This window comes from Loxodonta africana, chromosome 27 (assembly GCF_030014295.1).
Source record: "Loxodonta africana isolate mLoxAfr1 chromosome 27, mLoxAfr1.hap2, whole genome shotgun sequence".
In the NCBI taxonomy this organism is placed as follows: domain Eukaryota; kingdom Metazoa; phylum Chordata; class Mammalia; order Proboscidea; family Elephantidae; genus Loxodonta; species Loxodonta africana.
The window spans coordinates 34,562,796-34,851,153 of NC_087368.1; the positions used below are offsets into that span (position 1 = coordinate 34,562,796).

Consider the following 288,358-nt stretch of genomic DNA (forward strand, 5'->3'; position numbering starts at 1 on the left):
TCTTCACGTTCTGTCGTAGTTCTGTAGTCTACCCTTGATGCTTTACAGCATGACATCTGGGTTTCCACAGAGAGCATTCTGAGTGGACAAGTTCCAAGTGCAAGCCTTGAACAATCCTCTGCTTACTTCAGTTTGTTAATGTCCCATGGGCCAAAACAAGAACCAGGTCCACATACGACATCAATTTGAGAGAAGGCTACACAAGGGAATGGATAATGGACAATGAAGGACAACGAAAAGAAATCCCACATTAGATTATGGTGTCATTTAATGGGGCCACCAATGTAATACTGTCCCACAAGACCCTAAGAGAAAACACATTTGGGCTTTGGGAAGGGATAGCCTACCTGCTTCTTACCCAAGCCACCCACATTGAACTAATTTGTGTACTCCTTGCAGTTAGTCCTTACATTCAGATGAAAAGACCATTTGGGCAAATTAAATAAACCCACATCATATGTCTGTATTCATCAACTCAGCCTTTGTTCCACGAGATATTTGAAGACAACAAAGAAGAAGAAGAAAAAAAGATGAGCTAATGGAACAACCAGTTGGTGGCAACTTGTGAAATTGAGGAGAATTTTCTAAAATTCTGATCAGTAACCTGAAATTATCCAAGAAGATATTAGATCCATAAAATAGTAAACGTAAAGTTACTGTAAAAATGGGGCAAACACAGAAGGAGAAATAGCTATTGAAAATTAAAGACGTAATTGCCAAAATAACAAAAGAAAATCAGTAGCAGAAAAAAATGAGGACGATTCCAGAACATAGAGAACAAAGAGATAAAAAATATGTGAGAAAAGAGAACATAAATTGAGACCCAATACTGAGGACAAAAAAGAACAGAGAAAGCAAAAGAGAGAAAATAGTCAAGTAATGATAAAATTTCACAAGGCCTAAGAAAGACATGAGACCTTGTATCACAGAAGACCCACAAAGCGATGGACAAAATGGATAAAAAGGATGTGTGTCTAAATATATCTTCATGAGATTTCAGAAAATGGAGAACAAAGGGATCTTACATTAAACTCATCATTAGTAAGACTGCTTGTGCTAGACAAAGATGGAACAACGCCTTTGAACTTCTCAGGAAAAAATCATTGTTAACCTAAGATTCTACATGCAACCAAATTAAAAGTGAAGTGTGAGTCCAAAATAAAGATGTATTCAGATATAGACTCAATTTTAATTTCCATTAGCTTTCCTGCAGTGAAAAAAAAAAAAAAAGTGCATAAACTACAACAAAGCAAAATGAGTGAAACCAACTCAGAAGAGCAATTAAAAGAAATCCCACATTAGATTATGGTGTTGATCTCCTGAAAAATCAAAAGAGAAATTATTATAATTTCTACCCTTAGGGAGTAAAACTGGGGGAAGGGATGGGGAAGGGAGGCAAGTTTTTAATTCTCATATAACTCCATCAGTACAGGAAGAATTAGTATTTAATGCGTGTATTACTTTGACAGTGATTTTAAAAGGCCACTTAAGCAGTGGAAAATTTACAGATAACAGTTTTCTCCAATACTAAAATTAAAATTTGTTTTAAATTTCTTAGTCTGTTTATAGTTCTCATACTCTTGTCACTTAAACTTCTAAGATTATCTCTGAAATGAGTTTGACGGCCTTTGGGTTTTTCTTCATTTCCTAAGTTGGGCCAGAAAGTAGACTTGGTTTTTATCTCTTCCTCTCACTCTTTTGGGCTTTTTTTTTTTTTTTTCTTTACCCTTCTCCCACTCATTGTTTCTTTTAATTACAGGTAGAATTGCTGACTGGGAGATATTGCCCATGACTTTCTTGTTCTACCTTTCTGATTCTGCAGTAATTAAGAAAATTAGGCTTCACCAAAAGTGCAACTTATTCAGAACAGAGGAACATGGGTGATCAACAAAGCTGTTCCTTTACAAGCACAGCAGACATTTCACACTGAAGAGGAAAAAAAAAGAAGAGAACGAAGTAAGGAAGGAGGAAGGGAGGGAGGAAAGACACTGGGTGTTGGTCACAGCCTCTGGATTCTGGGTGGAGGCCCCTTGGGCCTGGGCTTCATCTCCTCTTTCCAGGCCCACTGGAACGTCAACTCTGCTCCCTTGGCTTTGGGCGGCCCCATTTTCCTAGTCTATCTGAGTAGCGACCATACCCCTTCAGGCCTGTAGGCCCGATTCTTTTGCCGCCTGGGCATGGCAGCCCCACCCCTTCAGCTTTGGGCTGTGGATCTAGCTCTATCCCACTGTACAAGGAGTCGAATAATTGCAGCAATTTTTGTGAACAGTAGGCCTTAACCTCTTTACTCTTGTTTTTCAGTATTTTTTTTCAAGTCCTTCATCATTACCTGTCAAATCCAGGATAAATCACAAATTAATTTTGAATATCAGGATTTACCCCAGAAATGAAAGGATACTTTCTTTACCATTAAAAACCTATTTTTAGAATTCATAATCTTGAACAAAGTATAATTTTTTTTTTATTATCTAATGAAAATTTTCTATACTTAGGACGCTTCAGTTGTCATCCTCACAACAATTCCTAAGATATAGTTATTATTATCTACTGGCAAAAAAATAAATCTGAAACCTTTCTGATACTAGAGTTCGGCTGCTGTCCTGCCTCCTGACTATATAAAAATATATATTATTATCTTATATTATAGACCAGAAAAACAAAAACTGGAACTCAGAGAGGTTAAAGGACTTTGAAATTCCCCTCACATTTTAAGTTTTGGAATTGAGATTCAACCCAACATCTTTTATTTGTTTATTTTATTTTGATATTTTTGAGAATAGACACAGCAGAATATACACCATTTCAATGGTTGCGACATTACAATTCAGTGACATTGATTACGTTTCTTTGAGTGGTGCAACCATCCTCACCCTCCTTTTCTGAGTTGTTTCTCCCTCATTAACACACACTCATTGCCCCCTAAGTGTACCATCTAATTTTTGTGGTGTCGTTGTCAATTTGATCCCATATAGTTAGGTCATAAAAAAGCTCAATGCTCAAGTCAGACGTTCTGTACTAGTTAAGGTAGACTACTGTACGGTTCAACCCAATCTCTTGTCTTTTTCCTGTATATTCTTTCAGCCATACTGTGCTAGCTCTGTGGATAAAAGGGTTATTGAGGGAATGAAGAAAAATGCATACGGAAGTGCAGGAGCAAATGATAGGAGCTGGTGCTTTCAGTTATCTTTTTACATGCAGCTTATATTTACTTCTGGAAAGTAACATTAAGTAGACTAATATTGTTTGCTTCATTGGAAGAGAAAAACAGCATTTACATATACTAGTATTGGGAAGGAGCCCTGATGGCACAGTGGTTAAGAGCTCAGCTGCTAACCAAAATGTAGGCAGTTTGAATCCATCAGCCACTCCTTGGAAACCCTATGGGGCAGTTCCATTCTGTCCTAGAGGGTCATTATGAGTCTATGAGTTGGAATCGACTCAATAGTAATAGGTTTGGTTTGGGGCATTGGGAAATCACTATACTAGAAACTAAGAAATTTAGATGTTACCACTGATTAGCAGCAGGACCCTTGACAAATTATTAAATACTGTGGTTTGATAAACGTTGTGATGGTTAAGATTCTGTGTCAACTTGATTTGGAAATGATTCTCCGTGTTTATGTGTGATCACTCCCATGATGGGATCCTCTATGAGTAGCTTGTCAGTTGAAAGGGGGTTTCCTTGGGCTTGCGGCCTGCATAAGATTATAAGTGAACGTTCTGTCTCTTGCCTGCCCTGGATCCTGCAGCTGGCTCCTGTTCATCTGACCTCCAGTTCTCAGGACTTGAGCTAGCAACTTCCTGATGATCTTGGGATTCATCAGTCTTCACAGCCTGTGAGCAAGAGCCCTGCTCTCCAAACTACCAATCTTCGGTTCGGCAGCCCCTGGGGCTCCGTGAATCAGGAGAAGCCTCTGTCCTGATCCATGACCTTGAAATGTTCCAGCCTCTACAATCATGTCAGCCATTTCTTTGATATAAATCTCTCTCTACATATATTTATATACTTTACTGGTTTTGCCTCTCTAGAGAACCCAGCCAAAGACACTTGTCTATAAAATGGGTTCCTTCCAGGTCTGTGTTAGATTCCATGATCCCAAGCTGAATATTCCTTTCAAAGGGAGATGCTTCTTTTGTCTTAAAGTCCCATTCTATTCAATTCAATCTGCTGTTTCCAACTTGACATAATGATTTTCCTAAATACTCTCATTCAGCCTATAAATTAGTGAATCAAGAAAAGACAGTGATATTTATGATCAGAATACCATAGACAAGAAAACAACCCATAGAAAGAGATATAAAAATCATGGTAAAGTCACTACTGGGACTAGGTGCCTTCTGTAAGAAAGCTCAAGCTGACTTAAGGAGAAGCCCGTGTGATGTAGAACTGAGGCCCCTAGCCAACCGTTACAGCTGAGTTCCCAGATGGCAGCAGCATCACCTTGCCAGCTTTATGAGTGAACCATCTTGGAAGAGGACCTTTTGGTTCAAATTGAGCCATTCCAACGGACGTTACAAGCCATTCTTACCAACCCTGCACAAATCGTGAACTTGTGAGTGAAATTGTGTTTAAAAAAAAAAAAAAAAAATGAGGCATATTTTCTACAATCTCAGGGGATTTGTGATTTAAAATTTATAATGTTCACCTGGATGTAATGCCTTGCATTATATTTAACACAAATCTGCTTTTTTTTCTTTAATAATACTCATTTAATAATCATATACATTTTATAATAGCTGTAATGCTGTTATGAATATGTACCCCTCCCCATCTCTGTTACCCTCATTGTTTTCACAAATATATTTCTTTTTTTAAGGGGCAAAAATGGTGAAAACTCAAGACTAGAAACAATCCTGGCATTTGAGCCAAAAGAACCTTTCTTAAGTTATATACTTTTGGGTTAAGCTCTTTCCTGGGAAGGTTGCATTAGTTCACTCATACAACTTGAGAATTCATAAAGCTCATATTGAAAATTCTTTGCTCTCTACTTATGGTGTTTCCAAAGGGCTAGTCACTGTATTTAGCCAGGAGAAAAGAAAGGTAATATAATATCCTACAGGAAAGGAATTCTGTACAAGATGGGAGATAATGGCTTTTCATAAATGTGGAAAGTAAGGAAGAATTTGTGAGTATTTTATGATACCACAGAGCCCTAGTGGCACAGTGGCTAAGAGCTCAAACTGCTAACCAAAAAGTTAGCAGTTCGAATCCACCCGTTGCTCCTTGGAAACCCTATGGGGCAGTTCTACTCTGTCCTACAGGGCCGCTATGAGTCAAAATTGACTAGACAGCAATAGGTTTACGATATGACTTTTAGTATTTTTTTAGAAGGCTAATATTCTGGCTTCTTATGACTATCTGGTCTGGTGACTGTTTCTCCATTTTCTACCAATGTATTACTAAAATCAGATGCCACATAATCCATCCTTTTATTCCTAGGTTGAATCATACTTAGCTACTTTTTTTTTAGGGCACCTCTAATTATCTTGTCTAGCTCTTTCATAGCAGCCCTGATGGGACAGTGGTTAAAGCAATTGACTGCTAACCGAAAGGTCAGAGGTTTGAAACAATCAGTGGTTCCGTGGGAGGAAGATGTGGCCGTCTGCTTCCGTAGATATTTAACAGCCTTGGAAACCCTATGGGATCACTATGAGTTGGAATCGACTAGGTGGCAGTGGGTTTGGTCTTGGTTAATCCTTCTGTGGAATCTCCCAGGTTTTCTGCGGGGATGGACTTCCCGTGTGCCAGGCTGGCTCTTTGCCCAAACACAGACAGTCATTTCTTCTCACTTTATTCTTCGCACAGCTGTGGAATCTTCTCTCTCTGCCCACTATGAGAAGGGAGGAGATTCAACTCCACGCCTTCTCTCGCAAGGCCGGATAAATTGAACCGATCCCTTATGGATTTGGACTGCATCAACTGAATGTAGTAGTGCGTAAAACTTACCAATACTGTAACAGGTGTTTACAAGGCAGAAACTTGTCTCCCTGCTTCCTACCATCCGACTCCTCCCTCTGGGCTGTTATTGGTACTTCTGCCACAATAATACTCCCCCCGCCCCAGGCATACGTAGCAAGTATTTATTGGATTTCATTATCTTTCCCGCATCCATCCACATTCAAGGTAACTGCTTTGATTTCTTTTCGGTATGCTGCCTCCTTGTGACTGTAAATTGAGGTGCCCTATAGTCGAATCGACTCGAGGACACTGGGTTTTTAGTGGGATAGTCATAAGGAGCCCTGGTGGTGCAGTGGTTAAGAGCTCAGGCTGCTAACCAACAGATTGGCAGTTCGAATCCACCAACTGCTCCTTGGAAACCCTATGGGGCAGTTCTACGTTACCCTTTAGGGTCGCTACCAGTCAGAATCGACTCCATGGCAATGGGTTTTTATTTTTGGTTTCTGTAGTCATAAAGGAGGCCTGGTGGCACAGTCATTAAGAGCTTTGCTGCTAACTGAAAGGCCAGCAGTCCAAATCCACCAGCTGCTCCTTGGAAACCCTACGGGGCAGTTCTACTCTGTTCTATAGTGTTGCTATGTGTTGCAATCGACTCAACAGCAATGGGTTTGGTTTCTACTTGTTTATAGCAAAAAAAAAAAAAAAAAAAAAGTTGCCATGGAGACAATTTCAACTCATAGTGCCCCTATAGAACCAAGTAGAAATGCCCTCATAGGTTTTCTAAGGCTGTAAATCTTTACAGAAGCAGACTGCCTCATCTTTCTCCTGAGGAGTAGCTGGTGGCTTCAAACTACAGATCTTTTGGTTAGCAGCCGAGCGCTTACCCATTGTGCCACCAGGGCTCTGTCTACAGTCATAATAAAAAAATTTTTTTTTTTTTTTTTTATAGGGTGGGCAAATGCTAAAATCAAAGCCAAAGATTCTCTCTCCCATTAGAGGAAAAAAAAGAAAATGATTGGAGTTTAATCATGCCAGCAGGTACTCTGGCATATTTATTTTAGAGCTTCTGTTAAGACTTTCAGCCTTTCTGATCCAAGTTGGACCTGTCTCTATCATATCTTAGCAGTGAATTTTTTTTTTTCTTAAATTAGCCAGGCTTGGTTGGTGTTGTTTCTAAAGATCTCTGCCAACCTAACATACTGTAAAAATGTTATTACTTGCTTAAAGCATTGAAACAAATAAATACAACAAATACCACAGGTTCTTGAATATTACGAAGGAAAATTTTGCCTTTATCCACTCTCAGTATTGTCAGGATAATGGTATAAAAGATGACATGATCAGGCAGCAAAAAAAAAAAAAAAAATGTTTTTTAGAAATGTGTGTATCTTCCCTGATTAGAAATCATTAGCAGTGAGCCAGTAGCCTCTGGATAAAGTTTAACTCCTTAAAGCAGAAAGGGCCAGAAATAATCTCCCCATCCACATTTGCAGCTTCAATTTTCTCTCACCGCCTAGTTTCCTATCAGACTCAGTAAGGTTCATCTTAGCTGCCTCTGCCCGTGCTATTCCCTCTGTTTGGCATGACGTCATCTTCTAGCTCACCTTGTCAAATCTTACTCATACCTCAGTCTTTACAAGTTCTATGAGCTCGGTGAGACATTCTCCACAGGCCCTCACCAAGAGGAAGCAGACAGAAGAGCTATGGTTGTGTACACCACGTTTTTTACTTAACGATCACACGGTGTCCTCATTTTATTTACAGAACTTCTTTAACCACTACGCTCTGAGTTCCTGGGAGCCACAGGCTATGTCTTGTTTGACCCCAGAGTCTAGCAGCACTGTGGCAGAAAGGCCAGGTGATCTGCTTCTGTAAAGATCACAGCCAAGAAAACTCTATGGAGCGGTTCTACTCTGTAACACGTGGGGTCACCATGAGTCAGAATCAACACAACAGCGTCAGGTTGGTTGTGTTTTGCATTATTTTCTACCACAAGGCCCTATTTTTACAATGTGCTTAGAAATTGTAGATAACTAATGAATGAGTGAATGGACAGATGGCTAGATGGATAGAGGAATGGATAGTATAGTTCTACTGAGACTGGTTTAACCTTACTGGATTTCCATTTTCTACCCGTAACATTAAAATCCTATAACAACAATGGCTAACAATTCTGGAGCGTTTACTGTGTATGAGGTACAACACTGGATGTCTTATAGCCATTAACTCCTTTAAATAATAATGAAACCATAAGAAGATAAATATTGTTGTTACTCATAATTTACAGATCAGAAAACTGAGTCAGACACCATAAGGGACTTGTCCAGAGTCACATGGCTAGTAATTAACAGAGCAGGAGCTGAAACACTGCATTCAAGTTAAAATTATTTTTAACTTGTAAACACAGAACCTGTCAATGATGACAGGCACTGTCTTAGTCATCTAGTGCTACTAGAACAGAAATACCACAAGTGCATCTTGAACAAAAAGAAATTTATTTTTTCACAGTTTGGTGGGCTGGAAGTCCAAATGCAGAGTGTCAGCTCCAAGAGAAGACGTTCTTTCCCTGTTATCTCTGGAGGAAGGTCCTTCTCATCAATCTTCCCCTGGACTAGGAGTTCTCAGCACGGGAACCCTGAATCCAAACAAGGTGCTGCTCCCAGTGCTGCTTTCTCAATGATGTGAGGTCTCCCCCTCTCTGCTCACTTTCCTTTTCTTTTATCTCTTGTAAGATAAAAGGTGGTGCAGGCCACGCTCCAAGCAAACTCCCTTTACATTAGATCAGAGGTGTGACCTTAGTAAGGGTGTTACAATCCCACCCTAATCCTCTAATCTTGCCTCATTAACCACAGGCAGAGATTAGGATTTACAACACAGAGGAAAATTACAATCACAAAATGGAGGACAACCACACAATACTGGGAATCGTGGCCCAGCCGAATTGATAACACATATTTTGGGGGTCACAATTCAATCCATGACAGGCACCATTTCAGTAAAACAGTTTCTCTGTACTTTCCCAGCTTCCCTTCACCCCTATTCAGAACTTAAAATGTTCCAGGAACAACTCATGTTTTCCAACAAAGGTGTTTGAGCCTGACTTTGCAAAGCATTTTTTGAAACATGGGTGCAAAGTCCATGCCATTATAGAGCTGATAGTCTTTAAGTCTTAAACCCTTTGGACACCAAAACAGTTGGAAAACTGCAAAATTGACAAGAGTGAAGTGTGAAGCTGGGGTTTCTTGGCTTGTGATTTAGAGGGGGACTCTCTTAGCTACGTACTTAGTGCTGCTGCAGCACAAATACCACAAGTGGTGGCTTCAAAGAACAGAAATTTATTTTCTCACAGTTCAGGAGGTTAGAAGACCTAATTCAGGGCATAGCACTAGAAGGAGGTTGTTCTTGTCTGTTTCACCTTCTAGTAGCTGCTGAAAATCCTTGGCATCCCTGGGCTGGTAAACGCACCAGCTGTACGTGTCATCCTTCATGTAGCACCTTCCCCCTGGGTGTATACCTCTGTGTCACAGGCTGTTTTTATAAAAGGATGCTCAGAAGGGATTAGGTTTAGGACCCACTTTCCTCTGGCATGACACCATTAACATAACAAAAGAAAAGCCCTATTTCCAAACATAACTTTTGGGAGGGGCTATTCGGTCTATAGCACGGATACTACAGTGGACCCAGGAAACAAGAAAGCTTAGCTCCAAACATTTCACCCATACTTCTGCTGGTTGGAGATTAAAGGAGCTAATGTGGCCCTCTTTTTTTTTTAGATCACAACCTAGCTGGGTAACTGAATCAGGGGTAACAGCCTTGATATGGTGCCAAGAGAGGATATGAGAATTGAGATAATGGGGAGAACATACAATGTGTACACAAAGCATTGAGTCATTTATTATGTATGAATGTATGTATGCATGTATCCATCAACCAGAAAGATTGCGAAGCTTCAGGCAGCACTCATCTGATGGCAGAGAAAGACAAGTTAAAGAAAAAAATGATCATGCACCAGGTTATGGCTTGGGTAAAACATAGGTGATTCCCAGAGATAGGGAAAAACCCAAACGAAACCTAGCCCATTGCCGTCGAGTGGATTCCAACTCATAGTGATCCTATAGGATAGAGTAGAACTGCCCCATAGGGTCCCCAAGGCTGTAAATCTTTATGGAAACAGACTATCACATCTTTCTCCTGTGAAGCGGTTGGTGGGTTCGAACCACCAACCTTTCGTTTAGCAGCTGAGTGCTTAACCACTGCACTGCCAGGGCTCCTAAGGAAGAAAGTTTAGCCCAAAGAAGAAAAGATAGTCATTCTTGTTATTTTTGTTTATTATTGTCATTAGATGCTGAGGAAACTCAGGTTTATGAATGATTAACTCTTTCCTGAGATGTGTGGGAAGATCGGAGGTGGTTCCACAGATGAAGGCATTTGACCAAGGTCTAAAAGAATGAGCAGGGTTGTGCCCAGCACCCTAATACATGTCTCCTGATGGTGAAGGTGCTGTGTGCCATAGATGTTACTGTTCAGGAACCACAGCCAGCGCTCTAACTTGTATAACAACAGAGGCACAGCCTGACAAGGAGAGGGTAACAATTAGTGAGTGCTAATCACAATTGCCAGGCTTGTTTCCCTAGCTTTGGGACTTAGTTCTAACAGCTATAGAAATCAATAGAGGTCATGCTTTGCCGTGAGTCTCTCAGAGTCACTACTAATTGCTCCGTCACTGCAGGCCTGACTATGTTACCAACTTTATCTCTCAAGTGACCCTGTTCTGGTATAATTCCTTTCTTAACAGCTATTTGTACTAAACATAGAACAGCAAGCCAGAATGGCCCTGAGAGACATCACGTCCAGACTTCTGTCACTGGAGCCCTTTCACCAGACACAATCCTACTTAACATTGTAAAGAAACCAGAGGAATGCTAGTGTGGCCTGGTCTGTTGAGTCACTGCCCGAACTTGCAACTACAGTGACCCCAGAAGGAGCTTCAAGGACACATTTTCATCTGATCAAAAATACCAAAAACCATTTTCCTGTCTAAAGTTTCAATCTTACAGGTATCAAATTTGAGAGCCAGAAAGGATAACTGAATACTTGCAGTAACACAGCTAGGGGTTGTCATAGCTCCTCAAGGTTCATGTCACTTTCTGTTCGAACATGGTTAATCTTCCAGATCTCTTAAGTACTAGGGATGGGGCACAAAGTGAAGAATAACATTTGGCCACTTAGAATAAGAGATTTATTGAAGAAAAACTTAATCCTTTCATCTCCTTACATGAAACAACTTGGAGGACAATGAATTTCAAAACATCAAGAGCTTGTTAACAACACAGAGTCCTTGACTCCTTTCAAGACTTAATGCATTGAAGTTTCCTAGGTCAGAACAAGCCAAACCAAACCAAACCCATTGCCATCGAGTCAATTAAAACTCATAACATCCCTATAACCACAGTAGAACTGCCCAATGGGGTTTCCAAGGAGTGTCTGGTGGATTCAAACTGCTGACCTCTTGGTTAGCAGCCAAGCTCTTAGGATCAGAACAAAAGATCCAAATTTTTATAAGACCCTCCAAGTGATTCTAATGTAGCCCCCCCAGGCAATGGGCCCAGGATTTGCCACTGATATTATTGTTCTAGGGAAATCAAGGTGTACAAAACCTTGGAATGTGGAAATTTATGTGCAGAAGAATATCTGGGAGGCGTTTAACTTATTGGGGGGTAGTGATGGTTCATTGGTAGAAGTCTCACCTTCCATGAGGGAGGCCCACCATTGATTCCCAGCAATGCACCTCAAGAGCAGGTAGCACCCACCTGTCAGTGGAGGTTTGTGCAATGCACCTCAAGAGCAGGTAGCACCCACCTGTCAGTGGAGGTTTGTGCGTCGCTTTGATGCTGAGGTGGTTTCAGAACAGCTTCCAGACTAAGACAGACTCGGAAGAAAGTAGTAGGTCATCTACTTCCAAAAACATCAGCCAGTGAAAACCCTGTGGATCCCAACAGTCTGATCCCGTTTTGCTTGGGTTTGCCGTGAGTCGAAGGCTGACTCTAGAGCAGTTAAAACAACAATGATTTAACTTATTGTAGGGACGAGGTGAGCTCAGCTGGGGAAGATTTACGCGTGGTTTATTCATTATTATAATTTGGGTGAGCAGTGGGTCCTCTCGTCAGTCCCATCTTATAGATTTCTGCTTAATACTAATTGTCTGTATGTTATAACATGACCCCAAAGTCCAATGGAGAAAGCTAAGAAAGCAGTATTGATAGCCCCCTTCAGTGGACCCTCTGTGTGTAACTGTAACCCACAGGGCTAAAGTGTTCCCCCTCCTCCCACCACACCCAGGGTCTGTGAGTTCCTGAGAAGGCATTCTGCAGAGCAGCCCAAGGCCATCTTACTGCTCTTTGCTCAAGGCCACTTCGCTACCTACCCCCTTCCATTCGGACATGCCCAATAAGCCACAAAGCTGCCCTTAGATGAACTTCTTGGGTCATACTCCCCCAAAAAACCACACCCCCAGCCCCCATATTGCATTCCCCACTGCACTCCCATGCATGTTAATTACTTCCTGGAATTGCCCACCTATTCTCAGAAGCTTCATGAATTGTGCATAAGTTCCCTATCCCAAACCATATAACTGTCCTAGAATCCCCAACCTCAGGGAGCTGGATTTGAGACTTAGTTTCCGAGTTTCTTGCTTGACGGGCTTGCAATAAAGTCCACTTTCTCTTTCTCAAAAGCCTGGTGTCTCTCAATTGACTCAAAGGGTTGCGCTGGGCAGGACCCACTCTCATTGAGTTACATAACCATCTGACACTAAGCATCTACTTGGGTAAGATTTTGGCCTCCAAAATTAAGGCTATTAAAGATCTCTTAGAAAGGCTTAATCTATAGATGTATTCTAATTTCATAATGTTTCAACTGGAAAATCCACATTCATCATAAGTAGGTAAAGTTAGGATGCCTTTCTTTATAAAATAATTAGCTTCATAGGCTTCATAAAGATCTCAGAGGTTAATTAATTTATCTCCATATTTTTATACAGAGGCAACAGTGTTGGGGGGCCCCATACCTAAACTACAACAAGTCAAAAGCGTATCAAAGGCCAAGAGAATGAGTAAATACTTTTAATAAATTATCCAATGTTTTACAAGATGAATTTTCCCCCAGAATAATATATACATGAAATTTGAGCAAGGTCAGAGTAAATAAAAACAAAAGGCAATAAAGAGAAAATGTAATTCAAATTAGAATACAGTTTACTTAGAAATTCTGTAAATGATCAATATTGTTTTTCAACTTGTGTTTTTTATAAACCACAGTTGGGCAAATGGTGGTTTAAAAATAAGGGATTCGTACTCTCTAGTTTCTCAGCAAAAGGGGGAAAAATAAACAAACAGCCTGAATGCAATTTTTAAGGTACCATGATTTTAGATGGAAAATTTTCTACAAAGAAGGAGCAAAGGGCCTGCATAGCAATGACAGTGATTCCATGGGTTGTCCTGAAAAATAGAAGACATGCAGACTCTAACTATAACTCATGTTTCTTAGCAAATGCATTTGATACATGAAAATGCAGCCCTTGGCGAAACTCACGACTCTGCCGGGTGTGCTTGGCTGTGGCTTAGGCAGTCCTTCCGACTCTTCGAGGCCACCCTCCTGTGAAAGGGCTGTGAAGAGCCAGCCCTGGCTCCCCGTGAAGAGCGGACCGACCGAGGGGCAGGGCCTTCTCCCCGTCTTCCCGGCGCCAGCCACCTCCTGTCCCCAGCCCCAGCCTCAGCAGTGGGACAAGGCGTGGGGGATGCAGGACGTGCTGCTTCTGATAATGAAGTAGTCACAGCACGTGTGCCGCCGAGGCAGCAGGTGTGGTGGCTTGAACGCGGCTCGTCTTTGGAGCCAAATAAACCTAAGTTTGAACCTTACTTCCTCCCCTGGGGCTTTGTGCAAATCATTTCATCGTCTGTTCTGCCAATTATTTTACATTTCTGGGTCTCAGTTTTCACATTTGTAAAACGAGAAATATGAGAATACGAGCTCCCTCTCATATTTGCCTGGTTCGTCTTCCTTTTTTTTATTTGTTTCTGGAGCAAAATAAATGGTTTTTCCCCTCAAACTTCACCATAACGTTCATGTTCAGATAGCTTTCCTTTGGAAGGTATACCTCTTAGCTTGTGTTGTGTAACAAACTACCCTCCAGCTTACCCATTTGAAACAACAGCCATTTCCTAAGCTCAGAGGTCTACACACTGGCGGTTTGGACTGGTCTTAGCTGGCTGGTCTGTTACGATTTTGGCTAAGACTGGCTGGGTCTGAGTACACATCGCCATTCAGCCGGTAAGTCAACAGGGACTAGCTGGGACAGTGGGGACTTCTCTCCATGTGGAACCTGGGCTTGTTCCCATGGAAATAGTGGAGATTCCAAGGGAGCAGAGTAGAAGCTGTAAGACCTCCTGAGACCCAGACTTGGAGCAAACACAATGCCACTTCTGCCCCATTCTGTTGGCAAATCAAATCACAGTCCCAACCTGGTTTCAAGGGATGGAAAATAAATCCGGTCTCCTGATGGGAGGAGTTGAAAGAATTGGTGCCATTTTTGCCATCTACAGCAGCAGGTTCAGATCTTTCTGGAGATGAACTCAATCTATTTTAATTGCTGGAAGGAGCACTCTACTGCCTGATAAGATGCCTTGTTCTTAGTCACTTTTCTGAGTCTTACCACCATCTACAACGATGATTTATACCAAATGCTCTGTTATTTTATTTTAATTTAAAACTGTGTCTCCTTTTGATTCATCCCAGGGCTAAGGCCAGCATGAACGCTGTGCATTTATTTATTTGGTGGTTCGGGGCTCCTCTTCTTTTTCTTTTTTTTGCTTCTTCTTTTTGCCAGGTGTTCTGGGAAATCCTTCCGGAGCAGCAATCTGGTCCTTCTCGTTTTGCCAATCTGATCACCCCAGGGTAGGGCAATTAAACAGGAGTAATTAATCATTGTGTTTCCTGAAATTGGAAGCCAAGGCACATTAGCCTCATACCAGAGAGCATGCATGCAAGCGAGGGGGTTCTGAAGGGGTGTGTGTAACGAGAGAGGTGAGAGTCTTATAATTAAGGAGGGGCATAAATAATAATGAAAGTCATTAGTGCCACTCGGTTGAAAGAATGTCATAAATGTAATTGGGGCATTAAAGTGAAATCCATTACGACAAACATTAACGCATACAAAGGGAGGAAAAATGTGGTTATCTTGGGTTTGACAGATAGTGTCAGCCTCCAGTGGGGCCCAGATGGCATTCAGGAAAATGTTATGAGCAGTTTTATTTTAATATTTTTGGTTATGTGATATTTGGGAATCGGATGACATAAACACATGAGGAATTTTCACAGGCCAGCCTCAATGAGGCTGACAGAGAAGAGAGGTCACCAAAGACAGTCAGCCGTGGGCTGGACCACTTCCATCTCTAATGCGCGACTTTGCTTTTTTTTTTTTTTTTAGGTGTTGCGCTAACTAAAGGCATATGATGCAGCCTGGCATTTTTCCTTTGTGAAATTCCCTGTTGAACCAGACATGCAGCTTGGAGGGTTTCTTTAAAAAATAGCAAAGTGTGGGGAGAGCGACAGGGATGAGAATGAGGACATTTAAACAATTATGCAGGAAATTATACGATGCTAAAATTGAACACGGACAGGCTGTTCAATGGCAGGATTCCCACTCGTGCTGAGCTCTGCAAAGGGGAGGATTTTTTTTTTTTTCCTTTCTCTCTGGGCCTGTAATTTTGGAGCATGAAATAATTCAGAATGTAAGACAAAAGAAAAAATTAAATAAGTCTAGAGATGGAAGCTAAGAGAAACACAAAGAAGGTGGTTGTAAAAAAAAAAAAAAGAGGGAATTAAGATAAACTAGTGCGTGTGTGTGTGTATGTGTGTTTTCAAAAGGAGAGAATTATAAATGATGGCGGCTGTTTCAGAGAGAGGTTCTTCTCTGGGGTTGATTTCGGGGCAGCACAGATTCAAGGGGCTCAAGTTCCTACCATGCAGGTTTATCATGAGGACTCAGGAGTCTACATATGTGAAAGGCTGAGCATACTGACTGGCAAATGGTAAACCCTCAGCAAATGTGAGCTGTAATAACTATTATTATAAGTGTTACTGTTATTGCATGTCAAGGCTGGTGGAACAATCCATATATTTGGGGATCTAGAATTATTCATGCGTGATGGGGAAGAGGAGGGGTACACTGACATCTGTGTCAAGCCTACTGCATGCAAAGAGATTTAGATAATACGTTAGCTCAGTTAACCCACACTGCAAAGCCGCTCAATGGGCATCATCGCTCATAACTGAGGAGACAAAGGATCAGATTGTTTAATACAGGTAAAGCGGTTCAAACAGTCACTGGCACACAATAAACAATAAATATTAGCTCTTGTGACTGTCACACTCAAAGTCACACTGCTACACCCTGGGAGAGTCCAGATTTGAATCTCCCGCCCCCCTGAGTCCAACTGCACCTAGCTGCCCTGACCTGACTCACCAGGAACAATCTTGACCTTGCAGATAAACGTTCTACGGTGATCAGGTCAGGGAGACAGCTGGGATGCAATGGAAAGGTTTTGAAGCCTGGAGTGAGCCTGCTATAGCCCCTTAGAAGCATGATTTGTATAGTGGACACATAGACATGGTACCCAGAGTCCCCAACAAGGAAGGACTTGTTGGCTCCGCTGCTGGATACACACACTGCCAGTAGACGGTCTTCTGCGGTCAGCCCTTCAGAGGTTGCTTCAGGTGTGGAAAGTCACTTCATGCAAGGTCATGTCCTTCCTGGGATGATCCATATCCAGTGAGGACTGTGGAAGTATTAAGGCCCAGACACCTCAACCCAGTCACCACAACTCTGAAGGGCCATTGAAGCTCTAGAGATTCTCATGGGGGGTTTGACTGAAGCTGTCATTGAGTCAACATTGCCGCCTGTCTTCTCCCTTTGACCAGTCTTGCATCTTTTCTCTCCCTTCCATAGGCGTGAATCCCAAGAGTTCTTTGAAACAAGCATTAAAATCTGTCACAGAATCTGCTTCCTAGGGGATGAATTTACAAATATGCAAAGAAGGGTGAGCTGGTAGTTACCTCAGAGTTGCCATAAGGATCGGCAGAAAATTAGTCAGGAACACAGTTTTAAGCACGTAAAGGAGTTGCAGATCCAAAGCTGAGTTAACTGAAACAAAGGTGGTGGGCATCCATCACAATGTCAGTGCTTAGTGAGATTGTTCAGGGGCTGAAGAATTTCAGTCAACATCTCCATCCCACCTGGGTGCGGTGACATTGCTGCGTTCAGAGTCTTCCCTAGGAAGTGTACCAGGAGGCACAGACTATCCTTTGTGGTGGCAAAATAGATAAGCATTTGGCTACTAACCAAAAGGTTGGCTGTTGGCAGTTCAAATCCGCCATTGAAAACCCTATGGAGGACAGTTCTACTCTGACACACGTGGGGCCACTGTGAGTTGAAATCAGCTTGACAACAAGTGTTTTGGTTTTGATGTTGGTACCTTGTTGAACTTCCCCCATGTATGTGCTCAAATGTAAAAATGTAGATCTGTTTAAAATGAACACCAGAGCATCAGAGAGAAAGGAAAAAAAAAGTCATAAAAGGGCAAAATTTGGGCCAAGGAAGTTATGTAGAGAAGAATCCTCGGTGTGTCTTGATTTAGGGAGCCTGACTTTCAAGCCTAAATAATAGAAAGACTTGGACTAATGTGAGATTGAGATGGAGAAGGAGCAGGCAGAAGCTAGAGATTGGCTTCATCTTGTTTGTTTGCTTGCTTTAAATTATATTTTTCTTTATTTTGAATTAAATAAGTAACATGAATATGATCTTATGAAAATGAAACAAATGTTATACCCAGGTCACTATAAGGGTCTAATGCTAATTTCATCCTGCTCAACCTAGAGGTTTCCCTTTAGGAGTAGAGAACATAGCTGGGCTAAAGATTCTTTTCCACTAGTTTTTTGCTTGTTTGTTTTAAAATTTTGTATTATTTTCGTGTCTACATTTCTTTAATTATACTTATCTTAAAAGTACCTAGTTCTTCAAAAATTTTGAAACTATTGGTAGAAAGTTGTAGTATATCTTAGAATTAAAAACAAAACAAAACAAAAACTTCACAAATAGTTCCCTTTACTCTCTAATAGTGGTCATGTGTATGTTCTTTCTTTTTTCTTAGAGAATTTCAAAGTTTAAGCTATTTTGTAAATAAATTAATATTTTTGGTAATAATAAAATTACAATAAGTCAATTTTTTTCTCCTATATCCTTTTAATTTTGTGTTTAGTTTTGTAGTTGCCTTTCTATCTTTTTCAGAAGAACATTTAGATAATCACTATGTTATCTATTTATCATCTATTATTTATAGGACTACGAAATCTCCTCAAGGCACAGCTTTAGCTACTTCCCACTGGCTTGACTAGAAGGTCTTTTATTTTAAATAGATTTTTATTTTCTGTTATTATATCTTTAAGCAATTAATTATTTTAAAATATGCAATTTAATTTCCCAATATATGTTAGAGGGCGTTTACTATTACTATATTATTGATTTCTAATTTGATTTTATCAGGATTAGAAAATAGGTTGTCTAGAGAATCCCTGATAGATCAGGAGAAAAGTGAGATGCAGAACTCAAATTCTTGTAAAAAGATCAGACTTAATGGTTTGACTGAGACTGGAGGGACCACAGGGTCATGGTTCCCAGACTCTCTGTTAGCCCAAAACTAAAACCAACTCTTCAGATGAAGATTAGACTAGACTATAAGATATAAAATGATACTGGTAAGAAGTATGCTTCTTAGCTCAAGTAGACACTTTACACTATGTGAGCAGCTCCTGTCTGGAGGCAAGATGAGAAGGCAGATGGGGACAGGAACTGGTTAAATGGACACGGGAAATACAGTGTGGAGAGATGGAGTGCGCTGTCACATTGTAAGGAGAGCAACTATGGTCACATAACAATGTGTGTGTGTAAGATTTTGTATGAGAAATTGACTTGAATTGTAAACTTTCACTTAAAGCAAAATAAAAATAGTAACAATAAAAAAGAAAGTATGTTGTCTGCATTTTTTTTTTCTAATTTCAGGTAATTAGTTATTGTCTAAGACATGATCAGCATGTGTTTGGAAATAATGCTTTTTTTTTTCTTTGAAAGGTCTGAGGGTCTATAAAGAACTGTTATATTACACTTGTTTATTGTGTCATTTAACATTTTTGTATCTTTATTATTTTTTTCCTTCTTGTGGATTTTTTAATGTCTTTTATGAATTCTCCCATTTCAGTTTTATATATATGAAGCTATTTGCATTTTCCAAATCCCATCATTAGAAATGGATTCCAGTGTAACCAAATGATTTTTCATTATCAAGAATTTTCTACTGAAATGCCATCAGCTCTGGAAACTTCTAGCTAGACTGACAAATGAAAATTCTGCCATTTTGCTTCCCTCCTGAGTTTTTGCCAGACTGCCTAATTGTTCAAGGTCCTCTTTCCTACTGAGTCCAGATGCTGACTTGAAACATATTGCTTGAGTCAGTGGCTGCCAAATGATCACAGTTTGCCCTTCATTTGAAACCTATTCGCCTCCCCCACCCCTGCTTACAACACTACTGTTCAAGGTAACAGAATAAAATAGATCACCGACTACTAGGTTTGGAGGAAAATGTCAAACTGATATTTTATCAGCCAAATAATCATTCACACAATAAGCTAACACTGTTAAACATGGGAGATCTCATGGTATGAAGTATCTCTGTGGCCTTCTTGAAATACCTACTTGATAAAATCCAAATAATCAAGAGATGAATCAAAATAAAAAATCTGATATTTGAGAATTTGTGGTAAATGGAATCCATCAAAATAAAAGTCACCAACTGTAGTTACAGAACAGAGTGCAACAATTTATAACGCAAAATCTGGTAATGTAAATAAAGAATGTTTCTTGAAGAAAGAAAGCAGCTGACCTATAACTAATTTTCTAGTGATTATTGGGAGGATGTTGTTAAAGAAGGAAAAAGGCTGTTGTCCCAGTCTAGTCTTGCAAACATCTTAATAATTGGACTTCTTGGTGAATAAACAGATGGTATTTGCTAGGAGGAAAGGTCTATCTGTGGAATGCTCTTAATGGAATACCACTGGGTTATAATTTCTTATGGTGAATGAACCTAGTAAAAATGGATTTATGAAGTGTGATTCCCAAATAATATCATATAACCTATAAACTATGTGGAATTACAATGGAAATGTTTCAAGACCAAAAAGTTCCCCACTGTGTAAGACTCTGGTAAACTCTGATGACCCATTACTGTTGAGTCAATTCCAACTCATAGTGACCCTATAGGACAGAGTAGAACTGCCCCATACAGTTTCCAAGGAGTGCCTAGTGAATTCAAACCACTGACCCTTTGGTTGGCAGCCATAGCACTTAACCACTATACCACCAGGGTTTCCAAACCTTGATTACCAAAAAACCCAAACCCATTGCCATCAAGTCAATTCTGACTCATCATGACCCTACAGAACAGAGTAGAACAGCCCCATAGGGTTTCCAAGGAGCAGCTGGTGGATTCAAACTGTTGACCTTTTGATTAGCAGCCATAGCACTTAACCACTATGCCACCAGGGTTGAAACTTTGATTAGGGACATCATATTTTACTCTGGTCCAAAGACTCTTTGTCCTGTAAGGGAAGGAAGAACCTGAGGAGCCATGCAGGATCTCTGAGACCTCTCATTGCTTCAGTGGGGCCTATCAATTGCTTATATATTGAAATTATTAATAAAGCTTGATATTGGATAAGACTATCGATTTGTGCAACTTAGATGTAAAAATCAATATTTTATGTTTGTTGAGTAACAAATGTTGGAAAAGATAAGTAGAAAAAAGTGCAAGAATGCCTATTTATTCTCATTTCTTAGCAACCAGGATACCAGTGACCCTCTAAGTTGAAACATAGAGCTAATAAAATGTTCTAATGTCAACCTCTTAATGTTTCTCATAATTTTTATAAACCTAGATGGATTTTTAGGAAATTCCATTTCTAAAAATGAGGACATTTTTATCTAAAATTTAAAAAGATTCTTTAGTTTTCTTTTCTTTTTTTTTTTTTTATAGGTAAGTAGGAAACCCTGGTAGCATAGTGGTTAAGTGCTATGGCTGCTAACCAAGAGGTCGATAGTTCGAATCTGCCAGGCACTCCATGGAAGCTCTGTGGGGCAGTTATTAATTATTATTATTAAAAGTAGTAAAAAAAAAAAATGTACTATAAAATCTCTTTAATGTAATTTCTCTCTATCTGCACCTAACTATCTAGCTAGTTATGGTTGTCTCTCTCGCTCTCCATCTATGCATGGAGAGAGAAAGAACTCACACACTAAAATTATTATTTAACACTGAATTTCTTCTTTATAATGATATTAAATTTTAAAATGATAAAACATTTATTATTTATTAAAAAAAAAAGTTTACCAGCCCCTTAGCAGAGATTGATATAATAAGCATAAGATCCTTTGGAAATACTAGAAGATGGAGAGGAAATGGATTAAAATGAGGTAACCAACAATCCCAGTTCTAACATTTTGTCTCCAATCTATAGCCTTCCTTATGAATTACACCTCAACATAAAGAAAACAAAAATCCTCACAACTGGACCAATAGGCAACATCATGATCAATGGAGAAAATATTAAAGTTGTCAAGGATTTCATTTTACTTGGATCCACACCCAACACCCATGGAAGCAGCAGTCAAAAATGATGCATTACATTAGGCAAATCTGCTGCAAAAGACTTCTTTAAAGTGTTAAAAAGCAAAGATGTCACTTTGAGGACTAAGGTGTGACTGACCCAAGCCCTGGTATTTTTGATTGCCTCATATGCATGCAAAAGCTGGGCAATAAATAACAAAGACCAAGGAATTCATGCATTTGAAATATGGTGTTGGGAAGCATATTGAATATACCATGGACTGCCAGAAAAGCAAACAATTTTGTATCATAAGAAGTACAGCCAGAAGTTCTTTAGAAGTGAGGATGGTGAGACTTCCTTTCATGTACTTTGGACATGTTACCACGAAGGATCAGTCTCTGGACTAGGAAGGACATCATGCTTGTCAGCTAAAAAAAGGAAGACATTCAACAAGATGGATTGACACAGTGGCTGCAACAGTGGGTTCAAACATAGCAACGATTGTGCGGATGGCAGAACAGGGCAGTCTTCCGTTCTGTTGTACGTAGGGTCGCTATTAGTTGGAAATGACTTGACAGCACCTAACAGCAAAAACAGCAGCTGTACATGAAGTTCATTGGCTGGGAATCAAACCCTGGCCTCTTGCATGAAAGGTGATAATTCTACCACTGAACCATCACTGCCCCAGACGGTCATGCTCCATTAATTTCTACTGTATTTATTGAGTAGTTATTATGTCCCAAACAGTATTTTTAATGCTGAGAAAAAGAAAAAAGGAAGGAAAGAAGGGAAGAATTACGTGAGTATACCCAATCCCCTTAACCCACATATACTGTTAACCAATCCCAATCAAAGCCCCACTTTGGCACATCCCATCTTCCACTTTACTGACCGCTCACCTACCAATCAGAACATTGTAAGCTAAGTTCCTGACTCAACCCTATAACTAGGCCCATGTAACCACAGCTTTTCAGAGCACTGGTTTTCGCTTTCTGAGATCCAACGTGTCCCCGGCTCAAGCCGCCTTTGCTCTCAATAAATCTGTTTACTTTCATTTTAAACAGAGTACACGTTGTCACTCGACAACAAGATGGATAGTTAGATCAGAGTGCTGTGTTGTGAACAGTAGCAAGCTCTATAAAATTGTGTGGCGATTTGGAAGACTGAGGCAGTTACTTCCTGGGGCAGTGAAGAAGGGAGAAGAGGGGACTACCATGCAAACTAAGGACATGGAATTCATCACAAATAGGCTGTCTTAAGACTCTGATGATCCACTATTCAAAATAACACATTGAACAGGGTGCAAAATACAAGTTCACACTGATGGAAATAGTCATGAAGGAGAACCACAGTTTCTTAGGCAGTTACATGATGAAGTTCAAAGAGCACAAGGTAACAATTCCAAGAGTTGTGAATTATAATCCTGATTCTAACACTGTAAGCATTTATAATAGCATTGTAAATGATGTGAGTTTGTGAAGTAGCATAAGCAGTCTGAGTTTCATTTTCTCCCTCAGATATGAGGTGGAGTTAAATGGCATTACCAATATTTTTGGACGCAGGGATCTGAAGCATAGCCTGGTATTACTATAATTAAAAATAAAGACATTTACACCAAAAGAGAGAGACTGCGGTATCCAAAACCTAAACCAGGAGGCATTGGCTTAGCAATCAGGCAGCAGGTGTTTAGAAAGCTGGTATCAGAGGTTGGAAAGGTGGCAAACGTTGCACAAAATTGTTACCTGCAGTAATCTTGGAAGCAAACCATGTGCCTTACAAAAGTGAGGGTGTAGGAAAAGAAGATGGAGACAGAGAAGACCTTAGCTGTGTGTGTGGAATAGTATTGGGTGTCTTTGGCAAAGTTTTAAAGGAAACAGATGAGTTCTGGATAAAATTGGATAGTTTGCAAATAGAAATGAAAGGAAGGAGAGGATCTTGTAGTTAAGATGGCATTTAAAAGAGGTTTTGAATGACAATATGCCCCGTAAAGCTCATCGTTTTATTAAAATAATACAGGCAAAAATAAAAATACTAAGGAAGCCTACGTATTTTTTGTTATATATGTTTAATGTATATTGAGGAAAAGATTGGGTTAAGGGTGTGGCCTTCCCACCTATTGCTACAGAGAGCCTCTTGGAAGCAGCCTAGAGAGAGAGGTATGGGAGAGAGACAGAGGTAAGGAGTGGGAAGAAAGAACTCAATTCAAAAAAATACTGCATGTAGTTATTAGCACATGGAATTTACTGGAATCAAATATATAAGAAGCCTACCAAAGTTCTGAAAGATATTTACTACCAAAGAAACCAAGAGCTTGAGACTTAAACTGACCCTTTGGCTTTCTAATTTCTTCAGGCAGGAAGCAGAATGAGAAAGCGATTCAGGGAGGGCCAAAGAAAATAAGGGGGGAAAAAGAAAGAGCTTCTCAGAGGGCAAAATCTAGGGAGTTCAAAGACAAAGATAAGGGAGCTTCTCCTAGAGAACAGAGTCAAAATGTAAACAATTCTCCACAAGGTGGAGGGGGCCCTTGGGTGATGCAAATAGTTAACATGTGTGACTGCTAACCAGGGCTTCGAACCAGTGCCTTCTGGTCCAAACGCCTGCTGAGAATTTGCATTTATGCCCCAGATGTACTGAATCAGAATCTACACCTTAACGAGATCCCCACTTGGCTCTTCTGTATAATAAATTTTGAGAATCACTCTTCTACAAGTGGTTTTCAGAACTGGTCCCTAGCCTGTAGTATTAGCATAGCCTGGGAACTTATTACACATGCAAATTCTTAGCAGGGGTTTGAACCAGTTCAAAGCTCTGATGCTAACAGAAAGGCTGGAGGTTCGAATCTACCCAGAGGCACCTCCAAAGAGAGGTCTGGTGATCTACTTCTGAAAAACCAGCCACTGAAAACCATATGGAATGAAGTTCGACTCTGACACACGTGGGGTCACCGTGAGTCCGAGCCTACTCAGCGACAACTGACCCTGAGGGTAGAAGACCTGAAGAATGTCTTCCCAGAAGGATCTCAGAATTGTGACTATGGTGTGTCTCCCATTTTTCACTTTCTAAATGTGTTTATTGGGGTTATCCTCTCCTAGTTCTACCACTGCATATCGGGATGAGTCAGAGGGTTGGGGAAACAAATAATGTCTTTCACTTCACAAATGTCTGGAAACCTACCTGGAGCTCCTTCTGGACCTGATGTAGTGACTACTGCACACCACTGATCTCAGATTTTGAAAGAAACGTGTTTGTTAATTGGTCTTTGCTGTTGTCTTCCTTAAGAAAAGAATGAGTTTCTTTCATATGTGGAAACATAGGAGCTAAGACATGCATGATGACCAGGTGTAAAGCCATAGTATTTATATATCCTTATGACCAACCAAACCCACTGCCATCGAGTCGATTCCGACTCATAGTGACCCTATAGGGCAGAGTAGAACTGCCCCATGGAGTTTCCAAGGAGCAGCTGGTGGATTTGAACTGCCTACCTCTTGGTTAGCAGCCATAGCACTTAACCACTAAGCCACCAGGGTTTCCTCCTTATGACCAAAAGTCAAGAAATATCAAGGGCAACTGAATTTAATAATTATTGCTCATCTTGATGTTCTATTGAAGTGTCAGTAATGTTCGGATGAGTAGTATCATAAAGATATACATAATTTATAAATTAGTATATGTTCTTTCTATAAAATTTGCTTCCCCTGACTTCTTTTCAGGTGATATCAATCATTACATTTTTATCATGAAGTTTGTCCCCTAATTTATTGTTTGAGTGACAATAATGGTAAGAAGTATTGAAATATAAAATAAAGTAAAATAATTCAAAGTTTAGAAAATTTGAACATGAAACAAATGTACATAATCAAACAAAAGTATATGTTTTCAGGAATGTAATTTTTTCTCTAAAGTATTTATCATTTTCTGTGAAAATTAAAAAGTAAAAGAAAATTTAAAAATCACAGATTCAAATTTAATTTTTAGTTAAGTAAAACTAATTTGCATTTATATTTGAAATTTATTTGAGTTATATTCAGTGCTTTTTAGACATACAAAAAATTCTGTTGAGCATTCTAGCCTTCAGTGGCGACCTAGTTGCCAGTGGGAACAATCAGTACTGTGCTTCAGGGATATCGTACCTACGCACATTAGGGTCGCCAGCTACAGCAAACGCAAATACAAAGCACCCAATTCAATTTCAGATAAACAGCAATAATGTTTAGCATTAAGTATACCCCAAATATTGCATGCAACAGAACTATCCTAAAAATGTGTCCATCGTTTATCTGAAATTCAGATTTAACAGACTGTCTTGTATTTAATCTGGCAACTCTAGCGTGTAGACATATTTTTGAGGAATAGGATTGGCTTAATATTGCAACATGTTCCTCAGCCACTAGATAAAACTGTCACAAATGGCACGGTGAAGCGTAAGTAAATACCTGAGGAACCATTAACTGAAAAACCATGAGTATCAACAAAACAGGCACTTGGCAACACTGGGAACATATTTTTCATTTACACCCGGAGGAAAGATTTGACGTGTTAATTAATTTGTCTTTTCCCTTACCTAAGTATTTCTGCTGCTCAAATGCTGCCTGTGATCTCAGTGTCCATCTTCATCTTTAGCAAAACAAAAAACAAGTAGACAAACACAATGATGGTATTTGAACACAGTTGTCTTCTATTTCTAGACTATGGGGCATAAGTCCTGGAGAAAGTTTCCCCCCTGGGGCCTGAAATGGTGTTAGTCATGAGAGTGGATGTTGAAAGTTATGACTCATGCTCCATCAGTCCCAGATCCCAAATGACACCAGGGGCCATAAGTTCTTTAATGATGTGTATCTGTGTGTTCTTGTGAAATTCCAGGCTCTCTAAAAGCTCAGGGCTCAGGGCAGTCACTCTTCATACCCTGGTCTAAGGACTGTGAGACCAATAAAGTCCTCAGCAGATTTACTTCTCTCTAAATATCCATGTGCCAGCCTCCCTTGCAGGGACTCTACAGTTCATGTGACTAGTTCTGGTCAATGACCGTGAGCGGGAGTGATGCCTGTCTCATCTGTGCCAAAGCATTGCAGAGCAGACGTGACATGCTTCAGCTGTCTTCTCATACCACAGTGACCAGGGAAGGTCTATGCCAAGAAGGCAGCACTGCAAGATGGCAGCACTGCAAAATGGCAGCACTGCAAGATGGCAGCACTGCAAAATGGCAGCACTGCAAGATGGCAGAGCCTGTGTCAATGATGGAGTGCAGAAGGGTCCTTATCAACCCACATTAGACACATATATACATTTTTTTTTTTTAAAGGCTAAATACATATATGCATACATACATGCACAAACAAAACTAATTTTCATGAGGATAAATTAGAAAAGTTTTGGAGATTTTTTTTTCTTTCTCCAACAAAGCACAGTCTAACATTATTTAAATAGTATCAGTTTCATATTTTAAAAAAGTTTTCAGCATTCAAAGATTATGTATACACCTATGAGTTTTTATTTTTAAGTAAGTGTATCATCTTCATTTAAATTTAAATGTTTAATCGGACTGGAATTTTATTTTGGTGTAACATATAGGGTATATATATACATAAGATTTTATTTCAAAAATCTGTCCAGACAAAATTTATTACTTAATCAATTTATTTCCCCAATAATTTCAAATAGCACTTTTATCATATACTAAATCAAGGGTCATAGATTGTAGTCTGAAAGCCAAATCTAGCCTGGTGCCTGCTTTTTTTTTTTTTTTTCTTTTGGTAAATAAAGTTTTATTGGAACTTGGCCATGCTCATTTGGTTACGAATTAGCTATGGTTACTTCCCATCTACCGTAAAATATTCCATACTCCATGGCTTTCTTGCTGACAGATGACTGTGACTGAGACTTTTAATTAAAAAATAAAATAAAATTAGCAAAAGCAGAAGAATATGAATACTAGAGAAGGAAAGAAAAAGAACTTTGTAAGCAGAGTATTCAATTTCATCAACATCGTGTTGTTCCTGAAGGACTGGAAGGACAGCCATGGCTTTGAGCTACTGTCATGGAGGAAACTGGACTTAATAATTAGACAGGAACAGGATGGAGCCACTATGGTTCGCAAGGAGGGATGTGTAAAATGTTACATAGGGAACGTGAAGGCATTGGTTTTTCTAAAGCAACTTTTTCCTTGTTGAAAGTAAGTGGTATAAAATATTTTTGCTTGCCCTCATACAGAGAAGAATCTAGACTGGAAGAAAAGCCACAGTTTTAGAGCTTTCAGCTTAAATACGGAGAGCAGCCCTTTCCTGCTTCAGAGAAAATATTCAAAGGCATTTTGCATGTATCTAAGGCAGAATCCCAGAGCAATCAATTACTAAAGACAGGATACCTGAAATGAACACCGAACAATCTGCCGTGGCAATAAAAGTAAGAATAATGGACAACTGGTATTATACTAGTGATACCTCACAACCGAGTCCAGAGAAGATGAATCCAGGCACCATGTAAATGGAGTATTTTACAGACAGGCAGGAGCTCCCTTTGAATATGCTGCTAAAAAACAAACACTTGTACTCTTTACCATTTTCCATTTTCCAAAAGCCCTCAGGTCATGTTCTCTTCCATTTTTAATTCACGCCCTTTTGGAATCAGACCCTATTGAAGAGCTGCCTGGGTAGCCACATTAATCTCTACCAACTTTTGTTACTGGAATAAATCAGAGTTATTCATTCTTGGAATCATTGCAAGCTTCTTTAACAGTTTTCCTTTTTTAGGGGCTCAGACCATGAAGATTCTGCTTGTTATATTTCTAAATTTTCAGATGCCTGTCTCTCTGAAGTCTAGAGAATACTTCTGACTGTGCCCAAGACGCTATATATCCCAAAGTTGCTGTAACCTCCTCTTTGTTAACTAATCCCTCCCTAGTGCATAGAATTGGACGTAAAATGGGCTTTTTCCAATGCTTGAGGGACGAAATTGTGAACAAGGCACATCATGAATTTATCAGATACCCTGCTTTTAGGCAAATGAGACTTTCAGTAATAGAAAAGGTGGCCAAGGTCCCTCATGACCACTGTATCTTCCCTTCGTGTCAGTTTTATGATCAACACCAGGATCCTGGCGTATGTCTGGCTAAACGGCCAGTCATTCCCTCAGTAATCTCACTATGCAGTTCTCTCTTTATTTCCACCTAAATGCTCTCTGGTCTGCTTCAAACATCACTTAGCAGGTGTGTATATCTTTTTGACTCATAACACCACTCTTCCTCTCTAAGTAGAACTATAGATTCTAGACAAGTTATGCCCTCATGATTTTTCTTTTCTAATTATGACCTGTTGCCTGTCATAACTAAGTGCCACATGAGATTTCATATTTATTTATGCAATATTCATTTATTGCTAATATTCTTCTATTTGGAAATCCTGTTGGTGTAGTGGTTAAGTGCTGTGGCTGCTAACCAACAGGTCAGCAGTTTGAATCCGCCAGGTACTCCTTGGAAACTCTATCAGGCAGTTCTACTCTGTCCTATAGGGCCACTATGAGTCGGAATCAACTTGACGGCGGTGAGTTTTTTTTTATTCTTCTATTTATATTCTCATTGATATTGCGCCAAATATCTTCCATCCACTCAGGACCTCTCTGTTCCTGGTTTCGTTTAATCTAATCTAACCATCTAATCCAATCTAATCTAACCTCTCTGTTTAGATTAGGACCTTCATGCATTCTCCAATAAGCAAGACAAATAACTCTGAAACATTTTTCTTTCTCACGACACACAATAAAAGCTTTTTTCATAAGGGCAAAACATCCCCAAGTAAAATATAAAAACCTTTGGGTTTACCCCTTTACTTTCTACAGGGATCAGTCCTTGGAGAAGGACATTCTGCTTGGTAAAGTAGAGGGTCAGCGAAGTAGAAGAAGACCCTCAATGAGATGGATTGACACAGTGGCTACAACAAAGGGCTCACGTCTAACAACGATTGTGAGGATGGTGCAGGAACAGGCAGTGTTTTGTTCTGTTGTACAGAGGGTCGCTATGAGTAGGAACTGACTGAACGGAACCTAACAATGACAACTTTCTACTCTAGTAAGCTTGTTAGAATTCAAGATGTTTGAATGACATTGTTAGAGAAACAACAATGAACTCAACTTACTTTTTTAAATTAATTGTCAAATTTTGATTTTTAAATATTAACCCAGAAACTCCAGTGCTGTCGAGTTGATTCCGACTCATAGCGACCCTATAGGACAGAGTAGAACTGCCCCATAGAGTTTCCAAGGAGTGCCTGGCAGATTAAACTGCTGACCCTTTGGTTAGCAGCCCTAGCACTTAACCACGCCACCAGGGTTTCCTATTTAAATATTATTAGTAACAAATTAAGAAATTCTTCACAACAAATTGCAGTACTCTAGTATTTTGCACTATGGTTAATAATGACCACTAAGCATAAAGAAATATTTTTAAGCAGTTTTATCTTAAGCAGGGAGACTGGTTTTGATTTTGTCTACTCTGAATGTGTGAATAGATCCAGCAGTAAGATGCACAAAAACATGTGAAAAATCCCTGAGAAACAGTGCCTCTGTTTATATACATCTAGGAGCCCTGGTGGTATAGTGGATGAGAGCTCCGCTACCAACCAAAAGGTCAGCAGTTAGAATTCACCAGCTGCTCCTTGGAAACCCTATGGGGGAGTTCTGCTCTGTCCTGTAGGGCCGCTAGGAGTCAAAATCAACTTGACGGCAAAGGATTTGGTTTTTTTAGTAAAAAAAAAGGTTTAAGTGGAAGTGCTACTATCACCTGAGCCTCTCTGGGAACTACTGAAATAAACTCTTTCTTCTGGTTTTGACTAAATATATTTCCTAAAACCTGTCCAAGCCAAAATTGGTTGAATCAGATATGCCTCTGTTTCAGAGAGAAAGAGAGAGAGATCCAGGCTTCAAGTTTCATAAGGAAGATGATGCATGTAATATGTTTAGAAACAAAAATGAAGACAACGGCAGATAACGTTGTTGGGCTCCACACCAAATCTCAACTTCCTTTTCCCTGTCTTCCTTGAATGTAGAAGATCAAAGGGAAACACGTGAACACCTAGCCTTCGTCTAAAAGTGTATCATTTGGGGTCTTTAGGGACCCTCAAGGGCTCTTGTCTGACCCACGAGAAAGAATTACACAGGAAGACTTGACGGGCTCAGGAGAAAAACCTTCATTTGAAAGTGAAAGCACTTTGAAGTTGGGCAGCAGCAGAGTGTGTAGCACTCCTACAGACTGTTCCTGCACACAAATGCACCAGTCTTTGTCTCGAGCTTTTATTGTTCGCTAAGAAAAGGAAGTGGGGTAATAATGACTCATCAGCTAGGATTTCAGGTAATTCATTTTTCGGTATAAGCAGCGCAACGAGGCTCTTTATTTTCTTATTTGCGCATGCACTCTGCCGGTAAGATGGAGTCCGTGACAAAGGCTTCTGGGATTTGTAGCAAGACTTATTATGGGGTGTCGTGCCTGGCGGTCCCTCCTGTGGTGCAGGTTCAATTCCTGCTTAGGGCACTTGCATCAGGCAGAAGTCATCCATCGGTCACTATGGTCACCTTGCGGATGTCTGCGCATGCTCCAGGCACCAGATCCGGTCGGTCCTTCTGAGAAACATCTTAGGAGGGGGTGCACTGTTTGTTCTTTCCTTATCACACATTCCAGGATGGGAGTTTTATGTCATTAGCCAAACACGTAGTATTTTAAATAAGTTCCAAGTTGCAGGGCTCCTTCCCTAGGGGCTCAGTCCCTGTTTCTTCCCTATCTCAAAAGTCCACATAGTATTGGACAATAGGATATAGGCAGGGGAACCTGGAGATGATATCCCTTCCCCTTACCAAAAACAAAGTCTTATCAGTAGATTTTTCTTTTTTGTTTTACATTTTTACTCCTTCTTTGTTTGTGGAATTGAGGGGAATATTGAGTACTATTTCTGGTATGACAGAGTAAACTCCTGACAGACCAAAACTCCCTGAGAGAATAAAAATCAACTTTGGAGGGAGGAAAATAAAACAAAACACAACTACTAGAAGACCCAGAGTATGAATAAAAGTAGGCTGATTGGAAGGGAGTTGATAGTTGACTTAAGGGACCAGCGTGGGTTGTGTTACCCGTTTTTATACCTTTCAGTCTGAGGGCAATCAATATTCAACCCTATGTGGCTATTAAATTTTTGATGAAAAACCAACAGGCTTAGTGGCCTGAAGAATCACTGGAAAGTAAGGAGGGATTTCTAGAAAGGAGAGATCCAGAAGGAAGGAGCGAGCCCCAAATTCTGTCTATAAACTCTGCCAACATCTCTGGTTGATTCCTGAACCATAGGTGCACCAGGCAGACTGCAGGCATTCCAGTTAAAAAGAAAAAGAACTGACATGATATTTCAGCCCCTGACAGTGAGCGTTTGAGTGTGTTGCTTAAGCCCAATTGAGTTAACAGTCTTCTAAAACAAAAATATCAATGCTCTTCACTGGACTGTAACAAAACACAGGGCCTCCATGGAATAATATTCACAACACCCAGGATAAAATCCAAAATTACTTGATGTAAAAAGCTGGAGAAAAATGTAATTCATTCACAAGAGGAAAAAAGGTAGATGAAGGCAGGCCTCTAGATGGTCCTAATTTTGGAATTAATAGATAAAAACTTTAAAGTAGTTGTGAAAACTAAATAAATGAGATAAATGAAAATATATTTGTAATAAATGAAAAGATAGGAAATTTCAGTAAAGAAATACAAACTCTAAAAAAAAATAAAGTGACAAGTCTAGGGCTAAAAATCATAAGAAAAAGAAGTCACTGGATAAAATTTTGTTTTTAATTAGGCTAAAGAGAATTTGATTTGTTTCAGAGTGGATTTAAGACTATATAAGAATAAAAGTTTTCAGTACTACTTTAACACTCAGGTAAAATAAACTACACCAAATAAATTTGCAAATAGTTTTCATGTATGTGTTTGTGTATATGTGTGTGTGTGTATATACATACATACACAGGTATACATACAGATATATACATGTATACATATATACATATACATACATACATATATATGTGTATACATATTTATATAGCACTGCTATAACAAAAGATACCATAAGTGGATGGCTTTAACAAAGAGAAATTTATTCTCTCACAGTCTAGGACGCTAAAAGTCCAAATTCAGAGTGTTGGCTCCAGAGGAAGTCTTTCTGTCTCTGTTGGCTCTGGAGGAAGGTTCTTGTCATCAATATTCCCCTGGTCAAGGAGCTTCTCAGTGCAGGGACCTTGAGTCCAAAGGACATGCTCTGCTCCTGTCACTACTTTCTTGGTGGTATGAGGTCCCCCTTTCCCTCTGCTTGCTTCCTTCTTTTATATCTCAAAAGAAATTGACTTAAAACACAACTTAATCTTGTAGATTGAATTCTTCCTCGATAACATAACTGCTTCTAATCTTGCCTCAAGAGGTAGAATTTACAACACAGAGGAAAATCACATCATATGACAAAATGGTAGACAACCACGTAATACTGGGAATCATGGCCTAGCCAAGTTGACACTTATTTGGGGAGGACACAATTGAATCCATGACTATATATGTAAATTGTTGTTGTCAGTTGCTGTCAAGTCAGTTTCCGATGTGTGCGGAGTAGAATTTCTCCATAGGGTTTTCAAGGCTGTGGTCTTTCAGAAGCAAATCACCAGGCCTGTCTTCTGAGGCGACTCTGAGTGGGTTCAAACTGCTAATCTTTCAGCTAGTAGTTGAGTGTTTAAGTGTTTGTACCACCCAGGGACTCTATATATATATGTGTGTGTGTGTGTGTGTGTGTGTGTGTGTATGTATGTATGTGTATATATGTATATACACACATATGTATGTGAGTATATATATATACATAATATATATATACACATATATATGAGTATGTGTGTATGTTAGCTATATATCTATAACTCGTATTATATATATGTTATATACTATATTATGTGCTTCTTAAGACATCCATTTATTGCGGGATAGTGGTTAAGAGCTGTAGCTGCTGACCGAAAGGTCAGCAGTTGGAGTTCACCAGGTGCTCCTTGGAAACCCTATGGGGCAGTTCTACTGTGTCCTGTAGGGTCATTATGAGTTGGAATTGACTCAGTGGCAACAGGCTTTATGTGTATAAAATATATATATATATACATGTGTATATATGCATATGTATATATTATGTATATAACTGGTTGTTGTCAAGTCGATTTCAATCATGATGATCCCGTGTGTGTCAGAGTAGAACTGTGCTCCATAGGGGGTTTCAATGGCTGATTTTTCAGAGTTAGACCACCAGGCCTTCTGAGGCACCTCTGGGTGAACTCCAACTTCCAGTCTTACAGTTTCACCAGTTGCACCATCCAGGGACGCCGTATAGGAGCTGACGAAACCAAACATACTGAGAAGAAAATGGTGACCCTAGACATGCGGAAACCACACAGACGTCTGTGCAGACAGACGAGGAAGTTATGGGGACAGAGAATCTACAGCTCATATCTAATGTACGTCCCTGCAAGAGAAATAACAAAGAAGAGGCAATAATCAAGCTGCGAAATTTTCCAGAACTAAAAAAGAGACTTCGGATGAAAAGAAAAAAAAATTGCATGAAGTCCCAAGTAAGATAAATGAAAGCAACTATAAAACAAACCCTGGGATTATCGTTTTTAAAAAGGCATCCAATAGTATGGCTTTAAATGAAGCACACCTTCATTTGTACGTGTACAATACAGAAAAGTGAAAATAAATGTAATATATTGTAGCAGCTGCTAGTCAAAAAGAACTTCTGGTGGCCAGGCAAAAGATAATTTAAAGTATAGGCATTGATAGGTGTAAAGAGCATGGTTAACTATTGAAAAAAGAACAATCTTATCAAGAAGACATACTAGTCACAGCCTTGTATTTGTCTAACAAAATATAATTTAAAAATTGCATAAGGCAAAAATTGAAGTCATTGCAAGAAGAAATCAACAAGTCCTTAAGAATAACAGAATATGTTAACACAGGTTGCTCAGTAGTTGATGAACCAGGCAGACAGAATTGATAGGACAATAAAATATTTTAAGAAATAAATAAACAATGTAAACAGCTTAATCCTATACTAAGTAATATGCATTGTTTTCAAGAACAAGTGGACTATTAATAAAAATTGTTCATATCCCAGATCCTGCATGTCTCAACAAATTCAAAATGATTGATTAAAATGAAATAAAAGTAAAACCCAATAATAAAAAGTGAGCACCCCCCCAAAAAAAAACTTTCATAAATGAAACATAAAAGAAAAAAATTTCTCTAAATAGTCTATGGGATGAAAACGATTTCTAATAGTGGTGTAGTGGTTAAGTACTATGGCTGCTAACCAAAAGGTCAGCAGTTTGAATCCACCAGGCACTCCTTGGAAACTCTATGGGGCAGTTCTACTCTGTCCTATAGGGTTGCTATGAGCTGCAAAAGACTTGATGGCAAGGGGTACAAGTAATAAGGATTACAAAGTAGAACTAAGTTATAAAGGAATGTCTGATGGTAAAACTCTCATTATATCTTTGCCGAAATGGAGTAAGCTGAAAATATATAGTTTTAAGTGTGTGTAATAGGAAATAAAAAGTATTAAAATTTAATGGGCTAAGCTTTCTCCTCAAGAGGCTATAAAACAATAATAGAACAAACCCAAACATATTAGAAAGAAGATAAAATAAAGACAAAAAATAAGCTTGATAAATAACCCATTGCCTTCGAGTCGAATCTGACTCATAGCTACCCTATAGAATGCAAAAAAGAAAAAAAAAAAAAAGAATTCCCGCCCCATGGGTAGAATGCAAAATCTTTTTAAAGTTTTTTTTTGGAAGAGTTAATACAAAAAATTCTGGCAACATTAATAATAGGTAAGAGATGGCACAGTTTAAAAAACTTTGGAAACTAATGAGGCTGTAACTAGAGATAATATGGACACAAACTGAGGGGCATTAAAAAACCCGCAGGATGGCAATAGTGAAAGATGCCAACTTCTCCCCCCGTCTACAAATGTAATGCAATGCCTATGAAAATACTAATATTTTACGAAATTTTCTAGGCTGTTTCTAGAACTCAAATGGAAGATAAAACGTAGAGTTTTTAAGAAATAGCCAGAATAATTATTAAAAAGAATACGAAGAATGGGGTCTTGTCTGGAAGGTACCAAACATTATTATAAATTATCAATAAAAAATTAGAGCAGTATAATGTTCATTCCATGAAAACTTAGTCTTATTACCTTGTTTTAGAAATTAAAAAATAAGATAACTGAGGCTCAAAAGTGGAAATCGCTTGTTCAATTCCCACAGCCATTCAGTGGCCGATTCAAAGCCAAAACCCAGGTGTGTGAAAACCAGTTTGGGCTCTGTCTGCTTTAGTATTTACTGTATCACATGGTGCTAGACCAGCATGTTGTTAGTAGTATGTTAGCTGCCATTGAGCCGATTCTGACTCATGGCTACCTCATGTATGCAGAGTAGGACTGCTTCGTAGGGTTTTCTTGGCTATAATCTCAACCAAAGCAGATCTCCAGGCCTATCTTCTGCAGTACTGCTGGATGGGTTCGAACCACCAACCTTTAGGTTAATTGAAAAAGAGAAAAAAAAAAAAAAACCCAAAGGCCAAACCCACTGCTGTCGAGTTTTCATTGCTACGGCTCAAAGGTGACACACATCACTTCGTTCAGGTGAGAACTTACCACACGGCCCTACACGACTGCAGAAGTCTGGAAGTGTGGTGTCCTGCATGTCTAGGAAGGAAACAGGAGCTGGGTATGTATATGTTATGGTGCACAATTGCAGATAGTGAACCAACGGTAACTCTGAGTTGCTCAGCTAAGCCATTTCTATTTGTCTTTCCTTGATGCTTCCAGTTTTTTAACCAGTCCCTAAATATCTGTGTCTGTATCCCCATCCAAGGAGTCGAAGGATAAATACATGATAATGTCAATCAAATCAGAGCATTTGGCTCTGTGTGGTTAAAATAAAGAGAGGAGAAGAATCAAAACAATAGTTTGGAAGCTCGCCCATGATTTCTAGGGATTGGCTTTATTCCTGGATGGTAAGAAGGTACGTCCTGAGGCCACCAAATTGTGACTTCTTGGCCTGAAAGGGTTCACTCAGTTTTCCCAATATTTACCCTTTTTATGGAGACTGGTGTCTGTATCAAGGGAAAAGTCTAAAGCAAAAAGATAGTAAACCTGGGGTATTTTTTTTTTTCTCTTTTCATTAAAAAAAAAAAAAAAAAGTTTTTCCTTTAACGAATACAATTCAGAAAAATGTTTTAAATGTTTTCGTTGATACGTTTTATTTTTTAAAATCCAGAAAAGCAAAGTTAGGTCAATTCTTTCGTAAAGATTGGCAATCACAACACAAGATATCCTGAAACAGGCATAACCTCTTTGAATCTGGTTTGTCAGTGTACAACAAAACGTAAAATATAGATACCCTTTCAACAAACAATTACAATTTGTAGGATTTTCACTACAGGTAATAGCTTCCAAATTGTAAACTGTGCCCACCAATAGCTTTCGTTTATGTAGAACCCACACGTGCTGTATTTAATAGGCTACTATGTTCTTATTGAAAGTCCCTGGATGGTACAAATGATTTGTGCTAGAAAGGTTGGGAGCTTCAACTTACCCAGCAGCTCAATGGACGAAAGGCCTGGGGATCTACGTCCATTCAGATTACAGCCAAGAAAATTCTATGGAATTCCGTAACACTTGGGGTCGCCACGAGTTGGAGTTCTCTGGATGGCAATGGGTTTTGTTGTCGTCGTGTGTGCCATCGTTAGTACGCTCATATAGCCAGTGTCGTGGAAAGAAATGCCATGACTTACTCTAAAGTATGGAGGAAGGTGGAGATTATAAAGTACCGTATATATACAGCTATGTACTTATGGATATGTACGCAGAGAGATTGGCTGAGTGTAAACGTGACAGCAGTTCAGGTGGAGGACTTTTATTTTGTTCCTTTGTGAACCTCCCCCTCTTTTTTTTTTTCTTACAATGAGTCTGTTTATATTTTGCAAATGCATATCTATTTTCAAAAGAAAAAAAGAAACTTTAAAGAGTAGCTTTGGAGGAAAAGCACGTTTATGCAGAATTAGAAATAAATCTGCATATTGTTCTTCAGATGCTGGGTTTTCAGTAACATCTAAGTATGCTATTGATTAACACTCCGAATGTTTTACTTTTTAACTATGCACAGATATATGTATATATGCACACACACCATTTTAAGTTCCGGAGAGCAGATTAAAAATGCAAATGTCCTCCATCTTTTTCGAGATGGATTAAAGAAAGCTCTTTTCTTGTGCTGCCTAACGCGCAGACCTTCTAATATTGTCTCAGGGCCGAGAAGCCGGATGTGTCATTCCAAGTTCTGAATAACTTGCTAGTGTTTGTCTTCCTTTGTGGCAAAAAGGGGACAGTGTGCGTGGCAGAGGGGAGTGCCGTATCTCAGGAACAGGAATCGGGAAAGAGAAGGAGGATCACCAACAGTGCTTGGCAAGTGCTGGGTGACACACTGAATCACTCCTGGTGTTGCAGGGTGGGTAACGTTTCCCTCTGTTTTCACAAAAATGCCCCTCCCGATGCATCTGCTTCATTCCTGCTTGCAGTTCCGGGCCAGGCTTTGAAAAATCAAATTCACCTTGCCTGGGTTCCAGAGGAGATTGAAAAGGCCTTGTGCTAAAGCAGGTCCTGCAGGGAAGGTAACAGGAGCCAGGTAGACAGGGCCTGCTGGACTCTTCCAGACAGAAACAGCCCCTGCACAGGTGTGCTGCGCTGCCTGCTCCGCGTGCCTTAGCCACCCCAAAGCCATGGGTCCCCCAGGGCAGCAAGTGCAGAGGATGAAGACACACAGGACTCTGGGGTCCAGGGGGCCAGACCCTCCAATGCTAAGGATACGTCAGAATGATGGTATTTCCATCCCAAGAAATGCTGAAGAGAAGCATGGGATCTAGTTGGCAGCCCTTCTTTCTTGTCTTTTGAGGCTAGGTTTTTCAGAGACAGGTTTCCTAAAGCTCTCTTAAGCTGTTTCCTGGTGTTTCTTCGTGCCATCCCTCCTCTTATCCACATGCATCTCCATGAAAACACCACACGGGTCCATTTTGGGAGAAATTTCTTGGTTTCCATTCCCAGCAAAACATGACTCTGTGTCTGTCTGTGTGGGTGTGTGTGTGTGCAGGCTAGCGTTCATTCATGGTCTGCTTTTGAGAACCCCAAGGCTTCGTGGAGAAATATTTCCTACACTGTGCACAGCAGACTGCAGAGGAGACGTGGCTGCCCGTCAAGTGACCTGTGTCCTCAGAACATTTGGTTTCTAGCCTCCCAAGTCCTCTCTGTGTTTGATCATGGCATTTCTTCATCCTCAGATGCATACGTGGTGTGAAATCCTTTGTCGATGTTCTGAAATGTGTTTGAGAGTTGCTTTGGCTTTGCAGGAGATGAGAATGGGGATCTAAACTTTTCTGGTGAAATGATAACCTTCCCCTACACACGCACACTTTTTTTTTTTTTTTTCCTCTTGCCTTTTCTGTATCCTGCATACGTATTTGTAGGGCTTTAAACTCAAGACTGGTATTTAATAGACTCTAGACTGTCCTGTTGGAAACAGGGCAAATGAGAAGTCTCTCTAGTGGATTTGTGGGCCTTTATTGTGGTGGGGAGTATGCTCTAAAGGGGTGTTCCTTACATCCTAACTGGTGATGAGTGTTGGAAGTTCAATGGCATGGAAATTCTAGTCCTCGGTTCAGCTGAAAAGGTGCTTAAAAAGGCAGCTGGGCTATTTTAGCAATTTGCTTTATTTTGAAAATCCAATTTGGAAGCTTCATTAAAGGGCATTAATTTAGTGTCTTAGGGGAATATGTGTTTAAAGGAGCTTGTCGACAATCTTAGATGTTTGCCTGTGTGTAGGTGCGCTCAACTCCCCAAGCTGGGGTTACCTGGTTACAAGACGGTGTCTTCATTTAAAACATGAGGCCAAATAAAACAATAAGCACCCAGACCAAGACAGTAACAGCACTATGTGCTCTTCCCCCACTATCACCTCCCACCCTTAAAAGTAAGACAACTTAAATGCATTAGCTCTTCCACAGTGGGTATTTCAGATGTGAACCCCAGAGATCCAATATGGTAGACATCAGGTTTAGTGGATCCCGTGGTTGTTATCATATAATGTGTCAAGGGCCTTAAAAAAAACAGTAACTGTTTCAAACTGGTTAAAGAACTATAAAGTGGTGACACTTTCTCAGCCTCTAGAAGGATCTTTTATTGCTCACTGCCTGCCTGATATTCCCCAGAGTATATTTCAGTGCCGCATTCGGACATAGAATTTTAAATTGGGTATCTGAATGCTAGTCATCTACATGGCCTCAAATAAACTTAAGCTCTGTCTAGATCCTAACTGGTTGACAAAATCTGAGAAATGGTAAATAAAAAAAAAAAAAATTTTTTTTAGTTGAAGAAAATTAATGTTATCCTTCCTTAGGGTGCTTTCTTTTTAAATATGGCTTAAAAACAGTGAGCTATTGCAATAAATTATACTATCAATGTTGTTAGGATATTGGAAGATTCTGTTTCAGTCTTTTATACCATTAGTGAAGTTTGTACTAAGAATACTAATTGCGTCCCCTGGCTTGCTCAGCCCAGTGGCTGTAACTTCTAACCCAGTTCATGAGACTCAGTTCCAGTTTTTTAGTGAACTCTCAGAGTGAACTCTGATGCATTCCAGAAAGATTTTGTGTTAAGAACAAGTTGTTTAGATTTCCTGTTAATGAATTACTATTCCGGAGATGGTTAGGTGGGGTCCTGTCCAGAAGAGACATCAAAATACACTGACCCTCTTCCAGTGTCATCCCGATTGTATGAATTTATGAAATGGCACAATTTAGCACAACAATTTCCACCAAAGAAAAGTATGTTTTTTTAGAACATGACTTGAGATGAAGGAAAGGGAAGTGAATTAGAAATACTTTTATTAATTTTCCCTTGAATTCCATATGGCTGGAAGAAGAGAGAAAATGCCTGTCAAAACGCTTTTGGAGAGGACTGAGTAGAAATGCTGGAAAAAATAGACCGAGGTAACGGTCCTGAATTCTTTAGGTTTGGTTTGCTTGAAACCTGATGCAGGAGATTCATTTTTATTCCAGCTAGAGCCGAATCTCAAGGGAGACAATTTCTAATAGTTGCAAAAATAATTTCCTATTCATCAAGAACCAGTATATCTCGATCCTGTTTTTCCCCCACAGCATTTTCTAGAGGTACACATATTATCTGTTTGAGATTTATAATCAATATCTTTGCACATAAGAACATAACTACAGCTGTCAAAATGACATGTATATAACAACATGAAAGAAGCCTTCCTTAATGAATTTGTTTGTAACGTCTGTCAGCAAGCGAAACTAAAAGGACGTGGAAAGTTTCTAACACGGTTTATGCCGGTGATTTATTTGTTGTCTCTTCACGGGGTTCCTAATTGCAGCTGGTAAAAGTTCATTTTCTCTGTCTTCAATTTATAGTGGGATGGGCGTTCATTGCACCAGATCCATAGTTATTCAGCCTCTCTGCGTTTCAGAAACTGAACTGCTGGAAACTGTCAAAATGAGCTTTGGCAATTCCATGTAGGCATATACAACTATAATTTTGCTTCGCATTAATAACAGCCTAGCAAAGACGCCCAGAATCAAACGCCTTGCTCTCAGCTGGGGGCACAAAGCCAGAGTGGTGTATCTTGGGTGGGGACCTATAATGTTGGAAAAGTAGGCTCCACATTCACTCGGGAGGGGTGGGTGGTATTCCGGAAATGTATTCCCCTCTCCTCCGCGATGCCTTTTCCTTTTTTTTTTTTTTTTTGGTAGTGTATGCTCCAGACAATGAAAAAAAAAATTATAGATAATAAAAATAGCACATCTCCAGAACAAACGGGAAAGGCAGCGGTTTTATTTCTTCAGGTGTCAACTCCGTTCCCTGCCCCACGCCCTACCCTGCCCAGGCGTCTGCGGCACCTCGGTGATTCTAAATCAGCGCTGGGGTGGCCAGGAGTCTGGACAGTCGCCACAGCCAGCACACTTGGCGCTGCGCGCCGGGACTTTTGGTCTTGCTCAAAGCCACGGATCTCCAAGAGCTCTGAGGCTACGGATCCTTTCGGGTGGGGCGAGGTGGTGTGGGACTGTCTGCAGAGTTGGCTTGACAGCGAGCGCGGAGGAAGCCAGCGTTGCAAGGCTTCGCCAAGTGGCCCCAGGAGTCGGGAGGCGCCGCCTGAGCGGTACGCCGGGGGACTCGGCACCCGGGCGGGGCGGGGGCATGGGAGGCGCGCCTGCTGCTGTCGGGGAGCCGAGAGGCGGTGTGGAGGGGCAGGGGGCAACGTGCCAGTTTTCCCTCTGATTAATGATGCTCACGCTGCCGCGCGGGGCTCATGCGCTTTTGTCTCCAGCCGTGGGGCCGGCGGAGAGCGGCCGGGGAACGGATGGCACCGCGCGCGCGGGGCGCACCCTGCGGGTGTCCGCACCGCGGCGCGGGCAGCCCGGGCCGCGCCCGAGGGCACAGAGGTCGGGCCCGGCGGGCGCCCAGCTGCCCGCCTCTCGGGCGTGGCGGCCGCGGGACCCGAGCCCGCAGCCCCAGCAGCCGCGGGGCCACGTGCGAGGCGCCCGGGCGGGGAGCGGCCGGGCCGGGCTGCGGGGAGGAGCCGGGCGCCGCCCCCGGCGGGAGTGCCAGCCGCGTGGGAGGGCCGGGCCGGGCCGGGCGCAGGGGCAGACGGCGGAGGCGGGCAGGCCGGGCGCGGGCTCGGGGGACCGACCGAGGCTGGCTGGCGCGGGGCAGGAGTGACAGCGCGACGGACAGGTGGAGCCAGCAGACAGGCTGAGCGAGGGAGACGGGCGCGCAGAGAGGGAGAGCCAGAGGGAGCGGCGGGGACCGAGCGCGGCGGCCGCGTCGTCCTCGGCTCCAGACGCCCTCCTCCGCCCGAGGGAAGCGGCCGGGGCGCCGAGCGGGAGCGGGAGGCAGACCGCGGGCACAGACGACGCCAGCAGGGAGCCTGCGTCGCGGAGGGACGGACAGGCTGACCACGGACTGGCTGCCGGCCGCAGGGGAGCTCGGACAGCAGAGCGCAGGAGCGCGAGAAGCCGGCGCCGAGCTGCGGGTCTGACCGACAGACGGCAGGCGGGCAGACAGACGCGCAGACACACAGCGGGGCACGCTCGCGCCGGGCAGCCAGGCGGCAGGAAGGCGGCGGCCTCAGAGCGCGCCCGGAGCGGCCATCAGCGCAGGGCCAGCGGGGACGCGACTTCAGCCGCCAGCGTCGCCGCAGCCGTGGCCGCCACAGCCGTGCCGGAAGCCCAGCCGACGCTGCAGAGAGCCCCTGTCACTAGCAGTTAAAAGAAAAAAAAAAAAAAAAAAAAAGACCCCAAAAAGGGCAGGACAAAAGCCAAACCAAACAAATCCAGCTAAATCAATCGTTGAGAGAAACAGTAATATTAGTAAAAGCCAAAAACTAAATCCAATCAATCAAGGCCACCAAGACGCAGGGGGACTATCCACCGTTTCGTCAAGGTAATGCACACGTCTTCCGACGTGAACATTGCACCCTTTTGTGATTTTTTTTTCCTTCCTGCCATCTATCTGTGCTTTTCCTTTGAATTGTTTCTCGTCTGTATTTCTCTTTCGTGCCTGTAGAAAGCTGCTGTTATGTATGTTTTGTGCTTTTATGTTTCCTTGAAGGAGGGCTGGACCCCTCTCCCCCCAAAGAGGCAGAAATGGAAGGCTGGAACTGAATTCAAAAGGGCGATGCTTTGCAGCAGAGAAGTCTACAGTGATTTATGCAGGTTTCCTGGTAAAAGTTTGAAATGCTCTTATTTGATTTGAAAGTGAGCTATACTGTGGAGAGAAAGTTAAAGTCTGTTTTGGGTCCTCGCAGGACTGGGTTCCTGGGTCCCAAGAGATGGGGAGGGGTGGTGGCTGTTGATACTGTTTTTGTACTTTTTTTTAATAAACCTGCGTGTTATTGCAGCCAGCCAATTTCATGTTAATAAGTCTCAGATGTGGACGTGGTGGTAGAACTGAGTTGAATTAGACAGGGGTTTAGAAAGTTTCTTAGCAAAAGGAATTGATTCACTGGTGTTTATGCATAGAAATGTAGCCCAGTGGGTTCTGTGCTTGTCTGCTGTTCAGGTTTGGTCCCTCGTCACCTTCTGCAGATGTAGGACAAGGACAGAGAACACAAGCCAAAAGAGGAAAACAAAAAACGAAAGTTGTAGAGATGGAAAGGGACTAAGTGCCATGCAAGGCTGGTAGAAATCGCTTTCAGAAGAACGTGTTTAGAGTACAGATATTCATTTTGAATTCTGATTTTTAAAGTGCCTTTGTATGACGCTTTAGCCTCTCTGGACCAGAGTGATGTTCCCCAAAGTCGAAATGAACCTGTAATAAGATTTCGCTCAAATGCCGAATAAATCTAAATGATTCTCACCCCTCCCGCATCCACTGGGGATCAGGACAGCTATGACTGTTTTGAGAAAGCAGAGGAAATGGAGATGACAGGCTTTTCATTTGATAAAAGTCAGAAAACCTTTACTGCGGACTTGAAAATAAACACCCTGAACGCCTTTGATCCTCTGTTTCTGTGTTACCACAGGGCTTGCAAGTCTTAATAGGGTTTTCATTAGCTTCATTTTCATGAAAGGCTGTTACTTGGAAGCGGAGTGCTCTAGCTATGTGTCCTTCAAATAGCCGAGTAATCTACTCTCTTGGTAGCAGTTGCTCCTGCTGCCCTCCTCATTCAGATTGTATGTGAGAGATTATGTATCCATTCTTTTCAGAATCTTTCTAAGGTATGTATTTGTGTTCGATCTCATATACTTCCTTTGTTAATCACATTCTTTTACTTCTTTTTACCACTTCAGCTAACAACGTTTTTAAATTTTCTGCAGAATGAGCGTGGGTGTATTCTTCCAGGAATACACTTCCTCACCGCAGAAGATACAAAAGGATAATCTATTGCCATCTTCAGCTTAGCGATACTATTAAGATTTGCTTTATGTGGCATTTTTAAGACATTTGGGTGGCTGTGTATATAGGTGTTTGTGTACCCTTCCTGGACATGATTTATATTATTGGATAATCTAAGTTACTCGATGAGAAAGCTGCTTTCACAGAATACTCTGCTAAAGTGAAGTGTGTTTAAAGAAATCGACTTTCAGCTTCTCGGTGACTTCATTTCACTACGTGCTGATTTCTCTCTTAACCGTCTGCAAATCCAGACAGGTGTGCACTATGAGGTGTGTAAATTGCTGGTCTCCCAGTGCCTTTGGCTCTCAGATCCCAGCTGAATATGTTACCTGGAGAACAGTGGCGTTGGCCCTGTTAGAGCATGCTCCACTGGGGAGTTCTAGGCAGTCTATTTTTAATGCTATTTAATGAAGGAGGGAGCATCTCACTCAGCAATAGAAGAAGCATGCTGGAAGGCAGAGCAGCCTCTGGTTATGGAGACTGGGGAGGTAAAGGTGAAGGCTGGCTCTTGGATATGATCGTTTTAATTAGGTCCTGATATATTGTATTAATAGGATCGATTATTTTTAATGAGAACCACACGTGAGTAATTTGGTATGTGTTTTCGTTAACCTGTTCACTAATTCTTAGAAGACTCACTAATTTGAGTGCCTTAAAACTTGGGGGAGATACTCATCGAGGCGTTCCTGCATGCATACTATTTTTTAGTGCAAGCTGTCAGATTCTTGGGTGATGGGAAGTGCAGAAATGATTTCAGATTTTTGTTGTTCCAGTGAAGGGTTTGGGGCTTGTAAAATGAAACGCTTGGGGCGTAAAATAACAGCCAGCCTTCTAAGAAATTATGACAACCTGAAACTCTGCTTGTGAATTTTTTCACTTTCTTTTATGAACTTGAGAGTTTTGGTCCAGGATTATGGGTGACTGACCGAAGCAGGAAGTTTTGGTTGAATTTGGTAGAATATTTAGGTTGTTTTCTCTCCTTACTTTCATACAAGCACCACAGATTACTGTGATGAAAGTTAAATATTTTTAAAGTGTAGGTAGCACTGATAATTTGAAGTGCTATAACCGGGGGCAAAATATCTTAATATCATAGTGCGTAAAATGCAAGAAGCCATCTGTCTGCGATGTTGGCATGCGTACAGAACACCTGTCCTGAGGTAGAAAGTAAGAACGTTGAATCAGAAACGTGCCTGGTGTTCATTTTCACATTAGCAACATACTATAATCGGGTTATTTCTTTCTTCAGAGTAAAGCTAATTAGATAAAATGCTAAGTTATTTCAAAATTAATAAATATATGAGAAAGTGAGCATTTATATTAAATGGGGAAATGAGTCATATAGTTATTTTTCAATAAAAAAAAGGAGCTGTTAAAAGAATGTGCAAAGTTGATCTGGATTTTGCCAATTTTTATGAAAATAAAAACAACAACATCGACAAAAAAGAGAAGACATTGCAGGGTCCCCCCCCCCCCATTTAGTACCTATACTAGAGGAAAGCAATCCGCACTTGCGCTGTGATGGTTTTCTTAGCGGTCATGTTATTTGAACCACAATTCTGTTACCTTTCTGGAGCTTCTCAAGCCAGTAGGAATTCTCATCTGAATTCAGTGTAGGTTTTGTCTGTTGACAAGGTAATGATAAGCTCGATGAGTAGCGTGTGGAATGAGCCAGCCATTGAAGAGACAATATACAGTGTAGCCAGAAATGAATATGATTGAGACTTCTCATTATTTTGAGGAGACAGTTTGAAGTCCATAAGATTGGAAATTGCAAATGAACTCTTTGTAACTTAGCTTAATTCAGGTCTGCTTTGTGACAAGGTTAGAAAAGAATGTGGGTCTTAAAAGTGATGTCTACACGGGAAAGCCATTTCTTCCAATGGTAAGTACTGGCATCGTTCTAACTGGTACCACACGGTGGTAGCGTGTTTAAAAATTTTTGAATCTCTAATCACAAAAAAAAAAAAAAATGGCTTCCTTAAAAAATAGTTATGTCACCTGGGAAGTTCTGAACATGTTTCAAATCAGTGATGATGAACTTAGAAAATATACACTTCATTGCTTTAGACAGAGGATCTTTGTAAGAAATCCATGGTTCCTGGCGCCCTACGTTTCTACTGACTTAGCTTCTATTTTTCATTCTGATATTTAAAATTAAATATGATAAATGAGTTTCAAGCGGTGATATCAGTAAATGCTGAAGAAGTGCTGAAGGTAAAAAAGAATATTAGCAAGATATATCTGGGACTAGATTTGTCTTTTTCTCATGCTATCTTTGCTTCTGAGTGTTAGTGTTTTTGTTTTTTAATGATACATTTATTCCAAGTTCTAATACACTGATTTATTTCAGAGCCTCAGAGTCTTATAATTGAAATTAGTTTTGCTCATCTTGGATTAAACTTGGCCCTAGGTATTGAAAGTATTTTTTCCGTGTATTTACATCCCAGACATTTCATTTCAATGAGGAGGAGATATTAGCTGAGATGTGAAGTATTTAAATATCACGTATGTTAAATACAATATGCTTGATAAGGAATAAATTGTTTTAGATAGAATAGCAAGTTCATATAGCAATTGTTGCTTTTATTTTAATGTTTGGCGTATAACCTTGTGGACTCAAAATCCTCTGTGATATTTTCTTAAGGGCTGAAACATTCATAAAAAGTTTTGTATGACCTTTTTCTTAAAATTACTGAGACATAGCTGTGCCCTGGGAAATAGCTATGCAGACAAATCAAAAAGTAAATTGAGATAATTGTTTCGGGACAATTGATGGGATATTGAAAAAACAAAGCAATTTTCTGGGAAGACACCAAATTATTTCCCTACTTTCCAACTGAATCCTTAGAGTTTCCAAGGAGCGCCTGGTGGATTTGAAATGCCGACCTTTTGGTTAGCAGCTGTAGCCCTTAACCACTATGTCACCAGGATTTCCATCGAATCCTTAGTATCATGTTATGTCCCTCTTTCCTACCTGCCAACACAGATCCTAGTATTACCAGGTCGGGAGAGTGTTAATTACTGTCTCTGCTACAGTAGATCAATATTTGAAATTTCCTCTGCACACTTTTCTCAGGGAAATGTCTTCTGGCAGGATTTTATAGTCTCCAACTTAATATACATATCAATGGGACCTATAAAAAAAATCCCACTGCCTCCAGGGGATTCCCACTCATAGCAACCCTATAGGAGGAGCAGAACTGCCCCGTAGGGTTTCCAGGTGTGGAAGCAGACTGCCACGTATTTCTCCCATGGAGCGAGTGGTGGGTCGAACCTCCAAACTCAGTTAACAGCCGACTACTTTAGCCACTGCGCCACCAACGCTCCTCATCAATGCGACAGGTTATGTAAAAATTTTTATATACGTTTTATAAGCCGGTGGTAGCTGGTAGGATAAATGGCAGTTGTGACTTACTAAAATGCTGAAGGATGAGTCCAGAATTGTCTGACTCAAGGCAGGCATGCATATTTCTCAGTCATAAATTCATAAACATTTTAAAGTAATATACTTTGCACTTCTTCCTTTTATCTGGCACCAGAAAATTATTTTATTTTCTCCAGGTAAAAGGGGGAAGAGACTCACTAAAATATGTCCCTCAGAAAAACAGGCCCCCTTCTACGTTCTCACGTTTCACTACTTTAAAATGATACGCAATTCTTAAATTAGAACTCCGTCGTGAATAATGCAGAAAATATTAAGATTTTAACATCATCACTCCTGTAAATAATAACATTGATTTTTAAGATAATCGCAAATAAAATTGGACTCTGGTTGAAAGGGAGGATTCCAGATTTTGGACAGAAAAACAGTTGCGTCACTTTTTATTTCAACTATTTTGGCAAATTTTGTCTCATTTTATAGGTTTATTTTGGGTAATTTTTCTACAGAGAAGTGCATGGTGCGTACAGTCTGTTATTTCACTGCAGGTTTTTTTCACTGAGAGATTCACAAAGGTTACCTACCTGGAAAAGCCCAGCCATCTCTTCCTGACACCCACACAAGCTAGGAGAAATAATTCCTCATCATAGAGACATCCAAAAGAGGAACTCAGAAGCTTTGCAACCAAATTTAGTGCTGAAATTCTTAACAATGCTCATTCTTTTCCATTTTATTCTCATATAGGCTGCTTCCTTATCACACACCAAATGCTTGAAGTAAGATCCAGGACTGTCTGTAGGGAAACGGAAACCAGAGGACTAGTCCCCACATACTTAGCAGATTTCCTTCTAATTGCCAGGATGCAATACTTCAGAACGTTCTGGTGCTTAGAATCATCCCTTAAAGGGGAAAAAAAATTTTTCTGCATGTTGATATATTTTGACATAGTTGAACAGAGAATCAACGTAAATAAATGAGATAAAATATTCCAGCATCTTTGGAGAACAAAACTGAACATCCATTTCTAAAAGTGTTACTGTCCGAGCCCAAATATAACACCCCTCGACGTCGGAATCAGGAAGCTCACCTGTGTTCTGACGGCTCAGGATTTTGAGCTGATTTCAGATGACCGCACCACAGCCACCGGTCAACAGAAGGTCAGCTCACTGTAATACAGAGACTGCCCGGAATTGTTAACTTTTATTTGCTCACAAACTCAATGGGAAAATGAAAAACTATCATGTTGATTTTGCTGCGTTCTGTGTGTCTCTAAAACCACAAGGTGAAATCCTCACATGAGTTCTAATATTTATTGATAAGAAAGTATCTATACTCTGTATTGACCTGTTTTTGTCAGTATTTTCCTTGTTAGGATAGATATGTAACTTTGGTGAAAATTCCAGTCATACTAGCATCTGATTTAATTTAATCATCAAATAACTGTTGGACAGAAAAAAATAGAGCATATGGTATATCGGGGGAAACCCTGGTGGCCTAGTGGTTAAGTGGTTAACCAAGGGGTTGGCAGTTCGAATCCGCCAGGCGCTCCTTGGAGATCCTATGGGGCAGTTCTGCTCTGTCCTCTAGGGTCACTATGAGTCGGAATCAACTCGATGGTACTGGGTTTTGGTTTTATGATATATCAAGCCTTTGACAGCCTTTGCAGCTTCAAATACTCCTGGCTTCTTTAAACACGGATGCTTTTGTAAAAGGGGTGGTTTACAAAAAACTTTAGGTTGGAAATATGAAACTTTATTTTCCTTTTTTTTTTAAAGAAGATGAAGGTTAATAGTCAAATGATGATTCTCTAAAAAGCGTATAGCTATTAAAAGTGCTATTGAATTTCACCAAATTAATTAATTGTCAGGATTTTTCGGTCATATCTGTGATTCTCTTTCTTTTGGCTGGCTTATGGGAATGATCAAGCTAGCATTTTTAAATTAGATAGTTTTGTGTTTTTATATTTTGTCTATTTTAAATTTACTTACCTATGCTAGTGGTAGTGTAAGAATTTTAGAAAATTATCAAACAACCAGCTTAACGCTAAAGAGGAATTTAAAAAATTCCACTGCAGACAACTAGATGGTATGAAGAATTCTTTTTTTTATTATAAATCCAGTGTGGGTTTAACTTTGGTCGTAGCACGTGTTTTCTTTGTGAAGATTAAAATCTTCCTTCAACCCTGCAATTTTCCACAATCAGTAATAGAGCTCTGGAAAGACAAACTAACATAGCATGTAATCGTGTTGAATGTACAAGCTGTTGCTATCTGCTTAATCCTGGCGTTGTTAAACCATCTAACAGCTGTAAGCCTTAATCTGTGATTATTATCAAAATGATGGTCTTCACATTCAACTAGGGATGGCTGAATTTTTAATAGTGGTTTTGTCAGCATCTAGAATTGGGAGAGTCTCCATAGTTCATGGGACCGAGTTGATACATTTATAAAAACTCATACCTGCACGTATTCTAGAACAAGGATATAAACATCCCTTCAAAAGGGAGATTATTTATTCCACACATCATTGTAATGTCTGCGTTGGTTGTCAGATATGACATAGGAAGCTGTGGATACATGTTACGATGGAGCTTGGAAGCCCGGTTAAAGCTCATGGAAGGGTTATACCAAAGGTGTGATAGACGTTCACCTGAGAAGGAGCAGTTGACTGTGATGTGTGATGAGGGGAGATTTACTGAGCAGGTGCATGGACCACTATGGAATTCTTCACATTGGAGAAATGGGCAAAATTTGGATTAAAATGAAAGGTCCAAAGAACGAGGTCTAAATATGGTGGTGTGTCCAAATCTCACCTTTCCAGGGTTTACCTCCGTAAATACACAAATCACCACCTGGACAACCCATGCTGTTATGGCTCCTAGTACTGAGTTACAAAAAAAAGAAAGAAAACCCGTTGCCATTGAGGGCATTCCGACTCACCAAGGAGCAGCTGGTGGATTTGAACTGCTGACCTTTTGGTTAGCAGCCAGGCTCTGAACCTCTGTGCTACCAGGGTGCCAGTATTGTGTTAGGAGCTAATAACGTGGCCACGGCCAAGGCCTTAAACCTTTTTATGCTTCCTGGTTTCCACTGATAAAATTGTGTAGCAACACCAGTCCAATCTAAACAGCTTCTAGTTACATAACCTTAGCAATTTGTTAATTCTTCACTGATTCAATGTCATCATTTATAAGGCTTTTTTTTTTTAATCCAGAGTACAGCTCTCTTCAGATGCTACCCCTTGAAATTTTTTGATGCTTACAATTGATGACTAGCTTTACGCTTTCCGTGTTTAGCCAAGGTAGAAACTAATTTCAGAAGTGGTACTGTATATAAACCCCATGATGGTTAATAAAGACATTCTCTTCTGTTTGTCTCTCAGTGAGGAAATGGCCCCAATTTGGAGTTGCCTAAAAAGTGAACATACAGTTCTTATTTCTCCAAGACATCTTAGTTGTGTAATTTCTATCATGTAAAATGGGTAGCTAAAGAACCTAATGAGTAGTTGAATAGGAGGAGGTTGGAATGAATCTATGAGGGAAGAATCTTGAATCCTGTGCTAGTGGGTGAAAGCTGGTACGCGGCAGACTTGGAGGGGCAGGGGAGATGGCAAACGTTTTTTCAAAGGGTCCTGAGACATTAAGGCAGGTGCAGCTTTGGGCTGAGGAGCTTCCTGACACTCCTGCAGAAGCTTTGGCTTCCTGTCTCCAAGCACTGGGTGAGCTGTTTGGACAGGACAGTTGATCTGGCCTCTGATCTAGAATGTCTGCATTTCATTTTGCTGAAATGTGTCAGTAGCGCTCCTGTGTGAAAATGGCCAGTTGGGGGTCGGGGGGACTCCTACCATAATTGGGGTTTAATGGGTTCCCTTATCAGGGAATGGAGAACTACAAGTAGAGCTCAGCACAGAAGGCGAGCCATACAATGCAGTAAATGCAACGGATAATCACATTTTATTTATTTTTTAGCATAATTTGGATACTGTCCATTCTTCTGAGAGAGAGCACACTCAGAATTATTCAGTGAAGCTTCTCTGAGGGTGTCTGAAGGTTAATTGATAATGCTTTTCTATTCTGATATTTGCTGGAAAACAGACAAGCAAAAAACAAGGAAAGGGTGGACACCTTTTTTTCCCCATACGGCAATAATTTAGCTTGGTACATATGTCTAAATACAATAGTCATTTAACACATTAGGTGAAAAAGTTATTAAGCCCAAAAGTATATTTCCCAATGCATTTTTTCACTGTCCTTGGCAGTTCTTGGCTAGCATAATGTTTGCATGTGGCAAATATTTAATCAAAGTTTTTTGAATTAGAAATTGACATATTGTTGATGGATGGTTTCCAGTACTCAGGATTTAAAAGCAGCTCTTAGTAAAGATTTAATTGTATTTTTTCCCTTGAATTTTCAGCGTAAGTGGATTTGACATTCATCTTTCTGAAAAAGAGAAGAAACAGATGCCTTTATACGTAGAAATGTAGCTGTACTAGGTATTATTTTGGCCCTTACTAGAGAATTTTCTACTTAAAATACCAGGCAATGACTAGGGGTTCTGTGGGAAGAACCCCTAGTCAGTGGCCCCTAAAATTTCACTTTGCTAAGCTGAGAACAGGGGCCTCTGATTGGTGCAAATGGTTAAGTGTTGGACTGCGAAAAAAAGGCTGTTTTTTCAAACTCACCCAGCGGCACCTTGGAAGTAAGGCCTGGTAATCTGCTCCTGAAAGGTCACAGTCTTGAAAACCGTACGTATGGAGCAGTTGACTCGGCCCATATGGGGTCACCAGAGTCTAAATCGCCTCGATGCCAGCTAACAACAGTGAGCTGAACACATATATCAGGTTTCCATCCATGTGGAAGAGAATTACAGTTAATACTTGGAAAGGGGATGAGGCAAAGAGAGCACACACATTCCAAAGACTAGTACACAAAGCTAGAGACAACTCATCCTTACTGGCTATGAGCCCTGGGAGGGATTAGCCATGGTGAAGGTGACCCAGGGTGTGGAGAAGGCATTCACTTCTCAGAGGACTGGCTAAGCAGGCAGTGCTAGCTTAGAAGGTAGGGGTGAGGTAGGGAGGGACAAAACAATCCTGGCAAACAGAGGACTTCCAGACCCTCTCCTTCCTGTCTTACACAGAACAGCTGTACTCAGGCTGAGCAGAGCACTCCTCCCTCCCTTCTACATGGGAGCAAATGGCAACAAAACAAACCAAGGTGAAATGGCCAACTGGTTAATATACCCTAGACTATTAAGAACTTGAATGTTTTACTCTTATCTATAAAAAGAATCTAGTTTGCATAAAAAGGGTCAAACCAATTACAGGTGGAGTTGATTTACTTTCTCAATGTACCTCCTGCAGTTTGAGAGATGCTAAGTGTATTTGTAGGATCCCAAGGTGGTACTGTTACCGGAATAAGGTTCTTGCCTCTCACTGGTTAAGAATGAGCAGGTAAGGCACGTAGTTTTCCACACGAGCAAAGCTTTATTGAAGAGGCTTACAAGCGGAGACGAGGAGGGCCTAGAGCAACGCTTACCCTCATCTCACAGAACAAAAGAGGGGCCCGAGTTTTTAAAAGTTCTCGGGGGAAAAGATTCATGTTTATTCACAGGCACAGGCGGGGATATGTTAAGTAAGGTGCGCATGCAGCAGCTTTCCAAGAAGGCCCCTGTCCTGGAGGCCTCTGGGATTCATAGGAGGACTTATTATGGGGTGTCGGGCCTGCACAGTCTCTCACTCTTTGGGTTTCATTCCCCAGCTGGGGCTGTAGCCCCTCACTGCCCCTGGTGGAAGGTCACACAGCGGTCACAGGTGGATGTTCTGCACGTGTCCCTGGGCCTCGTTTTCTCCGGCTGCTTCTGAAAGGCAACTTTAAAGAAGTTTGTGTGCTGTTTTTAGATACCTTGGCCCATTGTTCTGGGGAACGGCTTTGTTTCTGAGCCCTGGCCTATTTCCTGTTACTTTGTTTGCAGATTTGGGGGGCCCTCTGTTCCTCGTCTTACTAAGTCTCTAGGTTCCACACTCGACCCCCTATTGCCTCCCTTATAATATAGTCTATTTCTCTTTTACTTGCTTCTCCTCTAACCACATCAGTCTCCTCACTATTTTTCAAACAGGCACCCTCTGATCTCAGGGCCTTTGCTCCCTGTCTTAGTACAGACAGTTAAGCGCTGGACTGCTGGCCAAAGGTTGGCTGTTTGAACCCGCTCAGAGGCACCTCAAGACAGGCCTGGTGATCTGCTTCTGAAAGGCCACAGTGTTGAAAACTCTGGAGTGTTTCTACCCTGCACACATGGGGTCGCCATGAGTCCGAATCCACTCCACCAGCAACTTAAACAACAACAAGTTGTAATTCTGGTTGAATGGGCTCCCATTCATTCATCCACTTTCCGGAGACCAAAGCCCAGTGTCTTAACTCAGAGAAATGAGAAGCATATCTTCTTCTCTGAGAACATGGCCAGCTTTAGGCATATGGAGAAACCAGTAGATCCTACACAGCTGGTATTGTCACCGCGGAGACTGAAAAATATATTCTGGACCACACTGTACACACTGTATCAAAGTAGGGGAACTCCCATGCAAGCTGCATTGGGGGGTCAGCTGAGCTCTTGTGTGATAGTTAGATTTGTCCTTGTATCAGATACCCATAGCATTCATTCATTTATTAATTCTGAATTTTCAAATATTTACTGAGGGCCTTCTATGCTTCAGTTCCCATGCTAAATATTTGGGAAACTTTACCTGGTATGATTTTATAGGCAATTGGGAGATACGAATGTATTTAACACTTTGAACAATGTCTTGTATAATTGAGAGTACAAGGAAAATCCAAAATGATAGGTGGGCAGTATTTTGGACAATAAAGCAATGTGAATTAATTTTGACAAATGAGAAAATTCTTTGCCTGCAAAGTTAATTAGGACAGTTGCTAAGATGTATACCTTGAGCGTGCAAACCATATTGTTTCCAGAAAACAGTCATTGAAGTGTGAGTGCCACTGGTAGTTTCTGGGTAATAAGTTCTGTTGATGATAATAGACCACAAATTGAAACTATCAGTTGGGGAGCTTTCTACCAAGGGACTGGAGGTCAGTTGATTAAAAGACAAACATATGTGGAATTGGGATGATGCATTCTCAGTCTCTTTTTTGATCCATAGAATCGTATATTTGCAATAGTGCTTACTAAAGCTGCAAGCAACTCCTTCAAATTGAATTGGAATTATGAACTGTGACCAAATTTCAAGGTACCTGTTTATATCAGAGAAAAATAAAATATATACATGCAAACTGGAATATCTGTTTAGAATTAAAAAGAATTTTTTAAGGCATACTCTTCTGTGAGTTTGTTGTGAGATTCCACGTTTGTGTGTTTGAGGAAGGAAACAAATAGTTGCAGAAAAAATGTAAAAGTCCTTAACAGATTAAAAGCGATAGTACCTATGATTGGAGGGAAATAGGATTACACACAGTTCTGTAAGGAAACTTCATATGGGATAAGATGTTTGATCTGTAGTCATATGAAGGATGATTTGGTTTTTTTTAAGCATGTAGTTTTTGTTTTTTCAATTTCATTTTTTCTATAGTGTTAAAGATTTAGATATTTAGAGGCAGAAAGGTTATATGAATACATTGCACTGAAGTACTGAATAAAACCAAAATACCATTGCCATCAAATCAGTTCCAACGTATAACGACCCTATAGGACAGAGCAGAACTGCCCCACAGGGTTTCCAAGGAGCAGCTGGTGGATTTGAACTGCCAACCTTTTGGTTAGCAGTCAAGCTCTTAACCACTATGCCACCAGGGCTCCAAAATAGTGAGTAAGACCTACCTTTATAAGTTACCTATAAAACAGCAGGATTATACAAGATATTTCTAAGATCTCTGCAGTTTCTATGATTGCAGTACATTTTTGTACAATATTCATGAATCCGTTTTATATACATTGTTCATAAATTTTGATGATGCAGTTTTTCCTTGGAAGTAAACGTTAGTGCTACCACAATAACAGTGAGATGATTAGAAGGTACTCTCTTCCAGAATAGTTGGTTAAGGAAAGTGGATATGGGGTCCCAGACCTGGGCTCAGCCCCAGCTCTGCAACTTACTAGCAAGTTTCTTAAGCTTTCTAAACCTTAGCTTCCTCATTGCTGGAATGAGATTGTTGTAAGAATTAAATGTAATGTACTCACCCAGAGATTAATATTATTAATTGATTTTTTTTTTCCCCAGTGCTCATGAGTTCAGCTGAAAATGTCTCCTTAAGACCCTTCCCATCCTTGAGGAGAATGTTTTCATGACATGACAGCTATCTTGGGTATTTTGCCCATGCATAATTGGTGTCTGGTTTCAACACAGCCATGCTATACATGCTAGGCACTTCCATGCCAGTGATCCAGTGAGGAAAGGGCACCTGAGAACAAACTCAAGTCCAGATCATTCTTTCCAAAAGATACTTCTTGCATAGACAGCCATGTCTGACCTTTCATAAGCTTGGTTGGGCAGTTGTTAGCTGCCTTTGAGTTGATTGCAACTCATGGCGACCGCATGTGTGCAGGGTAGAACTCCTCCATAGGATTTTCAAGGCTGTGACCTTTCGGAAGCAGACCACCAGGTCTGTTTTCTGAGTTGCCTCTGGGTGAGTTCAGACCACCAACTCTCTGGTTAGTATGTGAGCGCTTAACTGTTTGCATCACCCATGTACACACAATTCCAGGCAATGTTTTATATTCTACTCTTGGAGACTCACCTAGAATAAGATTCTCGTCTCATGCGGACTTACAAAGAAGGTTAACTAGGTCTCCTTCCTGAGTCTTCTAGTAACGGTGTCGAGAGTTCAGTCTCTACAGCCTTCCAGGAGTAATTTGGGATGGTTATCTAAAATCTAGGAAGGATTTGAAGTAAACTTGCCGGAGACTGGTGATTTGTAGACTTTGCAGATTAAAACACAAAAAACTGCTTCTGTGGAGTCTGTTCTGACTCGTGGCAACCCCATGTGTGTCCGAGTAGAGCTGTGCTCTGTCGGGTTTTCCGTGGCTGAGTTTTCAGAAGTAGATCACTAGGTCTTTCTTCCGAGGCCCCTCTGTGTAGACTCGAACCTCTGACCTTTCTGTTAGCGGCTAAGCATGTTAACTGTTTGAACCACCCAAGGACTCCTTGTAGCTAAAACCAGTAGATGTGCCCAACAGACAGCCATTTGTATAATCAGAGATTTGCCCAACTGATCTAGCAAGAGAAGAAAACCAAAAAGCCCATTGCTTTCCAGTCGCTGCCAACTCACAGCAACACTAGGATGGAGCAGAAATGCCCCCCGTAGGGTTTCCAAGGCTGTAAGTCTTTATGGACACAGCCTGCCACGTCTTTCTCCCTCGGGAGCAGCTGGCGGGTTTGAACCCCCAGACTTCCTGTTAGCAGTTGAGTGCTTAACCACTGCGTCCCCAGGACTCCTAGCAAGAGGAAAGCACCCTAAAATCAATTTTTCTAAAATGACTAGAAAACATTACCATACTGTTCTTTACCTAGCCATGAAAATAGATTGGTTTTGATGTTTTAAGAAAGGATGTGGGCCTATCACTCGCCTCATCATCTATTGATTAGATCACCGGGTTTAGGCAGGGCTCAAACTGTTTGCACCGCTAGCCAAGGAGTTTCCAGCAGCAAGACAGGCCAGACCTGCAAACGTGAAGGGACTGACTTATTTTACTCCAAAGCTTAGTGAGCTTACCTGATATATTGAGTTGATCAAAAGCCAACACTTGGGTATTCCTGATGAAGTACACCTGTAAAAAGCAAGGGCCATCCCAATGAAAGGAGTGTATCGTCTTACTGAGCTTGTTAGGTGAGCTACCATGTGGCCATTTGTGGCGGAAACCTGTACTCGCTTCTGCATCGATTAGGTCATTAGTGCCACTCGTCCTGCTCTGTGGGGATTGCTTTACTTGGCTTGTTCCTTCTGTGCTCTGGATTGCCTTTGTCTCTGACAGAAATTCTTATCCATATAGAGATCCAAGATTTCTGTAGCCCTGGGGGTTCATTTGCTGAAGCCGCGGGGACAATGATAAGTAAAAGTCGGTATTGCCCTACTGATTCTGTGAGTTTATCTTTGAATTGTTTTTGATCAAAAGCTACATGTGAGGTGGTTATTTTGGAAAAGTACATATTTTTTTCCACTATACAAGTTAGCTAATATTTATGGAATCCCTCTTGTGTGAAAGGGACGTTGCATACAGTTGTGATCTCTCACTGATCTGATTCTCGTTTGTGGTCACCACACAGGCAAAATCGTCGTTCTGGAATATTAGGGGATTCTTACCTAAGAGGAAAGGGGCGTGTTTCATCCTTCATCTGTTTTTCTTTTCTTCCGATATGTTGAGGAGGCATAATGTTAAACCACTGGCAAGGTTAGACAGTGTAGCCACACTGAATATAAACGAAAATTAGGAGATCTACCTTGGAGATCAGGTGTTGAGAATCAGAGGGTAGCGAAAGGATGTGTAGTGGCGCCATGAAGAGGGAGGCCGTAGAAATTAACTTCTGAAACTGGTGCAGAGTTGCTGGACACTTGTCTGCATGCACCTCAGGTCTGTTCTTGTGGTTGCCATTTTTGGCATGGGTGATTCCATGGGTTATAGGCTCCTTATTTTGCCTATCCTTAGGGCACACTTTCTCCTGGAGTCATGGAAAGGAAACAGGCTGAAGGCCAAGGTGACCTAAGTTTAAATTACTTCTCTGCCTCTTATGCACCTGGCCAAGTAACATCTGTTGTGAGCTTCAGTTTTCATACTACAATCCTCCCCTTGTGAGTTTTCATATGCAAAATATTTGGCACATAATACCAAAAAAAAAAAAAAAAACCCACTGCCAATGAGTCGATTCTGACTCTTAGAGACCTTATAGGACGGAGCAGAACTGCCCCATAGGGCTTCCAAGGCTATGGAAGCAAAGTGCCACAGCTTTCTCCCATGGAGTGGCTGGTGAGTTCGAACCACCGACCTTTCAGTTAGCAGCCAAGCACCTTAACCACCCTATCTCCAGAGCTCCTGTTGGACCCTAAGAAATATTTGTTCCATTCTGCTTTCTCCCACTGGAACTATTCATCCATTAAAACCTATAAAAAATACTTGTATTAACATTACACATATCAATAAGTGTGTTGAAAATGCTATCCAACTGTAGTTTGAGTTGCAAGTATTTTATCTGTCTGCAGATCACTGAGAAACATAAAATGATTTTTGGGGGGAGTGGTGAGATTTTATTGCACTAGATTATATAAAATGTCAACAATACATGTTACATAATCAAATAAAAGACTAAAGAAGGATGTAATGTAACTATCTAAACCCATGTGTGTACTCACCATCCATCCCCATTAGTCAGAAGTTGTCCTATTGATTTAAGGGACCCAGTGGTTCCCTTAAGCATGAGTAGATACCCAGGGATAGGTGATTAATGGAAAGTGTTAATTCTTCAGGAAAAACAAAATGTTTTGGGCAAGTAGATGAAGAAATGGTATTGGAGACACATACTCAGTGATGAGTGGAGTTTGAAGTAAAATTGCCTGTGCCTGCCTTTTTTTGTACCTTCCCTAATGGATTTATGAGGCTTTGACTTTTAAGTGCACATTCTAAGGTACCCTTTGGTGGTTCTTTGTCATTAAGGCATATGACCTTGCTCTTCAGATATGTTATCTAAGCTTTCCCTTTGTCAAGTTGATGAAAAATACTGCACTATTCACTTATAGAAGCCCTGGTGGTGCAGTGGCTAAGGGCTCAGGCTGGTAACCAAAAGGTCGGCAGTTCAAATCCACCGACTGCTCCTTGGAAACCCTGTGGGGCAGTTCTGCCCTTCCTATAGGGTTGCTGTGAGTGGGAATCGACTCAACAGTTACGGGTTTTTTTGACTGTTAATTTGTACCCTGCACATTCTCCTATGGGAGGAAGAATTAACATCAGCTGGAAATACCTATTTTTTTTAATAATTTTTATTGCGCTTTAAGTGAAAGTTTATAAATCAAGTCAGTCTCTTACACAAAAACCCATGTACACTTTGCTACACACTCCCAATTACTCTCCCCCTAATGCGACAGCCCGCTCTCTCCCTCCACTTTCTCTTTCGTGTCCATTTCGTCAGCTTCTAACCCCCTCCACCCTCTCATCTCCCCTCCAGGCAGGAGATGCCAACATAGTCTCAAGTGTCCACCTGATCCAAGAAGCTCACTCCTCACCAGCATCCCTCTCCAACCCATTGTCCAGTCTAATCCATGTCTGAAGAGTTGGCTTTGGGAATGGTTCCTGTCCTGGGCCAACAGAAGGTCTGGGGGCCATGACCACTGGGGTCCTTCCAGTCTCAGTCAGACCATTAAGTCTGGTCTTATGAGAATTTGGGGTCTGCATCCCAATGCTCTCCTGCTCCCTCAGGGGTTCTCTGTTGTGTTCCCTGTCAGGGCAGTCATCGGTTGTAGCCGGGCACCATCTAGTTCTTCTGGTCTCAGGATGATGTAGTTGCTGGTTCATGTTGCCCTTTCTGTCTCTTGGGCTCGTAATCACCTTGTGTCCTTGGTGTTCTTCATTCTCCTATGACCCAGGTGGGTTGAGACCAATTGATGCATCTTAGATGGCTGCTTGCTAGCGTTTAAGACCCCAGACGCCACTCTTCAAAGTGGGATGCAGAATGTTTTCTTAATAGATTTTATTACACCAATTGACTTAGATGTCCCCTGAAATCATGGTCCCCAGACCCCTGCCCCTGCTACGCTGGCCTTCAAGGCATTCAGTTTATTCAGGAAACTTCTTTGCTTTTGGTTTAGTCCAATTGTGCTGACCTCCCCTGTATTGTGTGCTGTCTCTCGCTTCACCTAAAGTAGTTCTTATCTACTATCTAATTAGTGAATGCCCCTCTTCCACCCTCCCCCCATCTGGTAACCACAAAAGAATGTTTTCTTCTCAGTTTAAACTATTTCTCAAGTTCTTATAATAGTGGTCTTATACAATATTTGTCCTTTTGCAACCGACTAAATTTCACTCAGCATAATGCCTTCCAGGTTCCTCCATGTTATGAAATGTTTCACAGATTCCTCACTGTTCTTTATCAATACGTAGTATTCCATTGTGTGAATATACCATAATTTATTTATCCATTCATCGTTGGTTGCTTCCATCTTTTTGCTATTGTAAACAGAGCTGCAATAAACATGGGAGTGCATATATCTGTTCGTGTAAAGGTTCTCATTTCTCTAGGATATATTGCAAGGAGTGGTATTGCTGGATCGTATGGTATTTCTATTTCTAGCTTTTTAAGGAAGCGTCAAATAGATTTCCAAAGTGGTTGTACCATTTGACATTCCCACCAGCAGTGTAGAAGTGTTCCAGTCTCTCCACAGCCTCTCCAACATTTATTCTTTTGTGTTTTTTGGATTAATGCCAGCCTTGTTGGAGTGAGATGAAATCTCATTGTAGTTTTGATCTGCATTTCTCTAATGGCTAATGATCGTGAACATTTCCTCATATATCTGTTTGCTACCTGAATGTCTTCTTTAGTGAAGTGTCTATTCATATTTTTTGCCCATTTTTTAACTGGGTTATTTGTCTTTTTGTAGTTGAGTTTTTGCAGTATCGTGTAGATTTTAGAGATTAGGCGCTGATCAGAAATGTCATAGCTAAAAGCTTTTTCCCAGTCTGTAGGTAGTCTTTTTACTCTTTTGGTGAAGTCTTTGGATGAGCATACGTGTTTGATTTTTAGGAGCTCCCAGTTATCTAGTTTTTCTTCTGCGTTCTTTGTAATGTTTTGTATACTGTTTATGCCATGTATTAGGGCTCCTAATGTTGTCCCTATTTTTTCTTCCATGATCTTTATCGTTTTAGATTTTATATTTATGTCTTTGATCCATTTTGATTTAGTTTTTGTGCATGGAGTGAGGTATGGGTCTTGTTTCATTTTTTTGCAGGTGGATATCCAGTTATGCCAGCACCATTTGTTAAAAAGACTGTCTTTTCCCCACTTAATTGTTTTGGGGCCTTTGTCAAATATCAACTGCTCATATATGGGTGGATTTATGTCTGGATTCTCAATTCTGTTCCATTGGCCCATGTATCTGTTGTTGTACCAGTACCAGGCTGTTTTGACTACTGTGGTGGTATAATAGGTTCTAAAATCAGGTAAAGTAAGGCCTCCCACTTTGTTCTTCTTTTTCAGTAATGCCTTATTTATCCGGGGCCTCTTTCCCTTCCATATGAAGTTGGTGATTTGTCTCTCCATCTCATTAAAGAATGTTGTTGGGATTTGGATTGGAATTGCATGAAATGTATCGATTGCTTTTGGTAGAATAGACATTTTTATAATGTTAAGTCTTCCTATCCACGAGCAAGGTATGTTCTTCCACTTATGTAAGTCTCTTTTGGTTTCTAGCAGAAGCGTACTGTAGTTTTCTTTGTATAAGTCTTTTACATCTCTGGTGAGATTTATTCCTAAGTATTTCATCTTCTTGGTGGCTACTGTAAATGGCATTGATTTGGTGATTTCCTCTTCGATGTTCTTTTTGTTGGTGTAGAGGAATCCAACTGATCTTTGTACGTTTATCTTGTATCCCGATACTCTGCTGAACTCTTCTATTAGTTTCAGTAGTTTTCTAGAGGATTCCTTAGGGTTTTCTGTGTATAAGATCGTGTCATCTGCAAATAGAGATACTTTGACTTCTTCCTTGCCAATCTGGATGCGCTTTATTTCTTTATCTAGCCTAATTGCTCTGGCTAGGACTTCCAGCACAATGTTGAATAAGAGTGAAAACACCTATTTTTAGCCCACCTGCCAACATGTATTTATAGAGTTTCGTGGTATCAGGGATGAAATGATCGGTTTTGACTAATAGATTTTTGCCCCTGAAATGACTTTCTGGAAAACTCAAATTAGAATGAGCCTGTGTGAACTTTCCTGCTTGTCTGTCCTCTCAGTTTGTTTTCTGCAAAGTGAACACCAAACACCTGAAACACACACACATTCTCTGCCCTCGCCTTCTGTGTAGTGCTTGGCACAGAGGGTGACGGTTGCTTTTGGCAGATGTGCAGGATCAAAGTGGCCTTTTTACCCTTCTGCCCTCTGGGAGTCAGTTTCTCAGATAAAGGAAGTGGTGAGGTTAACAGAACTTCCAGGCTTACCCTGAAATAAAAGTTAAGTAGGAGTAATACGCCTGTTTACTAATTACTTGTCAAAAGGTAATTGCTTTGTTAGAATATTTGGGCAGAGAAGCTTAGAAGCAATGCTTATTTTTTTTTTCCATTAATTAAAGGTTTAAATCATATATCGTAGTCTGAAAAGCAAACGGACAACCCAAATGATTTTGTTTTTTCATTTAGCTTCACTGAAGATATGGAAAATATTGAAAACATGATTTGTAGGTAAATGTAAGGATTTATTTGGTTTCAATGTATTTGGCATTATGTACAGAGAACAGACTGCTCTGAATTTCTTACCTGCCACATCCGTCATGGCATTACCTGTTTCCTAGCTTTACTTGGGGTAAACATTGGCCTGGAGCCAGTGGATTAGCTGTAATTTTTTATTATTGGTAATTTTTTTTCTGAAGAGAGAATAGAATAACAAATATACGTACTTTTTAATAAATAGATACATATGTGTGTACACATATGTCTGTGTATATATATGTATACACACACACACATACTATACACACACGGAAATTTGGGTCTTGTTAATTAAAAAAGGAGAAATGCCTATGATTGTGACATTAGTCATGGGATGACCTCGCCTGGTTGCTTTTTGTACTTCCTTTTCCTTCTGAGTTTATTTATTCCACAGCCAATGAACAGTATCCCATTAAGGACGGGGTTATTGAATAGAGTCAATGAAGAGTGGAAACCTGCCTTTGCCCCTGTTCTCTGCTCATCAGCCCTGGTAAAACAGCAAGATGGAAACCTAGGGTCAGAAGATGGATTTATTGTTGCAAATGAGAAGCTAGAATTTAGGTTCTGATTCCAGAGTCCGAGCCCAGTGGCCAAAACCATCCTGTGTTATACATGGCGGTTGGTGATCGAGTGCCCACGTTTTAACGTGAATGAGCCAGTCTCTTCCTCCCGTGAGTCCTGTTGTAGAAGGAACTGATCTTTCTTGTGTAATCTCAAGGGGACATCTGGGACTATGGCAGTGTTTCCTCTGCACCACACGGAAGAGTTCATCCCTAAAACGGTGGTTCTCACACCTGCCCATGCATCAGTGTCATCGGGTGGGCAAATGCCATTTGTTGCAGGCAGGGATCTCAGGAAAAAGTCTACGTTGGAAAAATCTGCTTGAACCATCTCTGGAGCCTATCCCCTATTTTCTCCTTGGTCATTTTTCTTAGAGTCCTTCTTTCTAATCTTTATTACTTTCACAGTAAATTTCAGTGGCATGTGTGTTCTTCTCAGACTAGGCTTAAAAGACTGACAACCCAAGTGCTGTCATCTGGTGTCTTCCACAGGTGTCCTCAGAGAAACAGCCATTCACCTACAGCTTGGCCAGTCAACAGATGGCTACTCAGGGCCCCAGAAGGAAGCCAGTATCAGTGAGGTAGCCACAACTTTTAGAGACTCTGAAGCTTCTAGAAGGGTCTAGAAGCAACAGGTCTCCAGAAGTGTTGGCGTTTAATTCTAGTCAAAACTCTAATGAATTAATATCAATAAATGTTTGATACTGGTAAACACCTGTTTAATGGATCCACAAGTTTCTCTCAGCAAGAGATAATCAGTACCTAATACGTATGTAAAAGGAGCCCTCATGGCGCAATGGTTAAGTGCTTGACTGCTAAACTAAAGGCTGGAGGTTCCAACCCACAAGTGACTCCATGGGGGGAAAGACCTGGCAATCTGCTCCTGTAAAGACTACAGCCTAGGAAACCCTATGGGGCAGTTGTACTCTGTCCTGTAGGGTCACCATGCATCAAAATAGACTGAAAGCACACAAGAACAATATATAAAATACTATGTGCAAAGTATCCTTCTAAGTGCTTTGTTCTTGTTAGGTGCCTTCAAGTCGATTCCAACTCATAGTGACCCTGTGTACGACAGAAGAAAATACTGCCTGGCCCTGAGCCATCCTCACAGTCGTTGTTATGCTTGACGCCATTGTTGCAGCCACTGTGTCAATCCATCTTATTGAGGGTCTTCCTCTTTTTCACTGACCCTCTACTTTACCAAGCAGGATGTCCTTCTCCAGGGACTGGTCCCTCCTGATAACATGTCCAAAGTATGTGAGATGTAGTCTTCCCATCCTTGCTTCTAAAGAGTGTTCTGGCTGTACTGCTTCAGAGATGGATTTTTTCATTCATTCTGCTGGCAGAAGTATATTCAGTAATCTTCCCAATACTATGATTCAAAGGCATCAATTCTTCTTCGGTCTTCCATATTCATTGTCCAGCTTTCCCATGCGTATAAGGTGATCAAAAATACCATGGCTTGGGTCAGGCGTACCTTAGTCGTCAAACTGACATCTTTGCTTTTTAACACTTTAAAGAGGTCTTCTGCAGCAGATTTGCCCAGTGCAATATGTCGTTTGATTTCTTAACCGCTGCTACTGTGGATGTAGATTCTAAGAGCTTTACGTACATTAATTTGTTTAATCCTCACAACCACCCCATGAGGTAGGGACTCCTATTATTTTCATTTTCAGATAAGGACAACCAAGACTTGGAGACATTTAGTAACCTCCTCAGGGCCGCAGGGTTGTAAGTGGTGCAGTTAGGCCTCAAGCCCCGGCTGTCCACCTTCAGAGCCCAGATGACTATCCACTATACAACACTTTTTTTGTTTTTGTTTTTCTTTTCCTCTATACTTCCTCCTTTTATGACAGACTGATGTTTTTGTGAATGTTCCATTTCACCTTACACCCGACCCAATAAAAAAAAAAAACCTGAGATAATTCACGAACCCTTTTACAGAGCTGACCTTGTTGCACTAACTGCTCAGTACCCACAGATACTAGTGTTGGAACCCAGTCACACAAGATGCCGTTGGATACCTGGACCTGCCGGTGAGGGCACGGATGTGGGTCAAGTTACAGCAGTGGGCAGAGAGGAGGGCAGCTGAAATGCCTGGTGATGCCTGAAGTACCACAGAGCTCTTGTGGATGCTTACATCTTGGCAAGCTCCACAACAGAGTGCTGTCTGCCCCACAGAAGCTTAGACTTCACAGAATCAAGAAACTAGCTCACATGTGGCCCAGGCCTGGGTGCTACACAGTCACATCAGAAGCTTGCCCCAAAAGAAGCTTGCTCAAGAGTCCTACTCCTGGTCCAGTGAGATCCCTTTTCTGACCACCTTGGGCGATCAGACAGGAACCTAGCTGAGAAATGTAGAGAAGCACCCCTCTCCTCACTCTTCCTCCTAATTCAGTTTGTGGAGCAGACGAAGGAGAGCAGGATCCAATCTAAATCCTAGAAACAGAGAGTTTCACTCTCTTCTATGCAAACAGCTCCTTCTCTTGTTGTACTCAGGTGATGTTTCCATAGAAAATCTTTTTTCTGAGATAGTCAACTCAGTCCAAAAAGGCAGCTGTGGATTGAGGATGGAAAGTATACCACTTAGGGTCTGCTCCATCCCTCAAAGTCACCAAGCCTGAATCCCATCGTGGTGGCCGAGGAGAGAGCTTCCATGGTGTCTTAGTCATCTGTTGCTGCTACAACAGAAACACCACAAGTGGATGGCTTTAACAAAGAGAAATTTATTCTCTCACAGTCTAGTAGGCTAGAAGTCCGAATTCAGGATGCCAGCTCCAGGGGAAGGCTTTCTTTGTTGGCTCTGGGGGAAGGTCCTTGTCATCAATCTTCCCCTGTCAAGGAGTGTCTTAGCATAGGGACCCCAGGTCCAAAAGATGTGCTGTTCTCCTGCCTCTTGCTTCATGGGGGTTTGAGGTCCTTCTGTCTCTGCTCACTTTGCTTCTCTCTTTTATATTTCAAAAGAGGTTGATTTAAGACACAGCCTAAACCTGTAGATTGAGTCCTGCCTCATTAACATAACTTCTGCTAATCCTACGTCATTAACATCATAGAGGTAAGATTTATAGCACTTAGGGAAATCACATCAGATCACAAAATGGTGGGCAATCACACAATACTGGGAATCATGGCCTAGCCAAGTTGACATTTTGCGGGGGACACACTTCAATGCATAACACATGGGGTGGAGAAACATTCTGGCCTTGGGCCAAAGTTCATGCGTCCTGTTTACAGCAACAAGATCTTCTTCAGTTAAATTTCTTCTGGGGTTTAAGAGATCACTACAGAATCAGGTATTGAGTCTTTTTTTTTTCCTATATTGGTGGGATGTCCAAGGCAACTTTACTGATGAAAAATAATTGCATGTTTATGGCTAGGGATAGTAGAAATGGTGCTCTCTTATGATAAAAGATGTAGTTATTACCTGGTTTGATGTCTTTCTTTAATGAATACCCATGATTATATGCATGGGTGTTACATTCACTTGCTTGTGAACACACACCGATTATACGGATTGAACAACTTGATGGGAGGCAGAGGACACAGCATGGTATGCCAGCGCCATTTGTCTTTGGTAAAGGGACTTATCCATTTGGAACCTTGGGTTTCTTTTTGTTTTGTTCTGTTTTGTTTTAATATGTATGAATGAGATTAGCTGTAATAAGGGGTAGAAATGCTACATATAAAGTGGGGTTTGGCATGTATTATGGTATATGCCAACATGGGAAGCCTTGGTAGTGCAGTGGTTAAGAGCTCAGCTGCTAACCAAAGGTCGGCAGTTCAAATGCACCAGCCGCTCCTTGGAAACCCTATGGGGCAGTTCTACTCTGTCCTATAGGGTCGCTAGGAGTCGGAATCGACTCGATGGCAATGGGTTATGCCAACATGGTAGCTGCTATTTTTTTATTATATGGGTTAATGTACCCATGTTTAAGTTGAATTAAAAAAGAACCACTATGGGAATTTGTGATTATCATTTTATGTATATCAACTTTGTGATTTATCTGATGAAAGTGGTATGGAGAATGCTCCCAAGGTTCTTATCCTGGTGATGTATCAGTGAATCTTGTGAGGAAATACAGTAATTTAAGAATGAGTTAAATTCTAGCATAGTGGTGGAGGCCTATGTGTCTGTCAAAGGAAGCTCTTGATGCCTATGGTGCATAGACAGATATCTGACGTCGAGCAGGCTCTAACTCATGGTGATCTCATGTACAACAGAATGAAACGCCACCTAGTCCTGCATCGTCCTCACAATCACTGAGTCCATCGTTGTGGCTGTTGTGCCAGTCCATCTCACCAAGGGTCTCCCTTGACCTCTCTGGCCCTCTGCCTCAACAAACATGATGTCCTCCTCCAGTGATTGATCCCACCTGATGATGTGTCTAAAGCAAGCAAGTTGGACAGTGTTCTCTTGTGACCCATAAGGTTTTCATTTGCTCATTTTTGGAAGTAGATCATCAGGCCATTCTTCGTAGCCTGTCTTGGTTTGGAAGCTCCATTGAAACCCGTCCACCATGGGTGATCTTGATGGTATATGAGATACTGGTGGCATAGCTTCCACCATCACAGCAACATGCAAGATACCACTGTACGCCAAACTGACAGGTGGGTAATAGATGCCTGTAGTAGCTGCCTTTTAGACAGGTTCTTTTCTGCCCCCTGCATGGCTCCCAGGCTCTGGTGTGTACATCTGGACTAGGGCTAGACTGAATTTCAAGGGTGAGTGTACAAATGTTACTCACAGTATCAGTGGTGAGAGATGAAGCACAGGCCAACCTTCTGGAGCTGGGAAGAGCAATTAGCAGCTTCGGGAATTAGGGTCTTGTTTACACTGTTGTCCAAGACAATCATTTGTTTGCTTTAACTAAGATGCTCTGTCTTCACCAGAGGCATCAATCCTCATATTTAAATGATAAGGTCTTTGAATTTCACAAATAATGTTCGGATCTCACAGCAGGAACCTTGTCACAGGCCGTATTTTCTATTGCTTTCACTGGCAATCAAGATATGAACTATGTATATTGTCTATCCTTCAAATAGTTCTGAAAACGCAATGTGATCTATTCCACCACCTTCTTTGACAGACATTAAAAAATACCTTTTATATGAATCCCCAGTATACATGTACACCACACACACACACAGACACATACCACAAACACTTGAACACACATATGTGAAATAAAATGTCACAGAATAAGACATAACCTTACCATAGGTGATGCACTCTCAGTCTATTCTATTCTTGTCCATTTCATTCTACTCCACCCATTCTATTCCATTTCGTTCTATGTTCTATTAATTTCATTTTAAAAATTCACATCACAGCCTTAGGTTTGGAAAACATTGATCTACGAATACACTAACTTAGAAAATACTTCTTATTTACTGTACAAGTACTTCTCAGTGTTCGTAGAAAGGAGTACATCTCCCATTATTTTGTCTTTGTGATCTTCAGGTTTGTAAAGTCTTAATACCTTGACCAAAATATATTACTGTTTCCACTGAGTAAATGCCAGTTTGTACCTCTTAAAATATGACTGCTCGTTGCTCAGTAATTATGTATTGATGTATCAGATTGTTTTGGGAATCACAGATGTGAGTGGACTGTTAAACTCTATCCATTTGCCCCAGAAAAGTGATTTCTTGCATGTGGTCATTGGTGTATTCCAAGAAAATGTTTGCTGATCTGAGTTGTATATAAAAACAGGATGTAAGCACAGGTTTTATACTTGTGCCTTAAAAACATGTTTTGAAATATGATAGTATTAATATAAATAGATAATATTTTAAGCATTTTGAAAATGAATATAGCTTTACTGGCTTAGATGATTAGATGACATTCATAGAAGGCATTTGCCATTTTAGAAACATACATTAAGTTCCTGTTGTGTTCCAGAAACCTTGAGAGGTGCTGGAGACCCAAAGATAAACAAGGCATAGTCCCCGTGCTTGGGGGGCCTATAGCCTGACTCCCAGGTGCCTTCAGGACCCTGTGATAAGTGCTGAGGTGGAAGTGTGCACCCTGACAGAGGCATCGGTGTGCACGGAGGAGGAAAGCTAGGGGGTTTCTTAGGGAGGAGATGACTGTCCAATCTTACCTTGTTGGTGAATGTTGGTGTTTGTGTTGTTGTGTGCTGTTGATTCGCTTCCAACTCACAGTGACCCTATAGGACAGGGTAGAACTGCCCCAATGGGTTTCCTAGGCTGTAATGTCTATGGGAGCAGATCAACAGGTTTTTCCTCCAGTGGAGCCATGGAGTGGGCAAGAACTGCTGACCTGTCAGTTAGTAGCAGCTGAGTGCTTAACCATTGCACCACCACAGCTTCTTTGTTGATGAGCCTATGGGGGTAAAGCAGTGATCTCTCACATATTCTCGGATGAGTTTGTCAAAAGGAGGAAACCTTTGGAGCATGGAGGTGGCTGGGATGTGGCTCCAAACATGTACCAAAAGCCCTGTACCAGAGAGGGGCAGCTCAGGCAACAGACGCAGAATCCAGGGTGAAGCCTGGGTATGTGAAGATTCACAAACGTTCTTATAATAAAAACATCAGAGAACTGTTTTGTGACAAGTGTCACAGGTGCGCATTGCACCATCTGCTGGCACAGGAGAGCATGAGACACAGTGCCAAGGGCCAGATCCGTGTTCTAGCCCCAACAAGCCTAGCTGGCATCCTTCTCAGGGATTCTCAGGTTCTGGACCTTGATTGTTTTCATTTTGGGCCAGGTGCAATGAAAGAGGTGGCTTAATATAGGGTCATAAGGTGATGATGGCTTCTAAATTACTGAAGATTCTTTTCGATGTTTGCACTTAAACGGTGCTTCCTTTCAGTTCCTCCAGAGGGACATGTGGGGCTGGTCTGTTCTGAGCAAAGAGCAAGATGACGTCTGTAAGTGGTCAGCCTGGCATCAGAGGACCGTTTTTGATCCGGCATCTCTCTGTGTTTGCTCTTGGCCCCAGCTTCTGACTCTGGTCAGATCCTTCCAGAAGTGAGCAGTCCAAACTCTAGTTCTGCCCCCGCCCCACATACTCACTCCCCAAGTGCATCCTGACCCTAACTCTGCTCCTTTACCCCTCAAACCATCCATGCTTTTGGCTGTAGCCTGCGTCCTCCTTTCAGATACCTGGAGTTTCTCTTAGAGTGAGCCATGCTCGAGCTGTTATGAGGGAGGGAGTGAGGTTGCCCCTAACTCTTCCGTGTGTGTAACGTCAGGCCATGATAATGACTGACCTCATCCTCAAAGTTCACTTTTGGGTGGGCGATTGTCAGGCTCAAAAATGGGATTATTAACCCTCAACTAAGGACTCTGAGTAGCCCTAGTGGCGCAGTGGTTAAGACCTTGGCTGCTAACCAAAAGGTCGGCAATTCAAATCCACCAGCTGCTCCCTGGAAACCCTGTGGGGCAGTTCTACTCTGTCCTGTAGGGTCGCTATGAGTTGGAATTGACTCAGTGGCAATGGGTTATAATAAGAGCTTTGAGTAAATGTTTCCGTTCTTATGGGATACCACTCTTTTCATGGTTATGTGATTTTATTATTGGATGAGAGTGAGTTTTCTTCAAATTATCACTTAGTCTAATTTTTCCCCCTGATAGTGAACTACCCGGTAAGGATTCATTTGGAATTCAGTGTTCGACATACTTACTGAAAAACAGAGAAAATAAGTCCTTGGAAAGCTACGTTGAGTAACTCCTTGTTTCTAGCACATTGCAAATTTCTTGAAGGTAGGTAGTGGACCTTATCTGTCTTTGTACCCTCACAATTTCTAGGCACATGGCTTGTAAGTAGTAGGGAGCTGAGTAAATAATTGTTAATCGAATCCCCTGGCATTAATGAGGACTGATCACACACATGGATAATCTGAGTATTTAAAGCCAGGTCCTCAAAGCCACCAGACATTTTACTTTGACTCATTTAAATACAAATCTTCTCAGTCTTGTAAAACATCAAATACTGAATATAATTTAATATTCCCTTGTTGATTCCTCATCATAGTAGGAAAATCAGTTATTGAGCTGTGCTCATGATAGTGACAATTCATGTGGTGAAAACTTCACCCCCCAGGCCTGTCTGCAGAGAGAGGCTATGAATGACGGGACATGAAGGGGAAAAGAAATAAAGTGACTCTGAGTTTTCTGGAGAAGGTTCATAGAACACTGCTTGGCACACAAGAATTACCATAGACATGTTAAATCCATTGCCTTCGAGTCGATTCTGACTCATAATTGGAACCTTTAAATTACAATTGATCTTATTAAGAAGCCAAAAAGGAAAAGCACTATTAACAGCTTAATATGACAATATTTTAAGTATTAAAAAAATAAAGAGGCAGTCGAGTCGATTCTGACTCATAACAACCCTATAGGACAGAGTAGAACTGCCCCATAGGGTTTCCAAGGATTATTCAAACTGCTGACCTTTTGGTTAGCACCTGAGGCTCTTAACCACTGTGCCACCAGGGCTCCATATACATGTAGCTGCTACTAGAATTGCTTAGGCTGCTTCTTCGTGAGAATCTATGTTGTATTCATGTACATGCTCTGCATGAAGTACTGAAACTTGAAAACAGATACAGGGCAGAGAAATGAGAACTCTTCTAGATTTCTTATGACCAGCTATAAACCAACAGTACTCAATTCTAATTGGCCTTTCTGTGTCCTGCCTCTTCCCCAACAATAATGTATTATTGTTATAATTGTATAACCCATAACCCATTGCTTTTGAGTCAATTCCAACTCATAGCAACCCTATAAGACAGAGTAGAACCTCCCCATTGGGTTTCTAAGGCTGTAATCTCTACAGAAGCAGCAGGCTGCCACATTTTTCACCAATGGAATGGCTGGTGAGTTCGAATCACCGACCTTTCAGTTAGCAGGCAAATGCTTAACCACTGTGCCACAAGGGCTCTTTATTATTGTATGAATCTGACAAGACCCATTGCTGTCAAGTCAATTCCAACTCATAGAATGTCTGTCGGAGCCCTGGTCGTGCAGTGGGGAGCAAGTGAAGCATGGTGCCTTTTAACTTGCTGTGTGACCGTGGGCAAGTTTCTTGGTCTCACTGATTCTCAGTTATCTCAACCGTAAAGTGGAAACAGTGACAGCTGACTATTAGTGGCTGAGGAATAATTGAGATGATTTGTATAAACTGTTCTACACTTTGTTGTTGTTGTTAGGTGCCGTGGAGTCAGTTCTGACTCACAGCGACCCTATGCACAACAGAACAAAACACTGCCCGGTACTGCACCGTGCTCACAATTTTCGCTGTGTTTGAGCCCGTTGTTGCAGCCGCGGTAACAATCCATCACATTTTTCACTGACCCTCTACTTTAGCAAGCATGATGTCCTTCTCCAGGGACGGATCCCTCCTGATAACATGTCTAAAGTGTGTGAGATGTAGTCTCACCATCCTTGCTTCTAAGGAGAATTCTGGCTGTACTTCTTCCAAGACAGATTTGTTCATTCTTTTGGTGTTCCATGGTGTAGTCAGTATTCTTTGCCAACACCACAATGCAAAGGTGTCAATTCTTTTTCAGTCTTCCTTATTCATTGCCCAGCTTTCACAAGCATATGAGGCAGTGGAAAACACCTTGGCTTGGGTCAGATGCACCTTAGTCCTCGAGGTGACATCTTTGCTTTTCTACACTTTAAAGAGGTCTTTTGCAGCCGATTTGCCCAAAGCAATGGGTCTTCTGATTTCTTGACTGCCGCTTCCATGCGTGTTGATTGTGGATCCAAGTAAAATGAAATCCTTGACAACCTCAATCTTTTCTCTCTTTATCGTGATGTTGCTTGTTGGTCCAGTTGTGCAGATTTTTGTTTTCTTTTTTTTTTTATGTTGAGGTGCAATCCATACGGAAGGCTGTGGTTTTTGGTCTTCATCAGCAAGTGCTTCCAGTCCTCTTCACTTTCAGCGAGAAAGGTTGTGCCATCTGCATAACACAGACTGTTAATGAGTCTTCCTCCAATCCTGATGACCTGTTCTTCTTCATATAGTCCAGCTTCTTGGATTATTTGCTTACTATACAGATTGAATGAGTATGGTGAAAGGATACAACCTCGATGCACACCTTTTCTGACCTTAAAACATGCAGTAACCCCTTATTCTGTTCGAATGACTGCCTCTTGATCCATGTACGGATTCCTCATGAGCACAATTAAGTATTCCTGCATTCCTATTCTCTGCAATGTTATCCATGATTTGTTATGATCCACACAGTTAAATGCCTTAGCACAGTCGATAAAACACAGGTAAACATCTTTCTGGTATTCTCTGCTTTCAGCCAGGATCCATCTGACATCAGCAATGCCATCCCTGGTTCCATGTCCTCTTCTAAATCTGCCTTGAATTTCTGGTAGTTCCCTGTCGATATACTGCTGCAGCTGGTTTTGAATGATCTTCAACAAAATTTTGCTTGCGTGTGATATTAATGATATCGTTCAATTATTTCTGCATTTGTTTGGCTCAGCTTTCCTGGGAATAGGCATAAATATGGATCTCTCGTGCTTATAGTCACTAATATGTTCCATGATATCTGAGTGCCTATTACGTGTCAGGCATGGCGTTAACTGTTCATAGTTGTGAAATTCAATTTGGGGTTGTAGGTTTCGCAGGTGCCTGTAGGTAGGCATACTTTAAATTTTGGTTTAAAGTATTATGTAAGATTTTAGTGGCCTGTGTGAGCTGGAGGTAAAAAAAGCAGAATCAGATTTCATACATAGGTAAGGATTGACGACACTGGGGAGAGTCATAGATTCTTCTTTTTGTGGACATGAGTTAAATATGTGGTTGCATAAGAGCCAATAACTCTGAAGTACTGACTGGCACCCAAATATACATTGTGTGTGCAAGTTTTAGTGCCCTTATATATATTTTTTTTTAATATAAGTACAGAAAGATTTGGAGCAGTGATGAGGTGTTAGGGGCTAGAGAAAGTGATTTAGAGAATCTAAGGATAGTTTTAGGCCACAGTGACTCTTAAGGGTGGTATTATTACCACCGCCATGTGTTTTTACCCTTCTGAGGGGATGTCCTGCGGTGTTGTGGGTTGGATTCTGGGAAGCAGACTCTGAGATGGAGTTCAGTGTGCAGGATGTTTACTGAGGAGGATTTGTGTGACCAACATCTGTGGAAGGCCTGGGATGGGAGCAGACAGAGGGAAAAGGTGAGCTGTGATTCAGGCCAGAAGACAGGGACAGCCTCAGCCGACACTGCCAGGAATCCGCAGCTAGACTGGCCTTCGGATTGTCCCACATAGGTTTGAAACGGCCAGACCTTTCTACTTCTACCTCAACCAGCCATTGGATGTAGACCACCCTAGGAAAGAGTATTGTATTGAGTGACTTGGCTCTCTGCAGCTGAGATAGTTCCCTAAAGGACAAGTCCTTTTTTGAAGAGAGGTATGTGCCCACTACATGAGGTCTACCAGAAAGCTAAAAAAATCAACACGAGATATGGATCACAATGGTCTGATCTGCAGTTGACCGTGGGGATGGCACAAAACCGGGCAGTGTTTTGTTCTGTTGTGCATGGGGTCACCGTGGGTAGGGGGCCACTCCACAGCAGCTAATGACAGCAAACACTGTGGTGCCTGGAGCAAGCACATCAGATCATTCATAACTTCCCCGGCATCTGCCTCAATGTTGGATAAAAATTATCCTTCATCACTTCTAGGGAGAAAAGCTTTTACTATTTGTAGGAGGGTTTATTTTTCAAAGAGGCTGTAGCCCTCAGAGGGTTTCAAACCTCTCACATTCTCCCTGGAAATAATACTCAATCACCTACAAATCATTGTCTCCCACCTGGACTGAAGTATTGGCATCTGAAGGTGATCTAATCCCAGAGAAAAGTTTATACATTTAACTTTTCATTATTGGAGTCTTCAAAACATTTGCAAAAATGGAGATAATTATATAACGTGTACACATCACAAAGCGTCAATATTTTGCCATTCTTATTCTGAAAGAATTTTTAATAGCGTAAAGCATAGTCTCCCTTGTTGATCTGAGACAGATCCGGAGGAGTGTGCCCTCCGAGTGGGGTGAGATTTCACAACCTTGGAAGTTACCAACGTCCCTTAATAGCAATGACGTGAGTGCAGCTGAAGCTGTCAGAGCCCAGGTTCTGGGAAGCGGCACATGCACCCCCATAGACCTTCACAGGGGCAGTGCCCTGCCATCCACTCACATTTCCACTGTCCCGGCTCCGCAGCTTAGCCGTGGGAATTGGATTCAAACCTGGTGTGTGTGCTGACGCCTCCAAGGCTGTCTCAGTATTCCACGCAGCCAGGAAGGTCATGCCATGAGTCACAGGCCAAGAAAGGTGCAGGGCATTTGAAGGTGTCAGCTTCCTTTTCCAAAAAAAAAAAAAAAAATTTTTTTTTTTTTTTTTGTAGAGCTGAGGGGTGTCCTAGAAATCTTTGTGCATGGAAGTGACCTGATGGGTCTCTCATGCTCTCAGCAGTTTTTCAGGCCAACATAAAACAAAAATCCAAGTATCTGTTTAGGAGAGGAGTCACTTAGGGCAAATGCTGCGGAGAACATCTGAAGCGGTGTTTGGGATCTTACTAGACTCCCACAACTTGAGCATCCAAAGGTTTCTGATTCATGGAAAGTTCAAGTCCCCAAGTGGGTCATCCCAAGCATTCACCCTACATCCCAGCCCCATTAGGCCTTGCCTTCCCTGCCTTGCCCCGAGCAGGAGCAGCCCTGGCAGGCACAGCAGTGAATCAGCAGTCCACTTTGCCCCTGTGAGTTGAGCTGGAATGTGATGGTTGTTTGGCCCAGGGAGCAGGTGGCGGTGGGGGTTGTGGCGGTTGCGTTTCCTCTTTGAGGTGGGGGCTCAGCTGTTTCCTTGGTCACGCGCCCCTAGTAAGTGCTTAGAGGAGGCCCGAGGCCAAGAATACAGCCGAGACTTGAGCTGAGGCCAGCTCCCAGCAGCTGCTACTGTTCTCTGAGCTGGAACTGACTCCGGGCTGCTATGTGGCCTCATTTGGCATTTGGGGAGGGGCCTCTGAGGAGTGTCACTGGCACACTCTGAGTGACTTAGCCCACCTGCTGGATTCTTTTTTTTTTTTTTTTTTGGTGGCCTAGTTTAAGTGACACGTCTCAGACAGCCAAATTACATGAAACATTTTTTGGTCAGTGGCGAAAACAAAAGATGTTGACTCTTCTGGGGCCAGTGAATTTACAGATCCTGAAGGAATCATGGAAACCCTGGTGGCACAGTGGTTAAGTGCTCTGGCTGCTAACCAAAAGGTTGGCCATTCAAACCCACCAGGCGCTCCTTGGAAACTCTGTGGGGCAGTTCTACTCTGCCCTATGGGGTCACTATGAGTTGGAATTGACTCAATGGCAATGGGTTTGGTTTTAGGTGGGTTAAAGGAATCATTAAAAAAATAAATACATAAAGTGGAGGCCACCATCCCAACTCAGAATACGTGGCCTTCGTATAAGTATGCCTTGGTGTGTATTTCTGTTTATACCTGTCCACACATGCACAGCAGCAGCTCAGAAAGAATATTGGACTAGCAGCAAGAAGACCTGAGTCTTACTTTTCGTGTGGCCCTTTAGGTAGATAGGAGCCCAGGTGGGCCAGTGGTTGAGCGTTCGGCTGCTCACCAGAAGGTTGGCAGTTGGAATCTACCAACCGTTCCTTGGAAACTCTACTGGGGGAAGGGGGAGGCAGTTCTACTCTGTCCTATAGGGTTGCTAGGAGTTGGACTCGACTCCACAGCAAAGGGTTTGGTTTTGGGTTTTTTTTTTAAGATAGATGATTGATTTGGGGTATCACCATTGCCCTTTGCTTAAGTTTGTTTTATTTATTTATTGAAATATTCAAACCAGTGATAATACACCTCAGGATGTGGTGTTTGTTTTTGAGGAAGTAAAGACATTAAAGTTATTAGGAAGTGCCTGCAAGGTGCTCTACGCAGGCGCTCTAAAAATAACATATAGTCCCAAAATATGTGCTTAGATCACACACACACAGAGGCACACACGCTCATGGAGGCATTTCTACATGGCAATAGTTGATATGACTTTTAGGATCCTTACTATAGAGTTGGTTTATATAATGTATGTAATGCACCCATTTGGAGGCAAGAGATTATATCAAACATTTGGGATTTAGTTATTTCCTGTCCTCCAGAAACAAAGCCCATTCTCTTGAAAAAACATTGCAAGCATTCATGGAACCATCTTCCTTTTATTTAAGAGCACTGCTGCTGATGAAGAGCCATTTAATGAATGCTACCTACTTTTTTTAAGAAGAGTTCATCTAACTCCCCCCTCTAGTCTGGGCCCTCCCGGAGGGTGGGGCTGTATTCTAGTCATCTTTGTACTCCAGCTCACACCAATGTGCTTAATAAGTGTATATAGAATAAATGAAAAGGTTTTCAATTTTTTTTCTTCACACTAATGGTTTCAAAAGAAAAAAAAAAGAGATATATGCGTTTTGAAAGGTTAGTAGTTCAAATCCACCCAGAGGCACCACAGAAGAAATGTCTAGTGATCTACTTCTGAAAGATCACAGCCGTTGAAGACCCTATGGAGCACATGGGGCCATCGTGAGTTAGTCTAGACTGGATGACAATGGATAGATGTGTTTCGATGGCTTTAAAAATAGATCATCACTCACAGCATAATAGGCTTGACTCTTCTTAGCTAACTCATTAGATCCTCAATCCCAACCTTGCTCCTCAAAGAGCTGTGGCTGGAGGCAGGAGATGATTAATAAAAGCTACAAACCTATTTGAGGACTGCTTAGCAAAAGGGGAATAAGAGGTCATAAATAGGAAGAATGCTGCAAGTGGTTACAGATAGCACTCAGGCTTGTTTTTGCTGGTTGCCATTGAGTGGCTTCTGACTCATGGCGACCCTGTGTGTGCAGAGTAGAACTAGACTCCGTAGGGTTTTCAAGGCTGCGATCTTTCAGAGGCAGATAGCCAGGACCGACTTCTGAGGTGCCTCTGTGTAGGTGTGAACCACGAAACTTTCTGTTAGCGGTTCATTGCTTAACCGTCTATGTCACTCAGGGGCTCCTCTCACCTGTGTATCGTTCCTCCTGTACAAACCTGCTTAGTAGAAGGGAATCAGATTTCTTTTAATGAAGGAACAGGATCTCCCCACAAACATTTAATTTTCCCTTGAAACTTTTTGGTCAGTTCCTTGTAGAAGAAAACATGCTTAGAACAAAATATTTAAATGAGTGGCTCCGTATAAAATATTCACAGATGCTTAAGAAATTTCAGCCCAGTCAGACTTGCAGTTGTTCTTTTTTCCTTTTTTAAAATTTTTGTTCGTTTTGATTTTGGTGTTTATTCTAAACATGAAACATATTTAATGATAATTTAAATGTTCATTTAATTAGCTTTGAGATTCTTTGGACATTATCAAATTAATTTTTTAAATCTTAGTGAATTACTGGTGTGGGGGTACGGTGTTTTCCTTTAGTTTTCCCCTTGCTGTTTACTTAGAGCACGTCTTTCCGTGGACTTCACTGCTTTTATTGCCCATTTGATTAGATGCGTTTGTGCTTTACCTTTGGCTCTAATTAGCAATTCTTTGCATTGTCTTTGCTTTCCTAGTTTCTGATGAAATGGGTAATTAATGGCAGCCACAAACAGGCTTCACGGTGTGATTCACCACTGCAAATAGGCAGTTTGAATTCATTCACTGATTTTTGGTCTCAATCTTTGTGTTTCTTTGTTTCTGATTGTAAAAGTAAAACAAGTTTCCTTGGGAAGATCTGGGAAGACTAGAACAGCATATACTCTTAAATATCCTGTGATTCCTTCCGCAGGGATCACCAGTGGCAACACTCTGGCGTGTGTGTCTTTACTATTTATTGATGGGCCTGTGGTGAGTTTTGTCCTCACTCATTTCAAATGTGTAGTGGTTGAAGTTCAAGTCCTGGAACCAGTCTGCTGGAATTTGAACACTGGTCCTGCTACTTCTTAGAGTGAGGTCTTCGTTGCATACTTAAATTCTCTGTACCTCAGCTTCCTCCTTCCTAAAGTGTGACTGTTTAAAGGTTAATCCCAATATAGTGTTCAAAATAAGTCAGACACAGAGTGAACACCCAATAAATGTCTCAGAACTGTTTTAAATTGGCCCTGTTGACCTTTGTATTAAAGGTAAAATCTCAAATTGCAGCAATAAAGGTAGTTTTATTTACCAGTGTGATCTATGGCAGTGATAATGGTTTGTTGTTGTTGTTAGGTGCGGTGTGGTCAGTTCCGACTCATAGCAACCGCAAACAGAACACTTGCGGTCCTGCGCCATCCTCACAATCGTTGTTATGCTTGCACCCGTTGTTACAGCCACTGGGTCAGTCCATCTCATTAAGGGTCTTCCTCTTTTTCACTGACCCTCTACTTGACCAAGCACGATGTCCTTCTCCAGGGACTGGTCCTTCCTGAGAACATGTCCAGAGTATGTGAGATGCAATAATTGTTAGTTCGGGGGTTTGACCTCAGTGGATTTGCATTATGACTAAGCACCATTATCTCATGATGTGTTAAATTTAATTTTTAATTAATTAATTGATTACCTCATCAAACCGTTACCAAATGCCAGGCACTCGACTGCGTGTTTGAATACAGTTAAAATCAGAGCTCTTACTGTTTTTGGAGAACTTATGTAAGACGACTGAGCTTTGTTGCATTCTTCCGGGTCTGGAAACATTTAAAATTGGTTGCACATTTTGGGACCATTTCTCTTAAAAGCAGCATTTTGATATATTTAATTTCATTTACATTGGTATATTTCCTTGTATTGCTATATGTTATATATACATTATAAAACGAAAAGTCAGTTGCCATTGAGATGATCTGACCCGTAGCAACCCCGTGTGTGTCAGGGTAGGACGGTGCTCCATAGGGTGCACCATAGGGTGCTCCGTAGGGTGGCCAGTGGCTAGTTTTTCAGAAGCAGATCACCAGGTCTTCTGAAGCACCTCCGGGTGGACTCCAACCTCCAACTTTTAGGTTAGCAGCCAAGCACCTCAACTGTTTCTGCTACCCAGGGACTCCACAATATACTATGCCCAGCGAACCCAGTGCCCTATAGTTTGTTTTTATTTGTATATTATGCTTTATTTTGATGTATTTTATTTATAAGTACCTTATAGATTCTTTCTGAAGAAATACTCATCTTTTCACCAATGCTCTTTGGAAGCTGGGCCACATTTCAAGCTCTGCCTACTTCCTGGTGAATTTTGGAGAGGTGCTGGATTGAACAAAGAGAAAAAAAGCAATATAAAATTATTTATAGGTTGATTGAAGAAAAACGTAATCTAATCTGCAAAGGGAAATTATAAATGCCTGAAAACTTAATTTATAGTCAGATTCCCCATAGGTATTAATATACCATCAACCCAAAATAACACACTTTGGAAGTGAGCAATGAATCAGACATTTTGACAACATATGCAGTCTAGGAAAGAAAAGCTGTGTATATGACTTCCTCACAAATATTCTATTTCATCCTTCGCACGTGCGTGAATGTGTATATATGAAGGGTATACTGAGATGAATACGCTTTACATGGTATTCATGCCATGGTAGATAGGTTATCAATAACTTATTATTGCCTGTCTGGAAATAAACTTTTGCCCCAGTGTCTATTTCAAACTTAAAAGGCGAGTCCTAAAATTATATTTTAAAATTCACTAAAGGACTTGCCCAAGAAAATTCAGTTGTAAGAGTTTCTGCCCCCAGATTTCAGTTGTAATATTTTAAGAAGAAAAAAGTCCTCCTTATTTATATATGTAACTTTTGAAAAAGTAAAATATATCAAAGTGCTGCTCTTCAGGAAAGGTGTTTCCCAAGGTGTCTAAGCAGATTTTAATAATGTTGTCAGGACACGAACTTTACAATGAAGCCCCGTTGCTTAACGAGGGCGTGTAGGTGATAAGGTGGGTTTTGCTCAAAACCAGAACATTTTTTTTTAAATAAAATTCTTCGAGAATTGACTGAGTGAGCGTATGTGTAACTGTATCATTTTACCTAAGTTCCGGAGTATTTGGATAGACAGCGTGTTTTTGTTTTTCAGTTTTACGGAATCATCTTAAATTTGGCATCTTGATGAGGCCAGTGGATCTCCAAGAGGGCACAGCCGGTGTGTCCTGCTAGGGTATTCCCTTCCCTTCCCTCTTGCTGGTGTCTCTGAAGTTCAAAGCGGTGTAGCCAGAACTGGGATGGGCATCTGTGGTCACGCCTACACCCCAGAGGAATGGCCAGTCCACAGAATTACCTACAGGGAGCTGGCTCTCTCCCCAAATAGAAAGCAGAATGTTTCAGACTTCACAGATAGTTCAGGACCACAAAAGATTTCAAAGGCTTGGGGTCTGTCTTTTACATTTGTGAATGACCAGGATTCAAATTATGTACACACACACATACACACCCCGCTTAGTATTTAAAATTAGAATACTAACACTGCCTTGTGAGGCTCACAGTGGTCATTTATGTAAGTGCACTTAGAATTCTTTAGTGTTCATAGACTCAAATGACTTCTCTTGCCATCAGGTAGATGGCGTTTAAGGGGCACAAGGAGTCCCTCTTGTTCTTTACTTGCCTTACATACACTTTTTCTCAGAGAACAATATATAATCACTGGATGTTGGGAACACGTTTTTCTAAACACAGGGAAATGCTGTTCCTAACACACTGTTTATCTGCCATGTTGAGCAGTTCTTTTTCTATACGGTGTTGCTAATAATGAATGAATGACTCTTTTTGTCTTCAGAGTTTTTAAATCTTTTGTGGAAATTAAATTTTGCTTCAGGATTCATCATAAATCCCCTTCCAAAGTACTATATTTCAGTTTCACATATTTTACTGATTTTGCAGGGGGATTTCAGTCTGACAACTGAACCTTCCTCCCATCCTCCCTCTCTCCCTCCCTCCCTACCTCTTTCCCTTCCTTCCTTTCTACGTTAACATTGTGAGGAAACAAAGGTTATGATTTTTTCCCCACCATGTGATTTTTCTCCACGCTTAGGTCTTGGACCTTTTACCAAGGAGACCATACCGACAACAACAGCAAAAATTACACTTCTTCTCGTCATGCTTCCCTGTCTTGTGAGGAAAGCTACTCATTTCTCTTTTCCTGTCTACTTTTAGAACTCTTGAAGGTATCACAAATAAGCCCACGGCTCAGAAGCTGAGTACTGCATGTTAAATAAGATTGACAGATATTTTATTTCAGTAATGTATCACAATTTGATTCTTTGTCAGCTCCTCTCAGCCTGGCAATGTCCATATCTCTTAGCCTGGATGCACACTCTTGCACACTTTTAACAAAGGCACCCACTTATGCTTCTTTTCTTTGGTGAAAGGCCCGATCTTCAGCCCCCATTCCAGGGGTCAGGTTGCTCTGCTTTGTTGCCAGGCTGCTATAACACATTTGATTTTTAAGCGCAAGGTTGCAAATTGAAGACATGAAGGTGACATGTCTTTTTTCTGGCCGTGTCAGTTTGCACTGGGTCCATTAGCAGTCTTCTTCTAGTGACGTCTACGAAAAGTAAGTGCACTTCAGAACTTTTTTGTCTGGCCACACTACACGTGTACAAAGCCAGCAGCCCCTTCTAGGCTGTTAGTCTAAAGATTCCAGAATTCATGAATAAAATGCCCCCACATTTTCCACTTCACCCTCAGCAACCCCCAGGGAATTCCCACGTACACCTTAGCCCATTTCTCTCTGCAGCCATGAGACCATTCAGTCCTGGGACCCAAGACCCCAAGCCAGCACCTCTTATTACCCAGGGTAAAATGTGCCTTCTCACTGCTAGCTCCTTTATTTACAATAGACTAGAGCCTGTGTTGACCCTTTTTTCAGCAACAGGTAGTTCTCAGGCTCTGAGAACTCACAGAACTTCCTCCAGCTCTCATTTTCATACTATTAAAATTATTAAATATTTAAAAAAATATGGAGTAGTACAAAAAGCAAACACCCATTTTCCTAGACCCCGGCTTCTCAGGACTGAAGGGTCCGGTTGGAAGGTTTGTGCAGAGAGTCCATCCAGGCAGGGGACGTTCGCCTGCAAAATGCGGCTTTTAATCTTGAATGCAACAAACTCTTTACACGAGTTGCCGCTGAGTCACTTCTAACTCCTGATGACCTCGTGTGTCAGAGTAGAACTGTGCTCCGTAGGGTTTTCAATGGCTGATTTTTTGGAAGCAGTTCTCCAGGCCTTTCTTCCAAGGTGCCTCTGAGTGAACTCAATTCCGTCGAACTTTCAGTTAGCAGCCGAGAGCGTTAACCATTTTCATCACCCAAGGACAACTAGTTTTTTTTTGTGTGTGTGTGTGTGACAACTAAGTCTAGAACTGCCCCTCAAAGCAGTAACGTTTTTGTTAAAAAATAAGAAAAATAAAAAAGCACAGAGTCAGGCTTGGTTAGGGAAAAAACCCTGCCCAGCCAGTCTTCAGCGGTGTGGAGCGGCCATGTGCTAGCGGCCCTGAATGCCCGTAGGCGGGCGAGCTGGGCACCCGCAGCTCCTGTCCTCCAGAAGGCGACCCGCATGTGCCCTTCAGATTAGTTTGCAAGCAGGGTGCCTGGGTCCAGATCCGCGCTGGCACAGGTAGCTCCAGAGCTGGCACACTGCCCCGCACAGAGCAGACGTGCAGTGACTCGGCCGCCTTGAAGCAGGAAGCAGTCTTCTGGCCGAGGCCTGGACACGCTCGCAAAAGCGCTGAATCTGCCCTGGGGATGTGTTGTGAGGTTCTTGAAAGTACTTCCCTCCCAGGAAAGTATCCGTTTCTCCTTTCAGGAAAATGCTATTGGTTGTGTCTTGCTTTGCTCTAGGTACTGTTGAAGGTCCTGTCTACGCTGGCCAGAGGGTGTAGCCGCCAGGCAGTTAGAGCTAAGTGCCGACATCAGTCATCTGGGACGTTGCTTTAGGTGGACTTAAAGCAGGCCCCTGGGTGCTTCCACCAGCACTGGGCTGCCAGCCGAAAGGTGGGAGGTTGAAGTCCACCCAGAGGCACCTCAGAAGAAGGACCTGTCGACCTACTTCCAAAACACCAGCCACTGAAAACTCTGTGACATGCATGGGGTCACCAAGGAAAGTGAGGCAGGCCCAAACACAAGCTAACCCCTTGATGGCTTAAAAGGAAGGCCTGGGGACATCCTTCTGCACATTTGCTTCCAGGCACTGCACATCCGCTCATCCTGAGTCTCTGGAAGTCACACCTCTCCGTGTGCTCCCATGGTTGCTCTCCTGTCTCCCAGGGAAGCAGGCCATGCAGCACCTTAGGGAGCATTCCTGCCACCCCTCTCCCAACACCTGAGGCTCCGAGCGCTTACCCTTTTCCTGCAGGGCACTCACACCCATCCCCTGCTAGCTTTGTACCCTCCGGCATCTAGCAGTGCGGAGCCCTGGTGGCACAGTGGTTAAGAGCTCGGCTGCTAACCAAAAGGTCAGCAGTTCGAATCCAACAGCTGCTCCTTGGAAACCCTCTGGGGCAGTTCTACTCTGTCCTATAGGGTTGCTATGAGTTGGAATCAACGTGACAGCAACGGGTTTGGGGTTTTTTGGTGTCATACAGCAGTTTAAATAGGCTTCTAGAGATTTAATTGTGCTGAGAAAAATTCCAGCACAACGTTGCCACCCATTAAATCAAAACACACGCCAATGTCAAATGAATTCCTTTGTTTTATACTTCAGGTGTATCTCCTTTCAGTATGTCTGCCTGTAGGAAGGATTATGTACCAAACACTTAAGTTCCTCTCTAGGAAATATGCTGAGCTCAGCAAAGTAGCTTTTTATTACTTTTCATGGCTGTGTTTGCGGTAGTGTTGATATGCAGTTTTGCGTAGTGCTGTGTTAGGCAGCGTAGAGAAAGAAAAAACAAAGTGGGGAAGAGGCGGCAGCATCTAAGCATGGGGAGAGAGGGTGTGTGTGATGACGGAGTACTGTCCTCCACTTTGGGGTGCAGAGCCCTGGTGGTGCAGTGGTTCAGTGCTCAGCTGCTAACCAAAAGGTCAGCAGTTTGAATCCACCGGCTGCTCCTTGGAAACCTTATGGGGCAGTTCTACTCTGTCCTGTAGGGTCACTGTGGTTCGGAATCGACTCCACGGCAGTGGTTTGGTTGTGAAATGAACACCGTTGCACCTGAAGGGTGTGCACTTCCCCTAAGGAAGAAGGTTGCACTTAGTGAGGGACCTGTGAGGGGGAGCAATGGAAGAGATGTCCTGTAATAACTGGAAAGAGTAGAACTGGAAAGAAGGAGAAGCACCACTTCTATGTGGTTTTTGCCTGGAGTTAGTGAGCAAAGTCTAGACATCCAGCCAGCTTAATTAAGACAGAGCTGCTCGGTGGAAGAAGCATGTGGCAGTCTGCTCCCGTAAAGATTTACAGCCTTGAAAACCCTATGGGGCAGTTCTACTCTGTGCTGTAGGGTCACTGGTAGTCTGAATCAGCTTGACGGTAATGAGTTTGGTTTTGGTTTGGTGTGTATTTGCTTGACGCTGTTGCTTTCTCAGAAAACACTCAGAATGTCTCTAAGAAAAGCACCTGTGTATGTCCCCCCAGAGGTTCAGGACTCTCCTGTAGATCTTTCATGAGAACATGCCCCTGCTTTCTGTTAATGGAATCTATCAATCCATTCTCCCCAGACTGATTTCAAAATTAGCCCTCCTCTAAGATTTCTAAGATTTGAGAAAACAGGAGTTTTAAGGTCAGAGTGTTCCTTAAAAGCTAGGGTGGCGAGACTTGGTCTCACATATTTTGGCCATGTTCTCAGGAAGGACCAGTTCCTGGAGACTGACATCATGCTCGGTGCACCCACCACTGAACTGCCATCACAGAGCGGGCCAGACCAAAGTCCTCTTGACGTCCGCATACCTGGAAGCATGTCCTGTGTTGCCTTCAGTGACTGTGAGGTGTTTTTTTCTTAAGCCTTGCCTCATCTGTTCATAGTCACTAGCTGCCGTGGCTTTTAGGTGGAGGAGGCAGCGATGCAGAAGAGTCAACTGTCACTGATTAGAATCTAGATAGAACTTGGAGCCTCCTTCCTTTCTGTCATTCACTGATTAAACAGATCCTACTAGCCCAGGAGTATCTTTGTCCTGGAGTTTCAGGCAAAACAAAACACACCAAACTTGCTGCCATCGAGTTGATTCCCACTCATAGTGACCCTGTAGGACAGGGTGGAACTGCCCTATAGGGTTTCTGAGGAGTGGCTGGTGGATTTGAACTGCTAACCTTTTGGTTAGCAGCTGAACTCTTAACCACTGTGCCACCAGGGCTCCTAGAATTCCAGAGGTAACCCCAAATTCCCTGCTTTGCAAAGCAGGCAAAAATTCCTGTCCTAATGGGGGCATAATAATGGGGGGTCAAGTGTTTTTCTGCTTGGTTCAAATATTGAACCTTGTTTAAAAAATGACTTGTTTGCATTGCTAGACCAGGGGGATCCAGTAATCACAGACTCCACCCGCTAGCTGACCTCGCATTACAAAGACAGGACCAGGAGGAGGCTTACTGTCTTCTGCCCTTGTAGACTGAGTGCGCATATGTGCAGTTGGTGTGAGGATAAAATATATAGCAAGTCCCAGGTGACCCAGGTAGCAAGTGCTCAGTAAAAGCTACCAGTTACTGTCGAGTCAGTTCCTGTTCATGGCACCTCCTGAGTATCAGAGTAGAAGTGTGCTCCATCGTGTTTTCAGCGGCTGATTTTTCAGAAGTAGATAGCTGGGCCTTCCTTCCAACCAAGGCACCTCTGGGTGGAATCAAACTGCCTGCCTTTCAATCAGCAGCCACAGGCATTAACCGTGTGCACCACCCAAGGACACCCAATAAAGCTATTTGTTGCTTTCTTGCTGCGGCTTTTGATTTCTGCAGCAAGGGTTTGCTGTCTATATGTTAACCAAAAATTTACACACAGTACCCTATATAACTAGAAACTTCTTTGCTCATGCGTCCCCTGAAATTCCATACTTGGGATGGCAGCATACGTCCGTTTCTGTGAAACCAACCTCTTCCTCCCTCTCTTCCGCTCCTTGGAGCATGCCTCCTGTATTTAGTCTCCCACAGCTCCTGCATCATAGACCCTTTAGGCTCACATTTTACCTTTTCATTTTTGGAAAGAGCTCTTCAATTCTTTTGCTCCCCTGGAAAACCTTTTCATTCTTTCTGCTGTATCCTGTTGGACAGGGGACCACGGTCTTAGGTGGACAATTGAAACTTCTGCTGATTCCTTTAGATTAGTGTTAGTAATGATGAGTTTGCCAGTGATAATCCTGAAAAAGCAAGATTAAGGTGTGAAATATGCATATGACCCCAAAAAGAAATAAAGAAATCATAGGAATAGAAATCTCTATTTTCCTCCTAATTTACATGTAAAAAACCATGACTTTTATTGCCATTGGAAGAACCTGACAGAATAACAACTTATCAGTTTGTCTTTGCTTGTGTTCATTTTATGCAAGCATCTCTTCCTTTCCTTCTTTTCTGTGAGCAGGGCTTTGATTCCTCCGGCATTTAGCTCCCACTCAGGCACCTCTAACTGCGTCACATTTGTTAAGTTTCATTGTTTCAGAAATGACAGAAGCTTCTTGCACTTCTTGCTGGAGTGAAGAAGGAACACATTTATGTCAGATGTGCTGATTATCTTTAAAATTAATATTTCTCTCCCCAAGTTTTTGAAGTGCCTTTTTCTCATCGTGATGAATTTTGATATTTTTGAACCCTTTAAGCCAGAGTTGAAAATATGCATTTGGTGATAAATTCTTTTTCCATTCTGAATGTCCCCATTATAAATAACTGAAAATAAATAATGCATTATTTTCTTGGCATCCAAATAAATAGGAAATTTTTAAGTGCTAAAGAACAGGGCCCTTGTGGCATAGTGGTTAAGAACTCAACTACTAATGAAAAGGTTGGCAGTTTGAATCCACCATCTGCTCCTTGGAAACCCTATGGGACAGTTCTACTCTGTCCTATAGGGCCGCTATGAGTTGGAATCGACTCGATGATGATGGGCAATACTAAAGAACTAAATTTAAAATACAGAAGCTCTAGGGAGCATCTGTGAGATTAGTAAGACTCAAGCAAGTGTGTGATTTCAGTAGACCACCTTCCCAATCCCTAAAATATTATTGCTTGTCACAGGAAGTCATATTACAGCAGTCTTAAGAAAAATGTCTAGGAAAGTGGGCAACTCGGTGGGATTCCTGAAAGCTCTAACTATTTAGGAACATTTGTGCTTCAACAAGGTTATATGGAGCCATTACCAACAAGATCCTAGGTATGTTACTTGAGTTCCTGGAAACTTTAAGTTACATTTGGAATGACAAGGCTGCTTCTCAAGTCTGAAATCCTGGGTTTTTGCTTAAAGATTAGAGAGACACTCCCTTCTATAAGTGTTCAGTGTGTTCTGGTGCCAGTATGGATTTTAATTAGTTGTTCCACATTTAAAAAATAAAATTGTTCTGCCCTCCCCAAACCCTGCTCACACTTTACCTGAAAATCGTGCAGGTGGGTGATTTTCTGTGTGTGGCTCCTAGAGAAATGGGTACTGTGAGTGCTTAGGTGTGGAAGGAGGAAATGGAGTGGATAACTTCACGTCGTTCAGAGAGCTATGGTATGTGGGCTTTCAGGAGAGTCAAAGAGAAAGACTGAGTGTAATGTCCAGAAACTTGTACCTGTCCATGTGATTTTTTAGATTAAACTAGGAGAGATACACACACGCCTTCGTCAGAAGATATGACTGTGTGATTCCTGTGTAGTATCTGCTGGCTTATATTCAAGGGAAGAAGATCATGGTCCAGTGAAAATCAGTGTGGCTCTGTCCTGTAAAATACTGTGATTAATTCCTTAGATTAGATAAGCCTGGTCTAGATTTCAGACAGGGCCATCACTAGATGAACACAGGGTGCCAGAAAGAGCTTCAACCAACAGTCAAAATGACTTTTTCACCCAGCCCTGCCACTCAAAGACTGGGATCCTATCTGAATCACTAGATTTAATGTCAGTAGCTAGACTAACTGACCACAAAGTTCTTTTTAACTCTGTGGTTCTCTGGGTACTTGTACCTTTTCTCATTTTTCAAATTTGTACCTGGCTTGAGATTGCTGGTACCACCCTGTATATGGGTAAATGGTGCCTAGACTCTCAATTGAATAAGGTTGAAAATATAAAGTGGTCGTTACCTTGCATGGGTTGTGAAGGAATCCCTGGGTGATGAAAATGGTTAAGCATTTGACTACTAACTGGAAGATGGGTGGTTTAAACCCACCCAGAGACATCTGAAAAGAAAGATCTGATGATCTGCTTCTGGAGGCCACAGCCTTGAGAACCCTATGGAGCGGAGTTCTGCTCTACACTTACGGAGTCACCATGAGTTGCAATTGACTCAACAGCGCCTGTTTGTTTGTTTGTCTGTTTGGGTTATGAAAGGTGAGGTTGTTCAGAATCCTGGGACTAGTCCCAATAGACAGACAACCACCCAAAGCCTGCTTGGCTTATTTTCTGAGATGGCAGCCAGGCTGTTAGCCCTGCTCTCTGTGGGATTGATTTTAGTTAGAAAATTCTCCTTATCCGCATTGTTTATGCAAGGAACGTGGCCAGTGTTGTGACAAAGCTACTACTAGTCAGCTGTTCAATTTCATCCAGATTTCTCATCTAGATTATTGACAGCCTGATGCTTGTACTACACCAAGGCCATGCCCAGGGTAAACTTTGGGCCAAAATGCTGATAGAATTGTCCTTTTCAGTTAGATATGGTATCTGTTACCTTTGGGGGTGAAGAGCACATGGGTGGATCAGGCTTTAACTCTGGGAGAGGTTCAGTGAGAGGCTCTCTGAACTTTCCATTTCCCCTGATCTTTTTATTGTTGCAGTGTCCACACTGGATGAATAAGTGACAAAGCTTATCTTGCCAAAGACAAGGCTGCTCAGATGATGGTGAAGGCCATGATGATACCATTTGTTGGGTGTCTATGGTTGTTTGTCGGGCAAGCCTTGGACAAGCAGGGCAGGTTATGTTCACAGAGCTTGTGTGTGTATGTATGTATCATCAGTATAGCAGAAGAAATTTCGTGGAGCAGAATTCCAGTTTCCTGTCTGGTACTATTATTTTATGTTTTTGATCTGTTAGGTATATCCATTGATTGATTCCAAGGCATAGTGACCTATAGAACAGAGTAGAACTGCCCCATAGGGTTTCCAAGGAGTGGCTGGTGGATTCGAACTGCCGACCTTTTGGTTAGCACCCATAACTCTTAACCACTGTGCCACCAGGGCTCCATTGTTAGGTATATTGTTTACTTTTATTTTACATTTAGAAAGAAAATAATTTTTTTTTAATGTGAGATTGTGTTAGTGACCTAAAAATCATGTTATAATGTAGAAGCACAGCCTTACATATTCTACATGCTAAGTAAAGATTTGTTGAAACAATGACAGATTGAAACATTGGCATGTAGTGCCTCTTCTTCAAATGTTTGTATTGAGATCAGACCTCCGTGATTTCAGTAGCATTCACGGTCATTGAGAGGCTGTTCTTCATCTAAAGCTTTGGTACCACTTCTTTCCATTGCTTTGATTCTGCTACACGTTGCTCTAGCTTATGTTTGTGTCCAGCTTATGGCAATAGTTAAAGAAGAAAAAGAGAGATCGTACATATAAACTGCTATGTTCATAAACTGCATAGCTCTTAGACTAAAGGTTAAACGAGAAGAGTCACGTAAATTATTTCTATTCCCTAGAATCCTAATACGAAAATTCCTTTTCTCCAAAATGGTATCTTGTCATTTTGGCGTTTGTTTGGAGAGTTCAAGCATCTTCCAGAATGCCTTGATCATTGGGTTGACCCAAAGGAGTTTAACTAAAGGGTAGAGCTCCTGGCTGAATGTTTGTTATACAAGTATTGAGAGATAAAAACTTTCTTTGGGAAATTAAATTTATGTGAAAACTTCTCACTGATGCTTTTTGTTACCTTAGGAAAATTTCAGACTTGCTGAAGGTTTTAGCCTGTACACTATCCGTGCCATTGTCACTGTCATTTCTGAAGATACTACATTCCAACTATTTTTTCCCACTCTTTTTTAGACTTAATCTTACACATTCTAAATCCTTTTTCAACTTAAATGGAATATGTTTTGATAATGGGATATGTCTTTGATTTATACGGTGAAACCTGTGAGAGCCAGAGCTCGATCAGACTGCCTTGTTTTTTCGGATCTCGAAAGTTTTGTGCCTTTGACCGGATGCAGTCCTTTGTTCTGTTGCTTTCTTATAGTAGAAAATATGAGTTTTCCTTCTCTGATGGGTTTCTGCCTTAAACACAGGTTCTGGCTTTCTTGGGTTTTACTGTACCGTATTGAAGTATTTAAATGTCTTACGCAGTATATGGCCAAATCCTTAATATCACCACGTGATTACATTTGCAGAACTGTGACCAGCCAAAAAAGAATGGACAGTGCATATGAGAAACATTTAAATTGGCCAATGCAATAAATATTCTTGATAGTGTTTTTCATCAAAAAGTACCTATATCAATTGGGGATAAGATTAGTCATCACTGAGGTTAATTTTTAGTATAACTGTTGTAAGGAAAGTGACTGAAAAAGTGGCCCTGCAACTTGCTAATAGAATTCAACTTTAATTTCCCATTTTAGATATCCCCTGAGAACTAAGTCACTGTTGGCTCTAGAATTTGAATCAGATTTTGATCTTTCTTCCCCCGCATGGCACCACGGGATTAATACATGTAACACACACGTAATTAGGACACGCCCATTCACCATGGTAACACACACGTAATTAGGACACGCCTATTTTGTTGGGAGTGAGGTTAGGTACCCTGCATTGCATCTTCCTTCTCTCCCCCTCTCTCTCATTCCCACAATCCTAAGTGCTCCTTTTTTTTTTTCAACTCTAAAGTAAGCTGAAGAAATAAGAAACTACATATTAAAACGTGCAATGGTAATTATTTGACTCACTTTTCTCATTATAAATAGCTGTCTGCACTGTTGATTAATTTCACATAGCTTGTTTTATGAACAATTGATTGCCTTTGCTAAGTGCTGCCCCCAAAACTATGGTTGAAATAAGATTGGCCCTCAAAGAATTATAGTAACTTTTATTTCGTGCATTTGTATATATTCTCCACGTTCACACTCTGTGCCTCCATTGTGGCAATTGAAATTTGACCAGAATATTTATTAACTAAATACTGGAGAAAATATGTTTGTTAAAAATTATTTGGGCTCCTAAAACAAAGCGAGACTAAAGGGGCACACCAAGCCAGGGGTAAGGACAGGAAAGCTGGTAATAGGGAAACCAGGGTCGGGAAGGGAGAGAGTTGACATGTCGTGGAGTAGTTAACCAATGTCATAAAACAATATGTGTACTGTTTAACGAGTAGCTAGTTTTATAAACCGTCATCTGAAGTACAAAAAAAAATTATTTGGGTTCTTTGTGAAAATGGAAGAAATCGGAGCTGGTGAAGATTAAATGGTGGAGGAAGAGGCAGGTCAGTTTGGCGAACAGAAAGCTGGAGTCAGGTTAGTTTGCTGGCATGGCTTTTTTAGCAAAGAGGACAATTTTAATCAGTGACAAAAATACTTGTTCTCCATATGTTCCTGTCTGCTCATTCCCATATGCCCGTATTCTCTTATATCTCAGTAGATGATGACTTTATGATTCAGGCATGCAAGAATAATACCTCGCTGACTTTAGAGCTCAGTGCTATTTCAAAATGTGTCCTGGTAATTACACACACACACACACATCCAAGCTGCTTTCTGTTTGAGTTGGTTACGTACAGTGTGAGTACCAGTTTGTTTTTTCCCCCTCTCTAGATGCAAAGAATTATATCATGCATCCTCCTACTGAGACTAGAATAATGCACCTAGGGCTTGGATTTGAAAACTGCATTGCCCCTCACCTGTTGTAGTTGTCAATGCCACTGTACAATTATGGGGGCCCTGCTGGTGTAGTGGTTAAGAGCTTGGCTGCTAAACCAAAAGGTTGGCAGTACGAATCCACCAGCTGCTCCTTGAAAACCCTATAGGGCAGTTCTGTTCTGTTCTGTCCTACAGGGTCGCTATCGGGTCGCTCCGAGTCAGAATCCACTTGATGGGTACAAATATGAGGGGCAGGGAAAGGAGGAGGCAAGGGGTGTGGAGATTGTTGAGAAGTTCATCCTCCTTAAGAAAAGAGAAAAAAAAAGAACCCAAGACGCATTTGGTGATTTCATCTGTCACTGGAGCCTATCCTAGAACATAGTAGATAATGAGCTGGTAACTCAAATAGATTCTCATTTCAAGGCATGGTGGCTTCTATTTAATATAGACTGTTAGAGTGTTAGTCATAGTACCCGTGGTAAATCCGGTCAAAACTGAAAAATTACTGTTGATTAGTAAGCAGTGTTTGTCCTAAATCCATGTTTGCTTACTCCCCATAGCTACATAATTTCTAACAACAAAAGAAGTATAGTTGAAAAGGCGAATTGCTCGTTTTAAAATATGAATAAAACCAGAAATGATTGACCATAAAAGCGATCCCCTTTTCCACAGTTGTTTTCCTCTTGCACACCAAATGGCTTTGTAACCCAATATGTTGTTAATATAGCCACAGTAAAATCCCACCAAGAGCCAGCTGTGCTCATTTTAACTTGGGGGGGGGGTGTCAGGGAGGGGAGCAGAGAAGGGGAGGCCAAAAGCGTTTCTAACCTTCAGCCTGTGTAACTGGAAGGCGTTTAGTTTCTTGCAGGCGGGTATAGGATGGGAGAGGTGCGCCTTGCTGTCAGATCCCGCGGGTGTGCACCCGAGTGGCCTTGCAGCAGAAGGAGAGAGATACAGCTTGGTTTTGGTAAACGTTATGAGGATCCCGTCTCTGTGTTTGCACTCAAGCTGTCTTTGCCACTGCTCCAGTAGGAGTTGTAAGGAGAAGAGAGCACATTAGAGCATGGGTTGCCTTCAACAGGCTCAAAATTTGCAAATCTGTTGAATGGCTCTGACAGCGTTTCTCTCCTGTCAAACAGAATGCCCAGTTGGCAGTGGCAATCCTGATGGGGAGGGAGGGGCAATGGGTAGGCTTCGTTCACCAGGCGACAAGAATACTAGGAATTCTTCTTCCCGAATTGTTAGTGGAGGGGAAAGCACGTTCTCGGCCATGCCGTTATGACAGTTGTCTTTTTTTTTTTTTCTTTCACTTTTATCGATCATGTCTCATTAGATCAAAATCTTTAACTATGCTTCATTACGGTAACTTTCATAAAAAAGGAGCCATGGAAACAGCACTGAAGTATATCATATTCATCTATAATTAAGACAAAAGCTTTGGTTAAAAAAAAAATATGAGGCAAAACTTTTGCTCATAGGTGATCTTGATTCTCATTGAAGCAAACACACAAGCTTGTTTTTTTTTTTTAATACAAAGTGCGAGATTTCACTAAAAAAGGTTAAAATTGAAGTGAGTAATCTTGGGTGCATAATGCAATTGTTAATTTTAGCTCCTGCGTGGGTGCCGTGCTGACTTGAACAGCCGGCTCTAGCCTTCATTAGACAAGAAGGAAGCAGCTTGAGACAGGTGGAGCCGGATCAAGCTGTGAACGTGATTTGCTGGAAGCTGGTCATTACTGTTAGAAACCCGGTCTTATTTATTCCATCCTTCGCCCCACCATGATCACTGCGACTATGATGATTTCCTTTTCATCTTTTTTCAGGTGAACGATGACGTGTCAGGCTGTGTAAGGGTGTGGAGATGGACATTCCGGACTGTTGATGGGGACATGGGACTCCAGCTGTCTCTGATCACTTGTGTGGATTTTCCTGGTGTAGAAGGACAGAAGCCACTAGTAAATCGCCCAGACCTACAGCAGAACCTCTGTGCGGAAGGTAAAGGTCTTGTTGTCTGCCTGTCTGTCAGGGCGTGTGTATTTTTTCTTGTGTCCACAAATGAGCTTGTTTGCAGAGAAGAGATCATTTTGAATGGAACCAGAACAGGCAGGATCTGTATAGGGAACTCAACTGGCTTACTGTTTGGAGAATTAAAGCGTGATTTGCTCGCTACATTGCCAGTCTGGTGGTGATCTGTTCTTTATTGAAATGCTCAGAAAAGACAGGATAACAGAAGTCCTCTCTGCTTCCCACCCCTCCACCACCCAGGGCTTTGAGGAACAAGCTGTTTGCCATTGGGAAACAGTGCTTTTTCCACAAACACACACATCAAGTATCACTGAAATACGAGAAATTCATTAGAACGTAAGTGATAGAACATTCTAAAGCCTCCCCAAACCTAAAGGCGTCTCTCACTAGGCATTCACATACTCCAACCACTGTCTTTGGAAAACTTTTTCTTTTAAATTCCCATAATCCCTTTCCAAATGAGCCTGCATTTTTTTTAAAGGTGTCATTAGATACCATCTGCTCTGTCACGGTAGGTTTTAGCAAATTTGCAACAAAAATTGCTGGGTTTTAGATTTTTCTCATGCCTCCTCTTTCCAGTTGGAAATCAAGTTACTGAATCTGTACATGGTAATTAAATGCTCTCAAGGAAATATCAAAACACTGGTTTGTCTAATAATAATTACCATTGTAGTCTGTGGGGCTAGGACAGTCACGCTTGGGGATTTTTGTGAAAGAACTGACTTTCTAAGCTACAGTTTCTTTTTGCTTTCTTTCTGTCTTATATTCTTTCTGTCTCTCCCTTCCCTTTATCTCTTTCTCTTTTTCCCACATCATAAAAAAAAAAAAAGAGGAGGAAATAAATGCTAAATTATTCATGAGCCTCATTTGACAACCCATCAGAGGGGGCCTTGGCCGGGGTTTATGGAAATAGGGAGAGAAAAATAGTACCAGGCTTTCACTTCGAAAAACCATCTCCAGTGCCTGTCTAGTAGCCTGTTGAGAGCCCAGAGTTCAGGTGCGATAGCTTCATTAGAGCTGCTGGCCAGAGACTTCCTTCCGTAGGATCCTTACGGCACCAGCCCTGGATGGGAGCTGGGGATGCAGTTTAGGCTTTTAATAACGTAGTTGTCAGTTTGAAGCCTGAAAACGTGGACCCTGGGAGGTTTATTGCCAAATTTAGATCCCATATTTATACTGAATTATTACCTCTTCAGTTGATTCTTGCCCCTTGTGGAGTGTGCTGAATTCTTAATGGGTTGCCTATGGTTGAACCTTGCAAATAATTATTGAGCGACAGAGCCCAGATGCCACCTCTTGACTCAGAAGTCGAGGTCAGGTGTTGGAGGAATAGTCTCTTTTTCTCCCTCTTGGCAGTGGGGCAGGGGGATTGGTAGATATGAAAGGGTTACAACATCTCCATATAAGATTTGTTGACCCATATTGATGGCAAGGTGTATTTGTGTGTGTGTGTGTGTGTGTAGGAGCTGCAGCTGGACTGGCCCCATCTGCCTCCTGTGTATGCCTTGTATCCTTGATCTTATTTTATTCCCCTTTTCTATAAAACTGGCAGGGATGCCCAAACAGCCCATTTGGATTTGTAAATAAGGGAGAAATGAAATAGTTCAAGGATATTAGTAAATACTGCACCTACCACTAATTTTATTTTTTTGGCATCTTGAACTTCTAGGGCATCAAACCTTGTTATTTTAATTTGTGTCTGGGAGAATGTCTGAGCAAAGTGACCTGAATCAGGCGATAGTGGAGGAAGGCGGGACTGAACAGGAGGTGGCCACGCCAGAGAACGGCGTAGTAAAATCGGAGAGCCTGGATGAAGAGGAGAAGCAGGAACTGCAGGTGAGCCTGGCAAGTCCCCATTCTCACACCTGGTGTGCCGTTTCCTTCCTTCCTAGAGTGTGTTGTCATCATCTTCCTATTCTTCCACTTCTTCTCCTCCTCCTTGGAATTTGTCTAGTTAAATGAATAGGAAACCCTTAAAGCTAATCCTCTTCTTTCCCAGTTATTGATCAGCTGTTTTTTCCTGACTGACTTGAGCCCTCAGATGCCTTTGGAAATGAAAAATTTCCAAAGAAAGTATTTAATGTCAGAATTTGCACACAGCACCCCGGTACTGGTTTCCAGACCACTTCAAGGTATACATGGTGGGGGCACCTCTCCTATGGCATCTTTAGGCTAGTTCATTTTTAAAAATAGATTCCTATCCCATGACAAACCTGAAGGCCCAACTCATGGTATTATAGGAAAAATCAAAGATGTGATCTCTGTCAACCTTCGTAGGCATTGTAAGGTTTGAATCTTATTAGCAAGCAATCCTAAACCCTAGAATGAGAGTGACTGACAGGGACTGAAAAAATAATGTGATTACATATGCCAGGATTATGAGACTAAGAGATTTGGTAGAGAGAAAACAAAGTGTGCTTACAAATAGCCTGTAAGTATTGCACATAATCACGGAATGGCCAAAGCCTTCAAGAGGGATCTTTCCCTCTCCAATAGCTGCTGTGAGGAGAGAGAGAGCTAAAGGTTCAGTGGCCAAGTTCTGAGAAACTGGGGAAGGAAGAGTTCTCCCTGCTGGTTAGAAAGCCTCCTTGTTGTTATTGTTGATTTCTCAACTGTAGTGACACCTTTTACATCTTTCTCTCTCTCTCTCTCTCTGGTGGTTGTTGGTATACTGTTTGTTTGTTTTATTTTGTGTTTTGTTTTCTTTTCTAACGTACAGAGGCGGCTGGCAATTCAGAACCAAGAGAGGAGAAAATCTAAGGTAGGGTTCTCGAGATACTCTATGGTAGACCTGATATTCTGGGAACAAACTATTTCCCATTGGGGTTCAGGGGCTTGCCAGCAATCCAGATGGGTGTGCACAGATACTGTGGTGGATCTCGGCTCTTCTGGTGCTGTCTATTTTTATTGGGGTTTTGTTCCAGTGTGTGTTGCCACCTCGCTCCTTGTGCTTTTTAATGAGAACATTTGGAGTATGGCATGATTGTAGGTGTATACATTTGATACCATTTTTACCCTTGGAGATGAACAGTGCTTTCTAAAAGAAATAGGCTTTTAAAAGAATTTATTTCAGTAAAACTTAGAGTAAAATGTTTCAGTCTCGCCAATTGATTTCTGAGTTGAAGTAAACTTGTTACTACGAATTCTTCCACCTTTCAAGCATTTTTTCAGTCGGATCTCTTCCCAACTTAGTTTTAGTAGACATTCTTTTTTTTTTTTTCTCCTTTCATTTTCATGAGATGCCAATGATTTCTTCCTCACCCGTGTGTTCTCCATGTGATGGGCTCACAGTGGTCCTTAAATACATCCCTTCATACCTACCTCCCTGCCGCTCGCCTGTGGAGACAGCCCTGCACAGCCGACTTGGAACTCAGTTTTAAGAGTCTGATTTGAGAATTTAATGTGAACGTGGAGACGCTTTGCTGGACTGAGAATGTTTTCCGTTTGTTTTCTTTATTTTCCTTTCCTTCCCTTTTTCTTCCGCCCTCCCCCAGTCAGGAGCCGGGAAAGGTAAGCTGACCCGCAGTCTTGCTGTCTGTGAGGAGTCCTCAGCCAGACCAGGAGGAGAAAGCCTTCAGGATCAGGTACCTCCCCTGTCTTTACCTTTGGCTGCATGAACGGAATCCACCTTTGTGTGCATGTGTGTCTTAGTTGGGCACTAAATAGTGTTTTGGGGGAGGTAAAACAAAAACTAATTGAAGACAAGACTTAGTTTTCTGGTTTCGTCCCCTGTTTATGAGACATTCTAAAATAGTTTTACAGTTTGTCACAGAGTATTACGTTTGCTTTTTTTCCAGACCCTCTGAAAACTGCAAATGGAAAGGAATTCAAAAGAATTTAGATTAAAACTTAAATAAAAAGTAAGCACAGCAGTGCGGTATTTCCTCAAAGGCTCTCTCTTGATTAGGCTGCACCAAATACAGCCCTGAGTATCCGGTCTCCCTCCTTAGTGGAGATGGCTTACCTCTCAGTCCTCTGAGATACACTTGCCTATGAGAAACACAACTCTTGGCTTTTAGGAAACTTAAGAAAATAGCAAATAAGGTGCATCGAACTTTGGCAGAATACTTTTATGGCCTTTGGTGGGGGTTTCTCAGTCCTGGAAATACTGTCCAGAAATAACTCCGAGCTGTTGGTGAATTTAAGTTAATATTATTAATATACCGCTGTGTATCCTTACCTTCATTTCTACTCCTTTACAGCAAGATTATTGGGTTCTAAACATTCAAATTCCAACACAACTCGTCCCTGGCAAAACGGGAAACTTCACGTCATATTTATTTTTGTTTGCCATTTAGGCATCATATTAGCTTTTATATAAACGGTCTTGCTCCTGAAATTTCCCTTCTTTTTTCAGAGGCTGAGAGCAGTCAAGGCAAAAGTAAAATGATTTATCTGAGCCCAGGGGAGGGAAAATTGATTAAGCCATCGTCAGTTAAGTTTTTTTTGTTTTGCTTTTCTCTTTTTTTACTTTAATTGAAATACTCTAAATTCTCCTCATGGATACAGAGAGCATTGAGAGCACTTTCTTTAAAAGGACCAAAAAGAAATTCCTTACAGATTTTGTCCTAAGAGTGTGTGTGTATGTGTGTGTGCGTGTGTGTGTGTGTGGTTTTTTTTGTTTTTTTTTTTCCCTTGCCCTATTTTCTTAACATGCCACTCATGTCAAAAGGCATGGGCAGGCTTTCAGTTGCCATCACTACGTTTCAAACACAAGCTTTATTTCACTTGGGCTCTGAGAAACGTGTGGCTTTTCTTCAGCATTTTATTTGTGCTTCTATTTTTCATGGAGATTGAAAAGGGGTAACAATGTGAATCTCGCAGCTTATATTATTAAACGTTGATGGGTGGTGTAATGTACTGCACATGATACACGGTAGCTGCAGACTGACGATCCCTGGGAGAAGCAATGCCCCAATTGCCCCCACCCCTAATGCCAGGCAGAGGAGGACTTAATCCGCTTTGTGTCCTATTTGACAAGGTACCAGGAGGAAATTTTTTTAAATGATCACCTGTGTCATAGTGCCCATCCTGGACCTACGTCTAGTTTCTCCACACAATTGGTGCAGAGAAATCAGATGCAAACGGTGCTTTGTTCCTGCTGGTTCCAAGCTCAGAAACCAAGACTAGTTTTGTAGGGGAAAATTAGATCCTGCAAGCTCCTCTTTGGACTGGCTGAGGGATGGTGGGAATAGGGGGCTGACAGAAAATATCTAGACACACATATAACCAGGAGACCACGCTACTTTCTTAGAGAATGAAGGAGCAGACCCTTGCACTTAGCTGCAGTGCCGTCACTAGGTACCACCGGCATTTACAGAATGTGAGGAGTTGAATCCCAGAGAACCCTGGCAGAAGTATACAGTATGTGGATTGTACTGCTTCCCCAATGTTTGCATATTCACAGTATTTGGAGAACTGCCTTCATTTTCCTGTGTGGGAAAAACTCTTGCTACCTGTATTACTTGACCTCAGACCCAGACCTGATGGTTCAGTCTGTCCTTAAGTTCCAGGAGTTTTGCTTTTTGAATGTTATACTATTACCTATCAGTGTATTACTGCAACTTGAATCTTTATTTTACTGTTGTTGGATATAAACTTATCCTGTACCGATGTATTTATTAACACTTGTATTTTATTATTGAGCATCTCAATAAAAATATTAAAAAATAACAGATTGTTTTTTACCAACTCTATAGCACTTTTGTGTGTTCTTTCAACACCATAATGTATATTGACGTATGGAAAAGATAGGTATTTTTCTGAGCATAATATTCGTCAACACATAGCATCATTTTGTATGTTTTTGTAGACAACATTCTTTAGTGTTTCCAAGCCTCTTTGACTTTAGATTTAAACTTAGAGGCTGGGTGGTTCAACCAATTTTGAAGAAGCAATGAGACCGCTTTCATGGTTTGGGTACCCTCAGTTTCCCCACTCATCACCCGTCAAATTGATTCTTCCTCATCCCCTGCCATGTCTTCAAAGCCAGAATTATTCCAGCTGTCTCCTTAGCAAGTAGAAGCAACTCCTAACCCTAGAACCTGACTAAAGCTTTGCAGGTTAAGACTTTTCTATCCCAAATCATGTGATAAGAGACCCTGTAATCAAGTTACACTCAGTTTTACATACTTTGTAGAAGTCTATCCCCAAGATAAACATGTTGCAAGTCAGGAAACCCGCCTTAGACACATAGTTGGCATAAGACCGTGTTTTGTTTCCTTCTCTGTATCATGTGTCTTTCCAAGCTTGGTAACTTTTTATTCCAGCCAGCAGTGTCACAATGGAGCCCCTCCTTAAAAAGAAACTTGGCTTTGTTTGATGTCCACCGGTTTGGCCAAGTTCAAGAAGAACTGCCAAGAACCCAGACTGGCTATGATCTGAGGTGGTACAGGCGTCAGCTTAGTCACGCGTAGTGGGAGACTTAGTTCAGTTTTAGTGAGAGACTATTAGTCATTTGGAATATTTTTTTTCCTGAATCATAAATTTTAATGTCACTAGTGAAAGAAAGTGCTCCTATCAAGTAAGCTCTTACATAAGAACAGGTGGGATTAATGTTGGCTCATTCGTCATAATTTTAATCATAGCATAGATTTTTCAAAAAAACAAAACATGATTTGGCTCATCGTTCTTCAAAACAATGAACTTTCTTTCAACCAGATGGGTGATAGAAGTCAATACAAAATGATCTGTTTTCAGTGCAAAAAAAAAAATCCACGTAAAAGAAGATCTGGCCCCAATACTTGAAATGATCAATCTGATATGGCATTGGTTCAAGAGAATCTTATACCTTGGAAAGGATTGATTGATACTGAAATGAAAATAGTATTAAATAATTATATTTCATTTATGGTAGACATAATTATACTTTCTACCTTTTCTAAAAGGCAGTGCTTATTGTAACTATATATCATGATGACTTATTAACAGCATTTGTCCACAATTATGAAAATAGCCTATATCTAGTATCCCTGCAATTATATAGTTTGTTTTCTCATAGTAGCGGAAATCATTGTTGATTCAGTTCTAAAACAGGCTTTTTATTGTAAATTGGCTACTAAAGCCTTTATTTCTGTTTGTTCTATGTATAGTTATGCTTCATAATATCTGTCTGTCTGTGTTTGTGCCAGTTTCTCCTTATAAGGAATTACAGAAAAGAACCACAGAAGCCTTTTTTTTTTTTTTTTTTGAAACATTATAGTAGCTGTGATACAAGCTTACTGATAAGGAGTTTTTTCCTGATGTTTAAAAATAAACCTGTAGAGAAAATACGTCGTGATCTATGAGGATTTAACTTGCTAAAGTCGATATTCATGAGGCAAAGTTTCAGTATTAGATGATTCTTGTGACCTCTCTTTGACTTCTGAAGTAAAATTCTCCTTAAAGGGCAATTATTCTTCTGACAGGTTTTATTTTTTACCATTTAAGAAAAAAAAAAAAATACTGCACCTGGCTTTCATTTTCCTATACTTAATAACCTCTATGCAAAATGGAAACCAGGGGGAGATGATTCAATCTGGCCCTAAATTATTATATTTTTTCCCCAACAGGAATCAGTTCACTTACAGCTTTCCAGTTTTCCCTGCCTGCAAGAGGATGGTAGATCTAGAAAAGATGACTCTGAAAGAGAAAAAGAGAAGGATAAAAACAAAGATAAAACTTCTGAGAAATCCAAGATCAGAATGTTATCAAAAGGTGAATGCGGAAATGTTTCCTTAATTTACTCAGTTTGGGCCCATTATTAGACACAGAATACCTTCTAGATTCCCCGTGGATATTCACCTCCCACCAGGCTCGTCACGTATGATGCTGTGTGTGCGGGTATGTGTATGTGTAGAAGGTGTGAATTTGATTCTCTTTCCACTCATGCTGTCATTATTGTGTAGCCAGAGTGGTGTTTTTTGTTTTTTCTTTTAGGATTGCATATTTGTTCAGATTTACATTTGGATCTCCTGTTTCCAATGACAAACCCACACAATGGAGTAAATATAAATCTGCTCTTAATTCAGGTTTATTGGTTCAAATAACTTTGATGAATAGTGATGACACCCGGCTTTATACGTAAACCCCCATGCTTATCTTAAAAGACAAAAGGGTATGAGCAGTTTTCAGAAGAAAAGTGGTGGGATCCCCGAAGCATAGTTGTAGATGTCAGCTGAAGACAGGATTAATATCTTACCAGGGACACATGAATTTGGTCTCCACACGCATTTATATAAACTGCCTTATAAGGCCTCCTAAACACACACACACACACATCCATTTTAATAAAAAGATTGTCAAGAAAAAAGTCAATCCTTTTGAAGCCCCCAAACCTAAAATTCAGTTCAGATTTCAAATGATTGCCATGCCTATAAGTGTATAGAGAAAAAAAAAAAAAAAGAAAGGTTGAAATGAAGAATGCCAAGAAAGCCAGGAGAGATGTATATGAATAAACAGGTTGCAGTGGTTTTTTTTTTTTTTTAATAGCTGAGAAGGAATAGGGCATTTGATCAGCTGAGGGATGGCAGCTACTTCTGATATTATGTTGCACAGCTGGACACCTGCTTGTCGTGGATCTCTCTGCTGATGTGTATCTGAAAACCAAGGTGTCTACAGGGGAGGAAAGAGGTGCAGATTCCTAAAACATTTTAAAAATGCAGCCTTAGCCAGCATCAGAGGGGGACCTGGAAGACCTGGCAATATTTAGTGCCCTTCTGTGTTTTCTACTGATTAATATTTAGATATTCTTGGAACAGAGCTGATGTTCATTTTCTCTGCCTTCTCAGTACTAAGAGAAAGAGGGTTCCATGGGATCTCAAACTCGGCGCTGTCTGTGTGGGCGGGAGTACCTGTCATGTGCGGGGTGTGCCCTGGTGATTTACTGTACGGAATGAACAGGTGACATCTGGCTCCACCCAGCCCTCCTCACCCTCACCTTGACTGTCCACTTCCCTTCCTGGGACAGATGGACCTTCCCACCCACAGAAGCTCCTGGATGCTGTCCATCCTCCAGCCTCATTTCCATTCTGATATCATACTGCCAGGTTGCTAGTTTGAAACATGTATCTTCCGTACCAATAGCTTCACCTAAAAGTTGCCTCAGCAAGAGTGGAACAGGAAAGACTGGAAACCCCCGTCCCCTCACCTCCCTACCATTGTTCCTGACAACTCCATCCTGCTGTTTGTTTCAGATTGCAGCCAAGATTACACAGATTCTACAGGCATAGATTTACACGAGTTCCTGATTAACACATTAAAGAATAACTCCAGGTAACTTCTTATTTATTTCAGGTACAATATAGAATCAAAGTTGTGAATCCAAATGTTGCCAGGAAGACAGTTATAAAATGCAGGTGCCCTCCCCCATGGCTTACACCAGCTCCCCTATTTTCTCTTTTTTGTTAATAGTTTGCATGTTTTACTGTTTACAGGTAGTCTTCATTCCTGGGAAGGTACCCCAATGAATAAATTATAGTGTACCAGTTCTGCTCTCCTGGTAGCTAAAAGACTCTTACTAAGAGAAAAAGAGGGGCCTGAGAATTGTTGATGTTAATAAATCAATGATGTTTCAATGCCGTCAGGTGTCCATCTACAGTGGACGCTTGGGCCTTGCTTTATTCCCCTCTCCTGTTCATCTGAAATGTGCTATTTATTTGATGTGTTTTATAGACCCAATACCTTGCACATCATAACATTGAAACTACGAAAGTTCCCATGTTATAAAATTCTTAACAAATGAGAGGGAAAAAAATCTTAAGTGTAATGAAGTAGTATATAAATGAACAACACAGCCACATGCAACATGCATTTAAATCAACCATTTAGGCCTAAGGAATGGAAAGTTCATTTAAAAAAAAAAAAGAAACTTTTTTTATTTTAATATTTATTTTTCAGGGACAGGATGATACTCTTGAAAATGGAACAGGAAATTATTGATTTCATTGCTGACAACAAGTATGTCCGATTGCTATGCTGGTTAATTTATACGACGTGTCCTTAGTTTGGTATTTGAATTTAATTGTCTATTTAGGGACAGAGTAAAGCATCGTTTCATCAGTTTCCTGATTTGTTCAGTGGAGGTGGTGTCAGAGTTAGGAGTTACATGGTGACGGGATTTGATACTTGGACCATGTGAGCCCCTGCTTGTTAGATTCCTGACGAAATGGCTATGAACGGGGGCCGCTGATTAGCATAGAGCAGTTGTAATGAGAAGCGACCCTTTTCGTTTTTATTATAGTTTTTTAATGGGCTCCAGCTGGCTGCAGTCAGTTATGCCTGGAAATAATTGTCCTGCACACAGTGTAATGACACAACCCCAGACAGGCATCTGCAGTCACGTATTATATCACATCATCTGTCCTGTGCCTGGTGACAGTGATAAGGTAACATCCACTAGAGGAAAATGCTTCCCAACAGACATTAAGTTCTCTTTGGCAAGAGAAACAGGCAACTCTGAAACAATGATGCTTATTGGAGCTTAATCAATAGGTCTGTAATAGAGGAAAACGTGTCTGGAAATGAGGACACGAAGTGATGCCAGAGAGGAAGTAGGCTTGGTGGTTGGGGTGAAAGAGAAATGGGTTCCTGTGTGCACCTGTAACGCGTAAGGCAGGGCAGAAACAGAAAGGCTGAGAGCACTTTTTCTTGCGTTCCGTTGCAGTAATCATTACAAAAAGTTCCCTCAGATGTCGTCATATCAGAGGATGCTTGTCCATCGGGTGGCAGCTTACTTTGGGCTGGATCACAACGTGGATCAAACGGGGAAATCCGTTATCATCAACAAGACCAGCAGCACCAGAATGTAAGCCCCGTTCTTGTGTTTACTGAGCATTTTCTCTTACTCTGATGGATTCGTTTATAAGAGCACAGGATACAATTCAGAGTACATGACATTTAATATGTGCTGTGTTCCGTATCTCTTGCTCGTATCGGCAGTAGCGTGGCATTTATCTGTAGAAGATTATCGGAGGACCAGGGTAGTTTATGAAATTCAGGCAATTAAGTAGACTTATTCCCTGATCTTTTACATAGTTCCTGAGACATATTTTCTTTTTTCCTGTCAGTACTCCATGTAATGACATACAAAACCAGGGAAAATTTTGTGTCAAAATACAACTCACATCGAAAATATCAAACATTTAAAGATAACTGTGACATACGCGGGATAATTGTCCTTTTTCCTTTTCTGGTTTTAGACATCTATTTTATTTTCGTTTCTAGATTAAACAAAAAAAAAAATCTGAACCTAGAGACAGAAATTCTGACTCTAAAACCCAATTCTACTCACTAGCTGTGTAACTTGGAGAAAGTCATTTAACCTTGGATCTGTTTTTTCAAATGTAAAATGAGAGTTTTGAGATAGATGACATCTAAGTTCTAGCTTTGGAAGGAAAATAGCAGGGTTTTGTCCCCCTTTAAAACCATGGTTTGTTTTTATTTTAATATGTTTTCATTGTCCATTGAGTCACCAAAAGCCTCATGATTAGTCCTTTGCTCTGGGAACTTTGAGCTTTCTCTCCTGAATCCTTGGATCTTTTGAGTACAGTGCAAGCCAGTTGCGTAGCAAAATGGATGTTACACTCAAACACTGTCTCAGTGGAAAGCATTCTCTTGGAATATTTGTGTATTATAACTTCCTTGTTCACATTGTGCTTGGTAAATTACATAGTCTTTAGGAATGCTTTGTTAGAGGAGGGAGCTTTGGTGTTAAGCAGGGCAGCATGGTTATGTCCCTCTACTCTGCTCACTGGAGCCTGGGACAAGTGAAGATGGAGCAGAGGTTCGTTCTCAACGCACAGCTCAGTCTGTGCAGAGCGGGAGGAAGTGAAGGTTAGAGAGCACAGACCAGGAGAACGGGGGCCCAACTTGGCTGTTGTCTCAGGGATACTGAGAACTTCACTTCCCTGGGCTTTAAATTTCTAATTTATCTGCAGGCCAGTTTTAAGTGGATAATGTTTAAGGGTCCCTGATGCTGCAGTATTATGGGATCCTTCAGTTGTATTCTACTGTGCTGGCAAAATATATTTTAAAATTTGTCAGCCTTCCGCTTTATCTGATTGTTGTCACATGTGCCTCCTATTTTGAACAATCGTAGGCTTTGGAAACCCTGAAGGTGAGGTGGGTAAGAGCTCGGCTGCTAACCTAAAGGTCAGCAGTTCGAATCCATCAGATGCTTCTTGGAAACCCTATGGAGCAGTTCTACTCTGTCTTCTAGGGTCACTATGGGTCAGAATCGACATGAAGGCAATGAGTTTGGTTTGGGTTTTTTGGTCCTTCAATCCTTTACATCTTTGTTCTCCAACGGAAGTCCTAGGTTTTTTTTTCCCCCATTTGGCATTCTGGTTTTTCTTAAGACTTTGAATTAGCACGATGCAGGGACACTTGGATTACAAAATAGAGAAGCAACTGAGGATTTCCTTTTAAAGGTTTTATTTATTTATTTTGTTGTCGTTACTGTGTCTATAGGGCTATAGCAAGAAGTGTGGAAAAGCCCACAGATCAATAGGTGAAGCCTGAAAAGCTTTGATTGTTAGGAATAATGGATTTGTTTCTAAATCACACTGATTTGGCAGTCCCATAGTCATGAATATGACTACATGTTTTTGAGACCTGTTTCCCTCTAGGGTAGTTTTTGAAAAAATTGAACCTTGAATAAAGACTTGGTAAACTTTACATGATGGCTGTAAACCTGCTCTATCCAATATGGTAGCCACTACCCACAGATGGTTATTTAAATTTTTTATTTATTTGTTTTTAATATATTTTGTTGTTGTTGAAATGAATATACACAGCAGAACATACACCAATCCAAAGGTTTCTACACGTACAATTCAGTGACATTGATTACATTCTTTGAGTTGTACAACCATTCTCATCCTCCTTTTCTGAGTTGTTCCTCCCCTATTAACATGAACTCACTGCCCTTAAGGTTCCTCTCTCATCTTTTTTGAGTTTCTATTGTCAATTCATTCCCATATAGAGAGTTCTTAAAAGAGCATAATGCTTAAGGCAGACATTTTTTACTGGTTAAGCTAAACTATTGTTTGGTTTCTAAGAAAACTTCAGGGGATATTTTTGGTTTAAGGTTTAAAGATTATCTCAGGGCAGTAGTTGCAGGGGTTCATCCACCCTCCTTGTTGAATTTTAATTAAATTAAATTTAAATTGAATTAAAATTTAAAGCTGAGTTGCTTAGTTGCAGTAGCCACATTTCAAGTGCTCGTATGGTGCACACCATGTATTTCTGTCGTCGTAGAAGATTCTGATGGTCAGTGCTCCTCTAAATCCCTGTGATTCCCTCAAGTTCCCAAATAACGCTCAAGAAAAAAAGATGCCCTCGAGTCAGTTCCAACTCATAGCAACCCTATAGGACAAAGTAGAACTGCCTCATAGGGTTTCCAAAGAACCGCTGGTGGATTCGAATTGCTGACCTTTTGGTTAGCAGCCGAGCTCTTAACTGCTGCGTCACCAGACCTCCAAATAACACTAGGGGATGGAATTTCTCCTTTAAAACTTTTATTTTCTGGCTAATAGACTTTCTATGACTAGACTTCATCACTTCCAGAAGAGCATCAGATTTTTGTTTTGTTTTTTGTTATTTTTCAAATGAGTCCACATGTTTGTGCCTAATGAAGAGTGGAAGTAAGTGTGGGCAGAGAACACCTCTCTTAAGGCGTGATAGCTGTGGGATTGTAGGTTCAGTCTCTGCCTAGTTTCTTGCTCGGACATGCCACCTGTAGCCCCCAGTCCATGAGTCAGATCACACCTAAACAAAACAACAAATGGCTACCTGGCATAGACTCTCGAGGTGTTTCCAGGAGAAATGAGCTCAACAATATTCAATCCACAGCTGTCAAGTCATCCTGGCCCATTCTAGCCACATTTCTGAACATGTCCTATTTGAGTGGCTCTTGGGGGGAATGACTGACAACTTTCAGGACAAAGAAAGAAGATGTATTTTTTTTTTCCAGACAATAACAAGTCCAAATTATCAGGACCTGAATTATTGTTGGCAATTTTGGCAACGGAGAAATGTTGTTTTGGGCAGAGCCTCTTGCCATAACTTTTGGAATTTAAGTTGGAAAGAGAACATTGGAGGTTCCTGGGAAATCTGTGAATGACCTTTTGAAAGCAGAGATTGGCATGTCCTTGAAGACTCATAGTGTATGCAGACAAAACTTCCCAGACATTGGAAACATAATTCTAGCAACTGTAACTTACCAACAACTCCATCTTCAGTATCTAAACCTCAACCCCTGTGATGACACAAAAACGACAATATAAGATTCCTGTCATCACAGGGTTTACGCTCTCCTGATAAAAACTGATAGAATAACTTGTGAATCTTAGTCATCTTAAAACTTGCAAAATTCAGTGCAATTCCTGGCAAATCCATAGCAGGGCCATAATAACTGCCTAGGGAATGGCTGAGTGATTGAAGGCACCCTCTATCAAATATCCGGCAGAAAACACAAAGCAGATTCAGGGGGAGCTGTCAGCTTCATGACTCACGTGGACATTTAGGAGGACTTTGAAGACAGCTAAGACTTGAACATATATGGAGGAGGGGGGAACATTGCCAGTTAGGGGACTCGATAGAAACAAGTATATGATGATAACCTTTGCGTGTCTTGAGCACTTACTAAGGGCTGGACATTTTGCTGAGAGTCTAGCAAGCATTTAAATCTCAGGGAAACCTAACAAAGACAGTTTTTAATCACTTTTCCAATTTTACTGACAAGGAAGCTTACTTAGGGAGGGTAAAGGATTTGCCCAATGTCACACTGCTAGGAGGTGAGGTGAGGATTGTAATCCTGATCATTTGAGCTCAAACCCGGGCATCTTTACAGCTATGTTATGGTGCCTGGAGGCAGACTTGAGGAGGATGAGCGAGCTAGAAGGTTTGCCAGTGCTAGTTGAGAGGCTACATAAGGTTGAAGGGGACCTTGAAGCTTTGGGACATGTGGGTTGGTATAAGGTATAAATGACATAATGCTTTAGAAAGATCCATCTGGCGTGGACTAGTAGAATATATTGAAGTGGAAATGTCTAGGGATAGAAAGATTTTGGCTGAGTATTGCCTTCGCCAGCGCGTGGGATGAGGGTGTAGGGTATCATCGAGGAAAGGGAGAGTGGGAAATAAAAAGAAGGTTCATGTGGGAGACATTCCAAGATGGCGCCATTACTTGAGTGAACTGATGTACTTTAGAGAATTAGTAAAGGAAAGTCACCTTGTCCTCCAGCCTTGTTGGCTCTCAGTGCTAGCCAGGGTAAGATCAGGTTAGTGTGTATGACCTGAAGCTTCCCAACACACCCTTTGCTCCCTAACGGGGTCTTAGTGGTCAGGGGTACCTCTCACTAGAATGTACTGCCTTTCTGTTGAAATAAGGAATGGGGTCTCTGAGCTGGAGCTCTCCACATTGTATTTTTTCCCCTTTAGTCAGTCTCTTTCCCTCCCTGCAGGTTGCCTTATGTATGTTGTATTCTGTGGTGCTTTATTTATTTATTTATTTTTGCTGTTGGAGTTCTTACCTATTAGATTAGGTGGTGGTGCCACGTGAGCCCCTTGGAGATCTAGGCTGAAGGGACGGAAGGATCTATGTTATTTTGGTCCTACAAATGATATTTATAATGTCTTCACTCTATATAACGCTTCCTAAGAGCTCGGCTGCTAACCAAAATGTCGGCAGTTCGAATCCACCAGCTGCTCCTTGGAAACTCTATGGGGCAATTCTGCTCTGTCCTATAGGGTCGTTATGAGTCGGAATCCACTTGATGGCAATGTTGTTTTGTTTTTTTTAGTTAAAAATCTGAACAGCGATTTTATAAAAACATCGAAAACACTACAAATAAATACATCTATTTTTATATGAGAAGCTTTGCCCTTCTGTATGTCGCTCTCTCTGATCTTCACTTTCTCTTTTGCTCATTTTTTTTCTGTGTTTAACACAAAGCAGCTCATTGTTCTTTTGTTAGATTTTTTTGTTAACTTCCCTTTCCTTACCTCTATCCCAGAGAAAGGATACGCACTTAGAGACTAGAAAGGGTCCACTTGCATTGGCATTTTTCAAAGGGCCAGGCCCATCCACAGGCAAGGAGGAAGCCCCATGTGGATCTGCATATATTTGCATATGTCAGAGCAACTGTTTAACTACTTCTAGATAATTTTCACGTTAAAAGGTTGTCATCTCTTGAATATTTCTTTTTCCTCTTTTGTCTTTCATACCCACCCACTGCCATTGCTCAAATCCCCCGTTCGCTCATGAGTGGAGAACAAAGAGAGTGGTTTCAAGCCACAGAAACTGAAAAATGAAGATAGTGGCCCAGAGGCATTGGGGTGGGGCCGCACCTCAAGAGTCAAGCTCCCAAGGACACACACTGCTCGTTCCAAGAAGGGTGGGTCTGGGGACTTGTCTGGAGTGATGAGTGATAGGCAGGGACTAGAATGGTTTGTTTTATCCAGAAAGGGTGGTTAATTAGGCTAGCTATTTGGTAAATCAGTCCACCAACTGCTCCTTGGAAACACTATGGGGCAGCTCTGTTTTCTTCTATAGGGTCACAATGAGTGGACTCAATGACAGAAGGGTTCATCTGGTAAACCAAAAAAACGTGCGACTTGTTCTACTACTAAATACGGTTTCTAGAGGTCCCTGAAGGAGCCTTGGTGACACAGTGGTTAAGACTCGGCTGCTAACCGAAAGGTTGGGAGTTTGAACTTACCAGCCACTCCACCAGGGAAAAACATGGCAGTCTGCTTCTGTAAAGATTACAGCCTTGGAAACCCTATGGGGCAGGTCTACTCTGTCCTACAGGGTTGCTATTAGTCGGAATCGACTTGACGGCAACAGGTTTGGTTTTGTTGAGAGGTTCCTGGGTGAGTCAAGCAACTTGCCTTCCACTAAAAGTTGGTGGTTTGAACCCACCAACTACCAGCAGTGCATTGGAAGAAAGGTCTGCTGATCTACTTCTGTGAAGGGTACAGCCAAGAAAACCCTCTGGAGCAGTTCTACTCTGTAACACATGGGGTCGCTTTGATTCAGAACTAACCCTGTAGCAGTAGGTTGTTTTTCATTTGTTTGTTTTTTAAAGGCAAAGCAGTTGAGCCCAGTTGATTTTGTTGGGAATCTCTGGAGCGGGTAATTACAGCCCTGAAAGGCAGGCTTGTGGAACCAGCCTCCTTTTCAGTGGGAGAGAGCAATGGGTCCGATGCATCAGGGTCACCGAACATCAGCCCTGCTTCATTTCCTGCACAGGCAGAGGCCAAAAGTGGAAATGATCTTTTTTTGACCCTTAGGCATTTCACTACCTGCAGGTAATGAAGTGAATTTATAACAACAACAACAAAAAAAAAACATGCTTTTCCTCCCACATTCATCGTATATCTTCTCCTTTGGTTAGGACTGTGAGTGGCACTTCGAATAAATCGAGCAGTGTGCCAATATGGATGCTGCTTTAATAAGCCTCTGAAGAAGACCAAACATCAATTTATTGAAGTGCCTTTTGGAAATCTACGAGTGGCTGCCATCCTCTCATTTCTAAGCGTGGTAAATTTACTCTGCACTTTTTTTAGAAATGGAGTTGAGAATTATCCGACTAGAAGCTGATGATCCAAGTCCAACCTAGAATCACATTACTCTCAGGAACACCAGGCAGCTTTCCTTTCTGAACAGACACCTAGTTCTTTAATCAGTTGTTGTTATTGGGTGCCATCAAGCTGGTTCCGGTTCTGACTCATAGAGCCCTACGTACAGCAGAACAGAACACTGCCCGGTCCTGCGCCACCCTCACGATCATTGTTATGCTTGAGCCTGTTGCTGCAGCCACTGTGTCAGTCCATCTCATTAATGATCTTCCTCTGTAGTCACTATTCAGGCTCAAAATAAGACTTATTTGTTAACATTCCTCAAACTCTGTATTCTTTTTCTCAAATATTCTGTTTTCTCCATATTATTATTGTCAAATACTGCAGAGAACATAGGTGACATAAATCTCAGAAGTATACTATGAGGGAGAAAAATAAGTTTATTGTGTTCTGCCTCGGTCAGCTAGTACTTCTGTAGCACAGTTACCACAAGTGGGTGACTTTAAAAAACAGAAATTTATTATCTCACAGGTTTAGAGGCTAGAAGTCCAAATTAGGGTCTCAGCCCTGCTGATCCCTTCTTTGGGGGTAAAACCAAAAACCTGAATCCATTGCCATCACTCCACAGAGTTTCCGAGGAGTGGCTGGTGGATCTAAACTGCCAGCCCTTTGGTTAGCAGGTGAGCTCTTAACCACTGCATCACCAGGGCTCTAGCCCTGGGCATTCCATGGTTCTTGGTGATCCCATATGGCATCTGTCTTCCCCAGTGTGTTCCCTCATGTGTATCTAATCTGCTCTTTTTATAATTTCGAGGTGATTAGGGTTAAGATACGCCCTACACTGATATGGCCTAGTTAACATAACAAAGAAAACCCACAGGAATAAGAGTTAGGATCTCAACACATATTTTAGAGGCACAAAGTTCAATCAATGACATGTTCCTTTTCCCCTTCCAAATTATTTTTGGGACCTTAATTTTTGAATGCATCATCTGCTATTTAATTTTGCAGTTAAAACATGCATGTACCCTCTGTAGCATTAGTATTCCTTAATGAAACAATTTTTTTTCCCAAAAAGCTTTTCCATAAAGTTATCATGCTTTCTTGAATTTTAAAAAGAAATTTTGTCTTATTTATTTTGCTCACAACATTCTAAATAGGTAAAACAAGACCGTTTTATAGGAGAAAAGACTGACATTCACGTTGCTTGATTTAACCTAGTCCGTTCCCAGAGGACCAAGCCCCAAACCCACTGTTCCTGCTACTCAGCCATGACTCTTTGGCTAAGATTGGGGAAGGAAGGGTTAGTGTTGATAGAACCAATACTCTCAAGGTTTTATCAGAGCAAGAAGAAAATCTTAGCACTGTTCTCCCACTGTTAACCATTGCTTCACTTCCAAGAATCCATTTGTTTTTAGAAATGAACAGGGAACCAAATTAAATAACTTTAATATTAAGATGGATGGTAAAACCGTTATGATGTCTGCAAAACTCCAGAACCACAGAAGAGACTGGATTAAAAATTGTCTTGGCATAAAAACCCGTTGCCATCTAAGACTCATAGCAACCATATAGGACACAGTAGAACTGCTTCACAGGGTTTCCAAGAGCAGCTGGTGAATTCGAACCACCAACCTTTTGGTTAGCAGCCAAGCTCTTAACCACTGGCCACCAGGGCATACTAAGAAATAAGACAAACCCAGCCCCATGTCCTTAAATGGTGTCATAAATCAAGGAAAAAATATTTTCTCAAGTGTTTAATCGTGTGCTTTGAACAAAGGAAGTATAGGCTATAGAAGATCTCCGCCAGAAGGTTATAGTTTACTTGAAGAGCCAAAGTCATTGCGATCCAGACTGTGTGTGTCTAAGTGCATGAACTGTGTTATACTGTTTGCAATGGTTATAGAGAGGTAGGTGAGTGTATCGTACTGTCCTGAGTGTATAATAGTTTTGGAGGGAGCCGGATTACCGTGACTTGGTTCCCTCAATCTGTAGCTCTACATGCCCTAGGTTGCTGAATTCAGCCCAGTGCCTCTGGGCTCCCTTTATTGCTTCTAAACCCGTTGCCGTAGATTCTGGCTCATAGCGACCCTATAGGACAGGGTAGAGCTGCTCCATTGTTTCCAAGGAGCAGCTCGTGGATTCGAACTGCTGACCTTTTGGTTAGCTAGCAGCTGAGCTCTTAACCACTGTGCCATCAGGGCTCCTAGACCCATTCAAAGAACAGGTAATATTTAGCATCTGCATCTTGGAAAAGGTTTTAGGGAAAACTTGAAAGCAAAAGCCTGTTTGTGTAAAAGGCATAAGTGGTCTTCTTGGTCTTGTTCTTGTGTCTTGCTAAACTAAAGATTTCTCATTTTGAAGTGGCCTTTAGCATGTTATTCTAGCTAACATGGAAAGAGTAATGGGGGCCTAGGACAGAAAGAGAAGTTATCGTGTATTTATTGAAGGCATTTGGTTTCCATAGTATTCTGTACTTTAATGTTACGTTATAACGCTCAGTACCGATCTTCAGACAATAAAATGGCGTTCACCAAGAGAAGGAAACAGTGCATTTTATTCAGCAAGTTGGCTTTTTCTAACCTCTCAGACTCATAGGGCTCCCAGGGGACGAGAGCCCCTGTCTTCAACCTCTACTTCTTACTGACCTTCAAGATGGGGAAATGAAGCATTTCTTTGCCCATACCGAAAATACTTGGTAGTTCTGTATCTTTTAAAGTGCACTGATCACTCTGGACCTTTTCAGCAATTGAAATGTACTTACATGTAGATGCAAACGAGATACTTTTATTGACAGCATGACAATCTGTACGCAAAAAGCCTTTCATCCCAAGAAATGATAATTACATTCAGCAGTTTCCAAAGAAAACGTTACTTTAAGAAAATTTCACACGCCTCATTTGGGAATACTTGAGTCAAACCATTATTTCAGTATTAATAGTCGAGATTGGATCTATCCTAATTAAGGTTAACAGTAATAAAAATTTTGGTTCCACGTTCGCTGGTATTCCTTTAGATTTTGGGTACTTAGAAATACGGGAAAAACGGTAATAAAAGTAGCAACTATTTATTGAGTACTTTCATTATCCTGTATTTCATTTAACCTTTCCAAACACTTGAAGGTAAGTGCTATTACTTTCTATTTTTTACAACAAAACAAGAACCACTTCTGCTTTAGAGAGGGAGAGGTTAAGGAAGTTGCAAAAAGTCACACAGTTAGTGAACCGCAGGGCTGAGAAGACATAATATGACGCGTATTTTGAAAAGATGAACTTGTGTTAGGCCTGCTTATCACCGTTACACCCTATGGCTTAACACTGATTTTAATTATTAACACTATTGCTATGTTAGATGTAATATGCTAGCTCACATCCATTTTGTATAAAGTTATTAGATTATGGTCTGTAATGGATTGGGGTTTGTTCATGGTACTGCTTTTAATATTGATATAATATTGAAATAGAAGGATGGAGAACCTAAAGAAACCAACATGCACTGAGTGTTTAACCCTCTTTTTAGTTTATTTAGTTAGTTTATTAAGTTTATTAAGAAAGATCTGAGATTAGAAAACATTCAAGAAAATGAATACCCTGGAGGTGAGCAAGAGATTGTTCATCATCAGTTAAGTGCTAAAAGTGAAAAGGAGTGAATTCAACGTAGTGTGTTGTGTTGTGCCCTCTGTCAGAATAGCAATAGAAGAGGCGGGATGACGAAGCACGTTGGAACAAATATAATTTTTGTGGGTTAAGACTTCTCTAAAAGTTTACTTAAAAGATCCCATTGGAGTTTGAAAATATTGGAGCTCTGCAAGGACTAGAAGGCAGGAGGGGACAGGAAGGCTTATATAGGGAACCCAAGGTTGAGAAGGGAGAGTGTTGACATGTCACGGGGTTGTTAACCAATGTCAGAAGACAATATGTGTACTAACTGTTTAATGAGAAACTAGTTTCTTATGTAAACCTTCATCTAAAATACAATAAAAAAGAAAAAAAAGACACCGGAGCCCTAGGGGCACAGTGGTTAAGAGCTTGCCTGTTAACCAAAAGTTTGGCAGTTCAAATCCACCAGCTGCTTCTTGGAAAATACAAGAAGCCTAAAATTGTCCCTAAAGAACCCTCAAATAGCAATTGTTTTATGTATTTATTGATATTTATGAGATAAAACTTGAGATGTTTTTGTAATCTCAAGAACCTAGGCACGTATCTGAAGTTTTCTCATTTGTGAACATATGAGCACCGCATTTCATAGACATTTCCTATAAGGACACCCACAGATCATTTCCAAGAACTGCCTTTCTATAGTTTTACGACTGTATACGTTATTTTTCATTTTGTGGAAATTCTCCATTTATAGGCGTAAAAATATGCCTGTTTTGTAAAGCTAAGTCGATCTGTCTGATGTGTATATCTCTGTCGTTGCCAATACTGAGCTCAGTGCAGTTCACAAACAGTGACGTTCACGACGAGAAGATATAGTATTCCAGTGCTTACTTGCATGTGATTTCTTGTCCTTTTGCAAGTTTCATATTTTTGCCTTTTTCTTTATTTCTCTATCCTTTTTCTATATTGTAGTTATTCTGTCTTCTCCTTTAGAAGGGGAAATGCCAGTCTTCAGGTTGGACACTCTCATTTAGTTGATTTAAAACGTACTTTTTTCATGTTTCTACACGTATACATCAAGAAGCATAAAGCAATTAAGAAAGTGATTTTCTTTTTGCGGGGAGAGGGTTTCTCATATATTGGAGGATCTTAATGTGAAAGCCAAGACCAGAAGCCATAACCGTAATTAGTTTGGGTATTTTTTTAAAAGTAACCGCACAGTGGAAAGATTAAGAATTGGTTTGATGAAGAAGAACATCCAAATGCTCATTTTAGGTGATTATAAAATAATACAGGCTTATGGGAGAAAATTTAGAAAATATTCAAAATATAAAACCATTTTTATTGTCCATATATTGGAGTCCTGGTGGCATTAGGAGCTCGGCTGCTAACCAAAAGGTCAGCAGTTCAAATCCACCAGCCGCTCCTTGAAAACCACATGGGGCAGTTCTGTGCTGTTCTGTAGGGTCACTATGACTCAGTGGTAACTGGTTTAATCCAGTAATTGGATATAAACCACTTTTAAGTTGTTGAATTTCTTTCCTATCTTTCTAAAATATTAACTTTCATTATTTTGAAAGATGATACAAGTTTATTATAATAATCATAAATATGTAAAAGGTTAGAAATAAAAATTGCCCAGTGTCTCACCATCCAGAGACAACAGTTGCTCACACTATTTTTACAGTTCTATATATATATTTTTTATATTATGGTTTCATAATATATCATACTAAAATATATATCATAAGATTCAACATAAGTATGATCATGGTATATCTACGCATTTATGAATTGCTTTTCTATACTAGCCACTATGATTGTGTATCATATTATAATGCTGCATGTTACATATGGAGATGCTTTCTGTTATTTAAGTAGTCCACTGTGGATTTTCACTGTTCTGCTATTGTGAACAGCAGAACAGTGTTCATTTATTACTTACTTCCTTTGCATCCGTTCTCAGAAATAGAATCCCTTTGCCAAAGTGGTTGGATATTTTGAAGGCTCTTGGTATGTAGCCAAATTGTTTCCTAAATGGTGGTACCAATTTAAGAGAAGGTCTGTCTTGCAGGCCCATGTTATCATGGAGTATTGTGTTTGCCTTGTTGCTCATGAATAGCCGTACGTTAAAGGAGGTTCAGGACGTTTCCGATGTTGGTTTACATTGTCTGTGTATTTATATATTCAATACGTGATAGAAACTGAGAAGGAGAAAATGAATATTTCAGACTACGGACAAGTGGGACCGTGAGTGTAAAAGAAAACATGCTAATAAAGGAAGCTGGACACTTGGTGCTAAAGAGGGGTTTTTAAGGTGCACTTCCATTTAAAAGAAAATAAAATGATACAAAATGATAGTGGAAGTTGTAAATACTTATTTAAAAAGAGCATCAGGCTTTTTTTCTTTTTCATAGAAGACATCAAAGTTGTCAATATTTTTAATTGAAAATGTCAAAGTCTTAAGTGAACAATGCCACTTAGATCTTTCTGCTGTTTGAAAATTAAGATATTTTTGAGAGATGTCTCGCGCCATCGAATTATTTTATTTTACTGTGCTGTAGTAACCTTCCTTTGCGAAAGTGCTTAGGCAGATTGGTGACTCCCTCTTAGTTTGAAATCCGAAGACTCCCCTTTGTGCCTTTCCATGTTTAGCGAAATAGAAATCTTCATTTTTGTGTGGGGCATTAAACTTACCTATTTGGAAGAAAACTAAATACTTCAAGATCAAAAGATTTAAATATAATAATAATAATAAGGGCTAATTTCTTTCAAGCTTCAAGGGAAAAACATGCTAACCCAAGTTGGAAGTGACTGACTGGAAGGCAGAGTTTGTCTTACACAGCATTTCGCTCAGCCACAAGGCTTCTCAGTTAGTGAGCTGTGTGTAACTAAGCAACAGTGAAGAGTTAATCCCAATGTACCCAAGTTTTGATTGGGGATACTAGAAACTTCTGTGAAGACTACTGTTCTTCATTACACTGAATAATAAGGGTCAGTAGATGTATGCTAAGAATTTCGGGAAAACTTATTTTCCACCTGAGTTTCCATTGAAAAGAATCATAAAATTTTTTCTGCTTTTTGATGATGATATAGAGAAAGCCAGAAATAATACCTCATGGCTAAAAGTCCAACAGCAAAAAAAAAATTAGGCATGTCTGATGCCTGGCTGTGAAATACATGGTAAAGTTTAGTCATCATTCCTTTAGTGAATATCCTGATTTCTTGTAGCTTTGGGGATTTTTTTTCCTTATAGTCTCATGTTAATACATTAAAAATAATTCATTATAATTTTTTAAAAGGGCTGTAATACATTATTTTAGCGCCATTCATTTTATGGCTGAGAAGTAATATTGCTATTAGAGGTAAAAGATTTTTTAAAGCTATTATATAATGGTGCATTACCGGTAATTCCTAGCTTAATCACTTCAGTTGTATATCTTAGCTTGCATGAGTTTAAACTGCACATTTCTCATAATTCTAGAGCCATAAATAGTCTATAAAATGAACCTGGAAAAGCTATTAAAACAAACAAACAAAACAAACCTGTTGCCACTGAGTCAGTTCCGACTCACAGTGACCCTATAGGACAGAGGAGAACTACCCCATAGAGTTTCCAAGGAGCTCCTGTTGGATTTGAACTGCTGATCTTTTGGTTAGCGGGATGTATAATTATGTATTTTGTTTAGTGACTCTTTTGATCTGTCCCCAAATTTCACCAGTGGTTTATAACAGCTGTGCTAAATTTTCATTATTTATTCATTCACCCAAATGCCTCTCTTATGCTGTAGGCACCAGGGAGTAAGCAATAAAAAAACAAAGTCCCTACCCATATGAAACTTACATTCTAGCTCTGCTTAATTTGTTGAAATCTCATTCTGATGCTTTCTTTCTTAAAGAACTTTTTAAAAAAACAACTGTCGTCAAGTTGATTCTGACTCATGGCCGCCCCCTGTGCCTCAGTGTAGAACTGTGCTCCCCAGAGCTTTGAGTGGCTCAGTTTTTAGAAGCAGATCACCAGGCCTTTTTTCCAAGGCACATCTGGGTGGACTTTGAACTTTCAGCTTAGCAGCCAAGCATGTTAACTGTTTGTACCACCCAGGGGGACTCCAAAGAAGAATTTAGACCAAAGCAAATCACCTTATACTCACAAACCAAAGAGCACACATTCTCAGACCGTTTACTTTCTGAGAGGGCCGTAATCCAGTATGCAGACGGACTAATAGTAACACATACAAAAAGCGTACCTGTAAATTTAACAGTAATCAAATAATTTCAATTGCTAGAGTTTATCAGACTACCAAGAAAACAAAAAAAACAGACCCATTGTTATTGACTCAATCCTGACTCATAGCCACCCTATAGGTCAGAGTGGAACTGCCCCATAGGGTTTCCAAGGAGTGACTGGTGGATTCGAGCTGCCGACCTTTTGGTTAGCAGCCTGAGCTCTTAACCTCTGTGCCACCAGGGCTCCTATCAGGCTACAGAGCCTGGGAATATTAAGAGAGACTTAGTTAGTATTGATACAATCCACACTTGTGTTTAAGTCAATATCCCAATTTCACTTGCCATGTAGAAAAGTTATAGAACAACATATAAGTATTGGTTGAAAATATTGGGACGCTTAAAATAATTTCTGGAGAATTTTTGTATCATTTATAGCGACCTGATACGGCATGAGATAATCTTACAAGACCTCACAGTGTAATAGTTCATTGAAGGTACTGCAATTCTGCTGCATGGCTCTATGCTGAATTTCCCTACTCCTAAATGGTTTCCTCAGTGCCAAGTGCAAGTTTACTTTATACCTTTAGTGCTCTCCTTTTGAAATGTCCTGTCTGCACTTGCAGATAATTTCTTACCTTTTGTAACATTCTAGTTTGGTGGAAAACAGTTACATTGATTTCAAGGATGACGGAGTTTTTTGCTCTTTATTGTGAGGTGTGAGGACTTCCAGTCCACTGTTGCCCGTATAATCGGAGAGCCTGGGCTGAGCTTCTGTAAGGACCAGAACAGGCTCCTTCGTGGCCATGGCTTAGTGGGCAAATCTGTAAACTTGGAGTCCAAAGGATCACTGAGCGGTGGTTTCCTTGTCTATGAAAGAGGCAAAAAATATTTGTTCCTCTCATATCAAAGTTTTACTTTAATCATTAAGATGATGGTATCACTTTGCAGAAATTATACACTAATCTAGAAACAGTAACTGATACTATTCCAAACCCAAACCAAGCCCTTTCCTGTCTAGTCAATTTCGACTCATAGCAACCCTACAGGACAGAGTAGAACTGCTCCATAAGGTTTCCAAAGAGCAGCTGGTGGATTCGAACTGCCGTCCTTTTGATTAGCAGCTGAGCTTTTAACCACTGTGCCACCAGGTCTCTGATATTATTCCAGTTTTTTTATTATCATCTGTTAGTCAATATTATTATAATCTATGTACATTTATGTACATGTATTTAACGAACTAATGCTTCTTGTCAAGACTTGAATTAAACTACCCTTTTGTTTTAAAACTGCTGTTTGCTTATTTGGGATCCCCTTAATTACCAGCCACCCATCTTAAACAACAGACATTATTGCCTCTGAAGTGGCTTCCCCGTGACTGAGTATGTAGTGGACCTGCTGGGGACAGAAGACCCACTGGGCTTCAGAAGTGATGGCTCAGGCGTGACAGCCACTTTAAAAGAGTTGTAAATTACAACTGTTTCTAAACCAGGGACAAACATTTCAGCCCTTCCTGTGGGGTGAACCCAAGCCCAAGCCCAAGCCATTCATTGCCTTCCGTGGTGTGCAGTGACAATTGTGGGAAGTCAACAAGGAAGCGGAGCCCTTTCCTGTAATAATACAAAATGCTTCCAAAGCCCACTGCTGTTGAGTTGACTCAACAGTTCTACTCTGTCCGACTCCTAGTGACCCTGCCGGACAGAGTAGAACTGCCCCATAGGCTTTCCAAGGCTGTAAGTCTTGACAGGGAAACCCTGGTGGTATAGTGGTTAAGTGCTATGGCTGCTAACCAAGAGGTCGGCAGTTCGAATCTGCCAGGCGCTCCTTGGAAACTCCATGGGGCAGTTCCACTCTGTCCTATAGGGTCTCTATGAGTTGGAATCAACTTGACGGCAGTGGGTTTGGTTTTTTTGGTTAAGTCTTGATGGATGGTTAAGTCTTGATGGAAGCAGACTGCCACACGGGGACAGATTATCCAATGGACAAAGTAAGCATGGTGTTTACCTTGCTTGCCAGATCATCTGCAGTGATCAATTTCATGTTTTTTCATCACATCAAAGACTCTGCTTCTAGGTGTGGCTGGCATCTCTCTCCCAACCCCCAGCACCTTCCTACAGAATCAGACTCTTTTCACATTTACAATTCCTGACAGAGGTGGATGACTCAGTAACAAGGTAAGCACGGGCATACTTGTGCTTACTTATTAATCTATAGTGAACAATTTCACCTGGGTTTCACTTTGGTGTGGTGAAACTCATGCGAAATTGTTCACTACAGATGATTTGGTAAGCAAGGTAAGCACTGTGCTCACCTTACTTATTGGATAATCCACCCCTGCTGTAATATCTTTCTCCCGCGGAACAGCTGGTGAGTTCAAATCAACTACTTTTCAGTTAGCAGTGAGCGCTTAACTACTGTGCCACCAGAGTGCCTTTACAAAATGATTAAGAGGACTTAAAAAATCAATTGACTAATCAATAGCGTGTGACTGCTTGGAGCACTTTCCCCATGCTAATCAGCCATTAAGTTGTTTCAACTAAATACTTCCAGTTCCCCCAATTATTGAACTGATTCATAAGACGTGGTCGGAGCCCTGGTAGCAGAGTGGTTAAGAGCTCAGCTGCTAACCGAAAGGTTGGCAGTTCGAATCCACCAACCGTTCCTAGGAAACCCTGTGGGGCAGTTCTCTGTCCTACAGGGTCGCTATGAGTAAGAATCGACTTGATGGCAATGGGTACTGTATGGGTATAAGACACAGTCAAGGATATGAGAGTCCAGTGGAGCCAGATTCCACAATATTAGTCATTGGGGAAAGACAGAAATCAGTTATGGATGATTTTTTTTTCTTTTTTTAAATTTTACTGAGGTTTCAGATAACTGGATAGGAAAGATACAATGAGAGGTATCTTTCCATGTTCCAGACGTTGGCAAATTCATGCGATACTCCTGAATTCTAAACCAGTGTCTTTGTTGGAGAATATGGGTGGGAGCTCATTTGAAATCAGGAGTGAAGGAAATCAAAATAACTAAAGACATAAGCCTATATAAACTATGTGCAGGCCCTTCAGAGCTGTTTTAAACCTCAGCCATGGTGAGCAGCTTGCAGTTAATCATGGCAGCAAACAAGATTGTGACCTCAGAGCAACCAGAGGTATTCTGACAACACATGCGGAGTGACTTACTGTCTACCTGTATGGTGCCAGCGATTCTAGTATGAAAACCACTTGTAAACTTACCTTAATTATGATTATTTTTTTTTAAGTTGAATGCCACTGTGGGGGAGAAAAACGACACTAAGAACTAACTTTAAGCAGAGGAGAAAAGCTTTTTTTATTGATATGTTTTACTTTGCTGGCAGACCAGAGCAAAGGTTTTCTGAACATTTAAAAGATGAAAAAGGTGAAGAATCCCAGAAGCGGTTTATCTTGAAGCGAGATAACTCTAGTATTGATAAAGAAGACAATCAGGTTGGTTCTCAAGTTTGAGAGTGGCTGACGTTGTTGTTTTTGAAGGTGGGCTGACATGTTCTTGTCATTGTTCTGTTGTTCCTTCTTCCCTCTTCCAACCCTCCCTTGCCTCTGATACTACTGCCCCTCTCCAACCTCCTTGCCCCTTTGGCCTCCCCCTCTGGCATTCAATGGGTAGCAAAGAAATGTCCTGGTTGCTTCAGCGGTGGCTCTGTGTTGGGCTGCATGGGTGGTGCTTGGTGCAGTTTCTGCTGCATGCCTTGGGGGGTGGGGATGCTTCCGGCTCTGAGCTGTTGGGAGAAGCTTTGCCAGTCGCATTTCCAGATGTCTGTGTAACTATGGCAGTCCTTCCACTCCCTACAGCTTTGTCCTTCAGTTGTGCCCACATTGAGCTGGATTATCAATACGGACCGATGATCAACCGGTGTAGCTGTAAAGAACAAACCTTGTTATGGTGAGAACAGGTGGATTTTGCAACTCTCCTAAAATAAGTCTTCACGGAGAAGAACTGAGTTCGTGTTTCAGTCTCCCAGCCCTCCTTCCTCCCCTGTTTTATTGTCCATGTAAATCATCCGCTTGTTTTGCATGAACTGTAGCAGATCTTTCTCCTTGTGTGTATTTTGCTTGTGACAGAACGTTATGTTGTTCTAGCGTAGCCGTATCCACGGTACCTGGACAAGGATAGAGAGTCCACTAAGTCTCTCCTCTAGACCGGGGAGGGAAGGCCGGGGTGGGTGGAAGGTAACAAGAAAGAACACTAAATAAATGGCAGAAGAAGACAAAAATACTTAAAGTATAATAAGCACAGTAGAAAGCCATATAAATGCCATTACAATTACACCTTGTGTCTCCAACAATCAAAATAGCGCTTTTGAACATGACTTTGCTTTAGAATTCTCGAAGGTAAGACAATATTATGCATCTCACTCAAGTTGTTATTTCAGCTACTTTCAGTGAGTCACTGAAAGCCAGCATGTGCAACTCTGATGCCCTTTTGTTTAAACCTGCTCATCATTGTAGCTAGTTGCCTCCCACTGCCACACCACCACCACCGCCGAGCTAAACCGCGGCTCGTGTTGGCTATGAAACAAGTACCTGTGTCATGTGCCGAGTGGGTGTTTGTCGAGTGGATGGATGAATGAGGTTAGTGCATAGCGTTGTGTGAGGAATGGCTAGAATGAGAGGGGAGGGTGCTTGAGATACAGGAAGGCGTTCATGAGAGGAGGAAGAGAAGCAATCCTCATGCTGGGTTCTTTCAATTGTTACTTTGGTTCTCCTGATATTAGCCTTCACCACCAGTCTTTTTCAATTCCAAGTCTTAGGTATTACTTTCCATGCCAGAGGAGAGTCATAGGATCAGTCATTGAGTGAATAAAAAACACAAATTAGAATATTGAGAAATAGTGTCAACAGATTGCTTTCAGCCTCTGATTCTATTTACTTACTTGTTCTGTTTCTCCAGTCCCCAGATTTTCAGTCACTTCTTCCCTCAGCCTCTTTGAACCAGCCACTTCAGCAGATTGCCCCCTTTTGATGTCTCAAAATCACGTAAGCCATCGCTAGTGACCCACCACCTACCTGAACTTGTAAACACCTGAGGCACTTTCAGGTGCTTTTGTTCCTGAAACACCTGTGCTACTTCCAGCCAGCAAGGAAGCAACCAGGTGCAACAGACATCTCCCGTCATGGCATGTCACACACATGCACACACGTGTGCACACACACTATACATGCACTCCGCCCCCTCCATGGCCTCCTTAGGGACCAGAGAGGTTGAGACTTTTCATGCTCCATTTGTTTAAGTGGACATTCATTATTCTCAGCTGACACTTGCTTAACTGCAGATTTCTATCAGCTCAACTTGGGTAACCCTCCTGATTTCTTTTTTCTGTTCAGCAGAACAGAATGCATCCATTTAGAGATGACAGACGAAGTAAATCAATTGAAGAGAGAGAAGAGGAATATCAGAGAGTGAGGGAGAGAATATTTGCACACGATGTGAGTAGTTGTTTTAATTGCCTCTTTAGTACAGTCCTTCCGTCAGCAGTAAGGCAGCCTCACTCCCCAGACAGTGAGCTGGCAGGAAAAAAGGAGGCTGGAGCCAGGGAACAAATTGATCTGCGACAAACTAGAGGTGCTTCTAGAAGAGAACCTGGTTCAGGGAAGTGATGGAAAGCTAGCCAGAGGTTCTAGGTTATGACGTGTGGGGGTACATAGGTATAATTTTGTTCAGTAAAATAAAACTTAAACTCAGGGAGAGGTTGTTAGGTTTAACAAAGTGCCTTCACAACCCTGTTAGTTGGCAAATATCCCACAGTGTGTCCACTTTGGAGCGCTGGTGGTGCAGTGGTTAAGAGCTCAGCTGCTAACCAAAAGACCAGCAGTTGGAATCCACCAGCTGCTCCTTGGAAATCCCACAGGGCAGTTCCACTCTGTCCTATAGAGTCGCTGTGAGTTGGAACGGACCGGCATTGTGTGGAGAACAGATTACAGAAAAGAAAGAAGAGCAGGTTGCCAAGGAAATAATCATTAAATAATTCATTTTGTTCAAATTCCAACAAAGAAAATGTGGGTTTTTTTTTTTTTTTTGTCTTTTTGCTCACTGTGGCCAAAATAAAACACAATTAAAATAAATAAAAACTAAAAGATAAAAAAGAGAGAAAAACCCAAAAAACCCTACAAATGGGATTTAAGTGCAATCAAGTTCAAATGGTGAGCTGTGGCCGTAGCATTTCCATTCCATGGAATCGTCTGGCCGTCTCTAAAATACTTTGTGTTCTTCCTTCTGCAGAAGTAGAAGAAGGAGCTTCTTTGTGTAGACTTTCTAGCGGCCAACCCTCCCAGCTTTGCTAAGTCATTTGGGGTGTCCGAACTCTGTTGTCACCTGCTCCTGGGAGTTATATAAAGTCAGCCTTGGAGACCTAAGCTTCACTGCTTAGCCTGGATGAGGACTGCTGTGGCCGTGGTTTCAGGCCCAAGCCAGTTTCTCTGGTCCTTCATGAAGCCTCAGGGGGAGCTCAGACTCTTCCAACACGGTGCTTCTGCCATGTTTTTACAGATTTCCATGATCTCTTCTAGATCCACTCTGCCTTTCTTACATGTAATAAAAGAGCACTTTGACAACTGAATAGATCTGGCCCAGAGCTCTGGAATTAGGAGATTGTGAGCAAGGAAGATGGGAAGAGCCCTTGTTGGATGTTTGACTTCCCGAAGATTCGGCATATGTGTGGGCGACTTAGATTATTATGACTAGAATTACAGAGGGTGCAAAGTATAGCTCTGACATATTTAAGAAAAAATAAAACCCATTGCTGCCAAGTCAATTCCCGCTCATAGCAACCATATAGGACCAAGTAGAACTGCCCCATAGGGTTTCCAAGGAGAAGCTGGTAGATTCGAACTGCAGACCTTTCAGTTAACACTGAGCTCTCAGCCACTCCTCTGACAACTAGCAGGGCTTTTTGTTTGCTGGATACAAGAATGAACAGATCAGAGGGTCTGTTCTAGTCATGGCAGAGCAAGGATGTGAGCTCCTTAGTATAGACTCTGGTGGCCAGCCCCTCCAGCTTCAGTAATTCATGTGTGGTATCTGACCTCCCGTTTCTGGCACCGCTTTTCACCTCATCAGCTAGGGCAGGGGCTTTTTAACTGGCATCTTGTATGCACAGTATACTCATAGAAAGACTTCAGGGATTGCATAAAGCCTTTGGTATTACCTGCAATATATTGTGTTCATGAGCCTGTAGGCATTTTTTTTTTTTTTTAAGAAAGCATTCCTATTGTTTACCATATTCTTATAAGCTTCCATGACATCAAAAAGGTCAAGAGCCACTCTCTTGGAGGGAAGGAATCATGGCCAGAGCCTATTTCCCTAGCCCTGTGGCTCCTCTGGAGACATTTGGTCATACCACTGATGTTGTTATCTATTGCAGTATAACAAATTATCCCAAAAATTGACTGTCTAGAACAACAAACACTTATTACCTCGTGGTTTCTTTGGGTCAGGGATCTGAGAATTGCTTAGTTGGTGGTTCCGGTTTGAGATAGCTGTTGAGGTTGCTGTCAAATTGTCAGACGAGGCTGCCGTCAGCTAAAGTCTTGGTTGATGGGTTATCCACTCCCAAACTCACTCGCATGGTTATTGGCACATCTCAGTTCCTTACTGGCTATAGGCTAGAGACCTCAGTTCCTACTCTGTGGGCCTCTCCATACGCCATTGGTGTCTTTTATGACATGGCAGTTGATGATTCAAGAGGCAGCTAGAGATGGAAGCTGTACTTTTCTATAACCCAATCTTGGAAGTGACATCACTTCCCTTCTGCTGTATTCTAGTGGACACACAGAGCAACCCTGGTAGGTTAAAGGAGGTACACGAAGGTATATATACCTGGAGATGGGGGTCATTGGGGCCACTTTGTGTTAAAGTATATTGTTATAACGTCTATGAACACAAGCCTCAAAGACACAGCATGGCGATATGAACTTCCTTAAATGCACATAGTAATACATCATCCTTACCATCTACATGAACATAGCACACTTTGAGGAGCTTCATCTCACCCACTTGCAGGTTCCCAAATGATCGTCACCACTGCCCAGGTTGTTGAGCTATACAATATGATAACTGAATGATCTGAAGTCAGTTATAAAACAAACACATGGAATCCAGCATGAGGAAACTCTGTTATAGAAGTCTCATCTTCTATTTAGCTGGTCTTTAATTTTGTTTCTTCATGATTAAAAAACCGAGCTAACAGACCAGCTTTTCTTGGCAATTACTATTTAAGTAGTGGAGCCGCTCAGGCAGGTTAAAATACTGATATACTTCAGTAGAATTTGTTTGTTTGCTACTTGGAGTAACGACAGAGAATGTAGAAATACTTCCTGTTATTTATATTTAACCTAGCAGAAGCCAAATTAATTTTAAAATTTAAAAGCGTTCTTGAATACTTTCCAAATGTATCTCAGTGTTTAAGAGGCGTGTGTGCGTGCATGTGTGTGTGTGCAAACACGTGTGCTTACGTATGCGGACACAGTCAAAATATGTGGATTGCTTTGGGAGTTTTCTAGAAAAAAAATTCTCAAATATAGCTTAAGATATTTTGATATTTTCAGAAAAATTTATCACAGAATTAAGCCAGAGCACACACTAATTTAGGTCTCCAATAATAATCCATATGTTTTTCTTAATCAGTAATATTTGAAAAATCTTAACTCTCTTATTTCCTTTGGCAAGGATTTCAGCTTATTTCATGGTTAATTCTACCTAACGTTGCAAACTTTGAAAAGGTTGGGTTGATAAAACAATATATTTGTGAAAAATATGTTTGGCCAGGAGTGTGATTTCTGAAGGATGTTTATGTATAAATAGGGCAGTAGGGAGGATCTCATCTGCGCTCCCCCGAGCACGTGCTGAGACCCCTCTTCCGTGAGAACTAATAATAAGGGCGTGAGGTGCCACCGGCACTGGGGGGTGGGATGTGGGCGAGAATTCTGTAAGCCATTAGGCACAGTCATTTTTCTCTTTATAAAGAAGGTGAGCCCTTTATGTCTGAGAGTGCACGTGACAACTTCGAATGTAGCACTTAATGACTGACGATTTTCTCTTTCTCTTGCTATTAAAATTTGCAGGTTATTGACATTACCTTTTTTTTAAAAGTTTATTCTCATCATCTACTGAATTGCAGCCTCTTAGCTACACTGTCTTATTAATGAAGATGGGGCAGAGGAATGATGAAATGATTTTTCAGGATCTGCCCATAAAAATTGGGAAAAAATACTCTCAAGATGTGTTTTTTGGACAAGGCACCTTTGCCTTGCCAGTGCTTTAGACTTTAGTTCATAGAGTTTGGGCTGTAAGCTTAACTTTCCCCCAGCTGCTATTAGATTAATATATCTGAAGAGGTCAGTGTGTCTTTGATCAACTCCTTCAAAGGAGGACTTAAAAACCCACCAAAGGAATTCCTGTACACAACCAGAACATTATAAATGCAAATTGACCTCCTTGAAATCGCCAGAGCTGAGAAGTAGCAAAGTATTGAATCCTAATGTATATCTAAGACACCCTTTCTTTCACCTACCATGACTTGACTCAAAAAAAAGCTGGTAGGAAATAAAGAAAACTACAGGAAGTAAAGATGGCTGGATGTTTAGTTTACAGCAAAGAGATCTTCACAGGCATAATGTCAATGGCCTATTATTTATATTCGATTGCCTTTATATACATAAATGTCAAGTTAAAAAAAGCTATTTTCTGAAAAGCCTTTCTCTAAATTGGTTGGTTTTGCTTTTTGTTAAATGGTGTTTCTTGTAAACTTAATATTCATGATGTTTGATGCAGGAAGTTTAAAACAGATATAGTCCTAGAAATGCCCCCACTAAAATGCTCAGGACACTTAGCAAAACATCACCTCCAAATCCAGCCCTTTGCTTACTGGAAGGAAACAATTTCTGTAGCAAAGGGAAGAGAAACCAATACCCCACCTGCCTCTCTGAACAGTGGTTACATTAGTAAAAAAAAAAAAGTAGCATCATTTAATTCAAAAATTAGTTATTGAAAGGTCCTTATTATTTCTTTGCTTTTATTTTATATTAAAATAGGCCTGTTAAGTCTCTCTATATTCCTTGAACAGGCTGTTTAGTCTGCATTTTCATTTCTGTTAGGAAATCAATTCTTTGAAATTGACTTTAATTCCTAAACATAGTATATTAGAGGAACGGGACACCATATTTTGTTGGGACTTCTCTTTTTCTGCTTGTTTAAATTTGAGGTAATCCACCTTTCCCCACCAGAAAATGCTAATGGGGCTTCATGTTCCCTGCATTGTGCTTTAAACATAAAATCATAGAGAAAGGAAAGCTAGGGAAATGGGAGCCAGGAAAAAAATCACCAGTTCTTATTACGTGAAAAACTAAGACATGTCAGATGGAGTTTGACTTTTCTTTTTTTTTGAATTAGCTTCATTTCTTCCTTTCTTCTCTTCTGTCCCCCTATATTTAACGGTTGATGGCATTTCTTCAACTTTGAGTCTTGTACTCAGTCTGTTTCTTTTGGGAAAGTTTAGCATTGCCAGGTAACACTTCCAGGACTGTGGCTTTACTGCTTTTCCATCCTCAGCTGGGTCCTGCCACGCTTGCATGTCGTGCCTTGATTTGAACCCGTTTCTTTGGCTCTCGTCCGTGGCTGCACGTCAGCAGCTCTGTCTGAGCCGACCCACCAGAGGAAGCTGCTAGCTCAGAACCCGACGGTCACGTTTCTCCAGCGGTTTCATTCACCACAGCTCTCTTCTTCTGCCCTTGGTGCCGAATGGGCTTAAATCTATTTCGATTCTGGAAATGACTTGATGGAAAAATACCGTGGGCTGCATGAGAAGTGTTTACTTTTCTAGACTCTAACCTAATTTTTTTTTCTCTTTTTACTTCTGTGTTTGCTGAAAAAGGGGAATATTTTTCCTAATCCTTTTCCTTTAGGAGGGGAAAAGTAGTCTTAAAATCAGGCAAGGATTTGGGCTCTCTCAGCATATCCAGAACGTCTGATACAATGCCTTTCTTTTATTTTTCAGTCAGTTTGCTCCCAGGAAAGCCTTTTTGTGGAAAACAGGTAAAATGACATTTATTTTCCGTGTCTTTAGAAGAACAAAGTCTGTCGTGTGTCCTGTATAATCATAGATATACACACCATTTATAAGCGTGTGCCTGAATATATGTATGTATAAAGAAATACATATATCTATGTGTACACACACATATATGCAATCATATATGTTATTTAACATGTCAAATTATTTCATTCAGTTACATGCAAACATAAGTTTGAACATCTGTTTTATTGAGGTCTCAATATCTGGTCCTTCCAAAGGTGTGACTTCTGTGACCTTCACCAGGCATGAAAAAGTATAAATGTTGAGACCGCGTAGGAACTTGCAGTTTCATCGGCTTATCCAAGAGTCTGCTAAAAGTACATGCGTGTTTGGTATTACTAGCCACTGCGCGTGCCCCTTAATTGTATATAGCTATACAGTTATGGACTGTGGTGGGTTTGGGTTTATACAAATGGTAGTTTGGATAATATTGTTTATACATTAGCCTTCATAAAAGGCTAACTTGGAAATCTTACCTAAACTGGCCTGGATTTCTCAATGTACTTGGCTAAGATATTAGCAGGGGAGGTGGTGGTTGTCAAATGGGTGGGTTATAAAACATATAAAAAGCCTTGAACATAATAGCAGAAAAATTTAACATACACCGTTTTAAAAAAGTACTTCCGAATAGACATAAATATTAAAAATGCCCTGTGATTTAATTGGAGATGTTCAGGGGGAACGAAGAAATTCCAGAGTGACTGTACTACTCGCATTTAAGATGCATCAAAATGGGCAACTTGTATTGGGAAGATGATATTCCATTAAAAATGGCAGTTAATTTTATCTCAGGTGTCAGCTTAATGGGTGCTCCTATAAAACTGATCAGAATGGAGGCTGTTTGATTAAATGCCAGTACTTAGAAAAATTTAAACTGGGCAATAGAGATGATTAGTAAAAAAAAATAAATAAAAAATGCAGTATTCATATCAGCCGTCGAAAATCTTCAAGTAACTAAGCTAATCAATTAAGTAACTTTTTTTTTTCCGTGACTCTTTTAGAAGAAGTGAAGGAATTAGAAAACAAGTCCATGTGAATGAGGGATTCAGAAACAACCCTCAAAGATTCAGACAGATATTCCCTGTTTACAACCAAACCAAGAATCCATGAACATTGACATTTGAGGGAGACTCTGAAAGATTCCAAATTCTATATCCTTACCAAAAAGGTCGAGTGAGTGTTTATGATTCAATTAATAAGAAACCACATCCCCCAGTCTTCTGGCCGATTATTTTTCCAACCTGGGTGCTCCTTGGAAACTCCATGGAGCAGTTCTATTCTGTCCTATAGGGTCTCTAGGAGTCAAAATCAACTCGATGGCAATGGGTTTGGTTTTTTGGGGGTTTATATGAACTCTTGATGGTTCCAATAAGCAAACATTTAATTGATTGATCCCCTTCGAAATATCAATACACTTCTTGGATACATGCCTCTAGAATGACAGTGTTTCACTTATGTCCAAGAAATAGAGAATAGCTTTAATATTATGCCCCTCAAAATCACAATGCGAATATTAAATTGGATGTCTATTATGTCTATTACATCAATTTATTTTGTTCTCTTTCCCTCTTGGACCTCTTCTGTTTAATCTCCCTCCCCTCCATCTCTTCTCTAGCGTCAGTGCCTTAATCCTAGAGTAGGAACACCATGCTGTCATCCATTTATTATGGTCAAGTTTAACATCATACAAATAAGTGAGGTTGGATGGGGCCGGTCTGCAAGAGAGGTGTGCTGAAGTTGAGTACACACCCATTTAAAGTAGAGCATTTAGTACCGTAGATTTTATATCATAAAAATCATGTTTTTCATTTCCAGTAGGTTCTTGGAAGACAGTAACATATGCAATGAGACCTATAAGAAAAGACAGCTCTTTCGGTTGGTATGGTTTACTTTTTTAAAACTGTGTTTTCAGGTTATGTGGCAGAATCAATGTTAAATATAAGTGTATTAGTGTAAAGTATTTTGGTCCCTGAAATAAAAATACGTTTGGCCATCTCTTTGTGAAAGTTTGCTACGGAGCCAGTACTGGAGCTGTACTGGAGAGTGTGAGACAGACCTGGAACTGGAAATCCATCTGTGTGGAAAGATCTGGTTAGTTAGGGTCCTTCCTCTGTTGCTTGGTTTTATCCTCCAGGGCTCGCTGATTTAACCTTGACAAAATTAGCTTCAGTGAATGACACTGAGTTAACGGTTTTCCGATAGGTTGCAATTGTATGTACGTCCCTAACCCTGGTGAGACAGTGGTTAAAAGCTCAGCAGCTAACCAAAAGGTTGGCAGTTCGAATCCACCAGCTGCTCCTGGGAAACCCTATGGGGGCAGCTCTACTCTGTCCTATAGGGTCACTATGAGTCGGAATCGACTCGACAGCAACAGGTTTTTAACACTGGAATGTAAATCAGCGATGACTCTATTTGGATGGTTGGTGTTTAAGTCCACTGCAGCCTACCAAATATTTCAGCCAGTATTTTTATTTTTTATCAAGTGTAGATTTATCTTCCTAAAGGAAGATAATTGTATTCCATTGAATTACATAAACTACTTAAATCAAAATCTGTATAGGACAAGAAGACATATTTTTTAAAGTTCTACACTAGGGTGGAAACTCCATGAAAGCAGAGCGACCATCCCTGTTTTCTCACTACCCTACCTACTTTCTCACTACCCTACTCTCTAGCATCCATCTTAGGGCAAAGGGTATGCAGTGCTACAAATATACTTGATGTTCAGCATATTATTGAATGTGTTAGTGCATTTATGAATAATAGGTTCCATCTCTGTTGAAGGAAAAGCTATAAAAAAAACCTTGCTCACTTAGAAGAAAGAAAATGTCAATAAAACTGTTTCATACATATAGAAAAATAAATGTCATCAGTTATGTAAATCAGCGCAGCACCAAGTGTATAAGTACTTTGTGACTGCTCTGGGTTCAGATCTTGCTCAGGCCAGCTCTGATGACTAAATCTGTCATTACCATCATCTTCCTGGATTCCAGTAGGAGGGGACCAAGACTAGGCTTACTTTTCTACGATGTCTACAATTCCACATCCAAATAGAGATAGTACTAATTCTGGACATCACCTTGCCATCTTAAGGTGAATAATCAATAGCCAGCCAGCTATAAAATATGTTTCAATGTGCAGATATCTGTCTGTAGATCATAAATTATAATTAGGTGCATTATTTAGAACCTGGTTAAGGCGGACTCCCCAAAGCAGCAACTTAAATTCCCTTAAAAAAAAAAAGCACAGGCCTTGGGCTGGGATGATGATTCGGTGTGGTGTAGAAGTTAAGGAAATAATCTTAGGCTGCTCTGTTGGCCAGAAGATGTGCCACAAATCTAGAGGAACTGCCCACAGCTCTAGAAACAGTCCTGCAAGGATGGCGAGTGCAGACTAGAACGTACTACACTGTACCCATGAATCGGTCGCTGCCTTCTGTGCAGACAGAGGCTCAGCCACACTGGCACTTGGGGGAAGTTTGGATTCCTCCCATGGAGGTGCAGAGTTCATGGGAGAGGGAAGGAGTTAGTGATGGGAACAAGGGGTCACCCCCAAGGGGGTTAGCTCCCCACTGATGCTTCCTACGTGCTGAGGCTACGGAGCGCTCCTCATCTTTATGCCAGTGTTTTCCTATAAGAAATATCCCAAACTACCTGCAAAGGAGATAGATTATGGTCTATCACAGTTGCTGTGACCTGTTCTCAGTTGCTAAATAGTGATGAAAATCCATTGTAAAGGGCCAGGCTTTGTCAAATATGGGTTAACATAATCCAAATTACATGGGAGAAAAATGAAGTTGGATTTGGAGATTGAAAGAAAGACAATCAGGAGTGTTGTTCCACACCCTTGAAAAGGTTGTTCTTTCTTCACCCAATCTTCCATGGACCTCCCATGGCTTTCTTGAATTTCAACAAGGTTTAAGAACAGAAGTGACCCATAGTTGGTTGGTGTCTCGTACTTCCTACCCACAGCCTGGTATTTTTTTACGCAGTCAATGTTTCTAAAACCAGCCTCCCTTGAGGTGCTGAGAACAGAGGGATTTTTGGGAAGAAAACATATATGGAAGACAGCAGAGTTTTGAATATTTTCATCCGACATTCCCTTTGAGAGTGTTTTTTGTTTTGTGATTTTTCTGTTCCACTCCCCCCTCCCACCTTACAAGTGTCCCATCACAGATGAGCTATTTCATTATTATTATCCCTGAGATCCATTTATCTTCTTAAGTTTTCATGAAATGAAAGAAAAGGTTTATAGAGGATTTTGTAGGTAAAATTGAAAAAACAAAACCCAAAATTTTCTGTGTACCTTCTGTACGATTTAGTCGGTGATTCAGAAATGCTTACTTCTCGCTTGGGAACCCTGGTGGTGTAGTGGTTAAGTGCTACGGCTGCTAACCAAAGGGTCGGCAGTTTGAATCCACCAGGTGCTCCTTGGAAACCCTGTGGGGCAGTTCTACACTGTCCTATAGGGTAGCTATGAGTCGGAATCGACTCGACGGTGCTGGGTTTGTGGGTTTGTTAGCATCTTAACAGTCTATCATTGACTTTAAAAGAGTATTTATCAACAAAGCTACTGATCACGTTCTGTGAGATTTGGATCAAGACTCTGGTATATTACATCACATACCCGTACCCTTTGCCATTGAGTCAATTCCGACTCATAGTGACTGTTTAGGACAGAGTAAAACTGCACCATAGGGTTTCCAAGGAGCAGCTGGTGGATTCAAACTGCCGACCTTTTGATTAGCAGCCAGGCTCTTAACCACCGCGGCACCAGGGCTTCATCACATTACATACTGATATGAAATTAGGGGTTGTTCCTGTTTCCCATGATATATGTCCCTTTTATTTACGAAGTTCATGGTCACGCAAATGGTTTTTGTTCAACCAAAACGTTAGCAGTTCGGATCCACCAGGTGCTCCTTGGAAACTCTATGGGGCAATTCTACTCTGTCCCGTAGAGTAACTATGAGTTGAAATTGACTCTATGGCAACGGGTTTTTTAACCTACAGGTTGGCAGTTTGAATCCATCCAGCAGCATCATGGAAGAAAGATCTGGTGCTCTGCTTCCATAAAGGTTACAGCCAGGACAGCCTTGGAGCAGTTCTGCTCTATAGCACCTGACGTAGCCATGAATTAGAATTGACTCCACAACAATGGGCTACTTATTTGTAATCCATGAGGATCTTAGGGCATTTTAATGGTGCTTTATTTCCATCTGCAAAAAAAAAGGAAAGTGGAAAACATTAATAAGGTTACTCTAAGCAGATTGGAAACCAATGAAAATGCAAATTTCATCAACTTCCTTTGTAGAATGTGTACAGTTTTGCACACCTCTTAGAGATACTCTGGAGTCTTCAAAATTCACTTCTGACTTGGGACCTCTTGCATTACTTTCTCTCTTTCTGTTTGAATTTTAAACAAATGTGCTGTTCCACCGGTGGAGGATTTTGCATTCCCACTGCATCCCTTGGGCAGCTTCATGTCAGCTTAGTGTTTACACCATTGTTACTGTCGTTGTTATCACAAGCTTTTCTATGTGAAAGGATTAAATGGCTCTTTCCTCTGCCTGTGAAGGTTAAATTCACTGGGCAAAATTCTCACTGTAGGTTAACAGGGTAATTTCTTTGCTATCTGCTAAAGTCTTGTTGAATTCAGAGGGGGAAAGTATATTTGGAAATTTCTAGTCATATCCCAGGTCATCTGTGATCACTACATACATACCAAACCAAAAAAACCAAACCCATTGCTGTCGAGTTGATTCTGACTCAGCAACCCTGTAGGACAGAGTAGAACTGCCCCATAGGGTTTCCAAGGAGCACCTGGTGGATTTGAACTGCCAACATTTTGGTTAGCAGCCATAGCACTTAACCACTATGAAACCAAGTTTTCCTATGTGTATATGGGAGCCCTGGTGGTAAAACGTTTAAAAGCTCAGCTGCTAGCCAAAAGGTCAGCATTTCAAATCCACCAGGTACTTCTTGAAAACTCTATGGGGGCAGTTCTACTCTGTCCAATAGGGTCGCTCATTTCTACTCTGTCCTATAGGGTCACTATGAGTTGGAATTGACTTGACAGCAATTGGTTTGGTTTTTGGTGTGTGTGTGTGTATATATACATACATATATACACACACATATATACATATATGTATATATAGTTTGTACACTGTATATCATAAAGCAGTCTCTGGGTGATGTAAATGGTTAACCGGTGGACTACTAACTGAAAGGTTGGAGGTTCAAACCCACCCAGAGGTGCCTTGAAAGTAAGGTCTAGCAAACTGCTTCCAAAACTGCTTGAAAACCCTATAGAGTTTGGTTCTACTCCACAGACATGGGGTCACCATGAGTCAAAATCAGCTCGATGGCACCAAACAACAGTGATATACATCATGAAGTTGGAACTTTAATTAATAAATAGCTTCTCTGGACCCATGAACATTTTTCATGGCTCAATTACTAAATGCTGAAGGGAAAGACAAAGCTCCTTTCAGGGGGAATTGCTTTGATGATACTTCGATGTCATTATTATTCCCAGACATTCATTTCTGGTTGATTCGGGTCAGGAGAACTTGTCCTCCTTTCCTCCTCCCAAGAGAAGTTAATGATGATAATTTTATAGCATCTTTTTCTAGTTGCTTCTCCTTCAGTGGCAGAGGGACCACGTGACCTTTCTAGGTTTGGTTTTCCTGTTCATAATGTGAGTGTGTATGTGTGATGTGTTCTCTGTCTGTACATCATTGATTCATTTGTGGCACCGTTTGCAAAGTAACAGGTTTAATGGGAAGGGTTGGCAAGAAGGATCCAGCGTAGACAACTCTCCTGAGAAAGGTGCTACTTGGTGCCCACCCTGCTCATGTGATGTAACACTGTCCCTGTACATCTTTCTGGTGGTCCTGCTTCAGGAGCAACAGAGATGGATCAGGGAGGACATCCGGGAGCCGACAGAGCAGCTCGGAGAACGAACTCAAGTGGTCCGACCACCAAAGGGCCTGGAGCAGCACAGACTCCGACAGCTCCAGCCGCAATCTGAAGCCGGCCATGACCAAGACAGCGAGTTTCGGTGGCATCACAGTGCTGACCAGAGGTGACAGCACATCCAGTACCAGGAGTACCGGGAAACTGTCCAAAGCAGGTAGTTAGTACTGAATGGGTTTGTGTCCTCTGGTATTTTCTGGATTTTAATTACAGGGAGAGCTGGGGAGTCAGAGGTGGGATTTAAACATCATCACTCCCACTCGCTAGCTGTGTGCCTGGGTCAAGGTAATCCACAGCTTCCTTATCTATAAAATGTAGGTTATAATAGAATGCTACTCCAACCCACCTCAGCTTAAATTAGGCATTTATGTAAAAATGGTTGCCATGGCATAGAGCACATGGCTACTGTTTAACAAATGTTAGTTTTGTCTTTTTTTTTTAATTTAATCTATTATTTAATACTTAAAAACCACTCTGTAAAGTAGGTATTGTACTAATAGCTTGGGCTCCTACATTACACAATGTTGGTATGGCCCTGACAAATTATTTAACCTATTTGTGCCTTAGTTTCCTCATCTGAGAAATGGAAATAATAATAGTACTTATGGCAAGGTTGTCGCAAAGAATACATGAGCCAGTATAGCTAAAGCAATTGGAATAGTGCTTCACAAGTGTCTTAGTTCTCTAGCGCTGTTATAATTGAAATACCACACGTGGATGGCTTTAACAAACAGAAATTTACTTTATCATAGTTTAGAAGGCTAGAAATCTAAATCCAGGGTGCTGGGTCTAGAGGAAGGCTTGCTCTCTCAGCCAGCTCTGGAGGAAAGCCCTTGCCTCTTCATCTTCTGCTTCCTGGTTCCTTGGGGATCTCTGTGTGTCTCGGCATCTCTCTTACTCCATCTCTACTCACTCTCGCCTTTAATCTCTCTCATATCTCAGAAGAGATTGACTCAAAACCTACCCTACACTAATCCTGTCTCATTAACATAACAAAGACAACCCGTTCCCAAATGGGGTTATATCCACAGGTGTAGGGTTAAGATTTATAACGGATATTTTGGGGGGGACACAATTCAGTCCATAACAGCAAGTTGTCGTTAGGTGCCAGCGAGTCAGTTCAGACTCATAGCGAGCCTATGCACAAGAGAACAAAACACTGCTCGGTCCTGCACCATCCCCACAATTGTTGTTGGGCCTGAGCCCTGTGTCAGTCCATCTTGTTGAGAGTCTTCCTCTTTTTTGCTGGCCCTCTACAGCAAATTATAAATCCTAAATAAAGACAAGTTCTTATTATTTTTATTATTGCCATTTGTTTTCATCCTGCTTTGTAGATGAGAAAAGTAAGCCTCAGAGAGGTTTAGAGTTTCTGAGGGTGATTATCTTTTTTTTTTTTTTGGTCTCTTTTTGTTGTTTTTTATCCTTCCAAGTAAATACAAGTATTTTGAAGTGGGCAGTTTGAGTCTGCATGAACGTTCTTTGGGAGAGGAGTGATGAAGAGGCACCTAGGAGTACCATCAACTTGAAACAACTTTCAGCTGATGGAAATATATGCACCATGATACTCAAAGGAATCTGTCTGCCTGCTCTTCTATCTCCTGAGGATCTCTCACCATTGTTTTCAAGTATTCACAATGAAACCAAACCAAACCTGTTGCCCTTGAGTCAATCCTGACTCACAGCAACCCTACAGGACAGAGCAGAATTGCCCCCATCGCGTTTCTAAGGAGCAGCTGGTGCATTTGAACTGTCGACTTTTTGGTTAGCAGCTGAGCTCTCAACCGCTGTGCGGCCAGAGATCTAGATTCGTGATTAAAATACCTCAGAAACTCCCACAACGTTGATGAAACCGGACCAATGGGTCCGTGCCCAGCGTGCCAGAAGCCAAACTCTCAGACACTGCTTTTGAGAGGAAGAAAGCTTATTTCTCAGGCTAGCAAGCGGGAACTCAGGGATATCGCCCTCAGGTTGAGTTCCCTGATCCGCGAGAGCGATGTACAATGCTGTGTATTTATACATGTTCACTTAGGAGTGGAGGGAAAGGGAAGGCCGGATCAGAGGATTTACCTACTCATGGTTTCTACTGATGCTTTATTACCAGGCGGGGCCAAGACTCGGCGTGGAAGTGGCCAACGGGCCTAACACCTTTGAAATGGGCTCGACTATTGTTGATAGAGCATTTCCGGTGATTTCGGTTCCTTGGCATGAGTCTTTTTGATCCTTGACATAAAGTTTCTTGCATTATTGAGCACGCGTGGCAGCCCAGGGTCGTTTGTTGGTCATTGTGTACTGCTCTGCACATCAGGCTACTCTGAGCTGGTTAGATCTGGACTCTTCCGGGCCTCTCCAGAGGGTCTGCCAAACAACTTGGAGGAAGTGAGTGACATGGTGGGGAGGGGACTGGGAGTGGCCTGACACCTGGTGCAGTACTAATTAATTAGGTGTCGTCAGTAGTCTTCAGCCTCCAGAGTCCCCTAACAGAGACAGGGGACCATTCAGGAGCAGTCCATGGGATAAGTTTATACAGTGAGACCTGTGAGATCCAAAATTCAAGGGGACTACCTTGTTTTTCCGGGTCTCTCAAGTTTTCTGCCTTTGTTAGGGTGTGATCTTACCACTTTTCTATCGCTTGCTATTAATGAAACGTATTTGCATTTTCCTTCTCTGACAAGTTTCTGAGTTACACAGGTTTCAGCTTTCCCAGGTTTACTGTAGTCTGATAGGTAACTGTGTTTTGGTTTTGCCTCAGAAGGATTGGAGACCATGACCCTCAGCTAGGTTGGGAGTTGGGAGCTGTGATTCAGTGACCTGTCCTGGGTGTCAGGCTACACTGGCCCAGGTGGTACATTTATGGGGGTGGGGAAAGAGTTGAGAGGAGGCCAGAGCAGGGATGGGGGTGAAGAATGGAAAACAACAGCCAGAATTTAGACGGGGGCTGACCACTCTGAATGCTGTACCGATTAAGCCCTATGTTCACACTCGGGGAGACTCTTCATAAGATCTGGGCTTGTTATGCAGATGGTTTAGCATAATTATGTTGTCGACAAATGCCTCCTAAGAAATTATCTCATGTTTTCCTACATAGCCAAAAGATTAATAGCATTTTGTCACAGCCACTATTTTATATATATCCTGCTTCTTGGAAAGGTTCAGGTGGGCTCAGGCTGCCTTCTTGTAATCCTTATTCACCAATTGGTGAATTCTTGACTTCTTACTCTAATTAATTGCTCTCATATCCCACTGTTGCAGCAACTGAAGTCAAGAACATCCACCGGTGTGCTCTTGAACTCTTGTAAAGTAAGAAAGGTTAAATAGTTCTAAATCTCCTTAAAATGCAGAAATCAAGTACCTTAAATGGTGCACTTAAACATTCCAGCACACCAAAAGAGCTCTTCAGATTGTTAAATTAATCTTCCTTTTCCCTGCACCAACTCCCAATCACTTCCAAAGCAAAGCTCTTTGGGAACGTTGAAAACACTTCGAGAATGCTAAAACGCCATGTTCTTTGAAGAGTGATTAGAAATCATAAGTGCTTCTGACTTTTTTTTTTTTTTAATCTAAGTGTCTCCATTTGAAAGCTTGTCAGGGTGCAGCAGGGAGAGGAAACCTTTTTTTTTTTTTTTTTCTCTTGTGCAGGAGATCAAGATAGGATGTCAAAACAAACTTACAATTTCCCAAGATGGTTTTATGAAGCCAAGCTGTCAATTTTGCTGTCATGGAGCTTCAGAACAGCCTAAGTTTCACATTTTTTTTTTTTCCCTCATTATTCACAGTGGAATTGCAAACTTTTTTTTTTTTTTTTTTGACCTTTCAGAAATCAAGCCTGGAGTTGTGACATTTAAGTTAGTCTTCTAATTACATAGGTTCTTTTTTAAAATAAAGTAATAACTTTTTTCCCCCCATGTTGGGAACATGTTTTCGTACATTTTGAGAAAAGCATATCACTGACATCTCAGCATACGAGAAAATTCCCTTGAGGCCTGGCCTGTTTCTCCCTCATTTCATCCCCAATACTGTACACAGCACTCATCACCTGGCAGATGCCCAGTGTACACCTTGGAGGTAGAGGGTGCCATTTTACCCTCATTGTTTTGAGTGAACAGCATTTGAATGGTCTTTCCACTGCACCATCAGCTGTTCCTGGTAGTGGCAATGTGGTTGAGAATAGGACTACAGACATTTGTTTCTTCTCACATTGACCAAAGTCCATAGTTTTACTACCCACCTCCCTCTTGATCTCCAGAGCTGGGGTTCTCAACTTTAGCCTGCGTCAGATTTACATGGGGCTTGTTGAAACACGAATCGCTGGGTCCTGCCCCCAGGATTTTTGTTTCAAGAGGTCTGGGACAGTTGTTAGGTGCTGTTGAGTTGGTTCCTACTCATAGCGACCCTATATACTGCCCAGTCCTGCGCCATCCTCACAATCGTTATGCTTGAGCCCATTGTTGCAGCCACTGTGTCAGTCCATCTTGTCAAGGGTCTTCTTTTTCGCTGACCCTCTACTTTACCAAGCACGATGTCCTTTTCCAGAAACTGGTCCTTCCTCATAACATGTCCAGCGTACGTGAGATGAAGTCTCGCCATCCTCACTTCCAGGGAGCACTCTGGCTGTTTCTTCCAAGATAGGCTTGTCTGTTCTTCTGGCAGTCTGTGATATATCCAGTATTCTCTACCAGGTCTGGCATTAGGGCTGGAGAGTTTGTATTTCACACAAATTCTCAGCTGGTCTAGACGCTGCCTGTCAGGGCTTCTCACTCTGACAGCAACTTCTCTGGAGGAATGAGATGCTCCTTCGTCTCATTCTAATGCTTTTAGGCGGTCTGGCGTTTTGTTTTCTGGGTGTAATAGTGTGTTTATCATTGTCACCTTCCTTTTCTACAGCCTGGAATATTTTTCCTACCATTTCCTCTTCTCCCTGTTCACTCTCACCCAGGCACTAATGCATTCTGGCTACACTTCCCTTGCAATCTTGAAAGCTTTAGGTTGTTCTATTGAACCCTGTCCCCTGAATCCGAAAACATTTTCTTGAGTTACTAATTCAGGAGAAAGAATACTTTATGGTTACAGGGGCCTTAGTCACCATTTAGTCTGGCGGCTTATACGGGGAAACCTGTAAGAGACAGAACTCGACGGGACTGCCTTGTTTTTCCGAGTCTCAAAAGTTTTCCGCCTTTGACAGGGTGAGGTCTTACCACTTTTCTGATGTCTGTTTTAGTAGAAAATATGTGTGTTTTTAGCTCTGACAGATTCCGCCGTACACAGGTTACGGGTTTCTCAGGCTTCTCTGTATTTTACGAAGGAGTGTATTGAGACCTAAAGAAGCAGCCACTTCCTGAAGGAAAAACAGCTAGAAAGTGCCAGAGCTAGAACCAAAACCTAGGATTCTTCTTCTTGAAGAGCATCCTTCCACCTCCGAGGCAATCTGCCCATGCCCTTCCGCTTCCGTGCTTTCCCCTTCCTGACTCGTTGTCCATCTTTCTTCACCTTGTGATCTCTTTCCCCATCTTGCTGTTTTTCTTTTCCCTGCTCCCCTCTTGAGTGTTTCATGAGCCTATCCCCCAGCCACTCAAGGGTCTTCTCCCTGCCCTCTCACCTGCTATCCTTCAGGGTCTAGCTTCAGCTTCTGAGCATCCCATTGGGAGTAGCATTGAATTCTCTGCAGTGTCTCCTAGAACTTGGCACATGTCTGGTCAGGGCCCTCGCCCCTCCTGGTTGTGGCTTAAACAACACTCCAGTAAGCAGATGACCTGCAGGCTGAGTGTGGTCTTTGGAGGCTGCTTGCCTGGGTTTGAATTCAGAGTCCACCAAGCACAAGGTGAGCTTGGGAAATTGAACATCTGGGTGGATCATTTCTCATCTTCCAAATGAGGTCACTGTAAAAATTAGGTAAGACAATTCATACTGAGTGAATACTGCCGTGCCCATCACATAGACATATTTTAAAAATACTTGTATTGCTCTCATTAAGCTCCTAAGCAGAAGAAAACCGGAAACACTTTTACCTGTCAGCATCCAAAATGGTAATTTTTTTTCAAATATCAATTTCATGTTTTTTTTGTTTTTTTTTGTTTTAATCTTTGAACACTTCTAATCCTCTGCATTTTATTACTATTACTGGCATCTGTTCTTGATGAAGTAGTGCTGGCTATGGGCAGAATATTGCTCTACCTGATTCTGTGTGCCTGACGTTTGCAAGCTGGCCCCAAGATGGCGACCAGCTGGCCCCAAGGGCTGGCCACTAAAGCCCTGGCTGCATGGTGATTGCTAAGCCCCTCCTTCCAGGAGGTTTGCCAGCTCCATCTTTGTGAGTATGGAGAGTTTAAGCCAAATTCAGCTCTCCTTCCTTCCTTTGACTTGTAGAGTCAAATCATTTACATTGTCACCTTGCTCTTTTTGTTGATGCTGCTGCTGCTCTGTGTGTCTTTCCTTCTTATAAAAGGGAATAATATTACAAATCAGTGATTAATGGCCATCTCTGAAAAGCCAAAACTGAGTCAGCCTTTAGATTTGATCATGAACTTTTAATCTGTATACATCAATTCCCTCCAAGCGTCTAAACACACACCCATGCCAGCAATAGCTCACACCGGAAATCAGAGTGGGGGTATCCCCTCAGCGACCCCCACTCTTTCTCACTGTGTGACCTCGCAGCCTGGAGATAAGCTAGATCATTTTCTGCAGGACCGCAGTGTCTGGCAGCAGTGGTTTCACTGTATCATGACTGTGATTGTCGTTGTTGTCACCCTGCACCACTGTCACACTTGGACTGTGGCAGTAAACCACACACTGCAAGTCCAAAACAAGCCCTACCGTATGTATTGGTACTGTGACCTCCAATTATAATGTCAGAAATAGGGTTTCAAAACGCCTCTTAGCAGGAGGACCATTTTCAGTCTCCCTTTGGCAGCCTTTATTTTCCTCTGCAAACATTTTGTAGACCTCATCAACATTTGAACCATTTAGGCGGAGCATCATGAATTAACCCGAGACTTTTTCATTACCAGTAAACCAGCCATGGGAAAAACAGGGGAGGTGTCCACCTGAGAATACTGGGACAGTCAGTCCTTGCTGTATAAAATGCTTTCAGGAGGCAGTGTGGAGCAGTAGTTAAAGCTTGGGCTGTAGATCAGCCTGCCTCGACCACAGCCCAACTCTTTAATTAGCTGGCTCTTTTTTTTTTTTATAAGAGGTGGTAATAGTACTTGTTATTAAAGTGTGCATCCAGGTACTTAAACGTGCTAAGTGCTCAATAAATATTATTGACCTCCTTCTCCAAAACTGGAGCCCTGGTAGCACTGTGGTCAAGAGCTCGGCTGCTAACCAAAAGGTCAGCAGTTTGAATCTACCAGGCGCTCCTTGGAAACCCTATGGGGCAGTTCTACTCTGTCCTATAGAGTCTCTATGAGTCAGAATCAACCCAACAGCAATGGGTTTTTTGATCTCCAGAATTATCACACTCTCCTGTCTGCAATTGCATGTTGTATCCCTATCGCGTCCTTAAAAAGATCTAGAGTTTATTTCAAGAGTACATTTTAGAATCTTGAAAAGAGCAAGAACTGTTGCTTATATATTTTGACCTTTGATGATATAGGAGGATGCATGTTTAATGATGTAGATCAGTAGTAGTACGTTAAAAATTTAATAAATCTCTTGGGTTACATTCTTGCAACCTATGGTATCATCCATATCATCTCCTAATTTGAATTTATGAATATAGAAATTTTGGCTTCTATGTTTTTGCCCAGATGCTCGGGTTAACAAGTAGTGTCCTGAACAGCCATGGTTAAGGGCACTGGGGCAGCTTGGCTCTGGCCACAGTGAAGGGCTGTGAGTACCCAGTGGATGAGGAGTGTGGCAGGGTGTTTCTCTGTATCCAAAGTGCAGGGAGATTAGAGATGGTTAGGGCTAGACTCCACCCTTGGTGCTTCTGCACATTGTCTCTGTTGCCTGTGTTTGAGAAGCCCCCAGCTAGCCCATCCCATTGACATGATCTCACTCTTTTGTGCCATCCAAAGGATACTCAAGTGTTATCAAGAAGCCCAAGCCCTCCTGGGTTTACCTGTTGGCCATATTAATAAGAGTTCTGCAAACATGCAGAATACAGTGCAGTATGTCAGATACTTAAATATGTTAATAAAAATAATAACATTCAGGGATGGATTACCCAAAAACCAAGGTACTCACAGACTGAACTGTGCTCACTAACTAATCTGTAGTGCCCAATTTCACCTGTTTTTCATGACGTCAAAGACGTGGTAAAACGCATGTGAAATTGCTCACTGCAGATTAATAAGTAAACACAATTAAGCTCGTGCATACCGTACTTAATGGTTAGTCTTCTGCTGATACCTACCATCTGTCAGATAGTGAGTGCTAGGTCCTATATTGATTTCCTACATTCTTTTTTTTTTTTTTTGGTAATTCTTAATGTCTACAGTCAGTGCTATTTCAACTTTACAAAAAAAAAAAGGCGGGGCGGGGGAGAACTAGTATTGAACGCTCCAACGTTGCCCCTGGTCAGAAGGTTAGAAAGTCAGTGTCCTGATTCAGGGAAGTCACGTCTCCCTGACTTTCAATCCTTGCGATCCACTTGATATTGAAATTTGTTCACTCAGATGTGCTGTGCTCCCAATAGGGATGATTCAATACTTCTGCTGACATCTGCAGGAGAAAAAAAAAGATGATTTCTAACCAAGCCCCTTCACAACTCAGCTGTATGGCAGCTGCCGGAGAAACAAGTACTTTAGACCGTTGCACGTGATCAGCGTGTGAATCCTCCTGAAGCTGCTGTCTCTTACTGCCATCCCAGTCACTTCACTCTCACCATTCCTGCTCAGTAAGACATTTCCGTGGCATTGATTATTTGGGAACATGGGAGTCTTCAGGCATGAGTTCAGAGCCTAAGGGTACCATTTACCAAGGTATCACCCTAGTGGCATGTGAGAAGGCAGACAGAACCCTAATTCCTTTTTTCCTAGGAAATTGACACATCTGAAAAACATGCAGCAGAGATTTCAGTAAAGTAGGAGCCCAAAATGTGGGTAGGGCATTCATTAATCTCATCCTGCAGCCTGCACTTCCGTTCTTTCCTGATGGATTGTATGAAAATAAGCATAGACCAGGAGCTGTGCATTCTCTCCTCCTCCCGGCGTGTTAATGATTTGTTGATCTGTGTCTACTAGGTTCCGAGTCGTCCAGCAGCACAGGCTCCTCGGGATCGCTGTCCCGCACCCATCCACCTCTCCAGAGTGCACCCCTGGTCTCGAGCGTGGCAGCCGGTTCTTCGGGCTGTGTGCCCTATCCTGAGAATGGAATGGGGGGCCAGGTCGCGCCCAGCAGCACCAGCTACATCCTCCTTCCACTCGAAGCTGCAACAGGCATCCCCCCCGGAAGCATCCTTCTTAACCCACACACAGGTTAGTTTACTACCTGTGCTTTGACAAGGGCACGGGTGTTCGAAGTAAGGAGTTCACCAGTGAGATTCCTGAAAAATCCTGAGCAGCAGAGCTTCGTGTATGAACTACTGTGTAGGACCTTTGTTTGGGAGAGCAGTTACCTGTATCTACATCTGTTATCTCTCTAGCTCTATTTCTAGGTACGTCTTCATCCGTCTATATTTCTTTATCCATCTCTGTGTCCTTACTCATGTTCATATAGATACAGCTATTTCCCAGAAACTTCCACTTTTCTCTCTGCCCTCTCTTCCCTGACCACAGTGTCTGTTATGTACTCCCAGTAGCTAAGATCAGAGTCCATACTGTGAAGGGCTGGGCTGGGCTAATTAAGACTTTGTATTTCACAGACTAAATCTCTGGCTAGCCTGCATTATATCAGTATCAGACGTGTTTTTTCATCCAAAGATATTTCAGGGATTTAAGGTATCAACTGGAACATAGAGCGAATTCCTAATCATAGAAGCTACTCTATTGCTTTCAAATTTTACCCAACTCTTACTAGACTAGCAGTGAGGAAGAAGGTACAGGAATTTAGGCTTAGATTGGCTTTGGCAGAGTTTGAAAAATTGGTCATTCTCTGACTGTGTTATCTTCAACAATGAATGGCCATTGGCTCTCTGTTTTTGAATCGCCCTAGTGGTTAAGAGCTTGGCTGCTAACCAAAACGTTGGCAGTCTGAATCCACCAGACACTCCTCGGAATCCCTATGGGGGAAATCCTCTTCTCTGTCCTGTTAAGGTCACTATGAGTCAGAATCGACTCCACAGCAATGGTTATGGGAATAGATCAATTAACTTCCACATTGATTCCAAAGGAAACAAGAGCATTGAGATCCTAACATCAGCAAACAGACTGAAGAAAAGCATATCTGTTTCATGGTGAAAGTTTCTCAACTGGGGGAGAGTTTGCCTGCATGCATGTACATATACACATAGAAGGCTATTTAGCAATGTTTTAGATTTTTTTTTTAGATTATCACAACTCTAAGGGGGGCTGGTTACTATTGCTCTATACTGGGTAGAAGCCAGAGATGCTGCTAACATTTGACAATGCACGGGACACCCCCTCACCCCACAACAGAGAATTATCCACCCCAGTATGTCAGTAATACCATGGTGGAGGAACTCTGGTTAAGAAGAATTGATGCCTTTGGATTATGGTATTGGTGAAGAACATGAATATTACATGAACTGCCAGAAGAATGAACAAATCAGTCTTGGAAGAAGTACAGCAAGAATGCCCCCTAGAAGGGAGGATGGCAAGACTTCGCCACGTGTACTTTGAACATGTTATCAGGAGGGACCAGTCCCTGGAGAAAGACATCATGCTCTGTAAAGTACAGGGTCAGTGAAAGAAAGGAAGACCCTCAACGTGTTGGAATGGCACAGTGGCTGCAACAATGGGGTCAAGCATAACAACAATTGTGAGGATGGAGCAGCATGGGCAATATTTTGTTCTGTTGTACATAGGGTCACTATCAGCTGGAACTGACTTGATACCACCTAAAAACAACAGTCACTTCTTAAGAGGCCTTTGTTAAGAACTGGATAAAAATGGAATTGGCTCTGTATATCAGAGGTTTGGCTTAGACCATTCCAGAGCATTTCTTCAGTTAGTTAAGCTCGAAAATGCAAAACCAGATGAGAATCTCACAAATGTGATCTGAGTCAATCTTCTCACGCATATAGTGCTACTAGTGATTAGGAAATTCAGAAAAGACATGAGACCTATAGTAAAATAGTTTCTTGAATAATTGCCGCATTTTCAAGAAGACATATGGCACATTATTGAGGCATGGGGTTTGATTGAGACATTTTGAATATGCCAAAAGCTTGAGGGAAAAGGAAGGCATAATCATTTTATTGAAAACCACTTGAAAGCTTCAGATTGGATACTTCTAAGGAGACTGTTGGATTGGTTTTCTCTTTTTGGCAGGGAGGAATGGGATAATCGTATGCACCGTAAAGGAAATTAAAAGAAGATCAGGGTCATGTTCATTTCTCTGGGCACTGAACAAAGTACAATCTGACTGTTGCCTTAAATTCTTCCACTTTTAAATGCGATGGAGAGCTTGCAGACTAGAGTACATGCTAAGAATTTGTTTTGAATGTTGTGCTTCAAACAAAATTACAGAGCGTTTCAATAAAAGCTCAACAGCATTTTTAGGGTAAAAGGCAGCAATATTATTTGTAATGATAGTGTGGCTGTGCGTGCGTGTGTGTATATTATCATCTGTAATCTTGTTTATAGAAAAAGACGTAAGAATGCTGCCTGGTGCCAAGTCCTAATTCTTATTCAGTGGACCCAGTCATTTAGAGCTGTTTTCAAAATATCTTCTTTGAAAGGATCCCAGCTAAGGAAGAGGATCTAATAACAGTGTTGAAAAGCTTCCCCATAGACATTTCTCTGATCTGACAGACGCTAGATATTAAAATATCTCTAGACCAGAAGGAAAATGTATTATATATTGTGTACTATGGTTGAGTATAACGGGTTACAAGGTGGATTATTATGTGTGTCCTTTCCATATTGTATTTGTTTTTGTAATTCTACGAAATATATTCATATGTAGAACGTGTGTGTGTGTGTGTGTGTGTGTGTATAGGAAGCCCTGATGGTAGTGCAGTGCTTTTGAGTTACGGGTCTTATATATATATATACACAAAACAAAAAAACAAACCCGTTATCTACAAGCCGATTCCGACTCATAGTGAGCCTCTAGGACAGAGTAGAACTGCCCCGTAGGGTTTCCAAGGAGCGCCTGGTGGATTCAAACTGCTGGCCTTTTGGTTAGCAGCTGAGCATTTAACCACTGAGCCACCAGGGCTCTGTATGTATATATATATATATATGTATTCCTACTAAATGAAACAAAAATGAAATGTATGTATGTATCTGTGGTGTGTGCATGGACGTGTACATCTGTCTACCTAATCTTTTATTTTACTATACTGTTGCACTTGATCCCTTATTTCTGTCGTTGCCATGAACTTCTGGAATCATCACCCCTCACCCTTGCATGAATACCCTCCTGCCAGGTACATGGCAGAAATGCTTTGGTGTTATTAAGAACCAAGAGCATGTGACTACTTTGCTTCTTGTGTGAATTGCCCTGGAGTTGTTTCCTTATTACCAGCACATTTATAAGCTCCTTATGGAGTGGGGCCATACTTAGTTGTTTTTTCGCTTCCCTGGAGTGGATAACAAAGTCATAGTTGTCCCTGCATAAAGTCTTCATGCTTGCAAAGGCAAGCATGGAATTTTGGATTTGATCTTCCTGCTGATGTCTTGAACCCAGCCTCCTTTGAATATTTTTAGCAGAAAGCTCATCTTGGTTAAGCTATTTTCTTTCAACCCAGTCGTACCCAGAGGTGCCAGCAGGCACTGGAGTCCCTCGTGTACTCACTGATGCCTGTATATGTTGTCTCACCATTTCTGTTTTGCCTTCCTTCATCAGCCACAGATTCGTGAGTGTGTCATGTGGGGGGATGCCATCTGCAGGAACCTCGCCTTAAACGGCCTTCCGGGATGGGTCTCTTTCAAATGCTCCTGGTAGGCTTCCATAATGCTATATTTTTAACAGGATGTCTAGCATTTATTTATCCAGATTGCTCCCACCTTGTTAAGTGTCTGATGAAAATTTCGTGTGCTTTGCAATGTCTGAGTTAATGCACTCCTACCCATAATCAGCAGCTCTTTGGTAACTTGCATATCACCTTCTAAGGACTAGGAGAGGCATTGGTGGCCTAGTGGTAGAATTCTCATCTTCCGTGTGGGAGACCTGGGTTCCATTCCTGACTAGTGCACCTCATGTGTAGCCACCACTTGTCTGCCAGTGGAGGCTTGCATGTTGCTATGATGGTGAACAGGTTCCAGCAAAGCTTCTAGATGGAGATGTGCTAGGAAGAATGACCTGGTGATCTACTTCTGGGAAAATCAGCCAGTGAAAACCCCGTGGGTCACAACAGTACAATCCACAACTGATCATGGGGATGGCACAAGACCAGGCAGCGTTTTGTTCCCTTATACATGGGGTCGGAAACCCTGGTGGTGTAGTGGTTAAGTGCCATGGCTGCTAACTGAAAGGTCAGCAATTCAAGCCCTCCAGGTGCTCCTTGGAAACTCTATGGGGCAGTTCTGCTCTGTCCTGTAGGGTCACTATGAGTTGGAATTGACTTGACAGCAATGGGTTTTTGGGTATGCATGGGGTCACCATGAGTTGGGGGCCAACTCAACTGCAGCTGACAACAATAGCAAGGACTAACCTCCTCCCCCCCACCCCCCCAAAAAAAACCAAACCCATTGCCTTCTAGCTGATGCTGACTCACAGCAACGCTATGGGACAGAGGAGAGCTGTTCCCCAAGGAGCAGCTGGTGGATTCAAACTGCCAACCTTTTGTTTAGCATCTGATCTCTTAACCACTGCGCCACCAGGGCTCCAACAAGAACTAGGAAAGGAAAATCTATTTCTCTCGCCTCTTCACTTGGTAAATAATGCTTTCAGGAATGGGTACTTTGCACTCAATTCTTTTCTCTGCCCTGGCTCTGAGCTCACAATGGCCTGCCTGACCTCTGTCATCTCACCCGGCTTACCTCTGCCAAGACACATGCCAATGCCTGCTGGGTACGCTTGTGTGGTTTCTGACATGAATACCTCTTCTAGCTGAATAGGCCTAGGGCCAGCCAGTTCTTTCTTTCCCTTTCTATCTTCAGCAGCTGTCATTCAAACTAATTGCTTGTATTCAGTTGTAATTGCATCTGGATTGGAAGAAAGCATAGAATATAGAAAGGCTGTCTTTGCCTGACTTGAAAACCCGTGGTCACCCATCCTAGCTCTCTTAGGAAATTGTTCTTTTCCCAGGCAACCATCTTCTTTCATTTTCTGCAGTTCATTCTTTCCATCTCTCCTTGGAGCATATGAAAATCAATCTTTCATATTCTCTTCTGTTTCCAGAAAAACCTGCCATCTCTCTAGGCTTAATTGAATTCTTAGCACTTTTCATATATAACTATTTAGAGACATCCCTTTTTTTTTTTTTTGGTTCACGGCATATTAATCATACTTCAAGCAGAGGATATAGAATTTATCAAGAAGGATGTTTGAATAGTTTAAGGTTATGTTTTTCGTTCTAGTTATGATCAGTTTTTTTGTACTTACTGCTCACTGGGGTAAATCAGAAGTCATATAGTAATATAGGAAAGATCCTTTTTCTTTCTACTTTGTGTGTGTATGTATTTGTGTGTGTGAACACAGAGTGAGACAGAAATTTTAAATGATTTCTGATGCAGTTGTGTATTTGTTGCTATGAAATTTGTTTAGATGTTTTGTAGACCTAACATTTTCTACTTGTCTTTCCAAAATAGAAGGAAAAAAAAAAAGTGGAAAAAAGAAGAGTCAGAACACTAGATGGGATGATGATGGAGTTTTGAAAATTAAAGTATCCTTTCATTCTTCCCCAAATTGCTATTTTGGGAGGGGAAAAAAAGATGAGCTGCAGGTTTTGAATCTAGAAGAAATTTACTTAAAAAATTAAAACAATAAAATGTAGCTAAAATTAAATGACAGTGAGAAGAAAACAAATGTCTAGAATATGAAGAACATTAAAAACAAAAGAAAACTAAATGCAGGCATTGTTCTGTGAGTGTAATTCAGGCACTTTGCTTTTTGTCACAGCACATCGTGGTTGCTTATGAAAGTTATCAGAACTTCCTTAGTTCTGGTGGGTATGTTCATGAATATGCAACGTTTAAGGTTTCTTTCTGCATATGCAGACATAAATTTGAGCTCAGAATCTGGGCCTATAATGGGGAATGCTTAGCTCCCATTATCCTTCCCCAGTAATCTGAAGTCAACCTCATCGCTCTCTACCCGTGAGCCTTTTGTGTAGCAAGTCTGCTAGTGATGCATTCTTTCAGCTTATTTTTATCTGCGGATGTCTTAATTTCTCTTTATTTTAGAAGAAGAGTTTGCTGGATAGAGAATTCTTGGGCTGACAGTCCTTTCAACACTTCGAAGATGCTACCACTGTCTTCTGACCTTCATGGTTTCTAATGAGAGTCAGCCGTTGATAGTCTTGAGAATCCCTTTACATGATGAGTTGTTTTCCTCTAGCTGCTTTCAAAATTCTCTCTTTCTCTTTGGTTAGGCACAGTTCCCTGTGATGTATTTAGGGGTGCTTGTCCTTGACTATATCCTTCTTAAAATCCATCGAATTTCTTGAAAGTGGAGATTAATATTTTTCATCAAGTTTGGGAAGTTTTTGGCCGTTTTTTTGTTCATATAATTTTTTGCTTTATTTTTCTCCTCTCCTTCTGGAATTCCCATTATGCATATGTTAGCACACTTGGTAGCATCCTATACATCTCTGAGGCTCTGCACATTTTTCTTTTTTTTTTTCTTATTCCTCAGACTTGATAATCTCTGTTGATTTATCTTCAAGTTTGTTGATTATTTCTTCTAATAGTTCAAATCTGTTGCTGAACCTCTTTGTTTTTGTTTCTGTGTTTTTTTTTAATTTCAGTTATTCAACTCAAATTTCTATTTGACTATTTTTTCGTGTATAATTTCTGTCTACTTATTGATATTGTATATTTGATGAGACATCGTTGTCATGTTTTTCTTAAGCTCTTTAATCAAAGTTTTCTTTATTTCTTTGAACATATTTATAATAGCTGGCTTAGTCTTTGTCTACTAAGTACAACATTCAGAGGCATTTTTTGTTGGCTGATTATTTTCCCTGTACATGTAATGTGCTTTTCTGTTTCTTTGCATGACTTGTTTTTGGCTGTTGTTGAAAACTAAATTTTCAACTTTTTTATATATTATACCAACTGTGGTTTCAGATGCCTCCTCTCCCCCAGATTTGTTGTTGTTTTGTTTTTTCTTTCTTTTTTTTTTTTTTTTGCTGTTTATTTAACAGCTTTTCTGGATAAATTCTGTATATTTTATATTCCCTGTAGTGTGTGGCCATTGAGTTATCTGCTGTTTTTGTTGTTTTCTTTTCTTTTAAGACTGGCTTCCTATGGGTCATCCTGGATCAGTCTAATTTAATGAACAGACAATGACCGTCTGTAATATTTTCTTAAATTCCTTTCTGGTATTTCTTCTACCCTTTTCCAAGGGGATCTAGATGTGGAGGCACATCTTTAAACTTCAGGGAGTTTACAGGACAGCCTTAGTTTTCATCTTCTGCTTGATAAGCCCTCAAGGTCAATCAGAGGAGAATTATGGGAGCCTTTTCCTCTCCAAGTGTTTCCTGGGCACGCACAACACTGCATGTCTGTGCAGCCCTCTGGATTCCTATCAGAGCTTTTCAAAGTTCCCTGTGGTCATCTAGTGCTTTAGGTCTTCCTTTTAAATTTTTGGCCAGGTTCTTGTTGCCCCAAGAGAAACCATAGCCTTATGTGATGTTACCAGCAGATTGCTATTGTTTTTGGTAATTCCCTGGGTATAAGGATTTTTTCATTGAACTGAGCTCTGTGTACATTCGAATAGCTACAATGCCCTGGAAATGGAGATTTTACAGAGACCTGCTAGTTCAGGGAAAATATTCACTGTGCTCTGGGAGCGGGGGCTTTTCATGGGGCTCTTAAGTGGTCATTCCTTCACGTTCGCTGTGAAGCTGCTGGATTTTCACAGCTACTGCATCACTGAGCCGGAGGTAGGTAGGTGGGAAGAGTCCTAAATTAAAATGTCATAGGATCTACTTTCTTACCACGTTTCAGTAATTTATATTGGATAGAGGGTTTTAAGTTCATTCTTTGGCTTTAATTAATTTCTAGGGTTCTGAAACAGTTGATTTTTAATTTTTTTTTTTTTTTTGGCCAGTATTTTTGTTGTTTTTATGGGAGAATAAGCTCACCAAGGACCTTATTCCACTGTTCTGGAAGCTGATCTCCTGAACATTTGGGTTTTTTTGGACACGTTATTATTCATGAGTTCACTCATCAATATATGTTAAAAAGGGAACATTTAAAACCCAAAACTCTTTAGATTTTATTTTGTATCTGCATTTTATGTTTAGTATAACAATAGTACATGCATATGGACATACTGTTTAAACATTGCAGAAGGTAAAAATGATGAGAAAATGTATTCCTTCCACCTCCTTTCTCCATCTTTCAACATCTGCCAAGAATATCACAACTTTATTAAGGTTTGTAATGTTAACATTCCGTTTTGCAAAGAACATTTAATTTGAGAACCAGGTAATGTTCTAAAGAGGAGGAGATATAATTATGCTTGGAATTTCAAGTTAAAATATTCTGGTATTCGATGTTAAACACATGCTTTTTTTTCCTTATATTCCATTGATTGGTCATAATTACATAATATTTTAGTTGTTTTTTTTGCATATTGATTTTTGTTTCTTCTAATATTCCAGAAATGCCATCTTTTTTTCCTGTTGACAGAAGTATCTTTGCATTCTTCAGTGTGTTTCTAGTACAAAAACTTTCTTCATCATACTTTTGTTAAAAGTTTTAATTTACATTCAGCTACTAAAATATTGTTGTTTGGGGATTTATTTTCCTTGCTTTCTTGCTTTATTTTATATTATAAGTCTCTTCTTTGACTTTCATTGTCATTTTGCTAGAGAATAAACTTAAGTAATTGTTTTTGTTATTTATTTGTTCAATTTTTCATAATTAGCTTACCATGAAGGTAAAATCAGTACCTGCAAGTCTGAATTTTTTTTTTCTTAATTGAATTAGAAATGAATCTAGAATTCAAACTCTTAGAACTTATCTTTTATTATCTCAATTTTTCTCTCTCCCCCCTTTTCCTCTCCTCTCCCTTGGCAGTTCCCCCAAGTGTATTCTCCTGTTCTGTAATTTCTAATAAATGGATGTTGACCATCTAGGATTAATTCTTCATGTCTCATTTGTTTTCTTATGCATTCTATTTCTTGTGCTTTTGCATTGCAGTCAGGAAAGTATTCTAGACTTTTTCTTCCAGCAATTATATGGATTTTTTTTTTTTTTTACGTTAAAGTCTTCATATTTACTTTTTCATGGTAGCTGTCATTTCACAACAGTCTGTCCGTTTTCTTCACTAGAATATTCTCTTTCCTCTAGATCAATTTTTAAGATTTTTCTCTGTATCCTGTTCTTCTTACTGGTTGCTAACTTTTCACAGATGTCTTATTATCCTTGGTTTTTTTCATGTATATTAGTAAGGAATCAAGACTGATTTCCAAGAGGCATTAATTGCATCTTGTCCTGGATAAGAGTGTTCATGCCACCCCTGCATATCAGAACAATGTATGGATTGATAAAAATAGGCTTTGGAATATGTAGTTGGGGAGTACTCACTGAGGCTGTTTTCACTATCTCCTTAACACTGAGATGAGGAGGATTGTACTCTGAGACACCAACCCCATTCTGGAATCTCTGCTCTTTCCAAGTATTTTGCTCAGGTTTATATAGAATATTTCTGTGGCTTTAGATTGGGAACAAAGATTTCTTCTAACCCCTTTCCAATAGGGCTTCAGGGGTTATAGAAAAGGCAAGAAAGAACCCACAAACAATTACACAAAGAGTGTGTCAGCACATTCTTCCATGTTCCTGGTGCTCTTCTCATTTATCTGTCAGTACTAGGTGTGACGCACCTTGAAACCTGGCCTCTACCTCTCCTGCTTTGTCATATGGTGATTAATAATTGTCAGCTATGATTGGAATGTTTCGTGACGTAGTTGGACCATGTACTCATTATGTAAACTCGAATGATTCACTGGATTTTTGGTGAAAAGGAAAGTGAATGGACTTTAGAGTCACACTGAGCAGGGTGCTTTCTTGATTCTTCCACTGACTTTTTTTTCCTCCACTAATAATTTGCTTACTCCTTCTGAGCCCTACTTTTCTTGTTTGTGAAGTTGAAATGAGATTTCATACTTTTAGGTTTGTTGGAAGAGGTAAGGTCGTGTATGTAAGATATCTTGTCGCCGTGCCTTCCATATTGGAAATTGGTTTGTTCTCCCCTTTACCTCCCTTTTGGCTCTCCTTGTCCACTCTTTTTATTGGTTGCCTGTCACTCTTTTTCGTTCTGCCTCTTATTCCTATAACCTTTCTGGTGGGCCTTCCTTTTCTCTTCTGAATAACAAGATGACACCTTCCTTTCTCACAGAGTTGAGATGAGGCTGAAAGGATACTATTGTGTAAACTGTAAAATACTACTCAAATATAAAGCAATGCTGTTATTAGTGGCAGTATTAACAATAACGAACTGTGTCATTATTTCATAAGCGAGAATAATATTTGTATGTTTCACCATTGCAGGGTGAGTCTGTGATGTGCTTATAATGCATTGCTTTTAACATCTAAATTCCTGTTTACCCCTGGTTGTGTCCGTTCAGAGCAGTGAGTGAATGGATGTGTTATGTTCTGTTGGATATATGCATTTGTGAAACTGGTAATAATTCTGAACTGGTGACAGGAGTTAGTGGAGACAAGACAATTGCATTGGTAAATAACTTATAACAGGATGCAGTCGGAGTTGTATAAATGGAAAGCAGCCATTATCTGTTGGTGAGTGCTATCTTGCTGATGGCTGGGAGATACAGGGCAAGGAAACACATGGCTCTGTGAAGGTTGATTCTCCGCTGAGGGCCACTGTCCATGGATGCTCTGAGCTTTGGTTAATTTCCCTGAAGGTGGTGGATTTATTTGCTGCTTCTTAAATTGCTATGGGCTTACATTGTCATCTAGCATAACAAACAGTAAATTCCTCACTCAGGGTTCTGGTGTCCTGAATTTCCTGCCTTGCCACTTTACTTTAGGGTGCTTTCTAAGTACCTCTCACAGTGGTCCTTTCTGCCAAAGGAGAGATTGAGAAGGCCTCCCAGATCTACCTGTGATTCCATTGCAGGCCAGCCCTTTGTGAATCCTGATGGAACTCCTGCAATATACAACCCCCCCACTAGTCAGCAGCCCCTGCGGAGCACGATGGGGGGGCAGTCCCAGCAGCAGCCACAACAACAGCCCTCTCCTCAGCCTCAGCAGCAGGTCCAGCCACCACAGCCGCAGCTGGCAGGCCCACTAGTCACTCAGGTAAGGAGCCATTTGGAAAGCAGGGAGGGGGAGTGCCCAGAAATGAAGGCTGCGTGCCCCTCGGAGGAGCAGTGCACCAGGAAGAGGATTTGTTTTCTCTGGGTGCCACTCCCATCCACTCAAGTCTCATAAATGAAAGCTGGCTGCTTAGAGTCCTTGATTTGCTGGTTGACAGGATTTCATTGGAATCTTTAAGTTCAAATAGAGGCCTGTGTCCCATCCAGCAACCTGAACTGAGACGATATGGTACTAATGAGAATGAATGACTAGTTTTTTCCTAGTCCTAAATGCTGTTTTTATATATCAAGAAACCTTTACCTTTGAGGCTAAACTCAAAGTCCCATACAGGCTTTTGTATCCCCTTGGTCATGCGTTCCCATCACAGACCAAGTGTTTGTGTCTGTAGGTCAGAAAGGAACTCTTTATCAATGGGAAGAACAGAAATCAGTTAACTCCAAGGCTAACCTGGCTGTTCATACGTGCTCTAGAGAAATGCAGATCTGCTCTCTTTCCCAGGTTGTTGTCTGTTCTGACTCATGGGGACCCATGTGTGCAGAGTAGAACTGCTCCATAGGGCTTTTAAGGCCACAACCTTTCCGAAGCAGATCACCAGGGCCATCTCCCATGGAACCTCTGGGTGGGTTCCAACCACTTAACCTTTTGGCAGTAGTTGAGTGCTTAACCCTCTGCACGACTCAGGGACTCCTTTCCAGGGTTACACATGGAAAAGGTCCGCAGAAACCTGATGTGTCCCAGGTAGGCTGCCAGAATGAACCTCTTTTTTATTTACTTTTTCTTAATTCTTATTCCCCGCACAATATTTTTATACCCAGAGAATCTATCACTAACATCAAAAGTATGGCAGTAACTTTTTTTTTAATTGCGTTAATATATATGTATCAAAGCATTTGCCATTCCAACATTTTTTACATGTATGATTCAGTGACGTCAATTGCATTCATTGTGTTGGTCAACCATCACCACCATCTCCTCTAGCGGCAGGGACCAGTGTGTGCTCACTCTACAGAAGTGAACCTCCCTGAAGGCTGTGTGGCTCTGGTCTACCTGCCCTTGACTTTTAGTTGGTGGCTGGCACACCTCTCTGGAGTGCATTGAACTAAGAGAACCTGTAAGGGATGGTGATGTGCTTCAGATAACACAGCCTTCCCGTGAGACTCAGCAGTGCTTTCCTGTTACCTGATCTGCTTTTTCTTTCCTTCAGTCTGTCCAGGGGCTGCAGGCTTCCTCACAGTCAATGCAATTTCCAGCAGTCTCTTTTCCTCCCCAGCATCTCCTGCCTGTGTCTCCAACGCAGCACTTTCCCGTGGTACTGTATTACGTGTGTGTGACGTGTCCCTGGGAGAGCATATGCACTGGTTTTACTACATCCCAGTGCAGGGCTGGCTGATGCTGGGTGGGTGTGCTGTGCTCCTGTGATGGGGCTGCGCATAAACGTCACATTCCTGAATGTTGCAGCCCATCCTTGCAAAACGATGGTCTCCTTTCTGTCACTTGCCCCACGGCTAGTGCTCCTGCAGTTTGGTGGCCTTTTAAGAGTGAAGGAGGTATTAGATGCTCTCTGAATTAGAAGTCAGGAACGGAGAGACTTCATGAGCTTGGTGTGAGGGATTGGGAAATACCCTGAAGTCTGTGCTCCTGATGTGGGTGCTCTCTTGGCACCCCAGAGCCCCAGTTCTCTTTCATTTTCCCATCAAGGTACTGAGTCCTTTTATGTAACAGCTTAAATACTGAGTAAAACCCCCAAATTTCAGGCCAGACCAGTGAACAAACACTCTCTAATACAGGGAAAGAAATCTCACCCAGCCTGTTGCTGATACCACTTCTGGCTCCATCTTTCTCTGCAGCCTCAGTGGTGGCAACGAATATGGAGACTTCTGCCTCTCTCCAAAGGGCAGATCCTGAAGTTGCTGGCTGGGAAGACCTCCACTTCCACAGCACTATCCTGAGGAGCTTGAGCCCTCAAGGAAAAAACAATACGTTTGCTTCCATTGAAAGTGGAAGATTTGGGTCCCCTTGCTTTCCATGTCTGACCCTAAGGATGATTAAAACCTGATTTCTCATGTTGTGTTCTGGCCTGAGAATTCCTTTTCTTTTTTTAATTTTGTTTTTCCAAATTGTGCTTCTTCCTTCTCCTGTAACTACTGGCATGTGGTCCGTGTCTACCTCAACATGCCTCTCAAATTACTAAGGTCTTGCTGACTCTCTTGCTTGCTTCTGTGACTTGCAGAGAGAAGATGTAGTGACACAGTTCAGCCAGATAAGCCTGAGTCGGCAATCCTCAGGGGAGACCCCTGAGCCCCCATCGGGCCCTGTCTACCCATCATCCCTCATGCCACAACCAACCCAACAGCCAAGCTACGTCATCGCCTCCACAGGCCAGCAGCTTCCTCCAGGGGGCTTCTCAGGCTCTGGACCACCCATCTCCCAACAAATCCTCCAGCCCCCTCCCCCACCACAGGGATTTGTGCAACAGCCTGCACCTGCACAGGTAGGTGTGCTTTGTCCTACACCTGTGACAGACAGTTGATCTGTGGGGCACTTTGACTTGTCTTGTCAGAGCCCTGGTGGTGCAGTGGTTAAGAGCTCGGCTGCTAACCAAAAGATCAGCAGTTCAAATCCACCAGCCACTCCTTGGCAACCCTATGGGGCAGTTCTCTTCTGCCCTGTAGGGTCACCATGAGTTGGAATCGACTCACGGCAACAGATTTGGTTCCCGACTTCTATCTTCCATGTAGAATATTGCAGGTCAACTTGCCATGCCCTACTGGTCCATATTGATATTCTTCACAAACAGGAATCGGTCTTTGCTTCTGTTCATCCAGAAACCCTGGTGGCGTAGTGGTTAAGTGCTATGGCTGCTAACCAAAAGGTCGGCAGTTCGAATCCACCAGGCGCTCCTTGGAAACTCCATGGGGCAGTTCTACTCTGTCCTATAGGGTCGCTATGAGTCGGAATTGACTCGATGGCAACAGGTGTCTGTTCATCCAAGTATGCAAAGTCTTGGCACTCAGAAAGTAAGTTTAATGAAAGTAACCCCAGCGCCCATGGTTCAAAAGAGGAATATCCCATTTTCCAGGCTACTGGTGCAGAGGCCAGAGGGAAGCGCTTCCTCCCCTATGATGGCCTGCTGGATGGATTGACTAGGAGTGTCCTTGGGGAAGGGATAGGCCTGCACTGGGGGACTTTTGACACTCTCTTACTGCTGCTAGTGAAATGTGCTTTTTCCTTTTTTTTTTTTTAAATCAATTCATAAGCATTTTCTTGAGTTAATCTGGTGCTCCAGGCAGGAACTCTGCTATGAATATAAAGGAGGAAGGTAAGCTGGTATCCAGTGTCCTTCCCTCCCTAGGGGAAAGCAGAGCTGGCTTCTGCTCTCACAGCAGCCATTAATCATATTTAATTGACTCGAGCATGTAAGACACCACAGATCACTGATTTTTACTGTCTGCTCAAAGACAGATTATGTGTTACCCTTGGCCACCAAACATCTCTGGTGCTCTCCTGGGTATCCCTTGCAGAATATTGGAAGCGATTACTGTCAAGATGCAAAATGTACAGAGGCGTTTTCGGGTCCGTTTTCAAGACGCACATCTCCCAGGCAAATCCCATCCTAATTATGAAGGATCGCGTTGGATGAGCTACTTAAAGTGCGGCGTCACCTTTCTGTCATTGCTTTCGCTGCATTAACAACTTGAGTAAATTGTTTTCTTTTTCAAGCCACACAAAACCCCCTACCGTAAAATGATGTTCACTCAGTTGTTTGTTTTTGTTTGAGTGATTAATGAATCGTTCATCTTCAGTGACCTCTGTATTATCTCTTGCTAGTAGGACTTTAAGGAAAAATGAAAAATAACTTTAAGTCACAGGAGAAAGGGCTTTATTAATGTAGTAATTGTTCTGTTCTGTTGTGTTCAAGTTTCATTTTTAGGTTAAAATAGCTCTTTGAGCCTAAATAGCATCTAAGTGTTCTTACACATTTCCATTGTCCAGCAGAAGAGCTGGCAGAATATTTAATTGAAGACTTAAAAAAAAAAAAATTCCTTCCCTGATGAAGGGATTTCAGTGTTAGTACACTGCTTGGGCAGAGACAATTTAGAACCCCTGCCGTGTCTGTATCAGAAATACTTTCATTCCCTCTTCAATAATTTACAAATAGAAAGTTGGGGAAAGGGGAAGAACAAAACAGATATTATTTTTTTATGAACCGACAGATAAAGGTGTATTATATACATCCCTGGGTGGCGCAAATGGTTTGTGCTTGTCTACTAACCTAAAAGTTGGTGGTTTGAGCCCACCCAGTGGTACCATGGTAGGAAGGCCCAGCAATCTGCTTTTGTAAAGATTACAGCCAAGAAAACCCCATGGGGCAGCCCTAAATCATAACACATGGGATTGCCATGAGTCAGGATCCCCTCGAGGGCAATGGGTTTGGTTTTTGGTCTTGTGTCTGCATCAGAAACACTTTCATTCTCTCTTCAATAAATTCACAAAGAGAAGGGGGGGAGGGGAGCAAAACAAGTGTTCAGGGTTCATGGTCTGTCTGAAGGTCTGTGGAATTCTTTCTTAAGGAACGACAGGAAGAGGTATCACCTATAACCCATAAAGAAAGCCAAGGCAAACCCATAGCTGTCGAGTTGATTCTGATTCCTAGTGACCCTATAGGACAGAGTAGAATTGCCCTGTAGGGTTTCCAAGGAATGCCTGGTGGATTCAAACTGCCTACCTTTTGGTTAGCAGCCAAGCTCTTGACCACTGCGCCACCAGGGCCCCATATAACCTATCGTGACTTTCAATTTAGTAAATATTTTACGACCTGGTTACTCTATTATGGAACAATGAAAAGAGCTCAGTTGAGATTCAGCCCATGAACATATTGGAAAGACATTAGTTTATGCAAAGGATGAACCCGTTTAAAAGCTTCAAAGATCAATTTTGTCTGGTTCTTTATGTGTGTTTTCTGAATGCTGGATGGAAGGGTGAATCGGGTAATACAAGGACAAGGCAAGGAGGGATTTAGAGAAGGAAGTGGGGAAAGTGTTCATTTTTTGTTTCTTCTTTTATTTATTTCTGTCATCTCCTAACCCACTCATTATTTAGATTCTCCATTCTAACATTGTTGTTGTTATTAGCTGTCATCGAGTTGGCCCCCTACTCCTGACATCCCCATGCACAATGGAACAAAACAGTATCTGTTCCTGTACTACCCCCAAGATCAGGTGAGAATTAGATCATTGTGATCCATAGGGTTTTCGTTGCCTGATTTTTGGAAGTAAATCACCGGGTCTTTCTTCCTAGTCCATCTTAGTCGAGAAGCTCCACTGAAACCTATTCAGCATCATAGCAACACGCAAGCCTCCGCCATAAAAAAAAATTCATTCCCGCTGGGTTGATCCCGACTCTTAGCAACCCTATAGAACAGAGTAGAACTGCCCTGTAGAGTATCCAAGGAGCACTTGGTGGATTTGAACTGCCGACTCTTTTTGGTTAGCAGCACTAGCTCTTAACCACTGTGCCACCAAAAAAAATGTATTTCATACCTTTTGGTGTCCTTCCCCCTTCTCACTTCCCCTCTGCCTTCTGGCATTTCATGCCAATTCTTTAGGAAAATCCCTCTGTCTTAGTTACCTAGTGCTACAATAAAAAAAAGTACCATAAGCAGATGGCTTTAACAAAGGGAAATTTATTCTCTCACAGTCTAGTAGGCTAGAAGTCTGAATTCAGGGTGTCAGTTCCAGGGGAAGGCTCCCTCTGTAGGTTCTGGAGGAAGGTCCTTTTCATCAGTCTTCCCCTGGACTAGGAGCTTCTCCACACAGGAACCCCAGGTACAAAGGATGTGCTCTGCTCCCAGCCCTGCTTTCTTGGTGGTATGAGGTCCCCATGTCTCTCTGCTTGCTTCTCTCTTTTATATCTCAAAAGAGATTAGCCCAAAACACAATCCAATCTTGTAGGTTGAGTTCTGCCTCATTAACATAACTGCCGCTGAACCCATTTCATTAACATCATGAAGATAATATTTACAACACATAGGAAAATCACATCAGATGACAAAATGGTGGACAACCACACAATAGGGGGAATCATGGCCTAGCCAAGTTGACAGATATATTTGGGGGGGACACAATTCAATCCATGACACCCTCCTAGCTCAGCTCAGCTTCCTTTGTCTCTGGGAGGATGATGGTGGGCCAGGTGGCTATTTGCATCCTATAGTTGGTGGCCATAATCCCTAAGAGCTGGCCAAAGCTCTACCATGGGCTGTGGGAGAAACTGGATAACTGAGTGAAAACGGTTTTATTTGGGCAAACCTCTAGCACAGCTTCTAGGAGTATCAGTGACTCAGGACTGGGAGAAAAAGAAAATCAAAACCAAAGAAAACTGGAATCCTAAGCCTGAGGCTCTGTAATAAGAATAAGGAATTATAATTTAATCTAAACCATTAGTGTCCATGAGGAGAGTTTCAAATGTTCGCTCTCCACTCCTCACCCCGAAGGTATTTTCATGTATTGAAGGAAGAGGAGAACCTTCACACTCATGGCCTTACTTTCAACCAAGGCACAGTCTTTCCTAAGGTACAGGATGCGATTCTTCCTAAAAGGCGTGTAAGTAGAATGCTGATGAGCGAATTAGATAATAGCTGTTCCTGCTCTTCTTATTATTAAGAAGCACCGGATATAGAATGGCACATTGTCATATGTGTGTCCTAAAATTTACTCTTTTTTTTTTTTTTCTCAGAATGCAAACATTTTATTCACTAAGATGTCTAGATCTCAAAACAAAGACAATGCATTTCCTAGTTTTGAATCTCTGGGCATTTTTTAGGAAATAAATCTCTGGTACTCTTTTGTGTCTTCTTGTGAGCCTCACAGAATTTTCTTTGAAATAAGAGCCAACCATGAATTTGGGTAGAGATATCCTACCTCAAGCTGGAGCCCTGGTAATGCAGTGGTTAAACGTTCGACTACTAACCAAAAGGTTGGCAGTTAGAATCTACCAGCCGCTCCTTGGAAACCCTACAGGGCAGTTCTCCTCTGTCCTGTGGGGTTGCTATGAGTTGAAATCGAGTTGATGGCAATGGGTTTTTTTATCCACCTCAAAGTGTTTATTTTTCAAGTGAGTTTCCTTCCTCTACCTGCAAATGAAATTCGCTCAGAGAGGGGCTTTGTGGCTCTGGACGACATTGATGGCAGAGTTCATGTCTGCCTGTTCCTCTAAGTAGAGTTGTGTGTGAATCCAGCCTGCTGGTCAGCCCTCCTATCTGTACAAGAAGCACTGCAGTCAGTCGACACACCATTCTCTTATCAGCTGGAAGAGAACTCCACACAAGACCATGAGATGTAGACAGAAGACCTAAGGAGGGTCCTGTTTCTCTCTGTGTTTAAATCAGTGCTTACCACTGCCCAGCCGTGGAGCCCGAAGGACAAGCACAGGAGGAAGCACCATGAGTAAGAACGAGGGCTAGACTGCCCCAGAGCCTGTAGTGAGGAAGGAAGCCCTTGGGGACCTCTTAATACAATGTAACCTCACTCTGTTCTCAAGTAAACATAGTCCAGCCCTTGTGCTAGAACTTGAACCATTAGATAAGTAATTCCTCTCTTCCTCTGTGAGAAGGGACTTGTCCCCACTGATACCCTGGGACAGATAAGAAAGTCTTTCCAGATCAAGTGACATATGATTTTGAATCTTACTGGAAATTTATATATTCCTAGTCATTGTACATGTGAGAAATGTTGAACTGGCCAATGTTGTGTTACCTGTGTACCTGTATATCTATGTGAAGCCCTGGTGGCGCAGTGCTTAAGAGCTATGGCTGCTAATAGAAAGGTCGGCAGTCTGAGTTCACCAGCCTCTCCTTGGAAACCCTATGGAGCAGTACTACTCTATCCTGTAGGGTTGCTATGAGTCAGAATCTACTCGACGGCAACAGTTTTGTTTTTAAATATATATATCTATGTCTATCTTGTTTGCCTGTATCTGTTTATTTATATTTTTTATGTTTATATTTATATATGCAACTGAAGATAAAAAAAGTGATAGAAGGTTGCATAAACCCCATTTTTAACATCGCTCTCCCTTTAGAGTGAGCATATTTTTTGAGTACTAGCTCTTTGCCAATGACTGTGCAAAGTGCTTTTATAGACTTTACCACATTTCAAAATTTCATTCTCTGTTACTTTTAGGCTAGAAACCAGCATTTTTCACGTCTCTCCTCTGTTCTCATTAGAAAAGCAATTCCAGTTAGATATAATGTTTAAAACCATCACGAGCAAGCCCCGGTGATAGCAGATAACTGTTTATTGTTGCATTTTAAACACACAAAAGTCAGTGGTTTGAAACAGCACCCATTTTATTGGTCAGGATTAAGTCAGAAATTTCAACTAGAATCAGCAGAGATGGTACAGGTCTGCCCCATGTGGTATTGGCTGGGGTGGCTGGACCACAGCTCCGGAACTCCGGTGAAGCTGTTGACTGGGCTGCCTCTCTTCTTCTCCATGTGGACTCTCTCCGTGACAGGATAGCTCTGGCTTCCTTTACCTGATGGCTGAGTTTCCCTTCTGCAGAAGTGGAAGCTGCAAAGCTTCTTAAGGTTTAGGTTTGAAAGTCTCAGTTGTCACTCCTGCGTCTCGGCCTGGCTCAAAGCCAACCGCAGAGCCAGTTGAGATTCCAGGGCTTGGGGAACAGGCTTCACCTTTTCATGGAAGGGATAGCATGGACGTACGGACAGGCAAGGGGGTGCTTCTGGGGGCCATCTTTACAGACAATCTACACAGTCATATTATAAGATGGCCTAATATATTTTAACTATGTTTTAAAAAGTTAACTTATGTACAGTTCTCAGTCCCTGCTTTCTTCACTCCCACACAGATGCCGGTGTATTACTACACGTCTGGTCAGTACCCTACCTCAACCACGCAGCAGTACCGGCCCATGGCCTCGGTTCAGTACAACACCCAGAGGGCTCAGCAGATGCCTCAGGCGGCACAGCAAGCAGGTACCGCAATCTGCTCCCTGTCTTCTCCTCCAACACGGTGGTTTTCACAGGTCACTCTCTGAGTTGTCCTGTTCGAATGAGTAACCAAGCTTGGCAGTTTAAACCAGCTCATTTCCCTTACTCTAAGCACGTGACAAAGCACTTGGTTACCTGTATGCAGAAAAGTAAAAGGGACCAGAAAAGGAAGTATATACATCACCCTGGCATCCTGGGCATGTGTGCTAAAGACAATTTCCATCAATTCCCATTACTTTGGGGTCACTTTAGCATCCCAGACATGAGAGCTAAAGATGGTTGCCATAAATTTCCATTACTCTGGGATCTTTTTGGTTTATTTTAAAGTAGAAGGCCAATCACATCCCTGTATCACTAGTTCATGTTTTTTTCCTAAATTTTTTTTTTTTTCACTTGAAGAGAGTTGTTTCCCTGTTCCCAAGTTGAGGGGTCAGGCTAGGCTGAATCTACATCACCCTAGAAAGCACTATGTTTACAAGAAGGCCACGGCCATGCGCCTGCCTCTCAGAGGAACTTGACTCGTGGTCCACGTTCACGGCGGCCACAGCGCAGCCTCGCACCCAGAGCCCAGCAGCCACTGTCCAGTGGGAAGGGGGGCCGATGCACTGTTGGAGAGTGAGTAGCAGGTCTCACAGTGAACCGGTCTCTTTCCCTGCTGTGTCACTCCTAACGGAATGCTGTTACCCGGAGGACAGCGGGAACCGGCAGGGCCGAGCCACTGGTGCTGGGGAGAGGGTTGTGTCATTCCTGCTGACCAAGCTGTGGGAAAAGCTGCTGAGCGCCCTCTGAAGACCGCCTGGCTGGGAGACTGCCTTCTGTAGGTAGGTCATGTAGAGAACACGCCTTCCCCGCGGCAGCTCCTCGGTGCCTGCGCCGTGGTCTGACATCTGCACGGAACATGCCCGTGTTCGCCGAGAATACATGCGGATCCGTGCAGGCGCTGTACGCACAACATGCAGGCTGGTTTTGATTTTTTTTTCTTAATAAGCTACGACAGAAAACACAATCCCTGTCGAGGATTAACATCAACGACAGATACCATAGGAATACTAACGCGGACATTGCTACCATTTCCTCAGTTTGGAGACAGGATTATTACCTCTGTGTTGTGGGGAGTTGTAGATCTCATGGCCTATTTAAAGTCCGTGGGAGAAGAATTAGAGGGATTTACAGGGTCGCTGGAGCCCTGGTGGCACAGTGGTTAAGAGCTCGGCTGCTAACCAAAGGTTGGCAGTTCGAATCCACCAGCTGCTCCTTGGAAACCCTGTGGGGCAGTTCTGCTCTGTCCTATAGGGTCACTATGAACTGGAATTGACTTGACGGCAACGGGTTCAGTTTTTTTAGGTTTTTGTATCAGCCGGCCAGATCATGTTTTATTTCTACACTGTATTGGTTTGGAGCACAATATACTTTGACCTCTAAATTGACTTGACACTTTTACGGTAAATAAGCACACAAAACAATTTCAGAACATTAAGGCTTTTAAGAAAAGAGTTTGATGGTATTTTCTATGATTATTAGAGAATGTCATTATTTCGATCGATAATTTTGGAGGTGCCTGTGCTATCAGTTTAGATATATACTGTGCTGATGTGTTCCTTCCATTTTGAAATGTCTTATATTCTTTCACTAATGTTTATCTAAGAGTTTACTTGCTCGGTCAAGAGGCTTCAGTGAAATTTTTGTTTTGGTGACTAATGCCTTTAGAAGAACAAAGATGCGGCTATCTAATTATGATGGCTTTGATTTTACTTGGCTTAGCACCATTGCATCATGTATTTTTATAGAGAGATGTTTTGGTCTTGTGTTCGCTCTCATAGACGGAAACGTACTTACAAATGTGCCAGAACCCACTAAACTCTGGGTCTGTGTGAGGAGCCAAAGCTGAGTAAGTTGGATAACTGAGAGGATAACAGTGAGATTTACAAGAAGCCTTGGGTTTCCCACTGACTCCTGTGTTGCTAATTCCCCTCTCCACTAACGTCACTGTTGTCTGTCAACACAAGGAGGATATGTGTGACATTTTTGACTCTATTATAAAACGTTGAGCAACCATTTAGGACTGCAGAGAGAACCCCCTCCCCATCTCAGGGAGACCTACCTGGCCCCAACTGTGTTCTCTGTGGCAACCTGGTGGCTTTGACATGGCCCATGCTCCCATATCACCGTGGAAGTGCCAGCCCCAAGGAGACAGAATGGCACTGTAATGAGGAAGAATGCATTTCAAAGCAACATTCTGGCCCAAAATAGAAGCAAGGGCAATATTTCTATGTCAAGAAAGTGAGTGACAGTTGATGTCTGTGCAGCTGGGGAGGTAAGAAGGAAAAAGGGTAAGGAACAGCATCTTCTCCCCAAAGTGAGACCATTTATGTACACATCTAGACCGAGGCCTTCGAGCCCATAGTTATTGTGACTACCACACTTTATACCAAAAAAAAAAAACCCAAAAAACCCATTGTTGTCAATTCCGACTCATAGCGACCCTATAGGACCGACTAGGACCCTATAGGACCAAGTAGAACTGCCCTATAGGGTTTCTAAGGATCTGCTGGTGGATTTGAACTGCCAACCTTTAGGTTAGCACTGAGCTCTTAACCGCTGCGCCACTGGGGGCTCCACCATAGCTGATACTTAGCTGTAAAACCCCGATGCAATGTCCACTGCTAATAAAGTCCAGATAACCCAGCTCACACGATGGCTCTTAACAATAGGGGAACACTCCAGGACCTATAGTTAGCAGGCCTTTTGCTGAGCCTGGTGGGACCAAAAGGACATGACAGATTATATGAGGGAATGACACTATGTTGATGGGTGTCTTAGTCATCTAGTGCTGCTATAACAGAAATACCACAAGTGGATGGCTTTAATGAAGAGAAATTTATTTCTTCACAGTGAAGTAGGCTAAAGGTCCAAATTCAGGGTGTCACCTCCAGGGGAAGGCTTTCTCTCACAGTGGGCCTTCTCATCAATCTTCCTCTGGAGTAGGAGCTTCTGCGCACAGGGACCCTGGGTCCAAAGGACATGCTCTGCTCCCTGCACTGCTTTCATGGTGGTATGAGGTTCCCCTCTCTGCTTGCTTCACTCTCCTTTTTATCTCTTTAGAGATAAAAGGGGATACAGCCCACAACCCAGGGAAACTCCCTGTACATTGGATTGGGTATGTGACCAGGGTAAGGGTGTTACAATCCCACCCTAATCCTCTTTAACATAAAATTACAATCACAGAATGGATGACAACCACACAATACTGGGAATCATGGCCTAACCAAGTTGACACATATTTTGGGGAGACACAATTCAATTCATGATGTTGGGCTATTGCATAGAAAAAAAATAAAAGCCTCTTTGGATAATTTTTAAAATTACCTGGAAGAGGTTGACACTAAGCCTTTATCGACCTCTACCCCAATGTTGGCATGGTGCCTGTCTTAGTTACCTAGTGCTGCTGTAACAGAAACACCACACGTGGGTGGCTTTAAAGAACAAACATATTTTCTTATAGTTACGGAGGCTCAGAATCCAAATCTGGGTGTCGACTTTGTCGATTCTTTTCTTGTGGGTAGCCCTAGATTTCCCCCATCTCTGCTCTGTTCTGGGTCTGCTCTGTTCTTTTTATAACTCAGAAATTGCTAGGTTTTGGACACACCCTACACTGATAACCAAACCCACTAAAAAGTTGCACTGAGAGCTACTTGTATCAGGTGGACACTTGAGACTGTGTTGGCATCTCCTGTCTGGAGGGGAGATGGGAGGGTAGAGAGGGTTAGAAACTGGCAAAACCATCATGAAAGGAGAGACTGGAAGGAGGGGGCGGGCCGACTCATTACGGGGAGAGTAAGTGGGAGTATGGAGTGAGGTGTATATAAGCTTATATGTGACAGACTGATTTGCTTTGTAAACTTTCACTTAAAGCACAATAAAAAATATTAAAAAAAAAAAGTTACACTGATAGGGCCCCATTAATTTAACAAAGGAAACACTATTCCCAAACAGCTTTACATCCACAGGTATAGAGGTTAGGAGTCTAACCTGTAATTTGGGGGGCACAATTCAACCCATGACAGCACCATCCCACAGTGATACTGTTGACTTCTCTGACTTGCTCTCCCACCTGCTTCCTGCAGCCCTGCACCCTGGGTGGGATCTGACCCTCTACTGTCCCCATCTATGGCTGACTCCATATTATACCATAATGTCCTAACTTATCACATGACCAAGCGTTACAGTGGGGCAAAATTACATCAGTTCAGGCCAAATGAGATTTTAATCCAGTGTGCATCTTGGTACTGTTCTTAGTCTTTACTTAATTGCACTGAACGGTGTCCTTTCCTTCTTGTACATTCTTGGCAGAATTGAAATCTCTTGGCAGTTACTATATCTTTCCTGGTCCTTAAAACTCTATACTCAAATACTTGATTACTGTCGAGTCGATTCCGACTCACAGCGACCCTGTAGGACAGAGTAGAACTGCCCCATAGAGTTTCCAAGGAGCGCCTGCTGGATTCAAACCGCTGACCTTTTGGTTAGCAGCCGTAGCTCTCAATCACTGTTCCACCAAGGCTTCCTAAAACTATAGACAATGAGTTTTTATGATGGAAATTGGATATTCTGCAATAGATTAGACAGGACACCAGAATTACACTGAGTCCCAGTAGAAGGGCATATGTTCTTCCTTCCAGTGATTTTGTACTTTTTACCCTACCAATGGGTAGTAAAGGTGCCAACTATGTGAACTAAGAAGCCTACGCTGGTGTGATTATAATTAAAGACTACTGATGTTTAGCAATTTGGGAGAAATCCAGTGGTAGATTTGCACAGTGGTACTTGGATTCCGTAGCTACTTGTTTGAGGAAGAAAATAAAAGCCTTTAACATAGGAATGTCTCCAACAGAAAAATTATTTCTTGCTAATCTGACATTCTCAGGCCACCGACAGTCAGGGACAGTTGTCTTTATGAGGCCGTTGTTGATAACCCAAGAGTAGATAGGATTGCAGTTATGAGGTTATAGCTAAATAGACTGTAGTTTTTAAATCATCCTGATTTAAAAAGACTTAGAGATGAGAGTGTCTTACCTGGGAACATATTTTCTCAGTGCTCACATATTAAAAGGAAGTAATGAAGGAGAAGTGTTGTATTCCTTAACGTTTTATTTTAGCAGCCTATTGCCATGCTGCCTTCAGTGAACGCTTGTATGGATATTCTTTTACTCTTCTTCAAAAACATCTTTAAAACCATAAAAAAATGTTAGCCCTTGTCATCAGCGGAGGGCCTTCCGCGAGCTACTTGCTATGCTGAGTTTAAAAACATTTCATTGTTTAATCCTCACTGCAGATTTAGAGGGGAAGTAGCAGTATCTGTTTTACAGATGGAGAAAAGTATTGCTCAGTTACCCTGGGACCCAAGATTGATCAAGAGGTGAGGAGCACCCAGGCTTGACTGGTTTTAAGTCCTGGCGGCGCAGTGGTTAAAATGCTGGACTGCTAACTGAAAGGTCAGTGGTTCGAAACCACCAGTGGCTCCGTGGGAGAGAGATGTGGCAGTCTGCTTCTGTAGAGATTACAGCCTTGGAAACCATATGGGGTCACTCTGAGTTGGAATCGACTGAACGGCAGTGAGTTTGGTTTTGGTTTTTGGTTTTGTTAACCAGTTTATCATAACAGCATAAACATGGTAACTAGTTTTGCCTTTATGTGCTGGCGTGGGTGATCATGGAAACTAGCATGTTGGAGCAAGGCCAGCATCCACATGTACAGAGGCCGATAACATTTAAGTGGTTGTTCAAGTGCACAGGTTGGCTTAACAGCAGAACCAATCTGACTTCTGCCTCCCAGTCCAGCTTGAGGTTTCCCATTGCTTTGCAGAGCTGATCCATAACAACAGATGGCAGAGAAAGCTCGAATCACACATTGGAAAGGAAAAAAAAAAAAAAAGAATTCTTCCTAGATCATGTCTTCAACTCCAAATGTCCTTTTTAGTTTATCTTAAGAAAAGATGTATTTAGCTTCATTATTCTTGGCTCTTCAGTATCCTGGGCATGTCCAAAAAGCAGCAGAAATGAGCTTATAAAGTCCTGTATGTTTTCATAAATGGGCATTTGAGAATGAATGTAATCTGGTTTGGTGTCAGTATATAAGTCTTATAAAATGAATTGGGAAGTGTTCCCTGTTCTTCCATTTGTTGGAAGATATAGTGTCAAATTGATGTGACATCATTTTTTATGTAAGTGGTAGAATTTGCCAGTCAAACTCTCTGGTCTTGGACATTTTCAGGAGTTTTTTTTTTTTTTAATATTTTAAAACAATTTTTGGAGCTTTTTAATTATTATAAATTTGATTATTTCTGTAATGGTTATAGGAATATGCAGATTATCCATTTCATCTTGGTTAAGTTTTGGTAGTTTATGTAATCTTCAAGGATTTGGTCTATTTCTTTTAAGTTGTTGAATTTATGAGAGTAAAGTTGTTCATAGTATTCCATTATTATCCTCTTAATGGCTGTAGGATCTGTTGGGATATTCCCTCTTTCATTCCTGAGATTGGTGGTTTTAACTTCTCTCTTTTTAATTTTATTAGTCTTGCTAAATTTATCAATATTATTGACCTTTCCAGAGAACCAGTTCTTTGTTTCATTGATTTTCTCTATTGTTTTACTGCTTTCAATTTCCTTGATTTCAGCTCTTTTTTTCCCCCCCACTTCTGCTCGCTTCGAGTTGATTTTGCACTTCTTTTTGTGGTTTCTTAAGGGAGAAAGTTAGATTATTGATTTAGACATTTTATCTTTTCTAATGTAAGCATTAAATAAAAAACAAACAAACCCATTGCAATCAAGCCAATTCCGACTCACAGCGACCCTATAGGACAGAGTAGAACTGCCCCACGGGTTTCCAAGGAGCAGCTGGTAGATGCAAACTGCTATCCTTTTGGTGAGCAGCTGAGCACTTAACCGCTGCGCAAATTCCCCTCTCAGCACTCCTTTAGTTGTGCCTCATATGCTTTATTTTCATTTCCATTCAGTTTTTTTTTTTTTTTTTTGTAAACTTTGAGACTTCTTCTTTGAACCATGGATTATTTAGAATTGTGTTGTTTAATCTCCAAGTGTTTGGAGATTTTCCTGTGGTCTTTCTGTTACTGATTTCTAGTTCGATCCCATTATACTCAGAGAACATACCGTCTATGATTTCAATTATTTTAAATTTGTCGAGCTTGGTTTTAGGGCCCAGGGTCTATCTTTGGTGACTGCTTCATGGGCATTTGAAAAAAAAAATGTGTGTTCTGCTGCTGTTGGTTGAAATCTTCAATATATGTCAATTAGATCCAGTTGGTTGATTGTGTTGTTCAGATATTCCGTCTTTGTTGATCACACATTTGGTAGTTCACTCAGTTGCTGAGAGGTAGGTGTTCAAGACTACAACCACGTGACTTCCTAAAGTCCTGGAATGTATTTCAATGTAGAGGTTGCCTCCAGTGTCCCTGAAGTCCAAGGAGTAGATAAAGGAGTTATTTCAGAGTTACACAGAACATATTATCATTTGACTCCTTTCTCAAATGGATAGTAACTGTTTCATTTCCTAAAAGAAGTCAGAACTTTCCAAATAAATAGTCTGGAAGGTAAAAGCCCTCTGACCAGTATGATTTGGGTAAGCTCTCCCGTAGGGTGCTGCCAACGTCTCCAGTGTCCCAGGCTTTCACAGTTTTGCTTAATGCCGGTAATATTACGTGAAGCTTAGGTGGAAGAATAGTATAGATGACTGTTTACAACAGACAATCCAACAACAGTCTCACCCTTGGACCAGGGGAGTCTGTTTTGTTCAATATCAAGAAAATAAAGCAATATGGAAATAAGCTGACTGAAGGAAGGCAAAAAGAGAAAATTTCTGCAAACCTTAAATTACCGGTAGATTAGGTTCCAACTGCAGCAAACCATTTGGTGTGGATTCTGAAAACTGTGGCAATGCTTCTCAACTCTGCTTTTTTAGATTCTTTCCCGCTCCCTCTCTCCCCTACTCCGAAGTATCTGCTGAATGATTCATTTTGGGTAAAAAAACAGTTTTCTAGAACATTTTCCATGGACATATTTTTCAACCTATAACTTAGAAAGAAAACCATGAAAAGGAAATCTTAAAAATGGATCACCTTGCAAAGCTGCATGAAGCTTCTGTAGGGCTTGTTTAAGACTGTGTAACATGCCTGCTGCTCTTTTCCTCCCAGGCTTCTGTCCTGAGTGAATGATTCTCCAGCCGACCTTGGAACAGTAGACTCAGAGTCTCTTGCAGGAGACAGTGGGGGAGGCCTTCAAAGTTCTTGAGCGTTTTTACTCACTCTTTTCACCTATATTTAAGATAAACCTCACTTGGACTTTCTGGTACACTCTGATCAATAGCCATCTTGAGATATTAATGGCAGAGCTAAAAATGGAGTTTAAACCCTCTGTTTTGCTAAATGAGGGCACCGAGGCCAGAAGTTCAGCCTCCTGCCCAACATGGAGCCTTGTTAGAGCTGGAACAGAGGCCTCTGCTCCCTCAGTATTTACAGAGTCAATAAAGAACGCATATCTGTCCTTCAGGAATTCAGCAAGTGCGTAAAGACAGCCTGACAAAAGAACAGTTGTGAGATTCTGCCCCTGAGTGTGTGAGCTCATAACCGTCTAACGCGTGTGCAGATCAAAAGGCAGAACACACAAACCAGAGTGAACAGACCACTTGGATAAGTTGGAGATATGCTTCTGGCCCCACCCCCTTCCTAAGAGAGGAGTTGGAGGTTCCCCAAGTCTCAGCATCTTTCTCTGCCCTCATAAAGAAGGTAGAAATAAGCCTTGCAAAAGGCCTCCAACTTCCCAGTTAATCAGAGAAAGGAATGATAGGCACAGATAAAGAAGGTTACGCTGAATTTAAAATAGGTGTAAATGAAAGATATAGAGAACAAGAGCGAGGGAGACAAAACTAAGTCAGTGATGTAGGTCTCATTTTGTTTTTAATTCTGCTAACTGGTAATATGATGACGGTGTAATTCAAGAGTCTGCAGGACACACTGTGAGTTTTAGCGTCCAGATTCAATTTGTTCAAACCACCATTCCACATCTACAGAAAACTGCTGAGTGGAGGGGAATTGTTTAGTGAGGAATGGTAGCGATGAAAGGGGCTAAATAGCATGCCAGAAATACAAACTTGAAAATGGACCGTTAGATTTTCTGTTGTTCTTTCAGCCACTCCATCATGTTGTTTAACTCTGCTTTCTACTTCCTCCTGGGAGCAAAAATCCCAAATACCTTCTGTGTTCATTTCTTAGTGCTGCTATAACAGAAATGCCATAAGTGGATGGCTGTAACAAACAGAAATTTATTTTTTGGAGCCTAGAATTCCAAATTCAGGGTGCCGGCTCCAGGGGAAGGCGTTCTTTCTCCATAGGTTCTGGTGGAAAGTCCTTGTCTCTTTTCAGCTTCTGTTCCTGGGTTCTTTGGCAATCTTCTTGTGGCCTGTGTTTTCCCTCCGTTTGTGCTTCCTGGCTTCTGTGCCCAGTCTGCCGTATTTTGTATCTCAGAAGTTACTGGTTTAAGATACGTCCCATACTGATATGACCTCATTAACATAAAACCCAGTTCCCAAATCGTATTACATCCCGAAGTACAGGAGAAGGAATTCTGGCATATTTTTAGTGGGGTCACAGTTCAATCCATAACATCTTCCATTCCTTTAGGTAGAGCTATTCAGTTTTCTCTAGCCCCATCCACACACAAATCAACTCTAAGTCTCTGAATATTCCTAACAGGAAGTTGTGAATGGAGTGGAGAGCTCACACACTGTGAAGATTTGGGATGGGAAGAGGAGATACTATAGCCAGTGCCCTTTAAATTTTAACGTGCATATAGATTACCCTAAATCTTATTAAAAACGTAGATTTTGGTGCAGTCATTCTAGAGTGGGTCCCGAGATTCTTCATTTCCAGCCAGCTCCCAAGTCATGCCAGTGCTGCTGGTCTGCCATATTGGGAACAGTATAATAAGCTCCTTCTTCAGCCATGTCTGAGCCGTATAAAAGATCTTGCAAAGAAAAGAGACCTACCCAAATTCGCTCTTTAATTTTACATTATTTGTGTTTTAGGCACAGATCTTGGATTTCATAATCAGTACATCTGATCTTGTAAGTTACAGCCAGAGAGTATTTAGAATTTGTATATATAAATCCAAATTTGGAGATAAAAGTCAAATACAGCATGATTCTGTGACATTGTAGACACTCACAAGTGTTGCGAGAATAAATATGTGTACCTATTGTCACTTTAGCATGTGCAGAGAGTGTGTGTGTCTGTGTGTCTGTGTGGCATGGGGAGAGAGGTTAGGTTGAGACACTGATTGTTCTTTTTAGCCAGGCTAAGTGGAAACCCTTCAGCCATCCAAATCAAATGTCGGTAAGAACAAAACAGTAGTTAAAGGTTACAAAATCCTATAGAAAGACTAACAAACCAATCCACATCAGCAAATGAGTATATACATTGTTCAAAGTTTGTACACCTAGTGAATAAGTCCCAGGCTCTTTGGGCCCAGTTTCAGGGACCTGGTATGTTTAGATTTTGGAACTCTTAGCAATTTGAGTAGAGTACCAAATTGTAAAGGGAAGACCCTCAATGAGGCGGATTGACCCAGTGGCTGCGACAATGGGCTCAAACACAGCAGTGATTGTGAGGATGGCTCAGGACCAGCCAGTGTTTCGTTCTGTCGTACATCAGGTCGCTGTGAGTCAGATCCAACTCAATGGCACCTAACAACAACAACAGCAATTTTAGAATTTCTACAAATTGTAAATAGTAATGCTCCCATTGAAACTCATTCTAAGTGGTAAATCATAGAAGTGTTCAGCTGGCAGAGAATAACCAGGTCTTGAAGAATCTACCCATGTCACCCTCTGTTCCTGGCGTGTGCTTTCTTTCAGAACTCATTACAACAGAGTAGACCTGGTGACCCCTTTAGCAGGAACATATCACTATCTGTGATGCTGTTTGAATATACACTCGAAGCCATAGTTCCTTTCCTAATAAGTCTGTGGATGTTCTATGAACAGCAGTGCGTTTAGCTTCCATTTATTTATTTGTTTAAGGAATGATAACTCTGTTACAGTACCAAATTATTAGTATTAACAGCTTCTAGTAAGAAAGAAGGTTGTTGCCTCTTTAATGTTGTTCACAAATACATTTGGGATGGAGCAAGATGTACCTTAATGGAGTCTATAAATTTATTTAGCCAGAGCAGTTGAGTAAAACTGAGAGTGAACCCTGTATTTTTAGCTTGACTTATTAAGCAGTGTCAATGTATCTGAAGGGATTCTATCTTAAAAAATCCGTTTTCTCCTTCTTTCTCTGACGATATATATATATATATTTTCATTTGAGATTAGCTGGAGATGGGGGGGCATCAGAGCTAAAGAAATAATATGAAATGCCCATGTGACCACTTAACGATACGTTCAGTAATAGACAGTGGAATTTTATCTTGTTCCACAAGATTTGATGATTTAAAAAAAAGAAAAAAGACTTATTTGTCTAATTATCTTGCATGTGTTTGCCATATATTTTAATATTTAAAACCCTATTTTTTTTTAATTTGAGAAAAATGAATAATGGACAGTTGTTCAGAGTAGCAATGCAAAAGTTGTTAGATTTGACAGCTCTGGCGAAGTGATCTATACTTTGAGTTTCTGCATTATTATGTCAGCAAAAGCAGATAAATTATCAGAGTTACATGAAGATTTAATTGCCTGATTCCTGTTAACATCAGTGGGAGTCACATGGAGAAATCCTTGTGGGACACACTGTTCTGAAAATATTAGTCTGGAAAAGGTTTCTATGGAAATGTTGGCGTGTTTCTTTCGTTAATTGGTCTAATTAGTCCATGTGCAGAAGAGGGAATGAGAGGCATGAGATTGCTGAGATTATGGGGAAGGCTAACATTGTTAGGGGCAATAATGGGAATCGTGCTATTTTTAGACTGAAAAATGTTACAGGTCCCTGAGACTGTATACTAACTAGGTGGCCGGGTTCCCTCTGTGCCCTGGGAATTTAGAATAAAAGGAATGCATTTCACACCTTTACAATAGTTGTTTTAGCACTTGGCTCTTTATTTATCTTTTGGTATTTACATCTTCGTTTGTTATACAGTTAGGCCTTCCTGTTGTGGTTAGAATTTCTGGTTTTCTGAAAAGATGGAAAATAAGAAAGATCATTGCATTCTCTGTTTTCTTTGTGGTATGCAATGGAAAACAAAAAGAAGCAGCTGTGAGAACAAAAAGAGTTGGCTTAAAGCTGGTTTTTAACAAGGAAACAAGGGTGACAAGAAAAGGCATCCAAATATGTTTTTTTTTTTGAAAATTGCAACAATCCTGTGCAGTTTTCCTAAGAGAATTTTAAACAATTTAGAAAAAATCTAAAGAACCCAAACTACTTATTCCAAGGGTCGGGTTTACCTGATGATTTAGCTAAGTGAAATTAAGATAGGGATTTGTTTTTCCCCTGCCATGTACCTTGTCCATCATTTTCTGTTTTCTCTTCCTTTTGTTCTGTGTTAATTTTTTGCCGACAACTTCTGCTGTCACCTGCATCTATGAATTGCCTCATTTTTCAGCCCCATCTTCCTTTGATAGCACGCTTATATTTTATTCATTATAGTCTCCACCTCTTCCCCATCCCAAATCTGTTTTCTTCTTTTCTTTCTTTAACGCCTGACTACACACATTCTCTGGAACTACTTTTTTTTTTTTTTGTCATTACATTAGACAAATTTTTCCTTCCAAATACTGTTTGCTTTCCATACCATGTTTCAGTTGTCTGCATTTTGTTTCCTTTATTGTCAATTCATCTACTTCGTCTATTTCTGTTTTTCACTCACCTCTTCATTATGAGACAGGACACTGGTTTCTTGCAGAGGCATTCACAATCTAACGTTCAAACAATTAAGAATAACTGTTGACCAAAGACACATGGAAAATATGAGCCCAAGAGACTGAAAGGGCCACATAAGCCAGAGACTCCATTAGCCTGAGACAGGAAGAACTAGATGGTGCCCAGCTACCACCAATGACCACCCTGACAGGAAACACAACAGAGAATCCCTGATGGAGCAGGAGAAAAGTGGGATGCAGACCTCAAATTCTAGTAAAAAGGCCAGACTTAATGGTCTGACTGAGGCTGGAGGGACCCCCAGAGGTCGTGGTCCCCAGACTCTGTTATCCCAGAACTAAAACCATTCTTGAAGCCAACTCTTAAGACAAAGATTAGACACGACTATAAGATATAAAATGATACTGGTGAGGAGTGAGCTTCTTAGCTCAAGTAGACATATGAGACTATGTGGGCAGCTCCTGCCTGGAGGCAAGATGAGAAGGCAGAGGGGACAGGAGCTGGTTGAATGGACACAAGAAACACAGGGTGGAGACGAGTATGCTGTCACATTGTAGCAAAAGCAACTAAGGTCACGTAATAATGTGTGTATAAGTTTTTATATGAATTGTAAACTTTAACTTAAAGCACAATTAAAAAAAGAAAGAATAGTTGTTGAATTTTCCCCACTTTCTGAACATAGAGCTCTGAGACCACTACACAGACTACATTCTTTTCCCCTTGTTGTCCCTAAACCAAAAAAAAACACCTGTTGCTGTCGAGTCAATTCCGACTCATAGCAACCCTTAGGACAGAGTGGAACTGCCCCATAGGGTTTCCAAGGAGTAGCTGCTGGGTTTGAACTGCTGACTTTTTGGTTAGCAGCCAAGCTCTTAACCACTGTGCCATCAGGGCTCCACAGAGCCAGTTGAAGTTGGCATTGCACTCAGAGTTTGTGGCTTCACCTACAGATGTGTAGTGATTAAAAAAAAAAAGTGGAAGCATCCAGTAAAATGTTATTTTTTATCTTGTTTCCCCAATTCAAAGACAGAGTGGTATGCAGGGGGAAAGGTGTTAAGCTTCTGTAAGATGTTCAAATTTATCATTTCTAAGGGGATCAGTTTTGTTTTAAAATGTTGGTGCTGTTTGAATTTTGACAAGAAGGCAGCATACAGACCACTACATTTAAATGACACAACCTCAGAAGTAACTGTCACGAGGTGCTGCCAAGTCGATTCCGACTCAAAGCGACCCTACGTACAACAGAACGAAACACAGCCCAGTCCTGTACCATCCTCACAGTCGTTGTTACACTTGACCTCATCGTTGTCAAAACTGTTTGCAGAATACAAAATAAATGGCAGAAGGAGAGGCCAAAATAGAGCCAAAAAAAAAAAAAATTTGCAGAATTCAATATACTGAGTTACAGTAGAGCAGATATTTGGAGCTTTGGGAGAATACGCAGTGAAATCTGGTGCTAGCTCCAAGTGTGTTCTTAAAGAAACATACCTTATGAGCAAATACTATGTAGTTTAATCACCTACGTGTGGAGCCCTGGTGGCACAGTGGTTAGAAGCTCAGTTGCTAACCAAAACGTTGGCAGTTCGAATCCACCAGCCATGCCTTGGAAACCCTTTGGAGCAGTTCTACTCTGTCCTATAGGGTTACTATCAGTTGGAATCGACTCCACAACAACGGGTGTGGTTTGGTTTGGTTATGTATGGGCGGTGTTAACCAGAGGGTATGGTATTCTATACAGAGGTCAGAGGGCTTGAGGCACCCCCCAGTTAATCTTGATAAAAAAAAAATTTTGGAGACCTTGATTTCCCTGGTTGAGATCTAGTACATCTGTTGTTAGGCATCATGGAGTCCTTCCTTTTTTGACTCATGGTGACCGTGTGTGACAGAGTAGAACTGCCCCATAGGGTTTTCTAGGCTGTAATCTTTAAGGGAGCAGATCACCAGGTCTTTCTCCAACCGAGTCTCTGAGTGGGCTCAAACCACCAACCTTTTGGTTAGCGGCCAAGCTCTTAACCATTTCAGCACCAGAGCTCCTTCTGCTACATCTGTCACATAGGAAAGGGTCAGATTTCACTGACCTGAGCCTGTGGGATTGAAGTGAGTCAAAGAGAACAAGCCAAGAACAAAAGAATAAACCCGAGGGAAAAGCTCCTGCCTAGCTGACAATTGTGGCAAGAATTAAGAGAATGAAAAGGGTCTACTGATGGTGATTTTTGTTGTTTTATTTTACATATGTAATGTTTTATAAATTGTGAAAACAATATGGCACTGACAATAAGAAGAAGTTACAAAAAAGACGTAAAAACTGCATCCTGACCCAAAATGAATTTTTACTTTTGCCTTTTTTTTTTTCCTGCCTATGTAGATGCGTGTTATATCTCCCAAAAATCAAACCCATTGGCGCCAAGTTGATTCCGACTCACAGGGACCATATAGGACAGAGTAGAACTGACCCATAGGATCCCCAAGGCTGAAATCTTTATGGAAGCAGGCTGCCACATTTCCTCTTGCTTAGCGGCTCGTGGGTTCAAACCTCGAACCTTTTGGTTACAGCCAAGTGCTCTTAACCACTGTACCACCAGGGCTCCCATTAAATGTAGGTACATGTATTATCATCATACATCATGACACTTTCTTGTTAATACAGCATTTTTACTGATACAGAACTCCTGACTGTTATTTTGCATTTACATGTACACTGAGCCTTCCAGGATTTAGGGGACGTGGTTTTAACAACAAAAATCAATCATCCCGACCTCCTTGTAGGTGCAGAGAGGCCTAGAGCAGTGCCTCAGTTATCTGGGACCATGCAAGGCCAGGCCCATAAAGCAACAACAATGACTACCTGAAGCCTTTCTCAAGGCAGGCCTCGCTTTCCTGGTTTCCTTTGGCAAAAAAAAAAAAGTATATGTAATAGAGAACTAAAGCTTTCAAGACTCTCCTTTTCCTACCTTCTTTAACTTCCATATTCATCAAATATTTCATAATAAATGGTATTGGTTTGGTTATTTCTCTCCCCAAACAGGGATGACTCCACAGAAGTTTCCGAGTATTTTTCTACCTCCTGTCAAGCGCTTTTGTCTTCTTAATTTCCCATTGTGGGGAATGACACAAGTCAAGGAACATAGACTCTTTGAGTTGGAGTCTACCTCAAGTGCCTCTGTGAATATGCCACACAAAGAAGCTGGTTTCCTTGGCAACAGGAATGTGGCAAAAACCCCCATGGAAACATGGCTCCCTATCTCCTTTTGTGGTGCTCTTCAGCCCTGTTGTTTGCTTTTGAGACGGCAGAAACCACACTTGAGACAAGCGGTGCTGCTCTTGATTGTTTTAACCATTGACTGCAAGACCATCCCCTCCCCCCCAAAAAAATGCTTGCTCTGTTTTCCTATTAATGAACACAGTTCAGCTGTGGAATGAGCATTTTCTCATTATCGTCTTTAGCTGGTCACGTCCAGATATTTCAGTATAGGAAAGGCAGTTGGGTTTTAGGATGTGTGTGTGTGAGATTGCACAGATGAACTGATTTTAAAATGACTGGCAGCACTTCGTTTCATACTTTTATTTTCGGTTTCTGAAATGTGCATGAAAGCTCTGGGAGGATGCAATGGCATGTTTGGTTACTGCTGTGGAAATTAGCTTATTATTTTGGCAGCCCGAGCCCTGGTGGCACAACCGAGCCCTGGTGGTGCAGTGGTTAAGAGTTGTGGCAAGCTACAGCTGCTAACCAAAAGTCGGCAGTTCGAATCTACCATCCGCTCCTTGGAAATCCTATGAGGCAGTTCTGCTCTGTCCTGTAGGGTTGCTATGAGTTGGAATCGACTTGACATCAGTGGGTTTTGGTGGTGCAGTGGTTAAGTGCTCAACTGCTAACCAAAATGTCAGTGGTTCAAACCCACCAGCCAATCTGTGGGGGAAAGACGTGGCAGTCTGCTTCCATAAAGATTACAGCATAAGAAACCTTATGGGGCAGTTCTGCTCTGTCCTGTACGGTCACTATGAGTCGGAATTGACTCTAAGGCAACAGGTATGACACATATATTAAGCATGCTTCTAAATAACCCCTATGATTGCTAAACTCCAGATGCTTTTCTGTTTCTATTAAAAATGGCAAAGCAAATAATAGACATGTGAATTTATAGATAAGTAAACCTAACTCCTGAGATCCATTCAGCCAGTGTGGGGATTAGCTGGTGCAATTATAGGTCCTAAGCTCTCGCTATGCCCCAGGATATTAATAGCTCACAGTAGCTGGGGTCCAAAGCTCAACCTCTTCCCGATCCGCTTTATCCTGTTGTTGTTGTCAGGTGCCGTCAAGGCAGTTCCGACTCATAGCGACCCTGTGCACAACAGAACGAAACACTGCCCGGTCCTGCGCCATCCTTACAATCATTGATATGCTTGAGCTCGTTGTTGCAGCCGCTGTGTCCAGGTTCTGATTATTAATGGATGTTTGCAGCTGTTTCTTCTCATTTGGAGTCGTGCCCACATCAGCAAATGAAGGCCCTGAAAGCTTTATTCTATCCGCGTCATTAAGGTCAACTCTACTTTGAGGAGGCAGCTCTTCCGCAGTCATCTTTTGAGGGCCTTCCAGCACTATATCAGACAGTGTTCCGCTGCTATTCATAAGGTTTCCACTGGCAAATGCTTTTCAGAAGTAGACTGCCGGGTCCTTCGTCCTAGTCTGTCTTAGTCTGGAAGCTCAGCTGAATCCTGTCCGCCATGGGTGACCCTGCTGGTGTCTGAATACTGATGGCATAGCTTCCGGCATCACAGCAACACCCAAGCCCCCACAGTACGACAAACTGACAGACGCGCTTTATCCTACTATCTGTATTTTCTGCTTCCTCAGAACAATAACAAAGAATGTGCATATTTACGTATTTGTTGGTTTTGAAATGATTCGGCAACTTCGCTTCTCAGTTATAGAAGGGTATTTAGTATGCTGTAGGCTTTCTCTTCTTTTTTCCAGGTAATTGAGCCACCTGTTCTGTTTGGAACTCTAGGAATTTATGAGTTTGCCAATATAGTTAATGTCTTTTATTCAGGAACAAGTGTTCAACTCAAGCGGAAGAGATGAGAGAATTAGGATCTGCTCATTCTTTTTAAACCGAGGAACTGAAGAAAGATTAATAAGTGCAGAAAGCCAACATGCTTTGCCAGAGCGTCCTTGTGATGTTGTCAACAAATGCCAACACTTTGGATTGTTTTACCACCAGCTAGAATTAACTAGAATCAAAACAGTGATCTTGGGTTCCTTCCCACTTTGAACAGCTCTAATATTGTAGGAATTAGATTATAACTTTAGGAATGAGATGGCCTGGATTAAACACGATGTGTGTGTGTGTGTGTGTGTGTGTTGATAAGTGGGGCTGAAAAACCAAAAATAAAGGACGTACCAGGATCTATCCAAGAGGCCTGTGAGAAATAGAGCAAAAAGGCACCAGAACGGTTTTTTCCCCCTTTGTTGCGGTGGTGGTGGTGGTTGTGTGGTGACAGTGACTGACTGTAAATGATGTGAGTCAGTAATGCCAGCTCTCGGCATCCCCTGGTGCTTCCTCATGTTCGTGCTCACACTGGTGGCCCTCAGGGTCTGTGGTCTTGTCGTGAAAACTGGCTACTTGAATTCTGTACTTTTGCCTGGTGGTGACAGCCAGCACTTGTACGATGACAAGTGCCATCTGGCTCTTTTGCTAGAACTGTAACAGAAGCCCCTGGTGGGTTTCGGGGGTGTGGAATGCCCCAGGGAAGCCAGAACCTCTGTGAAATCACCACAGATGGCTTCATTTTGGGAGCTAACGGGCACGGAAGTAGAAGCAGGAAGTCAAAAAGTAAATCAGCTGCAGGATTGATGTCTGCTGGTCTTAAAGGAACTTGAAATAGACTTCATTCATTTATTGGGACCATGTTATGTACATGAAAGAATTCTGAGGTGCAGTGAAAACAGATTGGAACGTGAAAAACTTAGACATTAAAGAACCCACCATGACATGGTGGTTATCAGACTCTTCCCCTAGAAAAGGTGGTGATGTGATGGAGATCAGCCGTGGGAAAAATGCCCTTTTGTGGCTCCTAAATTTTTTTTTTTTTTTTAAACTGGTGTTTCTCAGGATGTTCCCATCTGCATCGGCACAGGGAGTGGAGCGTCTCAGCAATGCAGATATCTGGGTTCCTCACAAATTGCTGAGAGCTGAGCACCACCTCTCCCCAGGGCTTACTCAGTTTGGGTGCTGAGGACTCGCTTCTCCAGTCTTTTTCAAAGGCTCTTAAAAAAATAAATAAATGTAACTAATTCTCATGTTCCAGCAGACTCCCTTTTCCAAGTCTTAAAATGCAGTGACAAGCAATTAATATGTCGTTAATATTTGAGAAACACTGGCCTAAAGCTAATCTGCTTTCAGCATTCTGAATTTTCCTTCCTTCCCCATGTTCAGGTCAGGAGTACTGTCTGATGCAGCCGGTGTTTGTCTTGTCTTTGGGAATGAGCTCAGTGATGGGCAGGTGGTTGGTTAGATGTGGTCAAGGTACGTAAGAATGAAAAGTCACTTCTGGCCAGCGTTTCTTGGCTTTAGAGTATTGTGAAAGCTGCTTACAAGGCCTCCTGTGCTCTCGTGATGTTTCTGGTTTACATGGCACACTGCTCAGGTGACAACGCAGCCTTCCTACCTGAGAGAAGCCTTCGTGTGCACCTCCTTCCTCTGTCTTGATGCCCGTGGCGATGCCCCAGTTGAGGTTATCAGCAAAGCTTATGCTCTGCTCTGATTTTAAAGGGCCCGTTGTATACCCACCAAGGGAAAAATAGGAGTCTGTGGGTGGTGCAAATATTTCAGCACTCAACTACTAACTAAAAAATAATCCGAGTGGAATTAAGAACCAATGAGATTCTTCATTATGAAATGATGGAAAGTGGAAGCTAAGATATAATGAAAATTGGATGGCAACTTTTTGTTTGTTTACATGGAGACCAGAAAGGTACTAGTGCTGCAGCCCTTGGCGATTTTAATGCCTCAGGGAAAAAGTGTCCTCAGGGTACATCAGGAGTCCCGTTCTATGTGTTTAATTTCCCAGTGAAAGAAGAACAGCAGTTTTGAATAAAACAGACGTTTTATTCAGCCATTGTTTACTGAGCCCCCAGTATGTCCAGGCAGAAATCCAGTGTTAACTGCAGGTACAGCCCGGCCCTCATGCCACACGGATGCCCCGTGCACCATCCGTCACCCACCTGCGAAGCCATTCGACTTTGTTGTGGTTTTACAAGGGGATTAAATAACAAGATAAAGAGCTTTTGCCAAACACAGAGCCTTCAACACCAACGAGGAAGAAAATTTTGTAATAATCACACACACACAGGAGATACGTCATTATTCTTACACTTAGCATTTTCTCTTTCTAAAAGTCAGATGTTATTTTCTCACGCATTTGTTCTTTGAAATTCCAAAGATGTTCTGTCATGGAAGATACTCTCGTTTGTGCTGGTAAACATGATAGGATAAGTCCTGAACACTGTGAAAATGGTATCTGGGATGTTATCATGGAAGTGCTGATAATAGTTCTGTTTTTGTTTGTTTTCTCTTCTACATAAAATCAGTAGCGCTGGTGGCTGGCATTGCGTATGTGCATAGGTGTGTTACTATTCAGGTTCCTAGAATGTTGGACCTTTAGTCTGAAACATTCAGGTCCTCCTGTCTTTTTCCAGCTTACAGTGTCTCCTTATTTCTGATGAACATTGGATTTGTGGAGGCTGGGAGGCTGAGGGAGGAAGGCATCACTGACTACTCAGTCACTACTTGTTGAATCAAAAATGACCCACTTTCTTAAGAGAGTATCACTTAATGTTGGAGAGGATGTTCTAAGAGCATAAGGTATCCTGGGTTTCAAGACTGTCACGTCTTTAGGTTTTCTATTAAGTCTTAATTTAGCACCATATTGAAGATAAGACATTTAAAACCATATTCAGCCTGTGGAACCAAGTAAACTTTCCAGCACCATCACTTGCCAGAGATTATTCCAGTTTGGTGGGTAGGTACCATTTCTCCACTGTTCATCAATGGCTCCGGCTCCTGTTACTACTTGTAATGGATTCTAACGCTCAGACAGACCAGATTTCCCAAATATTAAATATTTCAGGCTTTGAAATATCCACTGGAGGCTGAATCAGAAACCACAGTAAAGGAAATAAATATAGGCTCAAACAGTTAAGGATGGTAAAGGAAGACCCCCTGGACAAAGGTCTAACTAAGATGAATGGTTGTGAGTATCTTTGTAAGAATACAGATACACAGCTGTGGTTGAGGAAGCCTCAGAACTTCTCTGATGTAAGGAAATGACACGCCACAGGTGCAGGAAGGCCCCTGCCTCATCTCTGCCCCTCACAGCTAGTTCCCTTCCTATTGGCCTCTTGGTGGAAGGTGGGATTCTTACATAGTATTCGGACAATCTGTCAAAGACTGATCATCATATTATGACTTAAAATCCTATGGAGGATTGTCTTGACCTGTAGTTGGTGTACATGACAGAGTTTCTTAAACGACTTGCTAAGTCTGTAGCATTCACCTGTGTGAATGGCTTTTCACGGGGCAATCACATCTATTAAAGAAAATAACTATTTTATAATCCCATGGGACCACATGGAGCTTGGATAAACAGTAAGTGGTCCCACAGTAATTCTATTTTTGACAGTCACAAATCTTTTAGTGGCAACTGTAAAATGTAATAAATCTCACAGAAGCGAATTGAATGCGTTGATCTTCGGTTTGAAGGCATGACTGACTTCAGTGGCGATTTGGAGGCCTAGAAAGGGAAAATCTACGGTTGTTGTTGTTGTTAGGTGCCATGGAGTCAATTCCATCTCATAGAGACCCTGTGTAAAACAGATGGAAACGTTGTCCAGCCCTGTGCCATCCTCACAATGGTTATGCTTAAGACCATTGTTGCAGCCACTGGGTTGATTTATATTGTTGAGAGTCTTCCTCTTTTTTGCTGACCCTCTACTTTACCAAGCATAATGTCCTTTTCCAGGCACTGATCCCTCCTGACAACATGTCCAAAGTATGTGAGACTGTAGTCTCACCATCCTTGCTTCTAAGGAACATTCTAGTTGTACTTCTTCCAAGATAGATTTGTTCGTCCCCTTGGCAGTCCATGGTGTGTTCAATATTCTTCTCCAACACCAGAATTCAAAGGTGTCAGTTCTTCTTTGGTCTTCCTTATTCATCACCTAGCTTTCACATGCATATGAGGCAGTTGAAAACACCATGGCTTGGGTCAGGTACACCTTAGTCTTCAAAGTGACATCTTTGCTTTTCAACACTTTAAGGAGGTCCTTTGCAGCAAATTTCATGGTATCAGTGAAGAAACCACACAGTTGTTGTTGTTAGTTGCCATCGTGTCAATTCTGACTCGTGGCAGCCTCCTCAGGAGTGCAGAGTAGAACTGCTCCATAGGATTTTCAAGGCTCTGACCTTTCAGAAACAGATCTCCTGGCCTTAGTTGAGGTGCCTCTGGGTGGGTTTGAACCGCCAATCTTTCAGATAATAATCCAGCATTTAACCATCTGTGCCACCCAGGGACTCCACATTTTTCATCAGCCTCTAATATTTGTGGAAATATCCTGAAATTCTTCATCAAAAATAAGACCTTGCTAATCATTATCTTGTAATCCAAACATGATCTTCAGAGGAGACTGAATTACCAAGGGTGACTAAAATGAAAAGTTACATTTAGCAAAGTAAGCTTTAGGAAATTACACGTGTGTGTCTGTTATTTCCCTGTCGAAGACTATGGTGGCACTTTTAACTCTTGTTGGTGAGCTAAAAAATTGTAAAATTGATGGAAAGTGAAACCTGCGAGAGCTGGAACTTAAGGAGACTGCCTTGTGTTTCTGGGTCTCAGGTTTTCCCCCTCTGACAGGTACAGTCTCACCACTTTTGTATCACTGATTTTACTGGGAAATAGTTGAGTTTTCCTTCTCTGACAGGTTTCTACCTTACGTAGCTTCTAGCTTTCGCAAGTTTTACTATATTTAATTCTGGGCCTGCCATCCAGTTGATTCCAACTCACAGAGGACAGAGTAGAACTGCCCCGTAGGGTCTCCAAGGAGCAGCTGGTGGATTTGAACTGCTGACCTTTTGGTTAGCAGTCAAGCTCTTAAGCACTGTGCCACCAGGGCTCCATGAAATCTCTTAGACATATGTTTCTCCAGAGAAATTACAGCCGTATTAAGTGCATACTTTGTGCATAATGAATAACAGCATTTTTAGAAATGCTTCTTTTTAACATCGTGACTGTGATTTTAAAAGCTGGTGGCTTGCTTCTGGAAACTTAAAAGTTAGGAACAACATAAAGTGGTGTGGCAACAGAATTTAGCAGTTTTTTCTCCAGGTTTTCTTTCTTTCCAAGTGCTGGTTTACATGGCTTTGGGTTTCTAGGTTAGATCTGTGTCCTTTTGTGTTTCCTATCTGCATCCCTGTGCCCCCAAGATAGCTGAGTTAGGACACAGCGGGCGGAGGTCAGGGATTGACTTCAGAAAGTGCCAAGCCTACAATCCCCAACTGACGATGACCCTTTTGAGCTATTTTCTATGGCCACTAAAGAGGTCAGTAAGGGTACAGAATTACAGAGCAGAAAGGGGACCCTAGATAGAGAATGGGCTGTACTGTGAGAGCGTTCGTTTTCTGTTCGCACGTACGCATTTTGCTTTTCAAAATGGTAGTGGAGAAAAAAATAATACAGTTCTGCTGTTTACATATGGAGGATAAAATCAATATATGTGCATGGATAGAGAGTTCATGGAGGATTTTTAACTAATTATTGAGTCATGGCAAGGAATTTAATAATCATTGTTTGCAAAACCTCTCCACTTCACAGAATCTGAAGCAATGCTCTATGTTCTGTTGATTAAAGTTCATGTATTTTCCATTGTCGAAGAACAAGCTGTTCCACTTAGATGAATTAAAAAAAAAAATGTTCTTTTAAGTAATCAAGCTTAAATTTTGGATGGAAATTTAATAGAAATAATTTCACTCTCTCTGCTTTGCTAGGCAGGGTCTATGCTGACCATGAAATGGTTTTTTCTTACACTGAATATCTTGCAACTGTACCTTTTTAGATGTCCTTCTGTCAAAAAGTCAAGTTCTAAGCAGCATTGCCTTGTCCCCAGTTTGTCCTTCTACGGTGATTTGGGTTGATAACAAAGCCTGTTAGAAACATGTTTTAGACTGGTTCTGAGTGATAGCTAAGAGGCTTAGTGAAGAATTAGAAGCATAGGGTTCGGTGCAGAAATTGGGTAGCATATCGTTCACCGGGCATCTCTTTCGCCTTGAGTCCTTGTGTATATTGTATAAGTGAACCATCAGTGTACTGGGAATCAATCAGCAAGCCTTCTTGTCAGTTGAGCATACCGAAAACCAAAACCAAACTCATTGCTTTCGAGTTGATTCCAACTCATAGTGACCCTATAGGACAAAGTAGAACTGCCCCATAGGGTTTCCAAGGAGTGGCTGGTGGATTCAAGCTGCCAGCCTTTTGGTTAGCAGCCACAGCTCTTAACCACTGAGCCGCAGGGCTCCCAATTGAGCATAAAACCAAAAAAAACAAACCCATTATCATCAAGTCAATTCCAACTCATAGTGACACTACAGGGCAGAGTAGAACTGCCCCATAAAGTTTCCAAGGAGCACCTGGTGGATTCGAACTGCTGATCTTTTGGTTAGCAGCTGTAGCATTTTAACCACTGCGCCACCAGGGCTCCCAGTTGAGCATAGGTGGGATAAATTTTTGCATACTTTCTTGACAAGTAACAAAGCTCAGCAGTTCCAAGAAGCCAAGAGGGGGCATGTAAATGAAAGTAGAACACTTTCAGTGCTTATTAAATTAAATTGAATGTAAGTAGTTTCCTCCTACTGAGATCATAAAGGAGAAAGATGGAAAAGATAAAAGATAAACCCTTTCAAATAACTCTGTCCCAATAATTATTACATATAAGTAATTTATCCTGTAAACTGGTGTGCTTAAGAGTAAGAACTCAGGAGTTAGATTACCTGGGTTCTAATCTCTGCTATTTATAGCTGTGTGACCTTGGACAAGTTACATAACCATTCTGTGCCCCGGTGTGCTCATCTGTAAAGTGAAGATAGTCGTAGGACTAGCAACCAAGTGTTAAGTTTAGTAATGCTTGTAAGTTGCTTAGTGAAGTTGCTGGATTATTGCCATAGCTTGGCTACCGCAGAGAGCCGTAGAAGACATAGGTACTGATTTTGAGATCTTTCTATCCTAAGGCCTCCTCCTACTTACTGGGAGTAGCCAGGAGCTAATGCAGTGAAACATTCCATTCAGTGATCTTGCAGGAGAACTTTAACTTTCTGGATTTGAAATGCTTGGTCACACAGCTAAGGTCATGCTTTTATTCTCTAAACCAGACATGGGGCTTTTGGGGTTCTGTTTAATTTGGTAAAATGTGGGCACACACCTCTGCCAAGCTCCATTCTGGAACCAGTTTGTAAATCTCCGCCAGTTGGCCTTTTAATGGCACAAATGCCTAAGGTAATGCGGAATGCAGTGTGGAGGTGCCAAACTCTTTATTGATATAAACAGGAGAAGCTTTGCTATTAAAAAAAAAAAAAAAAAAAAGAGGCACTATCACAAAATAAACCAGCCGAGCACTAATTTGTTTCTTTGCCTGCTCTGTATGCTACTGCATGCGAAGGGCTATCGTGGAAAACACATTCTGGCTGTAATTTGGAGCCTTTAGGCATCTGATGTGCCAATTGCCTTCACTTGGTTCTGGTCTGTAATTTATCATTGGAGTGTCCTGCCCTGCTCAAATGCGCCCTTTGTGGGCAGAGGCGAAGCTAATATACTTTCCAAGTGTATTTCAATTGCTTCAATAAATCACAGTTGCCACTGTAAGCCGTTATATCATGTGCCAGAACAATAAGTTATCTTCATGCTTTATAGCTGCAGTGTTCTCCAAGACTTCTATTTGTGTAAATTGTAATGCATCATAACCCATATCCTAAAATGAAATTAGGAAGCATATATATACATACACACACACACACACACACACACATAAATATGCATATACAAATATACACATATATATATATTTATGAAAGTATTCCAAGGAGATCACATAGGCTTACCAAGGAAGAGGTCCTTTTTATCCTGCTTCTTTTATAGCAGCAATTTACTTCTTTATTATTACTCTAATGATGCGGGCATTAAATGCTTGCAATTCGGGTTAAACTTCATTTAGGTCTTGGCTGCTCCAGTGTCTCCTTGAAACCAGTTGGAAAAGAAATGCAACTAAGCGCAATCATTCCTATCAAGTCTGCAGTGCGTAAGCAAACCTGAGTGTTTGCCTCTATTAAAACCCATTGCCATTGAGTCGACCCTTTAGGACAGAGTAGAGCTGCCCCATAGGGTTTCCAAGGAGTGGCTGATAGACTTGAACTGCTGACCTTTTGGTTAACAGCTGAGCTCTTAACTGCTGTGCCACCAGGGCTGACTCTTTCAATGGCCGTTCCAGTGATTCAGGCATGGTGATCTCTGGGGCCCACTTTCCTTTTCCTTTTATTTCACGATGACCAATCCCCGATTAAGCACCTGATTGGAACCCTTTAGGGTTCTGAGAGAGAAAACATATTACGGACTGATACCTTGTTGAAAGTTCCTAATGCAAAAAATATAATCTAATTTTAATACTGTTTTAGGAGTCGATGCATCATGATGGGCAATAATGTGTGTTCTTTTTTATTGGCTTGAATGGAAAACTAAATATTTATAAACTAATTTTGCTGTCACTTCTTACATGATAAGAAATATATTCTCTTGTTTTTAATTGACTCAGTAGTTCACCCCAAGCAGAGAAAACAGTGTCTATAAAGAAGCCAGGTTTTGTAATTAGAAAACTAATTTATGTGTTTCAAAGCCAAGTGCGTTCCCATACAGATTGCAATACTTGAATTAGCTGTAATGCTTTTTACAGTAATTGTCAGGGGGGACTTCTGTGTCCTCTCATGGAATTTCAGATTTTCCACGCATCTCTCACAGTTCACAATGCTGTTTATTTATTTGTTATCATTCTACCCAATAGTCATTATTAAGAATTTCATAAGCTCTCTTTTTATGCCTGATTGCTGTTGTTAGATGCCGTCCAGCTGATTCTGACTCATTGCAACCCCATGTGACAGAGTAGAACTGCCCCATAGGGTTTCCTAAGCTGGAATCTTTACAGGAGCAGATGGACAGGTCTTTGCTCTCATGGAGCCACCAGTGGGTTCACACCACTGACCTTTTGGTTAGCAGCCAAGTGCTTCAACCACCACGCCACCAGGGCTCCGTCTGTGCCTGACTGCAGGATCAGTCCTTTTCAGTCCCTAGGATAGGGTCAGCACCTAGAGGCTGAGCAGTATTGAGAGGCTGGGAAACGCTGACCTTTAATTAGGCTTCGAAGGAGCCCTGGCGGCGAAATTGTTAAACGCTCGGCTGCTAACCGGAAGATTGGTGGCTGGAACCCATTAAACAAAACCCCATGCCTGTCAGTCCTTAGCCAGTCAAGTCAGCATCACAACTCTCCTGTCATTCCAGTTTCATCAGGGTGGCCCCGATGAGCTTCATCTTCTCATTATCCCACTTCCACCCATCACCTCCTGGCCTCCCAACCCAGGCAAGCCCACCCTAGCTGAGACTCACCCCTTACCCAAAGCCCCATGTGTCTCTGCGTGCGCGGTGAAGGAGGGATGGTGAAGATGGGAGTGGAGATAGGGGCCCAGATTCTCAACTGTTTTAACCAGGTAAAACGTTGCCTTTCTCCTTCCTGCGCCCTCTCCTCCTTGGCCCTTACTCCATCCCCTTTTTTCTTTGACTCCACGGCAGGAAGATGGCTTCCTGTGTTCTAGAATGAGCTCAATTGACAGACTCTGCTCCAGATCATAAGTGGATGGGAGCCTATCATTTTTAGAATTTTTACTTATTTTCACAAAACGTGAAACATTGCCTTACACTGAGATATTAGTGATTCCTCTTTTTTTCCTCTTCTAGGAACCCAGTTATTTATGGGACTACCACTATTTTATAAATACCCCTTTAAAAATAGAAAAAAAAAACCAATATCTGGTTTATCATAACTTACTGATTTCACTATCAGGCACATCTTTGAAGAAAAGGAATATAAAATAAAAAACAGCATGCCTTCAGGTATTTTTTTTTTTTTTTTGGAAACTTAATTGTCAGTACTTCTATAAGAAATCCCATTCACAATTTTCTTTTTACTAAAAGTCTCATGTTAGCATATCGAGTCTTACATTTTTTTAAGTGTTTAACCCCGCCAACTCACTCTCATTTATTGTGCCATTCGATTATGAGTTTTCATGGGTGGGCAGTCATGTAGCTGACCGTTGCTGATGCCACAATTGCTGAACGGTATTTTTTGAGTCCTGGTGTCGCAGTGGTTAAAACACTGTGCTTTAGGTTGGCAGTTCGAAAGCACCAGCCGCTCCATGGGAGAAAGATGTGGTAGTCTGCTTTCGTAAAGATTTACAACCTTGGATACTCCATAGGGTCGCTATGAGTCAGAATTGACAGGACGGCGGTGGGGAAGAAAAAGAAAAAATCTTTTTTTTTTTTTTTTTTTGAGCATGGTAAATAGCCTACCAAACGAAGTTACAAGGAAAAAGTTAAAATTATGATAGCCTGCTGAGTGTATCCCCATGCTGCAATTCCTTGTGCCCAAAAAGACACTTTGTATCATGCATGTGGCATACCCGGCCATGCGGAAGAGATGTGGGGGAATCGCTGCAATCATGTATTATTTTGATCAGTGGGTGGCTGTTCCATGTGACAAGAATAATCAGTAGACAAGTAAGAGGACCCAGGATATCTGATGTAGGAGAATGTCTGTCAGTACTGGCAAGACACTAAGGTCATTAATTGCTGGAGGTGCAGGAATCCCGTAGCACTCTGATTTTTAACCTAAGGAAATTGAGACCCAGTGAGCCGGATACCTTGCCCAAAGCACAGCACACCTCTGTGCCTGATCCGGACCTCATTGGAAGAGAACCTTCTTTCTCTTACTTTTATGGGAAGCTCACTAGGGCCGGGGTCACACCTGGCCAGGATGGGAAGTCAGAAGAGTTGGCCAACCCTAATTCTCCCCAGCCTGGACTTGAAATCTGTTTCCCTGGCGCATATGCAGACAGATGTCCGTTGCCTTTTTTTAACCTGCTGTCCTTGGGTTTCTAGCTTGTAGAAACCGGATGGCTAGGTCAATGTTACATAACATCCGGAGGTAATGCTGATTTATGTATTAACATTTATTCAGCAATAACGCAGGGCACGTTCTAGGCACCTGCTCCGTGCAGACATTGTGCTGAGTGAAGAGGTGGATAAAATGAGAAAAACAAGACAAAGATAAATAGCATAGGTGCCTCTTTAAATGATTACATTCAAGAAGGAGAGGAGAAGTGACTTTTAAAATGACCACACAGACGTACACATAAGGACAGTGTTTTGTTTTGTTTTTTTTAATAATTTTTATTGAGCTTTAAGTGAAAGTTTACAAGTCAAGTCAGTCTGTCACATATAAGCTTATATACACCTCACTCCATACTCCCACTTACTCTCCCCCTAATGAGTCAGCCCACTCCCTCCTTCCAGTCTCTCCTTTCGTGACGGTTTTGCCAGTTTCTAACCCTCTCTACCCTCCTATCTCCCCTCCAGACAGGAGATGCCAAGACAGTCTCAAGAAGGACAGTGTTTTTAAAGGCCTCTTGGTCTTTAAAATATATTCTGATCAGATCAAAAGTTTCTTTTTTGTTTTGAGTTTTTTTTTTCCTCCCAAAATATGTTGATATAGACTGATTTTCGTGGACCCAAGAAAATCCAATTTACATCAGGCAAAGAAAAAAAAATGTTTTTAAGACAGTTTCAGGTTTCGTTCGGGCTCAATGGTACCTTTTTAAAGTAGCAAATGCAGCTTTCCTTTGAGGACATTAAAGTTCTAATTTGGCTGCAGCTGGTTATTGCGCCCAGTCAGAGAGGTGACCTTTGATGAAACTGACAAGTTTAATTTGAAGCATTCGGTGGCATCTGTCGAAGTATCCAGTATTGGCTATTCTTGGAAGTGGGATAAAAAGAAAGGCTGTTTCAATGTAAAAAAAAATGCAGAGTTTAAAAGGTTTGCATCAGAATAAGTATTTACCTAATTGCCCTCAATAAAGCAATTCCTTTTGAATTTTAGAATGTTAGTCTCCGAAGAGACTTTAAACAGATCCAATTAGACAGAGTCCCTAGCTTTACATGGGAACCCCATGTGTTACAGAGTAGAACTGCTCTATAGGGTTTTCTTGGCTACCATCTGAAGCAGATTGCCAGGCCTCTCTTCCACGGCACCACTGGGTGGGGTTGAACCACCAACCTTCTGGCTAGTAGTTGAGTGCAAACCATTTGTGCACTGCTCAGGGGCTCATGGAGTCACCATGAGTCAGAATTGAGTCAACTGCAGTAGGTTTGGTTTGGTTTTTCCTAGCTTCACAGGTAAGGAAACTTTGGCCCAAGGAGGTTAAGTGACTTGCAGAGAGCCATCCAGCTGAGTAAAAGTTATGAGCTAACATTCAGGTTGCCAAACAATTAGTCAGTAATCAGTAAAGCATCCTTGTCTCAGCAGTCAGGCGTGGCTTTTGCATTTCGAGGTGAGTCCTACCTTCTGGGTGGGCCCCTAAGTCTCAGATTCTGACACATGTCCGTTATGCCGTTTTCAAAGCCAATATGTTTTCTTTCTGGTCCAGTGAACTTCCGTCTACAAGATACGGCCCTCCTCTTTTTATTCCACTTTATTTTGGGCAATCTTCTGTGTGGTGAACGTAGATTTCTTAGTTGCAGATAAATTCAAGGGCCTTGGATGTCCGAGAACAGCTGGGCAGGCCTCGTCTGGGTTGCTGCGCTGATGTTAGCCTCTGACCGCAGGGTGTGTGCGGAAGCCTGGATCAGCTGTCCTTCCGGAATCGCCCACCTTGTAACAGAGCCTGCCATTATTAGGTTGCACTTATTTTTGCCTAGAGCAGGCTGTTCTTCATAGATGTTTGACTTTTTATTAAAGTGAGACCAAAAGGATTTTTTGCTTTAAAAAAAAAAACAAACTTTCTTGGCCATATCTTCAGCCCACACACTGACTTTCTTATTATTCGTAGAACCAGAAGCCTGTGTCTTCAGAAATGAGTAAAAAATACATCATCTTGAGGAGGAAGCATGCGTTTAGTGCGTGGTGCCTTTGGGGCGGGCCTGTGGGTGGTGTACTCTTAGAAGCAAGAGCATATCACTTCTGAAAAGTAATAAACACGAGCAACTTGAGTTCTTTGTATGTGCCAGACTCTGAGCTTAGGGGCGTTCGTCACTTAATCCTTACCCCTACCCCATGAGGTCGATGTCAGTTATATCAACTTCCCCATTTTCCAGATGATGAAAATAGAGGTTTGTCAAGGGAAGGCGTCTGTCTTCTAACGCTGGGTCTTTACTAAAGGAGACTGCCTCTTGTGCCTGGACAATTTGTGCCTCCAGAACAAAACAGTAATCGTGCTTGTTTCCTCCCAAAGAAATGTTTTACCAGTCTTAGGGTGAAATGTTTGCTTCTACCCACAGATGTGTCGTCATGGGTATTAGGTGTCCAAGAGCAGCCTTTCACAGCCAGGTAAAGCAGCCATAATCAGGTATTTTTTAAGCTGCTCGGCTATACCCTTCCTCACGATCTTGTTACTGATGCCAGGCCATTTAGGAGTTATCGTTCGTGGAATTTCATCATATAAGCTTCCCAAGGGCCCTCACCTGCTGAAGTACCAACTTTGCTTAATTAAAATTTTATTCTCAAAAGAAACAGCTATGTGTGTTCTTAGTCAGTTAGTAATGAAACTAATCATTATGAGAGGCTGCTTCTTTGGCTCCGTCTATCTAAATATGGGCACTTGTAGCTTTGTGTTCTCTGGCCGCGTCACGAAGCCACGGTGTCAATTAAGCGGATGCTCCTGTCAGGAGGCCCTGACGACTCCATTTTAATCAAACGCTTCTGTAAAGGGCCGTCTGTGTCCGGCTTTTGCTGTAGCACAATCATGTGGATGGCAAGGTACGAAAGCCTAACTGCTCAGCTGAGCGTTCTTGGGGAACATAGCTGAGGCAAGATGGGGAGCACTCTAAAAAGTGAGCCTAGCAATTTAATAACAGATTTAAAAAAGATTTCCCCATATGACAAGCAATTAAAAAAACATGGCTGAAAATATTACTAAATGAGAACCTTTTAAATGATACGATTTACACTTTGGGATGTCCTTATCAGGAAAACTTCCCTTATAAAGTCAGTTCACAAAGACCTCTCAAAGTACCACCATACTTCTGCTGGTAGACTCTCGGACCATTGATGCCTACACTTGTCTAAGTGACATTAGATTGCTCGTTACAGACACAGACCTATTCCTGTGGATACTTCAAGCCCTCGCTCCCTCTCTCCCACCGCTTTTTATTATGAAGGTTCTTGCTGGAGGCATGGATTGAGACGGGGACTCAACTTGAATTGTGTTATGCTTGAATAATAAAGAATGAGAAGTGCTTATTACTCCTGCTAGATCCAAAACCAAAAACCAAACCCATTGCCGTCGAGTAGATTCCAACTCACAGCAACCCTATAGGACAGAATAGAACTGCCCCAGAGCATTTCCAAGTATCAGCCGGTGGATTCAAACTGCCGACCTTTTGGTTAACAGCCAAACACTTAACCACTGCACCACCAAGGCCCAGGGTTCTGAATTTTGGGTTTCTGGGGTTCCTGAAACCAGGAAGATTTTATGCAAACTATTTTGCATTTGTGCCTGTGTACAATTGACTAGGAAAAGAGATCAAGGCTTTCATCAGATCTTCAAGGTGATCCACACACCCCCATTATCCTAAGTGACAGTTCCCTTGTTCAGTAAACTTCCGCAGTAGGGTCTGTTCTTTTATTGCCTTGGTCTCCCCGTTTCAAAGATTAAGGAGGAAGTTAGAGTAGCAATTCCCAAACCATGGACTCAGGGCTTCCGGGAGTTACTGCTGTTAAAGCCGTAAATCTATCAATTTTAAAAAGATTAATACACCAGATTAGATCACCATCGGCCTTTCCCCCAAAATTCTGAAGATACAGTCTGAGTGGGTGGCTGTTAGTGGAGATTATATGAGCAGCATGCCTGTGCTCATGACTCAGTCACTCATTTTTTAGCTCTGCTTTGAACCAAACTAAGTACCAAACTGTCTTAAAAAGTTCTAAGTCATGCATTGTGTAACTTATATGGATCATTGACTAAGGACAGAAAGAGGAAAAAAAAAAAAAACCGTTGCAACGCAATTTATGAGGAACATAAAAAAAGAGTAACATTTCTCTAAGTTCATATCAACCAACCGAAAAAAAAACAAAACAAGCCAGTTGCCACCAAGTCAGTTCCGACTCATGGCGACCCCATGAGTGCAGAGTAGAACTGTGTTCCGCAGGACCTTCAATAGTTATGACCTTTTAGAAGTAGATCTCGAGGCTTTTCCTTTGAGGTGCCTCTAGGTGGATTCAACCCATCAACCTTTCGGTGAGTAGCTTTACCATCTGCACCACTCAGAGATTACCCACATCAAGAAAATCTCCACTATATTCCTAAAAAGGGTATGTGGCTTATATGTATATATATGTGTGCATATGCGTGCAAGCATACATGTAAATGATGTGTAAAGGCATGCCTCTGTATGTATTAAATACATGTGTATATATGTGTATGTATGCACACACATATATAGTAACCATACATTTTATCATCTGAATAGATACACATTGGGGAGTGAAAAGGAGAGCTGATAATAATAACCAGAGCAACAGGTGTAAACTGGGATTTTGGTAACCTTATCCTCCCGAATAGCCCTGGTGGAGCAATAGTTAAGCACTCTGCTGCAAACCAAAAGGTCGAAATTTGGAACCCACCAGCTGCTCTGTGGAAGAAAAGACCTGGGGATCTGCTCCCCTAAAGAATACAGCCTAGGAAGCCCTGTGGGGCAGTACTCTGTCCTATAGGGTCGCTGTGAATCGGAACCATCTGGATAACACCAAACAAGTCCATTCCAACTCATAGTGACCCAATGGACAATAGAACAAAACAGTGCCCAGTCGTCCACCATCCTCACAATCATTGCTATGCGTGAGCCCATTGTTGCAACCACTGTGTCAGTCCATTCCCTTGAGGGTCTTCCTCTCTTTTGCTGACCCTCTACTTTACCAAGTATGATGTCCTTCTCCAGAGACTGGTCCCCCCTAATAACATGCCCAAAGTATGTGAGTTGAAGTCTCCTGATCTTCACTTGCAAGGAGCATTCTGACTGTGCTTCCTCCAAGACAGATTTAGATTTGCTCTAATTCAGAGGCATCAATTCTTCAGTGTTCCTTACTCATTGTCCAGCTTTCACAGACATATGAGGTGACTGAAGATACCATGGCTTGGGTCAGGTGCACTTTAGTCCTCAAGGTGACATCTTTGCTTTTTAACACTTTCAAGAGATCTTTCGCAGCAGATTTGCCCAATGTAACATATAACCCCCAAATTTGCCTCTAATATTTAAGAAAAAATAAACAATGTTAGAAGTGAGGGAGGTAGGTTGTAATATTCGTTATATGCTGTTTTGTACAGTGGATATTAAATAAAAGCTAGTGGTTTAAAAATAAACAGTCAAATAAATAGATAAATTGCACAGTTTCAAAGGGGAGAATAGCGACATTTCTATCCCATTTGGCTTTTTGCTGGGAAGGAATAAAGGCTATCTACAATCTGCAGTGTGTTTTTCTGCGAGTAAATGCAGTGGGCAGCCTGAATTCTTTTGTCTTGTCCCATCAGTTAGAAACAACACATGAAATCATCAAAACCTGCCTGGTGACTTGTTTGATACATGAAGTGTGACATTTCCCAAGTTAAAAAAGCATTTTTTGTCTATATTGGTGCTTTAATGAGTCTTTCACTTAAACGCTTATTTTATTACTCTGTTGGTCCCCTAGCTCAACATTTCGAAGGACATTTGCTCACAAATCATGATTTTTTTACTTACATAATTAAATTGAAAATAAATTGAACTCTAGTGTCACTTGTTTAAATGGGAAAGCTCAAAATTGGTCAGTATATATTATGAATATTACTAAATATTGCATTTGACATAATGCTATAATATAATCGATAATATATTAATTTAAAATATTGCAGTTTTTTAATCACTTGCCTAATCATCTACATCAAAAGAAAATACAGAACAGTTAGAAATATTCAAAAAGTAGGAGATTTTTGTCATGCTGCGAGGGATTCAGGTCTCCTGGGTGTTGGGAAGCTTTGTAATAGTATAGCAAGGTGGGAGATGCGCCCTGGTGTGAGCAGCGGGCAACAGGAAGCAGAGGAGGGGGCCCAGGTGGGGCTTTATACCTTGTCTTTGATGCGGTGACCTGGGGCTCCATTTAATAAATGACTACAAAGAGATTGAAAGGTATCTCCTGGAACCCAGAGTGCACTCAGCACCCTGTTGCTCTGAGACAGCTTCAGATGAAGGGAGCGCTACCTTCCCTCAGGACTCTGAACGGAAAAATGAAAGAAGCTTACAGGGAGGTGCGGGCATAGCTTTGATTAGGAGACCAGAGACAGAGGGGAAGTGGATTTGTGTCTCGCAGTGGAGCAAGGGGAGGCCTTGAATTTCACTGAGTCTTTGGTGTATCTGAGGAGACCCTCGAACTATAGACTAGAGCAGCCTGGGTGTCCTGAAGTTACAACGCACAAAGCAGTGTTCCACCAGTGCTTTGAGTCTGGGCCGGTGCCCTTCCAGACGATCTCTGCCTGGGCTCCTGTCTGCTCCTTGGTTACCATCAGTCTGCCTTCTCTGCTCCATGCCATGCTGGGTGTTTGCCTACCTTCACATTCATAGCTGCTGCCTCGGCTGCCTTTTGCTACTGGAGACTCAAATTTCAATATAACCCAAGGCCAGAAAAAGCACGTTTGTTGCCTGATCCGTGCATGCTTCCGTGTGGTCTGTCTGCACTTAATGACTGTGCCTTGGCTCACAAAGAAATATAGGGTCCTGAAGCCTGGATATTGTCAGCTAGAAGGATCACTGCCGGGACATTTTTGGTTGTGAGGCAGAGTCCCTTCTGATACTATCAATACCCAGTTTGTTCTTCATTTAAGGTACAATTCTAGGGGGAGTGAAAATATTCCCATTTATTTAGTACCATTTGGTGGGAACCCATAGGAGCAGTAGGGGTACAGTGGTAGAATTCTTACCTTCCATGCAGAAGATTCGAGTCTGATTCCTGGCCAGTGCACTACATGTGCACCCACTATGTGTCTTGTCAGTGGAAGCCTGAGTGTTACGGTGATGCTGAACAGGTTTCATCTGAGCTTCCAGACTAAGACAGATTAGGAAGAAAGCCTGGTGATCTACTGCTGAAAATCAGCCAATGAAAACACTATGAGTCACAGTGGTTCAATCTGCAACCAGTCACGGCGATGGCATAAGACTGGGCAGTGTTTCATGTTATTTTGCCTGGGGTCTCCATGAGCTGGGAACAACTTGATGGCAGCTTCCAAAAATCAGCCAGTGGAAACTGTGTGGATCACAGCAATCTGCAACCAGTCATGGGGATGGCGCAGCACTGGGCCACATTTCCTTCTGTTGTACATGGGGTTGCCATGGGTCAGGGGCCAATTCAGTGGCAGCTAGCAGCAGCAACGATAACGCCAACTACCATGTAGTACATGCCATCTGCTGAGCAACATGTTAGTCACCTTACCTGATATCTACCTGACCTTCACAAAAGCCCTGGAAAGTTGGGAATTCTTTTTCCCTGGTTAATAGGTAAACAAAATGAAGCTCAAAGATATGAGGGAACTTCCCCAGAGTCACACAACCAGTGGGTAAGGAGCTGATGTTTAGCCCATGTCTGTCTGATCCTGGCACTTATGATTTTCCCATTGTGAAGCAGAAACTTCTCAGATGTGATAGAAGAACGCTTCTTTAAAGCCTCATTGAAGTGTTCTTTCAAGTCTCATTGAAGCGTTCTTTCATACTATTTCACCTTGCTGGTCTTTGCTTTGAGTATTCAAACAAATTATGGCTAAATGAACTAAACGTGACACTAAATTACAATATAGTGTTTTCTAAACCGAATGTCTGTGCCGAATGCAATGATATTTATGGTCTATTGTAGAAATAGGAGCTCTGGTGGTGCAATGGGTAAAGTGATCGACTGCTAACCAGAAGGTTGGAGGTTCGAAACCACCAGCAGCTCTGCAGGAGAAAGACGTGGCAATCTGCTTCCGTAAAGATTTACAAACTTGGAAACCCTATGGGGTTGCTATGAATCAGAATCGACTTGATGGCAGTGTTTTTTTGGTATTGTAGAAATAAGCTAGATGCTCTTTTTTTTTCTTTTTTCTTTTCCCCTGAAACATCATTTGCCCATTTTTATCCATTTGATCTCAGCCATCTGGTTCTGCAGCCAGTGAAGCAAAATGTCAAATTCAACAAAATGAGTAGTACGGCTTCGGTTGAATCATAATTTAACTTTTTTTTTTTTTTGATCTTACAGGATATTTAAACACTAATGGTATTTCCTACATTATTATCAATTCCCTACAAAGGCTGCCATTTTCTCAAAATGGAAACACAGGCACTAGGGCAAAGAGTCAACTATTCCACCCTAATAGCTAATGACATATAAATTTGAGAGTTAACATTTACTTAATTGCCGAAGCGGTCATGCTAAGTGCGTAGTCTGACATATTATCAGGTGTTAAAAAGGATAATTTCTGAAGGAAAAAAAAGATCTATAAAACCAGGAGGTAGTAATCTACTAAAGTCATTATCCAGCAGTCTTTAAAATCTTCATTTGGGCATGTTGGCTCGGTAGGTTGAGAAAGTCTCCCTGACCTAGCAATGCACCCCTTATTCTCTGTAAAGAAAGGGGAGGCCCGTTTTTCCCTATTTGTCTGTCCTCCCCTCACTTAGCCAGCCGTTCTCGTCCTTCTGTTCTTGCCCCACAGACTCATCTCTCAGGTTCCTTGCCCTGTGGCTTCCAGATGAGCTTTGCGAATGGTGTGTACAAGCAGAATACCAAAGAGCCAGGAGAGAAAGATTACAGTGTGTCTTTGGCTCTTACTTCCTGCCTTGGGAAACAATTGCCCTGACAGGTGGCCCCTCCTCTCAGCTCTTACTGGCTTCTGGAACCACTGTCCTTTCCCCTAAAACCTTCAGATGCTCTCACTGCTTGACTATTACAGGTGATCAATACATGGATTATTTTGCATGTCCTCATGAATTACTGAAGTCCTGGTGGTATAGTGGTTAAGAACCCGGCTGCTAACCAAAAGGTTGGCAGTTGGAATCCACCAGCCACTCTTTGGAAACTCTATGGGGCAGTTCTACTCTGTCCTATAGGGTCACTATGAGTTGGAATTGACTCAACGGCAATTTTTTTTTTTTTCTTTTTAACCTCAGCATGACTTCATATTAACCTAACTGATAACATTTTCAAAGATCCTATTTCCAAACACAGTCACATTCGCAGGCACAGGGATTAGGACGTATCTTTTTTTTTTTTTTGAAGGGGATGGTGGTGGGGAGCCCAAACCAAAAAAACCAAACCACTGCTGTCAAGTCTGTGTCAACTCATCACGACCTTATGGGGCTTCCAAGGCCGTAAATCTTTACGGAAGCAGAGTGCTGCATCTTTCCCTCGCAGAGCCACTGGTGATCTCCAACTACTGGCCTTTCGGTTTGCAGTCAAACCCTTTAACCACTGTGCCAAAGGGGCTTATTTTATTTTATTTTTTGGAGTTGTGGGTACAAGTCAGTACATAGCAATCACCAAATGCTAACAGGCAGGTTTGAGAAGGGCAAATTCAGCTTCAGAATGCGTTTTTTCCTTCCATCTTTACTGTCTTCCTCAGCTTCCCATATTTCCTCTTCCTTTTCTGTTTTGGACCTATCTCTGCCCCATCCCAACAACAAGCTGTGGAGTTAGAAAACCCTGCCTTGCCCTTTTGATATTCTGTCAGAAGGATCTTCTTTTGCCAGAGGCAAAGGGGATAAGAGAAAGCAGTTGTTGGGCCAGATTTTCTTTTATTCTGCTGTGATGATGATAAATGGCTTCCTTTCTGCCACCCATCAGGCATTCGCAAGGCTCTGGGCTCTCTCTGCTCTCGGTACATTACTCTCCATTCTTGTCCTTCAGGTTTGTGTTTGCTTGTTCATTTCCTCTTACGTGCCATTGAAGGATGCGTGTGGGGCAAGTAGCACAGGGTGGTGTCTTTATCATCATCATCAGTGAATGTTCTGAGGAGCTGAAAGTAGAATAAAGGGCTATTAGAGCACAGAGATGTAGAAGATAAGATTACTTTTCTAGAGGGTTGTAATCTAGCTGGGAAAAAAAAAAGCAGGACGTAAATAAGTAATAAAATGATTCAAGGCCATACAAGGTGGAGAACATAGAGAGCTAAGGGAGGGGAAGCTGCATACATTCATTCATCACCGCGATACACGGGAGGGACCTTGGCCATTCTAACAGCAACCCCGTGAGAAAAGTATTGCCAGTCGTCTTATAGATAAGGAGAAAGAAGTCAGAGACAACAGACGGCCTTCCACATTCTGTGATTGGCTGCATCCCATCACCTGCTCTGTGAGGGGAACAATACCCAGTGGGCCAAACCATAGAAATTCAAGGCAAAAGTGTTTATTGAGAGCCCAGGCCTCACAGCGATTTTCATATGGTCCCTGGACCAGCAGCATCAGCATTATCTGGGAGCTTGTCAGAAACACAAGTTCTCAGGCCTCAGCCCAGAGCTACTGGATCAGAAATTCTGGGGCTGAGGTCCAGCAATCAGTGTTTTAACAGAGCCTCTGGGCTATTTTGAGCCCTGGTGGTGCAGCAGTTAAGAATTTGGCTGCTAACTAAAAGGTTGGCAGTGCGAACCTACCAGCTACTCCTCAGAAACCCTATGGGGCATTTCTACTCTGTCCTGTAGGGTCAGTATGAGTTGGAATCAACTCGACAGCAACGAGTTTGGTTATTTTTTCTGGGCTTTTCAGAGGCAGGCTAAGATTGAGAGCCATTGACCTAGGGGAAAGTGTTCCAGCTGGGTGGGAGAGCAGGCAACCGGATGCAAGATGGTGAGACCGTATTTGGGTGGCAAACTGGGAATCCATGGCTCAGAGAAGTCAGCATGCAAACCTTGTTGGATGTGGACGGGCCTGCTTTTCAGTGGCTTAGCACAGAATTCAGTAAAGAGCGTGAGGCCTTTCCTGGGCTCACCTAGACCCGGAGTGTTTGCGTCATCTCATCACACTGGAGTGGTGCCACCGGCTCAGAGGGCTCTTACGGCTAGAGGTTCAGAGAGCTGGCTGTGCCAAGCTTGGGAGCTCCTCTGGGCCTTAAATGGAGCTTCAGGGTCATCGTCTTAAAATGCTCAGGCTCGGTTAGGTGTTTACAGAACGCTTTTAACCATGAGGGAAGGTGGAGTATTACCCTTGAATGCCTTGACTTGAAGGGAAAAGTTAGCAAGTGAATGGCTGAATCATTTCTCCTTTTATCCAGGGGCAGGCCGTTTACAAAAATGAAGCTCCTCGTCATGGTGGAGACAGCAGCCCTAGAGGGATGGTTAAACAAGCTTCAGGACAGACCCTTTGCCCTCCAGTTTCATTTTCGCTTTGTGGTACTTAGGATGCAATCTGATTTAAGTTGACCATAGCCTCAGACTCCAGGCAGCTGAACAGATAAGCACATTTTTGTGTGGCTGACCCCACAGACTAGTGATTGTTATCTCAATCCAGATACAAATAATGCTTTTAAATAACAGTCCCTCACGCAGTGAGACTGAAGACATTTCTTATAGCCGTTCCCAAGGATAATTATGAGTTGATCATATAGATGAACAGAAAGTATCTTCTTCCTGTTGCTTGGGGCTGTGGCATCATATGGTACCCAGAGTTTTTACATTAGGGTCATCTGTTTGAATATTGATGAATCGACAATAGCAGGGAATCCGAAGTCATGCTCCCCAAACTAACTACAATGAGAACTTTAAAAATGCCTAACCCCAAATTCTCCTTAGAAAACATTGGTTATAGGTCTAATGCATAAATGTGTACCCAGTTTAGTTGTTTGTTTTTTTTTTATTTGAGAATCTGTACATTAGATAATCCAGAACTAAGTCTGAAAGTTTGTGGCTTTGATTACTTTTGGGGGTGTAATGGCATGTAAACAAGTTTGCTTTTTAATTTTTGGGGGACCCCAAAATTCAAAACTGAATGCATATCTACCTGAACCATAAGGAAAAATCAGAAGAATCTAGATCTTGAACACTTTAGTGCTTGGCATCGTGCGTATATATATGTTCAAAGAATATGTGTCCATGATGTAATGGAAGCCGTCTTACTAATTTTTGCTTGGCCCTCTTCATGGGGATTTTGTTTGGTTGTCCACTCTGGTAAATAATATGGAGTGTGTCATATGAATGGAAACCCTGGTGGTACAGTGGTTAAGAGCTACGGCTGCTAACCAAAAGGTCGGCAGTTTGAATCCACTAGCCGCTCCTTGGAAACCCCGTGGGGCAGTTCTGCTCTGTCCTTTAGGGCCCCTATGAGTCAGAATCGACTTGATGGCAGTAGGTTTTTTTTGGGGGGGGTTTTTTTTGGTATTGTATCAATAAAAAAAAAATTTTTTTTTTTTTTTTTATTGATGAATTCTGTTAATTTTGAATGGAGAGTTTCTGGGGCCACACAGTTCTGTATGGATCAAGGAACACTGATGCTTATAAACAAATGAGAACCTCTTTTCTTCAGATCCTTGTTGGAAGTTGTCTTGGGTAGCTTCTGTTGCCTGGCCAAAGTTACATTATAGCATTTGGGTGTGCCTCATAACGATCTATTGAACTGTCTTGTGTCTTCAACCAAGTTGGCAGGAGAAGATCCAGGGCACTTTACTGCTGAATTAAGTGAGGTATGTAATTAACAGTGAGGATAGCGCAGGACCAGGCAGTATTTCATTCTGCTGTACGTAGGGTTGCTGTGAGTCTGAACCAACTGGACAGCACCACATGACAGTAGTGAGGAGGTGATACTGAAAGCCTGTCTGATGGCCTAGAAGACAGAAAACACACACTCTCTGTTACTCAGGCCCCCCAGTCTTCTTGGATGGATACGTTCTTTGATGCTTCGTGCCCTGTGAATCATGACAGGATCATAGATACTCTTATTCTTTCCCAGATTTTTGAATCCTCTCTTTAGTTCCTTTCCCAAAGTATAAAAACCCTTTCCTTTATCCCATAATAAAACAACAAAAATAAAGCCCCCAAATCCCATCAACTCTCTGGCCCTCTCTAGCTCTCTGCCGATTTTCCTTCACAGTCAAGCTTCTCAAAGGTATACCTTTCCTTCCTTTTCCTTTCTGTCTGGCTGTTTCCCCATCACTGGTGATGCTTTTGTCAAGGTCACCAGTAATTTTTTTTTTTTAGCATAGGATCTACTTTGATCTCCTTCTTAGAAATTCCACAGCTCTGTTCACTGTCATGTTTCTCTTTCTTAAAACACTCCCCTCCTTTTCCTTTCTTCACATCAGTGTCTCCTGGTTCTTCTCCTAATTTTCCTACTACTTTTCGTTTTCCTTCCTACGTATCATTTTCTCAGGCCAGTGTTTAAATATTATTGTGGCTCAGAGCTCCATCTTGATCCTCTTCTCAACTTCTGCCCACTCCTAAACATGTGGTCCCCAAGGGCAACGATGTCCTCCTGACTCCAAGTCTGTACCTCTAAGACAGACTCTTTGCTTGAACTCCAGATCGTTTTGCTCATCTTTGTACCAACCATCTCCATTCACTTGTTCCGCCTGTATTTATGCAGCCCTGGCGGCACAGTGGTTAAGAGCTTGGCTGCTAACCAAAAAGTTGGCATTTCGAATCTACCAGCGGCTCCTTAGGAACCCTATGGGGCCGTTCTACTCTGTCCTATGAGGTCACTATGAGTCTAAGGCACTACAGTCTACCCCCTTATCCAACTCAGACCTGGGATTCATTCTAGGGTTTTGCCTTTCTGTCACCCTTTTCCTGCAGCCCATAGATCCATTTTCTGACAGTTCACTTCCTAGTAGCTCTCAGATGCATCCCTGCTCTCTATCCCTGCCACCCTGCCCCAGTTCACATCTTCATCGTCTCTGCCCTGGGCTGTTACTGTTGCCTCTCTGTAGGCTCCCAACCTCCAGCCATGCAACCCCATGAGAAATGATCCTGAAGAACCTTTATGGAATGACTACCCCATTATTTCATTTCTCTCCTTATAAACCTTGCACGGTACCCTAAGTCTTTCAGAATTAAGTTCAAATTTGATAGCATGGTTTTCAAAGCCCTAGAGCTTGACCCCTGCTCCTTCTGTAGCCTCGTTTACTACCTCTGTCCATATCTAATCTGCTTTTGTATCTAACTACTTACATCCCTGAATATTTTTTGACATCCGTGGGTTTTTGCATTGGCTGGTTTAAAGCCATTGCTGTCCAGCCAATTCTGACTCATAGCAACCCAGTAGGTCAGAGTAGACCTGCTCCATAGGGTATCCAAGGAGTAGTTGGTAGATTCAAACTGCTGACCTTTTGGTTAGCAGCTGAGCTCTTAACCACTGTGCCACCAGGGCTCCATTCCTTATGCTTAAACCTCCTTAATACAAATTCTTCCCATTTAACCCCACCCCATTGGCTCACTGCTCATCTTCCAATACTGGTTTCATTCAAAAGGACCTCCTAGAAATCCTCTGTTATGTGCTTCCCGTTTTCCCTACACACACCAGTAGTACATATTCCCTTCTCGGTGATCATGGAGCCTGGAACCTGCTTCTGTCCTGGTGCAGTCTCAACCCACTACAAGTTTCGGGTTTTGTCCTGTTTCCACCACTGGGGTAAGCTCTATGAAGGTCCCTTGTATTTACTCGTACCTAGATAGCAAAGAACAAATATTCCATAAAGTTCATGGGAGGAAAACACATGTGAACTAACAATGTGCTTGCCTGGCATTGATAGTCAGTGGTGTACTGGGAGTCGGAATCGACTCAACAGCAGTGGGTTTGGTTTTTTTGGTTGGTGTACTAGGGTCATCTAAATGTTACTCACAAAAGCCAACTGTTAAAAGACCAAAAACTCTGCTGGCCCGGTGTTACCCTCTTTGTAGTCTAAAGTCAACCATGGTAAGAGTACGTACATCACAGAAATCAGCAAGCACTACAAATTAGGGGTTTTGTTTTTCAGAGAGCTGGTTTTCCAGGATACCACTGATACTCGTGATTCTGGTACCACCAGTTAATCCCTTCTCCCGGCCACCAAGCATGTGGTATTTAAATCTTCAGTAGAATGATGTTTGGGCGAGAACCGTGTCAGCCTGGAGTTAAAGATAGAAGATAGCTATTTTGACTACTTGGGAATAATAATATATACTGCTTTCTTATACTAAGAGGATGCTCTTGACTTACTGTCGATGAGACTTGCCTGTGGAATAGTGTTCCCAGTTGTGGTGATAGGTGTATTTCTGTAGATCACTTATTTCATGGTAGTTGGCCAGGGCTAGGCTACACCTGGTAGCCATGAGACAATGAAAGTAATTTAATCACAGTGTTAGTGACCTCATGCTTTTTTGTTGTTGTCGTTCTATCGTGGTACATAAATATGTAACAAAACATTTGACCCCATGACGTTTGACCTCCTGGTTATCCTGTTGTACCCTGCTGATCAATAGCAGTTGACCAATGGCAGTGTCCACCAGGGGGAGTGTTTTTGTGGAGACACTAATGTTGTTGTTGTTGTCAGGTGACCTGGAGTTGTTTCCAACTCATAGCGAACCCGTGTACAACAGAAAGAAACACCGCCTGATCCTGCACCATCCTCACAATCATTGTTATGCTTGAGCCCATTGTTGCAGCCACTGTATTAATCCATCTCATTGAGGGTCTTCCTCTTTTTTTTGATAACCCTCTACTTTACCAAGCACGATGCTTCTCCAGGGACTGATCCCTCCTGATAACATGTCTAAAGGCATCAATTCTTCAGTCTTCTTTATTCATTGTCCAGCTTTCACATGCATATGAGGTGATTGAAAACACCATGGCCTGCACCTTCGTCCTTAAAGTGACATCTTTGCTTTTGAATACTTTAAAGAGGTCTTTTGCAACAGATTTGCCCAATACAGTGCATCATTTGATTTCTTGACTGCTACTTCTATCGGCGTTGACTGTGGATCCAAGTAAAATGAAGCTCTTGACAACTTCAATATTATCTCCGTTTATCATGATGTTGCTTGTTGGTCCAGTTGTGAGGATTTTTGTTTTCTTTATGTTGAGGTATAACCCAGACCGAAGGCTAGGAGACACTAGTAACCATCTCCATCACCGAGTTTGCCCCAAGTTTAATCTGGGGAAAGAGATCCTTATGTTGCCCCAGCAGTGGTTTGGTGTCACCCAGCCTGGTTTTAAATACGTCCACAATTAATACTTCCAGTAGAGGTGCAAGAATGCTACATTTTCTTCTAAGCCTCGTAGCCTCGTTAAGAAAGTGAAACGTTTGTGAGTCTTGCATGCGGCTTTTCTCTCTCTGGGTTGTTGGAGCTCTCTGGCTGCCAGCACAGCAGTATGGGCCAGTAAAGTTCAGGGAATTACCTCAGTAATGTGACAGTCTCTTCCATTTAAAGTGGAATTCAGTGCCGGGTTCCCTCTGAGACATTCATTGAAATTCTGTGCATGGTCCATTCCTCTAGTCATTTAGCAATGCCTCTCATGTTTGCCCTGATTTAGAAAAAAAAGAAAGAGAGAAAGAAAACCAGCTTTGTAGTTGTGATAACATGGATCAGGATAGTCTAATTGCAGTGAAGAGGCCCCCGAGCTTGCAGTAATAGGATGGTTCATCTGATGTGTACTGCCATTAGAAAATGACCCATGCGTGGATGTCCTCAGGGGACGTTAAAGAGGCTTTTAAGAATTACACTCTGTGCAGTATGAAAGCTAATGAGCAAAAGAGCAAGTACGAAGAAAAACTACTGCCTCAGAAAGCAATAGGTCCACTCAGGACCTGTCACAGCCTCCCTCAAATTCATTAGGGCGGAATGGGCTACATGGCTACGTGGACTGCTTTGCATCCAGTCCCACACAGGCCCCCACAGGTCACTGTGCCCCACATTCCTGAGGAATTAAAACCCCTGCATGATAAATGATGAGGGAAGGAGAGAGGGTGGATGCAGAGACTGCCAGTAAACAGGGTAAAGCCAGACATTAACATCAAACAATGGAAGAAGTCATCACAGGCTTCAACAGGAAAGGAGAAGAAAAAAAAAAAAAAAAAAAGGCAATTTCTTGCTTTTCCTTTGTTGAATTTTCAGAACTATTTTACTTCAAGAATAAAAACAGGAGCTATTTTATTTCATGTATAAGACAGAATGGGAATCTGATTATGATTCTTAGGCTAGGTTTTTATATCCTTTATTTTTTTTTTCTGGGTTTTTATCTTATATTTTTAACATGCTTAAAAAAAAAGTATATATATGTAAACAAAAAAAACCTGTTTCTGTCAAGTCGATTCTGACTCATAGCAACCCTATAGGACAGAGTACAACTCCCCCATAGGGTTTCCAAGGAGAGACTGGTGGATTCGAACTGCCGTCCTCTTGGTTAGCAGCCAAGCTCTTAACCATTGCGTCAGCAGGACTATACACACACACACATACACACACACACACACTCACACACTCACACACACACACACATTCACCCCCTCACACCCTCCCATAGGGTCTGTACGGCTTTCTTGTTTTACAGGCCCTAGTTATGGCTTTAGGTAGCATAAATTGGTAGACTGGCATAAAGGCAAAATTCATGAAGAGATTCACACCTTGCTTTTCAAAGTTGACTTCTCTGGGCCTACCTTGCCACACCTGGAAGTTATAACCTGGGAATTGAGACTGAGTAGGGCAGTGTCTGTAAAAATCCAGTGTAATCACGTCTTTGTTCCTTGGTGTCCAAGGACCCTTGGTCCTGGGAGGTCTGAATGAAAGTGGAACTACTGAGGCCATCTTCTACTTTCTGTGAGGATCAGGTAGCAGGCAAGAGGCATCCAGTACCCCAAAGCTTCCTCTCTGAGTTATGAAGAGAGTGGCTCTTCCAGGAAACCGTAGAGATATCATGATATATTGCTTACCTTTTCTCCCCACCCATGGCTACCTTCAGCACCATGTACTGTAGGTACATGAAGGAAGAAGGGACCTGTCTTAGTCATCTAGTGCTGCTGTAACAGAAATACCACAAGTGGATGGCTTTAACAAAAAAAAAATTATTCTCTCACAGTTTAGGAGGCTAGAAGACTGAATTCAGGGCACCAGCTCCAGAGGGTGACACAGACGGTTAAACACTTGACTACTAACCAGAAGGTTGGTGATTTGAACCCACCCAGAGATACCTCAGGAGAAAGGCCTATCTGTCTACTTCTGAAAAATCACAGCCATTGAAAACCCTATGGAGTGCAGTTCTGCTCTGCACACATGGGGTCACCATGAGTAGGAATCGTCTTCATGGCGACTAACAACAACGGTTCTTTACTAGCTATGGTCAAAAATTTACTAAGCTACTGTCATTCCATCCTAAAACCTTGTACCAAGAGTAGAGTTTGAATCCAGAATCAAGCAGCCTAGGAACTTTGAGAAGTATTTGTGTCTTGGCCCATCCAAGATATGTGAGTTTTATATTAAGCAGATTGTTAACTCTAACCACTTGAAAAGGCATTCCACCATATTACAACTATCCCATTTAATGGACGCAACGTGTGACTTAAGCAGCTTGAGTGGGTTGGCAGAAGCAGTGGGAACTGGCCTGTTTCTTGGAAAATTTCCTCCCTAGAAATTTGCTCCCTTGGGGCTTTCCTTCCTCATCTTTGATCTCATTCCTTACCACTGCCTCAGTGACAACAAAAACATGAAAATAACAGTCTACTACTTTGTCTTTTCATTTATTTCCAAAATGATGTATCTGTAACTCACATAGTAGTTAAAATAATGCCAGTCATAATCGTACCAATGGATTCTGATTTTTCCTAATTGCCATGCGTTAAGAGAAATGTTGTTTTGCCTGAATATTAACAAATTACCCTTAAACCACAAGTACTGTTCAGTAACTGTTGTATTTTAGCGGAAATCCTATTAAATTTTCAGATTTATAAGATTCCAACATTGTAAATCTTATAATGTCTCAATCTTAGCAGACTGCATTTTTTTATTTGCTTGGAGGCATTTGTCCATTCCTAACCTTTTTACCTTCAGAAAGCAAATGACACAAGTGATTTTGAAATCGAATCAATCTTGACTGAAAAAGAAATAACAAAAATAGCTAATGTCTTTATCATCTCCATAGCAAGCCTACAGGGCAGATCCCGTTGCTGTTTGTGTTAGGTAAGATGCATTATATCTTGCTAATCCTCAATAAATATGAAAAAGTGACCATTTTGCAGCTAAGAATTGACGGAGCGGAACACATTTCTCATTTGAATAGACGAGATAAGCAAGTTCCCACCAGTGCAGCTGTAGCTGCCTTGGGTGTGTTGTGTCCCAGGCAGACACTGTTGGTTCATTCTTAGGTCACTGCTATCTCATTTCTATGTGTCTGTTTTTGGAACAGGAGCCCTGGTGGTGAATGGGAGAAAGATGTGGCAGCTTGCTTCTGTAAAGATTACAGCCTTAGAGACCCTATGGGGCAGTTCTACTCTGTCCTATAGGGTCACTGTGAGTCAGAATTGACTCGGAGGCAATGGGTTTTGGTTTATTCCTGGACCGGTCCTCAGATTCACCTTCCAGACAGTCTCCTGTCTTAAGAACCATTCTGCCACCTCCCATGACATCATTATTTAAAGAAATGGGTTGGTCTCCAATTATACCATTCCAGATATAAATGTCTTGCCTGGAGAGAGAGTTGAGAAATGAATGGGATTTGTGAATATAAATTAGGCTTCCTTCCACTTCAGTTTTCATTTCGAAATTATAGAGTGTTTGCTCCTTACATAAATCCTTTTGGCCCTAAGTGTGTTTACAGTGGGAACCCCAGCACAGAGCAGATAGCCCATTGCCATGCGTAACTGAATATTAAAGTTCACAAATCATCAGGCAGAGGAGGCCGGGAAGGCAGTGCTGTGGCACACTGCATCTGTTCTTGCAGCGAAGATGAATCACACACTTATGGCGCCCAGCCTTTATTAGGATGAAGCCACTGACCCCCTCACTCTTGGTTTTCCTTCCTCTCCCTTCCAAGGCCATCTGTTCTCTGTGTCTTCACAGCTCTAGTATCATAAGACTTATTTTCCCTTCTCCCCATTTTTGGTTTAGAGGCTAGTGGCAATGGATGAATCTCTCCTAGGCCACCTCAATTTATTTTTGAACAAGATGATACTGCGAAAGGATGGAAGGATTAAATAAGCAAATATGTAAATAATCTTTGGACACAAGGCCACCCCACCTTGCTTTCTTTCTCCTCCCCTCCCCTTCCCTTTCCTCCTCTTTCCCCGCTTCGTCTGTTTTTGTTTATATTGTTGTAGCTGTGCATATTCTACAAAAGGTCCATTGACACCAACGGTCCTTTCACCAAATGATCAATTAGGGGCCAAAATTTTAAGACATTTCTTTCATTTTCAACATGTGCTTAGAGCCTTCATCCAGAAATAAGGCTCTATTATATTTGCAATTAGGTGGACTCAGAGTAAGTTCATATTACCTGCCCTTCGCTATAGAACTAAATGGTAAGGAAGACTTTTAGTCATAAGTTTTCTACTAAGTTATGTGCCAAGTATTTTCTCATGCAACCAAGAATTTGAATGGCTTGGAATAATGTTATAAGAAAACAGTAAAATAGCCATAGAATTTTTCCATGCTAATGGATATATGAATTAGAATAAAACAAGGAGGAACAATGGAAAACATTTGTTTTGTTTTGTTTTTTTTGTATTTAATATTAAAAGAGATTTCTCTCAAGTGCCTCTGTAGATGAGGCGTTCTGAAAGTTAGTGATGACAGTGACTTGGCCTCTCTGTAGCATTTCTTCTCCCCAAATCTGATGGTGTAAACACTTCATGGAGTGAAGATATCATGGAGCTGATGTTATTAGGGTCTTAAAATAGACCTGCTGAGCCTATTAAAGGAAGGCTTTGACTATGTACTGTGTGTCCATGAATGTAGCTGGAGGTGCGGTACGGTAGCTAGCTGGTAACCTTAATTGTATTCTTATTATATGGTGTCTTTTCAATACTTTAACTCAGCAAGCTAAAACCACTACGAAAAGGAATTAGGGTGAGCAATGTAAACGTAAAAAATCAGGACACATAAGGAAAGTCAAACCAAAACCAAACCAAACCAAACCCATTGCCGACTTGCTGCACCCCCCAGCTGTAGCCACAGGTCAGGCCTCCCAACTTGGCCTTTCTCAGCCTTGCATTCTCGGGTGTTCCAAACTGGCTGCACCCCACTTCAGTCTTCTCTGATGACTTGAGCTCATTTCCTAAGTCAGTAACTCTTTTTGCTTGCCAAAGCCGTTTCTCCACATTATTTTGGACATGAGTAAAACTATATTTTTTGTAGGTTTCCACACAAATGATAGCAAATTATTGTCTTCTGTAGGGATTATTTATAATTTAGCTCTTAAAACTCACATGCAAAATTATTCCTAAGGACAACAGACCACAAGAACCACAGCCTCCACCAGACTGAGTCCAGCACAACTAGATGGTGCCTAGCCACCACCACTGACTGCTCTGGCAGGGATCATAACAGAGGCTCCCGGACAGAGCTGGAGAAATGTAAACAAAATTCTAACTCACGAAAAAACACCGGACTTGTTGGTCTCACAGAGGTTGCAGAAACCCTGAGAGTATGGCACCCGGACACTCTTTTAACTCGGTACTGAAATCACTCCTAGGATTCACCTTTCAGCCAAAGATTAGACAGGTCCTTAAAACAAAACAAGACCAAATGGGCACACCAGGCCAGGGGCAAGAACGAGAAGGCATGGGGGGAGAGGAAAGTTGGTAAACGGGAACCCAAGGTCAAGAAGGGGAGAGTGTTAACAAATCGTGGGGTTGGCAACCAATGTCACAAAACAATATGTGTACTAATTGTTTAATGAGAAACTAGTTTTCTCTGTAAACCTTCGTCTAAAGTACAATTTAAATTTTTTTTTTTAAAAACTCTCACATGCATTCAAAATATGGGTTACTTTTTAACAAGATGTATTAGGTTTTTTTTTTTTTCCTTTGCTTAAATTTAAAAGATCTGGTTGAAAAAATTAGCTAGTGTTTGCATTAAGAAAATCTAGATTTTTAAGAGTTTTCTTCTCAGAGAGTTACGTTAAGGCCATTCTGCTTATTCTCAGGTACTCAGCATGGTTAATAATATGAGCTCTGGAAAGACCATATTTCACAGTGTTAAGTGACTCTGTGTCATTCCTCTACCACCATATTTTTACCTAAATCATAATTTTCTTCCCAGCAGCTGTAGGAATAGTTCATAGTCTTACTTTAAGAATGCATTTTGAATCACCTGTAGTGTGGATTGAAATAATTACAATAAATAAATTCTGGTCCACTTAAAAAAGAAATGAAAGCAGGCCACCCAATCAACCCACGCAGAATGCAAACAGATTTTTTTTTAAAAGGTTGTGTTCTGTAATAGCTATTAGATGTACATGGCCATTTATTGGAGTGTTTTACCGTAATGTTCTCTTGGGAGCTATTGGTGAAATAGAATAAAAGCACATTATACCTTTCCCTTGCTGTTGCCTTTAGTCTAAGGCAATAGACAGTGAATTACTCAGAGTAGTAGCTCATTTTGTTCATTAGAACATAAAAAAGATAGAAACCATCCATCGTCAATAGCCGTTTGGTGGTCTCTGTGTGGAATGAGGTAGTGCAGGAAGGTTGGAGAATAGGGGAACTAGTCAATTTAATTTGAAAAAAAAAAAAAAAAACTTGATAATCTCTGAACTCTCCAAATATCATCAAAACCAAAGAAAAAGCCAAATGTTAAAGGTTTAATGTATAAAAGGCAAAATGATGTCAATACAGCTTTCTGTCAGTGTGATCCGAGGAGTTTACTGTGTGTCAGAATGTGCTCACTGGACAATTCTGCATCGGAGTGGAAATGTCAATCAATATTTCGGAGCCACACTCTGAAAAGTAAAATACATTCTGAGGAAATAACCACTTCTGGGTAGCGTATTTCTGAGGTGGCGATGGAGATGTCTGAAGGTTGCCTTGGCCTTGGGAACCAGCGCCTTTACCCCGTGAAACATTGCTTACACTCTTCCTGGCTCAACCTGTTCAAAAGGGTCATTTTTCTTCCCAGGCTACCAGCCAGTCTTGTCTGGCCAACAGGGGTTCCAAGGCCTGATGGGAGTGCAGCAGGTACCTCAGAGTCAGAACTTGATGAGCAACCAACCAGGAACTCCGGTGCAAAGCGTGATGGTCTCCTACCCAACAATGTCTTCTTATCAGGTGCTGGGAAAATTGTGGGTTATAAAAGAGCACTTGCCAAAGTAGAGGTGTGGGTATATCCCTGGGTTGGGTGGTTGGCTGGATGGTGGGTGCTCTATACAGCCACTGTCGATGGTTGACTTTGAATCAAGATTATAATAGAAGAGCAGAAAATGGGAGAGGTAGGCTTCTGTAGCTACTATGACCTTTGAATGCCCTGTTTAGTTTGTCTCCATATAAACTTCCTATTTACAGAAGAAAATTCTTCAAAGTTTTACCCATGAAGACCTTTGGGCATGCTACTGATATTTTGCTTGTTGGTAGAAGCCTCTCATGAGAAACTCCCCTTCCAGGGTACATTTTTGTACACTCTCAAAGAAACTTTGTTTACCATAATTTTCAGTTATGAGATTTTTTTTTTTTTTAATGGCATCTCAGATTTATTTCAAGGCTCTTTAGGGAGGCTAACAATTGCGTTTTCCGTATTAAACTCAAGTTGAATATTTAGAAAGTGTTATGCACCTTTTTGTAATTTGTATCCAAGAACACTGTGGAGTGGAAGTGAAGGGTTAGTGAAATGCTTTTATCATTAAATTTAGTAGTACAGCTACTTCTGGCCCTAAGAAACCTGCCCTAGGCCCCCTTAAACTCTGGTCTATCCTTATTCACATTATATCAGTTTCTACCTTGAGGTCCAAATCAGAGGTTCTCTAAAGCTGAGATGAGAACAAATATTGGTGAATGCCTGGAACAGAAGACCCTCTTATTGTGGAAGGCTACAGGCCCCCTTGTTTGTGTAAAACCAGAATGGGAGCATGATTTTCTAAACAAAGAAACTCAGAGTGGGAGATCCAGACTGCAGACCCTGGAGGGCATCAAGAGAGAGGAGGGAAGGGAGCTAACACCTTCTGAGTAGCTACTGTATTTCAGGCACTGTACCAAAATCAAAAACCAAACCCATTGCCGTTGAGTCAATTCTGACTCATAGCAATCCAATAGGACAGAGTAGAACTGCCTCATAGAGTTTCCAAGGAGTGCCTGATGGATTCAAACTGCTGACCTTTTGGTTAGCCGCTATAGCTCTTAACCACTGTGCCACCAGGGCTCTAGCATTGTACTAGGCACTGTGAATTATCTCTGTGACACTTTCAATGGTACTTTCAAGTATGTGTGATTATCCAGAGTCTAGATGATCAGAGGGGTTAATCGACTTTCTCGGTGTGAAACAGCTGATACGTGGCATGGTTAGGATTGGTGGCCTGTTAGGTCCAACTCGATAGCTTGCAGAATATTCGTGACATCACTGTGGCTCATGGTGTACCCAGACATAGCGCCTTCATGCAGGGTTCTCTCTTGTGTTTTCCTACAGGTGCCAATGACCCAGGGTTCTCAAGGACTACCCCAGCAGTCATACCAACAGCCAATAATGCTACCTAACCAGGCAGGTCAAGGGTCACTCCCAGCCACTGGAATGCCTGTTTACTGTAACATCACACCACCGAGCCCTCAGAACAACCTGCGGTTGATCGGCCCACACTGCCCCTCCAGCACTGTCCCCGTGATGTCAGCTAGCTGCAGGACAAACTGTGCCAGTATGAGCAATGCCGGATGGCAGGTCAAATTCTGAGAGCTGTGGGTGTGGTCCATTTCTTCAGATGTTACTCATGGCCTTTAAGGGAAGAGGAGCAACGTAAAAAACTGGCTGAGGACTCAAGTATTCTCTCAATACTCAAAGGGTTGCTGCTGGTATTCTAAAAAAAAACAAGAACTAGTACACACGTTAGCTGGTTAATGGTGCATATTTCTATCATGTCTGCTAGGTATGCCTTGATAGCTTAGCTAGTGACATGAATTCATCAAGGTAAGATTTTTTCCTACCACTGAATACCACTGTGTAGACTATACTATCCCTAATTTGGATTAGTTTTGTACTTTGTGTTGAGTTTGTGATGCTAAGAAGTATTTAAAAATTATATACGGAAATCACATTCTACCAAAGCTGTAATGGGAAAAGAAGAATTGATGAATGGAAGGAATAATTTATATACACTATAGAGTTTTCTTTTTTAATGGATATATACTGTATTGTAGTGTTTAATCAAAATAAAACTATTTGACCTTATGGAGGAAGGTCATTTTTTTAGCACCAGTTTGGTTCACTCTCTCTTCCCGTATGTGTTTCATTATGTGCTGTTGTTATCCTCTCTGAGCACCGTTTCAGGAATACTGCATAGAAAAGGCCTTCCAGATATTTGCAAGTGGATCAGCATTACATTGGGGCATGTGGTAGCCACACTCTTAACCAATTGTGGTTTCTAGTCACAATACCACAAGGGTTCAAGAGATAACGATGACATCCAGCCATTCGTTCACTGAGCTCACATTTTTTAAATGTATACTTTGCTTTTCATTTTAGGACAATTGAATGCATGTAGCTATCACTCAAGGAGCCCTGGCGGAGCAAAGGTTAAGTGCTCGGCTGCTAAGTGAAAGGTTGGTGGTTCGAACCCACCCAGCAATCTACTTCTATAAAGATTACAGACTAGAAAACCCTATGCGGCAGTTCTACTCTGTCACACGGGGTTGCTGTGAGTCAAAATCGACTCAGTGGCACCCAACAACAAAACACCCATCCTCATCCTAAGGAATGTTACTTTCCACCACTTCTAGCATGTTTCGTTTCTGTTAGTTATTGTGTATGTGGTAGGCAGAATCAACCCTGTGGGATAGCTCTATTCTGTCACATGGGGTCGCTAGGAGTTGAAAATCGACTCCATGGCTCCGAACAACAACAGCTGTCATTCACCAGCTAGGAAAATCTGAGGGTCGTGGGTCACACCAGCCCTACCCCAAACCCTGTTCCAAATTCACTTAGGTTCTACCGTGTACCTGGAAAGCAAGATGCCTTTCTTTAGAGGGAATATAAAAGAGGAACAGTCTAATTTCGCCAGTTACCTTGGCCATACAATGTAAAGTGTCGTAGGGTTGGCGCAAATCTCAGAATAACTCAAAAGTGCTACTGTTTGCCCTAGTAACTTAAAACAAGGTAAAGTATGGCAATAATTAAGTCACAATTGGCAGAGACATCTAGAAGAAGCCCATGGCTATTTCCAAAATATTTTATCTTCTAGAGCTTCTACAGGAGAGATTGATTATGATAATCCCTGCAAAATAATAACGAAAGTCTGATTAGTGAGCTTTGGCCCTTCTGGAAGATATTTAATGGGCAAAATAACCCATACCTTTCACTTTATCACCACAGTACAGTGGCTAATAGTTTTGGATTTCATACTCTCTGCCTAAAATCATTGTCATTAATGAGAGCAATGTGGAACGCATGTCCAGATAATTCCCATTGTTTTTCATGTTATAACGTTCTCTATATTAGATTTTCCCTGTTAGTGGTGTTCAGTTGGGGTCAGATAAAAACATCCAGTTAAAAACTCTACCCAGCAGTTTAGCATTTCTTAGTTTTATACTGGTTTTCCTTTTTCTTTAAAGTGGAACTTTTACACATACTCTTATTACCTTGATTTCTTCTGAAATTGGCCCATTTCCCCACATCTCAGTCTACTAATTTATTCATTGTAAATAAACCCTCACCATGGGAAGAATTATAAAAAAAAGAATTTGCTTTTTTTGTTTTTCCTTATTAGGCATTAAACCAATAGACTGAGTAGCCATTAAACTAACAGCTGTTCTGAGAAGGAACAAGATGCTTCCTTCCCCAGTTAATACATTTCCGTAATGGAAGGAGAAACAAATATTGATTTGTTTGGGGAATATATTCTCCATTGGGCCTTCTGATCGCGGCAGTAATCAAAACTCAAGGGTCCAAATATGAGTCTAAACGTTTATCTGCTTTTCATAGATTTCTGGGAAATTTTGCCCCTTTCTTTAAAGATTCCTGTAATTACTGACCTTCCTTTCCCATGGACTTGAATTATACACAATGCTGGTAGTAAAGACAGGATTTTTTTTCTCTTGGACTACTTTTTTTCTACGTTTTTTTCTCTTGGCTTACTTTTCTACTGGTGTGTTGACTTCTTTCGTATTAAGATATTTGGCTTTTGTTGTATAAATCCACTTGGATGCTGTTTCAGGCTAAATCTTCATCCCTACTTTCATTAAACTTTTATATTGAGCATTATGATTCCCCAAATCTTACGTTATACTTACAATGTTTTGTTTTGTTTACATTAGAATAGTTTAGATGGCTCTGTAGAGAGACACATGGTTTCATTAGTGAAAATTTTCCAGATTTTAATTTATTGCTCGGAGGACATTTTTCATGATGATTAATAATTAGTTTTATCACAATCACATCTTGTAATTGCAGACTATTTAGCCTATAAGCATATATATTGTTATAGGGATACATAGACCTGTAAGTATATAAATATACATATAGAGTCACCCCTAATGATTTACTACACCTCTATGTCAGTGAAAAAGAGATCAAGAGTGATTTATGCACCCACTTACTCAGCAAATATTTACTGCGTGCATGATTATATCGTATGGCACCATTCAATATGAGAGGGCAAATAAATTTAAAGCACTTAGATTTATTCTAATAAATTGTATCACACATTTGATTACTCCTTGCTAGTTAAAATTAAATGTTCTAATGAGGATACCAATGGATTTAAGCCATAATTACTTTATTGTTTTAATACAGTTCCACAAGGAGCCTTGGTGGCGTACTGGTTGAGTGCTGGGCTGCTAACCAAAAGGTTGGTGGTTCAAACCCACCAGTCTCTCTGTGGAAGAAAGATGTGGCAGTCTGCTTCCATAAATATTTACAGCTTCGGAAATTTCATTGGACAGTTCTACTGTGTCCTATAGGGTCTCTATGAGTAGGAATCAAATCAACAGCAATGGGTTTTGAATATAGTTCCACGGGGGGGGGGCGGGGGGAGTGTGTTACACAACATTATGGTAATGATTATGTAATTCCAAGCATGGTTGGAGAATTTAGAATAGACTTCTAAATCATAGTCAGGAAAACAAGCCCAGTACACACGAGACAGAACAGCTTTCAACGAAGATTTGAAGGACAGAGCAAATGCAATCAGGGAAGAAAGAACGCCACAGCAGGAAATGGATTCTGAGAGTCATAAACGCATGTTAGAGTCTGCTTCCACTTGTCCAGCGGCTAGAATGTGACGACACTCCCCCATACTCCCAGCCCCCTGTCACCTGCATTCTGTTCCACTGCCACATAGGATCCTGGACAGATGGGCAGGTCTTTCCCTCCACTGTGCCCCAGCCCTTACATCACAGGCTATTGGATCATTTACAAACCACAAAGAAAGTGTTATAAATACCTCACTCTAAAGGTGGAGTCAAAACAGATCCTCTGGCTTTTGGAGTATAGAAAATATCTTAGAACAGTATTTTCTAAACTATTTTCCACGGGAGGCTCCTTCTTTGGGATTTATGGTTGTCCTATGAAAAAGACTATTTCAAGGACAAGTATAATAGGGAAATGAGGTTAATCAAGGTTAAACAGTCTTTTTAAAAGCCTTTAAGACATCACTTTATATTATGTCTCTACAAGGAGGCATCATTTGAAGCATTTCTCAAAATTATTTGAACATGATATCCTTTGGTCATGGTGTATATCAAAAGACTGATATTGTGAGGAACATATTTTAAAAAAATTATAGTGGAGAGTCCTAAAACAAGAACACAAATGTAGTTCTTTTATTGCTAGAGAAACTATATCGTATATCAAAATGTAATATCACAACCCTACTTCCAATTATGACATCTTTTGGTAACTGCCTCCAGAGTGCATTATTCTCTCCATGGATGCATGAACTTGGAAAGTAAGAGTGCAGAGATGTCTTTATATATTTTGTAATTCTTTTTTTATTATTATTATTGTGTTTTAGGTGAACATTTACAATGCAAATTACTTCTTCATTTGAGTATTCTTTTAATTCTCGAAGTTGAAGGACTTCATTTCTCTCTTTCTCTCTGTGGGAAAAAGACCTGGTGGTCTGCTTCCATAAAGATTACAGCCAAGAAGACCCTATAGGGCAATTGTACTCTGTCGCATTGGGTGGCTGTCTTAGGCTGGTTCTCCAGGGGAGCAAAACCAGTGAAGTGTGTATAGAGAGAGATTTATCTCAAGGAAATGGCTCATGCAGTTGTGGAGAAGACAAGTCTCAAATTCACAGGTCAGGTATCAGACTGGAAGCTTCTCCTGACTCACGTGGTTGCAGGGCCTGAAGAACCCAAAATCAAAATCAGCAGATCAGACAGAAGGCTGCTGGCTCACAGGGTTGCAGGAGCTGGCAACTCCCAAGATCTGCTGGTCAGGCAGAAGATTGCCGGCTCACAGGGTTGCAGGAGCTAGCTAATCCCAAGATCTGCAGGTCAGGCCGAAGATTGCTGGCCCACGGGGTTGCAGGAGCTAGCTAATCCCAAGATCTGCAGGTCAGGTGGTAAGCTGCTGGCTTAGGTCCCAAGAATAGGAGGTCCGAGGATAATGAGTCCGATGGAAGATCCAGAGTGTGTGAGCTTTGCCAGAATGCCCATATATATTGGATGCAGGCCACACCCCCAAGGAAACTCCCTTTTCAACTGATTGGCTGCTTATATCAGGTCACAAAATGGAGGATGACTACATCAATACATAACTGGCAAACTACATAATTTCACAACTGCCAAACCACTGAGAATCATGGCTCTGCCAAGTTGACACACCACCTTGACCATCACAGTTGCTGTGAGTCAGAATCAACTTGACAGTACCCAATAAAATATATATGTTTTGTTGTTGTTGTGCTCTGTCCTATAGGGTTGCCATGAGTTGGAATCGACTAAATGGCAATGGGTTTTTGGTATATATAGTTTCATGTTATATTGTTGTTTTGTGCTGTGGTGTCATTCTGGCTCATAGTGACCCTATAGAACAGAGTAGAACTGCCCCATAGGGTTTCCAAGGAGCAGCTGATGGATTTAAACTGTTGCCCTTTTGGTTAGCAGCCACAGCTCTTAACCACTGCACCACCAGGGCTTCACATATTGTGTATATACTTAGAGTTGTACAGATATCTAGGTATATAGACACAGTTGTCCCTAATGATCCTGTACACCTCTGTGTGGCTCTATGTAAATCACAAGAGTGACTTACATATTTATTTATTCACTGAACTTTTACGGCTTACCTACCAGTTTCAAGACCCCCTGCCACACTCTCTGGTGCCCCTGCCTCTAAGAAGCTTATGAATTTTCAGAATACATCAATATAGAAAGAACTGAAACTATAGGAAATTAGTCGTAGGTCTCGTGGAAAATACATGTAAAGAAAAGGATTTTAGAGAAGGAACAGGTAGCTTCTTGGTTGTAGTATTATGAGGCTCTTGACCTGGACCACATTGGATGAGTAGAATTTGGGTCTGCAAGATATGGGGGGTGGGGGGGGGTCACAACCCCAGCTAAGAGAAATACCAGAAAGAAATGCAGAAAAACATGAAATATAATTCAGGTTTGCTGGAGTGGGAGGTGACTAGATAGAAGGAATGGAAAGAAGTAAGTACTGGGAATTCACGATGGGCCTAATTAACGTGAACTTCAGTGCTGACCCGAGTTAACAGGGAGCCAGGGGCTTCTGAAGACTGTAGAATGCAAAGGAATATGATCTCAACCATGGTTCATGAAGAAGCGTGGGCCTCGCAAAGTAGGATGAATTCGACTTGAAAATGCTCTCTGTTCGGAAACCAGGGAGGCACACAGTGATAGACAGGATTTGGCGTTGAGCTGCAACAGCATTATTAGCATTATTGGAATAAGTCAGATATGAATTGTCTCTTAACTCTTAACCCTCAGCAATTCTTTTGCATGCACAGCAAAACGTTAGAGGTGTATATCTTATATATCTCTCCTGACACAACCTTCTGCATCAAGGCATGTGTGTGCTCTGTCTCAAGCTGCATCTCATGGCGCAGTTACGGTATTGTCAGGGTAAAGACCGAGCTGAAATTGGAGACAGCGTGGAAGGGGTGCCAAGTCTCTATCACAATATGTTCCGTATCGACACATCTGACATCAGCTTCCCATTCCCACTTGTTTAAAATAAAATAATGTGAGAACCATTAGCCATTATAGCTGAGAAAATAACTTTATGCTTATCACTTCTTCCGTATGAGACCGGATGTCTTTGTTTCTTTTTCGTAGTATTCTTGTCCAAAGTCTTTTTGGCTAGGAAAGGTTGTCTTTTTTAGGGCACAGGCATTATTTCTCAATAGTTCTCAGCCTTAATGTTTGTTCCAAGTGTCAAATCTTTATCACCTGCTTTCAGTAGAGTTTTGCTACTTCCAATCTTCTCTAAAAAAAAAATTGCCACTATTATGTGTCATCAGTGAAAAGAGCTCTCTCTGTGAGCTGAGCTCTTTGCTGCTTTGGTCATTGTGTACACAGCAGGAGCAAGAGACAGCCAATACTCTTCTGTAGGGAAAAACCACTTCCTGATTGATGTCCTCCCAGAGAACTGATTCTTCTGCTGGGCGTGGTGGTACTTCCTCTAAGACCATGTGTCTTAGTTATCTGATGCCACCACAAATGAATGGCTTTTAACAAAGATAAATTTATTCTCTCACAGCCTAGGAGGCTAGAAGTCCAAATTCAGGGTGCCAGCTCCAGGGGAAGGCTTTCTGTCTCAGCTCTGGGGGAAGGTCCTTGTCATCAATCTTCCCCTCATCCAGGAGCTTCTCAGCACAGGAACCCCAAATCCAAAGGACGAGTTTCCCTCCTAGTTCTACATTCTTGGTGGCATAAGGTCCCTTTGTCTCTCTGCTCACTTCTCTCTTTTAGATCTGAAAAGAGATTGATTCAAGATACAACCTTATCTTGTAGATTGAGTCCTGCCTTATTAACTGCTGCCAATTCCACCTCATTAACATCACAGAGGTAGGATTTACAGCACATAGGCAAATCACATCAGATGACAAAATGGTGCACAGTCACACAATACTGGGAATCATGGCCTAGCCATGTTGACACACATTTTTTGGGGACACAACCCAATCCATAATGTAGTGTTAACTGTCTCCCCAACTGCAGCGGCTCAGGGAATTCTTTGATATATTTGTTTCATTTTGTTTTACTGTTTTATACATCTTACTCTCAGTGTAGGCTGGACCACAAAGCATAGAAACAGAAAACAAAAGGAGACAAAACTCTGAAAGTGAATTTGACAGATAGTAAAGGAGCAAACCCAACAGGTTGAAGATGACGCATGGGCAGGTGATGAGCAGGCTCAGGCCGATGTGGCTGGGTAGCATCCTATCGGAGGAGAGCCACTTTTTCATGATCAAGGCCTCATCCCTTTGGTGTCTGGTATAATGGGGGATGGGGTGGAGGGAAGGCACAGGAGTCAGGAATTAAAAATAAAAACCAGTTGCCATCGAGTCGATTCTGACTTCTGGCGATCCCATGTGTGTCAGAATACGACTGTGCTCCCTAGGGTTTTCAATGGTTGATTTTTTTGGGAGTAGATTACAAGGCCTTTCTTTTGGGGCACTGCTGGGCAGACTTGAACTGCCAATCTTTCAGTTAGCAGCTGAGCACGTTAACAATTTGTACCACCCAGGCACTCTGGAATTAAAAACCGGACAGCTTAAAATGAAGCTTCAGATCACGTTTCTTGCTGAAGGATCCAGAGCCGCCATAAGAATGGTTGAAGGAAACTAGGTCTGATGGTTAAGTGTGGGGGCAGGGTAGAGCCATATTACTGCCCTGGACCCCAAAAGATTTTAGTGGGTTAATAGCTCTATCACTATCAATGTTTGCATTTCCCTGATGCCATGATAAGACTCTCCATCTTCTTACAGTTCTATTGTTTGAAAACAGAATTTGCAGGTAAATTTTCTGGGCCCTTGCATGAGTCAATAGAAACCTCTGCAAATACAGCCCGCCTTTGTGTAAGAGTAGGGACACTCAGCTAGTCCAGGGCTCACATTTCCTTGAAGGATTGTGTTGTGAGCCTACTTTTCCATTACGGGGTCATGGGAAGCACGAACCTCAGTGCAGTCACTCTATTAGCCCCAGCAATCATTTCTAAGCTGATGAAAAACCCAGAGGCAGGGATATCACCTGCCTTCTCAAGAAACAAGATGATCACCTGCCTTTTTCAAGTCTTTTACATTTTTTCGTCTAAAAGAATGAGGCCACATTTTCAAATGAAACGCGCAAGCCAATTTCATCCTTTTAAATAGAGGGGGAAATTACTTAAGGTGCTTAATAGTGATGTAATGGAGAGCAATGGCCTGAGACTGAAAAAAGAAGCAATTTAAATTGGGCATTAAGAAATTTTCACTTGAAGCGTGGGCAATTATACAATGAAATAATTTCCTAAGGGAGAAACAGTGAGATGCCATTAAAGGAGTTGTTTAAAGGGGAGTAGATAAAAACACTGAATTTCCTGGTCAGTCATTTTATGATTTATTACCTTGCTCTCCCTTTATGTCAGCCTCACTGGAGATTTACCTGGCTGGAGAGGCTTGCTTACGTCATGGAAGGTGCTACACTGTACCAGGATATCTATATCCTGTTTTTTCTTCATACAAAAATGTAAAACTCTAAATGGAATCTTGGTGAAAGAGGCAAGGACAAATAAGAACCTAGAGTTGTGGAGAATCTACTCCATGTCAAACAGATTTTTTTTTTTCATGGGGGAGGTATAAATATGTCCACATATATATGTCCATGGAGCCCTGGTGGTGCAGTGTTTAAGAGCTCGGCTGCTAACCGAAAGTTGGTAGTTCAAATCCACCAGCCGCTCCTTGGAAACCCTATGGAACAGCTCTACTCTGTCCTATAGGGTTGCCAAGAGTCGGGATAGACCCCACGGCAACAGGTTTTTGGTATATATGTACACACACGTACATATACACGTGTGTGTACATGTGTGCATGAATGTTCATCATGTGTGTATATGTAACCAGTTGCCGTCAAGTCGATTCTGACTCCGGCAACCCCATGTGTGCCAGAGAACTGTGCTCCGTACGGTTCTCCGTGGCTCATTTCTCAGAGGTAGATCACCAGGACTTTTTTCCAAGGAGCCTCTGGTTAGACTCTAACCACCAACCTTTTGGTTAGCAGTTGAGCACCTTAAACATTTGTACCACCCAGGAGATTGTCTTATTAGGAAATCATTTGATTTAAATCTTCTTCAAGCAGCTAATGGATTTGTTGAAATTGGTGGCTGGTTATCAGTCTGTATTACTGGGCCCAGGGGAGGTGCATGACATGGTTATTCCTTCACACTGTCACAAGGCTATACCTGCAACATGGGACGTTAAAGTGTTCCTGGCCTTATGTCAGAAGTCCTGGGTTTGAACCCCAGGTGTCCCCATGTACACGTGCCACAAGGGCTCCAATAAAATAGAATATGACTCCTTCCTCATACGACAACGTTAAAAACAAAGCGAGATTTCAGATAAGAAGTTCTCTCCAAGCTTCCATGGGTTCCAGCGTGTAGTCCTATTCTTGGCTGCTCTGATAAACTGTGAAGTTAGGGAGTGGGTAGTAGAGAGTGGAATTTCAGGATTTCATATATTTAGAAAGATCTACCAGTGGCTCTGTTGAATCGCTGGGCAAGATGAACTTTGAGACCCTGGCAGATCCGAGAGATGCTTATGAGTTGCATAGAATATTTCTAGATCATAGTATCAAGAAAAAATAATATGTTTAGCTTATTTGTGACTATGAGGGCATTTAGAGTAATTTTCTGAATTTAAAAAGGAGATTCGTCAGGGCCATGGTATTTGCCCTCTTTTAGAAGGCATACATTTCAGAGCTTTCAAAAACAGACAGAATTTAGAGGGACTTGCAAAATACTAGCTCTCCCTAGTAGAGTTTATTTGAAAAAATTAACTATACTAACCATAAACCCATTGCCATTGAGTCAATTCTGACCCATCAAGTTGAGTTGATTCTGATTCATGTGTGTCAGCATAGAACTATCCCCATAGGGTTTTCAGTGGTTATAGTCTCACATAGCGACCCTATGTGCGTCAGAGTACAACGGTACCCCATAAGATTTTTCAATGGCTGTAATCTTAAGGAAGAGATTACGAGGCCTTTCTTATATGGCATCACTGGGTGGATTCAAATTGCCAACCATTCAGTTAGTAGCCAAGAACAAATCATTTTCACCAACAAGAGACCCCTGTACTGACCATACACAGCTGTTACACTACAAGGAATAATCACATTCTGTATAGCCGACTTCATGCTTTCAGGAGTCATGCCACAAAGACCAAATACGCGTGCAATCTACTTGGATATTTTGACTAAAGGAACACTAAGCCGAGAGCCTGCTTTCTTCCAGGTTCTCTTTCCTTGACCAGCCCTTCTTTTCCAATGTATGTCTTTCCTTGGCATAACCTTCTGGAGATAAAATCAAATCCAGGAGATAATGGAAAAAACAACCTTAACATCCTGTTTTCTCTGGATTTGTTGGTAGCTAAAAAAAAAAAAAAAAAGGCTCCTCGATGCCTTATTAAGTATATTTCTGTGCCGTACAAATTAATTTTGTTTTGATCCCTAGAGATGCTTTTGGCATCGTAGAATTCAATTTCTGTGTTTCCTGCTAATCTGAAACATATAACGTTTCTATCTTTGTTGAATGGACAGGAAAAGCAGCGTGATTCAATGATTGCTTTGTGGCTGTGATTCACCTACCCTGACTCTGAAAAAAAAAAAGTTCTGAAATTAATGTTTTTCTGTGAATATCTTTATAGCAAATTACTCTAATCAATGCACAAGGAGTAATTTCTTTTCTCCCCTAAGAAACAGCGTTCTTCTTTCTAGTAGACGATAAAGTCTATGCAACTCTTTATTTTTCCCTTTTTACCTTGGCTATTAAGAAACTTAAAGCTAGTTTTCATTTTTAATAACTTTCCAGCTTTTCTTAGCCATAAGTTCTTAACATATTTTACCCTTCATTCCATTGTTGCTAATTGGCGTATTATTTTCTTTAATATAAATTGTTTTGGTTCTTATTGAGGTCATTCATTTATTAAATGATCCTTCATAAACTTTTCAGATATATTTAAAAAAAAAAAAAAAACGTTCCTTCAAGTCGATTCTGACTTATAGCAGCCCTATAGGACAGAGCAGAACTGATAGAACTGCCCCATAGGGTTTCCAAAGAGCAGCTGATGGATTCAACCTGCAAGCCTTTTGGTTAACAGCTAATTGCTTAACCACTGCTCAACCAGCACTCCTTTCAGATATGTGGGGATATAAATGAATTATCAGATCAATAAATCCCTACCTCACACCTTACACAAAAATCAATGTCATATGAAGTGTGCATCTATGAAAGTTAAAAAAAATAGTGTTTTAAAAATAAAAGATAGAAGCATATCTTTGTGACCTTGGAATAATCAGAGATGTCATACACAGTAAATAAAAAGGCTAATGATACAAGAAAAAAAAAAACATAAAATGAACTTCACTAAAACTAAGAATTTCTTTTCATCAAAAGCCACCATTAAAATAGTGAAAAAGGAAGCCACGGAATGAGAGACTTTACTTATAAAGTATGTAAATGGAAAAGCACTAGTACATAGAAAATATAAAAAACTCTGAAATCAATAAAAATAAAGTGGAAAACTCAAAAGAACAATGGGTACAAAAAGTTCATTATTTGCTTCAAACAAGATATCCTAAGGACCAGAACATGGAAAAAGATGATGTGTAACTTCATTATTTATCATGGAAACGCAAATTAAAACCATTAGGTATTACCACTACTTAGCCACCAGAAGGAAACCCTGGTGGCATAGTGTTTAAGAGCTATGGCTGCTAACCAAAAGGTTGGCAGTTCAAATCCACCAGGTCCTGCATGGAAACCGTATGGGGCAGTTCTACTTTTTCCTACAGGGTCACTATGAGTTGGAATCGAGTCTGTGGCAACGGGTTCGGCTTTTTTTAGCCACCAGAAATCTAAAGTGAAAAAGATAGAAAACTCCAAGTGCTCACAAAGACGTGGAGGACTGGGAACAGTCACTTTGGAAAATGATATGGTAGCAGTTTCTAGAACTGAGCATAGGCATAACCTCCATTTGTATACTTAACCAAAACAATGCAATATGAATGAAAAAATGTGTTCAAGAATGTTCATAACAGCAACGTTTTTATGAATGTAGCCCCTCCGCCCCCAACAGAAACAACTCAAAAGTTCTTCAAGGGTAGAATGAATAAAAGTGACTCATTGCTATTCATACACTGGAAAACTGTACATCAATGAGAATGAATTATTTCCACGTACAGAAACATGAATGGATCTCATAAACATATTGGTGAGCAACAGAAGCCAGTTACAAAAGGATATGTACTGTATAATTCCATCATATAAAATTCGAGTGCTGCCAGAATCAAGATAGCTTTAACTTTAGATAGGCAGTGACTTGGAGGGGCAAGAAACAAACAAACAAAAAATTGTTAGCAGCTGTAGCTCACTGTGGCTCCTAACCACTGCACCACCAGGGAAGAGCACCTATAATCTCATATTTTTGACCTAAGTGTTGGTTACCCAGGTTTGCTTGATTAATGGAAATCCATCAAATTTTCCACTTGGGATCTACTCACTTTTCTGTATGTCTGATATACTTTAAAATATCAATCTGTCAATCAGTTCTCTCTGTGTAATAGTTCCCATCAACCCTTTTCAATTACAAAACATTCCTATTCTTTCTTCTTGACAAAATGGTAGAACTTACTCTGGACATATAGTATTGAAAAACATTTTGATGCAGTGAAATACTTTATGAAAAGGTTGTTTCCTTAAAGTGCTTTCTACTTTGCCTCTGTTTTTATTCTCCTTTGTGTTGGCCTTCTTTCCACATCTGAAAGCAGAGCATGAGAAAAATGATGAACCAGTAATCACTTATGTCTGTGGATTACCCTGCGGTTCAATGTTAAATAATCTGTATATTTAAAGCACTGATCATGATTGGTATATACCACTTAAAAATACTTCTGGAATTCCTTAGAACCACTTAGAGTTCCAGTTCTGATGGGAGGGTGTTGTGATGTACCTGGTGGTGTCATAGGATATGCCTTCGGTATGTATGGACTTCTCCCCTCCTTCCCGTGATCGGATCCTTTCCCTTGTAAAGGGCAGCACCTCTCACATCCAGGTCAGCCATCAGATGTTTGGCTCTACAGTTTTAAAAATAATGGTGTCCATGTATGGGAGAGAAGGGATTTGAGAGGAAGACTTATAGCTTTCATAAACAGTGCTTCATTTTTCCTGTCAGTCAACTACAGCAACAAAAAGGCCAAATACTCAGAAACTTACAAAAACAAAAATCTCTTCTCACTCATGCTGCAGAGTTCTTATGGGTCGGAGTTAATTCTGCACCATGTGTTGTTGTTGACATCGTGGCCTGCTCAGCAGCTGCGATCAGGGCTTGGCTGAGCTTGTGTGGTCCAGTCATTCTCCAAGACTGATGCAATTGTCCAGTTTCTGCCGGGGCCACACACTAAAGAATTAAAAGGAGCCCTGGTGACACAGTGGTTAAGAGCTCAGCTGCTAACCAAAAGGTCAGCAGTTTGAATCCACCACCTGCTCCTTGGAAACCCTATACAATAGTTCTACTCTGTCCTATATGGTCACTGTGAGTTGGAATCAATTCAACCACAAGGAGTTTGTTTTTGTTGTTGTCGGTATGGTGGGGAGATATCACCCTGCCTCCTTTAGGTCTTTAATGGTGGTGCTAACCTCCACTAACCATCCCACCCCATTCAGGACACGATCTCGGTTTTTGTATTCTATCCTGATGGGGTGGGGGGTGGCAGTTTCAGAGGTTAACTCTTGGCCTTGCCCCCTATGATGTCTCTTACGTGCAATCCAAGGAGCCAACTTAGAGACTAATCTAGCTGCCACATGTGTCAATTCCAATTTTATGCTTTGTTGTTAGTTAGTCCCTGACTCATGGCGACCCCATGCACAATGAAACAAAACACTGCAACTGCGTGATTGTATGGGGACCGGACCATTGTGATCTATAGGGTTTTCACAGGCTGATTTTTGGAAGTAGATTGCCTAGGCCTTTCTTTCTAGTCTGTCTTAGTCTTTAATACTAAGGTTCCTCTGAAACCTGCCCAGCCTCATGGCAACACTCAATCCACCCCTGATGGATGGTGGCTATGCACGAGGTCCACTGGCCAGGAATAAAACCAGGGTCTCCATCATGAAAGGCAAGAATTCCACCACTGAACTATCAATGCTTCAGGGTTATACACTTAGTTGCAGAATCTTTCCTTCTATTCAGCCAGTGGGTTCCAGATCTGAAAACTGGCTCAGATGCGGGAGCTGAACGAGAGGTTGCAGCGTTTTACTGTGGGAACCACGCTCGGCCTCCTGCTCTTCCATTCCTCCCTTTATATTGGTGGTGGTACATGTTGTCTGCCTCTGTGTTTTGTCTCAAAGAACACCATGCTTACGCTGGGTTCTATCCCTATATGCTAGCTTTTTTTTTTTTTAATTGATAGTTTACCCATCCATTCCTCCATTTAAAAAGTGTTCTTGATTAGTTTTTTTATTTATATTTTATTGTGATAGCGTTCATACGATATAAAATTTGCCATTTTACCCACTTTAAAGTGTACATTTCAGTGGCATTAATTACATGCACAATGTTGTAAAACCATAACTCCTATCTATTTCCAAAACTTTTTCGTCACCCCGAAGCTTAACTTTCTGAGGAACCTCCAACCTGTTTCCCACAGTGGCTGCAGCATTTTACATTCCTACCGTCAATGCATGAAGATTCCAATTTCTCCATAACCAGCCCTTGTTGTTATTTCCCCTTCTTTTTTTTATACTGGCCATCCTAGTAAAATTGTTTCTGGACTTTTAATTCTACTCCATTGGTCTGTATGTCTATCTTTATGCCAGTACCACACTGTTTTGATTACCGTAACTTCATACTAAGTTTTGAAATCAGAAAGTGTGAGTCCTCTGACTTTATCCTTCTTTTTCAAGACTCTGTTAGCTATTTGGGGCCCTTGAAATTTCATATCCATTTGAGGATTGTTTTTTTTTCATTTCTGCAGAAAGATCGTTGAAACTTAAATAGGTATTGTGTTGAATCTGCAGATCACTCTGGGTAATACTGACATCCCAACAATGTTAAGTCTTCCAGTCCATGAGTGTGAAATTTTACAGGTGATTCCACTAAAAAAAATCTTAAATGCATTCTTCCAGAGATTTTTTTTAATAGGGCCATTTCCCCAAATATAGTATGAATCTGCTAAAACCATAAAATTCAAATAAGACAAGAAATGTAGGAGACAGCAAATTGTAGGCCAAACTCATTTATGAAAATGATGCAAAAATTCAGAATAAAATACAAACTAATGGAACCCAACGCACGCGAAGACATGTGATCACATTTTATGTTCTTTTTTTTATGCAAATTGGTTTTATCCCAAGAATTCAAGGGTGGTTTAAAATTAGTAAAAGCTATTTATATAATTTACCAGGTTAACATATTAATGGATAAAATAATCTCAATAGATGCAGAAAAACAACTATTTGATACAATTCAACTTGTCATTGATTAAAAACGACCAAAAGTCTCTATCTAGCACACTAGGATTAAAAGGGAAAGGTTTAACTGGAAAATAAATGTATCCAACAAAAACTTACAGTGAGCATCACATTAAAAGCAAAACACTGGTTACATTCCTTTTAAAATTAAAGACTTGCCAAAGACATTTAATAATATCATATTTATTCAATATTGTACTAGAGATATAAAGCAATGCAGTAAAAGGAGAGGCAATAAAGGGTAGAAAGATTTGAAAAGAACTAACAAAACTGTCATTGCCATATAATTAGATTGCTTATGTAGAAGAACCAAAGGGCTATAAAGATAAAATATCACAATGTATATAATAAAAGACTTGAAGAACACATAATCTACCAATTAGAATGAATCATATGGCTATATAACAGGAGGAACAAAATTAGAAAATGTAAATGATGAAGTATATGTAAATTAGAATGCCAACAAAACCAAAAATATATCTACACTAATGATATCAAAGGACTTTTCAAGGAAAAATGGTAAAGCTTTTTGAAACGCGCAAAAAACATTGAAATAAGTGGAGCCATTCATCATGTTCTATGTGTACGTTTCGGTGAGAACTCAGTTTCATAAAGGTGTCAGTTCTCCACATATTAAGCTATGAGTTAAAACCAATCCCAAACAAAGTTTCAACACATATTTAAGGAGCTTCAAAAATATATTCTAAAGTTTATATGGAAGATCAAACAGTTACAAAATCTCAATGAATTTTGTGGTCCAAGATGATGGTTTTTCTCTACCAAATGTCAAGACTTTTTAAAAGCCATAAAGTTAGGGCTGCATGGTGTTGACACATCAATGAATTAATGCACCCATAAGAATAAAATAATGAGCCCAGAAACAGACACACCCATATATATGAAAAAACAAACAAACCAAAAACATGCGAACTCATTGAGTCCAGCTCAAAGCAATCCTACAGGACAGAGTGGAACTGCTCCCACAGGGTTTCTAAGGCCATAAACCTTTAAGGAAGCAGACTGCCACATCTGTCTCCCACAGAGCAGCTGATGGACTGGAGCTCACCAACCTTTGGCTTAGCAGCTGCGTGCTTAACCACTGGGCCACCACACCTCCGTTGCTGGAGAGTAGGGAGGAAGAATTATTCAGAATGGAGGAAGATTCCTAGGCCTGGAAAGGAGAGGTAGGGTTTGTGGATTCTCTAATCCCAAACCTGTTGCCATCAAGTCAATTCAAACTCATAGCGACCCTATAGGACAGAGTAGAACTGCCCCATAGGGTTTCCAAGGAGCAGCTGGTGGATTCAAACTGCCTGACTTTTTGGTTTGCAGCCATAGTTCTTAACCACTGCATCACCAGGGCTCTGTCCTCTAAATAGCAAGGACCTGTTGCCATAAAGAGCCAGTCTCACCTGGGTGATGGAAATTGTGATGAGGTAACTTGGGAGGATGTGGAACACTGACATAAGGAGTGGTCTCAGCCTGCTGACTTCATGAATGTTCACCCTGTGAAGTCCCAAAGGGCCTGTGGGTAGAGGGGTCTCACATTTAAAGCTCTGCTGCCTCTGTTCAGAAATCGTTAATAATTTTTGATTAAGAGGTCCTGCATTTTCATTTTATGCAGGGCCCTGCAAATTATAAAACTGTACCTGAGTGCCAGGAAGAGCTCCCTTAAAAGAAGCGTATCTCACAACAAGCAGAGGGAAACCACTCATCTTTGAGAGGAGATTCCTGAGTTGAGATAATGGACATTTAAGAAACAACTATAATGAACTATTTCTAAGCCCCACCTCCAGCCTCACCCCATCTAAGCGTCATATACCTCCCAAGGATCTACCAAAGCCCCAGAAAAGGGGAGTCTTCAGTCATAATCTAGTTTGAATTCCCAGTCACCCAGGTGAGTGCAGGCTCAGAATTAAATTTAATGTGATTTAGAGAAATGAAGAACGATGACATTCTTTGAACTTTATATGGTAGAGCAAGGAACATAACCACCTCACATGCTGAGAAAAACAGATCAATCTGAGTAAGAATTTTACCAACAGTCAAGAAGAGTTATCAGCACATGAACACCTAGCCAAAGGACATCATGTCAGCTAAATTGATTGACTGCTAAATGGAGGGTAGCTTGTGATTACATCTGTTCCACAGCCTTTGTTGTATCCACATCATCAAAGCTGTGTTAGTGTGGGCTGTGAGCCAACAAGGGGAGAGGGCTTCATTTCGGGGACCAGGCGTGCTGGTGGCGTTCATTACAAAATAGGATGCTGTCAGACATCTTGAGTGATGAACTGGAACAGGAAGCAATTGGCATTTGTTCAAATCTTTCAAGGGAAGCTGGATGAGCGAATAAGAAGAGTCTAAAGATCTTCATTAGTGATGAAGTGATGCCTCAAAGCTTGCCCAGAGGCCCAAGAAAATACGTGCGTCAAAATCAGAAGAGAAGCCAGTGTTGATTTTTTTTTTTCTCTTTTGACATCAACTGTCTTGCTTATGTAAAATTAATCTCTGAGGGTCCAACTCTCCTGTATGGGTAGATATTAGAGACGTTTGAGAATGTCTGTATAATCTAAGAGAATCGAACTGTGGTTTGTGCTCTTTATTAATTGAGCAAGTAATCTATTGAATACCTACCGTGTGAGCAACCCTCTTCTTTGTGCAAGATGCTGTAAGAGAATACAAAGGTGAATCGGTCTTGGGTTAGACAATCAAGACTATACAGAGCCTGAGAAGCCATGGGCAAAAATGAGGTAAAAAGTCACGTGAAGGATGCAATGAGAAATGCCTGTAGCTACCGGGAATCTGGAGCCCTGGCGGCACAGTGGTTAAGAGCTTGGCTGCTAACCAAAAGCTCAGCAGTTTGAATCCACCAGCTGCTCCTTGGAAAGCCTATGGGACAGTTCTACTCTGTCCCACAGGGTCACAATGAGTTAGAATCAACTCAGTAGCAACGGGTTTGGTTTTTGGTTATTGTGAATCCAGGAGCCTTATTCCAACTTGGGAAGATTGGAAGGGAGGATTAGAAATAAGTAGATAGAAAATGATGTGGCCTTCTTGTTGGGTCTTAAGAGACTGGTAGAGTTTAGCTTTCACTGTTACTGTGGAAGATCATTCTAGGTAGAAGATGCAACAAGCACAAAGACATGGAGTCAGGGAAGAGGGGACATGTATGAGAAAATTTAGGGGAAATGGGCAGCCTAATGTGCTGGTTTAATACATGTGGTTCAAAAAAGAAAAAAACGCCATGGACAGAGGGAATGCAATAGTGAGAGAAAGTCCTAATCCTTTGGGGGTGCTGATGCTCTTACTTGTTTTTCGTGAAATTTTAAAGCTGTTAATATTCTTATTAGATCAAGAGGCAGTTAGGGGATACTGTATCTTTTAAAATTGGAAAATGTGTGTATCAGGGTTCTATTGTTTTCACTATACTTATTCAATCCATTTGCTGAGCAAATAATCCCAGAAGCTGGACTATATGAAGAAGAATGGGGCATCAGGATCAGAGGAAGACTCATTAACAACCTGCAACATACAGATGATAAAACCTTGCTTGCTGAAGGTGAAGAGGACTTGTAGCACTTACTCATGAAGATGAAAGACCACAGCCTTCAGTATGGGTTACACCTCAACATAAAGAAAACAATAATCCTCACAACTGGACCAATAAGCAACTTCACAGTAAATGGAGAAAATATTGACAAGGATTTCATTTTACTTGGTGTCTTAGCCATCTAGTGCTGCTGTAACAGAAATGCCACAAGTGGATGGCTTTAACAAAGAGAAATTTATTCTCTCACAGTCTAATAGGCTACAAGTCGAAATTCAGGGAGTCAACTCCAGGGGAAGGATTTCTCTGTAGGCTCTGGAGGAAGGTCCATGTCATCAATCTTCCCTTGGCCTAGGAGCTTCTTCACAAAGGAACCAAAGCTCCCAGCACTGCTTTTTTGGTGGTATGAGGTTCCCATATCTCTCTGGTTGCTTCTGTCTTTTATATCTCAAAAGAAATAGGCTTAAGACACTATCTAATCTTGAAGCAGTCTCATCAATATAACTACCGCTAACCCATCTTCTCAACATAGTGATAGGATTTACAGCATACAGGGAAATCACATCAGATGACAAAATGGTAGACAATCATACAATACTACGAATTATGCCTTAACCAAGTTGACAGGTATTTTGGGGGGACACAATTCAATCTATGACACTTGGATCAATAATCAGTGCTCCTGGAAGCAGCAGTCAAATTATCAGATGATGTATTGCATTGGGCAAATCTGCTGCAAAATACCTCTTTAAAATCTTAAAAAGCAAAGCTATCACTTTGATGACGAAGGTGCCCAAGCAATGGTCTTTTCAATCACCTCACATGCATGCGAAAGCTGGACAAAGGAAAAGGAAGACCAAAGAAGAATTGATGCATTTGAATTGTGGTGTTTGCAAAGAATATTGAATATACCAAGGACTGCCAGAATAACAAACAAATCCATTTTGGAGGAAGTACAGCCAGAATGCTTCTTAGAAGTGAGGATGGCAAGACTTCCTTTTGCTTTCTTTTGACATGTTAGTTATCAGGAGGGAGCAATTCCTGGAGAAAGGCATCATGACTGGTAAAGTAGAGGGTCATTGAAAAAGAGAAAGACCCTCAAGGAGATGGATCGACACAGTGGCTGCAACAAGGGGTTCAAACATACCTCTCATTGTGAAGATGGTACAGGACTGGCAAAGTCTCCTTCCATTATACACAGGGTCGCTATGAGTCAGACCAGCTATAAGGCACCTAACAACAAAAAATAATGTTATGTTCAAATTAATTCCCAAAAGGAAGACACTGCAGTATTTGCCATTTTTTAAATAAAATTTGGTTTTAGAACAGCTTTTTAGATTTATAGAATTTTTGAAACATGGTACCAAGAGTTCTCATATTCCATACACCTAGTTTCCCTCTTTCTTAATATCTTACATTAGTATACACATTTGTCACAATTAACTAACTAATGTTGATACATTATTATTAACTAAAAGCCATGCTTTATTCACATTTCCTTTTTTTTTTTGCCTGTCATTTTTCTCTTTTGGGATCTCATCAAGGATAGCACATTAAATTTTGCAGTCACGTCTCTTTGGGCTCCTCTTGGTTGTGACAATTTCTCCGACTTCCTTGTTTTTGATGATCTTTACAGTTTGGAGGATTGCTGACCAGGTATTTTGTAGACTGTCCCTCAATTGGGATTTATCTGATATTTTCATCATGATTAGACTTGGGTTATGGGTTTTGGGGAGGAAGATCACAAGATGGAGTGCCGTTTTCATCATATCATATCAAGGGTATATACTCTCAACATAACTTATCATTGTCGATGTTAAGATCGATAATGTGGTTGAGTAGAGTTTGCCAGGTTTCTCCACTAGAACGTTACTCTTTTCTCTCTCTCTCTGTTTTCATACTGCATTCTTTGGGAGGAGTCACTATGCACAGCCCACACTTCAGAAGTGGGGAGTTTTGCTCCATCTCCTTGAAGACAGAGTATCTACATAAGGTGTTTGGATTTATCTATTCTTCATCATTTATTTATTTATCCAATCCTTATGTATATCAGTATGGACCCATGGATGTTTATTGTATACCTTGGGTTATAATCTAGTGCTAGTTTATTTATTTTATTGCTCAAATCGCTCCAGCGTTAGCCATTGGAATTTCTTTCAGTTGGCTCTTGCGTCTCATTGATGTACGCCCATCATTATGGATTTTTTTTTCCAGCACATCCTTAGTTTCTGGTTCTATAAGATGCTCCAGGTTCATCTTTTGTATTTCCTGCCCCAGCCCTAGGAACAGCCATTTCTCCAAGGAGCCCTGGCTTCTTCAATGGAAACATGGTATTAGAAACCAAGATGAGATCTGAATGAAGAGAAGGAGCTAATCCTGTGAAAGCCGAAGAAAATAGATCTTCGTTGAAGAGACTAAGATGTGAAGGGCTGCGAGTGGGTTAAGCCTGCTTTTGTTGTAGAAACTCTAAGACTGCCACTGTGGTTTCTGCTAAGCAATCCAGGGTGCAGGAGGTAGGAGATGAAATTGGAGAGGTCAGCAGGGATTAGAACACGCAGGTGCTGATGGAGAATTATCAGAGGCAGAGTTTTAGAGAGAGGTGAGATGGGAGTAACCCCAGACAGTTGTTTGGTAGTCCCTCTGCCAGCACACAATTACATAGTTGAAATTGATACACAACAATAATGTTTTGCACTGAGTTCAAGTGCCTCCCCCCAACCCCGCCATGCTCATTCTTACTTTTGTAGCCATTATAAAGGTAGGCTGGAAAAGAGACACTGTAGGTAAATATGAAAGAGAGGTCTTCAGAGAATCTCTTCCTGATATAAACCAGAGCTTCCGATAACTATGAATACCTACTTCATCTGTAGTGGGAAAATAAAAACTTGAAGCAATGGGGTCCATGTAATCTCTTGGACTTGTCTGCGTACAGTCCTTTTTCTCAATTTCTTACTATTCTTTCTGTATATCTCCCCTCCTCTTCCTCTGTCCTCCCTGTCTTCTTCCCCAGTCTCTATGTACATCTAGTTCTATCTGTCTGTCTACCATCCATCTACCCGTCCACCCGTCCACCCACCCACCCGTCCATCCATCCGTCCATCCGTCCGTCCGTCCGTCCGTCCATCCCTCCATCATATATCTATCTAATCTACCTACCTTCCTGTCTAATCTAATTCTAGAAGTTTCAAAGGTAAATACGTTAACCTTCCAGGATTAGCTTGACTACTTGCCCTGAGTAGATTCTAACTCATGGCAACCCTGTACGTGTCAGAGTAGAACTCTACTACATACGGTTTTAAATGCCTGGTTTTCTTTTTTGCAGTAGATTGCCAGGTTTTTCTTCCAAGGCTCCTCTGAGTGGACTTGAACCTCCAACCTTTCAGTTAGTAGCCAAGCATGTTAACCATTTGCACCACTCAGGGACTCCTTTTAGCTTGACTAGAGAGACTTTGGAAAGCTTGATGGCATAGTGGTTAAGTGCTATGGCTGCTAACCGAAAGATTGGCAGTTCAAATCCACCAGGTGCTCCTTGGAAACCCTATGGGGCAGTTCTACTCTTTCGTTATGAGTCAGAATTAACTCGATGGCAATTTGTTTGGTTTGGTTTAGAGAGAATTTATGCCTCAACAGCATAGAATGATTTTTTGTTTCCCAAACTTATTCTGCCTTCTCTGTTTGTTCCTGCTGTCTCTTTCCCCAGGATTATCACCACCATGACAGCATTTTGTAGATTTTCTACCAATCCTATAGGAGCCAGTTCAAATGCTACTTTTCTCTGCAAATTACTCCTTGAGGGCCCAAATGCTAAAGATGACTTTTGACCTGGATAGTGTAGGGTTTGAACTGTGCTTTGGCGGAATTATTTTGGAATGAGTGTGTAGAATAGCCTCAAGACTAAGAAGTAAAGAGGGAACGATCAGAAGGTTTGCACAGCATTCAGGTTGGTAAGACTCGGAAACCTTTCCCTGTGAAAGCCCGGGAACCATTTTCCCCAACTTTCTGCAGTGTTTGCGCCTCTCCCCATTCACACATGGCAGTAGCACAGGCGGTCAGTGCTTTTATTTCTTAATGAGGACAAATGAGTCCTGGATGTTTGGTGGAGGCTGGCTGAGTTCCCGTGATGATGACAAAATCAGTAGCCTAGTCTCTGGAGCTGAAAGAAGACTATGTAAACATGGCTGTGAGTCACACGTATTCAATTTAGGCCATTGCATTTGGACATGTGATGATTCTATCTGAAAATGGGATCAGTCAGGGAGAAAAATGGACTTTGTAAGGCTGAACAAACAAGTCGCTCACCAAAAACTGAAATTTTCATTTTATCCCTGAGTCACTAGATGAAGCTGTCCGTGTCCCTTGAAGCGTAAGGGAGTTCTTTTTTTCCCCTTGTGTAAAATAAGAGCGGTGTGTGTGTGTGTGAGTGTGTAGTGTTTACCAAGGGAGGGCCTGCAAAGATCCTGCTGTATTCGGTGCAGAACAAGATGCACAGCAATGTAAGCCTGCTGCTGCCTCTGTACGCCTACAGTCTGCATGGTACAAGCTGTGGGAGGGCAGCTATCTAGATTCATCCTCTCTCTCTCCCTCCCTCTCTCTCCTTCCTATCCTTCTCAGCCCAAATCGGAATGAACAACAATAACGAAATCTGCTTTAGCAAGCGAATTGCATTTCCTAAAGTAAAGAAAACAACACTAGTGTTCCTTGGGAATATGAGTTAACCAACTTTATACCTTTGTTGGTAAAAATATGATTTCCTCTTCAGTTGTCCCTCATCCCGCGGTGATCTGAAAGGTGTGCTGTCTTTATTGTTTGTAAGTGTATAGCACTTGTTCCCGAGCAAGATCGTGTCTAACTTGCTCTCGTTTACTCAGGCAGCAACTGCAGATGGAGACTTACTCCACAGAATTGTATTTAATTGTTTGTAGTAGTAGTCATCACAGTACCATATTTTTATGCAAACAACACACTCCTTCTACGCTGGCTTGCCAACAGCCTGTATCCCAGTGAGGTATTTTCATAAGCATGCTATGCTAATTTTTTTACAGCAACGTGTTCAAAAAAAAAAAAGACATAGCTGCACTTATGAAAATCCTTGTGGGGAGAGGGTGTGGTTGGCAAACAAATGTGGAAGGTGTGCATTATACATGTAAAAGTATGGTAATAATAATACTAACAACCAAAAAAAAACAAACAAACAAACAAAAACCCATTGCTGTTGAGTTGATTCCAACCCACAGCAGCCCTATATGACAGACTAGAACTGCCCCATAAGGTTTCCAAGGATGCGCTGGTGGATTCAAACTGCTGACCTTCTGGTTAGCAGCTGAGCTCTTAACCACTATGCAACGAGGGCTCCATATGAACAACAGATATCATTTATTGAGCTATTATTGTGTACCAGGCATAGTGTTAAGCACTTACTATATTCTGTCTAATTCAATCCTTTTAGCTGTCCTCTGGAGCAGCATTTGTAAACCCCATTTGACAATCATCTGTTATACCAATTTGACTTTGAGCTCAGAAAATATACTTACAAGGGCACACAACTTGTAAATATCAGTGCCTGAATTCAATCCTAGGTTTATTAAAATTACCATCTTAATCCGTCTGCCATCTTGCCACTCAAATCTCTAGAAGAAGAAAGTTCTCACCTCTTTAGACTGGTGTATATTGGCCATTATTTTGCAGGCGAGATGAGAGTGAGAATGTGGCTCACTTTAGCAGTGCACCACAGCAACAGCACTTTTTTGTACCGAATAAAGGAGCATGAAGACTTGCAGTGTGGAAAGGAAGACACATTGAAGTTGCTAAATGGAATTCAATGAACATACACTGGTTTCTACTACAAGCAAGGTGTGGATACGCACTAAATAAGGAGTGATGAATTGGACCCAACCTTTGACTGCAAGTACAATTAGAAAAAGAGATTCAGACATATAACAATACAGATCAGATTGCTTCAAAATGCTTACAAAAGGCATATAAAAGTGCGTGCGGGTGGTCAGGGAGCCAAGAGTAGTCTGTAATAACTGGAACACTAGATTGGTTGTAAATATTACAATACTAGAAAGTTGTAGATTGACAATCACATGGCATCATGTCCAGAGGTATATCAAGGTCTGACAAGGAGAGAAATCACAGTAGCCTGAGAAATGCTCATGAAAGAAATGATTCTCCCCACGACTCATGGTAAGGAATGGTTGTGGATCCATAAATTCATAAAAAATCGTGGAGAGCCAGCTCCTTCAGCCCCTCGACTTGCAATGATAGAAAATCCCAGATAGGTCATGTAACTTACTCAAGATCACGTAACTGCTAAGTAGTGATGGTTGAACTGCACCCCAAGTTTCTAGGCTCCTATTCCTGAGTTTCTTATTTTGAGGTGCTTCCTTGAGTCCCTGTCCACACTGCAGTTACCAAATAACATGGCGGACTTCCTGGGGGCCATTGAGAGATGGATTTTGTTCATTATCCCTTGGTGTAACTCTGAGAAGACAGGATGGTCAGATTACAGCATGTGAGAAAGTACTCCCCAACTGTACTACATTCTGTTGGTCACAAAGATTCCCAAATACCCCTGACTGGCTGGGGAGAGGAAGATTCAGCTGAGGCCCTTGTTCCTGCCATGTCTTTTCCTCTCAGCCAACAATTACCACGTCATGCCAAAAAAAACCAAACCCATTGCCGTTGAGTCTATTCCGACTCATAGTAACCTTATAGGACAGAGTAGAACTGCCCCATAGGGTTTTCAAGGAGCAGCTGGTGGATTCAAACTGCTCACCTTTTGGTTAGCAGTCAAGCTCTTAGTCACTGCACCACAGGGACATAACCTCAGTTAATCTCAGAGCGCCACTTCCAGCAGTGAGCCAAGAACTTTATCCTGATTCTACTCTGTTTTTCTGGACCATGGTTTTTCCTGATCTCCCCCATACTGTCTATTCCCTTCCCCACATCCACCATGTTATGTCTGGGACCTAAAAACCTAAAATTATGAATCTGACAATTTCTCCCTTTCAACTCACAACAAACATATCCAATTTTATAAGCAACACAAAAGAAAAGATATTAAAAATAAAAGGAAGTGCTTACTGAAGGCACTGGTATTGAATAACGTTTGGTTGTTATTTATTTTATTAAGCCTTGGTAATGCAGATACGTCTTCTCTGAATACACCCGCTTTTCCAAGAGAGAAGTCTGGCTCTGGGCTTATTTCGATATGTTGCATTACAGAAATGGTTTCACAGAGACTGCTAGGGACAACCACATTATTTCACTCTGCACATGTGTTAAATTGCAATCTCTTCCTTATCCACTAAATGGAAGATTAATGGTTCGAATTGCCAAACATCAGAGCATTCAAACCTCAAGTTTACTCAGACTAGAGCAGGGCTCCTTAAACACTAGTGACTGTCACTATCACCTGGAAATGTATTAAAATATCAATTGCCAGACTCTGTCAATCGATTCAGATTAATAATTCAGGAGCTGTGAGTGCGTGTCTGTTTGAGTGTGTGTGTGTGTGTGTTTTACACACTCACCAGGTGATTCTTATGAAGGTGATTGTCAGCAAGACATTTTTTCCAAGACATTTTCTTTCTGATTATCCAACAGTTAGAGCAATAATGAAATGAGTCTAAGGAGCCCTTGTGGTGCAGTGGGTAAGAGCTCAACTGCTAACCAAAAGGTCAGCAGTTTAAACCCACCAGCCACTCCTTGGAAGCCGTATGGGGCAGTTCTACTCTGTCCTATATGGTCACTGTGGGTTGAAATCGAATCTATGGCACTGGGTTTGGTTTGGTTTGGCATATGCACCTTTGAAAAGGAATTTAGCAATATGAATTAAGAATTTTGACTTTATAATTTTATTTCTAGAGGTTTATCCTAAAGAAATTAACTAAGAGATGGGAGAAGCTCATGTGTGGTGTGATCATGTTCTCCATTGCCTCTTCAAACAGTGAAAACTTAAAAAAAAGTCTAAATACAGGGAAATGCAAATTTATGCAAATTATTTAAACTCACTGAAACTCAGTGTTTGCCAATTGTAACAATAAGATCATAATTCTTATCTAAAAGGCTTATTAGCATTATAATATAAATGTCTGAAAAGTGACTATTCAGTACCCGTTCAATGGCAATGTCCATACTGTCCTCCTACACCCACTGAGATATTATACAGAAAAAAAAAAGATAGACCAGCTATTGAATAAATCTCAGAGATGTTGGTGATACAACGTTAAGCAAAAACAGAAAAAACAAAGTCAGTGTAAGTACAATATCAAACAGGAAATAAACATTACCACCCACGATGTGCCAGGTACTATGTAAAGACTCCAGGAAACAGTGATTAATGAAACAGGCTTGGGGTCTTTTCTGATGGAACTTACATTTTAGGATATCGTTGTTGCTGTTGTTAGGTGCCTTTGAGTTGATTCTGACTCATAGTGACCCCATGAACAACAGAACAAAACTCTGCCTTGTCCTCCGCCATCCTCATAATTGTTGTTATGTTTAAGCTCATTGTTGCAGCCACTAAGTCAGTCCATCTCATTGAGGGTCTTCCTCTTTTTTGCTGACCCTCTACTTTACCAAGCATGATGTCCTTCTCCAGAGACTGGTCCCTTCTGATAACATGTCCACCCTGTTATCAGACGAAATCTCACCATCTTCGCTTCTAAGGACCATTCTGGCTGTACTTCTTCTGAGACAGATCCGTTTGCTCTTCTGGCAGTCCGTGGTAGGTTCAATATTCTTCGCCAACACCATAAGTCAAAGGCATCAGTCCTTTGGTCTTTCTTATTCATTGTTCAGCTTTTGCATGCATATGAGGTGATTGAAAATACCATGGTTTTGGTCAAATATTTATTATTTGGTATAAAACCAAGAAAAATGAGCCTGTTGCCATCAAATCGATAAAGGTCAGCAAACATTTCCTGTAAAGTACCAGATAGTAAATATTTTAGGCTCTGTGTGATGTACAGTCTTTGCCACAACTGCTCAACTCTGTCATATTAGCACAAAAGTAACCATAGACAATACGTAAAGAAATGTGGTGGTGCTCCAGTAAAACTTTATTTACAAAAGTAGGTTCCAGGCCAGGTTTAACCCTCAGGTTGTAGTATGCCAGCCCCTGGCCCAATCTATTAAAGCTGTACAGAAAATAATAATCAAAGCCCTTTGTATATAATCAAAGATTAGGAAAAAAAATGCCTCAAATGTTAGAAGAGATGTGATTTAAGTGTTAAATTACATTTATTTATTGTTCTTTTTCATATTTTATAAAGTCTCTCCAATGAAGGGAAAAAAAGGGAATATTTGGAAATTATCTGAGCCCTTGGTACAGTAAAGAGACATTAACCTGAGACTGAAATATTGCTGCATAAAATCGACAAGACTGACGCCGTTTAAATAATGTGGGACATTAAGACTTCAGCTCAATTTTAGAATCCATAGTGCACTTTTGAACTTAGAGCTCTGTGACTGCTATTTGTCAGACAATTTCAGCTGAGGAGAATTTTGTATGTGTGTTTTTATGTATTTATGCAGCTGTAGTGTGGATGATTCCATTCTTCTTGTTATACATGAGCTCAGGAGGTCACTTAATCAAAGCCAACTACCCTAAATGGATGTTTGTAATTTGTTTAGCACCAAGCTAGGAGCTATGAAAGATAAAAAGAGGCACCACCATCTCCATTCTCGAGAGTAGCTTAAAAAAGAGAAAGTTTTAAAATGCTGGGTACAGTGGCAGCAGGCAGTGTTAAACAATGTCTCTTGCGGCTGATGACAGCTTTCCAGTACCGCTTCTCTTGGCAATGTGAAAAAAATTACCCTTGGATGCAGGCTGAGAAAAGTGTTTATGATTCATTTAGAAGCACACCCTGAGAGCTGTTGGGTAGTCTCCAAAGCGGTTGGCAACAATCCTCCCATGCCTATAGGCAAATGCGGCTCCTCGTGTCAAGAGGTAGAGACTATTTCCTCACTCTTGAATCTAGGCTGGTTTTGTGACCTTCCTTCATGAGTAGGATGCAATGCAAGTGACATTCTGGCACTTCCAAGTATCATTCTGGGACTTCCAAACCCAGGCCTTAAAAGGACAGGCAGCTTCTGCTTCCACTCTCTTAGAGCCCAGCCTCCATGCTGTAAGGAGGCCCAAGCTCACCTATTGGATGATTAGAGGACACATGAAGAGAGACCCTGAATGATGAGAGTCCATCTTGGATGTTCTAGTTCCATCTGAGCACTCAGCTGACTGTAGCCACGTGAGTGACCCTAGTTGACATCATACAGAATAGAAGAGCTGCCTGGTTGAGCCCTGCCCCTATTTCATGATCTACAGAGTTGTGACAAATCTTAAATTATTTTGTGCTTTTTTTTTTTTCTACCAAGGTTGGAGTTAATTATTGTACAGAAATGAATAACTCATGCAATGTGTCTGAGTGTTGAGCTGAAGGCAGAAATAGGAAGGTGGGCAGCTGGCTAGATTACAGTAAGTTAAGACAAAAATGAGTGGAAGAAGGTGAAAACTATTGAGATTAGGAATTTAGCAGTGAAAGAGCAGATGTTAATCTGTAAAGAATAAGCAATAGATTCGATCTGTAGGATTGATTGTTTCTAAGCCACAGAAAGTTGAGTACACTTCTAGAAAGGAGCCAGTAATCAAGGAGCACTTGGTCGTTTCCAGGTTTACTCTTAACTTCAAGCTGTTTGAAGGACTTTCCCCACACACTTTTGTCCAAAGAGCAGAAGCTTAGTACATTCCATCCACAAATTCTCTGAGTCTGTGCCTCTTAGGTGGAACCTCTGAGTGGTGCAAAAGTTAAGTGCTCATCTGTTAACCAGAAGGTTGGTGGCTCGAACTCACCCAGAGGCACCTTGGAAAGATCATAGCCCTCGAAAACCATATGGAGTGTAGTTCTACTCAGAAACATGTGGGGTTGCCATGTTCTTGACCCCAGCTATTTGTTTGTTTGTTGGATGCCTGTTAGCTTTTTGTTTTTTGGATTCAGTTTTCTCCTCTTGTCCAGGTGAGGTTTTTCAGCAAAGTTTATCATGTCTTTTAAAGGTGACATATCTACCTTTAATAAATTGTCTTATTTATTTTAGCGTCCTTATTCCGTAAATGCTTCAAGAAGCTTCTGGTGCAACCCAGCTGGGTCAAGAAATGCAACTTATACTTGATATATTGTCCCAGCTATCCAGCCCCTTTTTGTACCAAAGAGTGTACAGACATGATCCATGTGCTGCTTCATGTACTGCGCTGCATTCTAAATATTCTAGACACTAGGTGCCACTACTCCCCCTCCCCTTCCAATCCCATACAAACATACATGGCTACCATTAGGAAAAATCTGTAGTCATGCTTGAAAACCATGGTTGCCTCCTTAAATCCTCTCCTTCAAGCTTCCGTGTATTGTCGTTGTACCTTTTACATGCTCCTGCACGGCATTCTTTGAGTGTGTGTGTTTCCTCAACAAGTCTGTGGGCTCTACCAGAGCAGTAACCTGTCTTATTTATTGCCCTGCCCTCAGCATTCAGCTTGGTTCCCTGTACATGAAATTGCTCAACACAATGAATTAATGGACAGTCATGTAATCAAATATCAGAATCTGTGACATTATGATCTTGGATGAGTCCTCTAACTTCCCAGTGTTTGAGTACTTCTTCATCTCTAGCTGAGAGGAAGTGATTACTACTTGCTCCTGGCTAGTCCTTTTTTAAGTTCGGCTAGTTAATCATCTTAACACACTCATCAGATAAGGCGGATGGAGCAAAGCCATATGGGTAACAAGATCCCAAGGCATCCTGAAGAGACCTGCCCATCGTGTAAAGTCATGGAATGCAGCTTCGAGCACCAAATATTCTGACAGCTGCAGAAGCTGGAGCCTGGCTGTCGTGCTGGGTGGCAAGGATGCTGGGGCCCAGCTATGGGTTCTGTTGATTGATGGTCATAGTCTCAGCTGGCACCTGTTTGGAATAGATGTATCACTGAAAGGCAAACATGGAACCCTGCTGCACTTGGCTCTGATATTCAATTTCACATATGATCCTTATTCACCTACAACAGTTGCAAACCTTTTGTAGTTGTAAATTCTAACATCCCAGGAATTCAAGACTGGTATTGTCTAGGGCAAGCCAACAACCAGCTCTGGAATGTGGCAGTCAGTTCTTGTGATGCAGCTCCACTTTGGAAAATCAACGTTGGATAAAAAGCAAATATTACTGTTTAAATACAAACAAATTGTACATACATAAGTGAACTTTAGATGCTGAGATCTCATTCAGCTAGACTTGGGAAACTCAGATTCTGACTTATAGCTTTGCTGTTCGTCACCTGTCTCCTACCATCACACTATGTCCCACCTCCGTTAGAGTTCGCATGTGTCTTCAATGCTTAGAAATTTCCTGGCCCGTAGTATGTTATGTATATTCATACACACACGCCATATAGTCCCTGGGTGGTGCAAACAGTTAATGTGCTAACCACTAACCAAAAGGTTGGAAGTTCAAGTCCGCACAGAGGCACCTTGGAAGAAAGCCCTGGCCATTTACTTCCAAAAAATCAGCCACTGAAAACCCTATACAGCACAGTTCTACTCTGACGCACATGGGGTTGCCATGAGTCAGGCCGACTCAATGGTAACTGGTTTACATATATAGTTATATATTGTTACATATATCATAGATCATAGACCATATACCATATAGCATATATCATAAATGTGTGGATTTAGAGGACTGATGCAATGGATCTAACTGCTCCTTGAGCAAACTTTGAATCCATCTTTCTGTGCCTCCTCCTATCCCCAACACAAACTTTGGACCCTGTGTTCAGAAGTAGCTAGGACCCTTTGGTGAGTGATGTCTGTGGTCTTAAAAGCTAGCAAGCGGCCCTCTAAGATGCATCAATTGGTCTTAAATCACCTGGAGCAAAGGAGAATGAAGAACACCAAAGACACAAGGCAAATATGAGCCCAAGAGACAGAAAGGACCACATAAACCAGAGATTCCATCAGCCTGAGACCAGAAGAACTAGATGGTGTCCGGTTACCACCGATGACTGCCCTGATGGGGAGCACAACTGAGAATTCTTGATGGAGCAGGAGAAAAGTGGGATGCAGAACTCAAATTCTAGTAAAAAGACCAAACTTAATGGTCTCACTGAGACTGGAGGGATCCCAGAGGTCACGGCCCCCGACTCTCTGTTAGCCCAAGACTAAAACCATTCCTGAAGCCAACTCTTCAGACAAAGATTGGACTGGACTATAAGACATAATAAAATGATACTGGTGAAGAGTGTGTTTCTTAGCTCAAGTAGACACATGAGACTATGTGGGCATCTTCTGTCTGGAGGCAAAATGAGAAGGCAGAGGGGGACAAGAGGTGGCTGAATGGACACAGGAAATACAGGGTGGAGAGAAGGAGTGTGCTGTCACATTGTAGGGAGGGCAACTAGGGTCATATAACAATGTATGTATAAGTTTTTGTATGAGAAACTGACTTGGATTGTAAACTTTCACTTAAAGCACAATACAAAAAAATAAAATAAAAAGAAGTAGCTGGGACCTCCAGTTCTGGAGTCTTCCCAGGGTTCTGTGGCATGAGTAAGCTTGCTCCTTAATGGCTCCCCTGTTGCACACTAATATTTCAACTTTGTCAGATTTGTTGAGTCACTTACCACTTGCTCATATTCTTCCCAGCTTCCAAACTTAATTGAGTTGACATTTTCAACTGGCTGTTGTCTCCTCTCTACATCTCACATTGCATGCCTGTATTCTTTTACGTTGTCCACGTTTTTATCCCTTTACTGCCATTTTAGTGGAGTTTAAGGAGGAAGTGAGATAGAAGCATTTGTTCATATTGCCATGTTTAACAGAGAATCATTTTGTGAGTATCTCTTTCATCTATTATCCGCAGATATTCTTGAGAATGGTAATAAGAAGCCAAGTGTGGACCCTTGATACGTCCGGTTCTGGGGTGAACAGTGCTATCTACTCCACACGCTAAGATGGGACTCTTGGAGAGAATCCTTCCTGCTCTTGGCTAGTGAGCTCTCACAGCCCAGGAGCAGATTTTTTGGACGTCTCCTGTGGAATCAGGCAGGGACTGTCTCTCATGAAATTTCATGTCTGATTAAAGCTGAGCAAGAACAGCAAGAGGATAAAGCTGCCTGGAGTGAGGGTTACTGTCCTTTGTAGGGTTCAGAAACGGAGGCCACTCCTTCGGCCTTGACAATGTACTCAGATTAGCAAAGCCTACTCTAGCTTTCCAGGGCAGATTAGGAAAAACCCAATTTCCAAGTGGAAGTGGGAAAGAATTTTTTTTTTTAAATCTTTGAATGAATTTCCGTAAAGCCACAGCGCAAACATCATCTTCATTTAGATCTTTTAGAAATGACAAAGGACAAGACTCAAGCTTCTGACTCTGCCATTGTTCACTGAACCTTCTTCTGTCCTTGCCTGTTGCTTCCTTCCCTGCCCCACCACCCCCCCGTATTGCTCTTCTTTAAGTTTCCAAAGTTTACCAAAACCCATTACCTTCCAATTCATTCCAACCTGTACCAACCTTAAAAGACAGAGTAGAACAGTCCCATAGGTTTTCCAAGGAGTGGCTGGTGGATTTGAACTGTCCATCTTTTGGTTAGCAGCGGAGCTCTTAACCACTTTGCAACCATGGGCTCCTTCCAGAGGTTAACCTATGTGAAAATTCCAGGTTTATATAGCAAATGGCTACTTCAGAATGTCTCTTCATGTCCCTAACTCTCCTGGTTAAGTGAGGATCTCATCCCCACATGAGACTTTGTCATTCTGAGAAACAATCAGGGAATATGTTCTCTCTGGCTGGGTAGCCTGATTTAAAAACAAACAAACAAACTCATTCCTGTGAAGTTGATTCTGACCCACAGAGACCTTATAGGGTAGGCTATAAATCTTTACAGAAGTAGACTGCCACATCTTTCTCCCATGGAGGGGCCGGTGGGTTCAAACCACTGACCTTTTGATTAGTAGCCAAGCACTTAACCACTGTCCCACCAGGGCTCCTAGGTCACCTGATACATGGGTTTTTCCATGACTTGCCCTCAAACATTGTCTTCCCGCTCTGTAATCTAGAGTAAGTTTTTGGAAGTGAAGTTGAAATTAAATAATAGAACTTAAAGCAAGTTAAAACCAACAAGTTTAGTTAGAAAATACCCCATAAATAGCAAGTATATATATAGAGAGAGAGCGCGCGCCCTGGTGGCACGGTGGTTAACAGCTCAGGTTGCTAACCAAAAGGTCAGAAATTCGAATCCACCAGCCACTCCTTGGAAACCCCGTGAGGCAATTCTACTCTGTTCTATGGGGTCACTATGAGTCTGAATCAACTCAACGGTAATGGGTTTGGTTTTACATATATATACGGAGCCCTGGTGGCAAAGTGGTTAAGAGCTCAGCTGCTAACCAAAAGGTCAGCAGTTCCAATCCACCAGCAGCTCGTTGGAAACTCCATTGGGCAGTTCTACTCTGTCCTATAGGGTGGCTATGAGTTGGAGTCCAATCAACTGCAACGGGTTTTTCGTTTGTTTGTTTTAATATATATACATAAAATTTCAATTTTGTGGACTGGTCCCTTTTCAATGGATGATGAAATTAAATCAGACTTTGTGTTTCTTTTCTAGTAAGATAGCTAACATTCAATACACTGAGTAAACCAGAATAGATAAATCCAGCCCTCCTAATTACTAACTGAGAATCGTGTAGACAAGCCTTTTCTCTCTTCCCTTTGCACTGGCTTTCTTCCAAATTATTGTATATGTGCCTATCTTGAAGACTAAACATGCTCTTGGAACCAAACCCAGCAAACTCCTGAGTTACCAACATGAGAGCTCTTTGTCTACTTCTCCCGTGTTTTTCACATGAAGCCCTGCGGATAAAGGCAGTGTGGCTGTTGTTCTGTTCCTATTCTTGCTGCGTTGCTGTATCTTCCTAGCCGGTTTCCTTCTGCTAAGAAGCATAACATTCCTGGAAGGTATATTTCTTTTGGCAGGAAAATGAACCCGGGCATACCACAAGAAAACTTTCTTCAAGATGTAGGTGGATTATTTTTTATTCTCTTTCTTTTTAATCCTGGTGCTTGGTTATAACTGAAATAAGGTTGTCCAAAAAGACAGTGAAGTCTACTTCAGAGCTTGAAAAAGATAGGTAGGCAGGAAAGGTTTATCTGAGATAGCCTTGGTGATACAAATCAGTTGGAACTTTAGTTCTTCTCTTATCGCCTATCCTCTTCTCTGTTTTAAAAAAACCATAATTTCATTAGTCAAGACAGATCAAAGAGGAAAGAATGTTTCCATTGGGCTTATTTCTTCTGAGGATGAACAAAAGACAGACAGTGAGTTACGGTCAAGGAAAAACCTAAACAAAAAACACTACCTGGAGAGTCAGCATAATTACATATTATAAGGCCAACAAAGGATGATTTTTTTTTTTTTTACCTGATATAGAAGCTGCGGTATTTTCATTTTCTCTCTGATTACTCTCAGCTATGCTAATGACCACACGACCCACAATTCCACCTTTCCAGGAAAAGACTTAACTTGTCCTTGGGTCACGGAGAGGCTAAAATGTGTAGCAGTATCCCACCCGTTGCCGTCAAGTCGCCTCTGACTCCTAGCAGTCCTGTAGGGCCGTAGAACTCTGGCACGGGCTTTCCCAGGTGGCACGTCTTTCCAGAAGCAGACTGCCACGTCTCCCTCCCGTGTCGCAGTGGCTGGTAGGTTCCCACCACAGACGTCTTGGTTAGCAGCTGAGTCCTTAATCACGATGCTGCCAAGGATCTGAACAGTATTCTAGAATAAGTTTAGCTTAACTTGGAGAGCAGAAAATTCCATGTCAAGCTCACTCTAGTCAGCTTACTTGTTTCATTCACATTCGTGTGCATCTATGTGTGTGTGTGTGCATGTAGCGTGTACGTGCGTGTGCGTGTGTGTGTGTGTAGACAGAGACAGAGAAACAGGGAGGTCAAGCTAGAAGAGTTAAAGAAAGAAGACAGAAAGAAGTAGATAAAAATGAGTGTGTGTGTGTATCTGTTTGTATGGAATACATGTATGCAGACAGATAGACGGATAGATAGGCAGATATAGACATATACTGACACACACATATGTGATTTCTTTACCTGTGCCAGAAAATCAATTATGATTAAATCAACATGACAGAAAAAAAAATTCTTAAATGTTTTCTTTTCCCTTTATTAAGGAGCCCCGGTGGCATAGTGGTTAAAGTGCTCTGCTGACAACCGAAAGCTCTGTGATTCGAACCCACCAGCCATTCCACAGGAGAAAGACGTGGCAGTCTGCTTCGATAAAGATTTACAGCCTTGGAAACCCTATGGGGCAGTTCTACTCTGTCCTGAGGGTCACTAAGTCATAATTCACTCTATGGCAATGGAATTGGTTTTGTTTTTTTTTTCCCCTTTATTGGAGCACAGGGTAACACATAGCAAACTAATCAACCACGTTTCTTATCTGTCTGCTCAGATGTGAGCATTGCACAGAAGGTAGAATTAGGCTCATCTGAATACATTACATGAACACTTGCCAGGTTGATCTTTGTGCAGTACAAATGTGCTTCAGGAATTAATGTCACCTCTTGTTCTTTTCACATGCTGTCACATTCCTGTCATTCTTTTTTGTATTCAGCTATTTGAGAAGAAACAAAATAAAAAAAAAAAAAACCTCTGTGGCAGAGGGTATAATTTTGGAAATAAAAACAGCCTTCATTGTAGCTGTGGTATGTGTGCGTGTGGCTATGGAGTTTGTGTGTGTGTGTGTATGTGTGTGTGTGTATGCTAGATACAGGGTGTATAAATCAATTATATAAAAGAGTACTTCGAATCATGAAAATGCATACTTTTTTCTAAGAATGTCTGCCTATGCTAGAGCCCAAGAAAGGCAGTGGTTTGAATGGGTGCTGTGACTGCAATGGTACCAGAGGGTTACGTTCTCAGCTGCCCCTTAGTGCTCATTGAGATAAACAGGTCAGTTTTAGGGTACTTCATCGACAGGCTTGAAAGACATTTGGATTTACTCAGAAAATATAAATCAGGGTACAATTTAAGGATAATACCAATCAGTATTTGCTAATTATGATTGGAATTTTCTTAGTGGATCATAACCAGAGTCCATAATTCTATAAGCAGAAGGATAATCCATTGAGATGTTTATTTAGGTTTTGTTTTCATTATTGTAGTAGGTAGAACATATAGGAAGAATCATCGCTCCTAAATCCCTTCAAATTGTGCGAAGGAGATTTGTGCTCATTACTACAGGAAGTGGTTCACGACACGTATTATAGGGCCCAAAGCAGCCAGTGCCAGTTACCCAGAATACAAGAACGCATCAAGGCTTTTGAGGGAAGGGGAAAAAAAGGAGGAGAAGAAGCCCTCAGTTGAGGAATACCTAGAAGGGCCAACCATGGCAGGAGATTATTTTCGAGGGATTCTCTAAGATTGAGAAACAGCCAAGTTTGATTGGTTTTCTGTGAGTAGGAGACATTCAACCAGCTCTACTGCAGGGCTCCTTTATGGGGCAGGACCATTTATAGGATGACAAAAGAACCTTAAGGGTGAGTAGAAAGTGGAATGAAAAGAATTGGCTGGGGTCCAGAGATCTAGGGTGAGAGTTTCCCGTAACCAAGGCTCACCCAGAAGCGGCTGAAGGTCTCTTTGTCATGAGACTAGGGTGTTCATCATACTAGTGGTGTTAAGCATGGAACGAAGATGAAAAATCCTTCTTCAGGCATTTTGGAATGCAAAGAGTCCATAAAACATGAATATTCTTAGATAAAGGAAGAGCCCCCACCACACACGCTTGAGATTGAACTTGCCACCAACTGAGTCATTTGAGGATTCTATGAGATTTGATAAAATGAAAAAGGGTGACATTTTTCACACGGGTGACATTTTTCACACCCGAGATTGTGGGGTAAAATGTATAGCAGTTTACAGCATTCATCTGGTACCCGGGCAGAACCAGAAGAGTAAAACTAAAAGCAGATTCTGTCTTTCCCTAGGGGAGTTTGCAGTATAGTTGGAGATGAAGCATCGATCACAGTACCAGATCTCTAATAAAACCGAGTTCAGTCCAAAGAGCTACAGAATGAGTTGGAGGCAAGCGGGGAAGAGAAGCCTTGTCAGAGGAGGTTAAATCAGATGGGTCTTGAAAAATGAGTAAGAACGTTATCAGTATAAAAGAGGCATAAAGATATTCCACATTGGACAAAATGAATTTTCAATATCTTTCATGAAGAGTTTGTAGATATGGGAAATTTTTAGGTTAATAAAAAAAAATTTTTTTTTTTTTTAAAGGGGAGAGTCTGCAGATAAATCTAGGGAAATGAACAAGAGCCAAATGGTGACAGGTTTTGCAAGCCAGGTGAAAGTTGAAGTTATGTTACCCACAATTCAAGAAACGCCTGGAGTCTCCAGAGACTGGAAGAGGCAAGGAAAAGTTCTTCCCTAAAACCTTTGGTGGGATCATGGCTCTGCTGACATCTTGATTTTTGACTTCTGGGCTCCAAGACTGTGAGAGAATTAGTTTCTGCTGTTTTAGGCCACCAAGTTTGTGGTAATTTGTTACAGCGTCAAATGAAACAAACACGTGGGGAAATATGAACTGCTTAGTTTACTAGAAGGAGAGGGATTTTGAGGAACTAAGGATGGGGAGAATGTGAGAAGATAGAGCATGAAGGGCAGGGATGGGAGGAGAGAGGCCTAGTTAGGAAGTAGAAAGGCACACACTCTTTTGCAATTAGATTTCTTAAAGAAATTGGTGAAGTGTTTGAGCTCTGTGTCTTGATTTATATGTCAATTATAAATACATCATAGGAGGATTTAGGATTCCAGAAGGAGACAGAACCAACATTACAGATGGAAGTCCCAGAAATCTTTGGGAGGCTTTGAACTTTCTTAGATGATGAAATTGGTCTTTCCACAGCTCAAGCATTGGGAGGTTCCAGCTTATATCTGAGTTACAGTTTAGCAATGCAATTTTACTCATAAGGAAAATTTTCCAATGTTCTCATTAAAATTTATATACAGAAAATTTAGAATTATAGAATGCTAATTGAAATGAATGAATTACCTGTCTTGGAAGAAGTACGGCCAGAATGCTCATTAACAGCAAGGATGGGGAGACTTCATCTCACATACTTTGGAAATGTTATCAGAAGGGACCAGTCCCTGGAGAAGGACATCATGCTTGTTAAAATAGAGGGTCAGTGAAAAAGAGAAAGACCCTGAATGAGATGAATGGACACAATGGCTGCAACAATGGCCTTAAGCACATCAATGATCATGAAGATGGCTCAGGACTGGGCAGTGTTTTGTTCTGTTGTACGTAGAGTTGCTATGAGTCGGAACAGACTCAATGGCACCTAACAACAACAATTGAAACCACTCTTACACATCTATCTACTGAAAAGTCTAACACTCTCAATTATATTATGAGTTCCTAACGTTTAGAGTACCACCTGTTGTAGCTCTCCTTGGAGCCCAGTTGAATGTTTTCTACCTCTGTGGTCCTTCTGAAAAGCCAGGGATGAGAAAAGTCTTGCCATTTGGGAGTAGCAAGGATTTCAGGAAGAATCAAACCAGGGCTTCACAATAGAGTCAAACACTAATATTTGTGGAATGCATTTCTGCATTCAGTATATTTCTAAATTAACTTCTTTGTTAATCTGTGAGGTCTTGGGTGCTGAAGGTTCAGATATACAAGCTGAACACCTTCCTCGCATTATCTAGTTCTAGTGATATACGGGAAGAAAGAAAAACAAATGTTAGTACATTTGAGTGCTCTAATAAAATATCTTTTCTGAAATGCAGTGGACTCTACTTAAGATTTTAAGCCTGGCATAATAAAATCTATTCAGAAAAGATGCCACATCCTACTTTGGTGAGCGGCATCTGGGGTCTTAACACTAGCAAGTGGCCATCTAAGACGCATCAGTTGGTCTCAACCCACCTGGACCAAAGAATAATGAAGAACACCAAAGACACAAGGTAATTGTGAGCCCAAGAGACAGAAAGGGCCATACAAATCAGAGACTACATCAGCCTGAGCCCAGAAGAACTAAATGGTTCCCAGCTACAACCAACGACTACCCTAACAGGGAACTCAAGAGAGAATCCCTGACGGAGCAGAAGAGCATTGGGATGCAGACCTCAAATTCTCATAAAAAGACCAGACTTAATGGTCTGAGACTAGAGGAACCCTGGAGGTCGTGGTCCCCAGACCTTCTGTTAGCCCAAGACTGGAACCATTCTCAAACCCAACTCCTCAGACAGGGATTGGACTGGACTATGGGTTAGAAAATGATACTGGTGAGGGGTGAGCTTCTTGGCTCAAGTAGACACATGAGACTATGTGAGCAGATCCTGTCTGGAGGGGAGATGAGAAGGCAGAGGGGGACAGAGGCTGGCTGAATGGACGTGGAGAATACAGGGCGGAGAGAAGGAGGGTGCTGTCTCATTAGCCAGAGAGCAACTAGATGTACATAGCAAGGTGTATACAAATTTTTATATGAGAAACTGACTTGATTTGTAAACTTTCACTTAAAGCACAATAAAAAAAATAAAAATAAAGATTTTAAGCCTGGAAGTGATCGGAATTTAAATTCAGCAAGATCTATATTGACAAATTTGGATGTGCGAATCCCAGCTGTAGCAGCAGATATGATGAGGGCCCGAAGCAGGCAGTGGCAGTGAAGACTGAAAGGAAGGGACAACTACGTGGAATCAGCAGGACTTGGTGGCTGAAAGAATGTGGGTGTGAGATGGGAGGGTGAGTCCTTAACTACATCCAGTTTCCCTGACTAGAGTAGGTGCAGAGTCATTCAGGGGAATGAGAAATACAAAATAAAACAAACTGAAGGGAGAAATGGCTCGTCATATTGGGCGGTAGAATTGAAATGTCCTATGGGGCATACGGGTAAATATGTTCAACATTCAGGTGGATGTTTAGGTCTATAAATCAGTGCAAAATTCAGAGCTGGAGCTATTGATCTGTGAGTTATCAGCATTTAGATAATACCTGAAGTTATGAGAATGCCTGAGGTGGTCCAGGCAAAAGGACCCCCTGAGAGGAGAAGAGGTGTCCCTGAAGAACACCAGCAGTATCAAAGATTTTAAACAATGCCTGTTTCTATCCTTGAACCTCATTCCTAAACCCTATACTGTCAGGTGCCTTGGACTCTTGTCAGTCTGGAAGTCTGAAGAGAAAATTCCCTGTCTTCACATCGTTGTCCACTTCTGCACGTACTTTAGCTTGTATCCTCCTTCTCAGATACTACATCGCTTTTATTTTTCAACATCTCGGTGGAATTTTTCATCCACCAATGATCTCATCCAGATTATTTTGGATTTACAGGTTTATACCTTTACAATTTCTTCACGTAATAAAGAGTCTGACTCCATTTTTTGATGTTTGACTGATGACAGATTTTAAGTCTCACCCCTCCCTCTTCTGCTTCACGTCAGGGAAAGCTAATAAGGAAGCCCAGTGCTCCCTCCTTTGGCAGTGGGAGGAAGTTCAAACTACATACAGGAACCATCACCCAGCCACACTGCTTAAAAAAAGAAACCCGTAATAAAATCCCCAAGCCAGATCTTTTCCCGGCTCTCTCAAGCCATCTTGAGACCTGCATGGGAGCCGTCCTGCTCTCCCCAGAAAACCTGATATGAGTAATAAAACCTTTCATTTCCTCTTGCTGTGTGTGTGGCATCATCAGCCTGGACATCTAAACCAAATTTTGGATGGGAGTCCATCCTGTCTTACGGGGTAGACGCAGCACTTTGCTACCATTTTAGTAGGCTCTTGGGAGAGATAGGAGATGAACACAAATGATCACTTCATCACTTCCAATGGAAGCCTTCTCGATGCTGCTGATTCTGGCCTCTGGATTGTGACTGGAAAAAATAATGCAAGCATATGTGTTCACCACCTGACATAATCCTGTACTGACACTCCAGGGGGGTGACAGTAGCCAGAAATGAGTGTTTTTTGATGAGTGGGAGAAGACAAGTTTTCCCATTTTGTGAGCTGTGTTGACGGGGTGAGAGTTCAAATGGATTGTGAGAAAGTAAACGATTCATTGATTAGGGTGATAGGTTGTAGTGTGTGACTTATTGTTCTTCCAAAGATTTCTTGTTTAAAGCGGCCACAGCCTGATCAGCACTGCCCTGAGACGGATTCTCCCTGAGGCTCTAGGAACTGCATAGCACCCAACCTTCAAACTTAGCTTAGCTCTGTACCCAATCCTATGCTGGTTCTTCCCACGAGGTGGAGAAATGCGCAGAGTTAATGAACTTTGGAGAGTGTGAAGGGATAAATAAAGTAACCCAGAACCTAAAAGTTTCCCGAGATTGAAAGGGTCACTGGATACTAGAAAGATGGACTAGAAGATCCCAGATTTGGCTCTTTAACCTGTCTGAGCTTTGTGTTGGAAAACTCAGTGGCATAATGGTTAAGGGCTACAGCTGCTAATCAAAAGGTCAGCAGTTCAAAACCACCAACCATTTCCCTGGAAACCCTATGGAATAGTTCTACTCTGTCCTGTAGGTCACTATGAGTCAGAATCGACTTGACAGCAACTTTTTTTCTTTTGAGATTTCTGTCATCTGAAACATATAATCTTTTGAAAAAAATTTTTTTGATATTTGTTTTCTCTTTTTTATGAAGATGAAGAAGTAGAACTGGAGTTATTTCAATTCTGTCATTCTATGTGACTGCTCGAATGTCATTTGTTTAAAACGTGTGTGTGTGTGTGTGTGTAATTTAAGTGAAAGTTTACAGAGCAAATTAGTTTCTCATTAAACAATTCACACACAAATTGTTTCGTGACATTGGGTGTCAACACTGCAATGTGTCAACATTCTCCCTTTCTCGACCTCAGGTTCCCTGTTTCCACTCATCCAGTTTTCCTTTCCCTTCCTGCCTTCTCGTCTTTGCTTTCAGGCTGGTGTACTCATGTAGTCTCATATACATGGTTGAACTACATGTGTTATTGTTTGTTTTATAGGCTGAAGGGAGTGACTTCAGAACTGAGTTTAACAGGTGCCTCAGGGCCAAACTCTCAGGGTTTCTTTTTTTGAGAAATAGACATAAATATAGCTGAGAAAGGTCTGAAAAGATGTAACGCAGTCTTGGATAGGTGTCCCACTCCATCTAAGGTGTCAGATGCACTACTAATCAATGCTCAGACTTGACCTCCATTTGGAAGATGTTGCAACCTTATGCTCATAGACACTGTGTGTAACTAAGGATAGCAAGTCAATATGGATTGCCAGGCCACATATCTCTGAGCTCCTTAGTACCAAAACTCTACTCAGGGTCTCCAGTTTAAGGTGACATCTTGTAATAGAAATGTTAGGCTTTATGTTTTCCTAATCAATTGTATTCTGGGATTAACCACTGTTATGGATTGAATTGTGTACCCTTAAAATGTGTGTCAACTTGGCTAGGCCATGATTCCCAGCATTGTGTGATTGTCCTCCATTTTTTCATCTGATGTGATTTTCCTATGTGCTGTAAATCCTACCTCTATGATGTGTCCTATAGGGTCGCTATGAGTCGGAATCGACTCGACAGCAGTGAGTTATGGTGTTAATGAGGTAGGATTAGAGGCAGTTATGTTAATGAGTCAGGACACAATCTGCGAGATTAGATTTTGTCATAAATCCATCTCTTTTGAGATATAAAAGAGAGACAGTGGGCCTCATATCACCAAGAAAGTAAAGCAAGGAGTGTGTGTCCTTTCAACCCAAGGTCCCTGTGCTGAGGAGCTCCTAGACCAAGGAAAGATTGATGACAAGGACATTCCACCAGAGCTGACAGAGAGAAAGTCTTCTTCTGGAGCTAGTGCCCTGAATTTGGGCTTCTAGTCTTCTAGACTGTGAGAAATTAAACTTCTGTTTGATAAAGTCAGTCACTTGTGGTATTTCTGTTGTAGCAGCACTAGATTAACTAAGACAGCCACACTTAGGGAGAGCCTGTGCCTCAGGTAGCAATTGAGGGCCTCTGGAAATCAAGAAACGTGAATGACAAGGCTGCTGCTCATATCTGTCTATTTAATGAATCCTGCCTGGGTCCATGACAGGTCAACAGAAGAAAACATGCTTATTTTGGGTGCCATCCCTCCACTGCATTCAAAGTGAAGTGGTGGCCTGAGCAGTCACTGAATGAGACAATATCAAGAGAAATCACTAAAGGAGGTAATGTGCTTAAGACAGAGAGATGGAGAAGCCCTCCTGAATGGAGGAATAAAATTTTAAACCTGTGACAAATAACTTTAGGTTCACATTGGGTCATGTCATGGATTGAACTGTGTCCCCCCAAAATATCTGTCAACTTGGCTAGGTCCTAATTCCCAGTATTGTAATGATTGTCTACCATTTTGTCTTCTGATGTGATTTCCTTGTGATGCAAATTCTATCACTATGATGTTAATGAGATGGATTAGTGACAGTCATGTTGGTGAGATCTACAAGATTAGATAAGTGTCTTAAGCCAATTCCTTTTGAGATATAAAAGAGATAAGGGAGCAGAGAGACATGGGGGATGTCTTATCACCAAGAAAGCAGTGCCAGGAGTAGAGCATGGCCTTTGGACCTGAGGTTTCTGTGCAGAGAAGCTTCTCGACAGAGGAAGATTGACGACAAAGACCTTCCTCCAGAGCTGACAGAGAGAGAAAGCCTTCCCACGGAGCTGATGCCCTGAATTTGGACTTTTAGCCTACTAGACTGTGAGAGGATAAATTTCTCTTCATTAAAGCCATCAACTTGTGGTATTTCTGTTGTAGCAGCACTAGATGACCAAGACACTTAAGCTTTTTGCATTGAAATAAGCAGACTGGAAAGATTTCACATGTGAAGGAAATACTGAAAAACCAAAACCTAGTGAAAGTGAATCTCAGTCAAGTTTAGGTGGTGCAGGATACCTCTAAGGGTTTATCCAAAAAAAAAAAAAAAATTATCCCAAAGCCTCCTGGAAATGAGGCATGCGGGCATAGGTAGTTTTTAAAAGCTCATTTAATATGGCTATTGTTTTCATAATGCAGTCCACAGAATTTAAAGCTGGACAAAAGCCTCTTGGCTTAAGGGGGATGTGAGGATGGAGGAGAGTCAGAAAATGAGTTTAAAGGAAAAGGCAGACCCAGATTATAAATACCCTTGAATGTTACCTTTAAAAGTTTGGGGTTTATTCTATGGGAGATGAGAAGAGGGGTGTGTAGTGACTACAAAGTTGCAAGCTAAGGAGGGGCACGCTTAGGGTAGAATTGAGGAAAATGACTAGATGACTAGGTGGTCCATGTAAAGAATTGCTTGGAGAGATTGATGAGTGGAAACCGGGAGATGAGGCCCGTGCCTCTGACAATAACCAAGATGAAATAACAAATGCCTGGACTAGGACAGTTGTTTGGGGAGTGGAGAGGAAGAGATGGATTTGAGAAACATTTAGGGGGTTGATTTGGGTTTCATTGTGAAGGGCTGTCAAAGGGGGAAGCACAAGAATGACTTCTAGATGTCTTGCCTGCAAGATTGAATGATCGTACCACCAAAAAAAAAGACTTGATTTATTTTTAACCAACTAAAAATAATAGCTATGACATATCAAATGCTTATTGGATACCAAGGGGTGTATAAAGCCCTTTACGTACATATGTTTATTTTATCCTCATAATAACCCCGTCGGGGATGAATTATTTAGTGATTTTACAGGTAAGGGAACCATAGCTTAGCAAGACTGATCAACTACCCTAAGGTCATCTGGCTAATTGGAGTTACAGGATTCAAACCCAGGTTTGACTGACGTCAAAGCAAGTCTTATTTCTGCAATTCTGCCCGAAGATAGTGAGTTATTTTGGTGGCTATGAGGCAGAGGTATTACCCGCTTTGTTATGCATTTAATTCATTTGGCAACAATTACTGAAAACATACCAAGCATGGCCAAAGTCTTTTGTTCAGGCGCTTCCAACTAGGGAAAACTGACTTCTGTTAAGTTGCCATATCTTGCCTGAAGTGCCCAAGCTTTTCACTCTGGCTGATGGATTATTACAAATAAATGTTGCCTAGTAGTAATAATGATAGCAGCAGTTGTAGTAGTAATAGAAGTTCAAGCACTAGTGTGTTAAAAATCATGGTTAAAATTCCATGTTTACAGTGAAAATTATGAGCCCTCTGAAATGATAGCTCCTAGTCCATAAATTAAGCCCTGGTGGCACAGCAGTTAAGAGATTCGGCGAGCTGCAGCTGCTAACCTAAAGGTTGGCAGTTCAAATCCACTAGCCGCTCCTTGGAAAGAAACCCTATGGGGCAGTTCTACATTGTCTTATAGGGTCGCTATGAGTTGGAATCGACTTGATGGCAACAGTCCATAAATGGGACATGAAAATGGGACTTTGTAACATCAAAGGTAAATGAGTTTGCCAGGGTCACGCACCAGGTGAGTAACATCTGCAGCTCCTAAAATTCACACAAGCTTGCTTTCAGGAATAACACAAGCGTATTCATTTCACAAGCACCCCTGACCACAGAGGTGAGGAGCAGCTAAAATTTACCTGCTCACCAAGCAGCATTCCATAGCACCTTTTTCTAATTCACACATGCACCGTCCACTCACCCAGCCACAGTCAGTGTGGAGCTGTGTCTCCCCAAAAGGGGGGATGTCAATTTCAAGTTCTCACCAAGGTGCCTTATGGGTTAGTGGTGGCCATGGCTGGTTTGGATACCTACCTGTGGGCTCTGTTCCTACTATTCCTGAATGGAGTAGAGAGCACCACAGTATATATAGATATAGACATACCAAAACCAAAATCCAAACCCGGTACCATAGAGTCAGTTCTGACTCACAGCAATCCTGCAGGGCAGAGTAGAGCTCCCACATAGGGTTTCCAAGTGTAATGGGTTGAATCGTGTCCCCCAAAAATATCTGTCAACTTGGCTGGGTCACGATTCCTTTATATGATTGTAGGATTGTCTACCACTTTATCTTCTGATGTGACTTCCCTGTGTGTTGTAAATCCTATCACTATGATGTAATAAGATGGATTAGTGGCAGTTAAACCTATGAGGTTTATAAGATTAGTGTCTTAAGCCAATCTCTTTTGAGATACAAAAGAAGCAAGCAGAGAGACATGGGAACCTCATATCACCAAGAAATCGGCACTGGGAACAGAGAGCATCCTTTGGCCCTGAGGTTCCTGTGCTGAGATGCTCCCAGACCAAGGGAAAACTGATGACAAGGACCTCCCTCCAGAGCCGACAGAGACAGAAAGTCTTTCTCTGGAGCCGGGACCCTGAATTTGGACTTCTAACCTACTGGACTGTGGGGGAATAAACTTCTTTGTTAAAACTATCCACTTGTGGTATTTCTATTATAGCAGCAGTAGATGATTAAGACACCAAGGAATTGCTGGTGGATTTGAACTGCCGAACTTTTAGTTAGCAGCCATAGCTCTTAAACGCTGTGCCACAAGGACTCCAGATATAGATAAACCCCAAAAACCAAACCCATTGCCATCAGTTGATTCTGACTCATAAAGACCCTATAGGATGGAGTAGAACTGCCCCGTAGGGTTTCCAAGGAGCAGTTTATGGATTCAAACTGCTGACCTTTTGGTTACCAGCCAAACTTTTAACCACTGTGCCACCAGAGCTCCACAGATATAGATATAGGGAAAACACATATAACATAAAATTTTCCACATTAACCTTTTTTAAGTATCCATTTCAGTGGCATTAATTACATTCACAGGAGTCCCTGAGTGGCAAAGTTAATCGCTTGACTACTAACCAAAAGGTTGGAGGTTCAAACCCTCCCAGAAGCACCTTGAAAGAAAGACATGGCAATCCACTTTGGAAAAGTCACGGCTTTGAAACTCCTGTGGAGAGCAGTACTACTCTGCAACACGTGAGGTTGCCATGTGTCGAAATGAATTTGACAGCAACTGGAGGGAGGGAGTTATGTGCAGAAGAATGAAGTTAATTTTATATGGTGTGAGGTAGGGGTTCAACTTTCATTCTTTTGCACGTGGGAATCCAGTTTTCTCAGTTCCATTTGTTGAAGAGACTTTTTTTCCTAGGAATGGGCTCGGCCTCATTTTTGGAAATCAATTTGTTATAGATATAAAGGTTTATATCTGGATTCTCAAGTGTATTCTGTAGGTACTTTCATTTATCTTTATGTCAGTAGCACACTATTTTGATTCATAGTATCAAAATTTGTAAAGTATAGCTTTGTAGCAAGTTTTGAAATCAGGAATTTGAGTCCTCCAACATTGTTCTTCATTTTCAAGATTGTTTCATTTATTTGGGGTGGCTTACAAGTCCATCTGTGTTTGAGGATCAACTTTTCCATTTCTGAAAAAAAGTGCTACATGAATTCTAGGGATTGTGTCGAATCTGTAGATTGCTTTGGATAGTATTGGTATCTTAACAATACAGTCATGCGTCACTTGACATCCACAATATATTCTGCGAAATAGGCCATTAGTCCCTGGGTTATGAACATCCCACTTATGTACAATCTGTAGTGATGAACCAACCCACATAAAGCCTATTTTATTAAAAACTTGAAATGCAATGGTTTGTATTAACAAACAGCTGTTACTTTGTAATACCCATCAAAACATTATTATTATTATTATTGTATTATGTTAAATATGTTTTAGTGTATCTGGAAGTATTTCTTTAATGTTTTTTATACATGCGAAGATACACTATATACTATGCACTAAGACCAATATCTGACTAACCGATGTTAGGTGAACCGTACCTAACTGTTCTGACTTATGTACAAACTTGACTCAAAGACAGACTTGGGAATGGAACTCATGTCTAGTCCAGGGACTGCCTATACTTAGCAATGCTATATGGGATGCTGTAGTGTACTGTACCATTATATGTCTGGTAGCGCAACCCCTTTATATACAAGAGATGTGGGATGTATACACTGCATGCAGGAAATTATTGCATTTGCTGCATCAGGCTACACCTGTTACGTCCAGTTCTCCAGTCGGGATTTCTGAACTCTTTTACAACCTTATGGGACCACGGACATATGTGAGGTCAGACATTGCCCTAAAGGACGTTATGCAGCGCTTGACTCTATTTTCTTCCAATTCATGAATGTGAGTTGCCTTTCCATTTTTTTATTTGCTAATTTCTTTCATCAACGTTTTTCATCTTCAGTGTACAAATGTTTCGCCTCTTTGATTAAATTTATTCTTAGTTATTTTATTCTTTTAGATAACACTGTAAGCGAAATTGATTTCTTAATTTCATTTTTTGGATTGTTCATTACAGGTGTATAGAAACATAATTGATTTTTGCATGTTAATATTGTACCCTGCAAGTCTGCTGAATTCATGTACTAGCTCTAGTAGCTTTTTTTAATGCAGTCTTTGGGAGTTTTCCATACATGCAATCATGTCAATGTTGTGGAATAGCAGTGGGGAAAGCAGACGTGTTTGTCTTATTCCCAGTCTTAGGGGAAAACTTTCAGTCTTTCACCCTTGAATATGAATATGAGGTTAGCTGTGGCTTTTTTCATCAAAATCCTTTATCATGTTGACGAAGTTCCCTTCTATTCCTAGTTTTCTAATTGTTTTTATCATGAAGGAGTGTTGGTATTTGCCAAATGTTTTTTATACATCAATTGAGATGATAATGTGGATTTTCCCCTCCTTGTTTTACTGATGTGGCGTACTACATTGATTTTCTTATGCCGGACCATTCTTGCGCTCTTGAGATAAATCCCACTTGGTCATAGTGTATAATCTTTTTAATATGCTATTGGATAGAATACGGTAATATTTTACTGAAGATTTTTGCACTGTATTGATAAGGGATATTGGTGTGTAATGTTATTTCCTTGCAATGTTTTTATCTGACTTTGGTATCAGAGTAATACTGGTCTTATGGAGTGAGTTCGGTCGCATTCTCTTATCTTATGTTTCGGAGGCATTTGAGAAGGATCAGGGTTAATACTTCTTTAAATACCTGGTAAAATTCTCCAGTGAAGCCACTTGGGCCTTTCTCTTTTGGGAGGATTTGATTGGTATAGGTTTGTTGAGATTTTCTGCTTACTTTTGAGTAAGGTTAGATAATTTGTATGTTTTTAAGAATGTGTCCACTTTATCTAATTTTTTGTGTACAATTGTTCATAGCATTCTCTTACAAACTTTTTTTTATTTCTGTGAAGTTGGTAGTAATGTTCCCACTTTTGTTGTTTTATTTATTTGTGTCTTCCCTCTTTTTTTGTCAGTCTAGCTGAAGTTCTGTCAATTTTTTTTTATCTTTTCAAAGAACAAACTTTTGGTTTCATTGAGTTTCTGTATTAATTTTCTATTCTCTATTTCACTTGACTCTGCTCTAATAATTGTTATTCCCTCTCTTCTGCTAGTTTTGGCTTTAGTTTGATCTTTTCCTAGTTCCTCAAGGTATAAGTTTATATCATAACTTGAGATATTTCTTCTTTATTAAAGTAGATGTGTATAGCTATAAATTTCCCTCTGATCATTGCTTTCAGTGCATTCCATAAATTTTAGTATGTTGTGTTTTTATTTTCTTTTCTCTCTATTCTCTAATTTTCTCCTTCGATCCACTGGTTGTTTAATTGTGTGTTGCTTAATTCCCACACATTTGTAAATTTTCCAGTTTTTCGATGCTATTGATTTCTTACTTCATTCCATTGTGATCAAAGAAAGTACTTGGAATGACTTCAATCTATTTAAAATTTATTGAGACTTGTTTTGCGGCCTAGCATATTTTCTGCCCTGCAGAATGATCCGTGTGCACTTGAGAAGAATGTGTATCCTGCTGTTGTTCAATAGAGTGTTATCTAAATGTCTGTTAGTTCTCCAGCTGGTTTATAATGCTTTTTAAGTCCTCTATTTTCTTATTGATCTTCTGTCTTGATGTTCTATCCATTATTTAAAGTAGTGTGATAAAGTCTCTCTGTATGATTATAGAACTATCTGTTTCTCCTTTCAGTTCTGTCAATGTTTGCTTCATATATTTTGGGGTTCTGTTTTTGGTGCATATATAATTGTTATATCTTCTTGATGAACTGAACTTTTATTATTATGTAATGTCTTTCTTTGTCTCTTGTAATAGTTTTTGATTTAAAATCTGTTTTGTCTGATATTAATATAGACAGCACAGCTCTCTTTTGGTTACTATTTGCATGGAATATCTTTTTCCATTCTTTCTCTTTCAATCTATATGTGTTTTTGGACTTTTGTTTTTTAATTGTTGTTATTTATTCTGTCCATCTCTGCCTTTTTATTGGAGAGCTTAATCCATTTAAGGTAATTACTGATAAGAAAGGATTTACTTCGGCAATATCTGTATTTGTTTACTGTATCTATTATACCTTTTTTGTCCCATATTTCCTCTCTTACTGTCTTTTTTTGCATTTGGTTGATTTTTTGTAGTGAAATATTTTTGTTCTCTTCTCATGATCTTTGTGTGTATTTTTAGAAGTTCTCTTTGAAATTACCATTGAGATTACATTTTAAATCCTAAAATTATAATAATCTAGTTTAAGTTCATACCAACTTAGCATATGAAAATTCTGTTTCTATATAAATTCATTTCCCCTGATATTTATGTTGTTGGTGTCAAAAATTACATCTTTAGAAACCTGGAGAGTATAGCCTGTATACCAATATAAATATTAATAGAAAATTAATACAGAAACTCAATGAAACCAAAAGTTGGTTCTTTGAAAAGATCAACAAAATTGACAGCACTTCAGCTAGACTGACACACGAAAAAGAACACCCTTTTAACTCAGTACCAAAGTCATTCCTGAGGTTTACCCTTCAGCCAAAGATTGGATGGGTCCATAAAAAACATAACGAGACTAAATGGGCACACCAACCCAGGGACAAGGACAAGAAGGCAGAAGAAGACAGGGAAGCCGGCAATGGGGAACCCAAGGTCGAGAAGTAGAGACTGTTGACACATTGTATAGTTGGCAGCCTATGCCACAATAAAATATGTGTATTAATTGTTTAATGAGAAACTGATCTGTTCTGTAAACCTTCATCTAAAGTACAATAAAAAAAATCACATCTTTATACACCGTGTTCCTGTCTTAGGCTGGGATCTCTAGAAAAGCAAAACCAGTAAAGCATATAAAAAAAGAAAACCAACCCATTGCCGGCAAGTCAATTCTGTATAGAGAGAGATTTATGTCAAGGAAACAGCTCACACGATTGTAGAGGTTGGGACATCCCAAGTCCTTGCATCAGGATAGAGGCCTTTCCCAATTCACAGAGCCACTGGACTCCCTCTCACAGGCTTTGAAGGTCAAGAAATCCCCAAGGTCAGCAGGAAAAACCACAAGGTTTCTCCTGATTCACGTAGGTGCACGGTTTGGCGGACCCCAGATCGGTAGGTTGGGGAGCAGAACTCTTGCTGGCAGGCTGTGAAGGTCGACAAACCCCACGACGGACAGATAGGTAAACTGCTAGCTCAAGCCTCATGAACAGGAGGTTAGACAAGAGACAGCTGCTGGATCCAGAACAAGCCAACAACCTTGGCAAGGCAAGCAGGAAGGAAGTAAGTGGTGGAAGGCAGAGAGATGAAGGCTGAGGGGGCGGTGAGCCACCAGGAGCCCCACCCCTGCCGGTACCGCTCAGCAGATTCCATCATGGGGGTGATCACACATCAGATTTCAACAGGGAAGTGATCACAACATTATACAACTGCCAAAACACTAAGAATCATGGCCCAGGTAAGTTGACACAAGATCTTAACCATCACACTTCCCAAAAACATACATTTAAAATTATATTTTATGGATATTTCTTTTAAATCATGTAGGAAATAAAAAGTGAAATTACAAACCAAAAAATCCAGTAATACTGGATTTTATATTTGCTCTTGTATTTACCTTTACTGAACACCTTTACTTCTTCATATGGCTTCAGGTTACTGTCTAGTTATCTAGTGTCCTTTCATATCCACTTGAAAGACTCCTTTTAGTATTTATTATAGGAAAGATTTAGTGATAACCAACTCCTTCAGCTTTTGTTTATCCGGAAATATCTTACCTTCTCCCTCATTTTGAAAGAAGAGGTTTGCTAAATATAGAATTCTTGGTTAACAGAATTTTTTTTTCTCTAGCATTTTAAATATGTCCTCCCACTCCATGGTTTTGGATGATAAATCAGCTGTTAATTTTATTGAGGATCACTTGTGTGTGAGAAGTTATTTTGCTCCTACTGCTTTCAAGATTCTTTGTTTTTGTCTTTTGAAATTTTAATTATAATGTATCTCATTTGGGATCTTTTTGAGTTTATTCTACATGGAGTTTATTGGGTTTCTTGAACGTATAGACTCATATCCTTCATCAAATTAGGCAAGTTTTTATGATGTAGTCTCTTTAAATATTCTTCTGACCCCTTTATCTCTCTCTTCTCCTTTTTTTTTTTGCGGGGGGGCGGGGAGCTCCCAGAATGTTTATGTTGGTCTGCTTGTTAATAATGTTCCATGGGACCATGAGGCTCTGTTCACTTTTCTTCATTCTTTTTTCTTTCTGCTACTCAGACTAATTAATTTTAATTTTTCTATCTTTAAGTTCTCTGATTCTTTCTTTTGTCTGCTCAGATCTGCTGTTGGACCCCTCTAGTAAATTATTCATTCAGTTATTGTACTTTTCAGATCCAGAATTTTCGTTTGGCTTTGTCATGTTTGATCTTGAAATCTCTGTTCCTTTAGCTTACGTTCAGCTGTTTTTTAACAGAAATATCCTTCAATGTCAGGTGCTAATAGTTGAGAGGAAAAACTACCTCTGCCAATTTTGCAGGACAGCTCTGTTTCAGCTCTCCTTCACTGCTAGGCGTGCTTGCACTGAGCCTACAGATTAGCATGAAGTGAAAGTGCAGGGTCTTCTCAGGACTTACATGAGCGTGCATCATTCCCTGGGCATGTAACATGGCTTTCTAAATTCCCCCATACACATGGATGCTTTTGAGTGCCCTAATATACCAAGGAAAATCCTCCTCAACTTTCCATCTGAACTTAGGTGGTCTTCTGCATGTCACAGCTATAATCTTTAGCACCAATCATCTGTGGGGTTTTTGTTAGCCTTAAATATTTTTGAAACATGCCCACCACTTTCTGGCCTGAGTGAGTTCTGAATCCGGCAAAACAGAGATAAGAGCCTTATGTCAGGTTTTTAGGTAGCCAGGCAAGATGTACACAATAATGTGGGACTAGAGTGTGCTTACTCCCTCCAAAACCAGTGGTTAGGGTTGCACCCTGGGATGCAGGAGGATCTCTTCAAGACCATCGCCCATCTAATGAGAGGGTGGGGCAAGGGCAAGTAAAGGGAAGAACGACATAGAATTTCTATTTGTTTTTTATAACTGGTAGACTATTTTTTAGAGCAGATTATTTTACAGAAAAAAAGTATCATAAAATACACGGGATTCCCAAATACTTCTCTCCTTCTGCCCACAGTTTCCCCTATTTTCCTGCCATTTTTAAGTGTTTTCTTCTCAGTTCTGCATTCACTTGGTTGCTATAAACATTTGACTATTTTTCAGAGTCTAACAAAGTTGGTTCTGACAGTTTCTGCTTGTTTTTCAGTGTTTCTGTGGTGAGACAGAAGCTTGGAGATGCTTATTCTACTATTTTGCAGAGATCCTGAAATCAGCTTTTAAAAGATAACATTCCAAGTATGAATAAAACTATATTATCAAGTTGTAACAATTTGAGAATAAGTGATGGAAATTCTCTCAATCATTTCCAAAAAAATTTGCATTCTGGCTGTTAATAAGGTTTTCATGGTGCAATCAAATGGATAGGTCTGAAGCATGTTACTGTAGATGCCATTGCAATAATCCTGCCTAATTATCATTAGTCATAACAATGTCACACTGTTATGTCTGTTCTCTCTATGTCTATAAAAATTTTTTGCCAGTATTTTCAGACTATAAATGAATTGTGGCTTGGAACTTCACAGTGGGGAATTTCGAGGGCTTTATTACATGTCCTGGATAGAAACTGCTTTCATCTCATTGTAAAAAAAAAAAAAAAACACACAGTCTGTCTGAATTTAAGTTCTCATGGCAACACATTCTGAGACGACAGGCTGCACCAGAATAGTGCAAAACATCTGGAGATGCCATGACAATGGGGTCAGCGTTTGACTACCAGAAAATGGCAAGAAAAAAAAATGTGTATATATATATATATATATATATATATATATATATATATATATATATATATATATATATATATATATCAGATAAATCCTGTGCATCCAATCAAATGTCTTTGCTCCTTTTACTCGTGTCTCTATGTTGGAGTCACATACTCCTGGATTTGTCTCTGCTTCCCCTCATGACCATGAAACCCTGCTCACCCACTCATTCAGCACATTGCCCATCTCTGTCAAGTCTTTCTTTGAAGCTTATCAAAGCCCCTTCTCTCAGGCTTTCTTATTTTCCCCTTAAAGACCCTCTAAACCTGAAGGTCCCTAACCTCACTTTTTATGCTTACTCTAAAATGGTGTCTCTATATAATGAACATTCTCATAACTGTTCTTGTTGTTGGTTCTAGTTGGTTCCGACTCACCTCTACCCTATTTACAACAGAACGAAGCACTGCCCAGTCCTGCACCATCCTCACAATCGTTATGCTTGAGTCCATTGTTGCAGCCACTGTGTCAAGCCATCTCGTTGAGGACCTTCCTCTTTTTCACTGACCCTCTACTTTACCAAGCATGATGTCCTTCTCCAGGGACTGATCCCTCCTGATAACTTGTCCAAAGTATATTGTGAGACACAGTCTTGCCATTTTTTGTTTCCAAGGAGCATTCTGGCTGTACTTCTTCCAGGACAGATTTGTTCGTTCTTTTGGCAGTCTGTGGTATATTCAATATTCTCCACCAACACTATAAATTAAAGGCGTTGGTTTTTCTTCAATCTTCCTTATTAATTGTCCAGCTTTCGCATGCATACGAGGCGATTGAAAACACTGTGGCTTGGGTCAGGCCCACTTTACTGCCTCGAAACTGTTCCTAACAACTACTCCTTCTAACTATTCCTACCTTAATGATTTTCAAAGTATTCACATGGCAATTCAGCCTCATCAGCTCTCTGGGGGCTCTTCTTGAAGGTGACTAAAAACCCACATATGTGGTGATACTTATAATTTGGATATGTGAGTTAGATATGGCCTAATGGTTCTGTTCTCGACATGTCCTGCTTGGTTAATGGCTAATGGAGAAGGTTTGTTTTGATAAAGTGCTCTGAAAACCATAACTAGAGGGATTTTCGTCTTTTGCTTCTGATTACAGCAGCCTAGGCAAATTAGACTGACTCCCCTTGCTGGGACCAATTAGTACCACTGGAAATAAGGCCTGCTTGAAAACACTGGATAGATAAGGCTGTGAAGAATTGCCACATAAAAAAAGATCTAGGAAAAGATGAAAATTCAGGGAGTTGGGATGACCATTTGGGACTGTTTTTCCTCCAAAGTCCCTGATGGATTCAGCAGAGAGAAAGGTTGAGAAGCTAAATGGTACATTTGACAGCCTTATGGGTTTAGAGGATATAAAAATTGGATTCCAGAGCTGCCAAGTGTAAAATCTGCACACTTTGGGTTAGAGCAGCAGTAGGCAAACTCTCTCTGTAAAGAGCCAGATAGTAAATATTTTTGCTTTTCTTAGCCATACCATCTCCACTGTAACTACTACTCAGCTGTGCTATTGTAGCATGAATAAAAAAATAGCCATAGATAATTCATAAACAACTGGATGTAGCTGTTTGCCAATGAAACTTTATTAGGAAACCTGGCAGTGAGGCTGTTTGCTGATCCTCGAGTTAGAACCTCAAAGGGCTGCGCCCTGGGAAGGATAATCTGGCAGTTGAACAGCCGCCCTGGTACTGTATCTCATCAGTCGCTGAAACCAGTCAAAGATGATCAGGGACTGCAGTGATCCCAGGCCAGAAAATAGCGTAATATGAGGCTTCAATGCATTTTCACAACTTTGTTCTTTAATTTTGATTTTGAGATAAGTGAGTATTCACGTGCAGTTGTAAAGATTAATACAGAGAAAGACCCTGGAGACCCTTCACCCAGCATCCACCCATGGTAATACCTTGAATAACTATACTACAATGTCGCCACCAGGAAACTGACATGGATATGATGCAATTACTAACTCATTTAGATTTCACCAATTTTACATGCCCTTATTTGTGTGTGTCTGTGTGTGCGTGTTTAGTTCTAAGCCCTTTTATCACATACGTAGGTAACACGTGACTACCACTGGTCAAGATAAAAGTTCCACCCCAGGATCCCTCAGACTGTTCTCATACAGGTACAACCACTTCCTTCCCTCAAGCCTCCCTTATTACTGGCAATCACGAATACCTTCTCAATCTCCAAATTTTGTCATTTCAAGAATGTTATGGAAGTGGAATTATGCAGTATATAATCTTTCAAGATTGACTTTTTTTTTCCACCCAGCGTAATGCCCTTGAGATCCATCCGGGTTGTTATGTGTATTAATAATTCATTTATTTTTATTGTACAGGGATATTCCACAGTGTGCATACCACAGCTCATGTAACCTTTCCCCTGTTGAAGGACAATGGGTTCTTTACAGTTTGGGGCTATTAGAAACAATGCTGGTGTGAACATCCACGTACATGTTTTTGTGTAAGCAACACTTTTTATTTCTCTGGGATAAATACCCAACAGTACATGCGGAGTATATGGTAAGTGTGTATTAGTTTTAAGAAACATGTTTAGTTAGTACAAAACTTCCATACTCTTTTCCAGAGGGGCTATACCATTTTCCATTCCCACCTGCAACATGTGAGAGATCCAATTTCTCCACAAACTCACCGGCATTTGATGTTATCACTTTTTTTTTAATTTATCCATTTTGATAGGTGTGTAATGATATCTCATGATTTTATTTTGCATTTTATGAGCCTCAGAAATGTAAATGGTTAAGTGCTTGGCTGCTAACCAAAAGATAGGCAGTTCAAACCCATCCAGAAGCTCCATGGGAGAAAGACCTGGTGATCCGATTCTGTAAAGATTAAAAAAAAAAACACTACGGGGCAGTTCTACTCTGTCACACGGAGTTGCTATGAGTGAAAAATAAATTGATGGCACCTAAAAGCAACAAAAATGGCTAATGATGTCGAACATCTTTTGGTGGACTTGTCATCTGTGTATTCTCTTCACTGAAATGCCTTTTCATGTCTTTTGCCCATTTCATAAGTGGATTATTATTATTTTACTGCTGAGTTTTGAGAGTTCTTTATTATTCTAGAAGATCCTAGGGTGGGATAGCAAACACAGCTTGTGCTCAACTACTAACATAAATCTTGCTGCTTCGAACCCACTCACTGGTGCTGTAGGGAATGGCTTGTTGATCTGCTTCCATAGAGACTGCAGCCAAGAAACCCTATGGAGAGGTTCTGCTCTGTAACGAATGGGGTTGCCATGAGTCGGAATCTACTCAACCGCAAAGACTTTGTTACTGGTTTCTATATATTCTGGACACTAGTTTTTTGTAGAATATTTGGTTTGCAAATATTTTCCCCAGTCTATGGCGTGCCTTTTCTTCCTCTTCACAGAGTCTTTCACAGAGCAAACATTTTTCATTTTGATGGGTTCAAGTTCATCTTTTTTTTTTTTCATTCATGGATCATGTTTTTGGTGTCAAGTCTAAAAACTCTTTGCCTAGACCCCAAAGACCTTCTCCTATGTGTTTTTTCCCTAAAAGTTTTAGTTCTTTACCTTTAATTTATGACCCATTTTGAGTTAATTTTTATCTAAGTTATGACGCTTAGATCAAGGCTTTTGAGGACTTCAAGCGGTCAAAACTTTCTTCCAGGTTTACTGGAATAAAATCAACAGAGAGGTGACACAAAGAAACTCATACATTCTCTAGTTGGCACACAATCTTCATGTATCTAAGGAAGAGTTTACTGGGTGTAGGGTCACAGTATCTAAAAGAGAAAGACCCCAAGGAAAAAGGGAACACAAATGAGGGTTGACAGTTCATACACACTAACAGACAGCTACAAAATGTTATTTGATGTTAAAAGCAGTTTAAAAGAGAGTTTCTCCTTCATTGGAGACAGAATGTGCCAGTATATTTCTGCAAGTCACATGCTGTTTAAAGTATTTATCTATGGATAAGGCCATATTTCTGGAAAAATTCTTATTCTAGACCTTTGCTGTATCATTCTACTTTATTATTAGTAGAATCTTGTGTAATGTCTCAGAATAATATGTAAGGTACTTGGGTCAGCTGCAGGTGGTCTTCACAGCCTATCTCTCTCACTTTCCCATGAAATTTCCACAACGAAAATCACACGTTTTCCTGAACTCACTAGAATTTCATGCCTTCAGTTCAAATGGTATTTACTCTGTAAAATGTTATCCAGCCTATCCCAAGCTGTTTAGGGTTTTGCTTAGTCATATGATATCACATTTATCTGTTTACATACCCTTCTCTTCCACTAGACTCTGGTACCATGAAAGAGTCTCCACTGTGCCTTCAAGAACAGGTAATTCTGGCTACAAAAAAACAAACTTATTGCGATAGAGTTGATTCCAACTCATAGCAACCCTATAGGACAGAGTAGAACTGCCTCACAGGGTTTTCAGGTTTATTTATTGAAGAACATGTTGAATAATTCTAGGTGCATGCTGAGTTAAGTGTCTCATAAGTTGGTTTTGTTTTGTGATGTCAAGATATGATCTCCCCTAAAGTGTCGCTCACAGACTAAATTCTGAGTAGATAAGGACACACAGTCTTTACTATTTGACTGTGACCTCTTAAGACTAGGCAATTATGTCTGAATTGTCTCTCTGACACTGGCACCCAGAAGAGTGACTCATGCAGGAAAGGCACTCGATAAATATTGGCTGAAAATATGGATGGAAATACAACATGAAAAGGAGAACTATTATTGCAAAATTGAGTAAGTAAATTTGACTTCTCCAAGTCACAGCTCCAAGTTCAGACTGTATTTGTAAGGCCCACATAGAAAAAGACAGAATTACTTCTGGGTTAGATTTTCCTCAAAGATTTGCTGAGCTATGTTGATGTCACAAATAGAAGGCAGGAAAAAACAAACAAACAAAACCTGTGTTCTAAGATTATCTGACGCTCCTAAAATGTGTCAAAGGTTTTCAAACTGGAGTTAAGGATGTTCTTGGGATAATGTTTCCTGTAATCCCTCAAGAGATTGAATATTTGCTGGATATCCCTGTACTAGTCTTTCTGTGGGGCCCTGGTGGTGCAGTGGTTAAGCATTTGCCTGCTAACCAACCAAAAGGTAGGTAGTTCAAATCCACTGGCCACTCCTTGGAAGCCCTATGGGGCAGTTCTACTCTGTCCTGTAGGGTCACTATGAGTTGGAACCGACTCGACGGCAACGGGCAACCGGGCCAGTCTCTCTCTAAATGTCTTGGGCCGAAAGTGTTAAGTTGGATTTTGGCTTTTGATGTGTTGCTATCATTAGCCCTCCAGTACTCAATTTAGCATTAGGAAAACTGGGACTACAAGTAGTAAATTCAGGTTCATTTGTGAGCAAGATTTAGCCTCAGAGAAGTAATATGCTCCCTCAGAGTTCTTAGAGAAAACTTTTAATTTAAGCAGATTATGCATAGTCTTATTTTCAGTCCTCATTTAAGAGCTTTATTGCTAAACCATTGCTGGGAAGTATTCACATCCAGTGGAATTTGATGTTTTAGCCATAAACTTCAATAAATTAGGATTAAATGGAACTCCCTCAGGAGGGAGGGAGAAGATACTCAGAATCAACTGAGAGCACCTCCTTGCAGACAAATAGAAACTGCTGAGCCAGAAGGACCGTATTCATGAATGCCTTGGCACACGGAAGGGTCAAGAAATAGAAGGGAAAGATGATAGAAAAGTAGGCAAAGACATAATGTTGGGTACCTAGTAGACGGTTTAATTTAATTTTGTGTGCTAAAAACACAATAGTTTACCTTTCTTCCATGGAATTTCAAAGACATAGAATTTTGGAAACCATTAGAGGAAATAGCAGTGCCGTTCAGGTTATACATCCTGGCTTTCCGAGGTATCCACTTTAAAGAACCGATTGAAAAGCTAGCAAAGCCACAGGGTGGGTGTCTGGTACAGGGTTTAATTTGATGTTTCCATTGGTCAATCAGTTCTTTAAAGTGGATGCCTCTGAAAGCCAGGACGTGTGGCACAGTCGTTAAGAGCTCAGGCTGCTTACCAAAAGGTCGGCAGTTCGAATCTACTAACGAAAACATAGACTCTCCAAAATATTGAAGAAAAGTTAAAATAAGAAAATGATGAGGTAATCCTAACAGAAGATTAAAAAAAGAGGAGAAAAGCAAATATTTTTAAAAGGTAGATATTGACAGAATATAGATGATCAGGAAAGCCTCCAGAATATTGGCATTTTTACAAAGCACAGCAGTGGTATGAACACATTTGTTGCTTTGTCAAAAAGTGTCTAGACCCCAAGTGAGATGGAATTGTCTCTCAGTGACTCTTTCTTAAGGCAAAGTTTTTATGAGCCTTTTTAAACAAGATAATAGCAATTAGAGGAAACACTTCAATTAGCTAATCCCACTTTAGAGAAGGATGGAGGTAGAATTGGATATTCTTCTATTTATTTATTAAGGGTGATATACAGGGACAGATACGGGTTGGAAATTAAGTGGATTTTATTAAGCCTTCAAGTTCAGAACTGGGGGACCACCATTGTATCTTCCACTAACAAGGTTGTAGTCAGCATTAATAATCTAAAAACTTTGAGTCTATTTTGGTTTAAGGGTATAATCTGGGACTACCTGCAGAGAAGCAATCCCAGAGCAACTCCTGGCTCAGGTTGGGAGCAAATATGGTGGCTTCTTCACTTCTTTGCTGCCAACACAGCCAACCTGAAGGAATGAGGATGAGCAGAAGGAGTGAGAAATCTTTCATCTTTCTCCAACTCATGTATTTTAGTCCATTTTGCCTTGGAAGTTGCTGGTATGAATCAGAACAATGTAATGCTTAGAAGCAAGGACTCTGGAGCCAGATCACCTGAATTCAAATCCTGGCTGACCACTTCCTATCTGTGTGGCCGCAGGCCAATTATTCAGTGCCTTATTTTCATCATCTGTGAAGTTGCGATATCGATATTACCTACTTTTTTTTTTTTCAGTGCTATTGTTACTGTGTGACGTCGGGTAGATTCTGACTCATAGTGACCCTATATGACAGAGTAGAACTGCCCCATAGAGTTTCCAAGGAGAGCCTGGTGGATTTGAACTGCTGACCTTTTGGTCGGCAGCCGTAGCTCTTAACCATTATGCCACCAAGGTTTCCATTTTGCCACCAGTACTATAAAGACCCAAAAACCAAACCTGTTGTCATCAAGTCAATTCCGATTCATAACCACTCTATAGGACAGAGTAGAACTGGCCCATAAAGTTTTCAAAGAGTGGCTGGTGAATTTGAACTGCTGACCTTTTTGTTAGCAGCCAATGGCTTAATCACTTGTGCCACCAGGGCTCTAAAAGAAAAAACAAATCCATTTCCTTCGAGTCAATTACCACTCATAGCAACCCTATAGGGCAGAGTAGAACTTCCTTATAGCGTTTCCAAGGAGAGCCTAGTGGATTTGAACTGCCGACCCTTCAGTTAGCAGCCATAACTCTTAACCACTACAAGACCAGGGCTCTAGTGAGCAATAAGTGACTAATGTGGGTGGAGTCCTCGGAATAGTAACTAGCCCATACTCAGCACTCAATAAATGTTAGGTCCCTTCGTGGGTGAGAGTCATTTAGTATTTCCAATATAAAAGGGACCTTTTGAGGATAAGGTCACTGTTTGATGTAAATTTCAAATCTATGTGTTTATGGTATGTGTATATCCTATTTTCCTTATAAAACCAATCATGTAAGGGTTATAATCCAATTTGTGAGTGGACAAGCAAGAAAAAGAAAGCTAGCTGGTAAATCATTAGTAAATGACTTATTTATTGTTAAAATTAACACATTTTTGAACTGTGTTTTTCTTCAGTATTACAAGGACAGCTTTGAGCTGGGTGTTTAAGGAGAGAAGTCATGAAATTATAATGAGGTTATTGTTTTCCAGGCAGCAAGTATTTTTTTGTTTGCTTGTTTGTTTTTTTTTGTTTGTTTGTTTTGTTGCCTAAAAAGACTGGGTATTTTTCCACTTTCAGCTCTGGCTACCTGTAGAAAATCTGAACTTTTAAGCACATATTAGATGATTTTCAAAGATTATTCAGGAAGCAAATCACTCTTTCATGGATAAAATCTTCACCGACTTCGTCTAAATTTACCACTGTCATGCTGCCCCGGAAAAAAGCCAACCCACCGCTCTCTATTGCCTTGGTCATTACTTCGTTTAAGGCTATTCCTGAAGGAAATCTTGAAAAAGAGATACATTAAGTCCCTCCACAAACACATTTTCACAAAACCAAAAGGAAAAGAAAAAACAAAAGCACGTTTTATTTTCAAGTATTGCCTGAATTGCACTGAAGTTACATATTGTTTTAAAGAGGATGTTAAAAAGCAAACCAGTGCTCTAAATAATTAACTTATACCTCATAGTAACTTAATGTTGGAGGACTGTTAGATATTAGGAACAATTTTTGAGACTATGTTAAGCAGAAAATCGCTTATCTAGCTCCTGGTGATTCCTTTATTGGAATTCAGTAAGGTCCATCATTGCATATATAATGTTAGCATTATGATAACTCTAGTAAATATTTAATTACTTGTAAATGTTTAATTACACAAACAGTGGAAAGTGTTTGTCTTTTTGTAGGTATTACCAAAAAAAAAATCCATTGCCATAGAGTCAATTCCAATTCATAGTGACCCTACAGGACAGAGTAGAACTGCCCCACAGGGTTTCCAAAGAGTGGCTAGTGGATTCAAACTGCCGACCTTTTGGTTAGCAGCTGAAACTCTTAACCACTGTGCCACCAGGGGATTAGAATTCTTTTAAAACACAGCATGGAGCTGGAGCCACCTTCTTCAGGGAAGATGGCATATTCATTTTCTCACCATGTATTCCAGACTTTCTAGAACAACTTACTATCCTGCAGAGACTGAAAAAAATGAAGTCTACAGCTGTCCTTGGAGGTAGGAGTCTGGGTACGATTTTGTTTCCATCGGTTAGATGTGCTTGCTCTGACTTGAATTTGAAAAGGAGTTAAATAAGGAGATAGAATGTGAGTCAAATGAGGAAGTCCACAAGTGCTGGTTGGTATGGGAACAATTCACTGCAGAGGATAACAAATTCAGCTGCAATGCCTGGAAACCCAGATCACATGAGGTTCTGTGTTCTCTTGGTAGCTTTCTGTCCCCCATGTTTTAGCTAAGGCAGCTTGGTCCTACAACTTGGCGCAGTCGCTTTGTGATTCCCAGCTTCCTGGTGGAGACAGTGGAAGAAGTAGCTGCCTTGACGAGCCTGGGAGTCACCCCCAGAGGTTCAGCCTGGACGCTTTTTCCTTGGCTCTTCTAATAATTGCGTAAGCTTCTAATTTCCTGTATTATATCCTATATCTGCTTAAGCTGTTAAAAGTGTTTCTATTATTTACATCTGGGCTGTGATTTGGTACAGAATTAGTTGCAGCCAAGAGACATCCAGTGTCAGGAAGTGCTTATTGAAGGCACTGATATCATGCACTGGGGAGCAATTGGATTTTGGAGAATAAAGGTGAATGTAAGCTTCATCATGAATTAATTCCAATGGCTAATGCATTCCAGGAAGTTGTATCTTAAGAAGATCAACATGGCCCTATTACATAATTAAAAAAAAAAACAGTGCCATTAATTATTGATCCCAAGATGCTATCTGGTCTCTTCTCAATACCGATAAGCAAA

General features: G+C 41.2%; 1 protein-coding gene across 1 annotated transcript; it reads left to right on the top strand.

Moving 5' to 3' along the window:
- Positions 1–97,569: 97,569 nt before the first annotated feature.
- ARPP21 (cAMP regulated phosphoprotein 21) lies at positions 97,570–222,939 on the top strand. The gene is made up of 19 exons (XM_064277452.1): positions 97,570–97,721; positions 98,605–98,646; positions 99,380–99,469; positions 103,436–103,580; positions 105,059–105,137; positions 105,762–105,821; positions 106,528–106,668; positions 124,629–124,737; positions 126,634–126,735; positions 132,300–132,337; positions 134,193–134,252; positions 139,285–139,517; positions 148,540–148,773; positions 159,677–159,858; positions 161,081–161,185; positions 162,107–162,367; positions 168,742–168,868; positions 221,185–221,333; positions 222,682–222,939. Exons 1-19 carry the CDS (start codon positions 97,593–97,595, stop codon positions 222,937–222,939), a joined length of 2,544 nt encoding a protein of 847 aa, XP_064133522.1. The 5' UTR covers positions 97,570–97,592.
- The last annotated feature ends 65,419 nt before the right edge of the window (positions 222,940–288,358 follow it).

Coding starts and splice junctions, on each gene's coding strand:
- ARPP21 (XM_064277452.1), top strand. CDS start 97,593: ATGTCTGAGCAAAGTGACCTGAATCAGGCGATAGTGGAGGAAGGCGGG. Junction 132,338..134,192: donor AGCCTTTTTGTGGAAAACAG/GTAAAATGACAT, acceptor TTTCATTTCCAG/TAGGTTCTTGGAAGACAGTA. Junction 159,859..161,080: donor CAGGCCCACTAGTCACTCAG/GTAAGGAGCCAT, acceptor TCTTTCCTTCAG/TCTGTCCAGGGGCTGCAGGC.